The 288,358-nt window shown below is 41.7% G+C and overlaps 2 protein-coding genes and 1 pseudogene across 5 annotated transcripts in view; 2 read left to right on the top strand and 1 right to left on the bottom strand.

The window, feature by feature from the left end:
• The window catches only part of LIFR (LIF receptor subunit alpha), a 109,105-nt gene extending 6,641 nt beyond the window's left edge, over nt 1–102,464 (top strand). Inside the window, exons 2-20 of the mRNA XM_069491998.1 lie at nt 54,935–55,095; nt 56,772–56,886; nt 59,220–59,359; nt 64,080–64,243; nt 67,609–67,783; nt 69,024–69,278; nt 72,510–72,639; nt 73,407–73,579; nt 75,623–75,768; nt 76,952–77,114; nt 79,956–80,026; nt 82,325–82,538; nt 84,836–85,015; nt 87,902–88,003; nt 88,781–88,948; nt 92,510–92,671; nt 93,581–93,674; nt 94,963–95,041; nt 95,419–102,464. Coding sequence (XP_069348099.1) covers nt 54,957–55,095; nt 56,772–56,886; nt 59,220–59,359; nt 64,080–64,243; nt 67,609–67,783; nt 69,024–69,278; nt 72,510–72,639; nt 73,407–73,579; nt 75,623–75,768; nt 76,952–77,114; nt 79,956–80,026; nt 82,325–82,538; nt 84,836–85,015; nt 87,902–88,003; nt 88,781–88,948; nt 92,510–92,671; nt 93,581–93,674; nt 94,963–95,041; nt 95,419–96,042 — 3,294 coding nt within the window. The 5' untranslated portion in view covers nt 54,935–54,956 and the 3' untranslated portion in view covers nt 96,043–102,464. The remainder of the gene's footprint in view (nt 1–54,934; nt 55,096–56,771; nt 56,887–59,219; nt 59,360–64,079; nt 64,244–67,608; nt 67,784–69,023; nt 69,279–72,509; nt 72,640–73,406; nt 73,580–75,622; nt 75,769–76,951; nt 77,115–79,955; nt 80,027–82,324; nt 82,539–84,835; nt 85,016–87,901; nt 88,004–88,780; nt 88,949–92,509; nt 92,672–93,580; nt 93,675–94,962; nt 95,042–95,418) is intronic.
• A 9,546-nt stretch (nt 102,465–112,010) lies between these two features.
• Nucleotides 112,011–280,195, bottom strand: EGFLAM (EGF like, fibronectin type III and laminin G domains). Of its 4 annotated transcripts, none has more exons than XM_069491908.1 (23): nt 279,903–280,195; nt 215,790–215,899; nt 214,692–214,775; nt 201,212–201,329; nt 199,825–199,960; nt 182,870–183,036; nt 160,333–160,448; nt 159,421–159,739; nt 158,667–158,767; nt 157,510–157,610; nt 155,418–155,562; nt 149,879–150,068; nt 146,468–146,593; nt 145,015–145,258; nt 141,356–141,467; nt 137,769–137,885; nt 135,218–135,398; nt 129,442–129,465; nt 127,083–127,161; nt 124,070–124,213; nt 118,164–118,247; nt 114,459–114,562; nt 112,011–113,678 (listed from the first exon to the last, which is right to left on the bottom strand). In XM_069491908.1, the coding sequence occupies exons 1-23, from the start codon at nt 279,997–279,999 to the stop codon at nt 113,524–113,526; spliced, it is 3,054 nt and encodes a 1,017-aa protein (XP_069348009.1). In that variant the 5' UTR covers nt 280,000–280,195; the 3' UTR covers nt 112,011–113,523. The 4 variants fall into 4 exon arrangements, with proteins under 4 accessions (XP_069348009.1, XP_069348010.1, XP_069348012.1 ...); XM_069491910.1 differs by lacking the exon at nt 129,442–129,465 and adding an exon at nt 209,477–209,503 and having other exon boundaries at nt 113,003–113,678; nt 279,903–279,999; XM_069491909.1 differs by lacking the exon at nt 129,442–129,465.
• LOC138397849 (small ribosomal subunit protein eS1-like) lies at nt 133,981–134,763 on the top strand (annotated as a pseudogene).
• Nucleotides 280,196–288,358: the final 8,163 nt, after the last annotated feature.

The raw sequence follows: 288,358 nt of genomic DNA, 5'->3' as shown, positions 1-288,358 counted from the left end.
CTACATGTTAGTACTTGCAAAATTCACTACAGTGAATATAAAATAAAAACACAGCTGCAAAAGATTATGGGATCCACATGAAAGTCTTATACCAGAGTCTTCTACCTGAGTAATGAAAGGTGAACCCTGTACCTATGGCTTGAATTGCAAGGTAGGATCTTCATAATGAAGACTAGATTATATAAACCTTGGTGTAATAGAGTTGTATCTTCTTTTATTAAAAAAATTATAAGTAAGCATGAAACTTTTATTTTCAACTGACTGGGTTTTCCTAAATTACAAACTTTGCTGAAAATCTAACACAGGCAGGATAGTTGGGAACGCTTCTTAGTGTTGGAAGAAATTTCATGAGTCAAAGGAATGAAGTCATGATGTTGATATGTTGTTTGTCAGGGCTCATTTTTTAAATGCAGGCATTTAATTCCATTTTTCAAGGCTGGCCTAAAATTGCATGAGACGGGGTTGATGAGGGGACATTTGGAGAAAGCAAGGAAAATCTGAATTCCTTCTACCTTCTCCAAACAATTATCCTTCTACTACTAGTAGCCCAAGACTCTGACTTTCTTCCAGGCATCCTCGATTGAGCTTTTTTTCCATAGACTTGGTGCATCAGTTAAGGATGTGTTTGGCTGCAAGTAACAGAAAACTCAAAACAGCAGTGGTTTCAACACATATTTGTCACATATTACAGAAAGCCATAGTTAAATGGTTGCTGGCATTGTTTATAGTTCATAATGCTATGAAGGACCCTGGTTATTCCATCTTTCTGATGTGCCATCCTGAGTGCCTCATGTTTCAAGATGTTCCAGGATGTTTGCTTGTAATTCAGATATCACATCTTCTTTGAAAGCAGGAAGAGGTGTATCTGTCTCCTTTTAACAGGAAATCAAAAGCTTTTACTAGAATCTCCTGGAAAACATCTATGTATGTCTCAGTGGCTGGGAAAATGAATGTTTAGCAGGACAAGTGTTTTGTGAGAAAAAGGGGAAAATGGACATTGGATAAGTAACTAGCAGTGATGCTACGCTGGCTTCATTGCTTCATACTGTTCTGGTTGTGGATAGGAAGTAGGGAAGGGAATTGACTGATCTGAGTCATCAGTCATGCTCTCTTGGTGGGAAGTAAATGATGAGAGAAGGTTTGAAAGGACATTTCTGGTGGCTTCCAAATTCACAATAGCTTAGCCAGCAAGGGAACTCATAGATAATATTTTGCTATAAACTTATATTTTAAAAACTCTTATGTTATTCAGAATAAGGTAGATAGCTATTTTGAGCTGAGCTAGAGGCTGTCCTCCATGAAAGAAGAAGATGAGTGACTAAGTAACCATTTATAATGGTTCACATGTGAATCTGTATGACTGGGTGTCCCTGTTCTTTAGAAATATGTGGGCCTTCCTGATGTCCAGGTTGACACACAGCCTTTTTGCTAATAAGTTGGAAAGAGATCTGAAAATTCTATCCCATTCCATTTGCAGAAGCTAACACAGCATTTCTTCTTCTGACCCTAATGGGAAGCACATGGAGATCATTGAACTTTGGGAGCCCTTCTATGCTCAAATTATTTTTTTTTTTAAGCAAAAGGCTATGATAAAGTAACCTCCAAACATGACCCTGGCAAGAGTCAGTGGCCTTGCTTGTTCTGGCCATGTTCCTGATGCCATCGGGGGTTCTGGGAAGATTTACTTTAATTATAACCTCTTTTGCCCTGTCTCGCTCCTGCTTACACTCATGGTCACTTGCATAACATGTATTACAGTTACCAAAGCTGAAATTTTCATTCTTGAGCTAATTCGATAGATGTCATTTGTGCTTGGATTCTTTTCTTTTAGAAGAGCTGGTCAAATTAGCATGTCGTACTGGTTGTCTAAGGCATATATAATTTGAATTTTCTTTACTTCTTTAATTTTGGTATCTGAGTAAAACTTTCCTTTTGTTTTCTGAGGCAAAGATAATAAAAAGATTTGTGGTATCTTCTAATTTTTCTTTAGCCATATAATATCCTATGAAGAATATTTCTTTTGAAGCCATTTTCTTAAAAAAAAAAGAAAAAAATAGTCCAGCATGGGCAACATAGTGAGACCCTGTCTCTACAAAAAATAAGTTAAAAAAAAACTAGGGGGATAGGGTGGTATACACCTGTAGTCCCAGCTACTTGGGAGGCTGAGGCAGGAGGATTTCTTGAGCCCAGGAGTTTGAGGCTGCAGTGAGCTATGATTGTACCACTGTACTCCATCCTGAATGACAGAGAGACCCTGTCTCTAAAAAAAAATAAAAAAAATAAAAAAAAATAAATTGTATTGTCTATATTTGAGGTTTGCAGCAAGATATTATGAGAGAGAGATATATATAAAGAGTAAAATGATTACTAAAATGAAGCAAATTGACCTATGTATCATTTCACTTAGTTACTTTTGTGTATGTGTGACAAAAGCAGCTAAAATCTACTTCTTTAACAAAAATCCCTCTCTTGACATGTTCACCTTACACATCTGCTACTTTGTATCCTTTTACCTACTATCTCCCCATTCCCCATCCTCACCCCTGGTAACCACTGTTTTATTCTCTATCTCTGTATATTTGACCTTTTTTATTTTTCAGATTCCACATATAAGTGAAGTCATGCAATATTTTCTTTCTGCGTCTGGCTTATTCACTCAGCATAATGTACTCCAGGCACATCTATGTTGTGGCAAATGCTGCGATCTCCTTTTTAAAGGCTGAAGACTATTCCATTATGTGTGTGTATGTGTATATACATTACATTTTCTTTATCCATTCATCTATCGACACTTAGGTTGTTTCCATATCTTGGCTATTGTGAATAATGCTGCAATGAACATGAGAGTGCAGGTATCTTTACTAGGAGGTGATTTAATCTTCTTTGAGTACATACCCAGAAGAGGGATTGCTTGGTCATATGATAGTTCTATTTTTAATTTCTTTTGGAGCCTCTATACTGTTTTCTATAATGGCTGCACCAATATTAATTCCCACCAACAGTGTATAAGAGTTCCCTTTTCTCCACAACTTCACCAACATTTGTTATTTCTTGAATTTTTGATAATGGCCATCCTAGCAGGTGTGAGATAATATCTCACAGTGATTTGAATTTGCATTTCTCTGATGGTTAGTGATGTTGAGCACCTTTTCATATAACTGTTGACTATTTTTATGTCTTCCTTGGAGAAATGTCTGTTCAGGTCCTTTGCGTATTTTTTAGTCAGGTTGTTTTTCTGCTATTGAGTTTTAAGTTTTGAATATTTGTTTTTCTGCTATATAGAGTTGTAAATTTTGGATATTAACCCCTTATCAGATATATGGTTTGCAAACCCTTTTTCTCAGTCTGTAGATTGCTTTATCACTTTGTTGTTTCCTTTGTAGTGCAGAAGCTTTTTCATTTGATGTCGTCCCATCTATTTATTTTTGATTTTATAGCACGAACTTTTGGTGTGGGAGTTTTCTTAATATACTAATAAGTTCTCATGAGAATCAGTTCATTTCCAAAAAGTCTTGTGTGGATCTTATATATGAAAGTTAAAATCCATGTTCATTAACATATAACATTGGTTAACATGAGAAACACTTCATTCTCCATGGATCATGAAAATATTAGCATATGTTAGAACATCAGAACAAAAAAGTCTTTCAAGTTGCACCATATTACTGACCACAAATTTTATAAATCATAATTTTTGCCATTGGTTCAACAGCAGCTCAATGTAACAAGCATTAATTAAACACTTCATATATGTGAAAGACACTGTGCTCTGATCATGGAGAGGAATTAGACACCGCAGGGCCTGCTCTCAAAGGACTCTTATTCCACGCAGAGGAAACAGACACATAAACAAATAATTACAATGGAATGTGATCAAACAAACAATGATAAAAATTATACAGGGGCAGGATTTAACTCTGTTGGAGGATGGTGAAGAAAGAGCATCAGAGAGAGTTCGGAAGAAGGCAACGCCTGATGAAAAGCTTTGTTTGCCAAGAGGGGACTGAGGAAGTGGCGGGAGGGCATTCGGGGCACAGAGAAACCAAGTAGGAAGTACAGGAAACGTGTAGATGAAAAGTGACACACAAGAACCGAAACTAAGATAGTGCCAGTGAGGAGCTGATGGGATGGATTTGCAATACTTTGGAAGTAAAACTGAACACCTGGCAATTTGATTTGGTATCTTTCAAAAAGGTTACCAAAGATGATTACTGACGGTTCATTGAGATAATTTGCTGGTCTTGACTTTTTAATAGATCACCTGAGTTGAAGCAAAGTTTTAACAAACACTATATGGGCATAATCTGTTTTCATTTGAATATTATATATATATACACACATATATATAAATGTCCAAGGGTATATGTATAAATAGTATCTTTCTAAGGTATTTGCTCTTGCATAGCAATGGACTGAGGAAAAAATAAGAAAAATGTTTGGTGAGCATGGAGGAAAAAACCAGCTGACTTTCTCACTGGTCTTCATGTCTCCTTTCTACCTGGTTGAAGGTGTTCTTGGCCACCTACCCCTGCCTATTAGCAGAAAAGCTTTCCCAGTCCTCCTAGTAAATTGCCAAGCAACAAACTGCCTCATTTATTCATTCTGTCGACATGCTCTGAGATGCTTGGAACTGGGGATAGAGAAATTAAGAAGCAATCCTTGCTCGCAAGAGAGGGGGATGTAAACAGATACTCTTAGTCCAGTGTAATAAGCACTTTCTTAGAAGTAGGGCCAGAGTCCTGAGAGAATGCAGAGAAGCGAGCTCATTTTTCTGGGCAAAAGAAAAACTTCACAAAGGAGGTGATAACAAAGATTTGAAGGTTTTGAACAATGGGGAAAAAGTTGGATACGTGACGGCATTTCAAATACAGGAAACTGTGGGAGATTATATTATTGTTTCTAACTATTTGCTACATCTTCGTGACAGGTTTATATCTCCCTGCCACAATTAAGGTCACTCTTGGCCATGTGACTTACTTGGGCCAATAAAATGTGAGTGGAATGTCTTGTGTCAATTCTGAGCAAAACCTTTAAGATCCATCATGACATTTCGATATTATTTTTTTCCCTCCTGCCACATGAGAAAACCATTTCTAGAAAGGGGCTGTTCATTAAGTCTTGGTCCCAGAGTTAAGAAGATTCTTGAAGTAGAGCTGAAGCCAACCTGCAACCAATGTGTAATACAAGCAAGAAATAAACCTTGTTGTTGAAAACTGCTGAGATTTGGGGATGGTTGTTGCAGCAGCACACCTTAGAGACACTGACTAATAAATAGCAAATGCAAAGGCGCAGAACTATGAAAGAATATGGAGTGTTCGTAGAACAGTGAGAAATTTAGCATGGCCAAGAGTGTGGACTCAGTGTTTAAAGAATAGGAAGCCAGAAATAAGCCAGAAAGGTAGCTCAAGAACAGATCTTTGAAGGGTCTTAAATGTCCTGCTAAGGCAGGTAAACTTTAGTCTTCAAATGGTAAAAAGCCAGCAGAAGCTAAGGAGTGACGTGTTAAGATTTGATTCTTAGGAAGATGATTCTAATGCAAGTGGAAAGATACTAGTATCAGGGAAATCAGCTAAAACATTGCTATAATACTAACAACTACCATTCATTGTGCACATACTATGTGCCAGGCATTTTGTGTATATTAACCAAAGTAATCCTCACAACAACTCATGTGGTAGATATTGGAATAATCCTTTTTTTTAATAGCTGAGGAAACCGAGGCACAGAGAGGTTGCATAACTTGGCTTGGTCACCCCATAAGAAATGGTAGCGTCAGGATCCATCTCAAGCAGTCTGGGTGCCAGAATCCATTCTCTTCACCACTACGCCACACTCTCAGAATCCAGGCAAATGGTAATTGGCATCTGAACCAAGGTAGCACATGGAGATAGAGAAGAAGGTTTTGAGCTTTACATTTCTAAGGTTGCACAAGCTGAAAGTGTGTATGAGATGGAACGTGGGGTAACAAAAATGGAAGGGCCAAAGATAATGCCCGGTTTTTACTGAAGAGCCCAAATAGGTAGAGAAAGAATAAATGGGGACAGGGAACAAACAACAGCAGGGTTGGGAGGAAAATGAAGAGTACTGTTTGGGTACATTAATTTTGAGGCAGATGTGAAGCACCAGGTGGAGATGACCTCTTGGTAACCAGAATATGGAACCGAAGCTCAGGAGCAGTGTAGGGTGACGACAGATACAGGTGGGGCAGCAGGCCAGGGAGTGGATTAATCTACCCTGGCAGACGTAGAGAGTGAGTTGAGAACAGTGTCAATGGCAGAAAATGGAAGAATACCATTATTTATGGGGGAGATCTAGGAGGAGGAGTCAGGGAAATTTTGAGAGGCAGGGGTAAAGAAGAGGAAAGTGTCAGAGAAGAGAGGATGGGTTTTCAAAAACATGATTACCACCAATGACTTAGAACTGGAGGACTCAGGAGGCAACCACAGCCACCTCTCTTTGCAGCGTGTTCCAGCCACAGGGACTTTGAGAAACAAGAACCTTCACTTACACAGCTGCGTAAACCTTGCACATCCTGAGTGTCCCAGTGGGGGAGGTGCAAGGGTGCATTTGGGTGGAGGTAGAGAAAAAGTAGAGAATGAGCTTTCCCAGTGATGATTGCCATAGACTTAAGTACTTTTATGCTTATTATAACTACAGAACTGCTTATGAACTTTTAAAATGACTGGTTCCCATAAATGGAAAAAAAAGTGTTTTGCTTCAATTTACAGGAATTGCCTAATTCCAAACATGGTAATGAGAAGGATTTAAAAGTAAAATCTTTTCTGGAACACTCCTCTACCTGGAAGAACCGGCTTATTAGAATCACCTCTTCTGTGCTCTCCATTAACACTATTAAATTTCAACAGCTTGTGACTAGTTAGAATAACATTAAAGATATTTGCATAGAATTCCTCAGATTTTATGATGACCTAATAGACTACCCCAACTTTTTTTTATGTATGAATAGCTCGAAGCTACACAGAGTTTATTATGCAATATTCTACTAGGAATAACCTACATGCTCTTCCTAGGCTTTACTACAGGCTTACTATACAGGCTTTATAGTAAAAGAAGAAAATATTACAGTATTTTTTCTGTAACACAGATAACTTTCTTGGCTAGTACACCTCAAATTATTGAGGTATGTTGTGATGGTGTTTGAAAAATGTTCAATGGAAACAAAGCTTGGGAAGATGGGATTAAACAATCTTAATTTTTTTCTTCCATTGCGGGACTTCTGGGAGCCTTAATAAGTTTACACTGAATAGCTCTAGAGGTGGGTGTAGTATGTAGCAGTTCCTAAACTCATCTGACTATAGCTTCTCTTTGTTTTTCCCAAAAGACTTAATCTATTTTATCAAATGTCCTATGGGGTAGATTATATTTCTGTTCAAAATGTTTGCTGCTCCTCCCTCTAGTGTCCTTTTCTTGTAGAAATATTATCCTTTTTTACTCCACTGACCACAGGGTGGTCACGTGACCTGTCTTGGCTAACGTGATGTGGCTGTGGGTAACGTGTGTTGCTTCTGATCACACACCCTTAGAGCCAGGTGTGGTTCTTTTTACACTCTGCTACAAGACCAGCTATGTCCCAGACAGAGTTTATTCTGACATCCCTGGATTCTGAAGGTTTCTATGATGGAAATGTAAATGCATAAAAAATAACCCTTTCAAGTTGTAAGCCATTAATGTCTTGGGTCGTTTGTTATAATACCACAGTAGCTTAGCCTAAGCTGACCAGTACATCTTACTTCTAAGCATTTCTAAATTACCTGAAACTTGAGCACCTTTTATAGGTGTACTCATTCTGTCTCAACCTTCTAAATGATGAAATGTTCTTAGAATTATTCTTTATGTTGGGACAATAGCACTTGAAGGTGAACTAAAAAATATTAATACATACGTATGAAACATGTCTTAAAGTAATGTGCCTAGAAGTTACCTGGAATTCTGTAAAAAATGTACACTTGCCAGGCACGATGGCTCATGCCTATAATCCTAGTACTTTTGGAGGCTGAGGCAGGAGGATTGCTTTAGGCCAGGAGTTTGAGGTTGCAGGGAGCTATGATGATGACACTGCACTTTAGCTAGGGCAACAAAGTGAGACCTTGTCTCAAAAACAAACAAACAAACAAACAAAAGCAAAAAACAAAACAAAGACAGACATTTCCAGGCTCAGTTCCCAGAGATTCTGATTCAATGGGCCTGGAGTGGGTCCACGGAATTTGAATTTTAAACCAGATATCACCAACTGAAGGTTCTGTCAACCACACCTCAGGCAATGTTGCTCTAAAGCCACTCATTTAATTAAGAGTTATGACTATATGATAACATGCATTTAAATAAATGCCATTTCAATTTAAGGAGGTACCATGGAGGGTTCTCTTTTGAACTACTAGAGACATGTATGGAATCAATTTCATTACATTTTACTTTATATTCATTATATTTCATTACATTTTAATGCAAAATACTTTATACACAAAATGGTACTTTCATGCTTAAATGCCTTATTCAAAAAGCCTTGTTCTAAATGACTTTTCCCTCTTCCAAAAAATAAATCAATCCGCTTTAAAAAGATTAAGTTCTTACCAATGAAGATCAAGAGCTATCTCAGTTTTATGTGACAGAAACTTAATTCAAACTGCCTTAAGCAAAACAAACTTATTTACAGACTAAAACGTCCATGGTTTTTGACAGAATGAAGTTTAGTTCCTGGCTGAGCGAGCAGGACATGTTAGAACTGGAGAAGAGACCTACCTTTGGTGGGGGGGTGTCATGAGTCGGGGACGCTCTCAGTGGGAGGACAGGACAAGGATGGTGTGCAGCTTCTAGGGGGAGGAAGACCAGGAAGGCAGGGCACTCCCTGCACAGCCTGGGGACAGGTAAGTGAAGGGACAGTCGAGGAAGGTGATTGGCACCAGGGAGGTTTAGCAAGGTGTGATCAGTGAAAGTTTTGACAGCTGCGTGGCAGGGGGGAGCTTAGGGAGTAGAGGGGTAGACTGAGTGAAGGGTGTTGGCCAGCTGAAATCGGGGCTTCGCTTATGGCTGGATCCAGATATGCAAAAGATGCCTTCAAGAATCTGTTTCTTTCCATCTCTCGAGTCTGCTTTTCTCCATGTTCGCTTCAATCTCGGACACTGAGGTCAGAAAAAGAAGAAAGGAGAGGGAGGAGAATGCATTGGCTGGATACCATGGCCAGATGTCCAGAAACCAAATAATAATCTTTCAACTGGTGTCCTTGAATACCTTGAGGTTTTCACGAAATTCTTATAACCTTGAATGTCTGTTTAGGTCACCAGTGTCAGTTCAAATCATTGATTCCACTGACAGCCTGATAAATGATCGCAGTTTTATCTCAGACAAATGCACTATGGTTTCATCAATGGTTTTGCCTATGTGAGCACTTTGGGGTTGCGTCTATAGAACTATTTCTAGTTAAAATTTTCATTTTCACAGCATTGCTTTACTAATTTTTACAATTTTATGCTTTGAATGTATCTTAATTTTGCCCCAAGCCCCTCCCCTCAACAGGCATAAAGAAAACCTGAGGTAGAAATTGTGCTGGTTACTTAATCTTTTCTTATCTCAGGCAACTAACTACTGTATCCACATAAGTCCCTGCTGACACTATTGTGATACTTGCCAATGAAACTGTCTAATGCCACGTTAACACATTAAAATGATGACCAACTGGGCCTTCTTTCACTCGAGGCTCTAGTGGCATGTTGACTCTTGGCACTTATGGTTGTGTGTTTATTGGACGGTGTCATGTTTCTATGGCGCCCAGTGCTAGCTCATGTTACAACCAAGTGGAAGCAAGAAAATTCAGGCAAGCCTTTCATGGAGAGGCAGGCCTGCCACGACTTTAGGTTTCTTGGTAGATAAACAGAGAAGAGGGAGATCTAACCTCTGGACTTTTCCAAAGTTCTGACAGAGGGAGGTGGTAGAGTCGGGTATGTGGGAAGTTGTGTTAGAACTGGAGATCCAGCCTCTGTCTCTGGGGAGCGGGTAGAAGGGGTTTGCTGGTAGGAGGGGAGGGATGAGGACAGCAGGTTGGCACAGTGGGCAGAAGGGAAGGTAGCAGAGGGTCACACTACCGGGACAGTCAGGGGACAGGGAGGTGGCAATCCACATAGGTGGTCTGCACTAGGAAGGTCAGGCAAGATCTGAGCAGGTGAATGTCCTGGCAGGGGGGCTAATCATGACATGTGGTGGGAAGGAGTGAGGTAGCCAGCATCAAGAGTGCCAAAGTCCTAGCGTCATCTGGGGTTAAGGGGTACCCTTTGATCTCAGAGAGTGGAGGTTACAAAGAGAAGAGAAGCAGCACAGTGATTAAATCCTGAAGCAATCCAGTTCCAACTGTGGCTTGGTCACAGAGGAGTGAGGAAAAAGGAATGAATTCTCATTGCCTCCTATTTTATCTGGGCACTTACTATGTGCCAGGCACTGTCCTAGGCACTGGGGACAGAGCAGTGACAAAAACAATATCCTCGTGCCCTTGGATTATACATTCTCACAGGGCAAGACAGACAAAAAACAAAATACATAAACTTTATACTAGATAAGAGGATAAAAAGTGCTCCTGAGAAAAAATAAAGCATAGTAGAGGAATATGGAGTGTGGAGAATTAAAATATTAAATAGGGTGCCAGGGAAGGGCTCAGTAAGAAGGTGACATTTGGGCGAATCTGTGAAGGTGAGGGAGGGAGCCGAGTGGGTATCTGGAGGAAGAACAGCACAGCCAGAGGAAGCAGCAGGTGCAGGAGTTGTGAGGTGCCTGGTGTGTTGGAAGAACAGCGAGGAGCCCAGAACGCTGGGTCCACCCGAGTGAGGAGAAGAAGTGGAGAAATCTTCTAATCCCTCTTAGGCCAGTGGTTCTCAACTGCGGTCACCTTGCTCTCCAAGGGACATTCGGCAATGTCTAGAGACATTTTTGGTTGTCACGACTGGGGGCTGGTGGTGCTAGCAGCCTCTATAGTAGAGGCCAGGGGTGCTGCTGAGGATCCTACAATGCACAGGACAACCCCCTTCAACCAAAAATTATCCGGCTTGTGATGTCAAGAGTGCTGCAGTTGAGCTACCTGTTTCAGAACATCGTGAGAACTTTGGTTCTTCCCTGAGGGAAATTGGAACGCATGATCAGGCTTTAAACAAAGAGAAAACTCTTCCAAGTTACACTTTTAAGCAGGATTATTCTGGATATTATGTTGACCATAGATGGCAGTGGAGCAAGGTAGAAGCAGAGAGAAACTTCAGCAGATTATTGCAATAAGAAACAAGAGATGATGGTGGCTTAGACAGGATGGTCTTTGATGTTCACACCTTTAAATCTGGTTCTATTATCCCTTCTGAAGAGATGAGAAACAGAGGCTCAGAGAGAAACTTGACCAGGTCACATGGCTGATTAAACCATGGCGTTAGGATATAGACCTGGGTGTGTGATTTCAAAGCTGTGCTCTTTACATGGCATTATGACACCCTTCCCCCTTCCCCTTCCTCTGTATCTCCCTTCTGCATCCAAGTGCAAACCCAGGGACACAGGAACAAAACCAGCCTAGAAAGATGAAAAGAACAGTCATAACAGGGCTCTTTTCCATCCCCACCATTCCAAGTGTCCGAGCTAAACTGGCCTGAGCCTGGGTCAACTCAGTTACCCAACTCCGTCTCTGCAAATTTCCTTTAAGGACAGGATTGGTCCCAGGACCTGGAGTAAGGATGAGTCTACAGGTGGGAAGGTCACTGGATCCTGCTGAGAAGAGATGCAGGAGGCAGGATGTCAGTCCACCACATTTTCTTGATCAATAGACTGAGAAAGTATGTGTTTCTTTGTGCCCCAAATCACAGCTGCCCGTGGACTGGGCACAGCCATCAGTGGATCTCCGACGGCGATCAGGCAGGCAGGCAGTCCTGCATCCTGTTGTTTGTCACGATTTAGACTTTAAACAATTCAGAGGGGCTTCTTACACGTATAGGAAACTCCATCTGGGCAAAGAGTGGGTGGCCAGCATGTCGACAGTGGCATTAGACTTCAGACTGGTCTCTGTAAATTAAAGCAGTCAGAAACAAACAGATACAAAGTTGTTTTGTAAAAACTTTTATTGAAGTATACTATAGATAAATACAAGTGTATATATCATAAAGGTAAATATTGATGAATTTTCATAAGTTACACACCAATGTGTAACTAGCATGAAGAAACAGAATTTAACAGCACCCTGAAATCTCCCCCCTTTCCTTCCAATCACTACTCTTCCAAGAGAAGCCACCATAGTGACTTTAAATACTATAAATTAGTCTGCGAGTTTTTGAACTTTTTATAAGTAGAATCTTGTAGACTGTACTTGACTTCTTCCCCCCAACATCACATTTGCGAAATTCATCTGTGTTGTTGTGTAACATTGTAGACCATTTATTCTTATTGTTATATAATATGCCATTGTGTGAGTATAAAACAGTTGTTCTATTCTACTTGGATGGACATTTGGATAGTTTCCAGTCTGGCGTTATTATGAATACTGTGCTATGACAATTCCAGCATGTGCCTTTTGGGGAACACATGTACACATTTCTGTTGGGTATATAGATCTAGGAGTGGAATTGCAGGGCTGTAGGGAAGAAGAGATGTCTTGATAGGATAATATGTAGCATATTATAGCTAGAGCAGTAAAACAGTGTGTATAGATATGATAGGGAAGGTTTGGATAGGTTCAAGTATGGAAGAAAAAGTCCACAGCTCAAGATAGAAAAGGCCGAGACTGGGAGGATGCAGAGAGAAGCACAGTTTACGATAAGGAGAATGACAGTGTATGCAGACAGGCATGAAGCTAGCAGAAACCAAGCGGTGGCAGTGTGGGGCAGTAAAGGGCGTTGGTTAGGAGTCAGAAAGACCCGAGTGTGAACTTGCTTTGGCAAATATGACTGTGTGACTGGGGTGTGTCACTTGATAGCCCAAAGCCTTCACTTGCTATTGTAGGAAATACAGGTTGTTAAGATTAAATTCATTCATTCAGTAACTATTGATTGAATACCTACCCACGCGCAGAGTGCTGGGGACTCAGTAGTAAAGAAAGAAGAAGGGTCTTTGTCCTCCTTGACCTTACTGGGAAGGAATACAGTAAATAATGATAATTTAAGGACAATTACAGTAAGTGCAATGAAGGAACCTACCCAGTCTGGGGGTATCTCAGAGGCTTCTGTGAGGCCAAGTCAACATGAGCCAAGCCAAGAGTTGGGGTGAGAGATTCCAGGCATTTGAAACAGCACAAGAGAAGTCTGAAGAGGAAAGGAGTGTGGCATGTATAAGAAAGAGAGACAGTGAGTATGACTGAAACAGAGTATAAAAAGGGGAGAAGAGAGCGTAAAGAGCGGTGTGCAAAAGGGGGGACCAGATGGCAGGGGCAGGCAGGGCCTTTAGGTGATGGGCTTTACCTGATTGCTTTTTAAGCATTTTAACTGGAGGTAAGGAGAGGGCTAGGAAATGAGTGACAAAATCAGGTAAATGCAAAAATATAGGTTGATTTTCAAGCTTGCGTTTCAGTATTCATCTGTGCATTCATTTACATTTATGGGGTGAGGGACAACCAAGTGAGTCTGAGAATGTCTGAAATTATTTGGATGTCAATAGCTATTAAATGAATGAATACATAAATAGTAATTTACAAAGCTAACAAACTTGCCAAAAAAAAATCTATTTAACAGCATTATTTAACTCCCTGATATTGAGTTCATTCTTTAGGTAGATGTTCGTTCTAGGAGCAGTAGCTAATTATTTATTGAGTGCTTACTATGCTTCAACCTCTGTTATAGGTAATATGTAACAGGTATATTCTCTCATTTAATTCTCATTGCAACAACCCAGACTGGTAGGGTTTATTAACATCCCCTTTACTGGTGGGGAAATAGACTTTGTGAGACACTGATCCACTGGCCCAGGGTCACCCAATTGGTAAGTATAGAATCAACATTTGTGCTCAGGTGGTCCGATTCCAGCTCACAAGCTCTCAATGACTATTATTTAGAGCTTCTAGAAAGAGGTCACAGATAATTAAAACAAGCATCTTGTTGGTTTAATTATTCTACATCTCATTTTAAATTAATACATTGGTATTATGCATTACACATTAATCTCTTGGGATTTGATAAGTATGACTTAATTCTTTAGGGTTTTCCTTCTGGTGAACTAATGAGGCTGAGCTTCCAAACCTACAAGCAGGAACAGAGATTGCGATGGTAGCAGGGGCCAAATCTTGCAGGTCTCCTAGACCAGTATTTCGGATATTTTCTTAGTGCAGAGGGAAGGGAGATGATTGGTTAGGAGGTGATTGCAATAGTTTGGGTAAGAGATGATGGTGACTTAGACCACTGTGATGGCAGCTAAAATGGAGATGAAATGAGAGATTCTAAGTAAAAGCCCTCAAAATGCTTGACATGTAGCAGGTACACTGTAAGGTGTAGCTATTGTTACCAATGATGGCAAATTCATTTCAGTCTAGCTAGTCATATTCCATGGATTGAAAACTACTGCCTAAAGGATGGTGTGGTGAAGTATTCTGAACCCCTTTTAGACCCACATGGAAAGAGATTAGATTAGAAATGTCTGTCACGAGCTCTGGATCAGACATTATCAAAGCACCCCTCAAGACGGCAGCACTCCTGTTGAGGGATGCTCTAATAATGACTTTCAAGTATAGACAAGATTCTTATACAGATGTTTTTGGGTCATTTTTCTTCATAACAGCATAAAAAGATAATGTGGTCTTAAGCTACAGTAGGAAAAATATTTTTATTATTAATAGAAAAAAACAATGTCTGATAAATGGTGAACTACAGAAACATACAGAATGGACCTCGGGTTTGGAAGTATTCATGGGCAATGCCCTGCAAACAAAGCGATCCACAGGCGAGTTAGTCTGACTTGGGTCAAATGCTTCATCCTCTCTTGGAGATACATGATGCATATCAGCATGTTAAAGGTTCAGAAAAGGAGGCACACTAAAAGAAACCTCTTTAAGGTTGTTTAACCCAGAATTTTCTAAATTTATTTGACTATGGACATTTTTTCCCCTTTACACTTATTAACATCCCACAGAAGTGTCATATCTGCATTAATATTGCATTATGATAACAAGATGCTGTGCTATATAATTTGTAATGTCATCTTTTTTTTTTTTTCTGGCTTTTGTAGAGCTCAGTCAGTGAGGGCAGGGGAGAAGGGAGGAGGAGATTAGTGCACATTATTTGTTTGTTTTTAGAGAACCATTCTCACTTAATGATAATTGGTTGTGTATATGGCAACTTGGCTCTGAATCTGTGCACTGATTTTGTGACTACAATTTTTAACCATTGGCTGATGAAGATTGAGTTTTAGCCTGAACGCACATTCTGAAGTTGCTTTAACTTAGACTACCCAGAAGACACACAGATGCTAGAGATGTGGGCCAGTCCCAGAACACTAGGGCTTATTCATTTTAGAAGTTTCCAATTTTTACTTCAGTGCTTGATACATAAAAGATATTCACAGATGTCTTTTGAGTAAATGGATGAATAACTGAATGAATAATTATGGTAACTGTTTGTGCTCATGAGAAAAGGTAACTATGAGGCCAGTAGGTATTGTGCCAAATCTAGGAGAAATTTTAAATAAAACAATAAGTCTTAGAAATGAACAAGATTTCCTTTTTTGTTCTGTGGAGATTTAGCAAGTTAGATTTAATTTTGTCTGAATTATACATACTGAAGAAAATAGCATCTTCAGGCAAAAACTGGGTAATGTTATTGAGTAACTTTTTCCTTTAATTGGGCAAGTCACTTAATCTCCTTGTTTTCTTGTCTCCTGCAATAGGTGACCTCTAAGGTCTTTTTCAGTTCTGTGAATCTATTCACTTATAAATACGATGCTTTGTGCTTGGTTTTTTTTTTTTTTTTTTTCCTTGCAACATTGGAAAAGTACATAATCTTCATTATGAAACCAGGTCTGAATCCAAACTGAAAGGGCCCCAGGAAAGCACAGAATTCCAGAATGTTTTGCAAGAAGATCCTCACTCATTAAAGAAATGCTTATAAAAGGAAAACAAGAGCTCTATTAACAGATTTTCCTACAGAAGAGCTACATGAAGACCCCTTCATTGAATCTCAGCAAGAGCAGCACTCTCCTCTGTGGCAGTCTTGATGAACACGGGCCACCACGGGAACTGGTGACACAGGGAAGTCCTCTAATAATCTCTAGATACTATTATGACCCAACACCTACATGTGCTTATTAAGTGGCAACCACTGTTCCAAATGTTCTAATCATGCAAATTCATTTAATCCTGACCACAATCCTATGAGGTGGGTGGTATTATTATCTTCATTTTATAGATGGGCAAGTTGAGGCATAACATGTTTAATTTGCACAGGGTTGCAGACCTATTAAATGGTGGGACCAAATTTGAATTAAGATAGTATGGGTCCAAAATCCCTGCTCTTAACTTCTCTGCTGTACCGCCACCTCAGGATGTCACTCAGCCATTGACAAAAGCTGAACTAGACTAAGACAACCGACATTTATTAGGAGTCGCTATACTGTTAGGGACTGAGGGGGATAAAACGATAAGGACCTCGTTACTGCTCCTCCCCAACTAAAAAAGAAGCAACTCACTCCAGGCACAGTGAAATGAGTACTAGAATGGAGGTTCTGGGGAAAGGGGATGGTAGAATTTGAGCTAGCCTTGAGGAATAGGATTTTCATAGATATCTAAAGTGGGAAGAAAGCATTTCAGGTTCAAGCAAAAGTGTGGATTTTAGGGTGTGCTGAATAGACTTGTCTGCCCAGATTGTAGGACATGCAGTGGGCATATGATGATTGGCTCTTAGAAGGTCTAAATGCTGTTCTAAAGGGTCTAAATGTTATTCTGTAGGCAATAAAGACCCGTTTGACTTTTACTTTGGAGAATAATTCTGGAGATCACTTGGTGGGCTGTGGTCTAAGCAGGAGGAATAAGAAATTAATTCAGGGCAGTTTCAGTGACTGATGTAAAAAGGAATGATGTGGTGTATGTTGTGATATGGTGCCCAGATGTCCCCTCCAGAAGTAAAGATCTTATTATCCAAGTCACTGGGAAGGCTGTCAACGAGGGCCTTCAGCTGTCAATCCCTTCACCCAAGGTCATGCCTTCTTCCTGGGATGGTGGTATCCATGACTGATCAATTTGGGGGGTACCACCACAGCTCAGAATAGCCCTGAAGGATCATCCCAGCTTCAGCACTCCCTGCATTGCAGTTGAACTTCTTTCTCTGCCCAACTTTTTTCCTTCCCTTCTCTTTGACAGGCTGTTATGCTAAGAACACTCCCCCATAAACCTCCTCCACATTAACCTCTGTCTTAGAGTTTTCACCCTGGAAACTCAGCCTGCTTCTGATGCCTGTAAGATGCATTATAAAAATGAAACCCAAGTTGGGCATGTAAGCAGGGTAAGTCAAACATGATGCCCAACCAGGGCAGCTAGAAGGAGGGTGGTCTCAGTCAGCATGGTCTCGCCCCTAGACAGCTATCACAGGCCTCTCAGTGGTTTCCCTGATTTTCTTCTTGACACCAACAACCCCTACTCTCCACACTAAGCCAAAGAGATTCATGCTCCAAACCCTCCCATCATGCACAAAAGAAAATCAAAAGTCCTTATCTGCCCATAACATCCCCCCCCTAATCTGGTACCCAGATACATCCCCAACCTCCCCATGCTTCCTGTACTCCAGCCACACCACCCTTCTTGCAGTTCTGAGACATGCCAACCACGTGCCCGTGGGGGCCCCTCAAATTCCCATGGCTCCCGTCTTGTTTGGTTCAGCCCTCTCTGCAAAAACGTTCCTTCTCAGGGAGGTCTCCTCCAAGTAACCGATTCAGCTTAGCAACTCCATCACTCTCTATCCCTTAAACTCACTTAATTTTTTCCCCAAAGCACTTATTGCAAGTTGACATTGACATATTACTTACCTACGTACTTATGTGTTGTCTGTTTCTCTCTCTAGAATGAGGGCTCCATGAGAGCAAAGAGCTTTGTCTTTTTCACTGCTGTATCTCTGGTCAGGCACACAATTTGTACATGAGTTAGCAAAAACCAGGGGCACAGGAGGAGTGTGTTTTCAGCAGAAAATATGAGTTCTATTTTGAGTATGTTGAGTCTGAACAGCCTTTGCAACAGTCATAGCAGATGTTTAGAAGACAGTTACCAATTCAGGTTTCTGGGTAAAGACAGAGAAGGAGTTCCTCAGAGTGTCTGGCACCCTGGGAAGTGTATGGGGGAGAGAGCTAGAACAGCAGTTCCCATGCTGCTCTGGGGCATATTAGTCTCACGAAAGGCTCTTTGAAATAAAGAATAGAGTGGTCATATTCTTTCTGTGAAAGACAAACCAATTCAAACAGGTTTAATAGAAAAGTTAATAAAGAAAGAAATGATAAGAGGGGAAAAGAAAGAAGAAGGAGAGAGAGAGAGAGAAAGGGAGAGAGAAAGAAAGAGAAAGGGGATTTACTGGCTTATGTAACTGCAAAGTCCAGACATTCAGGCTGGACCAGATCCAGCGACTCAAATAGTGATCCCAGAATTTGGTCTCTCTCCATCCCTCCGCTCTGCTCATCTCTTCTGTGAGATGACTGCATTCTCAGCCAGATTCTTTCCAAACGGATCACAGGGAAAGTAGATCACCAGAATTGGTCCCAATTCCTTCCTATCAACAAACCCAATGAAAGATGGTGCCTCTTCTACAATAGTTTCAAAAAAATCCAAGGAGTCAGGCCCAAGGAGCTGGTCCAGCTTGAGTCACAGGCCAGGAGGGATGAACGGTCTGATTCACTTAGTCCAGCTCATACCTGATCAGGTGAGCTGGAGGCTCCCAGGAGCTGATTACGTGCCTCTCTTCCCAACTCCACATCCAGTGATTTCACCTTGGTAGCTTGAAATTGGCCATGGGAAGAGTACTTACACCATGGAAACTGGCAAATGCTACAAATTACGGATCTTCTTTGGAGAACTGGTTGTTAACACTTACCAGTACATCACCTGTCGTATGACCATTTCTAAAGCCAAGGAGTGGGGGACAGACCAACCAGAACTCAGGGACTAAGAATGGAGGAGGAGTGGTTCCCCAAAGGACTACTGGAGCATTGTTATTAAAAAAAGGGAGAAGGAATGTTGGGAAGCATCCTATCATATATTATGTTACGACATATTATCCTATCACATTACAGATCCACAATGAATTAAGGACTTTAAACAGGCCTGTACTTTTTAAAGTTGTTTGGGTTTATTTAACCCTCCCTTTTTTGATTAGGGAGTCCCTTTTCTCATAAAACTTTGTTTAACCTCCCAATGCCTTTGGAAAATAGTGAACCAAGGTATAGAGATAAAAAAAAGGAGGGAACTAAGAACAAATAAACCATTAATATGTAGATCTATTGCAGTGTTAGTGGCTGGAGAATAAAGAGATTCTTTATGCTCCTCTCTCCCTTAAAATAGCAATCAGAAAATACCTAAAATGAAGAAAATATTGATTTCAAACTAACTGATATGTCTGCAAACTTTAACTTTTAGCCACTAAAAAGGGTTTAAAATCAAAGGAACAATAAAATCTTTTAGGCTGGATAGGATATGTTAATTTCTAATACTTTTATGAGCTGTAATTAACCTTGGTTCACTGAGAAATCAAATGTTCAGGCTTTAAGAATTTAGATCTAAAACTTCATCTACTGCTATGATAGGAACCAACAATGAAAGACAGAGAGTAATAAACAAACATTAATTTTAAAGCAGTTTCTTCTTTTCTTTTTTTGGCAACTCAGGTTAATAACGCACATTCTGGCCATGTTTTGAAAGAATTGTACAATGTAGCTCATGAGAGTAAGGGCTTTGTCTGTCTTGCTCATGATTGTATTCTGAGCTTTAGCATATATTAAGTACTCAATAAATGTTTGTTGAATATTCAATTTAAAATATGAATAATGATGACAGCGATACATTTTTATTCCACTTTATACTTCCTCATCCACATCACCTCATTTCATATCTTCTTTAGACATATAAAGGCATTGTCTGCCCTTCCCTCCTCTCTTCTGCCCATGGCTGCATTGCCATTGGGACTTTCTATTCTTTTTCGTGATCTTTCCCCCCTCCTTTTTTGCCTAAATTAGTTAGGGTTGCACTCCTTCTACCACTTGCAGGAAAGGAATCTCCACGGAACAATCTTCGTTGATATCTGTTATACCGAAAACTACATTAATGCCAGACTGATATACTTTGTTCTTCGACTGAAAATTTGCATTTTCTAAAGATGAACAAAAGTATTGAAAGCTAGGGCTCCATAACTGATCATAACTCTAGTATAATCCGAACAAACTCCTTTCTAAACTGCTCTGTGAGCACAGGGCCAGTGGCGCGATGGGTAACGCGTCTGACTACGGACTGGAAGATTCTGAACTGCTCTGTGTAATATAAAGATTCAAGGCATAAGCAAAAAGAACACTCTCTAAATCCATTGGAAATGTCTGGGGATGCTCCTGGCAGTTCGGGTTTTGAATATAAAGACACTTTCAAGCTGAAGAAAGGAATAACGCAGCAGAGGTAAATGGCTGTGTGAGGATCCAATCATGGGGTCTCAGTGCAGGGGAGTCAGAGGAGAGCAGCCTGGGGAAGGGGTGGGGTGGGCCCTGTAAAGACACAAACCAAACTCAAACAACAAGAAACAGCAAGTCATCTATCCCAGTAAGCAATAATCTGAAACAGGGATGTACGAGAGAAAGAGTTAGACTCAACCCAGCAGAGACAAAGGAGAGGATCAATGTGGACTCAGGAGAGCACGTGCTTCAAGTTGGGAAAAGCCTTTGCACAGCAGCGCTGGCTCAAAACCCAACTTGTCAAAGCCTCACCCACAGGGGCAACAAGTTGTCAACAAGATCCTAGTGACGCTCCTGAAACTAGAGGGGGCAGGAGAAGGTTTAGTGGCCAGCACTGAAGTGGAACACAGAGTCCAGGAACGAGGAATGTGGGCTTTGGAGCCAGACTGCCGTGGTTGGAATCACACTGCTGTCAATAACTGTGTGGACTTTGGCAAATTGCTTAACCCCTTTGCCTCACTTGTAAATGGAGATGACAACCCTTCCACAAATCACAGGGCTGCAGGGAGGATGGTACACTAGCTGGCACACTGCGGGTGCTGAATAAATGCTCACTGTTATCTAGTGACTGTGTATTCTGAGCCCTATTCTGAGCCCTATTCTGAGCCCTTTTAGCCAACATCTTCTAAATCATTATAAATCATAATGACTTTGGAATTAAACAGACTGGTGTGTTCATATCTTTGTTATTTTAATTCTTTGAGTTTTGAGGTCTTTATCTATAAAGTAGGCCTAATATATAACACAAAGAAAGTGATCAGCACAGGGACTATTCATGCTAATATCCAATTAATATTAATATCCCAAACTGAGGGTCACCTGCACAACTATGTTTCTCTTTACTAGGGTTAAGAAAAAAATCCAGCAAGATTAGACTTAATGGAATAATCCAGGTGAGGCCCACTTGGGTGGGTAGAATGGAATTCTATGTGCACTTGAGTTTGAATTCCATGGTTCCTTGATTTAGGTGGTGGCAAGCTTTCTGTCAGCTCTTTGAGCGTAGGACTCTGTGATTAAACAAAATAGCCAGAAACCCAAGATTTCTTGGTTATATCATAGAAAACAAATTCTAGGCTGTGACCTTTCCCCTTGAGAGTGGTGTCCTCAGTTACCTTAAGTTCCAGTGGGGATGCCATCAACAGAAATGTCCCTGTTTACCAGAGCTGCCATAGTGATGGCCACTTTTGTTTTCCGATATGAGACTCAGGTAGTGTTCCAGCTTAGGTACCTGAAGGATGCCCGGGGGACATTACTGTTATTTAAATTAATTATTTAACCGACTCATTATTTTTCAGCTACCCAATGTTTCAGAGACCTTGAATTATGCCTATTGGCAAATGTATAACCATTGAAAATTCTTCACAGTCAGAAACTGGGAAGAAAAACCCTTGTAATTTTAGATTTTTTTTTTTTTTTTGGTTTTGTACATAATATTGACGGCTGTGGATTAAGTGCATTAGTTAGAATAACATATTCAAGGATTTAAGGAATTTGGGTCTGATTTTGAACCACTCTACTACCTCTGGCTGGACCTCAGCTCAATCCCTTAATCTTTTGGCTTCTTCCTCCATCTGCACAAGATGCCTCTGGCAACACGCTGAGTGCAGTAGTTGTAGGAATACATTAAATAATGGGCTTAATATCACCACTGAGAAGGGAGTAAATTGCTCTTTTGTGGGATCCATTAGCTCAGCTGAGAATATTAGCTCAGGACTCTGGGTCTATGATGGACTATCAGAAGTAAGGTGGCATCAGTCTGAGTGTTTCGCTTTGCCCCTAAATCACTCTGGACCACAGATAAAGATTACGGGGAGGAAAGAATGGCAGGTACAGAGGAGAGTGAGCTTGGTGAGTCAAAGGAGGAGGAGGTAGAGGTAAAGGGATGGAGGCCCATGGGCTGAGAGTGAGGTAGGGTGGAGTCAGAGGCAGGAAGGGAAAGGAGAAGGTTGCTGAGTGAGAGGAAGAGCACGGATATGTGACATGGAGATTCCATCTGGAGAGGGGACAGAGCCTGGGGACCGGCAGGTTCACTCCAGAAAGAGGGGGTTTGCCAGGGCTGTTCCCTCCCTCCCTCCAGTGGCTCTCTCCACACTCCTGGTGCTCTGGCTCAGGAGTTAGCTATATAACAGCTTGAGGCATTTAGAAATGTAACAAGATTCTTGAAAGTGACATGTCTCTGAGACCCAGGAAGTTAACGAAATATTAGTATAGTGGGGGAAATGCCCTTTCTCAGTATTCCTCAAATCAAACAATTAAGTGAAGTCACAAAGACAGGAGACAATGGCAAACAACAGAAGGGAACCAAAGGGAACGAAGACTATTTTATTGGTATCTCAGTGATACTCGTTTACTCCTCGTAATCCTGTAAGCTTTACAAAGGACAATTGAAAGCTATAACCACTGCACTACCACCCTGACCCCCAAAGTAGGTTCATGTATTTGCCTTGATTTAGGAGTGGCAGTAGAAATCGTAATAATGACAACATTTGCAGTGAATATTTATTGTTTGCTTTGTGTCAGGCATACATGCCTGTATTCTTCCAAAAGGGATTCGAGGTGGTCTACATAAAAAGACAGCTTCTAAGAGGGGAGGGAAAAATATACATAACACACTCTGGCTGAGGAAAACCATAGTAAATTTGACACTTAACAGCAATAGGGGTTTTATAGAAATTATCTGATTTTGTCTCCTCCACAACCCTATGAAGTAGGTACTTTTAATAGTCCCTTTTTATAGAGAAGGAAACTGGGAAAACCAAGATCTGATACTACATCCTTGGCCTGACTTCAAAGGACAGTATTAAAAAAAAGAAAAACAACTCTGTAGGAGTCAGACTATTAATACTTACTTTCAACAATAATAATTTCAAAATTATTCACCAGAAAAATCTATTAGCCACCAAAAGATAGTAAAAATTGTTATTGTGTAGTGTCCCTCTTAACTCAGACATTTGAATACCTCTCATACAAGGACCCTTATGACAAGTTCCCCAGAGACTGGGCCAGGAAAGACTTTCTCCTAAATGATACTGTATGATTTCTTCCACTTGACAATGAGAGTTAAGAAAACCTTCATTTCCCCTATTTCACTGCTATAAGGAAGCTTGTAGCTAAGTTTTATATTCAAATACTATTGTTTGTCTCAGCCACAATTTCAACTTTTCTTTTCTTTTTTTTTTTTTTAACTATTTGCCTTTCATTGTAAACCACCTTAAGTCCTTTTTGGAAGAAGGCACAGTATAAGTAAACAAAAAACAAATAAAATGCAATCCTGTTGGGGCCATGCAAGAAATATAATAATTTATCAAATTATTTTACATAACACCCTGAAATCGTTTTATCTGAGAGAGAATATTCCAAACAGAATTCTAGGCAGATACTATTTTCATAGTGCTTATCACATTTTTCATGCCCCTCAAATAGCATTTGAAACTACTTTGGATAAAGAACATAAAATCTAGAGAAAATTAGCTGATCACTCTTATATGTCTTCTTGTTACAGGAATCTAATTAAAGTCTTGAATCTTGTCCAAAACTGTGCTCTAAAATAAACCAATTTAAGTCTACATTTATCAATCAGGCTTAAAATGAAGAATAGTTTCACTCATTTCAATTATTCACCGTTTAATACCTATGCTTAATTTGTAGATTTTTATTTGGTTCTAAAATTTCTTTCAGGAACACAGCCATATCTTGTCCCACTGACTGATAAACATCATATATATAAGATCACACATCAAGAGAAGCCTGTTCTAAGGGCCAAGATATAGGTAATTTGATAACAAAGCCCCCATCCTCTTAAGTTTGCTGCTTTTTTTGAGTGATTGATCCTTTCAAAAAACAAAGCCTTTCATTTCCAGAACTTTTATTACAGGTGTGATTATGATTTTTGTTTCACTTGCATATTATTTTACACATCAGCATTTCAAAAGAAATCTCATTTTAAAAAAAGAAAGAAAGAAAGAAAAAGAAAAGAAATGAACAAACAGAAAAGCAAGGAAAATACCCAATAGCTGGAAAGAGCACAAATTTTGAGCAAAAAATAATCAAGAAGCCAATTCTGCTTATCCAGTAAGTACTGACAGTTCAACATTTTGATACTTCATTCCCACTCCATTTTAGCTTGTTACGTAACCTATACTTTCACTTCTAATTATGTTATCTTTTCTATTTTGCTATTTTATTTGTTGGCCAAACATTTATAGAGATAAGGCTCTTTGTATTATGTAAGCATCAAACAAAACAAATTCTTGTTCTGATACTTATTTTGCAACACTCATGAAATTGCAAAAGGAAAATATTAAACGAAGTAGTATTTACAATATAGACTGGTCTATAACAAGGTAAATAAAAATAGTGTCAATCTGTGAAACTTAAAATTGAGCTGAAATTCCTTTGAGAATCCATTCCAGCTAATTCATACGTCTATACAATAGATAAGAAAAATTTACTCTTGACAGCATAGACAGCAAATGCGCCAAATTGGGTTATAGCCTGGTCGTAGCCCAAATATTGCTAACATATCTTTAAATCCTTGCTTTGTTATGGAAATATAAAATCTGTTATTTCTCATGGAAAAGTGTGTATACCACAACTCTTCAAACCTCAGTGTGGTGTGGGCCATGTGGTGTTCCTCAAAGCTGTGGCAAATTCCCAACTTTCTTATCTGTGAAATGAGTGTACATCAGAGGCAGGTTTTCTGCGCAGCACATAAAGCCTAAGATTCCAGGCATCTTTTCTAGCAGTACATTCACGGGGTCATGTGTTTTTGTACAACTTGCAAAAGTAAGATATTGTAACCACAATCAGCTGAGACTGAGGTCTCTTTCCACTAGGACTTTCCTTCTGTCCTTTTCCTTCCTGTGGGGTGGTACTGGAGCAGCCTGGGCATGCTGTGTTTTTTTGTTTGTTTTTCTTTAAGAGGACCACCCAAATTGCATAAATTTCAGGCCCCACAAAATGTGCATCAGTTCCTAGGTAGGAGAACGGTATCTATTTCACAGACATGTTGTGAGCATTGAAAGAGGTAATGGACAATGCCAGGTACGTGGTGTGTATCTAGTGTGTGCTAACCATGATGACTCCATCTGCCTCTCTCTCTCTCTCTCCACACACACACACACATAAAACAAGGCCACAGAAGTCAGCATTTTATGTAATGTGCATAAAACTGAAACTTTTTTCGTGGGAAGGGATTTTTCAACCCCAGCTCACAGGGCCACATCATGTTTTTCTTGAGCTGTACACATTTTTGCTTGTGTTGAGTGCCTTCTTCCATTAAAAAATTACATTTTAAGATTTCATTAGTACAAAGACAAATATATTAATACATATTAAAACACTTTCTTAAATCTAAATGTTTATTTTTTTTCTTCTGACTTGAAGAGAAATTAGAATATTTTTGTGGGCCTCTTAAAGTATCGTGGATCTTAGGTAACGTGCCTAATGGGAAAGATAGTTACAGGATTCTCCAATATGAACAGTGATAAATTTCCCAAACCATCAAGAGAATGGGGGCAAACACCTTAAATACATAAAGGTTTCAAATACATAAAATAGAAACAGGTTTTCCGAACAAGGTCTTAGGGATAACAGGAAGCGTTTAGTTTTAGCGTTCAAAATAAGCACATGGATGGAGCTGGCCATTGGGCTATTTAGTAGGTACCAGATCTTGCTGTGAAACATATTTTTGTCTATTTTTCAATCAATGTACTTTCAGGTGTTTTGTTGCCCACTTTACAGTTACATTACCAACAGGGAAAAGTTATTTTAGAAAATAACCCTCATTTTGCCAATTTCTAAATTGCTTTGGAGTTTCATCCAAAGGTCTCTCTATAAACACACGTTGGCCTTGGTGCTGCTACTGCTTCAGATAAACCACAGATGAAACAAACAAGCCGGTTTCCTATTGAAGGTGTGTCTGCAGAGCCCTGACTGCGTGCCAGGGGCTCTATCTGGCACATTTCTGAACTTTGCAAAATTAATTGTGCCGAAGAGAACACCATCAAACGCGTCCGGCATAGAGCGTAAACATCTTCAAACCATGATTCTGCGCCATCAAACACTCTCCAGCTAATTTCATTTGGTGCATTACTCTGGAAGAAAACCGAGGCCAAGTGAAACTGCGGAAATGGGAACAATGCACGGAGGAAAAAATCTCCCCCCATTAAGGGATGCGTTTCTTCTCCGCACAAATAAGCCCACCACGCCTTGGAGGCAAGACTAGATGGCTCCAGGATATTCTCAGAATGCCCCCGGGTGCCCTTTCGGGCTGAGCGAGCCCTGCACCAGCGAGGAGAAAGGTGACCTGAGTGGCAGCAGCGCCTTGGCCTTGGGAGCGGTTTAGGTAACTCCTAAACCCTAACATTTAAACAACCCCCGCTTCCCAGCCCAGCTCCAGGCGCAGAAGCTGGGTTTCTTGTGCACTGTAGTTGCAGAGGTGGCTAAAATACGGCCCCACGTTTTCATCTCCTCAGTGCAACGTTCGCAGTGCGCAGTGACAGCGTCTGAGAGCCGCTCTCCTGCCCGCAGGCCCGCCCGCGCCCGGCCGGCCTTTCGTGGGGATTTGCACTCGCTCGGCCGCTCCGCTCTGCCCCGCGCTTCCGTGACCTTCCGAGACTGGCCCGCGAGCGGAGTCTCTGCGGAAGCACCACCCGCGGCGCCCGTGGGCCCGCGCGCCGCCGCGATCCTGCGACTCCCAGGAGCGGCCCCGCGGGCGAGCGCCGGCGCGCGTGGCCGGGCCGGGGGCGGCGGGGGCGCGCAGGCAGCTTCCGGCGGGGGCGCGCGGGGCGCGGGGCGCGGGGCGGGGCCGGGGGCGGGGCCGGGCCGCGGCGCCCCCAGCCGAGCGGCGTGCAGGCACCGCCCCCGCGCGCCGCAGTCAGCGCTGGAGCGTCTCGGCCGTGGCCGTGGCGGTGTCCCTGGCCGTTACCGTTGCCTCTGGGTGGCTCAGGCGGCGGCTCGCGGGGTCCGCGGGGAGCAGCGGACTGGCCCTGGCCTGCGGCCGCCTGGAGCAGCCCAGCGCTGGGACAGGGGAGGCGAGACGGCGGCGGCGGCGGGCTGTGCCCGGCCCCCTCCTTGGCGGCTCCAGCCCCCGGGCGGCTGCGGACTCGGGGCAGCCCCGGGGCGGCGGCCAAGCCGGCGGCCGGGAATGGCGAGATAGCGGCGCGGGAGTGGCCCGTGAGTGCCGGGGGCGGGTGGGCGCGTCGCGGGGAGTGGGAGCCGCGGAGCCTGGAGCGGGGTCCCGTGTGCGCGTCGCCGCGAGCACCCGGCGGCCGGGCCGGGTGGGGGTCAGCGCTCTGGCCCTCCTGGGTCCGTGGTCTGGGAAGCGTCCGAAGTGACCGACCCAGGGGAGCGCTGTTCCGGGTCGTGCCTTGTCCGCGCGCGTCTTGGGGTCACTCTCCCGCCGCGAACTTCTGCCCCACGTAGGGCAGTAAGTTCTGTGGCCAGAGGTTACCTGGGGGATGGGAAGGAGCTATAAAATTATTTTCCTTTGGAGATGTGACCTGCCAAGTGATTTCGTGCCCCTGTGCCTCAGCTCCTCTTGAAACCAGTTCTTCGTCCTTTCTGTATTTATAGTGCGTTTGACTTACCTGTATTCTATGTAGTTACACCCGAAGGCGCTGTACTGATTAAACCCAAGGTTAAGTGTTGACCGTCAAAGTGAAAGATGTCATTACTGTTGTGTTGTCTAAAAGCACAAAGCTGGAATCATGAGTTCTAACACAAAACTGCACATCAGATGTTCTGAATTTACGTGTGGACTTGAATAATGGGATTCTGCACCCCACATTCCGCTACCAAAAATATATGAGGTCTTTTATTTGTAGTTGGGTATCTTTGTGTTCCTTTTTGTATGTGTGTGTTTAATGCAGTCAGATGTTGATAGAACATGTACTGTTATTGAATGGTGTTTATATGGAAATGAGTTCTTTGTGTTTCTTTTTATGTGTTCTTTTGAGATGCGTTTTTCACCAGAAAAGTTTCAAAGTTTGCCTTCCAATTTGTTTGTGTTCATTTTTAGATTTGCTTTTAATATGAAGAAGTATTTGGTTGGAGTAAAATTAATGTGAGTTACTAGTATTATTTAGTCAGGGGTCTAAAAATGGTGCCGAAATTTATACTAACAAGGAGCAACTCTTCCTCCTCCACTAATGAAACATTAAAGCGTTTTTTTTTTCGTGCAAATGTCACGTACCCCTCCCCTTAAGTGATTATTTTGCCACAAATCTGAAATCATATTTCACTATTATTGGAAGATTTCTTGTCTAAGCCTGACAGAGGAAAGGATACCTAAGTATAGTCTGTATTTTTAAAAACATGAAACTGTCCTCTTGTTTCTTATGCTTTCTGTTTTATAGCTAGGGGGAAACTTCATTTGAAGACATCATTAGGGAGATACAAGCTCAATTTAAATATGACTTACGTTTTCAAGGTGGACTGAGCAGTTATTTCCTCTCCAGGAATTGAATCGAGGCTTCTTTGCTTTGTAATAGGTGAGATCACAAGTGCAGCTCTCTCATTAGTGGAGACTTGGATTCTCTTCTGGGAAATGAAGAATCAGGGACTCTGCTGTTGAAGGGAATAAAACTTTTGGGATTTTTGAAAACTTTTGCTTCTGAATAGGCATCCTTGATGAATATGTTAGTAATAGTCTAAATTATTCTTATGTTAAATTTATTGTATTGTGGGATGGGCAATCTGTTCACACTGCAGAAGATTCAGTAGATACAAAAAGGTATAGAGTAGAAAGTATTAACTCTTTCCCACCATGTCCCACAGCGCCCAGTTCCCTCCCCAGGAACCAGGGCTACTGGCTCCTTGTGTACATCTTTCTAGACATAGCCTGTGCTCCTATAAGCGTTTTGTATGTGTTTTTATTTGTCCTTCCACAGATGAGGACCCACTGTATACTCTGTTCTGCACCAGCTTTCCCCCCCACAGAGTACTAAATCATGGCAGTCTCCATCAGTCCCTGAGAGACCTGCCTCATTCTCTAACCGCTGCTGAGTATTCCATTAAGGATGAACCATAATTTATTTAATCTCTTCTTTATTGGGATATATGTAGGTTGTTTCTAATATTTTGCTATGAGATTGTTATAAAGCATTAGTTTTTGAGGTTTTTAAGTGGATTTCTGTTATACCCAAAGGCCCAAAGGCAGTAGTAACTTGCTTCTTTACATCACATTCCAGGAAATAAATGTGCCTTCTCCCCAGTGTACAGCGTTTGCTTTTTTATTACTATAGCTTCACAGTGATCCACAAGGATCTTTGGCATCTTGCTGTGAAGTGTGAGCTGTGATGGTCAGTAACTAAAGTCATATTTCTTGAGTAACAACTAACCTCTTTGTTTCCACAAAAGAAAGAAGGGAACAGATAGAAGTTTTTAAGAACAATATGTAGGAAAAATTCCTAAGAGTTTGAATAATTTTGAATGTGGAGAGAAGGCTTGTATTTTTGATTAAATTGAAGAGGAGGGCAGTTTGTTTCATAAAACTTGTTTGCCATTAGACACTAAAATCCTCGCCTACCACAGATTATCACCAGTATCTCCTATTTTAACGTTGGTATAATATGGTTACAAACTTTACAGTTTGTGAAAGGGTTATTAACAACTCTTGGGGGAAAGATGCTTTTAAAAATATTTGGCTCCTTTTCTTAATGAAAAATTGGGGTCTCAGCATGCTTTTAAAAAAGATTAAATTGTAGAATTAATGCTAATGCTAGACATTGAGCTTAATACATTGTAAAGTATGAACATTAGCCAATGTTGAGCTTTAAGTATTTTCCATTATGCTTATTTTTGAGAGTTGTTTTTTTAAGACGAGCGTAAGCTATGATGATCTTTTAAAAAAATCTACATTTAAAAAAACTCATCAAATCATTTAGTATTTAAGGTGTTCTCTTTTTCCTTTATTTGGTTCCTGCCATTGTGATGCAAAACTGCTAACATTGTCTATATTTGTCCTTCTTAAATAGGTATTTATTGGGCATCTGTTAATATTTCAGGAAACTTTCTGGGACTAAAATATAGCAGTGCATAGGATGGACAGATCCTACTGTAATGAGTTCACATCTAAGTGGGGGAGATGGATAAAAAGCAAAAGAGCAATAAAGGAGATAATATCAGACAGTGATAGTACTGCAAAATTACTAAACAGGGTTGCTGCGGTACAGAGGGACAGGGTGGGGTCTGCTGTTTTAGACTGAATGGCCTGAGAGGCCTCTGTGGGGTGGAGAGGTCTGAGAGTTGAAGGAGGGGGAAGAAGCCTGTGATCTTGGAGATCTAGAGGAAGAGTGGCTCAGCCACAGGGAAGGGCAAGTGCCAAGGCCCTGAACTGGGACTGAGCCTTGCACACCTGAGGGACAGAGGACCAGCACTGCCACTGGAATTGATGGTGAAGGGGAGGGGAAAGCAGCAGGCAGGAGAGAGAGGGGCTGGGATTGGTGCCCTGTGTGTTGTGTAGGTCAAGAAATGTTTATAGACGTAGAGAAGAGACGTGGGTGGTGGAGTTCCTGCATTGGCTGGAAGGGTCACAGATCTGCTTGTCCCCATTGCAGCCATAGGGCACTGCCTCTGTCACAGAGCGTGCTGTGAAGAGTTATTGAATAAGTAATTAGAGAGTGTGAGAAATAATCTTGCCCCATTTTGGTCAAAATACTTAGATTCAGGAGGCTTTTATCTGAGTTTTCCAGGTTGGCTCTGGCCCTTGGCAGTATAAAATCTGTAATACTGTTAACACACTCTCTCAGATTATTGCTTTTGTCAAATTATTGCTGTAGGTCAGTTACACTTGATTGCTCTTCTGTAAAATTCAGGTATGGAACCTTAAAAACACACCTTTTTCAGTAAATTGTAGCGATTTCTGAGAGATTTAGCATTTTCATCTTTTATTTCAGTGGAGTAGACATTTGCATAAGATTTCAAAGATGCATTTTTGGATTTTGAATGTTTTAATTCTTTTGGGCAGATGACAGACTAATGAGCATATAAAATATATGTACTTTATGCAGGTACTTTTATTCCCACAGGAGGAATGTGTGCATGCCCTATTGTTGTAGGGAGTATTAGGAACTTGTGATATTTCCTCTTCCCAACTTCTAATCTGTTTGCCATTCTAAATATATGTTCCTTTATGTTAATTGAAAGCTTGGGAAATGAGTTTTATGCCAAGTAATTGTTACAGATGTCTAATAAAAGTCTGTTGCCGAACTTGACTATGACTTTTGGGATCCTGTTTGATACCAGTTTAGTGATCTTTCAGAACACAGGTCTTTAACTTTTAAATTTCTTATTCTAATTGGTTGATACATGCACATAATAAGTTGTTTCCATTTGAGATAATTTTATCTTCCAACTTTTTCTCGTACGTGCTGTACAAGCTCTATGTAAAGGGTGGACTCCTTTTAGCTCCCCAGTCTTAAGTGAACTGGCTTATGTCCTTTTGTCCTGATGCTTGTAGCAAAAGCACTTTAGGCAACTAGTAGAAGCACATACTGGTTGTGGTAAATTTAGAGGCTTAGATGCTTGAGTTAGAGTACTTTTATCAATTTCTTTCCATTTCCTTTTGTGAACTATAGAGTGCAGGGATTCCAAGTTTGTCTTGCATTGTCTAAAGTGACGACGTGTATGTTCTGCCTAGGAGTATGTTGCTGTTGGTGCTGCTCAAGTAAGCAAAGCTTTGGGTTTGTTAGATCCTGTTTTATGGTTTCATGTTGGAAGCTGAGGACAAACTTATGGTGGGTGAATTTGCCATGTACTTTTGCGCAGTGGTGAGAAAATCTTGGCTCTTACTTATTCTTCTGGCTTATGAGGCAGACACAGAGAAAGAACTGGAATCACTGTATATGCCTAGAGTTGAGAACATGGATCTGTATTATTAAGTGGCAGTATCCTTAGAGGCCACAAGGAGATGATATTACTTGCTGAAAGTGTGTGGCTCTTCCCTAGAGAGTGCCTAGAGACACTGAGGCCCCTTACTATATCTTCTTCTAACTGCTTCCCAAAGCAGGTTTCTCCAAGGGGACCTTGAATCCAAGGACAGTTGAAATGGTGGCAGGGACATTTGGTGGAAAACAAGTGTTGATAGAAGTAGTGGTTCCCATTTCTACTGTTAGAAATGCTAATGGGACAGTGAGTTGTAGACTGCAAACAGAACTGTGTGTGCCTGTTGAGTTGGGAGTGGGGGTAAGTCAGAGAGAGGTGAGAGTACACCACCAAGACTTCAGGCTGCAGCCCCTGATGGCATCTGAATGCCACTGTAAACACTAAGGCATGAAGCATGGCGTGGCTGTGGGTCTCCAAGCCTCCTGCGTGGGGACAGGGTACCAGTTGTTTCCATGTTTCATGCCTTAGTGTTTAGTGCAAGACAAAAGTGAAAAAGATGAGAACATTGTAGAAAACTCTCCAAAGAAATATTTAAAATCGGGAGCATAAATTGTCATTTAATTGGAACTTTATCCTGTGTTTATTCCTTGAAGGTGCCTGGATCACCAGAACTTTACTGTACATGTAAAATTGGTGTTTTGGGAGAGCCTGGGTCTGATTTTGTGGAAGAACCATATAGAGCTTAAAATGCAAAGCTCTTGTGAATAATAGAAAAGCAAGCATTCAAATAAAACCAAAGAAAGTATAGAATTTGATTGAGAGCCAGAAGGACCCTCAGATCATCTGGTAACTTCTTCCATTTACAGATAAAGAATCTGAGACTCAGAGGTGTTATGATCTGCCTGAGTTCCCGACTGGCATTGTAACCGTGATTTGCTGACTCTTAACTGCAGCTCCTCAAGGGCAGGAACTTTGTGGGGTTCACCACTGTGTCCCTGCATTAGAACTGTGCCCAGCCTGTAGCAGGCATTCAGATACTTGCTGAGTAAATGAATATCTAAAGGAATTTTAAGAACTTCAGATTGCCACATTAGGTATAAGATAGTACTTACAATATTTGAAAGAATATGCAATTTCTTGAGTTTCTTATTAAAGAATAGAGCATGTTGCTATTTTAACCCAAACTCTTAAGCCAGACAGGTAAGTGAAGCTGCATTGTTTTACTTACTAGCTTGGCACCTTTCAGAGTCCGATTTCAGTAGTTTATAGTCATTCTTTTAAGTTCAGTCTACTGCTCTCTAGTGTCATTAAGTTTTATATTTTGTATTTGAAAACATATACTTTAAAATCTAACATTTGTTGTCTGACTTGTTGGCTACTTTTCTAGATGTGCTGTATCAATAGTTTTTCTATTTTCAAAACTTATGGCCATATAGGGATTTGATCGTTGAAAAACAAATGTAGCCAACTGGAAGGTTTTAGAAATTGTCACTTTCAAATACTGCTGGTGGGTGTTTCAACTTTTATAACTTTTCAGGAGGGCAATTTTGTATTACTCATCAAAAGCCTCAAAAATGTGCCCTGTCCCTTAGTCAGGCATTTCCACCGCTAGGAATTTAAACTAAGGAAAAACAATAAAGCATGTGTATAGAGAGCAATCTATAGCATCTCGCCCACATAGTGCATGTGTCACCATACTCCTGTCAGTACCTTTCTCCTTCCCACAGTGATTCCTAATTTGGTGGGAAGTCCATTTACTGGGGTGTATCAAAATCAGGAGATGGGCTTTCTAAAGTTAGGAAAAAACTCACTTCCAGATTCTGGTGACCACCACAAAAATGTATATGCAAAAAGAAAAAACCCTCTAATTTGCAAAAATGATTTTGTAACTTTGCTTATAGTAGTTATACACTAGAAATAATTTGAATGCTCAGTAATAAGGAGATTGATTAAATGAATTGTGGTATATACATGTGAGGAATACCCTTTGTTTATTAACAGTGATGTAGGGGAGTATTTATTAATGTAGAAAGGTACTACAAATTAGTAACTGAAAAAGCAGATTGTGAAATAGTATGTGTAAATTTATCTAAGTTTTTGTTTGTGTGTTTGGAGGGTTTGTGTGTGTGTATAATTTTCTACATATTATGTAGGAAAATGCCAGGAAGATTATAGGCCAAATGTTAGGTGAGATTATTTTTGTGTGTTGAAATTATAGTTGACTGTTAGTTACTCTTTTCAGTTTCCTGAATTTCCAACACATGAAGTGTGCCATGTGGTTAGGGAACTAGGATCAGATCCCATTTCCCATTTACTGGTGGTGTGAATTTGGGCAAGTTCTGTGTTTCCTTATCTGTAAAATGGGAATAATAAAACCCAGTTCATGGTGCCTGCAGTTGGTATTTGATAAATGTTACCTTGACCTCACTGATCTGATATGATGATGGTTAAGGCCAATATTAAATTCCTAACAATACAGAATTTACAAGCAGAATAGTTTTGTTTTATAAATTATCAAACTGTTGTGAAAAGCATTTGGGCCATTCTAACAAAATATTTTGTTGCTTCTGGTCACTGGAAAATATTTTGTTGAGTTTTTATGTACTTTAAAATTGAAATGGTTTCCATTGCCAGTAACTTTTATTTTGAATTGAAGGATTTTTTTTTATTTCTTTTTCTATTGTTGTCTTTAATAGTCCTGTATAAATTTTTGAAGGTCAGTGTCTGATTTTCCTTTCCTTTTATAGAGCCGTTAGAATGAAATGTGATTCATTCATTCAGTGGCCACTGAGTGCCTTTTCTTTGCCAGGCACGGGCAGGCATCAGACATGCAGCAGTGTCCCAGCAGACATGCCCTCGCCCCTTGAATGACATATGGGGAGTGACCAGTGCACTTCAGAGCCAGGAGGCCCACCCGGTAAATAGATGGTCACCACAGTTAAATATCAAGTAGTCCTCAGTTCCTCTCTTGCAATTTTAAAAGGAATTTTGTTGTCTTGTTACTTTTCAGTGAACACAAACATTGCCTCCTGCTTATTCAACAGACTACTGTATATGAGGAACAGACTGGGTTATTTTACTTTGTTGACATTCATGGATGATTTAGTGATGACTTACACAACTGTGAGAATATTCTAGGCTCATAGGCTTAAAATTGCTACTGTATATTTTATGTGAAAGATAATCTTTTGTTACCGTAAGTATGACCTTATGCCTTTTTGAGATTATCTTTTATAAAATTACTGAGAATGGATTCCTCCTAATAAATATAGGATTTGGGGAATTAGTGGATATCCCACTTGAGAAATTTTGGTACATAATCTTACTGAGAGACAAGAGCAATAAAGCATGTGTAGTCATATGCTTTTGGTCAACAGTGGATGGCATATATGATGGTGGTCCCATAAGATTATAATACCATATTTTTACTGTACCCTTTCTATGTTTAGATATGTTTAGATATGCAAATACTTATTATTGTGTTACAGTTGCCTACAGTATTCGGTACAATAACATGCTGTACAAGTTTATAACCTAGGAGCAATAGACTATAATATAGCCTTGGCGAGTAATGAGCTATACCATCTAGATTTGTGTAAGTACAATCTAGAATGTTCACACAGTGACGAAATTGCCTAAGGACTCATTTTTTAGAACCATCATTGAGCAGGCATGACTGTAGTTTAAAATAATGGTTCCATTTGACAGTATGCAAAACTATAGTCATTTTGTAATTAGTTTTATCTAGGAACAATTGTTTGAAGTTGGCAATAGTTGTAAATCTTTTGATATAAAGTGATCCTCACTAGTCATATGACGAAAGATATGTCCTGGAATCTTCTTGACAAATACTAGCCTTGTATTTTATTTCCCTCATACAACCAAATAAAAGAAGGCAATTTCTTGAATCATTGTTTTTTGTTACTCTGTAGAATTCATGGGAGGTTTAGTCATGTCACATGTTGGAACCAATAGCAAAGTCAACATTTTATTTATTTATTTTAGAGACGGGGTGTCTCTGTGGCCCATGCTGGAGTGCAGTGTCATGATCATAGCTCACTGCAGCCTCTTGATCTCCTGGGCTCAAGCAGTCCTCCTGCCGCAGCCTCTCTAGTAACTAGGACTATAGGTGTGCACTGCCACACCCAAATATTTTAAAAAAATTTTTGTAGAGACAAGGGTCTCACCATGTTGTCCAGGCTGGTCCTGAACTCCTGGCCTCAAGGGATCCTCCCATCTCAACTTCCCAAAGTGGTAGAATTACAGGCATGAGCCACTGCTCCTGGCCTCACCTTTTTCTGTTTATGCCATTGCATTCCATGGACCACTTTATTCCCCCGACCCCTACTGGAACCAGTAGTTAGCTTTCTTTCACTGGGTGGGGGATCATTTCTCATAAAGAAACACTCTTTATCTCTTAATGAGATACACCAAGTATCTAAAGGCAGGTGGAGAGCAACCAAGCTGTGTTGACATGCAGGCATTGGGCTGGCTAAACTTAGGACTTAGCCAGCTCACCCTTTCCCGAAGGCCAGCTTCAATAAAATTACAGATGACTCTGTTTTGGAACTTTTCAGCTCACTTACAAATAGTCAAAGCTGTGAGTGCTACACTCATCCATTCCACAGGCTGTACTGCTGGGATCAAAAACTCAGGATGCTTCCAGGGACAGTGGAGGTCACATAAATTGCTGAAGTGTGTCTGCCTTTTACGTTTATGCTTTTGATAGAGACAATCAGAAATATTTCATTTTCTTCTTTACTACGAGATAGCAACAGTGACAATCTAGGTAGTAAATGGTAACTAAAACTTGTCTCAATTTGGGGGACCAATAAGGAAAGGTGAGAACTATGAAAAACTGTAGAACACATATTCTTCTAAAGAGGTAACTGCTCTTACCTAGAATTGATTGTTGCCCTGTGGGATGCGGAATATTTCCAGAGCTTCTGGATTTTGATTTTTAAATACTTTATTTTGGAATATTGGCAACTAATTCAAGTTTTTTGTTTTGTTTAAGCATATGGTTCAAACAAAACACATCTAAAGACGTGCTGCAAGGCACCGGTTTTAAACAGTGGTGTACAACATTTCCTTGCTCATCTTTCCCCTGACTTTTTCTTTTCATATAGTTAAGGTCACACTGAATATTCAGTTTTATTCCCCCTCTTTCCGTATAATGTTACATGAGGTGTTTCCTCATATTATTAAAAACTTTTTAGTATGTGTTGATGGCTGTGTAGCATTTCATTCTCTGGATGAACTATAATTTGAACATTTACATTGTTTTCAACTTTTCTAACTCACAATTAAAGCTGCGGTAAATATATCTAGGCATAATTTTTTTTCCCATCTTCTCCAGTAAGTTTAGCATTCTTTCCTTAAAATTGGGTTATTGTGTCAAAACAATTAAATATTATTAAGACTTTTTTTTTTAATTTCATCTTATAATGGGGGATACAGAATTTCAGGTTACATACGTTGCTCATGTACTGCCTGTCCCCCCAAGTCAAAGCTCCAGACATGTCCGTTCCCCAGACAGTGCGCATTACACCCATCATGTAGGCATACACCCATCCCCTCCCCCCACCCCCCACCTCAGTCTGATATCCGATTGGTATCATTCCCAGATGTGAATTTAGGTGATGATCAGGGAAACCAATTTTCTGGTGAGTACATGTGATGCCTGTTTTTCCATTCTTGGGATACTTCACTTAATATAATGGGTTCCAGCTCTCTCCAGGAGAACCATAGAGATGTTGTATCTCCGTTATTTCTTATAGCTGAGTAATATTCCATGGTATACATATACCACAGTTTACTAATCCATTCACGTATTGATGGGCATTTGGGTTGTTTCCACATCTTTGCAATTGTGAATTGTGCTGCTATAAACATTCGGGTACATGTGTCTTTGTTATAGAATGACCTTTTTTCCTTTGGGTATATGCCCAATAATGAGATTGCTGGATCAAATGTTAGGTCTACTTGAATCTGTTTAAGATATCTCCATAATGCTTTCCACAGGGGTTGCACTAGTTTGCAGTCCCACCAGCAGTGTATGAGTGTTCCTGTCTCTCCACATCCACGCCAACATGTGTTGTTTTGGGACTTTTTGATAAAGGCCATTCTCACTGGAGTTAAGTGATATCTTATTAAGACTTTTGATGAAGTTTGTGTCATTTTGTTCCACATTTGTTTTAGTAGGAAATAAAATATTGTTAGCCGTTTTATTTATTTTGTGAATTATTTATTCATTATTTGTTTTTATATTGAATTGTTATTTTTTAAAAAAGTAGTAGTAGCATTTAAAAGTTATCAAAGTAAAAATGCTTATTTTATAGAAATTAAGAAAGTTCAGGGAATATTAATAAAAATCCAAAAAAATTTCAATCTCACCACTCAGCGATAACCCCAGATAACATTCTGTTGTATATCCTTCTAGATTAATTTCTATGCATATGTATACATTTATTTATATCTACATCTCCAAATATGTTAAACCATGGTTGGAGTGGTATGTATTATATGTATTTTCTTGCAAAATGACTTAAAAATTTTAACTTAATTAACCATCTTCCACGAGCATAATTACGCACTATATTCAATTTATTAATTCATACGTTCATTCAATTTATCCAACAAATATTTACCATGTACTTTTTGTGTGCCAGGCAGCGTTTCTAGCTTCTGGGAGTATAGTGCTGAAGAAGGAGGATGAGGTCATTGCTCTCATCGAGCTCACCTTCTGGTTGGAGAGGGGCAGATGGTAAACGGGAATTGCGTGTACGTAGAAAACGCCAGATACTGATGAAGGAAACAGCATGGGCCACTGAGATGAAAAGTTAGCAGTGTGTGGGTTGTGTTGTGGGATTTGGGGGGAAGGCAGGCAGGGCATGGTCCCATCTCTAGGGTGATGAGAAGAGGCCTTTCCAAGGCAGTGAGTGTTAACTCACAAGCATAAGGACCCACCATGTAAAGAGCTGGAGGAGATGACCCCCTATGGTAAGAATGACAAGTGCAAAGGCCTTGAGGGGACCCGAGCTTGGAGCATGTGAGGAATGCTCGAAGGAGGTCACGGGGCTGGATGCTGATGACCAAAGGAGAGATGTGTGTGTGAAGAGCGTGGAAGGGGACGCAGGGCCTGACAGGCTCGTGGGAGTGAGAGAGGGGTGTTTATGATGGAAATCCATCGGACAGTTTTAAACTGGTGAGTTGCATGATCTGATGGATGGTTTTGCAAGGTTATTCTGGCTGCTTTGTGCAGAATGGATTGGTGAGGAGCAAGAATGGAAACAAGAGGACCAGTCCTGAGGCTCTTATGGCAGTTCTGGCAAGAGAGGTTGGTAAATTTAATTTGGGGGGTAGCAATGAGGATGGTGGGTAGTGTTTGGTTCACACTGTATTAGAAGGTGTAGCTGGTAGGTACGTGCGGAAGGGGTAGAGGCTGGTGGTGAAGGAAAGGGATGGATCAAGGATGACTGCTGGGTTTTTGCTTGAATAAATTTGCCATTTTTTGAGAGGGTGAAGACTAGGGAAGAACAAATGGAAGAGTCAGTTGGGGACATGCTAAGTTTAAGGTACCTGTGAGACTTGCAGGTGACAAGTCATGTTTATATCTGGGGAGAAGTCAGGTGGAGAGTTTTATCTACATCCGGGGGAAAGACAGGGTCAGTAGGATAAATTTTCAAATCACTGCATATGGATTTCATTTAAATTAACGTGATCACTTCAGTAATTAGTAAGAGTACAGAAAGAGAAGGGGGCTGGAATGCATTTGGAGGTGTCATCTTTAATCAATCCCAAATTGGTGGGCATTTAGGTTATTTCTTTTCATTTAAATTATGGATTGCAAATCTTACATTTCTGGGGAAAAATTGCCTAGAAGTGGATGCCTGTGAAATGCTTGGCACAGAGCCTAGTGCATAGTGAACTCCCAATAAATGTTTGCAACCTTGGTTTATCATTATTATAATTATTGAGTCAAAGACTTTCGATTAGAAAGACATCATATTCTAACGGCTCACAGTTCAGACTTTGGAGTCAAAATCTCAAGTTTAGGTCCAAATTCTGGCTTTGCTCCTTACAAGCCGTGAGACTTTGGGCAAGTCACTTAATCTCCCTGATTCCCTATGTATGACATGTTAAAAATACCAGACCTTCTTGGAGGCTTGTGAAAATGCAGGTAGAGCACACAGACCTCCTTGGAGCATGCAGTGTTGTCACCTTACACAATTACAGGTTAGGTTCCAGTTTCTCCACATTGTTCTCGGTAGTCCCTGACATCATTCTTCAACCTTTTCCAGTTGATGGTGGAAATGTGGTTTCACATCATTTTCATGTTTATTGTCCATTTGTTTTCATAGTGTGTGAGCTGCATATTTTTCTTTCTATTGAAGGTATCCATCTACTTTAGCATCCTTTTTATCCATTTACATACACTAAGTGCACTGTCATATTTGTTGCACATTTTTTTATTCAGAGAAGAAAGTCTTCATTGTGCTCAGTTTGGTGAGAAAGGTAGTTATACAAACTGTTGCTATACGATACGGAGGAACAGAAGCCTATGCGGAGAGTCGGATCTGAAGCGGTGAGCTGAGATTTGAAGGATGGGTTGATATTTGTTAAAGGGACTGGGAAGAGTGGAGTGGGAAGTGTATCCTGGGTGCAGTAACAGGGACGACAGAGCCGGCACTTTTGGTGGGACTCGAGCAAGGGGCAGTGTGAGGAGGTGGGCAGAGATGGGCCTGGGGAGTTAGGCTGCGTGAACCAGCAGAGGGCCTCTTGCCATGTTCGAGTGGGGACTTTTCCTGTAGGCTGGGGAAAGCCATGCGGGACTTCAGGCGTGTGAGCCTGGCGTGTGCTGTGGAGAGACTGGGAATCACGAGACCAGCAGCAGAGTTGCAGCGGTGCAGGCTGAGCCGAACCCTGGAGCTTTGTCTTTGTTGCCCTAGGGAAGTCGAGGCAGTGACACAGGACAGGCAGTAGTGATGACTAAAAGCATCCCTATGTTCCCCCACCATGTCCTTTTTATAAAGCTTCTTATTAAACTTAAAGAGTGAGAAGGATTTATTGACACCTTACCCTCAAGTCACTACCATTCAAGCGGTCCCTGCCGATGGGCGGTATAAAGTAGAGGAGTAGCTCGCACCTATGGCGAGATGGGAAGAGAATACTCAGAGTAAGATGTATATTGAAGCAATAATTGGTAACAATTTGGGCAGCAATAAAACTAACAGTAATGGTTTATGTTTCATATTAATAACACTTAATATTAAATTATGTACTTTTTAATTTTTTAGACTAAAAATGAATCTTCCAATTTTAATACCACTGGAGACAGGATTCAACATTGTCTGATAAAGTGAAGAGACTAAAGAATTGTTCCTGTTACTGTTACTTTGGCAGCCACATTACAGTGTTGCCCAGTTTGTTAACCCTTTCTTCTGTGCTTTCCCCATGTGTTCCTGCTAAATCATATCTCCTCCAATCTGTATTTGTTCATTTTCTGTGTGTTCTTGTTATCATTATCACATCATTTTGGGCCATGCAATTCTCCATGTCAAATTTATTTTATTGGATTAATTTATTAGATTTATTTGTTAGACTAGTCATTATCACGTTGCGTATATTTGCTGTTTTGCCCCGTTTTTTATCCACAGATGAGAGGAATATGACTCATGTGTCCTCATCCAATTCATTAACGAAAATGTCCAGAGAAACGGAACTCTTTCACCTCTGTCTGTATCACTTCTGTCTAGGTTGACATCATCCATTAATTAGCACTCTACGTAAGACTGATCACATGAAAGCAGCCCTTCAACTCTCTGCTTATACAGCCTAAATTTCTTTATCTTGCTAATAAGATAACATATTAGAAAATACCGTGTTAAAAGCAAGATATCTTTTGCATTTCTTCCCATTAGTTTGCTAGTTTAGTAGCTTGTCAAGTCAGGGGATGAGGTTGGGCTGATGTGCACGGGTCTAGGATCCTCTTGTGAGATCCCTTTTTAATTCCTTCTATACTCTTGTCCAAGATCAATATTGGGCTCATAGGTCTCTGGTCTGTAGAATCTGCTCTCTTGACAAGAATGCCCCTTTCTAAAATAGTTTTTCCAGGTGTCAGTTATTTCAGGTTCTCTTATGTTTTTCGTTCTCTGTTCATTCCAGTCTGATTTAGAAGACTCAAGTGAACCTAAGGTAAAGTCATGTGCTTCCACCTGCTCAGATGGTATAGACCATGGCCTGAAGCTAAAGGGTTTATTTTATGTTTTTCTTTTTCTTAAAAGCATTTATAATCTAAGATGGTGCTTAGGATTTTGATATTTAGGATTAAATAATGTCCTTAAAAATCTGAATTCTTTTGGAGTGGAGAGCTTTCAGATTCTAACCCTAAAGAATGTTAAGAAAACATTCAGGCACATTTTGGTCAATATCTGTGCATTTGAAATCTAAGTCTTAAGACTGTTTATATGTTAAGATTATTTCAGCAGAAAGACAAGAATATTTTAATGCCAATACATTTTGAGACAGGTTGTTAACTGGCGCCCTAAAAACTGTGTTTGGCCTGCACATGTGTTTTGTTTGGCTCACATAGTGTTTTTTGAAAAATTGGAATTAGTTGCCAGCATTTAAAAATAAGGAGAGACGAAAGATTGTCTAGAGAAAATTAATAAAACCGGCTACGTGGGTTGATCACAGTTCTGCCCGATTAAAAAAAAAAAGGAACAACCTGGATTTCTGGCCCTTTTTGAAAAACTGGAAGACATGTGGCCTGTGGCTGCACTGACTCCCCCTTCCCCAAGGTGTAATGAAGACGTAGGAGCTGGTGAGAGGCTGCCGCTGTCACATGTCACATGACTGGCACCACTCACTTCATCTGGCTGGCCACTATGTTTGAGTTTGCGCCTGCTGAGTTAAGAGCTTAACCAATTAGAAATACACTTAGAGTTGGAAGGAGAACAGTAAGAGGGCAGTTACTTTCCATTTGTTCCCTGAATATAGACGTCTGATCTTTGTCCTGATGTGATTATTGGAAGTGCTTGGTAGAGCAGGTGGTATTTCTCCCAGTAACAATATTTACCTGGACTGGGTAGGGGCAGAGTGTTCCTTATCATGTTCTACATCTGCCAGTTCCCAGAGGTGACAGGCAAGGTGTCCTATAAATAAGACAACTGTAAGTTTCTTAGGATATTTCAAGTAGAGAAAGCAGGCCCTGGGTCACAGTTGTATAATTTGAGAGCTAAGACCTGAGATGTTAGGTGACTTGTCTGACGTCCCCTACCTGTCACCTGTTCAATGGTGGAATAGGGACTGGGGCCCAGAACTCCTGGCTCTGGTCCAGTTCTCATTTTACAGCTTAGTGTCATGGTCTCGAGCTGAGATTTGTAGTCAGCTGGATTTGGATCCCAGCTCTACTCCTTACTAGCTGTGTCACCTTTCTGTGCCTCAGTTTCCTTATTTTAAAAAGAAGGAAAATAATGGTACTGACTTCATAGGATTCTTATGGGAATTATGTCCAATTTTGTGCTTAAAGAACTTAGAAAAGTGCCTGCCCTTAATAAATAAACAACACATGATATCTGGAAAATATTTATGAATTCTGTATTACATGATAGAGTTAGCTAAAATCAACATTTTAACTATATAGAATTATCACGTAGTTGGTATTTCCACACACACCCCCCCCCCCTTTGGATTTAGAAAGGCCTTTAGGGATAGTTTCATTGCATGTATTTTGAAAAAAAAAAAGACAACTGCAATAATTTGAACTGATTTTTTTATTAATAAATTTTCTAGAGCAAACAGGTAGATTCAAAGGCATATTCCAGCTCACTCTTAAGAATGTAAAGAAACAACAGGGTGGCATCAAAATATTTTAAGTCCTCACCAAGGATTCCATTTGGACAGATTTGCTCAAGTCACCAAATAAATTGTGACGGTATAATGAGTATAAAGCACTCTTAGATGAAAGGATGGTATAAAGATAAAATTCTGCTCTTAGGGAGCTTATAATTGATGGGAAAGAGGAAAGAGGGTGGAAGGATGGGAGAAAATAATCTCCATAATACCTGGTATGATATGTTAAAGGCTCAAAGTGGAAATTGATATGTAGCAGGAGCAATAACCGAGCGCCATATCTGACCGGACGTGATCATCAGCGTGAGAGTGGAGAGGCAGAGAGGCCCCAGGAAAGGAGTAGAGGAGTTGGAAGAGGATTGTGGTTCAGACGTGTGAATTTAAGCATGGACAGATGTCTGAGCTGTTGGCCTCCTGATGTTTGGCTTGGAGCTTGAAAGGATAATAGAGTTAGAGATGAGATGCTATTTGAAACCATGCAGCTCACTGTAGAAGATGGATCCTGTGAGTCTTTTGCTGAGGGATTTAGATCACCTGTGCCCCAGGTGAGGCGGGCCTGCTGAGACTGGGAAGGAAATTAGGGAAAGGGTCAAGGCATGTATGTTTTGGAGGTAAAATCGGCAAGCGTGTGGGAGGGGTAGGGAAGAAGGAAGAGTCAGAGGTGACTCCAATGTGGGTGATCCATGGGCTGGGACTGGGGCATGAGAAAGCAGGTTTGGGGGAGAGTGAGCTTAATTCTGAACATGTGCAGTTTTTGAGAATCTGTGAAATATCCAAGTAGATATGGAACATTGAAATATTTGTCATTCCTGAAAGGACCTCACTTGAGTGGATTTATGTAAATAAGAAATTGTCCAATCCTAGCACTCTGGGAGGCCAAGGCGGGAGGATCACTTGAGGTCAGGAGTTCGAGACCAGCCTGAGCAAGAGTGAGACCCCATCTCTACTAAAAAATAGAAAGAAATTATCTGGACAACTAAAAATATATAGAAAAAAAATTAGCCGGGCATGGTGGTGCATGCCTGTAGTCCCAGCTACTCGGGAGGCTGAGGCAGAAGGATTTCTTGAGCCCAGGAGTTTGAAGTTGCTGTGAGCGAGGCTGACGCCACGACACTCTAGCCTGGGCAACAGAGCAAGACTCTGTCTCTGAAAAAAAAAAAAAAGAAGAAATTGTCCAGTAAATTCTACCAGGAAGAGGACAATCCTGGAAACAGAGATTTGGAAGTCATTAGCATACGAGTGATTGTTACAGCCACAAGAATAGATAATATTGTTCAGCGAAGGAATATGGGGTGAAAGGATCAATGGGCTAAAGTCCCACCAAGGAAGTTGAAAAGGAATAGTATCGTAGTGGCATCTTGAGTCAGTGAGGCAAGGAATGGATTATTTAATAATTATATTAGGATAAGTGGTAACCATTTAGAGGTGAAAAAAAGGTTGGCCGTTGACTCAACTGTACACTAAAATTAATTTTATATGGAATAAAAATGTTAAATGTTTTAATTCCATATAATGTTTATATGGAATAAAAATGTTAAATGTCAAATGTTAAAAGTTTTAAATGTACTTGAAGGCAACATAGGTGACAGTTTTGTAGATAGAGTCTGGGCATGAGAAAGACCTTTATAGTCAGAAACCACAGAGGACAAAATTGAGAAATGTAATTTAATGAAAGTCAAACAAAGCCTTACCAGAAAGTAAGAAAGCAACTCAGAAATATATTCTCAATGTATGTAACAGAGTTAATATGTATATTATGATTTTTTTCTTATCGTTTAGTAAGAAAAAGTTTAATACTCAATTAGAAAAAGTGGTAAAAGATAGAATAAGCAGTTTACAAAGAAAACATTGCAAATTACCAATAAACATGGAAAGATATTTTGGTTACATAATCAAGGAAATGCCATTTATGGCCCAACAGTTGGAAGAGGTTTTTTTAAAAAAAGATAATCCTTAATATTGGTGAGAGGTATTTGGAAATGATCTCCAGGAACCTGATGTTCCTGATTCTTTTTCAAGGTAAGTTTTTATCATTTTCTTGCATGTTAAAGGTCTCTTGGAGGAATGTTCTTCAGGTTGTTTAATGATAAGAGTGTTTCACTCTTGTAATAAAAGGAAGAAAGAAGTTCATTTGTCTGATAGACATTTATTAATATTTATTGAGGGCTCTTAACATGCCAGTCACTCATACAGTGTAGTTGAGGTGAGGTGAGTAATCAGATGATACTTGTCACTGTGAAAGAGCGAGTCCTGAAGGATGGGAAGAAATAGAGGTATGAAGACGTTGCGAGGGGGCATCCGATAGGGGCGGTGGTTTGGGGGAGGTCCTGAGACCAGTGGGTGTGTGGAGTGTTCGGGGGAACTGCTATGCGGAGTAGGGGCTTGGTGGCATCTTGACGGGCTTTGCCTACCAGGTGGAACTGAACGGTGTGTTGAAGCAGCGGGGAGCCTTCAGAGGATTTTAAGTATGGGAGTGATGCATTCAAACTTGTTTTGACATGTTGAAGTCGATAATGGACAGGCTCTTGAATTAACAAGGAAGTCATCACTGCAATGAGGATTACCAAAACTGACGTGGAGGATCCGGGTAAAAAAAATAAATTGGAAGTCGTCTATTAAAAAAAGTTCCCAGGAAATGCAAAGAAATTAAGGAAAAAAATTGACAAGCATATTCTATTTGAGTAGTAGACCAAAGTTCTTATTGGAAATGGATATCCCACAGTATCCATAGCATTAGATATGTTTTTGTAATGTATCAAAAGTTAAATTTCACTGTCCTTTTCCTACATGTGGGATGCAAACTAAAGCACGATGCACTGGAATCTCTGAGCAGTCGAGCGATCCTCTGATCAGCTGCCCAGACTTTCTCGGTTCACAGCGCCTGTGGTGTTGCACTCATGTCTTTCACGGTGTCCCCAGTCAAAAGAATTACCTCACAGGTTTTTTTATGAAGTAGTTAGAACCAACACATTTAATAAGTATTTATAACCTAGTGCTTTAGTAGCAGTTTGAAAAAATAACGCCTGTCAGCCTAAAGGGAAAAATAGAATTGTCCTCTGGTATCTGTGAAGTTGGGGGATTGGTTCCCAGACCTTCACAGATACCAAATCCTCGGATGCTCAAGACCCTTGTATAAAATGATGTGATATTTACATATAACCTACACTCATCCTCTTATATGTTGTAAATCATCTGTAGCTTACTTTTAATACCTAATACAATATAAATGCTATGTAACTATTTGTTATACTCTCCTGGTTTTTATAATTTTTTATTGTATTATTTTTTCCCCAAATATTTTCTTTTCTTTTTTTTTATTTCAGAATATTATGGGAATACAAACATTTTGGTTACATGTAATGCCTTTGCCTTGCCCAAGCCAGGGCCAGAAGCATGCCCTTCCCCCATACAGTGCACTCTGTCTCCATTAGTTGCAGGTTTACCCCCCAACCCCCTTACCGGCACCCAGTGAATATTACTACCATGTGAGCACCTTAGTGTTGAACAGTAAGTACCAATTTGATGGCGAGTACATGTGGTGCTTGTTTTTCATTCTTGTGATACCTCACTTTGAAGGATGGGCTCAAGCGCTCCCCAGGATAATAAAAGAGGTGCTAGATTACCACTGTTTTTTGTAGTTGAGTAGTATTCCATGGTATACATACACCATATTCTATTAATCCACTTATGTATTGATGGGCACTTGGGTTGTTTCCACATCTTTGCAATTGTGAATTGTGCTGCCATAAACATTCCAGTGCAGTTGTCTTTATTATAGAATGTCTTTTTTTCCTTTGGGTAGGTGCCTAGTAGTGGGATTGCTGGATCCAATGGTATTTCTATTTTTAGCTTTTTGAGGTATCTCCAAATTACTTTCCACAGAGTTTGTACTAATTTGCAGTCCCACCAGCAGTGTCAGAGTGTTCCAATCTCTCCACATCCACGCCAGCATTTGTTATTTTGGGACTTTTTGATACAGGCCATTCTCACTGGAGTTAGGTTATATCTCATTGTAGTTTTGATTTGCATTTCCTTAATGATTAGAGATGTTGAGCACTATTTTATATGTTTGCTGGCCATTAGTCTTCTTTTGAAAAGTTTCTGTTCATGTCCTTTGCCCATTTATTGATGGGGTTGTTTGATTTTTTCTTGTTGATTTTTTTTAACTTCTATATAGATTCTTGTTATCAGCCCTTTATCAGATGTGTAGAAAGCAAATATTTTCTCCCATTCTGTAGGTTGTCTATTCACTGTAATGATAGTTTTCTTGCCTGTGCAGAAGCTTTATAATTTGATCAGGTTCCATTTATTTATTTTTGTTGCTGCTGTGATTGCTTTGGGAGGTCTTCTTCATAAATGCTTTGCCTAGGCCAATGTCTGTATAAGAGTATATATTTTCAATCCATGTGTGGTTGAATCTATGATTGTAAAGCCCTCAGATATGGAAAGCAGACTGTAGTATTTTTTTATTTCATTTTAAAAACTCTGAATTACTGATGAGATTTGTGAACCTGTTAGGTACTGCATAGCTTATCAAACTTTGGAAACAGATTGGATACCACCAGCCTCATTTCCATTTCTGCATTGATTTTGGGGGATGGTATTTGTGTTTTATCCCAGCAGTTACCAACCCCTCTCCCCCTTTACCAAAGATATGATGTCACTGAAAGGAATTTAGCATTACCAGATGTGAACTACCTTGAACTAAAGATTCTCACAGTGTTGGACGGATGTTGCTTTGTTTCGTTCAAACATTTAAAATATCCTATGTTAGTCCTATTAGTTTGCTTTGGTGTCTTGGAGTGCTTTGGTGCACAGTTTGGGAACCACAGCTCTAACGGATGTTCTCAGTTGTTGGCAGTGCTTGGGTTCGCATGCAGCCTAAATGAAAGCATACTGTGTGGTTGTATAATCATTTGTGCCTTAGTATTCATTCATACAGCTGCTCGGTATCAGGTACTTGCTTGGACATTGGCGGTTACAGTGAACTCAGAGGTATGTTTGCTCTCGAGCATCTGACAGTCTGTTGGGAGAATTAGAAGATTGTGAAGTGAAGCAGTCGAGCAGGGGTCCCCAAATTCTATCTGTAAAGGGCAAGGCAGTAAATATTTTAGGCTTTGTCGCAGCCACTCAACTCCAGCATTGTCATGGGAGAGCAGCCATAGGCAGTACACAAACGAATGGGTGTGGCTGTGTTCTAGGAAGACTTTATTTACAGAATCAAGAGGTGGGTCGAATTGGGCCCGTGGGCCATCAGTTGTGCAACCCCTGTGATAGAGATGTGATTAAAGTGTTGTGGAAGCAGAAGGGGCATCTAACTTTCTGGGGACTCTCAGAGGTGATGACGAGCGTACCTTCTCTTGGGAGTTTCACTGCTGCCTGGAGGAGGGTGCAGAAAGGGGTGCAGAGAAATTAGCCAGAAGGGAAAATATATGCCAGCCTGAGGAGTCAAGAAGGGTCCGGCAGCTTGTGGAACGGTATCTGCTTTCACGTGACCCAGGATGACATCAGGGGCAGAGCACAGGGCCTCTGTCCAAGGTTCAAATTCCAGTTTCATGGATCATATATTCTGTCTTGTTTCTTTGTTTTGTACCTCATTTTGATGAATCATATCCTCCAGTAGCCTCCAGAGAATGGGTGCATGGAAATTATATCTTTCGAAATTTTGCATGTCTTTATAAAATCTATTTTACCCACTCAGTAGTTTGAGTGTAGAATTCAAGTGTGAAAATCATTTTCACTTATGTTTTGGAAGGTGTTCCTTTTAGCTTTCAGTGCTAGGAAGTGTTATGTGACACCCCCGTCCCCAAGAATATTTATTGATCACACAGAGTGCCTCATGTGTGCCCCCAGCCTGCTCTGGAGGTAGTGCTGTCTCCGTCCCTGTGTCACAGAGTCCTGACTTCACTGAACTATTCTGGTGCTGCTCTTACTCCTGAGCCCTTGCGTAGGACGTCCTCCTCCCTGGAAGCTTGTAAGATCTTCTTTTATAGTTATTTTGATGTTCTCAATGAGGTATAATATCTTGGTATAAATCTTGTCAAATTTGTTGTGCTGGGTTGTGTGGGCTCTTTGAGGACTAGATTTTTGCAGCTGAATGTATATCTCGGTAATTTTAAATATGTCTTTGATAATGACAGTTGTCTCCTGATTAATCTCCTTAAAGCACCACTTCCTTCAAGCTCTCATCTTTCTATAAAACCAGTCATGTCTCCCTGTGCAGTCTGGTTTCAACCAGGTAGAACTTCTCATTTGGGCCAAACTTGTGTTTTTCCTAAGTATTTCTCTCATTTTACTTGAACCCCCAACACTTCACTTTAATAGTAACACAATAGAGTCTGCCTAACTACAAAGTTTATGTTCCTGGAAAGCCTCCTTCAAAGGGAGCCGAAGCCTGAGGAACTGAAGGTCTTACAGAGAAATGGGATTAAGAAAATAGTTGCTGGTCTAAGTTTTGAAATGATTTTTGTGTTCCCTCGTAGCAAACAGTAAAGAAAGGGACACTAAGCAGAATGCAGATCAGCCGTGTGGGTACTTGCTTGGGGTAGACTCCTGGCATCTCTACCCTGTCCCTCTGGTGAGGGGTTTGGTGGCCAGCTTGTCTGTTTATGTCGCCTTGAGAGAAGTTCAGAAGCTTTTCTCCCTCAGTGCCAACCTGCTCTCTGTCATATTTTCCCCTCCTTCTACCCACCTGTCCCCACCACCCCTGTGAGAAAAATAAATAAGTAAACAAATGAAAGCAGGAATAGAAACAAATGAAACAAAATCGGTTGGGACTACAGTTTCTGGCCTCTAGCTTTACTTTTCTCAACTCTTTTTTTCTAATTGCCCTCAGAAGAAAGTTCCAAAACCTTATGCACGCTAGAACCAGAATTCTTGAAGTTGAGGAAAAAGCACGTCAGAGTACACGTATGAACATTCCATTTTCACAAGTGGGGACTTGTAGCTTTGCATTTGGGGCCCCAGGTGCGGGTTCTGCCTGTCCTTCCTGATGCCCTGAGATTGAGGTTAGCGTATGTGTTAAGAAGTGAAAACAGATTTTTTTTTTCTTTCCATTCAGCATTATAAATTGATTGTGCATGATCAAATTTCTTAAACAGAAGGGTTTATTGACATTTTTGAATCCTTTAAAATAATAGTGTAGGAAACAAACTGTAAACTGGTGGCCCTCAGGCAGGAGACAATCTGAAAGCATCTTTTGTTTGGCTTCTAGAATGTTTAAATAATATGCATTAGTTGCTTATATTTACAAACTTGATAATTTCTTGTAACATTCCAGATTTCTACCTTGTCTTGAAATATAAGAAACTCTGGCACAAGGTGGGTGGCTGCCACCTTTAGGCTGGGCCAGCGGCTGCAGTTTGCACCAGTTTGCACCTGCCTGTGTGTGCCTTTGTGCCCTGTTTTGGCCCTCTGGGCATTTGCATTTACACCCGCTGTTGCCACAGGAAAGAGACAGCTGTCCTAATTTTGAAAGTTAACTCCTAAAATTCTATAAAAATTTGTTCTCCTCTAAGGAATAAGGCATTGGTGAGGAAAATAAGTAAATTCTGACAATGTTTCTAATATCAGAAGTGAGCAAAGTTTCACAAGCATCCTTTTTTTCTTGAAAGTACATTAGAGGGCCCTGTTCATGTACTGTTCTGACCTGGACGTCCATTTGAAAGTTTTGCTTGGGAGGGACGTTGGATGTGTTATAAGAATAATATTATATTGCCCAAATGTGATTTGCTCAGAGTTTTCTATGTAAATGTTATGACAAAAGAAAGTTGTCTTTATTATCCTGCTTATTTTGAGTTAAGCAGGCTTCGGTGACACGGCCTTAGATCTTCTGTTCTGTGCACCCCCATCCTGCTGCTCACTGACCTCCTCAGTGGAGTCCTTGATCCGTGGCTGCTGCTGGCGCTGACTTTGTGCTTGCTAATGCCTGCATGCTCGTTCCCTGCCAGCAGGAATGGAATATTACAGCTTCACTTTGGGAAGCCTCTGATGTGGGTCCTGAATGAAGCTTGCCTCTGTGCTACAATGGTTGAGGCCGAAGCCGGGAGGGATTAAGGGCTTTACCTTCAGTCATACTGCTAATTAGTAATGGAGCCAAGATTAGAGTCTAAATCTGGCAGCACCTGGTCCAGAGCTCTTCCTCCCCCCACCCTCCACCCCCCACCCCCCACCCCCCACCCCGTTGCCACTTCTTCCTGGCATGGCACTAGGGCACACATCTCTTTTCTAGAATAACTGTTAACTTGCAGTGAGGATTGTTTCATTCCAAGATAATGTTTAGCCAGTCAGTGAATATGGTTTATGATTACTTCAGTCAGGGTTTGAGTTTTTGGGTCATGTTTGGTCTCCTTTATTTAGTTATTCCTGTATAGCTGTTTAATTCTGTAACTTCAGCAACTGGCATTTTAGACATTCCGTGAATACATTTTCATTCTAATGAGTAAACTCGGTGACACTGGAATTGACTAGGAAGTGATTCATTCATCCAGAAAATAATTGAACACTTTTGAAATGTGTGCTCGTGCCTTGTGCATGTTTTAATTATTTAAGCTATTTGGGGATTCATTTCCTGGTTTTCTGACAATACTTAACGATAGCCAGGAAGAGCTCTTGCCATCTGCTTTCACTAAGAATATTTTTTGAAATCTGTCATTGGGTTTCCATTATTTGGTTGTTGGATCTCCTTCCTTTGATCAAGTCTCTGTTTCTTATCTCTCTTCCCACATTTTCTATTTTTTGTCTTTTGTTTATTTAGGAAAGATTTATCTTTTTATTTTAATTTTTAATATTAGCCAATGTATTTACCTTATAAGAGATGTTTTTATTTCTGATCATTCCTTTCTCTTTGCATCCTCTTCTTGTTTTTATGGCTGTGCCTGGTGTGCTCTGAAGGTACTATTTAGAAGTTGAGCATTTTTTTTTTCTTTTTTGTTTTTAAGTTTTCTTGTTTCTTACATTATCCCGATTTCCCCTGGGAGTCATTTGTATTTTCCTTTTGGCTATCATGTTTGTCCTGAATTTTTCTTTAATATGTTAGGCTTTACTTATATGTTTTGTGGTCCTTGGTTGTCTGTGCCAATATAAAACTAGATAATATTGGGTCTGAGAAGGAGTTTCCAGTACATTAGAAGGACTTGTTGGCTGGCAGGCTTCACTCTAGGAAGAACAGATGAAGAGTGGGCGGGAATTCGTGATCCTGGGGCATCCCTAAATGTCCGACATGGAAAGCTTTGCTCCTTGGTCCCCGTGTCTGCGTTGACTACTCTGGTTCTCCTCAGACAGTTCCTTGAGGCTCTGTAGGGGGAGTGGGAGCATAGCAGAGTTGACGTGTGTAAACAGATCTTTGAATCCTTAGATTCAGCCCCATATCTGACTGCCCCCTTCTCCACATACTCAGAGAGAACTGAAAATGGCGTCACCGTCCATCCATCGTTATTTAGGCACCAGATCTAGTAGTCATCCTCTGTCGCTTCCACTCTTCTCCCTACACCTCACACAATACACAAAATACACCTGTAGCTCTGACCACGTGCTTTGCATTATTCCAAGCACTTTACTCACATTTACTCACTTGATCCCCACAACAAATTATGAGGAGAATACAGTTATCATCCCCACTTTACAGGTGAGGAAACTGAGGTACAGAGAGGTCAGGGTCACATGATAAGTGTCATAGAGCATGTCTGGAGTCACACAGCAAGTGGCATAGCTGGGATTCAAACCTAGTCTGTGTTTGTAACTACCACACTGTCCTCCTGTGATGTGTGGATAAGACCCTCCATCTCTAGAGCAGATCCTGAGTCTGACCACCCCTCGCCACTCCCGCTCTGCGAGACCTCACACTGTATTGTCTTGGGACTGTGGTTTCCCTGCCTTCGCTGTCCTCCCCTAGAGATGCCTCCCAGCAGCCCTTCCTCTGTCGCAGCCACCTCCCCCCACCCCATCCACCGGAGTCAGTCACTGCTCTTCTGAATGCTTTCCCTCTTCAAGGGAAATATGTTGAGGTCTCTTCCTCTCACGGTTCCTTTCCCATTGTAGTTGTTGGAATATTTGTTAAACTGCAGCCATTTGTGTGTCATTGTCAATATTTTTGTCACTCTGCAGCCCTCCATACTATTATTTACCCTAATTTGTTCTCTTTAAATTATTTAAATTTAAATCTGTATGAAATAGAAACTTTAATCATGACAGAAATGGACGGTAACACCAATATTTCATAAATAAGTGACAAAAATTAACACATACTAATTAAAATAAAAATATCAATCCTTGTATCATTTAAAATGGTCAAAACTTCAGTTTTATGCACTGCTTTTCTTTATTCTAGTGGTGTTGGAGTGGAGAGTTGACAAACATGTGCTCAGTTATGAACTAGAACTTTCTGAAGCCCAGCATTGGAGAATTGGCCCCATAGTGGACACGTGAAGCAACAGCCATGTCCAGTTTTGATGTCTCTAAGTCTCCTAAACTCAGCCTGAGCATCTCCAAAGTCATTAATGTACAATCTCTTTCATAATCTGTCAGTGTCCATTTCATTCGTGTGCACAGTATGAGGTGTGTCTTCAGGGCAGTTTGAACACCATTTGAAACTTTCCTCCTAACCTAGGACTAACTACATTGCACGGACAATGGACATTTACTTATGTTCAAAACGACAATCCTGGCTGGTGGACAATAAAAGGATGAGGACTACTTCAGATTTCCAGTGGCTTCTGTCAACATTTGTTCTTCTGTACTTAATGAATCATGTCAATAGCCAGAGAAAGGGTAAGTACGTCAGACTTACAGAGAACCAACAGATTGTCTTTTTATTTCCATTTTGATTATGAAGCAATTTTGTTTCTTTATTGAACCCTTTGGGGTTTTTGGTGGTTAAAATTCATTTCTCTGTAGCCTTTTTTCTATGTATTTTTGTTTTGTTTGTTTTTTAAAAGGACCTTAAAGATAGATTAAAATATTCTTTTACCATTTAAAAAATTAACGTATAATTTACATTTATATACAGTAAAATTTACCCTTTAGGATACAGTTCTGTGAGTTTTGACAAAGAAGGTAGTTATGTAACCACCAGCCCAGTGGAGGCCGGGGGCAGTGCCGCCCCCCAGAAGTCTCCCAGCATCTGTGCTCAGCCCCTCCCAGGCCGCCCGGCCAGCACTGCTCTGCCTCCATACACGCTGTTTTGTGTCTCGATAATTTTACGTTTTTAGAATGTCCTATCACTGAAATATAAATATCATTTTAATATGTTATTTGTCACCATCTTATTTAAATATATTCTGAATGTTTGTCTAGAGAGTACCTAGCTTATTTCTGTAAAGGACATTATCATCCTGCTACCCCTTGGTTTAGTTTTTATATTATTTACATATTAAACAGATCTTCTCTTTTCCCCAGGTCACTCTTTAAACAACTTTATTATGATTATTACAGCTTTCTAATGTGAGCACTTCCAATATAATGTTTCTATTTCCTGTCTTATATAAATTGCTTCATAATTTATTGCTACAGTGAACATCATGCCAACCATATAGAAAAATAAAAGAAAAAATCTTTTTCATAGACATTTATAGAGTTTGAGATGGAATGCCTGTTTTACACTACAATTGCTTTTTTACCTTCTTTCTCTCCTTCCTTCCTTCTTTTTTTCCTTCCTCTTCTCTCTTGTACCCTCCTTCCTTCTCATTTTCTTTTTAGGGTGACTTTTTTCATTGCATAGTGTTCATGTATTCCATGATGTAATGTTATTTTATAGTCGTGGATAAGTACTATTAGGATTATAATTTTCGATATTATTTGTTACTTCTCAGTTGTTTAGGCCCACACCAAAAATATATTTTTCAAATGAACTCTCGTGAGTTTGTTACAGTTTAAATTTAACATGCTTCGTAACAGTCTAAAGATTGATAGTGGGATTTCTCTGGAAGGTGGCAGTCTGGAAGCAAGCAGTGAAGCGGTTGTGGCTAGATGTTCAGAAGCTGTGTTTGTAGACATGGAAGGCACTTAGTTTTTACTTAGATTTTACTTTTTTTTTGTTTCTTTGCAAATGGGGTTATTGGAGATTCAAGGGGTGCTAGAATCCCCCAGAACCCATCTCGGTCCCATCATTGAATGTACATAGTCAGTTACTCCCTCAATTTGCCTTAGTTGCCTATAAGTGGAATTTTTGATAGAAGCCTGACCCCAAAGTGGTTTAGTAGTTGGCCCACTTTCATCACTTTACCCTTTAGCTTTTTTTGACTAAAGCTGAAAAAGGAAATATAAATATAAATATAAATATAAATCAGTTCCTTCTCATGACTACAGGATCATCTGTTCCCAAAGAACATGGGCCCTCTGTAGACAAATGATTGTGCTTACGACTGAAAATGGTTTGACCGGGTGACCTTTTGCAGTGAAATGGAGTCATTAAGCATGTTGTGTGTGTGTGATTTCTCCCTCTCCAGAGACTCCTTATGATTTGAAGTGTACAACTAACAATTTAAAAATGTGGGACTGTTCTTGGAAAACACCCTCTGGAGCAGGCCATGGTACTCTTTATGAATTTTGCATTGATAACAGGTAATGGAAATACTTAGATGAACTCACAGCTGTAAACCTAGATGTTGTTTATCTTTAATTTTAGAATATAAAGATTTTATTTTGGAAATTTTTATAATAAGGTTTTAATTCTTGGCTATTTCTTAAAAATTCTGAATCTTACGTCAATCAAGATGGAAACAAACCCTTTGTCTAGCCAAAACTTTGATTCTTTTATTATATGAATAGTGAGTATGAAGCACACCTCCAATGTGTTGATCTACTATGGGGATGTTTACTGGTCTACCCCAAACCAACAGCTGCCTACATCAGTTAGGTTTAAGTTGGGCTGTGCCTAACAAGAAATGTTAGTGATAGTGGCTCAATGGACAGGCATTTACTCTCATGTGGAAGCTCTGGAGGTAGGCAGTGTAGGCCTGGCATGGGTGTTTATGGCCATCAGACCCAGTCCCTCCTTGTCATGCTACTGTGCTATTTTTAGCATGTGATCTCATGGTTCAAGGTGATGCTTGAGGCACGGCCATCATGTCTTCATTCCAAGAAGCAAGAAATAAGAAGGGCAGTTTACTTTAAGGGGACTGCCAAGTCCCACACAACACCTCTGCGTACGTCTCACCGGCCAGAACCTATCAGATGGCTAAACCTAGCTGCGCAAGAGGCTGGGAATATGGTCTAGCTATATGGCAGCATGTCCGGTAAACACTGGGTTCCTGTTGTGAAGGAAAAGGAGGGAATGGACATTAGGCAGACGCCAGGTTCTATTACCTGACCTCTCAAGTCATCTTGGAGTGGGCTAGAAGCTTCTAGGCCTGAAGCTTAGAACAATTCCCACTGATTTCCCTAATCTCAGCAGGGCACTGAGTAGCCTGGCAGTGCCAGAGGAGTTGCAGCCTGCTGCTCCCAGTCCCAGTTTCCTGATGAGTAGTCCTAATGTAAATTGACATAAACGTATATTTAAATGCAGTTTGATTTTTCCCCATTCAGTGTACATTTATTGAACATTAGTCTAAGTATTGCAGTAGTTTATCAGTCAGGATGAACTAGGTTGTGTTGAAGAAACAACGCTTAATTCTCATTTCCTTATTTCTTGCTTATGAAAATAAAGGATTATTTCCTGCTTGTGTTCTGTGTCTGGGGGTTCAGCTGGGATCTCTGCCCTGTGTTCGTCCTGTAGGGCCCCAGGCATCACGAGGCCTGGAGGCAAGGGACAGAGAGGGGACACAGCCTGACTGGCTTTCAGAGCTTCCTTTCTGACCTGATACATAGGACTGTCACTCATATTTCTCTGGCCAAAAAAAGCCACATGGCCACGCCCTGCTTCAGAGGGGCAGGGAAGGGCAGGTCTACTGTTAGTCCAGGAGGGGGAGCCTGGAAAGTTGGGTAAATGGCAGGTCGAGAGGAGAAGTTCTGGCTCCCCAGGAATTCACAGCAGAGAAATGGTAGCAAGGCTGTGGGAAACGTGGAACTTCCATGTGAAGGGCTGGAGCGTGGAGACCAGGCAGCGTGGGAGTCCAGAGAGGCCGGCAGAGGAGGTGTAATTGTGGAGTAGGCATACTCAGTTTCTCAGCAGAAAAAGAACAGAGGGACATTTCACCCTGAAAGAGTATTGGGTACAATAGCTTGAACGTATAAAATGGCATGATGTGGAAAAGTCAGGTGGTCACTGTAGGAGGTCAAGAAGGAGGTGAGCCAGACCATTCAAGGTCCAAAGTTCAGAGTGAGTAGTGTAGAGGTGGGTGCTGGGTGCTAGGTGGGGGCAGGAATGCAGGCAGCAGGAAGGTTCCTCTGCTCCTATAAAAATTGTCCTGAGACATTAGCAATGTACGTGAATAACAACAAAAAGAATGTAAACATGCTCTAGAGAGATAAAAAGGGCTGTGGAACCAGAGAGGAAAACACTACTTTGTCTAAGAGATACTGGATGTGGAACTGGAAGCGTTTTGAAAGCAGAAGTGAAGAGGGAGTTTTGTTCAGAGTAAACCATGAGCCAAGGCACGGGACGCCTGAGGAACTGAGTGATGCTCTGGTCCCCTGGGAAGTAAGGCTGCAAAGGGGAGCTGGAGGAGGGATTTCAAAAAGGCATGCTAAGAGCCCACATTTCTAGAAAGAGTCATCTATGCTTACTGTACTTTTTGGTACCATCTGGTTATTTTCCTTACCACCACATCGATAAAATTGCCATTAAATTTCTTTTTCAGTCTTAAAAGGTAGTACAACCTGTCATGTTTTGGGAAAAAAAGGGAGGGGGAGGTGGCATAAAATATTTTCCAGTGTATTTTGTGCTAATCAAGTTTTTATGAAAATTGTACTGTTAATTTTATCTGCTAATTAAAATTCCATTTCTTATATTACAGGTCCCATTCTTGTTATCAATTAGCAAGAACAAATATTGAAATCCCAGCACTTTCACATGGTGATCATGAAATAACAATAAGATCTCTACAGGATGCTGGAAGTTCTACAAGTAAATTCATACTAAATGAAAAAAACATTTGTAAGTATTTGGAAAGAAAATTGATTTTAAAGTAATTCAGAACAGTGCTGCTGTTAGTATTGTGGTGTTTTATTGTTGGCAGAAACTTTCTGTTCTTTGAAGTTCATTTGTTATACAAATGTTTTCATTTACTTAGCCAACCTTACTTGGCTACTAAAGCATAGCCAAGATCAGGAAGGAAGCAAACTTGTCTTCTAGTCAATGAAAATATACAACCCAGAATTCAGGATCCTTCCCTTGGTCCGATACTCTTTCCTTAGCCCCCTTTACCTCCCTGAGTCCTGCATACCCGCCAACATTTCTCAGGTGCCCTGAGACAGTCTTTGGCCACCCCCTCCCAGAAGAGACTCCATTGCTTTCTTAATATACGTTTAGGCAAGCTTTACGTCTCCCTTGTGGCATTTCTCACAGTTGAATTAATAATCCATTGTATAGTTAGTGGATTACTGTGTGTCTCCTTTACAAGAAAATAGGTTCCATTAGGTCAGGGACTTTGTCTTTTACACCAAACACCTGGCACAGTGCTGTGCACGTAGCAGGCATTTATTACAGGTTGGTTGATGAGATGTCTACGACAGTTCCTGCAAGCACGTTGGAAACACAAACAAACCCTGGCTGACAGACATGGAAATTTTGCTATACAACAGAATCTTAAAAACCTGAGGTGGTCTTGACTCATAATGGTGGGGCAGGCAGGTTTGTACACCCCTGACAGCTGATGGGATGGTGTCATAATGATGACTGACTTTGAAGCAAGGGAAAGAAAAAGTATCATTAATTTGGCACTTCATACAACTCTATGGATAAGACTCATGTTTGGAGTGGTTTATGTCTGAGATAGCACAGATTTTGAAAGGATAATAGCAACCACATGCTGTCCAAGAACATAGAGTCTGTCCCATTTTCCAGCTGAAGTGTTGTTCTAGTGAAGTGTTGTCCTCAGTGCTAATTAGGGCTATCTTTTAGGATAGTAGGAGAGGAACCATGTTTGTTACTTTTTTCTATAGTTGTATCTGAGATCCATGTGATGATATTTTATGTAGATCAGCCATGATTCCAGTACCCAAGGAGAAATACTGTTAACACTGAAATATGTTTTTTTGTGCATATACATTTAAACAGTAGGCTTCATACTGCTTAATAAAGGACATATAATAAATAGGTTTTCAGGTCATTATCTTTATAAGTCTGTATTATGGTATGAAAACTATCATCTTTTTCTGCCTCAGTTCATAAGAGCCTTCTCTGTGTTATGGTTTAATCTGTCATATTTGCTGCAAATATTTTTCTGAGTTTATAATTTTTTAGATGTGATTTTTTTTTTACACTGTAAGTTTTTATTTTTATATAATAGAATCTTTTGCTATTTTTCTTTATGAGTTTTTGGTTTTGCTATCATGTTTGATTTAAATCTTTCATCCATCTGGAATTATTCTGTAGCAAACTCTGAGGAATCTAACTTAATTTTATTCCAGATTTTTTAAATCCCCAGGAGTCTGGAAGAGAGCCAGTTTGTGTTGTCTGATTATTTCAGTAGGTATCCAAAGTTCTTGTCTGGGAAGCTACTTGAAGATGACAGTATTAGATAGAAAGAATTAGAAAGACGAATGAAGACTCTAGGTGACTCAGTCAGTTTAGTTCACTGTTTTTAAATATATTGGTAGCAGTTTTAATACCAATGGGTCTGATCATGATTAGAATAATAGTGTTGGGATAAGAAAGTTGAAAAGCAAGTTAGGTAAATATAAGGAAGGGAGGTTGATGTATCAGCAATTCTTTGAATACCTGCTACATGCAAGAGAAGCTCTGAAATGGCAGTATAGCTGTCCATTAGAGGATTTGGATTCTTTGACAGTTTGCTACTAAATAAAAGTATGAAAAATTAAGTTTTCTCCAGATCTGAAGATGCTTTGAAAAGCATACAAAACAAACAAGATTTTATACACACACCTCCCCCCCCCATAAAGTTTGTACTTATCAAGGGCAATCACAAAAAAAAAAATAATCTTTGTAAGACTTTTAATGTCTGAGTTTCTTAAAGTACCTGAAAATTTGGATTGTTCTGATACAGAATAAATAATGTGGATCCTGTAAAAAAGCTGGGAAGGCTGCTGTCACCTGATGTTCTAAGGAAGAAAGAGCATATAGTTATGGGTAAACCTGCACTAGCTTAAAAAAAAAAAAAATAAGCAAGGCTTTGATCAAATTCCTTCCCTATCTGAAAAGTTCTGAGTTTCTAGAGAGCAAGTTAACATTGTCCTCAGTTGTCTGTTTTAGCTGGAAAGAAACGCAGATGGCAGTTCACGGCAGCTTAGGGGAGGCTTCCACATATGCTCTGAAGACAAGGAAGGGAACGGTGGCTTTTTAAAATTCCTTTCATTTGTAATTATGGCTATTACTGTCTTTAGCTTGAAATATTGGATATGACTTGTGTTTTGAAGGGTAGCCCACTGCTATCGAAATAAAATGTAAATTATGTGGACTTTTCAGGGAGGGAAGCATTTTAAAAGTGACTGCTGTCTTAGTAAAATACTCCCACGTTTCACAATTTTTAAGTTACTGCCTCATGATATATTTAATCATTTGAAAAAAGAACCATGTTGTTGGAAGTGTCTTGCTCTTTTCTGGCCACACTGGCACCTTGAACTTTCCCTCTCCTGGCACTAAATCAACTTCTTGCCTCTCATTTGCCTACATTTTTCCTTTTTTTACAAGCAGTTTCCCACTTAAAAGTTCTTCTATAAAGCATCTCCCATTGCCCTTATATAGCTGTGTAACTGTGACTTTGTTGTGTAGTGTAGACTATAAATCCACCTGTTCTGGGTCCTATACAGCCCTAAACATTTTATGTAAATTCAGTGTAGAACACTGTGTTCAGCAAATTTTAGTTAAATCTATTTTTAAGAACTTACTTGTAAGTTTCAAGGGTAACTTGTATTGGTTTGTTCTGCCCTTCTTGCTACTTAGCATATTCAGCTATCCTAGCCCCATACGCTCCTGCAGTTTTGTGCTTATGGTGACTGTATTTAATCAGTCCTTAACTTCAGAGGAACAACTAGGATAGCAATGAGGCAAGAAAGGATGGGTCTCCAGATTTCTTCTAACTCACCTTCCCTTTACTGTCATTTGAGGAGGAAACATGCAGGACAGTCTAAGTCTCTGCCCCTCACACCAGAAAGCCTACGTTTCGTAGCATGTAACATGCTCAGACATTCTTTATTTTGCCCCGATCCAAAATTTTTAATGATTTGCTCATCCTTTATAGATAGCGAGACCAGATGATTTTCATGGGTACGTTACTCTTTCTGCCCCCTGTTATTCTAGTGTCCCAGTTTCTCCCTAAGGGATACTCAAATCCTTGAGCGTGAGTTTTCCCTTTACCTTTTGTAATGCAGCTTCCCAGCCCACTGTGCTCCCAAACTTTCCTCTCAGACGTTGACAGTAGTCTCACCAGTGGTCTTTCCTCGGTCTTCCTCTATAAACTCTGTTTTATTTGGCCCAGATGACAACTGTTTCCTTTTATCTCAATGATCCTGGATTTTCCCTGGTTTCCTTCTGCATCTAGCTCTTTCCCTCTCTGGATTCTTGCTGGTGTCCTTGTAAGTATAATAGTCTATCAGCAGCCCCTAAAACCAGCCTTGGCTGCCTTGTGTCTGTGCACGTTCTTTCTGCATCTGCACCCAGTGAGTTCCTCTTGAGTCCACGTCCTTGGTTCTGACTTGTTACCTGCTCAGTCAGCCGTCCCAATGGTCTCTTCCTCCCCTGACACCGAGTCGTCCGTCCACAGCCCTCTTTTCTTTCTTTACAATGGTCCTCGTCCGTTTTGCCTTTCTCTCTGCTTTCTGGACTAGAAACTTGAGAGACTATTGGTCGTTTCTCTTTCTCGTTAGAACTAAGCTTTCATTTCTTTGATTCAGTCATTTCTTTGAAATATCCATCAGGCTCTGTCCTTTCTTTTCCATATGTGGCATCATAATCTGTGTTGTTATTACTCCATCCAGGATTCCTCCAGTGGTCTCCTAATTAATTACCTCATCTCCCATCTCAAACCCCCGCAGACCCTGTTGCGTACCACTGCTAGACTAACCTTTCTGACACGCTTCTTTCATCCTGCTACCTCTGCACGGTAACTATTGGCTTCTGAACTCATTGCCTTGGTCCCTGCGACAGTCTTGCTTATTTAACATGTCTAGAACCAGTGAGAGCCTATAGCATTCCTCTAGTCGGTGACATTCTTAGCACGAGGGGCTCTGACACCGGGAGATGAGTGAGAAGAAGGTTACAGAGAAAACAGATGGGAACCTTTACCAAAGCAAGATTTCTGTATTTTGTCATTTCCTTAGGCCCAACCTGCAGCCGTACACAGGAAGCTCTTTATCTTCTCTCTGATGCTGCCTACTTGTAGGTTCCAGACCAAATGACACTAGAATATTGTGGGAACCCACTTGCTGTTTATATTAGAGAATGTATCATGGATTTGAAAGAGCCAGCTGATAAATAATTTTCTAAAAGTTGCCTGATTTACTGTTGGGAGCTGCCTATATAAATAAACACATATATTCTCTTTTTTCAGTAATAGGTTTGAGAGTTTACCTTTAACTTGATGATTTATTTTTGATCAAGAAGGAATAGAGTTTAAAAATAGTTGATTAGTGGAATTGCAGTATGAAGAATCAGTATTTATTTTACTAAGTTTTCTCTCTCTCTCTTTTTTTTAAAGCCTTAATTCCAGACACTCCAGAAATCTTGAATTTGTCTGCTGATTTCTCAACCTCTACGTTACATGTAAAGTGGAATGACAAGGGTTCTGTTTTTCCACGTCATTCAAATGTCATCTGGGAAATTAAAATTCTACGGAAAAAGAGTATGGAGCTTGTAAAATTAGTAAGTTCGAACAAAAATACACTTTTCTTCTTACGAAATTAAACGGAATTTTTTAAAAACCACTTTTAAGGTGGTATCAGTGAGCTTTTGGATTACTCAGGAAGTATATTAGAGATCTTTCAGGGTTCATTAAAAAGAATGTGCTATACAGTATATGTATCACAGTATTACTATGTACCCCATAAATATGTACAATTATTGGGTGTCAGAAAATTCTATAAACCAATATGCTATGATTAAAAAATCACTTTTTAGTTATTAAAATAAGTGTAACCATTGTAGAAAATTTAGGAAATTAAGGGAAGAATAATCCATAATTCTACCCCTTGAAGCATAGTAAGTGTTATCTTTGTATATTCTTGTCTGGGCTTTTTAATATGCATGTTTTACATGAAGGAAATGAAAATGTACATTTGATTTAGTGTATTTATCTTTGTCTAATATTGCACATAAAATAAATGTTTTGAAACATATTTAGCCATAGTAATTGTTGAGAAATTTTGTATAAATCTGTAAGCTTGAATTTACCAGCATCTGAAATAACATTCTTATAATTAGTACTTTATTCCTCTCTCTTATATTTTTAATCCCATTTATGAGTGATTTCCTTATGATCTACATTTAGTGTGCTCTTATTCTAAGAGGTAGTGAGGAATAGCTGTGAAAGTTTGACGGCTGAAACCTGGGAATGCTCCCATTTAGCCTTGTCCTCTTTATCTTCTTGATGGATTTGGAATATGCTTAGTTGTAGATATAAGAGTTAGAAGACTGTCTCATGGTTTTACAGTTTATTTGCGTAAGTACATAGATAAAATAGTAAAGATAATAAATAGGATTATTCTGTATTTCATAGTTACTTTCTTATTTTTCCTTTTTGGCAATCTCTGACAACCCATGCATGTCATTCCTAAGATGATAACAGTCATAATTATAGTTAGCAGGTGTCTAGTGCTTCTGCTTTTCCTGACACTGTTCTAAAAGCTCTATGTATGTTAATTCTTTTTATCCTCACAACAGTCCCAGGAGGGAGATGCTATTATTGCTGTCCCCATTTTGCAGATGAAGATACAGAGTCACTGGAAGACATTAAGTGGTGGAGCCAGGATTTGAACCCAACAGTTTGGTTTCAGAGTCTGTACTCTTAGCCGCTGCAATTTACATTTTATAATTATATTTTTTCATCTGAAATTCCCTCTCCTTCCTTTTCACCTATTCCAACTGAACCTACATTTCAAGACCCAGGTCAAATTCTGCCCCTTATTTTAAAGTCCATCATAATTACTTCAGCCTACAATACTCTTTTTTCTTGACTTTAATGCAGTTCTATTATATCAATGTAATTTGCAGTTAGCTTTGATATAACTCTACCATTGTTGCCTTAAAACCATTACTTCTTTAAAACTCAGCATTGCTTAACTTTTCATTATGGCCTAACATTTTGTATTCTGGGGTTATCACTTGCTGCCCTACAGTGACTTTTCTTATTTGTAAAGTGGTGATAATATCTGCTCTTGGGTCCCAAAAGTAAAGAGTTTGATATCTGTAAAGCAGCTAAGCAAATATTATTTGTCATTACTTCTTTTGGGGACTAGGCTTTTTTATTTTTAAAGTAATTTTGAGAGAAACTAATGGGGGAATACTAGAATAAGAGGTATACTCTGAAATGGGAATGAAGTCAGACATAAATGAAAGGAACTAGTATTCTAAATCCATGTAAGTCATTGCCACAGACATATAACAAGTTGACAATGACAAGGTAGTAATTCCCTACTTTTGGGAAAAATCTTTGTGTGGAGAAATAATCGCAAGAGGTAAGGAAAATAGAGAAAGAACAAATTAATTTACAATAGTGAAGTAAAAGGGGAAAATGCTTCAGGTCTATAGTAAAATGTGACATTTTTATTTATAAAAATATGTTATTAATGTTAGTATTTAAGTCAGAATTGCTTATAATCAGTCATTTTGTGACAGGTCATAATGCCATTATTTTGTAATAATTTAAAAATCAAGAACCCCGTGCATTAGTGTTTCATTTGCAAAGTCACTGCCAGCCCACAGTCTCTCTGGTTTTGGGATGGCACTCCCCATTCTCAGCTCTTCCTGAGATTCTTTAATCCAGAGGTATTCTGTTTCAGTTTTCCAGATGTAAATCTTCATTCTCCCGTGGCTAACAAGGATAGTCCTTTGGTGCACAGAGCGTGGGAGGGGATCCGGGTGTCTAACGTGCCTTCAGACAGCTTTCAGGCAGTCTTCTGTCTGCAGCCCCCTTCACCCTGCATTTCCTGGGGAACCTGGTACAGCCACTTGCTGAGCCCTGTGGCATTTCTGTGATAGAAACTAGGGGGTCCCTTGGCTTTTCCACTGGAGGCTTAAGATTCAGCTTTCTCAGGGCTTCCAAGTCAGTTACTATCAGCCACCTTCTTTTCCAGCTTCCAAAATGTTTATGATGGTGCTTCCTCTCCTGTATTTTGTCCTTGTGCAGCTGTGCCTTTAAAAAAAAATCTGTTTACTTTTGTTTCTATAAGGATTTCAGGAGCTAAGAGAGCAGGAAATAAATTTGTTCAATCTCTTGTCTTTAATTAGAAGTCCCAAGTTATCGTTTAGGAGAACCTCAATATTTTATTGAAATCTTGCCCATTTCTCACAATTGAGATTAATATTTTATATTATTATAAATTGTATATTTAAAAATAAATTTTAAAATATAGAATGCTTATATAAAAACAGATCTAGTTTAAAACAATTTATTTTATTGAAAAGCTGGTCTTCTCCTTAACTTCAGCTCTTAGAGATACAAACCCATTAATTAGTTTTTTTCATGAAAAATGGAGATCATTAACCAGTGGTATACAGGTTGAGCATCCTTAATCTGAAAATCCAAAATTCAGATTGCTCCCAAATCCAAAACGTTTTTAACACTGTAACATGACGCTCAAAGGAGATACTCACTGGAGCATGTTGGATTTTGGATTTCTGGATTAGAGGTGCTCGACTGGTAATTTATAATGCAGATACTCCGAAATCCAAAACAATGTGAAATTTGAAGAAGCACTTCTGGTCCCAAGCATTTTGAATAAAGGGTACTCAGCTTGTATTTTCTTGTGCACTATAGTGAATGTTTTGATGAATAGCAACATCTTATATGATAATACGTTAGGGCCTAAAGTTGAAGAAGTAAACATCAGTGAATCATGATTATTGTTACTCCAACTCTCCTTTTTATAGAAAACTGAGGTAGTTTTACAACAGGGCAAACCTCTAACTTATCTGGTGATTGTATATAATCTATCATGTTTTTAATCCTGAAGGAAAGCAGAACATACCACTACTTGGAATTATAATTTTGTGTTTGTGTCCACTTTCAGGTGACCCACAACACCACTCTGAGTGGTAAAGACACAATCCGTCACTGGAGCTGGGTCTCAGACCTGCCCTTGGAGTGTGCCGCTCATTACGTGGGGATGAGATGCTACGTTGACAGTCCTCTTTTCTCTGGTCACAAAGAGTGGAGTGACTGGAGCCCAGTGAAGAACATTTCTTGTAAGCTTATATTTAAAGAACTTTTGTTTCAAATAGCGAAGAGCAAGGTTCAGTTTAAACTTTCACTTCTTTGAACCCCAGCTGGCTGCGTGAGGGTCACTTGGGGATCTTCCAAGTCTGCCCTGCCTGGAGTCTCGGATAGGCTTCAGGAATATGTATTTTGAAAGAGCTTGCTAAGTGATTGGGTAAACATCAATGTTTGAAAATCAGTAGAGTAGGCATTGAAAAACAATTAAAAATTTTATGTAGGTACTAATGAGATCAAATCTACATTAAAACAAAAATGTTCCCAATTTCTGGCCCACAGAGCAGATACCTAGTGGCTACAGAGTTATTGCAGGGAACACGAGGACCTGCAAGTATACCAAAACTTATCTGTACATTAAATAAAACTCCTATACAGGCAGAATGCTGGCAATGTGGGATGTGAGGGAAGGCCCAGAAAATTGTTGACAATAAAATGAAGTCCTGAAAAGGCTGGTAATTATTGTAGATAAACTACTCTAGAGATAAAATAGAAAAATGGATCAGAATGGATCAGAGGAAAGAAGGACTGGATTAAAGAAAATCGTTATTATTTTTTTTTTTTTTTTAGAGACAGGGTCTTGTTCTGTTGCTGGAGTGTAGTAGTACAATCATAGCTCACTGCAGCCTCAAACTCCTGGGCTCAAGCAATCCTCCCACCTCAGCCTCCAGAGCAGCTGGGATTACAGACATGCACCACCATGCCTGGCTAATTTTTTAATGTTTTGTAGAGACTGGGTCTTGCCATGTTGCCAAAAATGAGTTTTTAGGCTGTGGAGTACTTGAAAATGTATTTAGGCAAATGGAAAGTAATATACATAGGATGAAAGGAATGGATTTAATGAGTGATTTTTTGGTGTGGGTGGTTCTCATGTGTACATAAAATTGTTAAATTTGAATCTTTATACTTCTTAGACATTAACCTACACTTAGATGTTGATCTACCTGTGATTTGCTTCTGCTTCCTCACCATTACCCCTTCATAAGTAAATAAAACCACATGTGGTTCTTAATAATTTTTGGTATGTACCTCATTCCTTTGTAACCTGGGGTTTCATACCTTGTCTTTGGGCCACCATTATGACAAAGCACCTAATGGCATGTTGCGTATATACTGGGCTATTTTAAGAATCATCTTAGGGAAAAAGTCTTAGTATAAAGACTATTTTATGTAAAAGATGTCTAAAATATTTATAATTCCTTTTGTTCTTTCTAGGGACTCCTGATTCACAGGCTAAGGTTTTTCCTCAAGACAAAGTGGTACTTGTAGGCTCAGATATAACATTTTGTTGTGTGAGTCAAGAAAAAGTGTTATCAGCACAGATTGGCCGTACATACTGTCCCCTTATCCATCTCGATGGGGAAAATGTTGCAATCGAGGTCCATAATATTTCTGTTTCGGACAATAGTGGAACAAATGTGGTTTTCATGATAGAAGATAACGTATCTGGAACAGTTGTTTTTGCAGGATGTAAGTATAAGATTTTAAAGTGAGAGTTCTTGTTAACCTGTTCTGGGCCTCCTTGAAGGCCTTAAATCTTTTTCTGGTGGGAGAGATGATTTTGCTTCTTTCTCTTTGTCTTTTGTATAAATGATATACAAAGATACTAGGATTTTTGCTTGTTTTAAAATGAACCCTAAGCTTATATCCTACATATCTGTATCTGTGTAACTTGTAGGTTTTATAATAAGATTTGAAATATCCAGCAGCTGATGCCTAGTTTAAATTCCTGGTTAACAGCTTTGTTAAGTCAGGTTGTTAGTATATAATATTTCTTAGTCATACATTGTTTAGGAACTATTTGATATAAATTAATTCCCTACCCATTAAAGTATACCTTTTAAAGTACCTACATTAAACAAATTATAATGATTTTATACAAAATCTTTCCATAGCAAAATGTATCTTCTCTAACTTTTGAATAATGTATTTGAGGAAAATAGGACGGCTGGAGGACATGGGTGAGAACACTTGCTCTGTCACCGTGTTCTGTGTGTGACGTGTGCTCCCTCATTCAGAGGCATCTTTAACATGATCACTCCTACAGTCTACAATTCCAAGTTATTTCCAGAATATGTTGTTGCGACTTCCGTCTTCCTATGACTTATGTTAAATATCCATGGATAATTATGTGTTTAGTGTTTCTAGCTCTTGATTTTAGAGTTTTTCTGCCTCCTTCGTTGTGGTGATTGTGTTTTGGTGTCACTGGTAGCGTCACCTCCAGCAGTAAGTCTCTTCCTCCCTGCATCCTGAATTAAAAGGCTCTGAGTTTGGTCTAAGGGTCTCATGGATAAAATATGTGAGGTGGATTGAGTGGATTTTATGATTTTTTTTTATTGCTTAGTGATTTTTCTTTTGTTTTTTTATAATTCTCAGCTATGGTCTAGACAGCAGCTCTCAGTCTCTTTTTTTACTTCTACAGTAACTTGTGATGATTGACATGCAGATATTAATATATTCCCAAGGGAATAAGCAGTAATAGGTACACTTTTCTCAGCTTGGTGGCTCTAACCTTACCCTCTTTTTCTCTTCCCAGCAGTGCATTTTGGAATTCAAGTGAAAGTGAGATTATGTTCAAATGTAAATTTTAGAAAATTATATTCTCTTTCTTTGGAGAATTTTAGGAAATTACTTGCAACATTTCTCACAAATGGTCCTGAAGTCTAAATTGAGAGCCAGTGATATATGTAGTATATGTAGTAAAGTTGCTTTGTAAGCAATACCAAAAAGTGAGATGTTCACTTAAAAATATGAAAAGAAAAATTAAAAGTTTAAAGATGAGAATATACACTATCTCTATTTCTATTATTTCAGACAGTATTCTAATCTTTTATGGTAGTACTAGAACACAGTTATTTAATTCATAATTTAACCTTAATTTATAAGATTTGGAGGTTGAAATATTGTTTAATATTTTTCAAGCAGTAGGAACATCTTCCTTCAGAAGGAACTCTATAGAAACTTACAAGAGCAGGTTATAGTGTTAGAGTGAAAGATTTATTTATTTCCTTTTCTTTATGAATATCTTGTTAATGCACCATTTTTTACTGATAAGAATTTTAGAATTAGCTGGCTAGTTTTCCCCTACACACATACACATACACACATACGATCTAAACCTGCTAGAATTTTGATTGTGGTTACATTAAAGCTTTAGATCAATTTAGGAGAATTTTCATTCTTACAATATTGAGTCTTCTAAACCATGAACATGGTATATCCCTCCATTTACTTAGGTCTTCTTTGATTTATCTTAGTGAAGTGAGGTCTTTACATCTTTTGGTAAATTTATTCCTAGTGCTTGGTGTTTTCTGGTGTTTTTAAAAATGACTTTGTTTTCTAAATTGCATTTTCTATTTGCTGGTGTATAAAATATAGTTGATTTATACCTAACTTTTGCTTAGCTTCAGTTGATTCTTTCTTTGAAAAGAAAATTCTTATACTACCTTTCAAATACTGTCGTCTTATATTTTTCCCCCTTCTGTATGTCCTTCAGTTTCTTTCTAGTTTGTTCCTGAGATTTGGATTTTAAGTATTTCAACTTAATACATCTGCCAAATCCCACAATAATCAGCATTTGAAATATATTCCAAATTTTTGTTATATTATTTTTAATAAAGCAACTGAAAATTTGGCTGTAAATTTAAAACAGTTTTTAAAATAAAAATGTCAATGTTAGTTTAATTTTCCAATTGTTGAACTTTTATATAAATACTCATTATTCCTCTTAATGTTAGTTAAAATATTATTGAAGGATTTTGTTCTTATCTCTGGGGAAGGTATGTGAAATTTTTTAAGTTTTGGTTGCTACACTAAGGAGTGTTTTAAGAACTCAGTTTTTTAAAAAAATAAAAATTTTACAGAGTTTTTAACAAGTAGATAATTAAAAAAAAAACAAAACTTTAAAGTGAAAGATAGTTTGGATAAATATGACAGTAGGAAATACCAGTTTCTATATATGTTTGGTTAAATATGATTATAGAAATATCAGTTTCCCCAAAAAACAGTGTCAGACTGCAGCATTTTCATTTATCACTTTAAAGGTCTCACCAAAAAACAAAAACAAAACGAACAAAACAAAAGAACTTTTTTTCTTCTGGTCTTGTCCCAGTATGCCAGGGAGAACAGTCTCAAAAAACAGAAGAAATAACAAAAGAGCAGTAGTAAGTTTGAATATAAAGAGATGTAGAATTTTATCAAGACTTCTTTGTAAATAATAGTCCTTATATTCAAGAACTCCGAAACTTGTAACATGACTTATATTGACTTTTAATATGGTTTGGTGCTTGTTTTTTTTCATATCACAATATATAGATGATAGATGATAATACTTTTAACCTGTAGATTTTTCTGATTTAATTTGTTGGATAAAAGTTTCTTTGAGAGATTTGATAGACTTTGAAATAGGATTTAAGGAAAAAAATGATAATTGTTCTCTCAATTTGCTATAGGGAGTTTCCAAAAGAGCTGTAAGTCACTTTTCAGTATATTTTAATCCATCATTTCTAATGTAATATGAACTAACAAAATGTGCTATGGAAATAATAACTGCATTGTTCAAAAGTAAAAAGTAAACAGTAAATTTTTTATTTAAAGAAATTGTATAAAAACATTATTAACATTTATAAAAACGTTATATGTTTTCAGGGAAAATACATTCAATCATAAGTATCTACATTTTTTTTTTCTTTTTTCTATTAGATCCACCTGATATTCCTCAAAACCTGAATTGTGAGACACATGATTTAAAAGAGATTATATGTAGTTGGAATCCAGGAAGACCAACAGGATTGGTGGGCCCACGCAATACCAGTTACACGTTATTTGAAGGGTAATGATAACTGGGGAACGGTGTTAAATGGCGAGGAGGACTTTGAAGTACATGTTATATGACATAGGGAATGTACCAGATCCCTTAGTTTATCAGCAAGACATAAAGCCAAGTATGTTGTGTAAAATTATGTACTCTGTAAATACTGCAGTTTAGTCATATGTAGACTCTATTTCATGTCTCCTCTTTTGCAAAGCTCAGAAGGAAGAACCCTTAATGAACAGAGGCTGTTTCTATGTAGCTTATGACTGATTATTTTCTTCCATTTTCAATATCACATATTCTTCTCTGAGTATGTAAAGTGTGTATAATTAGAAATGTAGGCCGGGCGCGGTGGCTCACGCCTGTAATCCTAGCTCTCTGGGAGGCCGAGGTGGGCGGATTGTTTGAGCTCAGGAGTTCGAGACCAGCCTGAGCAAGAGCGAGACCCCATCTCTACTAAAAAAAAAATAGAAAGAAATTATATGGACAGCTAAAAAAATATATATATAGAAAAAATTAGCCGGGCATGGTGGCGCATGCCTGTAGTCCCAGCTACTCGGGAGGCTGAGACAGGAGGATCGCTTGAGCTCAGGAGTTTGAGGTTGCTGTGAGCTGGGCTGACGCCACGGCACTCACTCTAGCCTGGGCAACAGAGTGAGACTCTGTCTCAAAAAAAAAAAAAAAAAATGTAAACTTTTTATTAAAAATTATTCAAAGTTTGCCCATTCATTTTGTCCTGCAATATTTATCTCTTGCCATTTTGAAATTTTTTTTTTAATTAACAGTTTTTCAGGAAAATATATTAGATTTAAAAGAGTTGAAGTGTCTGCAAATGGAAGCTATCATCAGTTACTCTTTCAAATGGTTCCAAATCAAGAAATATATAATTTTACTTTGTATGCTCGCAATCCTCTGGGTCGATCAGAAGCAACAATTTTAGTTAACATAACTGAAAAAGGTAAGCTACTATGTAATCCAGTGCTTTAAAAATAACTTTACAAGTGGTTGAAATGCCTTGAGATTAATGAAAAGTGTTTCTGGGGATTACTTTTTACTGATTATTTTCTTTATAGTTACTTAATATTAATTTTGTTATTTTAAAAGCTTTAAAATGTGTAGTTTCAAGTTTTACTATTGAATTTAAATAAAAATTTGAATTACTCATTTGCAAAGAAACTAAGTAGCTCTGTCTTATAATTTTTGATTTCTGAAATATTTTTTTGCTCAAATTTTAAAACCTTTATTGTGAAATAATTATAGACACAACAGTAGTTGTAAAAATAATAAGTTAGAGCCTTGTGGACCCATCTCCTGGCGTTCCCCAGTGGTGTCATTCTGTGTAACTGTAGTATAGTATCAAAACCAGGGAACTGACACTGTTGTTATACAACACTGTGAACTAGACTATTGACATTGCTCAGTTTTCATGTGTTTTCATTTGTTATTGTATGTGTGTGTCATCCTGTGCAGTTTATCTTGTGCATAGATGATTCACGTAACCATCACCACAATCAAGATCCAGACCTGCTCTGTCACCACCAAAACACTTCCACATGTTGGCCCTTCAGCTCCCCGCCCCCCCCCCACATCCCTGTGCCTTGGCAATAGCTAATCTGTTCCTCGTCTCTGTTGCTTTGTCATTTTGAGAGTGTTACATAAATGAAATCATACAGTATGTAACATTTTGAGGTTGGCATTTTTTACTAAGGATAATGTCCTGGAGAACTATTTAAGTCGTATGTATCAATAATTCTTCCTTTTTATTGTTGATGATTACTGAATTTTTACCAACCCTATTAATGTATAGCTCAAAATAGAAATGAATAGAAATGAAATGTAGTGATCTTTTTGACATTCTTTTCCGTGGTCAATCCATGTGCATCAACTCCCTGCCAGGCTCTGCAGCACACAGAGCAATGGCATAGAGCTCTGTGTCCCCCAACCCCAGGACAGGATGCAGAGCTCCACCACCCTCCCCCAACCCCATTTTGTGGAAAAATTGTCTTCTGTGAAATTTAGGAGGAGCAGGCTGAGTGAGCCAGCTTCTGTATTTATAGCTGCTCCCCCTTGCTTGCATCACTACCTGAGCTCGGCACAAGCCCCCTATTCTTCTGGAAAAATTATCTTCCATGAAACTGGTCCCTGGTACCAAAAAAGGTTGGGGACTGCTGCCATAAAGACCTTCTCTTAGAGACTCACAGTCAGAGGAGAAAGAGCTTGAACCAAGTGCATTATCATACAGTCCAGCAAGTGATTAGTAGATGATCCCGTTGCCTTGTTTGTAAATATGAGTTACTTTTATCAATTATTCCTTCCTGTCATCTTTGTTATTTCCTGATTTTTGCTGGGGCCACGATGGCTACATTTTATCCTTGAGTGGGTAGTGTTTGTATGTATTTGCCCTCTGCCGTTTCAACCTATTACGTATGTGATTGTTTTCCACCACTCAAGTGGGTATATGCATGGTCACCAGTAATGCAGTTAGCTTTGTTGTACCTTCAGTCTCAACCTGCAGTGCTTTTCTACATTTATTTTGCCAGCTTTAGTCTGATTCCTCCTTCAAAGCTCATCTTAAGTTCCATCTTCACTGTAAGACTTCCCTTACCATGCTTACATGTAAATTCCTGTAGCAGTTACTATCTGTACCATGCATTAGAACTTTGTATTTATACTTTTATTCATTTTCTTTCATTTTCTTGGTCATTCCCCAAGTAAGTTAGAAATTCCTTAAAGGTAGAGACTGTGATCTTACTACCTTTTAGTATTCCCAGGACCAATTGAAGAACATTGAGCATGATTGATTCTTAAAAAATGTTGGCGTGATGTCAGCAGTAAAAGTGAGGTTTGTGGATTCTACAAATACTGGATAGAATATTGTTGTTCAGCACTAAAAATACCTTCTTATTTTTTTGTTTTTTCATTCTCACTGGTCATGTTAGAAGATAGCTTTCCCCTTTAAATAAATGTTTAAAGTAATTAATCTTTAAAATTATGTTTACAGTTTATCCCCATACTCCTACTTCATTCAAAGTGAAGGATATTAATTCAACAGCTGTTATACTTTCTTGGCATTTACCGGGCAACTTTGCAAAGATTAATCTTTTATGTCAAATTGAAATTAAGAAAATTAATTCAGTACAAGAATTGGTAAGATTCTTCAATAAACTTCCTTTTTGATTATTTTGGATAAACCAGTTCTCAAAATGCATTAAGTACATTGATATGGTTAAGTTCTCAGATTATTTACTGTAGAGATTTACCAAGAACCAAGAAAGACATTATATATCAGTGCAATAGCATATTTATCACATTTGAAAAATAATTGTAATAGTGAATATTATAGAATGTAATATGACTTTTACTACTCAGAATGTTCCCAGGTACAGTATAGTACCTGGCACATAGCTGATGTTTGGTCAGTTTGTGAATGAATGAGCAGTTTTTGCTGTAACCTTTAGCATCAGTTAATGGATAAATTGGCACCAGAAAGCAGAAGTGATTTTTAAAACTGCAAAGTGCAGCAATGGGAGCCAGTTGTAATTGGTAATTATAAGTCAAAATGTGACTTTTTAGTACATTTTAAATATTTAGGTTGACTTTTACACTACACCATCTTGTAGTTTGTGGTAAGTCTGGAATAAATGATATTGTACTTAACTATTCATTTGGAAATTTACTGATTTCTAGAAAATCAGCCAAAACTGTACAATATCACCAAAAAGCTGCTTTGTAATAAGTCAGTGGGAGCTCAGAGGCTTTTGTGAGACATGCACATCTTCAGATTCATTTGTAATTGCTTCATTTTAATTTTATTTATTTGGTTTAAATAAGTATTTGTTGAATATTTACTACATGGTTAGCACCATACTAGGGGTTCTATGTGACATATTAACAAAGATGCATAAAAGATGATGTCTACCTCCAAGAAGCTTCCAAATATCATCTGAGTAATATATTTAATCCTCAAGATCTTCTCAAACTAAATTATGTGAGGGTTTGTTGCATCACTGTGACCATTGACTAATTATCAAAATTTTATCTTCTGCATAATTTAATCAATGATTATTACTTAAAGCCAATATTTGGATTAAAAAGACATCCTAATTTTTTGTCATGACAGAGCATAATTTCACTGACTTCGCATTTATATAAGAATTTAAACATTACAGTGGATGAACTGCTTTTGGTATCATATATGCCACCTCACATGGACATTGGTTGATTTATGTTACAAATGTGAAGGCTTTCTTACCAATAAAATGTGTATTCGTACACACGTGGTGTGTACACATATATATATATATACACATACTTATTTGTTTTCTAATAGCGGAATGTCAGAATCAAAGGAGTAGAAAATTCAAGTTATCGCATTGCTGTGGGCAAGTTAAATCCATATACTGTATATACTTTTCGGATTCGCTGTTCTGCTGAAACTTTCTGGAAATGGAGCAAATGGAGCAATAAAAAACAACATTTAACCACAGAAGCCAGTAAGTTACCTAAGTGATTTATGGCTGATCATTACTGCGTATCTCGAAGTTTTACAACTTTTCTTTAAAGAAAATGTCATCAGAGTCTTTAGATGTAGGGGAACACTTAGATAATAAATTATGTAATATCTACTAATATCACAGAGACATTTTAAATGATTGGTTTTAAAGTTTTGTCATCATATGGAAAAATGTTTGACATACATTCTATAAAAGTACTGGGGGCTTCTCCGTCTACACTGTGATGTCAAGTGTATTACAACAATGCGCAGGAAAACAGATTTGAAACCATGGTACCACTGTGGGATGATTTTTCTCCCATCCTTTCCTCCCCCTGTTGAAATTTTAGTAATTCCTTTAATTCAGGTTGCCTTTTTCTTTAAAGCAATTATTAATAAAGAGAATTTGTTAGAGTTTTTATTTGGGACCTCGGCCTGGGAAATGATGTGACTTTAAGGTATGAAATCAGGTAACTGATTTTCTGAATATGATAATTTCCAAAGACCGAATAGTATTCAATCCTTGAATAACCAGATGCCACGTTTAAAAACAAAACAAGACAAAACTTAGAAATAGGTATAATTATCAGGAATCATTTGTGGGGTAGAAGGAAAACTTCTCCTTTGCCCCCAGGAGTTTTCCTGAAAGGTTGACTCGTAATAAGGCAGATTAAAAAGAGAAAGAGATTACAAATTTATTTACCACTTGCATGGGGAGAATCACAGAGTGATTACCCAATATCCCAGTGGAGTCCAGAAGTTTATGTACCCTCCTTTTACAGGGGAAGAGGAGATGAGGAATATACGTAATTCTGTTGAGGGGCAATAAATGGTTACTAGGAAGGATGAATAGATACTGAGGAGAATGAATGGATGGAGGGAAACGGATTGATTTGTAAATGATTCTTTGGAAATTAAATTAACTTGAGAGACAGGTATTATCTTTAAAATGGATTAGGCCAGGTCTGGTTGCATCTTGATATTCTATCCTGCAATATATTGAGATAACAGGGAGAAGAAGGAAAGACAGTTACTCTTCTTGATGGGTCCATCTGGTTTTTAATGCAGATAGAGGGAAAGCCCCTTCCAAGGCCTGTTGATCTCTAAGGGCCTTTAATTCAAAATACTCTTTATAAACAAGGAGTCATATTTTGGGGTGAAATTCCCTGAGCTCCTTCACATTCAATAAAAGATAACAAATGCTTTATTTGTACTGCGTAATCCAGGAAATATAAAACTTCCTCCCCCAAAAATTAACAAACAGTGAAAAACAAAATGATAGACGTTAGTCCAGATTTTGCCCCTCCACCTGAAGAGATGTGAAAATAGAGATGAGGGCCCTTTGCAGTATGTGTAACAGGAGGTGAGTGGGGGCTGCAGGCTTGACTGCAGCTAGAGGAGCCACTTTCAAGGTGGGTCACTCACATGGCTGTTGGCAGGAGGCTTCAGTTCCTCACTGTGTGGTCTTCTCTGTGGGCCTGCTTCAGTGTCCTTGTGACGTGGTAGCTAGTTCCTCCCAGAGCTGATGATTGAAGAATGTCTTTTATGATCTAAAATCAGAAGGGATGTACCATCGCTTCTGCTCTACCCCATTGGTCACACAGGCCAACTCTGATGTAGCAGGAGAGAGGATGGATATCAGAAGGTGTGGGGATCATTGGTCATTTGGGAGACTGGCTGCGACAGGAGTTTTTGCCTTAAGTTCATGAGCTGTGGCTGCCAAGAGGAAACATCTTTTTTGCACCTCACTGAGATGAAGGCATTAATTCACTCAGAAGATATTTACCAAGTATGCATTACAGATTGAACATCCTAATCCAAAAATCCAAAATCCGAAATGCTCCAAGATCCAAAACTTTCTGAGGGCTGACATGATGCCACACACACAGTATGTAACACAAACTTTGTTTCATGTACAAAATTATTTAAAACATTATATAAAATTACCTTCAGGCTATGTGTATAAGGAGTATATGAAACATAAATGAATCTTGTATTTAGACCCAGGTTCCATCCCCAAGATATCTTATTATGTATATACAGATATTCCAGCATCTGAAAAAATTTGAAATTTGAAACACTTCTGGTCCCAAGCATTTCGGATAAGGGATATTCAACCTGTATATGCTGGGAATTGTTCTAGTTACCAGGGACACAGCAGTGGCTAAAACAAAGCTCTCTGCCTGTGGAGTTTATGGATCCAGAATTAGGAATAAATTAAATAAATAGATACACACATGCATGCAAATATAAGCACAAACATAATATGTCAGGTGATGATGAGTGCCACAGAGGAAAATGAGGGACAGGAAGGGGGCTGGGGGATGAAGATGGGAATGGAGGGGGGTAGGGTGTGAAGGGAATTGCAGTTTTAAATAGAATAGTTAGGGAAGACCTTATTAAGATAATATTTGAGCTGAGATATAAAGGAGATGACAAAGCAAGCCTCATGGTTTATTGAAGAGAAGAGTTCTAGGCAGAGGAAGAGAGGACACAGTGCACAGAGCTTGAGGCAGGGGTCCATGGCATATCTGAGGGGCAGCCAGGAAGCCAGTGTGTGGCCAGAGCTGTCCTGACTTGGGAGAGATTGGGCGAGGGGGGTGACAGGCACTGGGGCCAGTCAGGGAGGCCTTGGAGGGTGATTTTAACCCAGTCTGAGGGGCCTTGTGTTTTGTAAAAGTTGAGAGCTTAGCTTTTCCATTGCTTCATTTGCTAAGTGAAAGCCACTGAACTGCTTCACATTTTACTGAGATTCCAAATACCCTAGAAAAAAATTTCAAGCACCATGATATGTATAGTATGTATCTATCTTCAAATACTGACTTTTAAATCTCCTTTCTAGTTCCTTCAAAGGGACCTGATACTTGGAGAGAGTGGAGTTCTGATGGAAAAAATTTGATAATCTATTGGAAGGTAACTATCTAATTTTTCCTTATCATTTACATAACTTTATTATACAAAACTGCTTTGGGTTATCAAGGAGCTGAGATTTCTGGCTTTGTTTGCAGTATCGCAGAGAATCTAAACTGGCTCCTGAAAGTCCCCAAATGCCTCATCACTCCTAATTCCCCACAGTCATTTTAGCAAGGATCTTCTGTCTCAGATCTGAGCATTCTTTAGTTTGATTTTATGAGGCCTATAAAGGATTTCATGAATTCCATCTTCCTCACCTTATGTCAGAAACTACAAGTTAGAATCTCAAATGTTTGTTACATTTTTCTTCTATGAATAGGAACTGACTTTTTATATATTTCATGTGCAATTTGTTTGCCTTAAATTGTGCTATAATATGCCAATTATAAAGTTTGGCATGGTTTTGTGAAATATTTAGGTACATTATATTTTACTAGTTTTTCTGTGTTAGAGCATTTTTGTTGCTATATATTTTTAAATATTTTATGAAAATCAAAAACATGAACAGTTGTTTTCTACATTAGATTTCATATGGCAGTCATAATAGGATTCTTTTACGTAATGAATTTTGTTATTGAAAGTAAAACTTTATTTTATTTTTACAAAAATTTGACATCCCTACAGCTTTGAGTAAAGTGAGGTGTACGTAGAAGTTCAGTGTGAGTTCCGTTGGTTTGAGATCATCTGTGCTTGACCGTTGCATCCACTCCTGATTAGAAAATCCCCTGGCTTCTCTCAGCTGTCTGTCAGATTTCATGATAATATAGCAACTACTATACAAATCACTACAATATAGAGAGAGTTTGGAATGTTGTTAAAACCAGGTGAAGATTTAACCAAGGACTAAAAATACTGAAGTGATTCAGATTCTAACTTCACTGACTGTGTTGATGGTGCCGCCATTTGCCAAGGAAGGGCATGTTTGGGTGGAAAATTATGTTGTTTTGGATATGTTGAGTTTTTAAAACATGTGCCACTGGGATATCTGAGTAGAGTCAAGTAGGTGGTGGTTTGCTGTAAGGCTCTGGTGCTCGGGGGAGGGCTCAGAGCTGAAGATGTAGGTTTGAGTAGCAGATACATGGAATCACTGGGGGGAACATGGGAGGCTGTAAGTGGGCCAGGCTTGGAGCCCAGGTGATAGCAGCATACAAAGTACCAGCAGAGGAAGAGGAGCCTGCACAGGAGATTGGAAAGGTCAGAGGAGCAGGAAAACCAAAGAAAATAGAATTACAGAAACCAGATGGCAGGGAGCTGTTTCAAGGAATGAGTGGCCGTGGGTATCGCAGGAAGGGCACAAGTCCTAGAACTGCAGTCTGCCCCTGGAGCAGGCCACCGGGGAGGCATCAGAGACCTCTGCTGGGGCAGTTTTGGCAGCAGAGTTAGTAACATGAGCCCAGACTGGATCAGCAGGGCCCATACACTGGCATATAAATTGGGGTGATCGTTTTGAAAAGCACATTAGCTTTATAAATGAAGAAAATTGAATGTTCATTTTCTTTTGTTTAGTAAGTTCACTTTTGGAAATTCATATTAAAAAATTAATCCTAACTATGAAAAAGAAAAAAATGTGGCAAAAAACATTCACCAAAATATTTATTTTAGTATTGTTAAGAATTGGGAACAACTTAAATTTCATTTATTTTAGGAATATTCAGGTATATTCATAAAAATGCTACATGAGCTATAAAATCATTAAAATATATATAACTGTATTAACAGGGACTAGTGTATATTTCAGAATAAGTAAATAAATTACTTATTTTAGAATAAGTAAATAAATACAAAATTTTGTAGTATGGTTAAAACAATGTTAATAAAAAAACTACCCCTAGAAAAACAATGTGAAAGAAATATCAAAATGTAAGTGACTTTAAGAGGTGGGAATATGGGAGATTTTTACTTGTTTTCTTTCAACTTTAGTATATATTCTAAATTTTCTGTAATGGGAATGTAATACTTTAAAGTGAGAAAACAATAAACATTTTTTTAAAAACCACACTTTTTGTTGTTAAGTAGAGCAATGCTTCTGACCACTTGTTAAAATTTTTCTTCTGAAAATTATTTTGTATTTACCTAATTTTTAAGTTTCTGTGACCTCTTACTGCTTACAGAAAATAATAGTTTTTCTTCAGTATCACTTTCCTGATTTACCTAGGTCTCAGTGGATTTTAAATGTTTCACTCTGTTAAGAATGTCATCTTCTCTGATGTTACCTTGTTACTGTTAAGGTGGAATCTAGTTTAGACTCGGCCACTTTTTGCAACTTTTTATAATAATTTATTTCTCTGTTTTTCATAGCCTTTACCCATCAGTGAAGCGAATGGAAAAATACTTTCTTATAATGTGTCATGTTCATCAGACGAGGAAACACAGTCCCTTTCTGAGATCCCTGACCCTCAGCACAAAGCAGAAATACAACTTGATAAAAATGACTACATCATCAGTGTGGTGGCAAAAAATTCTGTGGGCGCATCGCCACCTTCTAAAATCGCTAGCATGGAAATTCCAAATGGTGAGTGCTTAAGATGATTTAGTATATGAGAATAGGAGATATAAGTGAAAAATTTTGATATTAGTTGCTCTTATGTAATATCAGCATTTTTCTCATATATCCTGCTGCTGCTGCTGTGTAAAGAGGAACAAGCGATTGATGTCTGCTCTTCATTGCGACAGAGCAGTCGTTAGTATCGGCTTGAAGCATGTGCACTGATAGATAAAATCATCACTGTATTCAGCTACTTTATAGCATAATGTTGGAGAGTTATGGTAAGAGCACTTCCTAAGTGCTCTTAGGAAGAAATATTTTACCCATTTATTCAAATACCGTTTTCACATCTCTCTCCAAGACTGTGAGAGTTTATGCTGTGTCAGCTGTGCTGTTTTGCAAACTATCCAGCAGGAAGAAATACTCATTTTAATTGGCAGCTTTTTCCTTATTTATAGAAATTCTTTATTGATAATAAAGTCATCTTAAGTCTAAGATCTTCAGTATAGGCTTTAAAAAAATAACTGATATAATTTTAAAATTATTTAGAATCTTCCTTTAAATTTTACAGATTTCCAACGACCAGTATATTCCTCCCTAGCTTCTACCTTGACACCTTTTTGAGTCATGGGTTTCGAATGGCATTTGTACCTCTTCTTTCACTTAAGGGCTCTTTCAAGTCATTGCCTGTCCTCCCTTTGCTGTCCTGCCCCAATATGGGATCACCTTTCTGTAACCACCCACTCACTCCTAGAGGAAGAACAATTGGTCCAGTTAGGGTCCCCTAAGTATATTTTCAACTCTAGCTTGAGACAGTTTCTTATTGCCTGTTACTTAACTGGTTCTTTGTTCTGTTTGAGTCAGCCGTAGGAGAATTAGGAGGAAGGAATGGGGACACATGATCCATGTCAGAGATGCTGAGCACTGGCCAGAGCCCAGAGGGCAGTGCTAGCTGGAGAGGCCCCCAGGGCAGTGGTGTGGCAGAAGACCCGAGGCAGGGCTTAGAACAGCCAGCCTAATGGCTGTTCATTTTGGCCTGGCAAAAATAAAAAATAAAAGAGAGATGTGCAAACATCCATAGAAAGATAACCTGATGTAGATGATACATTTCATTGCTCTCACAGTGCTAGGCAGTGGCTACGCTGTCTTTTAATTCAAGAGCTGTAATGCCCCCTTTTCCATGTGTCCCTCTGAAGATGGTCTTTTACAGGACTAGCAATGGTCTAGTCATCAGCATTCAGACAATTAACGAAGCCCCGCAACAAATCTTCATTCCGTGAGGATTTCCCGAGGCGGAGACTCTGCAGCCTTAGCTCGGGTTTACACTGTGGCTTTTTAATCACATTGAGCCAAAAAGCTGTTATGTTCAGCACATTCTGTATTCTGAGTTAAATCAGAATTGTCTTGCTTTCAGTAGTAGTTGCTTTATGAATGTAAATTTTGTTCAAAAAAACCCTTCTTTGGCTTTTTACTGAACCCTTAAATATAAATCAATGATGGAAATGACTTCTTTTCTCCTGTTACTGTAGAAATGCCCCTCTCCCTTTTGACCACACTGCCCTAACCCCCACCCCAATTCCTCATCCCCAGCCTGGGCCCCCACTTCTCACCTAAGGGAGATCTGGCCAGATGGGGAACAAAACCTCTCCACAGCCACCCCCAGTCCCCTCCCCGCCAGCCTCTGCACCCTGCCCCTGGGGTCCCCTGGGGCGCTGTGTGGGCTTCCTCTCCCTGTGCCCACAGGGCTGTCCACCTCACAGTGAGGGTTCTCTTTGCTCCCATCCTGCTTCTGTCGGTGGAATCCCCTTCAGCCCAGCTCTGGGCTAGCAGCAGTCTTCCTGGGAAGGAAGAGAAGGGGCCAGTTCATCCATTCTTGCCACACGTTTGAGCCTGCTGTGTGCTCTCATGGAGCACACGTGGTGGCGGATGATGAGGAGAGGCCTTCGGACTGTCCATGTGTCCTCCCCGCCTCCCGCCTCCTCCCTGCCTTGCCAAGCCCTGTCCCTCCAGTGCCCTCAGCCCCGTCCCTCCTGGCCTTGATCTTCATGTCCCGTCCCCAGTACATCACTACTGATACTAGGTGCTTTTTTCCTTTTTAGCATTTTCTTTCCAATGCTCTGTTAATCCGTGTGCACAGGCGAGTGCTGTAGTTGTTACAATAAAAATAAAGCAATACCTCTAATCTTTGCTAAAGGTTTATCTAGTTGGAGTACTATTTTATAATTTCTTCACAGTGAAGTGATTTTTATAACTCTCGTCCATTTTCATGAGGTTTGCCTGACAGTATTGTTTTTAATGCCAGTAACATATCTTTCTTATTGAAGACGATCTCAAAACAGAGCAGGCCGTTGGAATGGGAAAGGGGATTCTCCTCACCTGGCATCAGGACCCCAACATGACTTGTGACTACGTCATTAAGTGGTGTAACTCGTCTCGGTCTGAACCATGCCTCATGGACTGGAGAAAGGTTCCTTCAAATAGCACTGAAGCTCTCATAGAATCTGGTAAGGGGGATTCGTGTCTCTCAGCTAAAGTTCTGAAAAAATATTCTTAAAAAGCAACACATGTGGGACCGGGTGCAGTGAAGTGATCATTTTCTTCCACCACCGGGCGGGTGTGAGTGGGTTTAACATTCCTGGAAGGTGGTTTGTGGCAGTAGGTGCTGAAGGGGTTCAAACCCTTTGATCTAGCGATTACTTGTCTGGGAGTTTATTCTAAGAAATAATCAGAGAACAACACGATTTACCCCTAAGAGTGTTTGCCACAACATTATTTATAATTGTGAGAAATTGAAAACAACCCAAATAGCAAATAAGGGAATGAGTACATAATGGTACATCTATAAAATGGAAAGTTAAGTAGCATTAAAAATTAGGCCAAAGATGTAAAACAACATGAGGAAATACTCATGAAAAAAGAAGATTCCAGAATAATAAGCAGTTTGGTCTCAGTTGTGTGTCTTTGTCGTTGTTTGCCCTGGGCTAGGCCTGGGGAGAGACTGAACACAAAGGGCTTGACCCCATCCTCGCTCTCCCGCTGCAGGGCAGGGAGCACCCGTGTGGGTGTGGACACGGTGCGGCTTGCTGCTGAGCCAGTGGGCTGTGTCGAGCTGCCCTTGCCCTGGTGCAGCCTGAGAGCTTAACCACAGGCGTATTTGGTCACCTACCAGCTGAAACAGCCGTGCCCTTTGGAATCAGAGCCCCCTTTCCAGTACCGTCATTCCTTCCGAGTAGCTGACGAGGGTGTGTCATGCCTGTCCCCATGGGATTTCTGGAACCTATAGCCTGTGATGCTTCTTGCGTCCTTCCCCTCTGCTGGCTGCCCCTCGCATGTCAGCAGGGAGAAAGCAGCCTGCTCACCGCGGCTCTCCCAGGGAGCACTTTCTGCGAGTTCACTGTTTCTCTGTCAGCGGTGAGGATGAGTCCCGGTCACTGGATTACCACATACGGGTTCAGATCATTTTCCAGTTCTGCTTGGAGTAAAGCCAGACTCCTTCACATATGTAATTGGCCAAAGCAGCGATGGTCTTCCTGAGCGCACCTTTACCCTTTCTTACAGCATACAGCCCTTGTCGAGGTGCCCACCATACCCCCCTCTCTTTCCTGCACCCTCCCTTGAATTCCCCTCCATGGCGATGACTGAGCCCTGCGCAGTCCCCGTCTATTCTTTCTCACCTGGGCTTTCGGGATAACTGGGATGGACTAGGGTAGGGTGGAGTGGATGTAAAGAGAGTGTCTACAGATATAAGTGTTAGCTGAGCCCTGTGGGATGTGGAGAAGCAGGCCCCGTGGTGATTGAGGGAGGAGAAGAACTTTCTGTGCCGATGCAGACGAGCCAAGGCCCTACAGTGGTTGAGAAAACAGAGACTCAGAGAAATTAGGTAACTTGCCCAAGGTCACAAAATTAGTATGTCATAGAACCGGTGTTCAGATTCAAGGCTATTCAAAGCTTCAGGAGGCTGGGAATGTTATCTTTTATTTATTGCTGAGCTTCTAGAACATCAAGTGCCACATAGTGAGCCTCTTTTTCCTTTCTCATCCCATGGTCTACTCTCTCTCTTACGACCTCAATACATTCCTAATGCTCTAAACCACTCAAGATGTTTTTTTAAGGTGGCAGAATCCTATATATTGTTGATAGTACATAATTTTAACATAAAACAAGGTACAGATTTACTGTTTATGCCCTATAAAGTCTTAACCTCAAGCGTACCTTTCCACAAAGAAAAAAGTTACAGAACTAAACTTAAGTTGGCAGAGTTTGAGTTTCCACTAATATTTACTTAGAACTTGCCAGCACTTAGCAAACATTTAAGAAAAAATATTCCAAGAAGAAAAGTTAAAATTTAGACAAATCTCTCCAATTTTTCTTTGGATTGTGTGATTTTAGAGGCTGACCATCTCACATTTGAGCCTGTAGACCACTGATGTTCTGTGGGCACATAATTAGAAAACCGATGCCTTAACCACTCTAGAATCATTGCATTCAGCAAATTAAATGCAATCTCTAATCCTGCCATTTCCCCGCCAGCATTTTCTTCTGGGCTGGGGGCTGTTGAGCTGCTAATTGCCCCTCAAGGCCCTGTTCAGGTGTCACTTATGGTAGCTTTTTCTGATCTTTTTAGACTCATCTGGTCTCTCATTTAAGGTTCCACAGCATCTGCTTCGTACCTCTAGCGTAACAATGTGTCACAGTTACCCCCGTTCATCTGTCTTCCCCACCACTCCACCAGGTCTCTGTGCCAGGGACCTTGTTTTGTGCATCTCTGCACACGTTTTATTGAGGAGGTGCTTAAAAGGGCCTTTTGAACTGAAGTTAAGGTGCTTCTGTTGCTTCTGTTGTATGTCTCACGGAGTTAACTCACCCAAGGGCACTTCATGGTGATGCTATAAAGAGGAATAGACGCTAAGGCCCTAAAGCTTCAAGATAGAGTGAACTTTTCTTTCTGCCTCTTGGAGCAAAGGAAGAGAGTGGTGATTATTTTCCAACCCAGTAATAACACTGTGTAGGGAAGGGATTTATAGAGGCATTATGTGGACCTGCAATGGTTTAGTGACTGACCCTGGATCAAATCTGGGAAGAAATCATCATTGCTTGATTTTTAAGGAACAAATTGTAAGCCTTGATCACTTTTTTCCTTTGCAAGGAGATGCCATCTTATAAATAATACTAAACTTTTCATTATAATAGAAGTGAATTTGTTTCATTTGTTGTTTAGTCATTTTTCACTCTACCAATTTTGAAAATACAGATGTATTTTTTATAAGAAAACATTTGTTTAAATTTAGTTTTGAAAATTTCAGAATGTTATTTTAAATTTGATATTTCTAAACTAGGTATTTGTATTAATATATATTTATGAAAATTTACTGATTGTGTTCATCCTACAGATCAGTTTCGACCAGGTGTAAGATATAATTTTTTCCTATATGGGTGCAGAAATCAAGGATATCAATTGTTACGTTCCATAATTGGATATATAGAAGAATTGGGTAAGTTAAATGGATAAGTTGTTTTTAGACTTAAAAGTAACATGAAAAATTATAAATCAGCAGCAGTAGTAACAATGAATTCTAAAAATAGATTGAATTAGATATTTAGTTCAAGGAAGGTAAAATAATTTATATGGTAAATTTAAAATCATTTGATTAATTAACCCATTTATTTACGAGAAAATATTCCAAGAAGAAAAGTTAAAAATTTAGACAAGTCTCTCCAATTTTTCTTTGGATCGTATGATTTTTTTAGAGGCTGACCATCTCATGTTTGAGCCTATAGACCACTGGTGGTCTGTGGGCATATAATTGGAGAACTAAAGCTTTAACCACACTGCAGTGAAATTCACAGTTTTACTGTTGTCTTCAAGAAAATTAAATCTTAACTTGGATGTCAAAAATAATTTGCACTTATACGAGTTTAAAAAACAATTATTCAGGACTATCAATAAAGAAGGGACATACTAATGAAGTCTATTTGAGAAGCCACTGAAGGATTTTGCATAGGTTGCTTCCCTAGATAGGTTTTTTGTCTGAAAGTGGTATTGTAAGTTCTACCTTTGTGCCTAAAAATATTTTTTTCCTATGGTTATTAGTATATAAGCTTCACTACAAAAGTGTTTGTGGTAATATCTCTGGAAGTTCATGATAAAATAGAGCATAAAGTTTCAATTCCAGGTTTAGTTGTTTTGGAAGCTAGAAATGTCATGAAATGTACTGTCTTACTTTGTATTAGTAAACCCTCCTTTAGCAATTGACTTTTTCCTTTTACAGCTCCAATTGTTGCACCAAATTTTACTGTTGAGGATACTTCTGCAGATTCGATATTAGTAAAATGGGAAGATATTCCTGTGGAAGAGCTTAGAGGCTTTTTAAGAGGATATTTATTTTACTTTGAAAAAGGAGAAAGAGACACATCTAAGATTAGGGCTTTGGAATCAGGTAAGTATAATAAATTACTAGTGTGAGTATAGTGTGCTTCATAGAAGTTTCTCATTATCCACAAAAGGAAGAGGAGGAAAGAAAAGGAAATAAAGTGCTGCTAAGTAGTTTAATCCTGCTTTCAAAAACTGTTTGAAAAATGGGAAAATGAAAATGCAGTCATTTCACAAATATTTTAGTTTTAAGATTTTAGTATGCAATAAATGGCATGTAGTCTTTCAGAAATCATTTAAATAGTTTATTCTGAAGCCTTTGATTATAAACCCCAGAGGACAGAGACCATCTCTTATTATAGCCTTGCATGATCCATAACATAGCATCTCATGAAGTTTACTTTAAAAATAAAATGAGTCATCTTTTACTTATGGTAATGGAGGAGAGAAACTCAGGAATCCAAATAATGGTTTCAGATTCTCAGTTGTAACTCACCCAAGAGCCATCAGCCCATTAGCATCATCCTTGGCTGTGGCCTTAATAAGCTGGGAAACTTAATTGACTTGATTGGGAACGTGTGTTTTCATTAAACCTTAAAAAATACAGACAAATCCTTGACAATCGGTGAGTGTATGTCCAAAGACTTTAGACGTACCATTTTGTATTTGTAGCTTTACAAACACAAAATAGTTTATACAAATTTCTGGCTTTTCCTTAAATTATATTTGTCGGGAGTCAGATGTTTCTTACTCATAGCCACAAACATATCATCTTTTCAATTTGAGAGCTCTCATTTCCCTGGATGACCTCTCCTTGGAAAGAAATCATTTTAATTATTTAATGCCTGTCTGACAAGTGGAGAACAACAGCTCGGCGTTGAGATGCTGACTGGGCATTACCCGCGTCGCTCCCCAGAGCAGCTGCCTTCAGTGTGCGCCTCCCCCCAGCTCACTGAGTTCTGTGTTTCCTGAGCCTTGGGAGTTGCCTGTGGATGGGGGGAATCCTAAATACCAAATTCTACAAACATCAGCATATTAAATAGTTCACAGTACAGCTTTCCTCAAATGCTGGAAATTTTACGCTTCAGCCAATTAAAATTCTAGCATCTCGGTTTCCAGTTGCTAGATCAGTTGCTAACCCTCATAAAGCCACAAGGAGAAAAGGGAACGGAAGAGGCAAGATAACACCAAAAAAGAAGACTCAGAAATTTGGGGGTAGAAGTGGGACAAATGACTTAGAAGAGAGGAAGATGATGAAATCTAGGTCAGGTCTCATGGAGAAGTGACCGGATTCATCCTGCCAAACCGGGCAATGGAGACAGATGGTTAGGATGAATCTGGGCTGAGTAGGGGAGGTTGAGTGAAGAGAATTTCTCAGAACTGAAGGAGCTGAGTACAAGCAGTCCCCCCTTATCCACAGTTCCACCTTCCACAGTTGCTGTTACCCGTGGTCAACAGCAGTCCAACAATAGGTCGGTTCAGTACATTAAGACATTTTAAGCAAGAGAGAGACCACATTCACATAACTTTTATTACAGTGTATTGTTATAATTGTTCTATTTTTAAATTGATTTTAATCTCTTACTGTGCCTACTTTGTAAATTACACTTTATCATAGGTATGTGTGTGTAGGAAAAAAAACATCGTATATATAGGGTTTGGTGCTAATTGTGATTTCAGGCATCCACTGGAGGTCTTGGAATGTATCCCCTGAGGATAAGGGAGAAGGATTGCACGTAAGAGTAAAAGGATTCATTAAGTACACGTAAAATAAATAGAGAAAAGATCTATGCCAAAGTATGTCATGAATTTTCAGAGCATGTAATATATAAAGAAAAAACCTTAGAAACAATCAGAGAAAAACAGGTCATGTGCAAGGACTCGGGAGTAAAAATGGCCTCCGATGTCCTGGCAACACCAGATACTGGAAGGTACCACAGCCATGTCTTCAAAATCCTGAGTGAAAATTACTTTCAACCTAGCATTCTGTACTCCATCAGTCAAGCAATGTGAGAGGAGAATGAAGACATCTTCAGACACGCAGGGCTGCAAGTATTCACTTCCCCCACGTTGCTTTTCTCAGGGAGCAAGTAGAAGAGGAGAGGGAGCGAGGAAGCCCAGGAAGCAGCCGAGGACAGAGGGCAGGCAGTCCCGGGAGGGCGGGGCGGGGGCCGGAGAAGGTGGTGTGGGACTGGGATTTTATCGTGTTTGACCACGTGGAAAATTGTGTTGAATCTTCACTGGAGGATATGGGGAGAATTAGGAATTGGTATATAGAAAATCAAGGAAATGAGGATAAATGGCAGTTAAAACAACGGAAAAACAAGAAAGGAAACATTCATACCAAGTGATGGTGTGTCTTAGCAGTAAGTAACTCATTATGTGAATTCACCAAATGTTCCAGTGTTCCTAGATGAATGATGTTGTGGGGAGAGGGCAGCAGGGGGGTAAAAGAACTCAGTTTTCATCCGCCCCGACAGGACATGAGTTGATAAGGTCTAAAAGTTCAAAGTCAAGAGCAGCTGTCCAAGTTTGTCATTTTGAAGTATGGAGGCAAAGAAAGAAACTGATAATGTGGTTTTAAAGTGGCTGTAGGGGTGAGTGCGGGGGCTGGCAGGGAGCTGCTGCTCTTTGTTGTTAGCTCTTTAGTACTGTTTGATTTTTTGAACTGTCGTCTTACATTATTCTGCTTAAAATTTTTAAAAATAAAGTAATAGTTTAAACAATTTGTCACACTTTCTTTTGAAGTTTGACTCAAAGGATTTCTCATTAGTCTCTCATTTGAGGATTCCATAACACTGATCCTTTTCTGAGTGAGTTGAGGTCCTCTCTATTGATTTGCACTCTCGCTTCATCCCGTCTCTCACTCACCAGAAGGATCAGTCCAGGGGGTTGGATTGTGGTGGTTTTCATGCTCTCAGCAGTAGAAAGGGAAATGACTTTCACGGGATGCCTGCTGCATTCCAGGCGTTATTCTAAAGGATGTGTATAAAACTTCACGTAGCCCTATAGCCCTGTGAGGTGAGTCGTGGTTGTGATGTGATAGTGTTGTTTTTTTTTTTTTTAAGGAGACAGGGTCTCTTCCTGTTGCCCAGGCTAGAGTGCAGTGGCACCATCATAGCTCACTGTAACCTTGAACTCCTGGGGCTCAAGTGATCCTCCCACCTCAGCCCCCCCAAGTAGCTGGACTACAGGCACATGCCACCACACCTGGATAATTTTTTAATTTTTTTAATAGGTATATTTTTTATAAGTGAGACATAAGTGTCTTACTTTGTTGCCCAGGTTGGTCTCGAACTCCTGGCCTCCAGTGATCCTCCTGCTTTGGCCTCCCAAAGTGCTAGGATTGCAGGCATGAGCCACTGCACCTGGCCCGTAGTCTGTTTCATAGTTATTAATAGAAAAATTCAAGTTCAGAGTGGTTTAAATACAATAATAGGCTCAGATCACATAGCTACTGACTGGCAGAGGTAGAGCTTGAACGTGGCTCTGGCTGGCTCCAGAGTCCTTGGCTGGGCATGGCTGCAGCCAGACCCACTTTGAGGGGCGGTTGATGTGACAGGTCTGAGTAACCATGTGTTTAATGTGAGTTAGAGATTAGTAATAATAGTCTTCATTTGAAAAATAGGTCGTTCCGACATAAAGGTTAAGAATATTACTGACATATCCCAGAAGACACTGAGAATTGCTGATCTTCAAGGTAAAACAAGTTACCACCTGGTCTTGCGAGCCTACACAGATGGTGGGATGGGCCCAGAGAAGAGTATGTTCGTGGTGACAAAGGAAAATTGTAAGTTAAAGATTGCTGTTGAGACGCTTTCCATCCTTAAATGTGTAATGTTCCTAGGGACTTTTGGTTCATGTAGGAATCCCTCCCCCCTTTTTTTAAAATTTCTCATTTTGTTGCATTTTTACAGCTGGTGGAGGTAAGTATTAAAATGCCATGAGATGACTTCATGTTTATTCTTGTCAGTTATTTGAAGCTATTTCTAAATGAGTACCTAAGACATTAATGAATTAGGGATACATCTGTAGTCTAGAGGTCTAAATTCATGTTGACTTTATACAATGGTCAACCAGTTTAAAATTTTCTGCCGCAGCTATTCTGTAATTTTTAACATATCCGGAGAAAAGTAAAAGAAATATCCTTTAAAAAAAATTGTACAGCACAACCCTTGTAAATTAGAGATGAGAGAATAGTGACAGCCTTGAGTACTGTCTTTCAGCCAGCCAAGAACTTTCATTGGCTCTCAGGCCCCTCCTCTGGCCATGAGTTGGAGTTTATACACAGCTGTTGAGTTGGTTCTGTAAAGCAGTGGTTCTCAACAGAGGATGATTTTGTCATCTGGGAGTCACTTGGCACTGTCTCGTGTCACTTCTGGTTGCCTAGTGGTTGGAGGCCAGGGATGCTGCCAAGCTTCCTGCAGGGCACAGGATCCCCCCCCCACCCCCCACCCCTACCCCAGGGAAGAAGTACCTGGGGTAAAATGTCAAAAGTGCCAAGATTGAGAAACCCTGCTAATACCAATTTAAGTATCAGTGTAAAAATTATTACAGCACTTAAAGGTTATGCTTTAAAACTTCTTCTGGAGTATTACATTTTGTATCCCTGAAGCAGTGAATTTTGATTTCTTTCTAAATAATCTATCAACCTATACTAAAAATGGTGATGTTAATATTTGCAACATTCTCTTTTCAGCTGTGGGCTTAATTATTGCCATTCTCATCCCAGTGGCAGTGGCTGTCATTGTCGGAGTGGTAACAAGTATCCTTTGCTATCGGAAAAGAGAATGGTAATGGTCCCTGTGTTTACTCTTGCTCTTTTGTTCTTGAGGACACATTTACTTAGTTTATGTATTACGTATATTTTTTTAGTTGTAATGAGCTAGGAAAAAATTGTTTTAATCAGAATTAATGTTGAATTTAATGTTAAGCAAGAACACAACATATTATTTAAAAGTCTTAAAGCTAATAAGGTATAAAAGTATAACTTTTTCCCTACTGTTTTAACTAATAAAGTAATAGCAGTTGTACTGAAAAAATTTACATATATATATATGTATATATATGACAATAGCTATCTGCAAGATTAACTGTAATTTTATGATGAAGATTTCACTTGTCATAGTGATCTATTTAGAAAATCTGGTCATTTTGGTCATTTACTCATTCATTCAGCAAACATGAATGACGCCTTCCCTGTGAAGGGGGATATAGTGGCGAACAAAAGGAACACGGTTCTTCTAGACTTGCAGTGTAGTGGGGGAGGGGGACATGGAACCACAGCATCCAAAAGACACGTGCTTGCAGAGGGTGCGAGCAAGGAAGGGAGCCGGGTGCTGTGAGGAGACCAGCAGGGCCACGTCTCGGGAAGTGGTCAGACAAGCCGCTCCGTGGAGAGTCCCAAAGAGTAAGAAAAGGCAAAAGAATTTTCCAGACAGAACAGCTTCTGGCTTAACCTCCTGGAGGACATGAGAGGAGCTGTGTGGCTGGGTGCAGCAGGAGTGGGTGGCATGAGGGGAAGGGAGGGGAGGATGGGCCGCGGGGCTCCGCAGGAGAGAGTGCCCACCGTGCGCCTGCTCACCTGGCGGGAGCTGTCCCGGTGGCCGCATTCTCACCGGCCTTGAAGATGCCGTCATTTTTGATGAAGAAGAGAATGTATTCTAGCAATCCTGGCTCATAAATTGAAACAGTAGTAGTAGAAATACAGAATAGTCTGGTTTGGTAACCATATTCTTACTACCAAAAATCACATTTTAAAAACAACTATTTCAATACCAAAGGAAAAAAAAAGACAAAGAAGGGAGTTTAGAAGTGAGAGCATTTCAGACTCACGTTCACAAAGTAATTTTTCCTGAAGGAATTTCAAATGACAAAGTTCTTTTCAATAGTAAATATGAAAACATGACGCAACACTGCCTGACCAGATGTCATCTTGGCGTTTCGCTTTTGCTCTAGTGAATGATCGCACTGCACATCTCCCATTTTCATCTCCGATATTCACTTCAAAATAAGCCTGATGATATAGTAACTTGCTTGTTACCTAATTATCAAATTGACTTAATCATTCTTTATTTAAAGGATTAAAGAAACCTTCTACCCTGATATTCCAAATCCAGAAAATTGTAAAGCATTACAGTTTCAAAAGAGTGTCTGTGAGGTAATCTTTTATTTTCTTATATTTATCTTTGAAGTACTGGCTTCTTTTTTTCATCTTTTGTGAAAAGTTTGTAATATGCAATTGTCATCCTCAGTAAAAAGTATTGAGAAAATAGCATGCTTTAACATCTGCTAAATTTCTAAAATTATTAATGTTAAATTATTTATTCCAAGCTTTTTCTCCCCACTATTAATAGCAAGGAAAATATTAATAGGGAGGAAACAAATGGCCCTGCTCTAGTGTATACCACAGGGGTGTAGAGGCACATGTTTATAGGCAAATGTGGGGGGAAATAGAATTATGCCCCTTTTTGTAAGAGGAGCATTGCAGTAGCACTTAGTGCTATTCTTAATCGCTGTTTTTAAATTTATTTTTAGGGAAGCAGTGCTCTTAAAACATTGGAAATGAATCCTTGTACTCCAAATAATGTTGAGGTTCTGGAAACTCGATCAACATTTCCTAAAATAGAAGATACAGAAATAATTTCCCCGGTAGCTGAGTGTCCTGAAGAGAGCTCTGATGCAGAACCTGAAAACCACGTGGTTGTGTCCTATTGCCCACCAATCATTGAGGAAGAAATACCGAACCCAGCCGGGGATGAAGCCGGAGGGGCTTCGCAAGTCATCTACATTGATGTCCAGTCCATGTATCAGCCACAGGCGAAACCAGAGGAAGAGCACGGAAAGGACCCTGGAGGAGGGGCAGGCTATAAGCCACAGATGCACCTCCCCATTAATTCTACTGTAGAAGACATAGCTGCAGAGGATGACTTAGATAAAACTGCGGGCTACAGACCTCAGGCAAATGTAAATACTTGGAATTTAGTATCTCCAGACTCTCCTAGATCCACAGACAGCAACAGTGAAATTGTCTCGTTTGGAAGTCCGTGCTCCATTAACTCCCGACAGTTTTTGATTCCTCCTAAAGATGAAGACTCTCCGCAATCTAATGGAGGAGGGTGGTCCTTTACAAACTTCTTTCAGAACAAACCAAACGATTAACAGTGTCACCGTGTCACTTCAGCCTGCCATCTCAATAAGCTCTTATTGCCAGTGCTGCTGCGTCAGCACTGGGCATTCTTGGAGGGATCCTGTGAAGTATTGTTAGTGGGGTGAACTTCACTACGTGCAAGTTACACTACAAGTGTTAATGTGCTTTCAATGTAGTCTAAAAGCCAAAGCATCTGACTCAGAATCCTCAGTCCACACAACTCAAGATTTGGAGCTCTTTGTGATTGAGCCAAAGAATTCTCATGTGCTCTACCTTCAAGAAGCATTTCAAGGCTAATACTGACTAGTACATACATGCAAAACAAATCCTGCCACAACTGTTTTCGGTTCTGTTGTCAATGGTTTTCTCATATGTATACTTTGTAGAATTGCAAGTGGATTTGCAGGCAAGGGAGAAAAATGTCAGGATAACAGATAATGATTATTTGCCTGACATTTACTCCATTCTAGGTGAAAACCAAGCACAGATTTTGAAACTTTTAAGATTATTCTCTTCTATCCACAGCATTTACAAAAATTAATATAATTCTTAATATAGCGACAGCTATTTAGTGTTTGTTTGATAAAGTATGCTGATTTCTGTGCCTACTGTATAATGGTTATCTCAGGGGTGCAAACTTGGAAAACACGTGTGACACTGACCCTCTTAAATCAGAATCATGTTTTCTTGCTTTGCTAGGTTTTTCAACCCTTTTCATTATTTTATAGCTTTTATGCCAGCTTCCATTATTGCAGTTGGTTGCCCTAATATTTAAAATTTAAATTTCTAAAACTACAGACCCAATTTAAAAAAAAAAAAACATTTTGTGATACAAAATGTCACAAATGTCAGCTTTATGTGAGCAAATTCAATATTATTCGTAAGCATATAATTGCAGTGATTTACTATGTGAGATGACTACTAAGCAATATCTCGTGGCATTAGCTGTCCATACAGTTGTGATTGGCCTTAGCTGCTCCTGGCAGCGATGGTCTCGGACAGCTCCTCGCCAGTGTTCCTCCCACTCCCGAGTCTTACCTCTCCCGTCCTCTCGAACGATCATCGTTCCAGACTGTCTGATCCAGCCCTCACAACGTCTAAATATAAAACTAAAGAGAGAATGCTTCTTACAGGAACAGTGACCCAAGGGCTACTTCCCAGTAAATGCCATAAATCAGTTCGCATCAGTGGGCGTAGGTGTGACAGGTGCAGCGACTGCTTGGTGACCTGTGCAGAGTTGTGTCTTCAGCACAGCATCCTCTGCCCGCGCTGGTTTCTTACAAGTGAAATCTAGAGTGACTGTGGTTCTTGGGAAAGGAGAGTGGAAAACTAAAAGATACCTTGTGTTTTTCCTGCCCTCGGGTTGTCTGTGTATTTTGTCTTTTGATAGCTAAGGCAGAAGTACCTGAAAACTTAAACTATCTGAATAAGTTAAGATATCCTTGTTTTTTAATCATCTGAGATTATGTAATGTATTTGAAAATAATGGATCAATTATTTTTTTTCAAGTTCATATTGTATCTTTTTAAAAACCATGCTGTGGAAAAAAGCCACAGAATGACAGAGGACAAAATCTATTTAGATACTCTGTGTGTGAATCCTGATTTTTACCTGCTAGGATTCAACTAAATTTCTAAGCTTCATGATATTATGAATATGTGGAATGACATACAATTAATTATGTACATACCTAGTGTATTAAAACTATATAATAGTTCATAGAAATTTTCAGTAGTAGAAAATGTGTCCAACCAGAGCCCTCCCTGAACAGTTTTCTCTTGTCTTCCTTTTTGTCCTCTCCGGCTCCTTCCCTGAGCTTCCAGCCCAGGCACTTGGACCTGGTGCTGCGTTGTCTCCCTGCCAGAGCTCGTCATTGCCGTAGTCCCCTCGCCCTCCGATCATGCCTGTTCCCCTGTTCCTGCGTTCGTCTCTTTAGGACAAGGATAAGCATTGGCCACAGTAAAAGTTTATTGATCTAAATGATGTTAGCCTGAAATGACAGGAAAAGGACAGAAGAGATTGATCTCTGTCATCAGTGTACTAGTATATGCATTTTAACTGTGACCATCTGGATCCAGTGCCCTTCCCAACCTGTCGAATGACTCATTTGTTTGGCTAATGGTGAACATCACTGGGGCTCTTAAGTCCTTTCAGTCTGTCCAAGACTTCGCTGCTTTTCCTTTGTGAAAAAAGTTCAAGTGCCACTCACCCCTCCCCTGTCTCTGGAGTTCCAGGCACGACGACCGCTAGGTTCACAAGAAGCAGAGTGACGCTCTGTGAGTCTGGGCAGGCTCCTTGCAGCTTGCTATGTGCTTAGAAGAATGCTGTGTTTCAGGTCTTTCTTTCCTTGTCTTTCTCCATCGAGTTGAAGATAGCCAGACCCCCGTACACACCCGAGGTCGCTACCTCTCAACCCCACCCCACCTGTGCATCTAGGGGCACCCTCAGCACGGAGCAGGGAGGGAGAGAACGCCGTTTGTCACGTGTCCAGTCGTTGGAGACCCTGGCCCACGTGTGCTGTTTGTCAGAGCAGAGACCGTGACTCTGTAAGGCGGGCTAAGAGTGGCTGTGCTCTGTCCAGGCAGATGAGCTACCTCTCCCTTGAGGGCATCATTAAGGACTGGTTAGAAGGGGAGGCTGGATGAGTTCCCTCCGCCCCTTGCTGACTCAAAAAATAATTGGGAAACCCCTCTTTCCTCAGCAAAAGCCCAACCATCAGTGAGAAAAATCTAAATGTCAAACTAGAATTATATTCCATTATGTTGTTTGAATAGTACTTCGCGTAAGACACATTTTTCTCTCTCATGTAAGTCAGTTCACTTATAAGCCCCCTAAATCAAGCTGCCCTGGTGATGAGTGGAAATCATTATAGGGGTTATTATGACTGCATTTCTTTTGTGAGTGGCCATTTTAAATAAATAATATTTAAGATAGAAGTATTCTTAAAGACTTAGGCTTTTGACATTAGATGAACCTTGTGAATTCTGTATTGCATGGACTAGCGCATATGCAATCTAAGTCTCCAATTTGTTGAACCTTTACAGGCCCGGATTTCAGATTGTGGCCCTGAGTGTCTGGATAGTTGAGTTGTGTGCTTATGTGCTTATGTGATAGAGGTGCTTTGTTCCTGCAGCTTAGAAACAGAAGCAGCCATTCATTGAAAAGTTTAAAAGAGGAAGTATCAACCTCATTTTCCAAACCAGCATTACTTTCACGGCTCATGGATCTGAAGGATTGCATTTAGAACGTCTAGTACTATCGTACTCTGAGAAACTGGTGAAAAGTCACATTCTTAAAACTTCATGCATATTGTATTCTAGTTGGAAATTAGTCCTATAATTTCTTAATTATCTTCATGCCGTCCATATTTAAAGAACATTGCAAGTCTTTTTTGTATTTGGATAATTAAATGTAGTTCAGTGAAAGAGACTAGGGAATGTTTTCTTCCAAAGGGAATTTGAAATCAATTTTATGGTATTTTGAAATTTAAGTACTCTATAACATGTCAATATTCAAAAAGATGTTATCCTAAAGTTTTCTGCTCAGGCACATAATCTGATAAAATTCTTTGTTTATTTGCTTTAAGGTAATTTTTGCTGTTTTCTATTTTGAACTATGTTAAAATTTATATACCTTTTATAAAATGCCTTTTGTTCCCCTTTTATTGAAACTATAAAATTGGGCCTCTCAAAGTAAAATGTGGGATGATTAGATAAAAAGACTTAGGCACATAGTGACACTGCACGGACTAATTTCTTGTTATCTGAGTCTCATCCCAGAGTGTTATAGATGTAGCAGAATCTTCCTGAAGGGTGGTGTATATCAAGGTCTAGCTTGTGCAGCTCTGAAACTTGTGGCTCCTAGATTCAAATCTGCTATAGAAGTGGTTCCACAATTTGATTTAAAACTTAAAAAGAGTCCTTCTCACCTATCATCAAATACCTTATTTCTCCATAATTTTAAATGTTCATAGTTTATTTGATGGATACAAAACTTAGGACGTTTGTACCAACCAGTGTGTGTTCTGGCAAACAATGCATTGATGTGTGAGGGAACTGATTAATACAAGAACAAGAACTTATTCTCTTGATAAACTAGTTCTTCAAAGCATAAAATTTATTTTGAACTTTCACTTCCTGCTGAAACAAAGTTTCATTGTTGTCATGCCCCTCTTTTACATCTAGAAGAAAATTTTTCACAGAAGAAAATGATTTGTAGTCAAACTTACACACATTCATCTTTTACACATAGCCTTAGAATATCATTGGAAATTACTTGGTTTGAATTTGGTTTATTTTTATCTTCATAGGTTATGTGTCAGGGTATTAATAATACTTTAACCTCTTATTTTGCTAGGGTGGTTAGATTTTTATTCCTTTTTAATTAGTGCTTTTGTTTTAATTTTTACAGGATTTATTCATGCTATTCATAATAGAGATGAACTATTTTTAATGCCGGTATAGAGGATAAAGATCAACATTTAATTAATCGATATGTCAGGCTTTATTTTATAAGATAAAGTTTCAGGAGGTGTGAATATATCCAAATCCTTATAATTATGATATTGGGTTATGACAGGAATCTATGATTTTTAACCATGAGTAGTGCTTATTTCTCCCTATGTTAGGAATGTTAATACTGTGGATTATAAACATCCAAGTTGCAAACAGAATTTACCTATGCAAGATAAATTCTTAACTGTGTGACATTTTTATGAAAGTTAAAAGTAGTGTTTTAAGGGGGAAACCCTCTGAATGTTTTTATGTGTAAGTGCCTAGCTGAAGACTCATAAAAACAATAAATTTAAAAGCTCTTATAGAAGTAAAACTATAACTGATTGAACATTAACGAAAAGCAAATCATTGATAACTTACATTATTTTTTGGTTGCTAGAACTGAATGCTGTAAAAACAAAGAGATGTGATTGGGGAAAACAGGTCTAATTGATAAATAGATTGATTTTTATTACATTTATATGTCTTCTAAGATTGTCTTTACAGTAGCCAATGAGAACTTAAAAAGCTAACAATGTAGACCTTGTGCTGCACTTAAGCCTAAAATATTATGCGCAACTGATTGAATGGTTCACTTAAATTATTGAATTTCCTTATACATTTAAAATGTACTTCCCTTTAGAATTTTAAATGGGTAACTTTCAACTTCTGAACTTAACTGTTTTCCTAAGCATTCCAGTGGTATATTATAAAATATCAAAATATTTCTAGGTGGTAATAACAATTTTCATTAAAACATGGAAAAGTTGTTAACTGTTAGGTTTAACATTAGTATTAGTATTTTTGCAATTGATTATAGAAAAGAACACTGGTTTTCATAAAAATTACTTCATTCTTCCCCCAGTTTGATTCCAAATACTTTCCCCCATTATTTCTAACATATAAGAAGCTAGCAGTTCCTTCTATTTAATTTTTTCCTTTCAATATTAACATTTAGGAAAAATGTGAATGGTGTTGTGAATAGCGAAAGACAGTACGCAAAAAAGAAACTCTTCATTGTTGTGGAGGTGGAGGTGTTATGTTATGGATACTCTGGGATTTGTTTTATCCTAATATTTTCTCCAAAAGGAGCATGACTTTTTGTTAAATACATTTCAATTCAGAATCGCTTGAAAAAGATCGGCCTGGCTGGAGAAATTGACATCCAAGATTTGAGATAGTACTACCTTAAAGGTATATTCAAAGGTAAAATTAAATCATTTTTAAATACTCAACTTTCCTGGCAAGAGTGTTTTTACCTTTTCTTCTCTTTCATTTGCTGGCCATAAGTTAAGATCCTTATAACACTAGGAAATTACCATTTTTTTTACTTTCAAAATTGCATTATAGCGAATTACTGTTTACAAAATACATATACTGTGAACAGATACAAGTTTTTGTCTTTTATAAGGTTGTTTGTAGAATGAGTGTTTTTTTTTAAGGAGGTGTGTTATATGTTAAATATTTTCAGTTTTTTATAAATACTAGTAACTGTTTACTGATTTTTGTTTGGTCAAGTGCTTGTAAATGTAGCTGAAAGAAGATAGGGAGAAACTGCAGATCCAAAATGTCCCTTTTTCCTTTTGAAATGTTACCACTACAGACATTTCTTTTTTTAAATGTGAATGATCAATTGTGATGTGCTGTACCTAAAATCATGTTTAATCATATAAAGAAACATTTAAATATACCAATAATGGAAGTAAACTATATATTGAAGTACATTTGTGTGATTCAGTCTGATTTACAAAATTATGAGTTTAATATGGAATAAAACAACTCCACTGACAGAGACGACAACTGAAGTATTTCCTGCCTTGTGAAAATTTGGATATTATGTTGCTGTTAGAATGAGTAATTTGGACACTTTATGTCATTGTATAATTTCAGAATTTAGTTTCCATATCTTTTGGAAGATATGGTTATAGCAAGAAAATAGAATATAATTAATCTATTACTAAGACACCATAAATATAAAACTAGTATGCTTGGCTGTTAACTCTAAAGATGTTACTTATGTCTGTTTTTAAAACATGCATGTATTTAACAATTTTATCATAGTATTGTCATGGAAAAAAATAAATATATTTTCTTACATCTTACACCAACAGATTTGGGTGTTATTTTTTCCTCCTGCTTTAAGCATTTGGGAAAAGTGGCTTCTGCTTTGTTGTTAGTATTTTTCATTCTATCCTGTAAGAATTATGAATACATAGCATTATAGCTATATTTTTAATATTTGAATATATTGCTATTGCCATTGGTATAACCATCCATCTGTTCCATTAAATCAGTATTCCATTTATTAGAGAAGTTAGCATAAAAATAAATGGTGGTAAGCCTGCAGTAGTTTTTTTTTGTTTGTTTTTGTTTTTGAGACAGAGTCTCACTTTGTTGCCCAGGCTAGAGTGAGTGCCGTGGCGTCAGCCTAGCTCACAGCAACCTCAAACTCCTGGGCTCAAGCGATCCTCCTGCCTCAGCCTCCCGAGTAGCTGGGACTACAGGCATGCGCCACTATGCCTGGCTAATTTTTCTATATATATATTTTTAGTTGTCCATATAATTTCTTTCTATTTTTAGTAGAGACGGGGTCTCGCTCTTGCTCAGGCTGGTCTCGAACTCCTGACCTTGAGCGATCCGCCCGCCTCGGCCTCCCAGAGTGCTAGGATTACAGGCATGAGCCACCGCGCCCGGCCAGTAAGCCTGCATTAGTAATAAATAAATACTGGTTTTTAATATATGGTTTTTAATTTATTTCCTCTGAAGATATAGCATAAACATTTCTGGAGATTCTGGAAATACATCAAAATTTCATTTCAGCTTATTGAATTTGGGTATACAGTCATTGATTTGGCAAAACCCCAGTAATTTTAAAATATAAAGTGATCTTAAATAGAAGTTCATAAAGGGAGAAGTGAAGTCCTTAGACATATGTAGCCTAGACTTACCCAGATTAACAACTCTGAAACATGAATGGGCCTGGATTTAACCTGAAGAAACTTCAGACCAATTTTAAATTATTAATAATTTTGAAACACATGTTAGTATTTAAGTGCAAGAAAAGTCCATCCATATGGTCTGGCCTTTGGGGAGTTCTCAATGCATAACTTGTTTCCCACATGGTGAATTCTTAGCCAAAAGGTGTAGCACCACCAACCCCAGGAACTTTGAAAAGGTCAAAAAGAGAAGAATGATGTAATTATTAGGGGAAAGAAAAATAGAGATGTATGAACAATTTTTTAAACGAATACTATTCAACATCACACTAAAACCTTAGCTTAGAAACTCAAGTTTCTCTGTTAATTTGGCCCATTACCCTTCCCCTGGAGTGACCAACAATAAGACTGAATTGAAAATACTCAGTTCGCAATACCCAGGGAAGTTGAAGTAACAAGAGATGTCTTGAACTGATTTGGGATTAAACTGGAGATGGTTTTATCCCTGGGTTATTACTCTCAGATTAAAGAGACAAGAAAAGCTTTTGAGGATGATCTTGATAAAACCTGTTAAGTAGAAATAATGTTAAAATGAATGCACCTACAGTGTGTTAGCCTCTCAATTATGTCTCTAAACGTTTGAAGGGTGAGAAAGAATTTCAAGTTTCAGCTCAAACTTAAATCTTTTTTCCCCTCCTGCCCCCCAGCCAGCCTCTCCCTCTGCTGCAGAGCTGGGCCTCTGCTCTAGACTGAGCCCCGGACAGCAGGACCAAGCCCTTCCCATCCCTGGCGGCATCTGCACACACCCCTCGCTCACATTTGCCTCCGTGTCCCTGCGTGCCAGACTCGAGAAGCCTGAGGAAGCAGAGTGTTGAGAACAGATGGACCTTGCTAGTCCCAAATTGCCCAACTACCAGGGCAGGCAACGCGCCACCTTCAGAAATGAGCCTGGAGTCTAATTCCCTCAATGCCCATTGTGGCTCCGCTCGCTCCTTTCCTGTGTTGGCTGACGCCAGGGTTCACACCTCCCGGTATGGCCCCTGTGGCGGCCGCCTTGCATGGGGCCGCCCAGACCTGGACGCGGTCCTGGCCTCACCACTCACTACCAGGACAACCTTGGAGAAGCTACGCAGCCTCGCAGCCTGTCTCCCGTCTCTGAAGCGTGGCTCTGAGCGCCCCCCTTTACAGGACTGGGGGCAGGGTTGCAGGCCGGGTGCACAGTGCTGCTGACAGTAGATGTTGGATTGCCACGTGGGCCTCTGTCCTCAAGAAACCTCAGGCCTTGGCCGGGCGCGGTGGCTCACGCCTGTAATCCTAGCACTCTGGGAGGCCGAGGCGGGTGGATCGCTCAAGGTCAGGAGTTCGAGACCAGCCTGAGCAAGAGCGAGACCCCGTCTCTACTAAAAATAGAAAGAAATTATATGGACAACTAAAAATATATATATAGAAAAATTAGCCGGGCATGGTGGCGCATGCCTGTAGTCCCAGCTACTCGGGAGGCTGAGGCAGGAGGATCGCTTGAGCCCAGGAGTTTGAGGTTGCTGTGAGCCAGGCTGACGCCACGGCACTCACTCTAGCCTGGGCAACAAAGTGAGACTCTGTCTCAAAAAAAAAAAAAAAAAAAGAAAAGAAACCTCAGGCCTTGAAGGTGCAAATGCTGGGCCTTGCTGGCTCAGAGGACCTTCTCAGGTACCGGCAGGGCCTCGGTCCTGTGCCTTCCCAGGCCGGAACTCGCCCGCAGCACTGAGCACAGTTCCAGCGCTCTAGTTGGTCACTGTTACATCCACAGGGCTTCGCGCAGTATCTGCCACGTCTCAGGTGCTTGATAAATACTCTTTAAATGTGCCTTAAAAAAATAAGTGGTTTAATGTGTTTCCCTGGATATTAGTTATTTTGCAGAAGGTGATCGCCCTGTAGTCTCCAACTGTGGAAAGACAGGAGTCCTTGTTAAACTTCCGTGCCTTGGACAAGGACGGAGGCTCCCTGTGATCGCCTAAGGCAGCTCCTGCCCCGCACGTGGGCCATCATGCCTTGTCCATGGCAGATGCTCAGGTACGTGCTGAATGCAGTTTACCTGGTTCTTCCTAGAAGGAAACTCGCCCTCATCCTCTTATCTCTGACAGAAGCAGGTACCCTGTGGTGGCCTAAGGCAGCTCCTGCCCCGCACGTGGGCCATCATGCCTTGTCCATGGCAGATGCTCAGGTATGTGCTGAATGCAGTTTACCTGGTTCTTCCTAGAAGGAAACTCGCCCTCATCCTCTTATCTCTTTGACAGAAGCAGACAGGGATAAATGCGCTTTATCTGAAGTGACAAGTCAGAGCCCTTCTCTCGCCCCTGCTCCATTCCTCGCCACTTTGAACCTTATTTTCATTCTCTCTGGGTCAGGTTCTCTGTGTCCTTCCAGCAACCCAGGGATCCATTCCTGTCCTCCCCTCTCTTTCCCCCATTGCGTGTCTGCTTCTCTGGAGACAGTCTTGGCCCTGATACCTCAGGGCAGGCTTCATGTGGACAGGCAGGGCCACACTGCTGCAGCCTCCTAGTCCACACAGGAGTGACACAGTCCCCTTGTGCATGTACTGAACTTGCGCGTCCCTCGGGCCAGACCTCCCCAAGGAGCCAGGCTCCTCCAGGCTTACAGCCTCACGGTCAGGGGAGAGAGCCCTTCCTCGCCGGCTCTCAGTGAGGACTCGGAGGGGCCTGGCTTGTGTCCTGTGCCGTTTGCTGGCCCAGTCAGGTGGCCAGACAAAGGTTCTATTCAAAGGCCATTTTCACAAGAGTTGCAGGAAGACCAGTCCCCCCAAAGCAGGTGATATTCTGAGTGGACAAAACAAACAAACCTCACTGAAGAAAAACTAGAAAGAAAATAAAAGGAAAAAGAAAATCACATAATCTTATGCAGCATTAGCTATTTTTAGCATTTTACTTTTTATTCTTTCAGACATTTTTCCTATGTGAATGTGTATGTACACATATATTCATATATGTATGCATATTTATAAAAGAGTGATATTGTATATTCTATTTTGGAACTTGATTTTTTAAACATATTTTAAAAATGTTTTCATATTAATAGAATATATCTATGGCATTGTTCTTTCACAGATACATAAAATTCCAATGTGCAGATGAATTATTTAATTCTGTATTCTGGACATTTTTCTATATTCATATTTTTCATTAAATAATGGATAACTTTGAAAGTCAGGCAAATGTTTGGCGTTGGTTTGGTCGGAACTGAGGAACAACATTTGAATTCCATACTAGGAGCCATTGGCACGTTATACAGGAGAACTCCCAGACCAGCTTTTCTGTGTCATAAAATGTGGTCTTTTACAAGCAACTGCTGAAGCTTCCGACCCCATGCAGAGTTCTGTTGAGTATGCGCCATTTCCTCTAAGACAAGGGCTGCTCAAGGCCCATGCTGAGTGGCCGCTGGAAAGGGCCGCTGCCTGACTCAATGTCCCCAGCCCCCTGGTACCCACACTGTCAACTGTCCAGCCTGGGCCGTTAGTCATTGCAAAGGGTCCTGGACCCAAGGAAAGCAGGATCTTCAGGAACTATAAATAGGAACTTTAAAGTATTTTTCTGTTCTCTGGGAATAGAACTCCCGTCCCTCATCCTATGAGTCTGTGTTTGACTCATTGTTTAGGGAAGCAGCACACATTCTTCAGTTGGGATAACTCACAACAGAGGGTGCATTTTAAGAAATCGAATCTGGTTTCTGGCAAAGTATTAGCTGGAGGTAGGACAGACTGGAAGCTGAAGTTGATAACGGTTATGGTAGGCGGGATTCTAAGCAGGCTCCAAGGCTCTTGCTCTGAACAGTGAATAGGCTGGGCTGTCACTCCCGTAACTAGGTTGCTAATCAGCTGACTTGGAGTTAGGGAGATGATCCTGGCTGGGTGTGACCTCATCAGGGGAGCTCTTACAGCGGGGCCGGGCCTCCCTGAAGAGCGAGTCTGTTCTGCTTTAATCTAGCTGCTGGTGGGCCTCAGGTGAGACCATAGCCCTGGCCACACCTTGACTTGAGGAACTGAGTCCTCTATGCTTTATATCCTCACTGGCATTTCAGCCAGGGGCTAGTTTGCGAATTTCAAGCCCTCAGTAAATGTCAGTGAAACACAGGTGTGTGGGCAAGTGCCCGGAGGGGAGAGACAGCATTGCTTGTGAAGGCCCAGCAAGTCGTTCCCTTCCCCGCATCCCCCATCCCAACAACCCCAAAGCCTCCCAGGGGCTGCAGGCTTCCAGGTTGGAGACAGTCACGTGACAGCAAATAAGGCCCCCCTCATCCTGGGCAAACCATTTTACCCCCATGGCCCATATGGGGCTGGAGCGGATGATCGCCCAGGCTTCTCTCATTTCCTGGCTGTGTGAACGTGGCCCGGATGACCGATGGGCACATTTCCTGCTTTCTGCTCTATTGGACAGTGCCCCCATTTCATAGTCACCCTCCCACAGTGGCCCTCTGAACCCCACCTTCAGTGCGAACATGGGCTGTCTGCATCCAGGGCCCGAGGTCACCAGGAAGCAGGCCTTGGGACCCCACACCCCTCTCCTCCCTCGGCTTCCTTGGCTGAGAATCCATTTTCTCTGTCTCTGCTTTCCTCCGGCCAATTTCCTAACAGGGCTTTCCTTAGCTAATCCCCTGGCCTGGTGCCTCTTCCTTTTGTTATTAAATGAGTATAAATGGCAAATTCCTTGAGCCTCCTTGGCCTTCCTTCGCAGAGACATCCTAATCCAAGTCCTCTCTTCGCCAAGTCAGAGCTGCAGCCCTGAGTACCAGGCTGTCCAGGGAGGCATAGCCCCAGGCTGGGCCCCGGCTTGGAGGAGGTGGGCGGTCGGGACCTCGGGAGGCCCATCCCACCCACGTGCTGGGAAGTTCCTGTGCCTTTGTGCACCATTTGGACCTTGAGCAAACCAGAGAGGCAAGATGGATGAATAGAAAAGCAGAGGCCGCCTCCCAAATGCTGAGACATAATGTTCCTCTCACGGCTTTCCAGGAAAGGGCAAGTGCTCCTGGGAGCCACGCGCTTTCTAGGACAAAGATGCCTTAGCAAGAGCAAGCAGGAAGAAGAGGAACAGCAGGAGAAGGTTTTCCCGGCTGCCTGCCCTGCTCTTTCAGCTCGTGGCTTGGCCGGGGCTAGGCAGGGGCCCAGGGGAGCACACTGCACTGCGAATAGGTTGCAGCAACTCCCCTGAGTTATGGAGTTATTTGTGGAGATGAAGGCAAAGGAGAGAAGGGAGAAGAATTCAACTCACATCTAATTGCCTGTAGAGTGGCCTGAATCCCACTCTGCCGGGGTAGCTCTGGTTTCTGCTTTCAGATTTGCTCAGCCCAGAGTCCTTGCAATGGAGGGGCTTTGGAAGAAGGCAGCCTCAGAGCTGAGATGAGACACTGGCAAGCGAACTCTGGGGGCCTGGCTTCTGCCCAAATCCCCCTCCCCGTGACTACGCTGCCAAGGACAGCTAACCAGAGGAAGCTGGTGTCCTTGGGCGGCCTGCACCTGACTAAAGCTCCACAGGGCAGCATCGAGGTTGTGGGGGGACCACGAGCAAGTCACCCAGCCTCTCTGGCCAGCTTCTGTCTTTCCAAGTGAAACGGGCCATGCTACCTGCTCTGGCCATCACGGGAGGACTGTGGTGAGGATCAAATACGTGATCGTTCTTGAATGTGAGGCTGAGATGCAGTTACTCACAGGCCCGCTCTCAGGAGCCAGTTCATGCTGCTGAACTGGATTAGTCACTTCCTGGCCTGAAGGAGCCACCTGTAAGCTGGGACTTCCTATCAGCAGCCTGTCGCTTCCAAGGAGACCCACCACGCGGAAAGCCTTCAGCCCTGGTGCTTTGGGCCACAGGATGGCTGAGGCAGGGGCACTCGTATTTCCCTTCTTTGCATAGTGTGTGCTGTATCGATGCCCAGTTTTGATGCAGCTGAATGACCCACTGCTCTAGGCTGAGAAATGACCATGGGAGTGGGCTGCAGCTGCACCGCTCCCTGATTTCGGATTATTCTGATACTGATTCCGTGCCGCCAGCTCTCTCCCCAGTGGGCTTGCTCGGGGAGAAAACTTCTTTCCCATCTTTGATAAGCTAATCTCAACCTTTGTCCACTGAGAGTGTGGGCAGTGGCTGCTCACCCTACAGACCTGCATCTTCCAGGGCAGCTACTGTGGCTCCTGGGAGGGCGGGAGCTGGGAGGAGCTGGGAGGGGAGTGGGAAGCGGCTGAAGCTTTGTCCAGGCTCCTCTCCTAGACCATTGTCTTTCCACTGGGAGCTGGAGTTCTCAGCCTTTATTTTCCTGCAGCTAGGCCTCTGCAGGCTGCCCCTTGGCAATTCCCTCCCAGGAAGAACAGCCTTCTGGGCTGGGGGTTTGGCTGTCAGAGCTCTGAGAGGGGCTGGGGCCTCTCCTACTCCCTATTCTTCTTCCTTTGGGAACTCACAGTGCTAAAAACAAGCTTTCTGAGAACCATATTTTTCTGGGTTAAAGGTGAAAAATGCAGCATTTCCTCCAAGTGGAAATCTCTGGGCCTGCCAGCTCCAGCTCTGGGCACATTTCCGAGATCCTTCCTCCCACTCAGGGCGGAGGCAGCTCCCTGCAAGGGGGGAAGAGGGGAGGTGGGCAGTGGAGGGAAGGAGAGCAGGGAAGTCGGAAGGAAAGCGCCAGTTACTGTGTGAGCAGGGCAGTTAGTATGTGGAAAGCGGCGACCTGTTTGTGTTGGAGCAGCCCGAGCCTGGGACAGGACCAGGTCAGGAAATGAAAGGCAAACAAGAGGGCGGGAGAGCAGGGCAGCCCTTCCGAGTGGGGGCCAGTGGAGACCGCGGTGGTGGACAGGAGGGGGCGTCTCCGCAGGCTGCAGCCTCCTGAGCTTCTGGGGCCATGTGGGGACAAAGAGGACCCCACTGACCTTCCTGAGAGAAACCCCGCAGTTGGGCTGTCCGGGGTTGTGAAAGTCCATTTTAAAAGGAAAAGCAAGAACGTTCTCGCCCCACCCCCAGTCACCCTTCCTTAGAATGGTGGAGAGTTCCGGGGAATTTTCTCTGATGCTGATTGTGGGACAAAGGCTTTTCAGAAACCCCTGCCTCTCCGTATCCTTCCTTCACAGAACGGGGATTGCATTAACCTCTGGGCTCCCCGGCTGCTCACTGAAACTTTCTCTCCAGTCGAGAGCCCAGCCAGCCTTCCCCGACAGGCCTCTCCCCACAGCAGCTACCCAAAAGCCAGGGACGGATCCCATCTCCCTGCCCGTCCTTCCCCAGAACAACCCGCTGCCAAGCGTCAGGCAACAGGTGGAAGGACAGGGCTGGGGGAGGGTGAACGCTGCTCCCGTGGGGCTGGGCCTGGCCTGTCACTGAGCACTGCACAGACCTTGGACCTCGTCCCCAGCCCCAAGGGTTCCTGCAGAGGCCCTATTGCCACTGTGCCCCTATTGTACTTCTTCTTTCAACAACATCTGACTTGTTGGGGTGGATCGATGGCATGAATGGCCCGATTTTTCACCCCTCCCTGTATCCATGCCCCTTGCCAGGTGACTCAGTAGCTCTCTCTCTGTGGGGGTGGACTCCATTTCTCCATCTCTTGAATCTACAGACTAATAAGATGTGGCTGCAGGGACGCGGGGCAGTTCCAAACCAAGGCCATCAATGCTAAGGCCAGCCCACTGGGCCCAGGAGGAGGGTGAGAGACACATGGAGCAGACTCCAGCCCCTCACCGTCCCAGCGAGGCCTTCTCAAATTAGCAACCCCTACACGTGTGCACAAGTCCAACCCGGGTCAGAAGAACCACCCAGGCAAGATTGGCAGAGATGCCAAGCTGACCACTCAAGGCACATAAGCAATAAACACTTATTGCTGTAGGCCACTGAGGTTCTGTGGTTTATTGTTATGCAGCATTACTGAGGCAATAGACAACAGATATACTTAGAGAAAACAGAGACATCTGGAATATACTGTCTCCTACTCTGAGCCCCCCACGTCATCAGATGCTCTTGGGTCCCTCTACTCTGCTGCTCTCTCACCTGCCGGGTCCCTACTGCCCTGAACCCCTCGCTGTGTCACTCCTCTCCCCTTGGCCCCGCCAGCTTCCCACCCAGGTGCAGGGAACTCTGAATCCTCTTCAGTTCTACACACCCTCCCAGGCCCTCAGCCCTGGGTCATCCCATTTTTCTCTGGATAACGCTTTCATGGGACAACAACCCATCTGCAAGCTGAACTTCTCTGGCTTCAACTCAGCTGAATAGTTTGCTAAAATCGCAGTGATTGTTTTGGCTGGCGGCAATCCATTGAAGACGGCTGTAAAGGCAACTCCAGTATGTCTTGGGAAGCACTGACCCAGTATCATCACAGGGAAAGGCTGAGGTGAGTGCATCTGGGAGGCGGTAGGACCCACTTTCTACCATGTGGCTTCCCTTCGGATTGCACTCACAGGTGACGTGGGTAGGAGAAGATGATGATGATTACTGTTCTACTGTTACCATGATTCCTCTGGTAGGAAAGATCCTGGTCATCAAAGATTCCCAAAGACAGAAAGCAGGAGATTGGGGCACAAAGTGAACCTCTCTGGTTTATTTATTCATCTTTTAGAATTCTTAATGTGCATAAAACTGGGTTTTGCACAAACCTCCAAAGTCTTTGCTGAATGATGCTGTACAAACAGGAGCAGAGTCGTGACTGGGACTAATTATAGGCACTTGCATGAGGTATTAATAGAGCATATTTCCCTCCTCTTTGGGGACAGCGCTCATCTCACCTTTCCCTTAGCAAGTCCTGTCTTGGGGAATCTGCCAGTGAGCCAGCTGTCCCCAGGGTCACATGGGTGAATAGCAAAGGAGACATCTGATGGTGCAGAAGGAAGAAATCCTGTTTCTCTGGTTCTTGCCCAGCTCCGACCATGCTGAGGACATGTCCCTCCACCCCTGCACAGCCTTAGAAACACTGAGTGTATTAGTGTCCACGAGTACGGACGTGGCCTCTGCAAAGTCAATAACACCTCCATAAACGAATGAATGAATGAATGAATGAGTTCTAGCCTTCTTCATCCCCTTTATTCAAGTCTACTACAAATATTGCCCCTCTCTTAAAACAAGAATGACAGTGACCTACCTCCATAACACATGTTCCTTTTAATCTGCTTATTTGGAAAGCTTCATATTCATCCCTTTGAACATCAACATTTACCGAAAGAGGATGGCCAGCTCCCCACATCGCCCACTCAAGTTACCAATCCTGCTCCACTGATACCACAAAGGGCCCAAACAAGTCTCCTTTGGGAGAAAGTTTTTAGGAAAGTGTGCAAGAATTCAGGGTCATCTACCCAAACTTTCAAAAGTATACTGTGTGGACAGTCTGCAGCTATAAAAATATACACATACAAAAGTACAGCTATAAAATCGTGGGGCTCATTTTCTTAAATTTGCATTATAAAACGTAAGGATTTCACATTCCAGGTAAACTTTGGGGAGGGGGCCACATTATGATTATAATTCTGTTTCTCTCCCTCCATCTTTATTTTCATGGAATAGTCAGAGCACATGGAGCCAGCCAGTGAGGAGTGGGAAGGGTTAATCCGAACAATCCATGGGCCAAGGTGGGAAATTTGAAGTTCAAGGTCACACAGTCATTCTGCTGTCATTAAAAGTGTCATGAGTCAGAGAAGAAGAGAAGTATTTTAATACTGCCTTGTGGGTTTCTTTCTCTCTCTTCCTCTCTCTCTTTTTTTTTTTTAATGTACTATGAATCACAACACAGTCATGGAGCTATAGCAGACGGGCTCTGGAATTTGCACTGATGTGTGATCTCTGGCAGCCGCTACACATTCAATGGACAAAGTCCACTGCTTCCTACACAGAGTATCCTGCTGGGTTTGGCCCACGGAGTGTCAGCGGGAAAGGCCACCCAGGGACTCCTGTCTTGGTTCTCAGTCTCTCATCAGGGTGTACTTTCTCCTTGATGAGAGGAAACACACCTGGTCCCCGGGCCTCTGTGTACGGCATCAGGCAGGGTCTCGGGGCCCCGGGGATTCTCAGGATAGAAGGCTCTGTCCCTTGGGCAAGGCCAGCTGGTGCTACTTGGCTCCACAAGTGTTGATGTTTTTCCCATCCACGGCATCTTCCACGAGGGAAACGTGGTAATCAGTGGACAGGGTGAAATGAGAGATGCAGCCCACGAGGCCTCTCATGTATTGCCTGTTAGTATGCAGAGCAATTTCCTTCATTCCACCTGCCAGGAAGCAAGAGGGAGGTGTCAGCAGGGGGAAGCCGGGGTTCCTCTTTGGAGCGTCTGAGTGTCTACTGAGCAAAGGGTCCCTTGATTGACAGGGTGAGGGCTGTGGGTCCCTTGAACTGTTCAGCATCTCTGCCTATTTTATAATTATCCTTGAAGGAACAGGTTGACTTGGATCAATTTGGTACACAACCAAAGGCTATAAATACATACCTCATGTGTGATTTCTGGCCCAAGTGACCACCTTGAGACCAAATAGTATCTAGTAAATTCTGAAATGTTATAGAATGTCAACAAAATGTAGCGTGTAGTTAGAGGTGATATCATCTTAAACCAAAAGACGCACACTGTGTTGAATGCTTTCAATTAAATTCACTTTTAGAAAATAACATATGGACAGAGATAGCTTTTCATTTTTATGTGTCTACATTAGTGTGTTGTAAGCCATTTGCAGAAATACTACTCATTCTATTCTGAGAGGGACCAGAAAGACAGATCTTCCTTCCTCAGAGAGCATTCATGGAGCTATATTTAGCAGGTTCCTGTTCTATAAACAAGAAAAGCATGGTTTCCCTGGTGGATCAGTCCAAGGCACAAAAGCAGCTGAGTGAGTCCCTTCCTGTCCCCTCAGCTATGAGTCAGAAGTTCAGAAAATGGGAGAATGGAGTATCTGGAGAGCTTCCTGATTTCCAGGTATTTGACTGGTCCAGCGAAGTGCCCAGGGAGGACCACCCAGACCAGCACTGGCCTAATTTAGATTTGGCCAAGGGCACTTACCTACATACAGAGCCCCACTGAGGTTCAGCTGCCTCATCATGCCCGGTGATTTGCCGGTTCTGGCCCCGTAGTCATCCACAGTTATCTTTCCCGATTGGCCATCCCTGTAAACAACAAAAAATCCCCCACACTCCACCATTTTGGGAGCTCATTCAAATATTCATCCATCTCAATAAAAATGTATTAAAGCACTCACTATGTGCCAGGTACGTAATGATGTACCCCCATAAATGATGGGGCTGCAAAAACCAAAATCCAAACCAAAAAAAAAAAAACCCCAAGTTCCTGGCCCTCAGGAGTTTGTGGTCTACTGAGGAAGACAAAAAAACCAAGCTGGGAGTGACAGCGCAGAGCCACCAACCACTCCATGGTAGAAGGCAAGGGTGCCCTGGGATCACACAGGAGTGTCCAACCTAGACCAGCGACGGGGCAGTTATTACCGGGTGGGGCAGGACAAGCTTCTCAGAGGAGATTCTGCCTATGATGAGCTTTGAAGGCCGGGCAAGGGGGGCGGAGGAGAAGGCTAACTCAAGCAGAGGCAGCAGCCATGGCAAAGGGAAGACAGCTTAGAAAACTGCAAAGCCCATGCCACAGATGCTGCCGCAGGGCTCAAAACAGTAGATGAGCGAACAAGGTCAGCTCAGAGGGATCACAAAGGACAAAGGGGATGGCCAATGAAGCCAGAAGCAGACGGTGAGGGCTCATGAGGAGGTCAGGATTTACCCCAAGACTGAGAGGGAGCCAGGGAGGAACTTTCAGGTGAAGCCAAGGGGAGGAGCGGGGAGGGGTTTGGGGGGCTGCGCCTGGGGAGCCGTGAGGGGCTTGAATATTACTCTAAGCACAAGCAAAGCCAATGAAGCAGTTTTTGTAGGTAGAGGATTATTCTAGCAGAGGAAGAAGAATTGGCTTAGAAGTTTCTAAGGGACCCGCAGAGCCCCAGTCATTCTGAACACAGGAGAGGGGAAGTGTTCAGCTGGGGCAAGGGCTTTGCAGTTTTCTAAGCTGGTTTCCAAACCTATTCAGCCTCTTGAACCTTCTTCAAGCAAATACATCTGCTTCTATAGCACGGGGGGTTGGGAGGAGGTACACCAGCCCAGGCCTCACTGCTTGACAGCAACGCCTCCAGTACCGAGCTTCAGAGAACGTTCTCCTGTTCTGTCCTCACCCCTGAGACCATACACTCCCACTCCCCATTTTGGAAATGCTTTCTTAAAATTTCACGCCTGACTGTCAGGCAATGCCCCCAACAGCTTGCCTTGTTTGCCCTGCCTTTTTTTTTTTTTTTTTTTTTTGAAAACATAATTGCTCTAAAACATTCCATTTTTTTCACACACTGTACATAAATTCTAAGAATTTCTCACTTTTTATATTTCTGAAGTGAAGATATGCCTTATAATCAATGGCATCTTAGACTTAAAAAATATGTGGTATCACCTCTAACTTATAGATAAGTACTTCTTTACCATATGTATTACTTATTGTCTGTTGCCTCCCATTAGAATGCAAGACCATCAGGCAAGAATCTCAGTTTTATTTAATGATGGATCTCATGTGTCTGGAATAATATAGGGCTCACAATGTAGATGAATGAACAAGTGAATTTGTGGAGCTTCAGCATCTTCATCTGAAATAAGAATAACTGTGCCCGTCTTCCAAGACTATCGTGGAGATCAGACACTACGCATGCAAAGCACAGAGCATGACACCTGATACATAAAGACTGGTAGGGGCGTGTGGTGTTATTGTTACCAATATCATCATGTCATCGTTTTTATCCATAAAATGAAGATTATAAAATCTAGGTTGCTGTGAATATTAACTGAGATAAAGTGCCTGAGATATGTAAAGTGCCTGGCACCTGGAGATGTCTAAGGAATTAGAATTTGTTTTCTCTTTTCTGCTGGGATTGATACCTACAAGACCAGTATCACCCAGAGCAAGATAGTGTACAAAGCAAGGTTCCCTTGAGCACGTCCTCTTCATGGATCCCCTGGCTCTAACCCCACAGCCTGCTACATAGGATTAAGGTATCCACCCCATCCTTCTTGCCATAGTTGACATCTATGGCATTGAGCCAGTTCCCACTGAGACCTGTTGTACCATTCTGCTCACAACACACTGTCTGCTGAAATACTCTCACTTGTCCAGTTCCTGGGATCCACTGCTACTGTTTAGCCCTCGCTGCAGCCCACTAGGAGAGAGATCAATGATGCCAACAGGAAAAGCCAAGTCTGCTGAGCCATCTGCATGACACCAAGCTCGATGCTCTGACATCTGATGTTCTTCTGGTATAAGATTCCACTGCCTTATCCCTCCCAAACATCTGAAATCCTAGCTGTGGGTGGGCTGCATCATGGGATGGGATGGAAAGGGCTTTGATCTAGGATTCTAATCTTGGCTCTGCTCACAAACAATTGTATAGTCTTGAGAAAGTCATTTAACACTGGTTTCCTTAGAGGTCTAGGAAGTGCCTGGCATCCCCTCCAGTGTGTGTCTTGATACACATAATCAAACCACAACAATTAATGAAGGTTTAAAAATCCTTCCACAATATGTGAGTATTCTACCAACCATCTCTACCCAAGGAAACTGACAGTAGGGTGTTCCCTAATGTTCCCAGAGTAGAGGTTGTCGGGATCAAGTATGGTTGCAGGTAAGAACTCAAGCATTTCATATTCCTTGGGATGTTTCCAGGCAAGCCCTTCTAAAGATGGGTAAGAGAGAGAAATGAGGAACTTAGAAGCCATATAGTTTGGAGTATTCTGGAGTTAGGTTGGATTCGGTACATTTTGACTTATATTCTAGAACATATTTGAAATTCAAGCCCATAAATATTCATTATGGGAAATCATTTCTTTTTCAAAAAGTTAGAGTTGGGGGTTCGTCAAAATCCCTATCTGTCTTAAGGGGGTTCTAGGCCACCTGGGCAGCTGATAGGCACAGATCTGCCTCTGTATCCTCAAAGGCCTTCAAAGCCAGGCACAGGGACAGGGAAGGGGGCCCCGTGGGGCTCTTCCCATGACAGCTGAGCTGAGTAGGAAATTGACCATGGTGAGCCCCATGTTTCCCAGGCCTCACTCATGACCTCACCCACTGACTTCCCCAGAAAGGGTTTCGGTAAATTCTTGGGGGAACCCCAACCAGAGCTGCCGTTCAACTTATTTTCTCCTGGGACCTTTATCAAACATGTGGTATTGACATCTCTAGGTTTGGGCCTACTATTTGGTTTCTGAAGATATATTGTTAGGAATATGAGTGTAGACAGTAAAGCTATAAAGAAGATCAAAGGAATGATTCACCCAAAGTTAATCAGAAGTCAGGGTAGTGATTACCTGGGATAGGGGAGATAAATATTAACAATTGGGGCTGTGTGAACCACATACAGCATCTAGGTTTCAGGTAATTTTTTTTTTTAAGTGGCAATTGCCTATGCAATGATATTTGAAGAATTCTCTCGAGTACACATACCCTGAAATTTCACCTCACTAGATAACAAGACCCTCCTCTGGGTTAGTCATCAAAAGGTTTTCTCTCCAGAAGGTTACCGTTCAGTGAAGATTTGTGGACTCAGTCTCTCCAGCCTGTGAGCGTCAGTGGAGGGTACAGTGGGAGTTGGTGGCAAAATGCCCTGAATGCCCTGGGTGAGGAGTGCTAGGACACCAGACAAGGCTGCTGGCTCTGGCTCACACTGTGGTTGGGACTCACCTGACAGCCTTAACTCGGTGCCACCGACCATCGTTGAAGGAGCCATTCACCATGATGGATGCCACACCACTGCCCAGATTATAGCTAAAGGCATTGGACAAGAAAAAGAGAACAGAATAAAACACTAAAGCACAGGCAGACACCGTTCCCAAACGATTCTCAGTGCAAAAGTTCTTTGGAACACAGAATGCGGTTTCCTTAACAGAAAACAAAACAGTGTTATACAAGGTGGTTGGTTGGTTTCCAGGACAACCCATGAATGATTAGAAGTTAAAAAAAATTAATTGTGGTAAAATATACACAACATAAACTTTGTCTTCTTAACCATTTTTAGGCATAGGGTTCAGCAGTGTTAGGCACACACATTCACATTGTCGTGCAAGCAATCTCCAGAACTCTTCATCTCGCAAAACAAAAATTCATTGTACCCATTCCTCCCTCCCTCTAGCCCCTGATGACCATCCTTTTACTTTCTGTCTCCATGGATGTGACTGTTCTAGATACCTCATATAATTGGAATCATACAATATTTGTCTTTTTGTGACTAGCTTATTTCACTTAGCATAATGTCATCAGGTTCTTTTTGTATGCTCCCATATACAGAAGCATCAGCGCTACAGCGTCAGAAACAACACGAAGAGCTTTACCATTTGTGATGTGTTATACTGGGTTGAATAGTGTCCCTCCAAAACTCACGTCTATTCAAAACTTCAGAATGTGACCTTATTTGAAAATAGGGTCTTTGTGGATGTAATTAGTTAAGATGAAGTCATACTGGATCAGGGTGAAATGAATCCAATATCACTGGTATCCTTATAAGAAGAGGAGATTCGGACACAGAGACAGAGACACCCAGAAGAGATGCCATGAGAAGATGGAGGCAGAGATTGGAGCTAAGCATCTAGAAGCCAAGGAACACCAAGGATTGCCGGCAACCACCAGAGCCTGGAGAGAGGCGTGGAGCAGAATCTCCCTTGGACCCCCCAGAAGGGACGAACCCTGGCAATACACGGCATTTTGGATTTTTAGTCTGCAGAACTGTGAGAGAGTGAATTTCTACTGTTTTTAGCCACTCAATTTGTGGTAATTTGTTACCAGAGCTCTAGGAAACTAATACATGTGTTTTCACTTTAAAAAAAAAAAGCCAGAACATCCCACAGTAGACTGAACCCCAGAGGGATTAAGGGAATTGGCCTAAAATCACAAAGCTAACGTGTAGAACTTGAACTTGGTGTATTATCTGCCCTCAACTCCCATTTTACCCTGATATCAGGTGCACCTAGTAGCTTTCTATTTTCAAGTTCATTTCTTAGCACTGATACCTTAAGGGTATCAGACAACATGAACATGTTGTTTACCAGAGAGAAATATCCCTCTTAATCCAGTGTTCATTCAATTATTCTAATTTAATTTAATTCAACAAATATTTAGTGAGTGACTACTCTAACCTGGGCATTGGGCCAACTGCCTAGACCTTCCCTGGATAATATAATCAAGCCCATGTAATCACGTTTCTGAAAGGAAATACGTTCCACCTGGGATAACGCTCTCCTCATCTCATAAGAGGAGGTGTCTCCCCTTTACTTCACCGCCCGAGATACAGGAGTGTTGAGAGAAACCTGCGTTAGTTACCGAGCACTCGCACACACTCATTCTCAGAAAAGAGCAGGAATAGAAAGCACTTGGCTTTTCCCAGAGAAAGCACCATGGGTCATTGCCTTAATAACGGAGCTCAAAGAAATCACACAACCCAGTGACATTTAACCAAGAATAGGACTTGGGGTGATTTGACAAACCATGGGACAAAACTGCCACTCTGACCCTGAAAAATCCACTGTTTTCTAATGAATTTTCCCACATCAAATGTCTCCTTGTGTAAAACAGCCTGGAGGTGGAATTTTCTGTTTTCATTATTTGGCAGCCAAATGCTTGTTGAATGAATATGAAGCAGGCTGGCTGCTTGTTGACAGAAACCTAGCTGAATTACTAGCTATGGCTGTTCCAAGAGGCAACGTGGGATGATAGGAAAAGTGTGGACACTCAGATTCCACGGACCTGCCTTGATCTCCGGTCTTGCCAGTTTACTAGCGCTGTGACCTTGGGCAATCTGCTTTACCTCTCTGAGCCTAAATTTTCTCATCTGTCAAATCCAGATAATAATTCCTTCTCTGAAGGACCATAGAAAATGTTAAGTAAGATAACATGTGCAGAAAGCACTGTGAGTGGGAGTCAAACAAACAATCCCACCACTGCAGACATATGCAGCAGTTAGCTTATATAGGGGGTGACAATGCACCCCGAGGGACTAGTAGGAAGGAGAAAGTTGTCACCAAGAGTTAAATGAGTGAAGCCTCTCCTAGAGGAGTAGCCACCTGTGAGAGTGAGCAAACAGGCTGTGAATGTGTAACCAGAGCGGTCAGGAACACCCAGCTCTCAGATTCAAGGTGACTTGGGTATAAGTGCCAGGACGCTGGACTGGAACGTGATTATAACCCAGCAAATGAAAACCTTTCAGCTGTGTTCAATCCTGTATGGACAAAGGGTGGGTTCCTTATTCTGTTCTCCAGCCTAATAACTCTCCTGTTCACGCCAAGAGCCAGAACGTGCTCTGGGGAGTCAACGCTGAATCCGCAGACAGGAGTGCGGCCGTCACTGTGGGTGGGCAACTTGGGGGGCTTCTCCATGGCCTGACTCTCCCTTCCCCCACCCCCACTCTATCTGATTTCAGACCCTCCAAAGAAGCTCCTGCTTCTCCAGGCATGCTGATACTCACCCTGGATTAGCTCCCTCTTTACATAATGACCACGAATAGAGGCTACTTTCCCTGGAAGAAGGATGAGGAAACCTTTTTGGGTGGTGAAAATGTTCTGTATCTGGTTCTGGGTGGCGGTGATTTGGTGTTCATGTATTTTAAAATTTATCAAGCTGTACACTGAACAAGTATGCACTGCATATAGTTATGCCTCAATATAAAAATGTAGAAACAAATGAACGAATGTCTGGTTTCTCTACTGATGTCCTGGGAATCTGGCTTCCGTAAATGGGTTGTTCTCAGCCACTCCACTTGGTGTGCTATGAAGGCTGTGAGGCTGAGCACCAAGGTGGACCACCAGGATATGCCACTGGAGGAGGCCTTTTGAAAAACACACAGCCACCTTCATGCCTTCATGTGGTGGCACTTTTAGTCGTGTCCCCTTTAAATGGTAGCACAGGGCACTTTACTAATGTCAGATCTCTTCCCTTTCTCTGTTGCATGAAAATGTTACGAGGTGAAAATTAGTGGGAAAGATTGCCAGTCAAGTGATGTTCACAAACCCACCCGGTGGTAGGTTTTATGCCCCACATATAATCACGAAACAAAATGAAGCAAACAAAAACGAAAACACAAAACAAAACAGAAAACCGCACTCATTTTAGCTGAGCGCTTTGATTTCCTTTTCTTCTGTTCAGTCTTGCGCTGAAACCATGAACAAGTTTTCTTTTTTTTTTTTTTTTTTAAGAATTCCATTGCTCTTCCCTACTCTTTGGTAGAAGGGCTTTGAACACTAAATTAGCAAAAAAAAAAAAAAAAAAAAAAAAACAAAACCCAGCATTTAGGTGAAGAAAGAAAGTCAAGCAAGTTGAGAATATAATTGTATTATCTTAGGATTCCTCTTCTATTTGCTGAGGTCCTGTATCAAACACTGAAACCTCAAGAATGATTCGCCTCCTCTGTAGAACAATTCCCTCTCTAGCTTCCACTGATGTGAGCTCCCCAAGGGCAGGGCCCATGACTTACTAAAAATAACAACAACAATAATAACTAAATTGCAGCAATAACTAAATTTTATCTCTCTGAGGAAAAGGCTTCTAAAACTCCAAAAACACTCCATCAAGGATAAAAATTTGTATTACCATTATGACTAATAACTAACTAGCTATGCCAGACCCTGCACTAAGCCCTTTACAGGAATTGATAAATCAATTAATCTTGACAACCAACCCTTTCCTTTTACAGAGGAGGGCACAGAGGCTCAGAGAATTAGGTAACTTGCATGAGGTCACATGGCCATAAGGATCAGGCATATCTGACTCCAAAGCTACTTCAGACCCTGTTTCTCAGGTCAGGGTTCCTGGACCCTCCTGGGGTGCTTGTTTCCAATCAGACCCTGGTGCCCACACACACTCACTCCATCAGAATCTCAGGGGTAGGGGTGACCCAGGAATCTACCTTTCAAATAAGCTCCCTGCTGACTCCCTGTATGCTGGCATTTCCAAATCACTGGCCTACGCCATAATTCCTCTCTGTGCCCAGCCACAACTCTGTGTCTCGTGAACAGCCGTGGTGGAATAACTGCCAGACGGGGGATACAGAGGCACCGTGACCCTGCGGCTCCACGCCCAGGAAGGCGCGGAAGTCGGCCTCTGCCTGGGTTCGGCGCTGCATCCTACACAGATGCAACTCTAACTCCAGGACTAACTCCAGAACTAACTCCAGAACGAAAACACACAGCCAATTTTCAGAAACCTGAGAAAGAAACAGTAACACAAAAAGTATGTCCAGGATGAAGCGGAGCTGTCTGAAGGGTGCCAAGTGGGCGGGTGAGGGAAGGGGTCTGGGTGCAGGAGCCGGCGGGAGCGGTGGCCCGAGCAGCCCCGGCTTCCCTGTGGGGCTGCCGTGGGTGGTGGAGAGGTCGCAGCTGGTAGTTTGGCGGGGGAGTTAGGCCATCCCACCCACAGCTGAGCTACTGTTTCAGTTCCCTTTTCTGGGCATAATCAAGTACTTGAGGCCTTGGCGAGGTTAACCACAGGAAAACCACAAGAAAATGGCTTTGAGGCAGCCAGCCTGAACCGGGCCGTGAGGAGCTCCGTGTCTGACCTCTGGGCCAATAAGGGGGGCGGGCAGCGTGGGAGGGGAGACGGTGGGAAGCTGCCTCGCACCTGCCGCCTCCAGCCTCAGCCACACACGGCTCCCCAAAGTCCCCAGCGACCATGGGATTGAGTCCCTTAGCATGCTCTGCTATTTAGGTGCAAGCGTGATGTGGGGCAAGTGACATTTACTCTCAAAATACCTGGCAATGCATTAGAAATGCAAATTCGCAGGCCCCACCCCTGACCTGCTGAACCGGAAGCACTCCAGGGATGGGGCGGGCAATCTGTGCGGCAGCCATTTCCCCCGGGTGATTCTGACGCCTGCTAAGCTTCGAGAATCCCTGCGCAGTCTCTAACCCATCTGCTCCACAGGGCAGGCATGTGGGGGGCTTTTACTTCCTTAATCCCCTCTCTGATGTCTAGCGTGAGTGTCCACTAAATGACACGAAATTCATTGGAATTAAAACAAAAGAGGGATAACAGAACTAGGGAGAACTCAAAGCCAGGTCTCCTGGGGTTTAGATCTTCAGACCTTCCTGAACTGCTGAGTGTTGTGCCGACTACTCGCTTCCACGCTTCGCGGTACCAGAGTCTTCTTTCTACTCCTTCCATTAATAATTTGTGAATAGAGGGCAAACGGCAGTAACACACTAGAACAGCAGCACAGAATTGCTCTGTAAAGGGCTAAATAGCAAATATTTTAGGCTTTGCCATACAGTTCCTTTTGAAGCTACTCAAGTGCACCACTGTGGCATGATCATAGTCACAGGCAATATATAAATGAAAGAGTATGACAGTATTCCAATAACACCTAATTTACAAAAATGGGAGGTGGGCCAGAGTGGGCCTGCAGGCTGTAGTTTGCTGACTGCTGCTCTAGAAGGTGCATGTTGGAAAGAAAGACCAGGAGTCTCAAATAAGCCTGGAGCTTCAGGCTGTAGCCAATTCCAGCAGACTGGGTTTTGGCTTACTTTTGAATCACTCTGCTTGGCATGATCTGCACTGTCTGAGAAAAATCCCAAGGTACTGCTGAAGGCAGCCAGAGAGGGGGTTACCTGAACACCAGGGCTCCATCCCGAAGGCCCAAGGAAATGAAGTCACTGTTGGGTCTCATGGAGCTGTCTCCCCTCCACAGCAACAGGCCATCTTTGGCAGTCGTCTTAAACCTCATGAACACATTTGATCTTGACCCTGACACCCTGGAGGAAATATACAAACAAGTCCATCAAATCAGCCACCAACATCTGTTTCCGAGTAATCCTAGTTTTGTCTGCCAGCCACGAGCAACCAGATGTAAGGATGATCTGGTATTTCTGACACTTACTTCACCACCACCAGTTGCACCATGGGTCTAAAGGTCTGGACTTCTCACTCAGCAGCAGTGTCTGCCTCCCCAAGCACTGTGAACCCCCATGAGACAGCTGAGTCACAGATTAGCAAGACTATGGCCAATGCCATGGTCGCAGGCTGCAGCCCCATGCACACCTCTCTTCACGCTTTCCTGTCCTACCACTCAAGGGGCCCATCCCCCAACAGAGAGTGAGTTTCCAAATTACCAAGAGGCTCAAATCAGCAGCCTCTCTGGGCTATGACCATGGCTGTGCATGACCAGCTTTGGCAGGGACTGTCCTGGGGACAGGTCTAGACAGGTGTGACTGCACAGGAGGTGAGTGTCAGACAAGGAAGGCGGCCTGATGGGTTCATGGTCTGGAGGAGTGTTGGGGCAGAGCCAGGGTGGAGAGGAACAGGGAGCTGCAAGGAAAGGAGAGGCGCTCAGGCAGGATGGGCCATGGCTGGGAATAGGTTCGCACACTGACATGCTCTTATCAGTTCTTGGGAATAGACTAATTAAGAAATCCATTCTCACTAATGTGATCAGTGTTCCTCTGCGGTAAGGAAAAGAGCAGGCCTGAAGTCCTTGAATCAAAGGTGAGAGGGGAGTAAATATAATTTAATATTGCTACTAATACAACCCTACTGGAAAAGTTTCTTTTTCCATCCTCCTGCCATGTGTACCATCTCTGTCTGCCCCACACACCTGCGTCTGCAGCTGTGGAATGTAGTCAGTAGGAAACAGGGGAGGGACCTGCATCCAGTCTTCCCAGCCTTATGTAGTCAGGGGGAGACTCAGTTTGCCTTCCCATGCAGGGCCTCAGAGGGGTGAGGGGGAGCGAGGTCCGCCAGGCCAGGTGCAGAGCAATCCAGCCCTGGCCCGTTCCCTAGAGACCTGCTTTTCCCAAACTTTTGCTCCAGGTCCCTTCCTTCTGCTTGCCTGGGGAATACTGATTGTATATGCCAATCAAGAGGTTCCCATTTCTTTGGCCAGTGGTTGGTTTGGAGGTGAACATGTGACCCACTTTTGTCCAATGAGATTGAGGAAATTCACCAGGAGGATTCTGGGAAAGATTCCTTCCCTTTTAAAAAGTCACATGAGGAAAAAAAAAAGTTTTTTACATTCACTGGGTATTGCCTGGCTTTATAACCTACTTATGAGCATCTTAGGGGCAGCTGGGGAGTGGCCCCAGAAAGTATGCTGAGGATAACAAGGCAGAAATATGGATGGGAGTCAAGTCTTTGAGATGCAGTTGCTTCTCTGAATAAATCAACCCAAGATCCAGTCTGAGTCTGGACTGCTTGTTATCTAAAACAATAAATATCCTTTATGTTTAAGACATTTTAGCGGAGCTTTCTGTTACTTGACACCAAAGGCATCGAAAGGAAATAGACTCTGAACTTGGCTTTACCTGCAACTTCACACACATACATATGTATCTACACACACATACATACACATGCATGTACACACATGTGCACGTGCACATGCACACACACACGCGCTATGGGAGTTGCTGTTGTTTGGGGCCCCTTGCTTCCCACTCTCACCAAGTCCCTCTACTCCCCCAAACCACCCAGTGGTCTCTAAGCACCAGATGTTAAAGACTTGGGCCCCTTTCATGTTGTCACTGCCTTCTGGGGGCTAAATGACCTTCCATCTTTGGAGAGAAAGGGCCAAAGAAGGAAGAGGAGCTCTCTTGGCTGGGAATACACTTCACCTAAATCCCCACACCAAGACAACATAGATAAATACAACCTGGGATTAAAGAAATGAAGCAATGTCTGTCTGGTGTACATTCAGAGTTACCAGGGACATCTAATGCCCCAGGAAAAATCCCCTCTACCACTTTTCTTCCCTGAGAAGCCACTGAACTCCACCCTAGGAGCTGAATGCCTTTAGCTTAAAGATTTGCCTTAATGTGTTAAGATGCAGGAAGGAAAATTCTAGAATGATTGTGCTAGGGCCAAAAAGAGAGATGACACACTATAAACTACAAAGAACCAGGGGAGGGAAAAGAGGGAAGGAGCAAACCGAAAGTGCCAAAGATAAGCTTGAGGATTTTGCCAAGGGCCAGCCTCCCCTGTTGCCATGTAAAAAGCTTTTCCAAAACCCAGGGCTGGAGCTTCTGCCACCAGGGGTGAAAAGCCTTGGCTGAGAGCTGTGCATCTCCCTGTCCTGTGCTCTTGTATCCACATGAACAGAGATGAGAAGCCCCTCGTCTCGCTGGCCAGAGCCTGCAGAGGACATGAGAGCTTTGCTGATGAAGACGCAGGGTAGGTACTGACCTAGTAGGAAATGGGCTTGGATCTGCCTGGTTCCGGGAGCAGCTGAAGCCTTCTGCCCGATCAAAGCTAAAGACTATGGCCACAGCGGAGCAGGAAGCTACCTGCCCTGCTCAGGGAAGCACACGCGTGACCCTGGCTTCGTGAACATACTATTCTCGCTGCCTCTCCAAGCCTGAATACTGGAAACCCTGGGGCCGATCACATCACTCTCCAGGACTGTTTGTATCGAAGTTGTTTGAAAGGCTGATTTTTCAAAATGAGCTTGTTTTTTCTTTGCTTTGTTCTAGTTTCTATGTGTATGTGTGCATGTTTTCCCCCCCGAGGCTATGGCTAAGTGGTCTTCTTTGAGGATTATCTTCTGGCATTTCAGATGAGAAAATGTTTTGGGAAAGATATTGAGAAATTGACCCTCGGAAAGATAAGGAAGGTCCTGTGGAGGCTCATTACCTCTTGAGGATATCTGGATTGTCGTACGTCAGGTAACTGCGGCCGATAAACTGCGGGATCTCAATGGCTTCTGTGATGGCTGCGACAGAACAGAAAACAGAGGTTACATGGTACATGTCTCTCTTGACCCCTGCACTCACATACATAGCAGGAAAACACCAAGAAAGCCAGCTCCTGGAAATACAACAGTTAGCAACTTGTCAGCCTCTTCTTCTCGACCGCACACACACTTGGCCAGACCCAGAGTCGCCCGGCCTGATGGCTGGAGCTGGCTTCTTCCCATTCTCCCCTCCCTGGCAAGTCCTGTCCCTGTCACTGGCCTCAGCTCTGCTGAGAAGGCCTTGCAATGTGCCGAAACTTGAACTGTTCCCAATTGTTCCTGGAAGCCAAAGAGCAGGTCTTGGACCATATGGGGAGCAGATGGGGATAACCCCAGATGTTCTCCAAGGGAGGCAGAGAAAACAAATCTCTAGACAAGGCACACTAGGATTCTTTATTCAGCTGTGACCTCAAGAGGCTGCAAAGCACGATGGATGAGGCCTCTTGCGTTTCTGACCACCTTCCAGTGTATTCCACCAGACCCTCGCCACACTCTCGTGAAGGCGCAGGGAGTACGGGGCGGGGTAGGCTGCTCATTCCCACTTACAGAGAGGAACGTGGGGAGGAGAAGCATCAAGGATTCGTCTGAGCTCATATGGCTAAGACAGGAACAGACCGTGCGCCAGACCGGCTCTCCCAGATTCTGGCTTCCGGTGCCCTCTTGACTTGCCAATATCTTAGAGATGTATTTCCTGCCTCCCAAATTCTTATCACCTTGTTTCAGGTGACATCCTCAGGAGTCACCCTTTTACACATGGTTAGCAAAAGAATAGGTTATGTAGCTGTGTTTGGTGTCACAAATTGGGGATGAGTTAGGGGATTTCTGCTAGAGAGAAAACAGCCATATCTCTTTCTGCTTTTGAAAGATGCAGAAATGGCAGCTTAAAGAAATTAAGGTAGAATAAATCTCATGTTCAAAGAAATACACAAATGAGAGAGAATAAGCCAGCTTGTAAGACACATTATAGTTTTAAAAAAATATGTGGCCAAAGAAGTCGCTGAACAAAGGAGTCTGCACCCAGGAGAGGAAATGTATAATTATTTGATGCTATGAGCCATAGGAAGAGTTCAAACTTAACTTTTAAAACGTTAAAAAAAGGAGAGATAGCAGCAAACCCAATGACAATAAGCCCCCAAGTCTAAGTTCCTATGTTGGCAAGTCCTCAAACCTTTTTGTAAAAAATAAAAGAAAAGAAGGAAAGAAGGGAGAAAGGAAAGAAAATAAGAACAGCAAAGGAAGAGTAATAAAAACTTAAAACACAATTTCTGAGGTAACCATCCAAGAAATTGCTCTGTGGTTCTCTGAATCAGCACAGCCCTGGGCGAGGACGAGGACCTGTCAGGGATGGACCCAAAGGCTCTTGCCGCACCGGCCAGCTCCCTGATGGGGGGGGCGCGGAACAAGGGAGAAAGGGAGAGGAAAAAAGAGTGGGTGCAGAATGGCACGAGGACGGGAAAGGAGCCGAGTGGGAAGCTGAGTGGGAAGAGGGAGCAGCAGGGAAGAGCTGCAGCGAGGAGGAGGAAAGCGGGTGCCGAGGAAGACCAGGAGGAAGAGGCAGGGAAAGGAGGGAGCCGCAGAGGGGCAGCCACAGGCAAGGAGAGGACAGAGAAATAGAAAGGAAGACGGAAGTGCAGAGAAAGGAGAGGAGGGAATGGGCCCAGGGGAGTGGAAATGGAAATGCGAGTGGAAGGGGGAAGAGGGCAGAACCCGAGGAGGCAGGGGTAGCTGTCAGGTGTGGGGACAGCCCCTCACTGCAGGACACCATGCTGAGAAGGGAGACGAGACCAGATCCAAGCTGGCCGGGGGAGGAGGCCTTCCCGGAGCTGCACAGAACGAAGAGCTCTGGCAGGTCTGGCTCATCCGCAGGGTGAGAGGTACAGCCAGGGCCTGTCGCTGCTGTTGTTGGCCACGGCCGTGGGCCTGTGGCCAATAGCCATGTTCCCCTGGACTCCTTGAAAGGGTCGGGACGTGCTTGTCACACATCAGCTCTGCACATGGAGCCCCTGGAGGGGTCTCTGTGAGCCTGAGACTGATGCCTGCTAAGCCCCCAGTGCAGGAACTCGGGCGCCCCCCCAGGGCCTGCCATGTGTGCTCTCGGGGCCAGCCCTGGGAGCAAGGATTCCCGCTGCCCGGGTGGCCACGTCCGAGCTCCCACACCACTCACCCCGCTTCCCCCCAGCATGTGGTCGGCTGCCCTGGCAGGCCCTGGCACAAGCCCAGAGCACTGCCACAGTCTGTCACAGGACTTAGTGTACTTACTATTGAGGCAGTAGTTCCCACACTCTGCCCGGTGCCAGCATGAAAGAGAACGGGGAGAGTCAGACTTTCACAGTCATTGTCAAATCCCAACTCCTTTGGTTGCAGATCATTTGTTTCTCTGCCAAGGGGCCCGAATGTCCTCTCAGGGCATGTGAACATGAGCTCCAGGAGGAACCACTGGAAATCTCTCCCAGGCATGAGTGGCACCAGGCCACGCACCCCCTTCCTCCAGCACGGCTTGATGAAGGTGGGGGCGGCATGAACCAAGGAGATTTTTAGAAGTTGTCTGACACTTCCTAGGCTCCCTCGCCTTCAACTGACAATCCACATTTCTTCTAAACCTGGAGAACAGCTCCTTGCTAAGGAGTTACTCACCTTGTCAATGAGTATTACTTTTCTTGGCTCCGGATTACATGTGAAGAAGGAATGAAAAGCCAGCCAGCTGCCTCTTTTCTCTCCCCGGTGGAAAATATCGCTCCAGCTCCCACCCCATGCCCCTTTGCAAGATCCCAGAACCCTGGTTATTTTGTGATTAAGGGCAAGGGCTCTCTCCAGAAACAACACCGCAGAATACAGAGTAATAAAAATACACTCAGTTTAAGTCAGTAGTATGGACAAATATTAATCCCATCCAAAAACATCAGAGATAGAAGTGACCATCGGGCCCTTTCTGGCTCCTTGGAGTTGGTTTAAATATTGTAAACATGATTATATTTTAACCTAACCCTTATACCTAATCTTTTCTACACTCTCTTCTCTCCGTGGCAATGATTTATTAGTTGATGTGTGTTTTTGTCATTCCCTCACATTTGTACCTAAAAGCTTGTGCCATCTGACACAAAAAAACACCCCAGGGAATAGCAGCCTCTAAGCCAGCAGTCCTGCAGCCCAGGCAAAGCAAACTTTCCATTTGGGGGACTTGAATTCCCCAAAGACCACAAGGAGCTGAAGGGACAAATGACTCCTTCACACACTCACAGGACTTCAGCAAAGGAAAAGACCCTGCGGGTGCTGAAGTCGAGCTTTCCCACCAAGCAGGACCGTCTGGGCAGCAGCTCTGATGGTGGCCATCCAGCCCGAGGAAACCCTTCCCACCGTGGGCAGCTCACTAACCTACAGGCCGGCACATGCTATTTTGGGGCCGTTCTAGTTGGTAGAAAATTCTTTTATTATATTAAGCTGACTCTGTAGCCACAAAGTAAAAAAGCAAAAGCAAAACCAAACAAACAAAACCTTTTTCTACCCTACCACCTCTTCAACTAGCTAAAGATCAACAACATCTAGGCTAAACACTCCCACGTTTTCCACTGTTTAATGATACACCTAAGAAAAGAAATTCCTCGTAGTATGCAGAATTTATGTGTCTTATTAATTTGTGTTGTTATGGAGAGAGTTTTCTTAAAGTAGAGGCTCTATTTATGGAAGCTATTTTTTTATACACTGGGACCAAAGAAAAAAAAAAATAATAACCAGATCAGACTCAGCAATACGATGTGAATCTACTAAATACAACATAAAATATCCTAAACGTGGCATACAGTGCTAGCTCTGTATCGATCAGATAAGACTGGGTGTTTTAGGACTGCACCCATGGAGAGTATACTGTGTCCTGAGCCTAGGCTTTGGGATCTGCAGTGTGCTGAGGGGCCCGTCTGGGACGGAGAAACACCGCCACCTAGTGGCTCCCGGGGTCCTGCACGGTCTGAGTCCCAGCTGTTCTCAGTAATACAGGGAAAGGACGGGAGGACCAAAGTTCAGAAGTTCTTTTCCAAGTGACCTGTCCACTATTGGCTGGGAGAACCTGGAGAAAACCTGTGTCCTGTATCCACCTTTTGGACACTTAGAGCATAGCGAAGGCTCTAAGAAGTCCCGCAGAAAGGGTTATTCAAAATTTGAGCAAAGAACCCACCCCCCATTTTGTATATGTGAATGTATGTGTTTTTCTGTGTGTGTGTGTGTGTGTGTGTGTGTGTGTGCACGCGCGCGGCAGCCATTAATATTCCTCAGAACTTATTTTTTTACATGCACTTTGCGAAACTCTGCCAGAACACATTAGTAACTTAGATACATGAGCTCTGAGGGACTAGGACACAAGATGGGTCAGTTTTGACATGAGAGAGAAAAGAGGAAAGAAATCTCTAAGGATGGAAGTAATTATGTGAGGGGGAGGCCTTGTGGAGGTGAGGAGAGGCCCTAGGCACTGGGGTAGTGCACGAGGTGCTGAGGTTTAGGGGGAAGAAGATGCCTGAAAGTGAGAGCCAGTGGAATGTGAGGGGGACAACCAAGGCCAAGGGGTCCCGAAACCACTACGGTAGTCTGAGTGCCTGGAACCGCTCTGTGATCTGAGTTCCCAGCCGCTGCCCTCCTGTGCCACCAAAAGGTGAGAACGAGTGTCAAATCTTCCCACTTTGGCCCTGTGCAATCTGCCTGCCACAGTGTCTGAGGAGGCTAGAGAAACCACTCACCGAGGATCTAGAAAATGAAATTCCTCATGGAGAAGGTGCTCCTGGGTATGGATTGGATGAGGCCTCGCGCTGGTTATTTCTATGACATTTTGCTCCATGTAAAAGCACTGGGTAACTAGGAACAGGTTCTAGCTTTTGAAGCATGGTTTGATGATCAGGCAGGAAAATAAAAAAATAAAAAACCTCAACTTTTAAATATATGAGGCTAAGAATCACCTTGCTGAATGAGATGAGATTTTCTCTGACAACCAAAAATGGCTTCTAACCATTCTTGGTCTTTCAAGCTAAGAATTCACCCAAACTTTCAGTGTGCTCTCTTGCACCTCTGTGGAACAATGCAATTGCCCATTTCTCTTCCTTTTCTTTCCAATCCTAATACAGGGCTAGATGATTTCCCCAATATTATAGCAGTCTGTGTGGTAACTGCTCACAGTTCTACACCTGCTGGAGCTTGGGAAAAATTATCCCAGAGCCCTGTTAATCCTCTCCAGTCATGACAGGTGAGGAAATTATGGGATACAGGCCTTACCTGCCATATATGAACCTTGCTATAAGCAGTATCATGATTTCAAAGCACAGGAGATAGTGTCACAACATGGAGGGTAGCTGCTGGCTCATCTGGGATTTAGTCTGGGTCCCAACCATCTTTGCAGGAGAGGCTCAAATGCCCCCCAGTCCCCTCTGCCATCATCCATTCCCACAGATCTCGTGACACCCAGGCCCTCACTGGGACCTGCTCCATTGTTCAGGTGAGATGTGTATCCCACTGAACCTGAACCTATAGTTTACACTTTGTATCTGTTATGGCTAATGGTCTACAGCAGGAAATGAGGGCTAACAAGATCACAAATTATCCTTTCCTTCTTCCATGGCTAAATGTTCATTTCAGTCTGGACTCTCCATATTGACCATTGGCATTAGAAGGCAGGAGCAGACTTAAAGTACCTGTGGTAAAACTGGAGACTTAGGAAATTCAAACAGTGATGTATAAAATTCAAGCCCAGTTTTCTGAACGAATGGGCCACTCTTAAACTAAATCTTTGCAAGTAAAACCTATTAGCTAAACAACAATTTGCTTGTTAGAAGCACAATTAAGACAATTCACAGGCAGATCAATTACTCTTCCTTATTGAAACATATATTTCATGATTTGCCATGCAGGTGTCAAATTCATTTAAATATAAGAAATACTACTAAGTTTTCTAATCAGCAAATGGCATCTTTCCCATTTTCCAAGACTGCTGCAAAACATCTCCTACTATTGTATGTACAAGAATCTCTACCTGTGACGCATAGTTTTCCTCTAAGCCCTACTTCTGATAACAATCGGGAACCTGGGAACCAATAGAAAAGACAAAAAGAGCACATCACTTCCGAGGCTTCCTGCTTTGTGTCCTTTAGGCCTGTTCGCTTTTTTATTAAATTCGTTCCTGGGCAGGTGAGACCACACTGACTTTGGAAACAAAAAGGTCCAAGTGGCCCAACATGAGGAAATGATGTGGGTGAGCTTATTCCAGATGCCAGGACCACAGGCTCTGCTCGCCTCAGGCAGGTGTAGAAAGTGGGGACTCGTGGTCTACGACCTGCCTGAGCTTTCAGGCACGGGCAAGATGGAAATTGAGTAGCTCCCAGAACCTGCTGCTGGGTTTTATTTTTCTCAGCAATAATAACAATGACTAGTATGGGTTGATTGGTTGAGCACTTACCGGGCACTCTTCCAAATGCTTTATATGCATTGCCTCATTTAGTCTACACCACACAACCCTCTGGGTTAGATACACAATAATAGTGCTGTTTTTATTCCCATTTCACAGTTGAGAGAACTAAAGTACAGGTGATTTGAGAGCATGGAAAATAGCACTCTACAGAAGTTTATGTAAACTTTAGTTTGGAGCTACTAATGCATAATTTGTGTTCTGCATTTGGGCAAGGTTTCTCTTTTACAGTCCTTTAGTTTGGAGCAACTAATGCATAATTTGTGTTTTTCTGCATTTGGGCAAGGTTTCTCTGTACAGTCCTCACAGACAGGGTCAAAACATTTAGTTAAGTTCTTTTGGCTCTCTTGAGCAGGACCATGGTGATTGGTAGGAACAAGCACCTTACCTAAGGCAAAAGGTGGCAAAAAGGTTGATCCATTTTCTAAAAAATACTGGTATGATGTGAGAGCACCTGCTGTGTTCAATATAAGAAATATTGGAAAAACACTAGTCACCAGGACTCAAGGAACCCAGATTGCAACCGATGGCCTCAAGGGTCCTGTGTTTGAAGTGAGCCCTGTTGATCTGCAAAATGACGAAGTTGTACTTAGAAAATTGAGGAAGATTAACTGAGGATTTTCAGGGCAAAAACTGCCTAACTTACTACATGGCATGGACCTTGCCCGCAACAAAATGTGTTCCATGGTCAAAAAATGGCAGACCATGATTGCAGCTTATGCTGATCTCAAGACTCTGATGGTTATTTACTTCATCTATTCTGGTTGGTTTTACTAAGAACCACAACAGCCAGATATGGAAGACCTCTTACGCTCAGCACCAACAGGTCCACCAACTCTGGAAGAAGATGATGGACACCATGACCGTGAGGTGCAGACAAATGATCTGAAAGACGTGGTCTATAAATTGATTCCAGACAGCACTGGAAAAGACACAGAGAAGACTTGCCAGTCTATTTATCTCCTCCATGATTATCTCTGTCAGGACAGCTACGATGCTGAAAGAAGCCCAGGTTTGAACTGGGAAAACTCATGGAGCTTCCTGGTGAACGTAGTGGTTCTGGAAAAGCTCCTTGGGATGAGACAGTTGCTAAAATTCAATGAGCTGATGGACATGAACTGCCAGTCCAAGAATCTGTTTAAACTTCAGATTTTTAACAAGGACAAATTTAAAGTCCTATTTGTAAAAATATATATATATATATATTTAATCAAAATATTTATCTGCTTATAAAGCCCAGGCGTCCACCTATCAGGATAGGCTCTGGGAGCAGCTCAGATGCAGACATCCTGGAAACCCCTGCTATGTTATGGGTTCACTTTTTGGTTGCTGGACCATGAAGAGATGCTCGGGGAAGGAGCCAGGGCAAGGGGGTGGGGAAGCTATTTACCCATTGTAGCAGAATCATTTCATCACTTCATTCTTATTAAGTAATTATGGTAGTTTATATATAATTAATCATCTAATAAGTTACTGAAATGATTGGTCAAAATAACCACTATGGCTGTACCGGTGTTATCAGCTCTTCAAGAGTGGTGGTCCCCTGGCTGGCTGGCTGTTCCCCCCACTCCCCCAGGAAGCAGGCCCTGAGTGTACCTTTCTGGCAGTGAAGCCCCTCGAAGCCCAAGGGGCAGTCGCACTCGTAGCCCTCCTTCCTGGGCCGGCAGCTGCCGCCGTGGGCGCAAGGGGCCCCCACGCAGGGGTGGGCCGCGTTCTCCACGTTCACACCAGATGTGAAGTCATGCTTCACGTGGATGGTTCGGTCGTTCAGGATGATCTTGGGAGAGAAAAATGTGAAGAAACTCAGGAATTGGAGAAACACCTTTGTAGTCTTCTAGAACATTCCTCAGCACTAACCTGAGCTGTACGTAGGGAGATCAAAACTTTTTTTTTAAGTCCAGTTCCTACTTTTATGGTCTTGTAAGTGATGCAGGAGCTGAAATGATTACATTTGGTACATCTGGGAGGATCTTCAGAATAAAGCACTCCTCTGGTCCTGGAAGACTGGCCACTCGGGAAGGTTGTAAAGAAGTCCCAAGAAGTACAAAGTTTGGGTTTTCAACCTGGCTGCACTTTAGAATCACCTGGGGGGCTTTTAAGGACTAACGCACGGGCCCACCCAGACCAGTTGAACCAGAATCTCTTGAGGTGGGACCCAGTTGTCAGTAACTTTTAAAGCTTCCAAGAATTACCTGGGAAGATGCAGCCAAGGTTGAGAGATGCTGCTATAAAGCAGGGTAGGGAGAGTATAAAGCCAGGTTTGGAGGCAGGAACCAAAAGGACAGTGATGGCTTTTGGTGGCTGTGGACTCCAGAGGGGCTTCCTGGTGTACTTCCGTGTGCACTGGCCAGTGTTCTCATGCAGTCTCTTAAATTCCATCAACAGGGCCTCTTCCAATTGTCCTGTTGAGTCCTGCTAGCCTCCTTCCCCAACATTCCTGATTTCCCTTCCTCTCCACATCACTTTCCCCACCACTAAAAAAGTAAGTGAAACTCAGGTCACATCCTAATACCTCTGTGCATGTATTTGCCTGGGCTGGGGTGCTCCCTTGCTCCCTCCCCTGCAACGTGGCTCTGGCAAACCTGAAGAATTCTGAGGAGGGGTTACTGGGTCCCCTAACCCCAAATAAAGAGACCCAACTTTTTCAGCCCTTGACGCAGAATGTGTATTTATTTTGAGCTGTTGGTGGCTTTGCAGAACTTGGAGACAGACAGAACACCTCCCAGGGGAGCCTCCACTGCCCAGGGGGTTATAAGAGGTTAGCGATGGCACTGCCTGCCACCAATCCCAGTTTCTAGAGGTTTGCCTGGCCTCTGGAGAGCACTGGGGGAGTTGGGAGAACACTGTTCCCCATCCTGACTCTGAGAAGCTGGAGTAACTAGGAGCCCCCTACAGTCTCCCCTTTTCGTGCTGCAAGTGAAGGACCACGAGACTGAGTGATGTGTAATGACACAAGCCAAGAATGGTGCCATTCACTGCAGGACACGGCACAGCCCACGACTCAGTCACGGCAGGAGAGGGTGGCCTTTCAAGGGAGACAGGAGGAAAGGGCCATGTGTGCGCGTGAAGGGAGGGCACGGCTTGAGAAGGGTGGGCAGATGGGGGAGTATCTTAGCATCTTGGCTCACTTCCCAAGTGAGAATTTCAAACACATAATTAGGCACGGCCAATCCCACTCACGAGGGTATGAAATGAGGTGTTCCTGACATCGCAGTCCAGCAACAAGGGGAAACACACGAGAGTCAGCAAACGTAGACTGGGCCTGGTGCTGCCATACAAGGTGAGAGGATCGCGGCCCCAGGGCCCCTCCCAGCTTCAGGGGCTGCGAATCATGATAGGACTCCTTTCACCGCCCCTCCTTCATCTCAGCCCCTCTCATACTTCATTTTAGGTCCAAACAGGACCAATGGCCAACACGCCGCCATTAGTCGCTAAAGGAAAACAGGATGAAGCTAACATGCAGGAACAACACCTGCTTGTCTTCAGATCCTGCTTCTCCCAGGGTTTGGTGCCTGCCATTCTGGCTGGGGAGCCGAGCTGCAGGCAGAGCAGGTCCTCACGGCTGGAGGGATCCCAGCAGCCCCAGGGAAGGCAAATGGGTGGGGGGTGGGGAGGCTGGTCCCTTTTACTGAGTGTTTTTTCTGAACCTTCTAGGGAAAGACTCTAATCTGTGCTCTTCGGAGCCTGGTTACATGATTAATGAATAACAACTGCTAAAGTATGTGGGTGGGGATGAGAGTTTGCCCTTATCTTGAACAAACTGCCAAGTAAAGCCAAGGCGACACACAGAGCCCAGAGTTCTATTCGCTTCCCTGCGCCGCCTTCCCTACTGCGGAGGCGTCTGCAGCGACCTCCTGCCATTTGCTTCCCATCGCAGTCCCACTATATTTTAGTGGTTTTGCTATAAAAATTCATCTTCATTGAGTGGCATTCACAGAATGTCTGCTGGGCATAGACCATGAGCAGAGTTATAAGAAAATGGGGTTGGAAAGCTATGCTTTGGGCATTCAAAAATAAAACCTTTAACATTTTAAAATTTTCTCAAAGCGTTTTTCCCTGGTGCAGCAAATTACACTGATCACAATCGTCGAATTCCATTGCTTGCAGTCAGGGTGGCACGGTCAGCGGGAGAAAGGGAAGCCTCTACCTTCTGGATGCTCCCGCTAAATGGCTTGTGAATGCCCGAGTTCTTCTTCACGTCATCGTAATCAGGGACTCCGCCAATAAAAATGTCCGTGTTGCACTTAATCTGTGTGAAGCCTCCCTGCCAACAGATTAAAAACACAGCATGGTATAACTTCACAATAGATGGGTAAAACTATCAAATATGCCTTTGGTTCCCTGTTGAGGACCAAAGAGTTGAGACAGCTTCAAGACCCATCACAACAATCTGTCTACACATGGGCTTGACCTTCACATTGTTTTGCATCGCTACTTACCACCTGCTTGAATGTTGGTAAATTTCTTAATGTGTCTGAGACTCAGTTTCATCATCTGTAAAATGGGAGTCATGATATCTACCTCATAGTTACGTCAGGATGACCATGGCAGACTGCACTACTGTTCCCTGCAGGAAGATTACCTCCAACCTGGCAGCTCAGATGAGGTCCCGTAACTTGTTTTAGCCAATAAAACATGAGCAGAAAAGAATCACTTCTGAGCAGAGGCTTTCAGAGCCAGGGAGTGGGTCACCAGGCCCTTTTCTCCCCTCCCTCTGTTCCTTCAGCCTGGGTCTCAGATTAAAGCTGCAGTCATTGGTAGATATGTATCATGAGTGAGAAACAAACTCTTAAATCTGAGATCTCTGGTGATGGACACACTTTAGGTAATGCAAGTTAGTGTTTCTTTTGACTTACGGCAAAAGAAATACAAATAGTAGCAGCATTCAATTACTTATTTAACAAATATTATTAGGCACCTACATGTCCCAGGCATTGTGTTAAGTGCTGGACAAACAACAGCAAACAAGAAAGCGCCAGTCCCTCTCCAGGGGTTTACGTTAGTAGGGGAATTCAGACAAGTGAGAGGGCAGGTGGGGTTAGCACTGATGGGACTGTGCAGGGGCTATGGGTGCACCTGGGGGTCTCATTCCCTACCCTAGACATAGGGAGGTGGCCCAGATGACCAAGGAAGAGTCAGAACTGTAGAAACTAGAAGAAGGTGTGGCTTACAGGGAATGAAGTATTAATATAAGGCAGAGGTGAGCAGGGACCAAACCATGCAGGGCCTTCTATGCCACGTTAGGGGTTTGAACTTCACCTAAAAAGCAATGAGATTTAAGCAGGAGAGAGAGAGATCTGTGTTTTAGGAAGCTCGTTGGCCAGAGGGAGGAGAATGGTTGTGGGTCGGGCCGCGTAGAGGAGAGGGGACAGGAGATCACAGAGGGGACACTCTGTTTATCTGAGGGGGTGCTCACAGTGGCTGCGGCCAGCCAAGGACCCCAGGAAGTCTCCATCAGATTAACAGACTGAATGGACTTGTCAGTCACCTTCGGGCAGCTTCGGGGGTTCTTACTGAACTGGCAGGTCACCAAAGAAGCATAAGGGCTTTCTGGAATTGTGGCCCAGCAGGACACTGCACCAGGCAGGAACTGTCACCACAGACCCACAGGCATCTCTCCCTTGTCTTTGCTCTTAGCAAAAGTTAAAATAAGAGGAAAGGTGGAAGGGTGCAGGGTCAAGGAGGTTTCAGAGCAGCAGCTGTTTTGAAAAAACTTTGAGTCATAGTTGTGTCAGCAAACAGGGCAGGGCTTCGTGAGGCCTGGTGGGTTCCTCTGGGCTGTCCCTCAGAATCGTCCTGCTGACAGAGGCAGGGCTGCAGCTGCGACCCCAGTGTGGGACCGCGGGGGAGAAGCAGACAGACCCCACCCAAGCGAGGAGCTCTGAAGTGAGGGGCTGCGTGTCTGGATCTGCCACTCCGCTTGGCTGGAGGCAGTTGGAGAAGCTGAGCAAACCTCCAGGCTGGCGTTTTCTGAAGGCCTCAGAAGCACGGCCCTTCTTGGAGTCTTGCAGGGCTGGACTCAACCCCGGGCACTTGGTATCTCTCAGCACTGTCGGCTGAGCAGCCTGGGGGTCGGCGTCAGTCTGGACACAGGCTCTCGGGTGCTAGGTGCTGGGTTAGCCCTGCGAAGTGCGCCCCCGCCCCCATCTGTCTCTACGCTTAAGACTGCTGCCCCATCAGCTGCGCTCTGAACACGGTGTGGACAGCTGGGGAGCAGGGTTCCTTGTGGGGACACTCTTGATTAAGTTTCGACTCCCTGAGATCGAGCAGCGGGCCTTCCCATTCTCGGCTCAGAGAGGCCGCAGCAGAACGTCCCTCCAATGCACACACCAGAAATGGGGGGTGCAAGCTCTACTGTGTGGATTTTATTCTCATTCACTGACATATAGTAATAGAAGCTCTGAGGTGCGGCTTCTACCTTAGTGTTGTCTCTTAGATCCTAATGGTAAATAACATGTCCTGAAGAATCTTATTATTTATAACCAAAGACCTTCGCCTCACTATTTACAAACATTCCAATCTCAAGCTTTTGTTCCTGTTTCACAGATGTTTGTAACTGAAGCGTAAAGAGATATCACTGAATTTATTATAAGCCAACATACAGCCAGGTCTATATAGGTGAGCTTCTAATTCTGTCTTGGACAAAAGTCAGCTGTTAGAATGTTCTGGATTGGACCAGAAGTGACTCCTGTTCTCCCTTTAAAATCCATTTCCCTTCATTCTTCTTCCTTCCTTCTTTCCACAGATATACATGGAGCATTTATCTTCTCTCGTCAATCAAATACCTCTTTCCTTCCTTTTCTTTTTTCTATTAATCCATTTGCTTATTAGTATACCCAAATTCGTCAATGTCCTCTTTAAATCTTGCTTTGCACAGAATGAAGACTGGTGGGAACTAAGACACTGGCAAATCTAAAGTCCCCTCTGTTTTAGGAAATCTAAATTTCGTGTGTGTGCAGAATCCTAGCAGGCTACAGTTTAAGGCAAATCTCCCTTATCTTCTCTTAAAAATGTTGTTTTTCTTTGCCCATGACCTTGGAAATAAAATTATGGAGGAAAGTTATAAACTTGAGTAGAAATTCTATCCTCCTGAGGCCATGACAGCACACTACTAACTAATAATAAGTAAAGCTATTTGGTGCTGACCTGTGCAGCAGGTACTGTTTTGTTTTATGGATGTAATTCATCTAATGCTCACAACTCTGTGAAGTAGGCACTGTTGTCACCACTATTATTCCCACTGATGTGAAGATAATGGTGAGATGAGAAAACAATAACCCGAGAGGTCAAGTAACCAGTATGAGCTCACACCACTAGTAAGTAATGGAGCTGGATTCTGAACCCTGGGAGTCCAGTTTTACAGTCTATTCTTGTCAGACCTCTCCGCCCTGCACCACTGGCCCTGACTCTGTGTTTTTATCTACTACTTTGCACTGCTGGTAACAGCAAAGGTGGAGGTGGAAGGTGAAGGGGCGAAAGGTAATTTTTTAAGTGTGAACTATTATTAACTGACTGACTCCTCACAACCACTCTATGAGGCCAGTTCTAGTATTATCCCATTTACAGCTGACGAATAGAAAAGTTAAGTAATTTGCCCAGTGGGGAGCTGGGATTTCAACCCAGGCCCTGACGCCCATGTGCTTAAACGCTACACTGTGCCACATTTCTACGGAGACAGGCAGAAAGCAGTAATCCGGTTCACACCAACCGTCAGGAGAAAAGGTGTGTTCTTACCTCTGCCATTCCCTCCACGACCTTCTGCTTATCCACCTGTAAGATTCCATTCTTCGCTGTGCGGGATACGTGCAGCTCGTGCCAGCTGCCCAGGGTGAGGGGCTCTTCACTCCTGTTGAAGGCAGATGTGATATTAATTTTATGTGTCAACTTGACCGGGATAAAGGATGTCCAGACAGCTGGTAAAACGTTATTTCTGGGTGTGTCTGTGAGGGCGTTTCTGGAAGAGATTAGCATTGGAATCCATGAACTGAGTATAGAAGAGGGTCCTCACCAATGTGGAGCATCAGCCTACCTGCTGAGGGTCTGAATTGAACAAAAAGGAGGAGGAAGGGTGGATTTACTCTCTCTTCTTCAGCTGGGACATCCATCTTCTCCTGCCCTTGGACATTGGCACTCCTGGTTCTTGGGTCTTCAGACTTGGACCCAGGACTCACACCATCAGCTTCCTGGCACTTAGGTGCTTGGGCTAGGATGGGGACTTACACCACTGGCCCCCCTGGCTTTCAATCTTTGGACAGGGCTAGGACAGGAACTATACCACTAGTTTTCCTGGGACTTCTCAGCCTCCATAACCATGTGAGCTAATCCCTCTGATAGATCCCTTTCTACATATCTATATATAGCCTATTGGTTCTGTTTCTCTGGAGAATTCTGACTAATATAGAAGGAAACATGGGTTGGCATGTTATGAACAATTTTCATCAACCTAGCTATGAGAAAACTATTAATAATACTAACCTTAGGCACCTCAATCCATTCAGTAAAAAGAACACAATAGATCCTGCTTAGTACAATGGCAGTGCTAGCTATCATTTACTGGACCCCCTCCTAGTAGGAGCATTACATTTATGGTTTTGTTTACTCTTTACAACAAGCCTGAGATGTGGGTACAGTGAGTCTGGTTTTCTAGACGAGGAGTGACACAAAAGTAAAATATACTTGTGCACAAACTTTGAAGAAGAGAAAGATCATGTAAGTGATGGTGTAAAAAACAAATTTCTTGGTGTACTGATGTCTGCAACATCCTTTGAAATGTATAAAAAAATAAGAAGGATGGATGGATGGATATAATAATAGCTACATATGTGGTGAAGCAAATAGAGCCAAACATTAATTCTAGACTCTCAGTGGTGGGTATATAAGGATGCTTACTATATAATTCTTTCAACTTCTCTATATATTTGGAATTTTTCATAATAAAATGTGGGGGGGACAGATTTCATATTTTCAGATATTGTAAAAAGAATTAGAATTACTTTAAAAATTCAATTACTAAATCAAGCTTAAAGTGCTTGAAGTTTAAATGATATTTATAGGAGTTTTACACATTATGTTTTATAGTGAGCTGTGCAGAAAGAGTATCATTATTGCATTTGTATTTCTAACAATGTCTAGTTCCTGGCCCTCACTGAACTTCCCAATTATTTTTCAGTATTGGATCATCTTTAGAAAACCATGAGGAATACCAATGGGCACAATTATGAAAGGTCACCACCCCTCCACTTGATTTTTTTTAGCTCTGGCAAATGCTTTTGTGATTTGTTCTTAGCAATTAGAATTTAATCACCTTGGCTAAATCAATATGCAATAAAGAAACAAGCGGCCCTTTTGTAAGTGGTCTATCTCCATAATAACTAACAGGGCCATTTTGTGTTCCTGTCCTGCAGAGGTCATTTGCTATCAATGCGCTGCCTTCCTCAGAGCAGGTGTATTGATCGCAGCCATCAAAAGCTCATTCCAATTGTCTTGATTCTTGAATCAAGTTCACAATAAATTTGATTGCCTTACCCTTTTCCTAAAGTTAAAATGATTTGACCAATTCTACAACTTCCTGTAGTACAGGCTTTCACTGAATTTTCCTAATGTAGCAGGAAGTCTTTGAAATGGTTTCCAAAATAAACAGCTTCCAAAGGGGCATCTGAAACACTGATAGTGACCACTGTTGGCAGGTTATGCTGGGGATGGGATGGGACAAGGGGAAGATGTAGTGTGTCCCTTGGAAGCTCTTGCCAAATTTTCATCACCTAATACTCAAGAACTCTTTTTCCCATTGCCTTTCCTTACAGGCAGGGAAATAATAACATGTTTTAAAAAAATTAAAAACACCTTTTGTCAAAAATAGCTACAGAGTTATGACAGAGAGAAATGCTGGACTTCTAAGAGTCCCATGTGCCTGTGACACCACAGCTGGAGCTGCCACTGCAGAGGGACAGGGTAGAGGGGACAATCTGTCCAGGAGGAGGGCTGTGGAGCCCTGACCCTCTCCTGGCTCTTTTTGGTCATTCCTTATCTGAGAAGAAGCCATATAAAAGTGCAAGGTGATATTCAAGGTGTCTTCCCTTTTTAGCTTGACATATAGTTCTAAGTGAACTGCTTAGGCTGTTTTGCATAATCATATGTAAATTTAACCAATTAAATACCCACCAAAGTTGTCTTGAAATATAGGATGTTTTTGTATCACCAGAAGTACAAAAATGTTTGTCCATTCCCCAAGTGGGGAGGTGTCAGTGATGTGTAGGAATTTAGCCACAAGGACAAAACAAAAACAAACTGTCCTTTTTAAGAAGTGTTGAAACCTAATGCAGTGAGTATTTCCCATCAGCCATGATAAACGATCAGCAGAAGGACAACGCATGGTTGTAACATCTCACCCACATATTCTTCGAAAACTGACAGTCTACCAATATGAATGCTGATCGAATACAGCCTGCAGTTTCCTTTAAAACAACAGACTCACTGACATCTTGTTGCAGGGCACGATGGAACAAAACATGCTAGTGAGTTTCAAAAGAGAAGAATTAGACAAATGTAGGAACAAGAAAGATGTCTGCATTTGATTAGTGGCTCTCCGGGTTGAAGGTTAAAACTACCATGGAAAGAACACAGTAAGAAGATGGAGACATAAAGAAATAAGAAAAACATCTGCATCTTCCAACCATGGGCTCCAAGGGATTCAAAAAGACACTGCCTCATTGTACGGAAATAACTGATCTGCTAAGTAATTTAATGATACAAACTAAGTAACAGTAGGAAAGTTTTGACTACTCGGACCAATTCTGCAAATAGCAACAAGTACTGTAGAAGCACCGTTTACTGCCACGCTATGGAGACCACTCATCACACATCTTTCTTGAGCATGCTGGTTAGGGACTGGGTCTTTGTGTTGCTGATGATTCACTGGCAGTTTCCGTTAAAGAAATAGTTCAAGAGGAAGGTTAAAATTTCAAGCGAGGTTACCAAGGACATTTTGTTCATTAAACATTTGTTAACTTTGTTACTAGTTGACATGCAGTTGGTGGGCGCCTGCCACGTGATTCTCTGTGTAGGACACTGATTTGTTACAGTCCATCAAGTTTCTGCGGATGGCACTGCACGACCTCAGCTGGAAATGGAGGCAGTTCACCGCTACCTGAAGCAAGTCCATTTTCTACACTTCGAAGTATGGAGTAGTTATTTGAGAAAAGGAAACCTGGTGGGCAGGACAGCACTGCCTATAGGAAGCCGCCATCTGAACCACATAGGAAAAGTGTCAGAAGATAGCTGCACAGGGAAGACAGAAAGGGCGTAAACTGTTGGATACAAATTGGGTTTTTTCCTCTAGTGGTTACTGTTTAGCTTTTTGGGCAGAGGGGGTTCCGGAAGGTTTCAGCCCTCACCTGAGAACACCTGTCCCCGAGCCACAGTCAAAGCGGAATTCCACGTGGCCCCCTGCCATGTTGATGGACAGGAAGTCTTTGCTGCCCGTGTCATAGCTGTACAGGAGGACACCGTCCCCCGCGTCTGGCCGAAACGTGATCTCGAACTCCATGAAGGAAAGGTAGTGCTGGGGCTCCAGTGGCCAGGGCGTCGCCGCGTATGATCTCAGAGACGCTCTGAACTGAGGAATGGTCAAGGTGAAAGCTGAAGAAACAAGCGCGGTGTTAGAAATCCCTCTGTGCAGAATCTGGCTAGATGTGCACCCACAGCTGTGTTCTTCTCTCCCTGGGCACAGACCTAAACAACATTTCCCAGCTGCCCTGCAGGTAGGCTAATAGAATGTTGGTGGAAGTATATTATGCAGCACCCTAAGTCTAGCCTCTAAAAGTTCCCTCCATCCTCTCTCTCTTCTCTCGCTGGCTGGCTGGATGCAGGAATCGTTGGAGAATTCTAAGGGCCTAGAAGAGCTGGAGCAGAACACTCCCCCTGTCGCCCACCATTGTCCTGCAGTGATTTGTGATATGAGCAAGAACTCGCCTTTCTTATGTCAGGCTATGAAACTGTGAGATGGTACGCAACAGCCTGGGCTTACCTTGACTCAAATGCCCTCTTGTGGTGACATGAGATTTGAGATTATAATATCATAAAAATTTTTCCCCAGTATGGTATCTTGGGTCCAAATTTGAACTACTCTTGGAGAAATTTGACAATCTGGGGCTTTGTGATCTTAGCGCCAGTTTTGTTTTCTTTTGTTTTTAATTTTGGAATTCGAGAAAAATTAAAGCATGCTCAAGCCTGTATGATTTTCCAAAATCTTTAAAATTTTCTCATTATTATTTACATGTGTTTATGTGAACCTATGTATATTTGTATGTTCATGTGTGTTTACATATATTAATATATAGAAATATGTGTGTGCATACATATATATATTTTTGCATACTCAATATATATGCAGTATTGCGTGGTGAAATAATTCAGTAGAACAGTACGAAGAAGTAAAAGCAAGGTCCCTTTTGTCCCATCTCACTGCTAATGTTTCTGGGTATATCTTCCCAATCTTTTCTCTGAAACTGTCAGGTATTCTAAAAGGCATGAGCATACACTTTAAATGCTTTAAATTCAGTCTGATATGAACCACACAAATATAGACTTTTTAAGTTATTTGAAGGCCAAGAGGAGCCCACTCATGCCTAGCAACTTAAAATGAACATATCTTGGGTTTGTTCAAAACTCTGGCACTCAGATACACTCCAACCTGGTAAAGAAAAGCTTCCCCTCATCCCTCCCAACAAAGCAACGTGGATCCCATAAGAATGTCTGGGGCTTTGTGCGAGGTACATTTCATGAGAAATTACATCCACAAGAATTAACGCGCAGACAGAAGCTGCCGTCAACGTGCTTCTTTCTCACCCTCTTCACAGTGTCGGCCTTTAAACCCGAGGGGGCAGAGGCAGATGTAGGAGTCGGCTTTGATGGCTGTGCAGGTGCCGCCATTGATGCACGAGGCCTCGTCGCAGATCCCGCTGCTGCATTCCCCTAGACACAGAGCCGCAGTCACAAAGCTGACCCTCTGCCAGTGCCAGTCCGGCACGACGAAGCTGACCACGCCAGCAGCTCGCTGGCGTGGATAAACTGTTTGGTTCCCACTCCTGTTGGTTTGCATCTCTGTGCAACTGCAAGCCAGCTTTCAGGATAAGTGGATTTGGGCGTGTTCTTTATGAAGAGCCACAGAGACTTTTAAAAACACGATGGACACAATAAATTGCAGGGCAATTTTATGACCACCGATGGGGACGACTGAGTTGCTTCTGCTTTAATTCACCTCTCTCTGTTGCTCCCACAAGAGTGTATCTCAATCCCTCCAGTGTCAACAGTGTGTTTATGTTAAAAGCATTCGAATTTGTGTGACCCCAATTAGCTTAAGTGCTGCTGGCTTGTTGGTTCAAAGTTGAGACAAGCAAGGTAAGCACCGAAGGAGTTAAGCAGCCATGTCTAAGCTTATTAATTCTCCTGAACTGTCGACTTCTCTGTCCAGGACAGGGAGTGAGGAGAGAGGGCTCTCCAGTACCCAGCATGTGGGTTCTAGAATCATGCACCTGCACCAGCTGGAAGCCCACCCCCTGTGAGAGGAAGAGCCCTCCTTGGCCAGAGTGTGTCACCTCAGCAGGGGGAGTCTCTCATTCTTCCCTCATCAGTCATCTGTGTTCTTTGAATTGGGCCAGTCTAACTAGGAGGAGGCGGAGGGACCAGGCACCCAGTGTGGACCCAGGAGAGGAGACTGACTTCAGGGGCTGCTCACAGAATTTGATTAAAGCCCTTGCAGCTGGCCTGCCACCCCAGCTGGCGGCCGCTGGCAGTTTAGGTCTCTCCTCAGCCACAGCCCAGAGAACATCGCCCCCAGCATTCCCAGGCTCCACAGAGACAATGACTTTGATCTCAGAGAGCCAAACTCTCACAGGTCCCTGAGCCCCGCCAATTTCTGTGGGCTGCGATTTTTTCTCAGAGCAGGGCTGGTTCCACAGGAAGTGGGGTCCTTGGGTTATTTTAGATACACATGGAAGAAATTACTTTACAAATCTTCTGCGTTGTAACTATTTTTTAAGAGGTGGGAGTGGGGTGGGTGGAGGTCATGGACGCCAGCCAGAGCTGACCAGATGAAAGCAGGGTTGCAGCAACGTTACTTGGCCATGGCCTGCCAGACAGATTGAGGAGCGCTGGGGGCGGGAGAGAGAAGAGAAATCTTTTGGGAAGGTAAAGCGGGACCCAACAGGGTGACAGCAAAGGAAATGGAGGGATTGGGAAGTATCAAAGAGACTCAGGGAAAGAAGAAATGAGAGATCAGTCTGGAGGCTGAAGGTGGAAGAAGACTCCAGCATGCTCTCGAGGTTTGGAGCTTGGAAGACGGAAGAACGGTGGTAACAGGGCAGAAGCGAGGGTGGCTGTGGGCAGGAACTGGCTTCTGAGAGGCAGAGGAGGAGCTCGCTTGCTGGCATCAGCCCTTGAAAGGAAGGACAGAGGTTCCCAGGCTTCCCCAACCAGAGGGGGACCAGGCGTGTGCCCAGCATGGCACTTGTTTGAGCTGGAGAAGTCCTAAGCACATGCAGATAAGCTACAGCAGGGGTCTGCGAGCCTAGATGGGAAAAACATTACGTCTCTGTTTTCCCTAATCTTTGACTGGAATTGAGTATGCATTTCCCTCAACTAGTAATACAGGCAATATACTTCTAGTGTGAGCAGTGCTTGCGTCTTGTGACCAATAGAGCTCACAGTTGTTGTCACATTTCACTTATTGCAGATATCTCAAACTATCATTTATACTCATTGCTACTCTGAAATCATGGTAATTATTTCACCCACCATTAAATAATCCCATTCCATAATGCTTTATAAAGAAGCACGTATATAATTGTAATAGCAACACTTAGAAAATAATTTATAGCTGTATTTCATTATAATCGTTCCCCTGATAATATTATGTATACTATTTTTCTGCATTTAGAAACATCACTCTGAGAAGAGGTCCACAGGCTTCACCAGGCTGCCAAAGCAGGGGCCGCCACACAGGAAAGGTTAAGAACCCTGGGCTGTTGAGGAGAGAGAATCCTGGCAGCCAGATCCCAGGGAAGCCAGGAAAGGTGAGAGCAGATGGAGATGGCCAGGTTTGTTACAGAGAGGAGGAACACTTTCAATTCTGAGAGTGACAGGCAGGAGGTGCAAGGCCACACATGTACAGAGCTGCAGAAACCTCATCATCAATACAGAAGGCAGCTCTCACTGCAGCCGCTATAAGCAACTGTTGTGCAGTTTTACGCTAGATAATGAAGTGAGGACAGAAGAGACACAAGACTCCCAGGGAGGGAAGAGAAGGTGGGACATCAGTGGGTGGAGTTGATTACGGAGACCACCGACAATGTGCAACCTCCCTCCCCGAGCCCCCAATCCATAACCAAGCCTGTTTCTCCCTCTAATGATCTGTCAAATCAATCTCTCTCTCTCCCACCTGCACCAGTACACCAACATGTGTCATCTGGACTATGTAACAGATTCTCTGCTGGTTACATGTACACCCAAGTGCCCCTTCAACAAGCTGTCTACAGCCAGAGGATCTTTTCAAACACATACTAGGTCATGGCGCCCATCTCCCCTCCTATTCCCATTTGGATAAGCCCTTTCCTCTGCCTGGAATGCCCTTGCCTCTCTTCTCCACCTTTGAATGCCTACTCTTGCTTCATATTAACTTTCCCACATTGCTTTAAAAACAATCCTAGCTCTGCCTGCTAATTTGAATAAGTTATTTAATTTCTACAAGCCCCAGTTTCTTCATCTATAAAATGAATATAATAATAATTTCTACCTCCTAGAGTTAGTGTGAAGAATAAATGAGAAGACATATGAGAAAATGTTTGGCTGAGTGGTCAAGAATTAGAATTTGACCAGTTCTCTTCAAAGCAGTGAATATATGTATCTCTCCTTACATTATTGTGTTGGCTTTTCCACTGGACTGGATGAGGTAAGGTGAAAGGGTTGGATTGCTTGTTGCTTTGTCAAATGAGGCCATGCCATGCTTCATGAAGATGTCCAAGATGGCAGCAGTACCCAACCAAGGGTTTGGTGCACCACATTGTTACCATATCTTGGTGTTCAGACTCGGGGTCAATGTGTTTGCAGAGCACCCACCTCACCCCTTGGGCCCACCTCCCTCCTGAAGTGCTGCACTAACCAGCTTCCCTGGATTGCAGCTGATGTTGCTGCTCACCTCCCTGGCCCCAGATAGAAAGGCAATCCCACGAGAGCACCCCAACCCACTGGGCGGCCACTTACCCACATCAGCTCCACTGAGTGCTTTTCCCAGTGGCCAGGGCCTCATGTCGATTCTCTTCCCATTAACAGCGAGCAACTGCACACAGCCTTGAAAGCCTCGGTTTGTCCCTGTTGCTCTGACCAACCAGTAAGCGCTGGGAGCCCCACCAAGATAGAGGGGTGTCCGGAAGGTAATTTTACTGTATTGGCCCTTTAAGAAAAATGAACACTCTCTCTCAGTAAACAAAATCAAAAGCCACAACAGATTTGGATGAGGGACATAGTTAAGATGTAGCTTACAGCCTTACGTCAGAGTTTTCTCCATCTGTATTTATCTTTAAGACATTGGCCTCCTGGAAAATTAAACCCGTGGTTACCATAGGGAACCCAGTGAGCTTCTCAGAGGGCTGTGCTTCCAGAAGGGATTATTTTGGAATGCTGAGATGGGAAGGGAAGGGAAGTCAGAGCCAAGCCCAACCCAACAGGCAGTGAACCACGCCGGGAGTCCAAAAAAAACTTTCTCTTTCCAGTCCTGACACCAATTGACTGTGTACTTTGGCCGGGTCATAGGGCTATTCTGTGCCTCAGAAGGTGATAATGCTAGTGTTGTGTGGACGTGGGCTAACGTTTACCCTTCCACTAGCCTGGTGACCTTCTTACTGTATCCTACAAGAAACACTGTGGAGAGACATTGCCAAACAGATTATGTTGCTTGTGGATAGGACTTTTTCTTTTTTAAGTGTTACTACAGCCAGGCAGGGAAATTTCTACTCTTAGACCAAACCACAATCTGGATTGCAGGTTTTGAGGTTACGAAATTCAGAGCTGAACATTAGGTGGAACAAAATGAAGGCACCTTTGCTCCTTCTTTTTCTGTTACAGAAATGTCTCATTCATTCGGATTAAAGGGTGTTGAAAAAGGCGCACTGCCAGATCTTAGAAATGTCCAGTGTCAGCCACTGTGATGTCTTCTTCATCCTTTAAACTACTGTTACCAAAAGTGAAAAATCTAATCACCGTTTTATCTTTACTAATGAATAGATAAGAATCATTGTAAATAGTAGACTAAACACAAGCTGGGCAGCTTTATAGAGCTTGCAGTGGCTTTTAAGGATCGGTTGTTTTCCAGCCACTGAGGAGGCTACTTTCATTAGATGAGTTAAATCCCCTCTTGGCTTATTTCATCAAAAGCCTCAGAATTCACTTCTTCTTGATCCCATCCTCATCCTTCCAGTTCTGTTCTCTGATCCAGGACCATAGCAGGGGCCCTTACAGACACTTCCTGGGAGTGGGTGGCTCCTTTGAGGTACCCTTTACAACATCCCAGGCAACAGTCTTCAAACCTGGCTTTTACTTTTCTCTGATGAGAGTTGCCTTCTGTTCCCTGGAGGCTGCTTTGCCTGCCTATGTAGAGAAATGAAAGTGTCCTGGAATTTGCATTCCCCCAGGACAGCCCTTAACAGTTTGGGATAACCTCTGAGGTATAATTTATACTCCAGAGCTTCCCTGTGGGATCAGGCGGAAGCCATACCCTGAGAAACTCTGCCTGAGATTTCACTCTTGATTTCCTCTTCTTCCTTGTCCATCTTCTCCTTCCTCTCGGCAGTTTCCCCTGGGAGCACTTCCTTCAGACATCTCTTGCACAGGACTCCTCATCTCAGGTCCGTTTCTAGGAAACTCCACTTAAGATAAAATCGTATCTCCCAAGACAGTTTGTTAAACATTCCACATCTGTAGTCCTGCTTATCCAACTTGCTTAGCAAGGAGTACAGAGGCACACTTTGCCCTGAGTATCCATAAAGTTATATCCTTCTTGCAATTAATTATTTTATTCATTAAAATCATAGAGTATTGGGATTAGAAAAATATATAAAAACTCTTATAATCTAAGCTTCCATTGGCTGTTGGATTCCTTATACATTCCTATCAAAAAGTTTAGAGAAGTTACCTTTTAAACACTCCCCAGGGACAAAGAACCATCTCCTGAGATAGTTTGTTGCACCTCTGTCCCTTTGTACGATTAGGTGAAGCTAAAATTGGTCTCCCTGAGGTTCTCCCAATTCAGCTTCAGCCTTGGAGGTCCACAGAATGAATCCTTCTTCCCCAAGACTCTCCCTTTGACTCTATGATGAGAAGCCACCATTCATGCCTTCATCTTCTCTTCTCCAAACTAAACCTCGCTCCTTCAATCAACCTGTTGAACATGCTCCAGTTTGTCTGTAGCCTTCTTAGAATGTGTGATCACAGATCTGAATGTAATCATCTCAGAGGATTAGAGTCACCAGTAGAGTCACTGGAAGCTGTGACACAGTCATCAGAATACAATAAGATTATCAGCTCCTTTTTGTAAATGCTATGACTCTATTAACCCAGCCTCTAATTTCTTTAGCTTGTTGTTGTTACTACGAGGCCCTGCTTGGTAACATTTATTGTATGTCCTTGCTTCAAACTATTAGACGTTTTCATATGTGTTGCTTCTTGTAGCTTCGTAATCCTGTCTTCAAGTTAATATTTTGGACCCAAGTTAGAAGTTTCTTTATCCGTATCAAACTTCGTCATGTTGGGCCTATTATTCTGGCATCTATGTGACTCTGTAGTTCATTTGCCCTGTTTTATCCCTTTTCTAGCAATGTGGGCATAAGCAATGCCTCTGGATTCACATTTACTATATTTGGATTCTTGTTCCTTTGGAACCATTGGGATCCAAATTAATGAGATTTTTTTCTATTCTTTCTTTCTTTTTTTTTTTTTTTGGTGGGGGGATCAACACAGCATGGCCTTTTATTTAACACATCTTTCCAGCAAGAGTAGTGAACAGCCCGGGCAGGGAGAAAGCTATACACATATACACAAAGGCTTTCTTGCTACATTTTTCCTCAGAGAATTCAGACACCTGCTTGTTTTTAATTACAGGTTTCGTACCTTGGCAGGTTGCTAATCTAAACTGTTTATTCTTTTTTTTTTTTTTTTTTAAAAAAAAATCTTATTTTAATCAATTAAAATTTTCCACACAAAACAGAGTTTGAGAGAAAACTCGTGACGATTAACTAGGAGATAATTTCTAATCTGAAAACTTACTGTTTTTGTGAAGGCTTTGCTGTGAAGCATTTTAGAAACTTGGAAAGAATGTGAGAAATATTTTTTGTTATATTGAAAACAATTCAAGTCAAAATGTCACAGCCTATCAAGTGGAGATTTTACTAAGTTTTTTCCCTCCACTTTATTACTATTTTATTTTTGTGGAAGAAAATTATTTCAAAAGTCAACATCTACAATGTATCAATATTTTACTTGTATAGTCTGAAAATAGACAGTGATTCATTCATATATTACAATTTTTAATTAAAAAGACTGAAAGATAAAATTAACAATGTAAAATACATCCTAAAAATCTGGGTTTTTTTTGTTTGAGGAATTCTTTTTTTTTTTTTTCTTTTTTCTTTTTTCTTTTCTTTGCTTTTTTTTTTTTATTTAATTTTACAGAATCAAAGAGTCTAACAGTATATCTTGTTAGATACAGTATGTCCTCATAATGTATACATTATTTCTTGTACAATGATATGAAATATGGGAAATATTCATGATAAATTATTAAGTGAACAGTGCAAGTTAAAAACAATAGTTTCATATTTTTTTCCCCACCCCCCCTTTCCCGAGTCAGCACCTTCAAGTGTTACCACTCCCCAAACGGTGCGCAATGCACTCATTGTGTAGGCATACCCCCATCCCCTCCCCCGCCCCCCACCTCAGTCTGACATCCAATTGGTGTTGTTCCCAGATGTGTATTTAGGTGATGATCAAGGAAACCAATTTTTTGGTGAGTACATGTGATGCCTGTTTTTCCATTCTTGGGATACTTCACTTAATATAATGGGTTCCAACTCTCTCCAGGAGAACCATAGAGATGTTGTATCTTCATCATTCCTTATAGCTGAGTAGTATTCCATGGTATACATATACCACAGTTTACTAATCCAATCATGTATTGATGGGCATTTGGGTTGTTTCCACATCTTTGCTATTGTGAATTGTGCTGCTATAAACATTTGGGTACACGTGCCTTTGTTACAGAATGACCTTTTTTCCTTTGGGTATATGCCCAGTAATGGGATTGCTGGGTCAAATGGCAGGTCTACTTGAATCTGTTTAAGATACCTCCATAATGCTTTCCACAGAGGTTGCACTAGTTTGCAGTCCCACCAGCAGTGCATTAGTGTTCCTGTCTCTCCACACCCACGCCAACATGTGTTGTTTTGGGTTTTTTTGATAAAGGCCATTCTCACTGGGGTTAAGTGATATCTCATTGTGGTTTTGATTTGCATTTCCCTGATGATTAGAGATGTTGAACACTTTTTCATATGTTTGTTAGCCATTTTTATATCTTCTTTTGAAAAATTTCTATTCATGTCCTTTGCCCACTTTTTGATAGGGTTGCTTGATTTTTTCTTGCTGATTTTCCTGAGTTCTAAATAGATTCTTGTTATCAGTCCTTTATCTGATGTGTAGTATGCAAAAATTTTTTCCCATTCTGTAGGTGGTCTGTTTATTCTCTGGACTGTTTCTTTGGCTGTGCATAAGCTTTTTAATTTAATCATGTCCCATTCATTTATTTTTGTTGCTGCTGTGATTGCCTTGGGGGTCTTCTTCATAAATTCTTTGCCTAGGCCAATGTCTGTAAGAGTCTTTCCTACATTTTCTTCTAGAATTCTGATTGTATCACGCCTAAGGTTTAAGTCTGTTATCCACCGTGATTTGATTTTTGTGAGAGGTGAAAGCTGTGGGTCCTGTTTCAGTCTTCTACAAGTGGCTAACAGAAAATCCAAATATAGAACCATCCTCATATAGTCACCTAATTTTCGACAAAGCGGGAAAGAATATACTCTGGGGACAAGAATCCCTATTCAACAAATGGTGCTGGGAGAATTGGTTAGCCACTTGTAAACTGTTTATTCTAAACATAGCCCTAAAATTTCCCAGAGCATAACAAGTATGTGAATACCTAGGTGATTTGCCAAGCTGCCCAACAGTTACATTATTTTACCACTTCCTGTAATCATGGTCCCCAAAAAGGTAGATGAACGGATTATTCCTGCATAGTGAACCAAGTGAACCTTTCAGGACTATTTTCTAAAGCCACACGATTGCAACATCCCTGCCTTCAAGGCAAACTTTGTATTTCACACTAATAATGGGTTCTATCCTTCCAACACGGGCCTTCCTCTGCCCTGGCTTTGAAGTCCTTGCAGAAAGCAGACACGTCTCTTGGCACAAGCCTACAGCATGTACCTGTGCACCCACCAGCGGTGACGCATGCAAGTTCTAGTCTTCTCCTTGGTAGATGTGGAATGGTCCTGTGCTCTAAAAGCTCACCCGGGGTGGCAAGACCAGGCAGGAGCATAGCGAAGCTCAGTTGTGCGGGTTCACCATGAAAAATGGGGCTCACCAAGTCTGCCCAGAATTTGAATCCTGCTGACTGTGCGTCGGCTCTGCAGTGAGCTCCTCTCAGGACGCTTACAGTGGGTGCTGGGTGGGGTGGGCGGGGTGCAAGGCTTGTACTCACCTGGGAATGGCCGGTCACTGGGGTGCCATTGTTCAGCTGCAGCAGCCCGTTCTGCCCATCTCTGTAGAGTGTAACCAAGTGCCAGCCTCCCAGTTTGATTTTGGTCTCACTTACGATGACAGCAAGCCCAGTTCCACAATTAAACCTGTGGGAAGGAAAGGAAGAGTCTTTGATCAACCAGCTCATTATGTTTTCAGCCTCCATGGACCTCCCTTCCAGGGTAATGGCTCCTTTCAGAGTCAATCTGTTCAGAGTTACGTTTATGACTGTTTAAGTCTATACACAGAAAAACCAGATGCCTCTTCCCTGGGGCGATCTCAGTCTAGATATCTTCAGTCTGCCCATAGGACCTTTCAATGCAGGGCCTTCTTTAACCTCATTTTCTCTGCAGCTTAGAAAATGATGGGCAACTAAGGCTCTCCCTCTCTGTTTCAGAGATTTCCAGATGCTTAGCATGGATTCAAGGGGCAGTGAATTAGAATGTGAGTCACTCTGCTTCCAGGGATTTCTCTGGGGACTTTCCCCAACTCTCAAACGATAGTCTCAGTGACATTGGTAACAGGTAAAAATCCAAGTCTTTGCACTCTTTTTGGCAAGCTGGCCGACCCTGCCATCTGTGTTCATTGTATGTGCCCAATACAAGTTAGGTTTCCAGAGGAGGCTCCAGCTCAGAGCTGGAGGCTCCAAACAAGGTGTGGGGTGAGAGAGGAGCATCCTCAGATGGCTGCATAAGTCTTGTTTTTTCCCAACCTCCCTATGGCCCAGGGTGGCCACTGGGCACTATGCCTCACAGGTAGAACTTCAGTCCTTTCTGGTCACTTTCCAAATAGCCACCATGCCACTCCCACACGGTTTCTGAGATTGCCAGTGGGGAATGAGTCATGGCTGGCATTTTCCTTCTTAGGATTTGCACTATCTGCAGCCACTTCTCAGGCCTCCTTTTGTCTCGAGATCACCAATGGAGTGAGAAGGGGTCGAGGGGCATTGCAGGACAGGCTTACCTGGCGGGGGATATCAGGCTCACTCGGGAGGAGCTGCAGCATTGGAGAGCTGCTACTAGCCAATAACTGCCAGCACTACTGAGTGTCTAACTGATTCTCCAAGTGCTAGAGCCCTAACCGCTGGCCCAGATCCTGGTTGGGGACCCATTTTCTAGTCCAACTGGGATGCTCAAAAGTCTTCTCCAACTTAACCAAAAGTATGCTATATGCTAAAATAACAAAAATAGACAATGATGGTTGATGCTTACTGAGTGTTTGCTCTGAGTCAGGCACTGCTCTGAGCACTTTTATGGGTTAACTCCTTTAATCCTCGCAATAGCCCTACAGGAAACGCAGGCTTGGAGAGGTTGTGTCATTTGCTAAAGATCGGACAGCGGGGGAATGGTGCCATTGGGATCTTGGCCAGTGCACTACGGAGAAGGACAGGCTGGTGTCCATTGGTTGGTCACAAATAGGTGCAGTGTACATCTCCATGAGGGTGGGCAAAACACTCACCTTTTCACAAAACTCTGTCCCCCAGAAGACTACACATAAGCTAAAAGTAGCTTCCAAACTGTGTTGAAGAAGAAATGATCAGGGCAAAGGGGGCAAGCCAGAGTCACCATGTCTCTGAGGGAAAGGCGAGGATGAGGTCTAAGCCTCGGCGAGCCCTTGGGAGGTTGGAGGCTCCTCGCTGTTCTCCATGGCTGTCAGCTATATTTGCCCTAAGGAGATGGGGAGAAGACTCCAGCTTTCTTCCCATCACATCCCCTAGAGCTCCAGGACAGAAAAGACTTGATCTCTGTGGCTCACTGCTGCATCCTCAGGACATAAAGCAGTGCTAGGTACACTGTGGGTGCTCAAGAAACACTGAATGTTGAATGAATGAATAGTTACCAGGTTCTAAAACTCAAGTTTCAAAGGTTACTACTCCTGTATTTGGTAAACTGGTCCAAGTTCATCTCATACACACAATTCCTTTGTCTCCTGGAATCCATATTGTACATATTTTATTCACAATATAAAATGCAAATATAATGTAGGGTAATGTCAAAAAAAAAAAAAAAAAAAAAAAAGCAAACCCATGGGATGAGGCTTTTGGAAGGAGTTACCTGAACTGGAGGGAGCGTCGGATGAGAGCCAGGGACATGAAATCACCCCTCCCATGTTCATTCTCCCCACAGTAGAGCAGTAAGCCATCCTCTGCCTCTGCCTGTTATTATACAAACAAAACCACATGAACAGTGAGCACCTCCTCTTCCAAAAGGTACCATCTGGAAACACTCATGATTATAAAACTTGAGCGATTCTGTTTATAGGAGCAAGCACATGGGCTCAAATGTCATCCCAGGTACCCATCCCAGGTCATTTTCAGTAAACACATGGCAGTGATATAAACAGTGTGTGCGGAATGGCAGTGAGGTGAGAGGACAGTGGCCCGGCTATGACCTGCTCTTTACTTGGCTTTGTGGTTCCACCTGAAGAGCCTCTGGCAAACCACAGTCACAGAGAGGAGGTTGCTTGTGCTCATCAAATTCTATTCTCACCAAAAAGCATTTTTTTTTCTTTATTCTTTTTACCTCCCTTCCTCTGGGGAGACACACACATTTGCTTCTTTCCTTCTATCTGGGGAACAGGAAGCTGATAGCCATGCTGTCTTAGACTGTGACAGGTCCTCTCTTGGACGCTCAACACTGTGGCCATGACTTCAGAGGGGACTTGTTTTCAGATCTCCATACTTTTCGTGTCTTTGGGGATACCCAAAAGAACCATTTTAAGCTGAAGTCACCGATTAATTTCTCATCCGCAATTGATTCAGATCAGGGAGCCTCCATCGGGCCCTCACGATATCTCAGGGCTCGGTAGAGTACAGTTTTCTATCTGTTCAGTTACAGCTATCACAACGAAGACAGACAAGTGGGCTCTCTCTAAAGGGGACTTTGGAATGGAGAGTGTATTATTTCTTCTGAAATCCTGGCCTGGGAGGAATCGCTATGATAAACAACATTACTGGGACCCCCACATTACCCCTGGGAACCTCAGGCCAGCCACTTCCACAGTTCAGTGACACACAAAACCCACCCTTCACTGGCACCCTTGAAAGTGGTGACTGTGCCCATCATTCCTGCTGTGCTGTGAGCTGGTCTAAGCTGCTCTCCTTTGGTCACTCTCCCTGCTTCCTCTCTTCCTCTCCCCCTCCCTTGGGATGTAGCACATTCCTGTGTTAAGGGGTCCAAAAAGCACTCATCAAACAACTAATCCCTCTTACCCTAAATTCAAGAGTAATTTGAAATGCCTGATAGGAGTTCTTCAGAGGTTCAAAGGTTACATAGGAGTGGCCAAAGAACTGAGGATACTGTATAACAATATCTGAAAAGACAAAAGACAACACAAAAGGATGCTATTTCCTCACTTCTTAAAAGGCAAAAATCAATATACACTGTTGTCTGGATATTGATAAGTGAAAACCCCGCTAATCTTTTCAATTTAGCTTACTGTCTTCTTTTCTCTACTTTTTACACCTGCTATTCTCATTCTTGGAGACTTTGAGCTTCTCAAGTTCTTAGGGAGAAGCTGCATTTTGGGGGATTGGTACTTGCTTTTCTACAAAGAAATCAATGGCTATGAGACAACAGTCACCTGTGCTCAGCTATACATTTGTGTAATATAAGTTTGCACAGTTATTAGGCTTCTTAACCCTCTTGCACGTGTTTTGGCTGCACTTTTTGATAGAGATGTAATAACAGCAAAGGCCACCGCTCTAAGGTGCTGTCACGTGATGTATTGGTTACTCCAAAAGAACTACACAATTGACACACAGAAATAGGGGTGCTATCTAATAAGAAGCAATGGAAGTTACCTCACAATTTGCCTTGTATAGCTAATTTAATGACCAATAATGGAAGAAGGGTCTTATCTTAGGAAAGGGACTAGAAAGAACCATGTTTGGACCACAAAACGGCCCTCTGGCTCCCAGTGGCGCCAGCCCACCACCATGCTCTTCCCCTCCCCTGAGGGCCTACCTTCTGAGCAGCTCTCGCCACCTTTGCCCAGGTTGCAATGGCATCTTGAGCCCCCCCAGGTGTAGTCATTGGCACAAAAGCTGTCAGCAGAGCAGAGGGTTTCATCACAAGACATGTCAAAGAGCCTTGACATCATGGCCACACTGTCCTTCCCCTTCCTCTGTACAGGAGTGGGCTGGGCAGCCGCTGTAGTCATGGGGGGAGATGCTGAGGTTGGGGGGACAAGCCTGGAAAGGGTCTTTGCATGAGATAGAGACGTCATCTTGGTTTCCACCAAAAGTTTTTTATTCCCTCCTTTGGTAGCAGGAAGTGGTTTAACCTAAAGCCAGAGAAGGAAAAGGGTTCAGGATGAACATGGAGCATGCTAATTAGAGTGCTTTTTTGGTGGTTGTTGCCTAATACTTGAAAACATGGTCCCTGTTGACACTTCCAAAAACCCAGGGATGGATATGGGGCAGAGAGTACTGACCTCAATTTAAGGATGAAAAATGTGAGGCTCAGAATTTTAAGTACCTTTCCCTGTGTGGCTCAGAAATCCAGTAGTAAAGCTGATATTATATGATTTATTCTTATCTCAATATTACAAAGAAGTACTACGTTGTCAAGGAATTGTTCATTTCCTTATAATACCTGATTTTATAAAATTTCACTTGCTGGGAAATCTAAAAATGTTTTTGCCAGATTGTGAAGTCAGCAGGCAGGGGCTGCCTACAGCACTTCAGCGTGGTTGGTACTTCCCTGCCACTAATTTATGATCACCTGGAGCCTAACAGTCAGAGGAAACAAATAAGTGTTAAAAGCAAATGGGCCAATTTAAGCTTTAAGTAAAATATTCACAGCCATTGGCTAAACTGCCTTGTTTGGCAAGAAAACAAAAACACTCTAGGTTTTAAGAGAAGAGATTATTGTTACCTCCTCAAAGGAAATATCCAAATCTAAGTCGTCTTCAAATCCATCATCATCCTCTCCGACCCCCGTGTCGGTGATATAGTGGGGACCATAACGGCCACTTCCTGCTTCTTCAGCACCTTCACAGAGAAAAGCAGCACACTTGCCATCAGCATATGCCTGCACTGCATTTTCCATCCTAACTCAGCCCTACAGAGAGCTGCAGGGACCAGACGTATCGAAAACATGTAAGAAATTCAACACAGAAGAGGAACCAGCGATGGGCAAAAAATACAAAACAAATGTTTCCTCTCACAAGTAACCAAGGAAATGCCAATTGAAACAAGAAAGAGCTGCCGTTTTATACTGACAAGACAGGGAAAAATGTGAGTCAGGCAATAAAACAATAATACCAAGGATTGGCTCAATGGGGACTCTCATATATCCTTTTTAGACATGTAAACTGGTGCAACCCCTTTGCAAAATACTTCGAAATACTTAACAAAGTAGAAAGTGTTTATACCCAGCAATCCCACCAAAATTAAAAAAAAAAACCCTAGAAAAATTCTTTCACATGTATATCAAGATGCATTGCAAAACAGATTCAGAGCATCAGAATTTATAACAGTAAAAAATACCCCAAACTTGCTATTTATAAGAACAAACATACCCTAAATGTCCATCAACAGAGAATGGATAAATGAAGAATAGTCCATCTATGGAATGGAGTACCATAGAGCAGGGGAAATGAATGAATGAATGAGCACCGGATGCATCAACAGGGCTTAGTCTTATGTGATATCATGCAAAAAATGCAAGTTGCAAAAGCACACATACAGTTCGATGATACCATTTATATAAAATTCAACAGCAAACAAAACTTTATATGTTATTTAGGGATACATGTATATATAAATTAAACTCTTAGGAAAAGTAAGACAATCACAATCACAAAAATACCCAAGGGAGCACAGAAGAGGGACATAAATGAGGTCTGATTCAAAGGGGCCTTTGAAAGGATTCTATAATATTCTATTTCTTAATATAGGTGCTGGGAATATGTAAGTGTTCATATTATTTCTTACATATTACATATATACTTTTTTTTTTTTTTTTCCGAGACAGAGTCTTGCTCTGTTGCTCAGGCTAGAGTGCTGTGGTGTCAGCCTAGCTCACAGCAACCTCAAACTCCTGGGCTCAAGCAATCCTCCTGCCTCAGCTTCCCGAGTAGCTGGGACTACAGGCATGTGCCACCATGCCTGGCTAATTTTTCTATTAATATTTTTTTTTAGTTGTCCATATAATTTCTTTCTTTCTTTTTTTTTTTTTTTTTTTTTTTTTTTTTTTTTTAGTAGAGACGGGGTCTCGCTCTTGCTCAGGCTGGTCTCAAACTCCTGAACTCAAATGATCCACCCACCTCGGCCTCCCACAGTGCTAGGATTACAGGTGTGAGCCACTGCGCCCGGCCACATTAGAAGTTCTTTACAACAAAAAATGAGATTATAATGGAGCAAACATTCCCACACCCAGAAAAAAAGGAGCCCAATATGGTATCTTGGGGGGCAACCGTGTTCATCCATTTCAATAGGACAACAGAATCTTTCAGAACTGGAAGGTGGGCTGAGAAACACTCTTGCAGGACAATGTGCAGGGCACTGTCCTTTGGAGGATGGTCAGATTAGCATTTTATTCAGTTATCATCCACAAAATCCCCTGATCCACAACAGTCTGGTTCAGGTTCCACACAGGACACACTCCACAAAGCGGTGGCCCTTCAGAGAGCTGCTCCATGGTGCCCCCATTTCCTTGCAGCGGTCTGGGCCAGCACAGGTACCAACCAGCTGCCTTCTCTCCACGGCACAAGCCAGGCACTGGCCTTCAGCGCAGTGACAACTCTGGTAGCAGAAACTGACTTTGGTAGATTGCTGATGCCCTTTAGTTATTACATGTCCACTGTTTGGACAACTAGTTAAAAAAACAAAAAGAAAAAAGAAAAATGACAAAAAACATAAACTGAACTTGACATTCTGCTTTCAGAATAAGCTAAGCCAAATACCTTTCTCACAAAAACAAACTCACCTTCTTTGTCTTAGTTCATTCGGGCTGCTATAACAAAAATGCCATAAAGTGATGGCTTATAAACAATAAACATGCATTTCTCACAGTTCTAAATCCAAGATCAAAGCGCTGGCAGTCCCTGGTGAGGGCCTACTTCTGCACAGATGATGCTTTCTGGCTGCATCTTCACATGGGGAAAGGGGCAAACAAGCCCCTTCGGCCTCTTAATTAAGGCACTAATTCCATTCATGAGAGCTCCAACCCCATGATCTAATTACCTCCCAAAGGCCCCACCCTAGGGGTTAGGATTTCAACATGTGAATTTTGCCGGGGACATAAACATTCAGACCACGGTACTCCTCCAGGCAGAATTGCAGCCAGAGTGAAAATGGAGCTGAAGGAAATGACGGAAAGTCATTTTTGTCAGGGGCATGCTGTTGACCAGAAGAGAGGGATGTGGTCAGCAGGTGATTCAGAGGCAGGTGGAATGAGCTATGTTCTCAGGTGTTCAGGCGCATCTTGGTGGAGGTGGGATGACACAGGGGAGGTGGTGTTCTCACCCCTTCCACACCAATTCCCCACAGTTTAAAATAGTCCATCTGTCAAAATTAAAGTCTCTTGATGCCAGATTTATACCTGGATGCACGTTCTCTCAAGCCACCTGCATGCAGCAAGCTATGTGCCAGACATCTTCACACAAAAAGCCCTAGAGGACAGCTTCCTCCTTTTGTCTGTCTTTATCTCTGTACAGTATTCCTCCTCATCTGCATTTTTGCTTTCTGCAGTTTCAAGTACCCTTAATCAACCATGGTCCAAAAACATTCAATAGGAAATTCCAGAAATAAACAATTCATAAGTTCTGAGTAGTGTGATGAAATCTTGTGCCGCCTGCTCTCGTCCTGCCTGGGAAGTGAATCATTCCTTCGCCCAGCCTGTCCAGGCCGTGTGTGCTCCCTGCCCATCAGTCACTTAGCAGCTGTCTCAGTTATCAGACTGAATGTCTGGTTGGCAGTGCCTGTGTTCAAGTCACCCTTATTTGACGTCATCAGTGGCCCCAAAGTGCAAGAGTCGTGATACTGGCAATTTGGATACGCCAAAGAGAAGCCATGAAGTGCTCCCTTTAGGTGAAAAGGTGAAAGTTCTTAATAAGGAAAGAAAAAAAAATTGTATGCTGAGGTTGCTAAGATACATAGCAAGAACAAATCTTCTATTCATGAAATTATGAAGAAGGAAAAAAACGTTTGTGCTAGTTTTGCTGTATATATAGGATTTGGTACTATCTGTGATCTAAGGCATCAGTGGGGGGCTTGGAACATGTCCCCTGTGGATAAGGGACAACTGCATCTTTCTATCTCTCTCCCTGCCTCTCTCTCTTTCTCTGGATCTCTCTCCTCCCTGTCCCTTCCCTCATCTTCCATTTCTATCTCTGTCTCTCTCACATATTCAGAATTGACGGATTTTAGAAGAATAAATCCATCTGATAGTAAAAGATTTCTATAACACATGCATGAAGAAAGCTGCTTTTTATCTTCATAGGTTGGTCCCTCTAACTCCAGAGAGTTAGAGAGTTCGCCCTTGCCCTGTGCACCCTCTTGATGTTCTTGCACATCTTCTCATCAATGTTAAGATTATCTTCATCATCATCTTATGGTTCCCTATATGAAAAAGCACCTTCAGTGTCTTCCCACTGCCTATGACATAAATTCTGGCCTCCTTGGTCAAAAATTCAAGGATCTCGATTTAAACAGCTCTTCTTTTTCCTCCTGCTCTCCCCCACCACCATTGTTTGTTGAAAGCTACTGCCTCTCCCCTTCTTACCAAGTACCATTAGGTGCTTACCATCATATACTTCTAAACCTTACAATAATCCTGCAACCTAAGTATGATCAATCTCATCTTGTAGAAAAGCAAAGTGAAGCTAAGGGCTAAGTGATTTGCCTAAAATCAGACTTTGTCACTGGTCAAGCCTAACTCAAATTCAAGGTCTGTCTGGTGACCACTCTCCCACTCTCCTATAAGAGAAGAAGCCACTGTGGAGGTAGAAAGAAACTTGGATTCAAAAAAATTAACATATATTGATCATTTTTAGTGCTCCAGGATCATTTCATGCATTTTTTCTATTAATCCTCACAAAATACTATGAAATTTCCATTATTACTCTCATTTTAACAATGGATATATAAACACAGAGAGATTAAATAACTTGCTCAAAGGCATGCAGATAGTAAGTGGGTAAGGCTAGAATTTATCCTTGGTCTCTCTTTTGTCTACATTATGCCACTTAATCTGAATCCAAATTGTATTTTCAGTTCCTCTTTAAAAGCCATATAATGACTAAAGTGGTCTACCAGTTGTCTCCTTAATACATCATGTATTTTCTTGTATCTTCTTACTCTAAGACCTTGGTTAATGTTCTCCACATTGCCATTTTTTCCCATCTCCCATCTCCTTACACATAACCTACCTATTTTTCCAGTTGGCATGCAGTCTGTAGAGACAGAGCTAAATATGTATCATCAAAAAACCAAAATCAAGTGATATTTTAAAAAGAGAACATCAGACTTTTCTGGGGGAAAAAATGGTGACTGCACAAAATATGAAGCTACCAAGACCTGTAGGACATTCCTTCATCTTCTCCTGGATGGGGCGACTCACCCATGGATATATGCCCCTAATCATGAGCTCAGAATAAGCTTCTATAGCTTGATGAAATCAATGGACATCTTCTGGACTCCTGGCCTTAGAATCCTGCCATTGTGTTGACCATAAATTGTGAACCCCTTGAGGGCAGAAACCATAAGCTTTCTTGATATCCTTCCCCTCCCTCCATTTAACCAGCATTTCACATACTCACCAATGGCCAAGACATCTACCAAGCAGAGAAGACACTCCCACAGTGTTGCACTATGTCCTGTTGTGGCCCACTGGCCAGGCCTATTTCAGTGGGGGGAATATCCCGAGAGAAATCTTTACATGGTAGATCTCTGCCTTCAAATCCAAAGACATTCCCCCCAAACTGCCACCACTCCTGTCCCTTTCCCCAACTCAGAACTAGAAGTTAAGAGTTGAAAGAAACCTTAGATACCACCCAGTCCAACCTTCTCATTTCATAAATGTGGAAACTAAGGCCACAGAAGAGAAGTGACCTAAATCCAAGGTCATGCATCTCATTAAAGGAGTATCTGACTCTAGAACCAGATCACATGATCCCTAGTTCAACATGCATAATACTCAATCATACAGACTTTTTGGTATCAGGTATCTAACACTTCAGTAGAAGAACCTGGAACATGGAGATGCCACAGGGGCTTGGTGTGCAGGTGGCTGAGGTCTCTTACTGCTTCTTCACCTGCCCCAGGACATTCTCCATCTTAAAGGCAACTCCTTGGAGGAAAGGACCATGAATGAACTGCTGTGGCTATGAAGTGATACCATGATGAGAATAGAAACGATTCCAGATTCTCCGCTTGTTTTGACAAGTAAAATAAGGTATATACCATTCAAGGGATAAAGTCCTTTGGTCTTTGTAAGCACTGCTTCTGTTTTGATACTTAATATAACATATTTCTTTGAAACCTGAGGTCACTCAGTTTGGGGAAACAAAGGGTATGAAATAAGGATGGGAAAAGGAATATGGAATTGTAAGGACTTAGAGTCAAAGAAATTTTAACTTTTATAGAAAGACCTGAGAGCTCAGCTAGCACAACCACTCCATTTTACAGAGGAGTAAACAGGGGCTCAGAAAGTCCATGTGACTCACCCAGAGAGGCTTATCAGTGGTAGAGCTGATCTAGAATCTGGACTCTTGGTACTGCACCCCAGTACCCTTTGCCGCAACCCAAACTCCTATCTCTCATAGTAATCCAAGCTAATAGTTGTTTCCCATGTTTAGTAGGGAGATATGAAAACAGATGACCAAGCACAGCATTATTCGAAGGACCTGGAATTAAAGCTCACTGCTCCTGTTTCCTGACGGCCCCACCACCGCAGATCTCAAATCCGTAGTTCACATAAGTTTTTACCAATGCTATTTCCCAGTGAGCACAGAAGGTGCAGTCCAAGCCCGTGATAACAATTCTCCCAGTAGCCTGGGGTTATTGTAATTAAAGTGCATAACTTGTCTCCTTCTACTTGGCACTTTGTTAATTAGGGAAAGAGAACATTAAAAAGGAGACATTTATTAGAACCAGAATAATCAAGCCACTGGTTCAAGGGTTATTCCACCATAGGAAAAGTAATAAACAAAATACAAATTTTTGTTAATAGATAAGGGTGACTTTTATTTTGTAAAAACCTGTATTTTGTTTTTACAAAGGCATCACAGGTTTTCTATAAATAGCGAGTTTCTCAGATGTATCAATACAATGCAGTTGGAAATACTTCTGGTCATGGAATCCAAATAATAGGGAAAGGGACACAAATGGCTTGTGTGACCTTGAGCAAGTCACATAATCTCTCTGAGTCTCATGTTTTCCCGTAAAATAAGAAATAGGATTAGATTTGATGGCTGGTGATGATGTCCTTTCCAGCACTAACATTCTGTGTGACCCTAAAATTCACACCTTTGAGTTAGACATATTGCAGGCATCTGTCACATCAAGCAAGGTTCGAAAAAGAAACAACTGGAGAATTTTACTTACGTGGATGAAAAAAGAAGTTAGTTTGGCATGGAAGTAGCATGCTTTGGGGGTTGCAACTTTGTGTTCGATATTATGTGCCTCCTAGAAGATGTGATCTATCATCATTTATCAGAATCCATCTTCATTCAAAAGAACCAGGTGGCATTTTAAGTCCCTTTTCTTAACAGCTCTTAGCAATGACGAGGGAGGAACGCTTGTTCCGTATTCCTGAAGTTGCAGTATCATGAGAACAGAGTTTCCTTAAACACTGTTGGATTCTTTTCCAACTGCTTTCCTTCCACCACAGATGTGGAGACACTGATTTAGGCCCACATTTCTGAAATGAGGGAAGCTAATCTATCAAAAGACTTGGGGGAGGGAGACATTTGGGACCAATTTGGTCCCTCCCATTTTTGCTCAGCACCTAGATAGACTATGGAAAGCAGTAAGCCGGGGAGGTGTAACTCCTGTGCAATCCCAAACTTTCCCTCAGGTGGGCTGTCCCAAAGTCTGGACTGGGCAGAAGGGGGTTTGCAAGCCCATTTTGGCCCTTAGAGTAAGCTGTGTCTTCTGACCCAGCCCTTATCAGACTTATAAGGTTGGCATTCGATTCATCTTCAACTTCATCCTTATCTTCATCTGCTGTGTTATCTTGTTTCTCAAATGATTTCAAAATTAGGCAAAGAGGAAAAGTGCTGTGAATTGGGCCTCTTCACAATGCAAACACCCACCAGAATAAGAATGGTTGGAGAGAAGGCGTTCCCCAAGAGGCAACAAGTCACAGACAGAACCTGGGTCACCTTCTTCAGTGCAAATGTTCAAGAATTGGTTGGTCAGATGGAGTAATGACAGGTCAGACCTGTGACCTTAGTCCCTTCAAGTCTCCCCAAGACCCTGTGTGACCAAAAGGGTCAGTTCAAGCCTCATTTCTCACCGATTTATTTCTTCTCACCTTGCTCCAGCTGCATTGATTCTTTCAATTTTTTGGACACATCATTCTTTGTTCTGCCTCAGGGCCTTTGTACATGCTGTTTCCCATGCTTGGAAATCTTATCCCTAACTGCTCATTCTTTCGTCTTTTTAATTCTTTTATATTTCTGCTCAAAGTCACTGTCTTAGGGATGTCTTCCCTGTACCCCAGATAAGGTCAGTTTCCCTTCTTGAAATATTCTCATATCTATCTCCTCTTTAATGGCATTTTGAGTATATATTCATATGTTTATTTGTGTGATCATTTCATAAATGTGATTCTTTCACCAGCACATAAAATCCTTGAGGAAAGAAACTCCACCCATTTTGGCTCCCATTATACCACCAAACCTCACTCACTCCTGACATCTTGTAGGAACTTACAAAACATATGGGAAATAGAAATAGTGAACTTTTAGAATAGTGTAAACAAAATAAAAATATATGAAAGGAGCATTAATCTGTGTTTTTAACAGCAAAAGTCCAGGTACAATAGGACCTGCACAAAGAGTTTGAAAGCTATCCTTTCCAGGATCTTAAGGAAATCATTTTGCACAATATTCTTAGAAAATAAGGGAAAGAAGCCTGACTTAAGTCTTCACTCTGACCCAAAACCATGCCCAACATTAATTGAAAGCCCCATAGACAGTCGGTGACAGGAGCAGGCCAGCCTCTCCCTGGGTCATGAGATTAATTTGTGCCCAAGAAACTTCTTCAAAATAAATAGGAACAAGAGTAATCTGTTCTCATTTTCAAATGGGTATTGGCATATTGATTAAAGCAAGACAAAGAGAGAGGAAGAACCAGGGGTGCAGCTGAGGGTTTCCAAGCATTGAAGCATCACAAAACCATTCTCCATCAGAGAGAAAATCATGAACTGCTAAGCCCGTGAATTCACCGTCTGAATGATAAGTGGAATTCTGTGGTGGGCTCACCGTGGGTTGCTTTCTAAAGGAAAAGTTTCTGCAGTGGTTTGAAACCTACTCCTTGAGAAAATACCAACTAGCTGGAATTTACCGAGCAGAGAAAGAGGAGGAGATAGATGGAAGGGCACAAAAAGGCTTCTGGGGACAGTTGGATGGGGATGTGATAGCTGGCACAACATTTGCTGGCATGGAGGGCTCATGCCACCAAGCCAGGAGCAATAAAGCAAGAGGTGTTGGCTGGAGCTGGATTGTGGAAAATTTTAAACGCCAGGCTGAGTGTGGCCTTTATCCTGTGAGCAAGGAGGAGCAGGAGAGCACCAAGCTAGTGGAGGTGGTTTTACAGGAGCCCCACAATGGGGTGCAGAGCGGGTTTCTACCTTCTGCCTCTGTGTCCCCTATGCCTTTTGGCCTCTGGACAATGCCTGTGGTACAACCCCCCTCAGCACTCAACCTAGAAAACCTTCTGCCCGGATTCTCTTGTTCCTCACTCCCTATCCCTTTGGGGAAATCCCACAACTTTTACCAGTCACCCCCAATGTCACCTTGCTGCGAAACCTTTGCCAACCCACCTCCCAGTTCCCTGACCCACAAAAGCAACCACACGTCTCCTCTGTGGTGCAGGCCACACTTGATGCTGCACTTCACCACACGGGTAGCTGTGCCTGTGTCTGTCCCCTGGACCGGATCGTGACTCCTGCAGGGTCTCAGTTCTCTGAAAATTGTTTGGCAAAAATAAATATTAATAAAATTAATGCCTGATCCTTTTGGGGACTTACATACCTAATATACCCTTACTTTATACCTTTCAGTGCTAACATATAGTTTATATGAAACTATATTCAATTTTCCTACATATAGTCATGCACCACATGACCTTTTGGTTAACGACGAAACACATATATGATGGTGCTCCAGCATTTTTTCATCGGCTCAAACAAGAACTTTGTACCCATTAAGCAGTAACTTGCTGTTTTCCCTTCCCCTAAACCCTAGCAACCAAATCTACTTTCTGTCTTTACAGATTTGCCTATTGTAGATGTTTCATTATAAGTGTAATCATACAATTTTTGTCCTTTTGTGTCTGGTTTATTTCACTTAATATAATGTTTTCAAGTTCCTAAGATTATAATACCGTATTTTTACTGTACCTTTTCTATGTTTAGATTTGTTTAGAGACACAAATACTTACCACTGTGTTACACTGTCTACAGTAACATGTTGTACAGGTGTGCAGTCTAGGAGCAATAGGCTAGACCATATAGTGTAGGTGTGCAGTAGGCTGTACCCCCTAGGTTTGTGTAAGTACATGCTATGATGTTCACACAACAATAAAATGGTCTAATGATGCATTTCCCAGGACATCTCCCTGTGTTAGGTAACGCATGACTTTACTTGATTCAGTGCTATTCAAACTACAGATTTCAAACCTCTTAGTGGATTGTAAAAATAATTCAGTGGGCCATACCACATTTTTAAAAAATGAATGGTATAAAATACAAAGCTCTGCATTTAGCGAGGGTGAGTACTGCTCTGTATGACATTTGCATATATATGCAGGTATTTCTATATAGGCAGCCCTCCCTATCAGTGGGTTCCACATCCATGGATTCAACCAACTGCAGACTGCAGATATTTGGGGAAAAAATGGATGGTTTCATCTGTAATGAACATGTACAGACTTTATTTTCTTGTCATTATTCCCTAAACAATACACTATACCAATTATTTACATAGCATTTACATTGTATTAGGTATTATAAGTAATCTAGAGAAGATATAAAGTATGCAGGAGGATGTATGCAGGTTATATGCAAATGCTATACCATTTTGTCTAAGGGATTTGAGCATCCCTAGATCTTGATATCTGTGGGCTCCTGGAGTCAATTCTCCATGGAAACTGAGAGTATGTCTGTGCGTATTAGGCTGCGATGTAAATTGTATATGCTTGTTATAGGCTGAGGACTACTTCACTCTGGTTGTTTTTCAAAATGTTGATTAATTTCCCAGCTGACTGCCATTTTACTTTGGGCATGGGTTAGTTTTTCATTTTATTTTTGTCTTATAATAGAGTTTCTCAACTTCAGTACTATTGACATTTGGAGCTTGATAACTTTTTGTGTGGTAGACTGTCCTGTGCATTGTAGGGTATTTAGCAGCATCTCTGGGTCTACCCACTAGGTGCCAGTAGCACCTTTCCCACAGTTACGACACCCCAAAATGTCTCCAGACGTTGAAAAATATTTTTGGAGGGGCAAAATCACCCCAGTTGAAAACTGCTGCTCTATTGAGCCCAAAATAATCTTGAACATTCAAGTAGCCATTAAGGAATGCATAAGACAGATGTGCAGCAAAGATCCTGTGGGAGCCTACTGCAGTAGAATGATCCCGGGATACCAATCCCCAGAGTTTCTTGACCTCAGTCAGGTTTACAGCCAGGTCCCTGTGGGCCACTGCACAGCTGCACAGGCCATCTGCAGTCTAGCCGGAGGATTTTCACACGCGTGGCTGGGGCTTGCTGCAGGACCCCACAGGTGCTCCTGGGCAGGAAGGGTTCAGGGGGCACCAAGAAAGGAGAAGGAATCCCAGCACTTCTAGCTTATACTAAGGAAATATCTCAGGGAACTGAGGTGGAAAGTCCCCGCTTGGGACCATGGGAACAATAATCACACTGCTCTATAAAGGAGCGAGTAGGAGCTGGGTGAAAAGTTAAGGGCCACGTAGGGAGAAGTGACACTGCCTTTGCATGGAGGGGCTCAACCATGCAGGCAAGTGGGGTCTCTGCAACAGAGAGGAAGGTAGGAAATGCAAGGAGCACTGGCCAGAGACTCCTGTGACTCTAACAGTCATGATGACTGTGTAACCTAGAGCTAGTCACATAAGCTGGTGGCATCTCAGTTCCTCATCTGAACATTGTGGAAGTCTGGCTAGGTCCTTCAACTACCTGCTAGCTCCAAAATTCTATGATTTCCATTCAGTGCTCCACCTTTTCCTTTCATATTTGTTCTCCTTAAAGCAATACACAATCGTCTCTCTACTGGTCCCTCTTCCTCTCCATGGAGCCCTCCATTGTAGCCACGGTGATCCTGCTAAAATATGAGTCCAGTCATGTCATTCTGCTCCTCAGAACTTCAAAATCTTGGCCTTTCACTTGGAATAAAATCCAAAGGCCTCACCAGGACCTCAAGGCTTGACATGGTTCGGCTGCTGGCGGCTGGCTAACCTTCTGACCTCCTTGCCTACCATCCTTCTCCTCACTTCCCATGTTCCTGCCACGTGAGTCTCCTTACTGCCCCCAAATATCCCAAACCAGCTCTCACCCCAGGACCTTTGCACTTGCTGCTCCCTCCACATGGAGGGACTCTGCTGAAATCTCGCTTTTCAAGAGAAGCCTTCCTTGATAGTCTACCCCAAACAGCAGCGCCCACCAGCCTCCATGTCCTCTTAGCCCTTCACTTTTCCTCTTAACACCATCCCAGACACGGTGTTACTTCTGTGATGGAACATGATACAGACTTATTTCACAGACTCTCCCATTTGTACACCCCGTGAGGGCAGGGACACGCCTATCTTGTTTACTGCTACAACCTCAGCACCCAGACATTGCCTGGCATAAACAGGCATTAAATACATGTTTTAAAAATCATGTGAATGAGTGTTTAAACAAGTGAAATCATCACTGTAGACTCAGAAACTAGATTACTTTCCTAGACATCACCAAAACAGTTTTTAGATGAATTTCACCAGTGGTGATAAAAAAAAAAAAAAAAAAAGCCGGACTTCATCTTAAGTTGTTTCCAGCTTTTCTTTTCTCTCACTCTTCTAATTTTCATTGTTCTAATTCTTTCTGAATTTGAAAGCTCTTTATTTCATTTTATTTACTGTTCTTTGTATCATTAGGACACAGCATTGAGTACACATAAGAAAGATGTTATAAATGCCTCAGATCACTGAAGAACTTTTCTTTTGGTTGCAAAAACTAAAATCCAAAATTAGTTGCCTTCTCCCATGCTCGCTGGAACTATTTAACCACAGAAGAAGTCCTCTGTCTGACCCAACACAATGGAGCTCCTCTATTTTGCGCTCATCTCAACCACTTCAGGTGACTTCACACTGATTCCACACGGCTCTTCCGGCTCTGAAAGTCTGGGAACTACTGCCATCTGCTGGCTGACTTGAAAACTACTGCCATCTGCTGGATGACTTGGTGCTTCTTCCTGAGTGGCTATTGCTGGTCATTCCCTAATGCTTGTGAATCTCAGAATCCTCTTTTGGCCTCTGGAATCCCGTTATGATCACATGATCAAGACCAGTGATGGGTGAAACAGTCCACTGGGCCAAAACAGAGACATAATTGCATTTTTAAATATGGTAGATGCTAGGGTTGGAATTCAATGGCAGCACTCATCTATGTTTAAGGTAGGTCTCTGACTCTTCATACCAGTAGGAATGAGAAGCAGAGACCACCCTAAAATTCCAACGTGAGGCCCAAACTTAGAGATAGATCCTTACAGCAGATGACATTTTTTTCTTTTGAAATAAAGACTTTATTTCAAAAGGTATATACAAACATTATGTGTTAGCTACTATTCAGTGTAATATAGGCTAATTGCTAAATTAGTGAATTACCAAGTGAGAGACTTGAGTTTTGAATACCATCCATGTTGCTGACTGGCTGTGCATGTCAGTCTGGCCACCGAGAAACATAGGGAAAAATAATGAAGCTGGCCTACTCTGCTTTGAAGAGATACCAGAAGAGTAAATATAAAGTTGGACAACCAAAAGACAAGCAAAGTCACCATCAAGAAGCCTATCTTTGGCTATACTAGTGAAATCATCTAAATATCCATCCATGAGGAATTAGTTAAATAAATGTGGTAGACCATTACAATGGAATACACTTGTTATTAAATTTTATCATGTAGGTCTACATTTATTTATATTTAAAGATGTATACAGTATTTTCTTGCACAGAAAATAAGCATATTTACTTTTTCTCATCATTACATTAAAAAGAAAAACAATTCTAGAAGATATAATATACCAAAATGTTAATAGTGGTAATATCTAGATGCTAAGATTAGAGATAATTTTCATCTTGATTTTTTAATACGTTTTATGTTGCCTAAGATTTTTTCATTAATAATAATAATAATAAGCATTATAGAGCACAACAAACTTTTTCTATTTAGGGACAAGAAAGATGCTATTTCTGTTTTGCAATTATTGCAATAGTTTCCTTAGTTTTCCTGTTTTTGGCCTTGCCCCTCTATAGTCTAGTAAGAGTAATTTTGTTAAAACCTAAGTAAGATCTTTTCGCTCCTCTGGTCAAGCGCCTCCAACCTTCCCAGTCTTATCTCTGAGAAAAAGCCAACTCCAATGGCTTCAGGTGGCCTCCGGGGCCCTAATCAGGCTTTGCCAGCTGTGCCCTCCCACTCGCTGACCTCACCTCCTTCCACTCTTCTCCCTCAGAGCCCCTCTCCACACTGGCCTTCTTGCTCTTTCCTGAACATCCCTGAAGATCTGATTCTTTAGAGCAAAGGAGTGCCACTGACTTCAGGAATCAAGTACGAAAAGGTAATCGCCAAACCGGGCTCTTGTTCAGGATCTGCCACTAAGTGACTTTGAGAAGGCTGCTGAGTCAGTCTGGGCCTCAGTTTCCCTATGTGCAAAACAAGGAGGTATGTCCTTTCCAGCTCTATGAGTTTATAAAGCCCCAATCAATAAAAATGTGGCCATGAGGCCTCATTACCTCCTGTATTCAAGGCAATATGCTAAATACACAAAGATGGATGAGAAGTCAGTCTGTGCCCTAAATCTATAAAAGACCAAAAAATAATTCATATATTTTAAATCTGTGTAGGAGGCACCATTCTATTATTCTACAAGATGAAACTCTTATTTATTGTGGTGGGTTCCTTCCCTCTGTTCCCTCACATCTACCCTCTGTCTTTCTCTACTCTGCCCTGTGCCCTGGGAGGCTGACCTGTCTGGCTTCCAGTGTGTTCTGTCCATTGTGAAGCACCAGCCAGAGAAAGAAGGAGGGAAGAAAAGGAGTCAGACTATTTATTCCCCTAACTTCTACCCTGTGAAGTTGTCATGAGACACAAGTCTGAAGGTCACAGCTCTTGCCCGGTGGCCTCCCTATCTGTCCAGATGGTGAAAATTGCTCCTGTTGAATTCCTTCCACCTGCCCAAACTTTTGCAAACAGTCCCTTCATTAAACTTGTTTCCAATCACCCAATTGCCTGTGCCTCTACTTCCTGCTAGGAGCCTGATGACACCTAAGATCATAAGAAAAGTCATCTTTTCTCCTGCAGTTGCTTCTTACTTGCACATATTTGTACCCATGTGTTTCATATTTGGTTGCATAATCAGAAGAGATCCATCAGACTCAGCCAGCATGCGCCGGGTCCCGCCTACACATCTGTCACCTGTTAAGCTGATTTCACATACCTCCTCTCTCTGTGCTAAACCACAGTTGTGGTCCTCCTCTCTCATCAAAGAACCTAAGTGATTCAGAAATTTAGACACTAAGAAACGATCCCAATGGAAAACTATAAAAGCAAGAAGTGCTTCAAAGGAAAGAACAGAAAAGATTAACCATAAAATGCCGAGTATTAAGGAAAGAGAACAAAATGGATAATAAAGTAAATAGAAGAGAAGAAAGGGAAAAATAGTTGAGATATTTGTGTGTGTGTGTGTGTGTGTGTGTGTGCATGAGTGCATATATCACCTCAGTATAGTAATGTTTAAAAATCCATGGAGTGGAATAAATAGTATACGGTTGTGCATCCTGTGTCCTCTAAATATTACCCGACTGAACAGATGCTCTGGTTGAAACCCGAGCACTGTGATTCCTTTTCTTTGGAAAACTATATTTTCTTATCATTTGCTTTAGTCTTTCTTCTCTATCTAGCTAGAGGGGGTAAAATATTTTGTACTGATTCTAGGTAAATGTATGATAATGTAAGATGCACAGAGGCCTCAGAAGAGCAATTAATAGGTGGCGGGTATTTAAACAGCAAAGTGAATCATTCCCTTTAGAGCCAATAAAGTTGAGCAAATGAAAGTTACTCAGATTTACAGGCATCGGGGTATTAGCAAATCAATAGAGCGATTACCATAGAGGAGACCCTGAATGTAAAATCACATTTGAAGTTATGTTTATGCACAAGTGCATACTTAAAATGCAGGTTTGTACAGGCTATGAGTGAAACAAATTATTTGTTCCTCCTCCTATTGTCTTTTTTTTGTCTTACATTCTAAAGATTTACACATCCGTGAAGCTCACCAATTTATGGGCCTGTCCCAAGCTCCTGGAGTAATGGGGAGCAGAGCAACCTCCTCCTCAGCTTTCTCTTTGTCTGTCTCTGATAAGAGCAGCACAAACCTTTCCAAAGCAGCTGGGTTGCAGGCTCTCCAGGTCTCTTACTTGAGAACATTTATGTGAAAATTAAATCACAGAAATCTCTACCAAGGGGACACTTGATTAGCATGCGCTAATTGATTCCTTCCAAGCTTGAAAAAGTTGCTATGTAAGAGGGATTTACCAAATTTCCTACAAAGATTCTTAAAATTTGGGGGGAAAAAAGCCCCAGCAATATTACACACAAGTCCTCACACTACGGCCCACGGGCCAAGTCCAGCCTGCTGCCTCCTGTTTTTGTACACGAGCTAACAATGGTTTTTACATTTTTAGGTGGTTAGGGAAAAGTTTAAAAAGAATAATTTTTTTATGACACGTGAAAATTCTAAGAAATTCAAATTTCAGGGTCCACAAATAAAGTTTCTTTGGAACACAGTCATGCAAATTCATGTATTTATTGTCGATGGCTGCTTTCGTGCTACAACAGCAGAGTTGGCCTAAGAATTCTAAAATATTTACTATTTCGCCCTTTACAGAAAACTTTGCTAACCCCTAAGTAAATGGTTAATTTTGGAGAGATTAAAAACAAACAAATAAAAGCTAGAGGCATAACACTGTAACTCTGTGGAGTTTTTCTTTTCTTTTTTTTTTTTTTTTCCTTTTGTCTGAATCTAGGATGTGCTTAACTGGTGAGAGATAAGAAATTTTATTGTTATCAAACTACATTGTGTCTTGCAGTTTTAATTCTCCAATGTCTGATCACTGCAGTTTTTCAAAACTAACCAACTAAACGAAGGAATGCAGGAAATGCCACCCCAAAATATGCCACTTTGGTATGCCAGTGACTCCCAACTGAGGGCACCTGGGGAGCAGCAAATGCAGGGAGAGACAGGCTTCCCCTGAAGTCTCTTATCTGCCTAAAGACAGCTCCTCCAAAAGGAAGGCAACATCCCCTCCCCAGGAATCTCCACAACCAGATTAACCACTATCACAGGAGAGGAGGGGGGCGGGCACCACACCCACACAGACTTTGTCACAGTCTGTCACCTATTCTTCAGAAGGCTCATTCATCTTTCCCCCAAATCATTTCCTCTCCCCTAAGTCACCTACATCCCCCACCTCTCTCCCCTGTGTATGAGCTTCCAGATCTCAAGGGGATTGGGGGGTTATTCACTTTTCTTTCACGTGGTGCCCCCATGCACCTTACAAAGTCTGTACCTTTTCTCCTGTCCCGGAGGGCGCTGAGACGTCATGGGGATTTTGGAGCACACCCTGACTGCTTCTGACCCATCCCTAGAACATGCTACACCTTCTGGCTCCACTTGCTTCCCCTCTGCTCACTGCTGTGGCCAACTCAGGCCATTGGTACCAAACAGGAGCCCTTACTTGTGACTGGGGATAAAGGAAGTCTGTTAATATTTTGTGGCGATGTATGTGACAGCATGTACCTAGCGTGCTCAAGCTAATCTCTGGGGACACAGTCAGGCAAATAAAAACACAGGCCCAAATCTGGGAGCAAAACTAGGCAAAGGCCAGACTGACACATAGACACTCGCGTGACAAAGGGTATAAACAGATACACAACCAGCAACAGCTGCACCGAGGAAGCAGGAAGGCGTGGAGAAGAGAAGTGGGTGGGAAGGGCGAGCACAGGGCAACAGCGTGGGATCAGATTTATTGCAGAAATTTGACGGATTTGAGCCAGGGTGGGTTTGTCTCAGCTCAGTGGATGAGAGGACATTTCTGCAACTGTAGAAGAAAACAGATTATGGGGAGAAGAGTATGGCAAAAGCCAAACCAAAACTAAACATCTCTCTTAACTTCCCTATGCAATCCCTGAGGACCTGAGACCACAGTTAGACTTATTAGGACCAGAGGAAAAAGATGGCATGGAAAAGTTAAAGCTTATTCTAATGATCAGGAAAGAACATGGGAGTAAACTGAAGGCTTGTTTTGAAAGAGGGTTAGAAAATGTCTCTGCCTTCATCACCTCTCTGAGCAAATCGTACTCTCTTCATCGCTAGACTCTTTCCTCCAAGGCTTCCTTTCCATCCTTACTGCCTTGAATTTAAATTCACTGGATTTGCATTCTCCCCTCTTTCCTTCCTCCCTCCTTTACTCTATTTATTTACTTTTTCCTTATTGATGCCACACTGCAATTCTGGGGGTTCCCCTTTGCCTGTGAACCTTGCCAATGGGAAATTCACTTCTGGCCTCGTGGGCTTCTAAACCAACTTTTTCCTTTCATCTTGCCTTTGAATTTCCCAAACAGTAGCAGTAGGGAGTTATCCAGCCTCCAAAGTAGTCACAGGCTCTTGGCTTGTTAAGTCACATTCACTCATTCACGGAATCAGTATTTCTTGAGCACTGACTTTGTATAGGGTGTTGGGCACACAGCACTGAATAGGTCATTCCAGTTCCAATGTGGAGTTTATCCTGGAGGGGAGATGCACGTAATAAAATGCACAAAATAGTCTCAGGCAGCGAAAGTGCTATGCAGAAAATAAGGCAGGGTAATGGGGTTGAGATAACAGAAGCCTGTCTGAGGAATTGACATTGGTCAAGGGTCTGAAAGAAGAAAGAGAGGAGGGGGTCACGGTCATGGAAAAATCTGGGAAAAGGGAGTTCCGGGCAGAAGACATAGCAGGTGTCAAAGCCCTAGGGCAGGAAAGGCAAAATGGCTTTCGCTAGGAACGGAAAGAACACCTGCTAGCGACTGCCCCAAGATACCAAATTCCTTTCAGTGAAGAATTTATTGGTTCTACCTCTCCGTGTATCACGAGGATAGAACCCTGGAAACTAAACGGTTTGGGGTGGTAGGACAAAATCCCATCCCCAGGGGAGGTTATATGATCCTAGAGTTGATCACCCATGTGAGTTATTTTTAATTAATTTTTTTCTTTGAAAAAAAGAAAGACATGTGATCTTTTTATTCCTGCCATGTCTATTATTTACTGCTCAGGCATTTTATCGCTTGCCTTCATCCTTTTTGATTAAACTAAGCTTCGATCCCAGTGAGTTAGTGACCAACAGATGAGGTTAATAGACATCCTGCAAAGCCCAGTTCTGTACACCAACTGCCTCATTTACAAGGCCAAAGGCAAAGTATATGCTGGTGTTTCTTTCTTGCAGGAAAAAAACACAGCAGGTTGGGGTTAAGGAGTGAGAGATCAGATTGTGATTTTGGTTTTCTTTGTATTTCCTCACAGAGACAAAAGAGGAGCTGATTTGTGCGGAAAGCCTCCCACGAGAGGATGGAAGTACATGTAGCTACAGAGTAGCATCATAATTATTCAAGGTCACCAAAGGGATCCTCATTCTCACTACAGGACCTGGACACTAAAGTCTTGATTGTTTCCTTCCTGTTCTACTTGTAATTTTGTGGAGCTAAGATGTGGACATTGCACACACTTCTCAACACTTCACCGAAACCACCAAAGCCATCCTTCTTCCTCACTTCAGCTGAGCTCTAGTTAATGACATCATCAGGCCCTGGCTTTCATTAACTACCTGCAGGAATGTCTTCCAATTGCCCCATTAAGCAATTAAGTTGCTAATAGGGTCTGGCAGTAATAGGCCCAGTGGGAAGTAAACGCTTCCCTGGTTAGTGGGGCTGAAGTATTAACTTTCCTTACCAAAGAGGGTGAGTTTAGGCCCAAGATAAACCAGCCACAGGAGAGACCCACGAGTGCATGTGTGGGGTGGGATCTAAGGGTTCTCATTGAGCATTTGAACATTGTGTTCTGAAGCTGACTGTTCAGGGAGCAAAATGGGCATCAAGTTGAGCAAACATCCACGTAGACAGGGAAGAGTGGGAGCAACGAGAATGGGCTCACAAAGTCATTCAGGTAGTGCTCAAAATATTGAACTGCCTTGGTTTGGGTCCAACAAAAAGGTTGCTGGCTAAAAACTACCAGAGCTATACCGATGGATGCATACGGGTTGACTTTCAGCCCTCATATACATTTCACTCCTATTTCTAAATGTGTAATGTACTTCACAAGTTTTAAAACTAAAAAGCAACCAAAAACCAAATCAACTTTAGAGGTTTTATTCTGTGCTGGCAGAGCTTCCTTAGTCCATATATTCCACACGGACTGTCCCCTGTCCTTTATCTAATTGTTGACCTTAACCATTCTCATGCCACTTTGCATTAGAACAATAATAACCTTAATCTGCATCTGACTCGGGGAAGTAGCTCTGCAGGCAGCCAGACCCAAGTTCAAATCCTGCCTTTACATTGATCAGTCTCAGCAAAATATGTTACCTTTCAAAGACTCGATTATTTTTAATCTGTAAAAAGGGGATACTATTCCTCCAGCACAGGGTTTCTGTGAGGATGAAATGAATTTCATAGGCAAAGTGCTCAGCACAATGTACAGTGCCTGGCTTTCCCAGTGGTAGCTCTGATACTTAGAATTTATAATTCAGATAGTGCTATATGGTAATTCGGTAATTGTATGTACAGAAAAAAGTGTTTTCGAAGCAAAATAATAGTCTAAACCAACACCAAAATAAGAAATATGAATTTGTGCCAGAATAAAGTGTTTCCTAAAACATTATAAGCGATCAAGAGAAAAACCACAATTGAAATGCTAATGATAACACATTCTTATGTATTTATGAAACAGGTTATCTAATAAATTCTATTCCTGATTTGAGTAACCATATACACCTAGAAAGAGTAAAATTATATTTACTTCAAAATATTTCATACCTGAGAGTTTTCACTGAATTCGCATGGCTTTGTCCACCTCCACTGCACACAATTACTTTGAAATTATAAAATTTCACTTCACATAAGAGACCAATTATCATAAAAATGTTACATATCTGTAAAGCACTTTCACATACCTCATCCTACTTAATCCAGAAAACTTAGATCCAGCAATGGGGAAATAATGATCAGAAACTCCAAGACCAGACCAGTATTTCCAGAAGGAACAGCGTGAGAGATGCCCCAACCCACCTGTCCTTCCCCAACTCCAGTCTCCACACCCATAACCAAGGTCAGCAAGAGCTGTTGCATTTCCTCTTGCTTCTCCTTTCCTGACTCCACGGAGAGGGGATACGAAGGGATAGATGGAAAGAAGTAAGCATGGGGCAGCTCACAAAACGGGAGAGGAGTCCCGTGTTGGGGGAGGTGGGTGGGCACACAGGCTGCCCGCTCAGTTTGTAATACGAAAAGACAAACCGTTTCAAAGTACGATCAGCCCCTATCTTCTGTTACCCTAATTTTTGGTCATATATCACAAAATTCAACCAAAGATTAAAGGCTCGACCTCTTCCAGCAAGAATCAAACCAGGCCTGCCTTTGGAATAGCATTGTCAGCATTTCTTCTAGACAGAAAGAGCTTCATCCTCGGCATGAGCCTGGGGAGTTTTAGCTTCTAAATTCTAAAGGAGAAGAGTGAAACAACTGATGGGTGATCATACTTACAGCGTGAATGGATGTGTGTTCGGAGGTGTGGCCTCACTACCCACCCTGACAATTTAATCTGAAGGAAAGGGACCTAACATTCAAGGTTAGGATAAGGGTTATTTTCAAAAGAGCCAGAATTTCTAGGACTTGGGGAACCTGGTGAATCTCTGCTCTTGAAAACAGCAGTGGTCTTGGAAGTCGGCTCCGTGGGTGTTTTATGAGCAGAAGGGAGAAGTTTATTGAGATCCACCAACCAATAAAAACAGGGCTTTGTGCCGGCCCCGCGGAACGCCAGCTACCACCGCCAGGCTTTCTCCTGAGAGTTCCTTTGCTGGGTACAGAGGACCCGGAGAAGCAGCAGAGCCCTTCTGGAGGACTTTATTGGCAAAACTGAAAAGATTAGTCTTCAAACAAAAAAGTGCCAACGTTTCAGTTGTGAGCTTTTCAACTACACAGAGTTCTGGGTTTAGGTAAACGTGACTGCCATTTCCAAAATACAAAATTTTCTAACCTGGGCTGGGCTTGGCAAGGCAGTCTAAGCCCGTGCTAATCCAAGCGTGGTTCTTGACATCCTGTGGGAGCTTGTTAAACCCCAGAGCAGACACAGAATCTGACTGTTAACAAAATCCCCCGGTGATTTGATAAACACTGGCCTAAGCTGCCCCGAGTCCCCAGAGAGGCACTGTGAGAACCAACGCCATTGGTGAGACCCCCAGCTAGAGGTCAGCACTCCAGCGACATCTTCGATACTTCCTAATCAATCACTCAGAGGGCTTAGTGTTGCTTGAACGTCCTCGAATTGCAGGCGAACACTAACCCTGAAGAGTCGGGGGCCTTAGTCTTTTCTCCTATGGTTTAAGATGAACTCATTTTCTCAAAAGATGAAAGGGGATGGAGAAGGCTGCATGTCATTTTGCTACGTGGTCTGTTCTGTGATTGTGAAAGAAAACTGACCTCAGACTCCCCAAGGATGATGCAAAAATAAATCTCCTGCCGACCTCCCGGACCCAGAAACAGCCTGTGTCCCTGTTGAGAGCCTCTAACTTCCAAAGGGCTGGGAAAACCACAGGAGGAAAGCCCGGTTGGCCCCCTCCCGGGCTGTCCTTCTGCAGGGCTCCAAGAAACCGCAGTCAAGCGGGACCTCGTGAGGCGACCCCAGCATGCAGCCACATCTGCCCTTCAGAAGGGCCACGGTACTCACAGAGGGTGCGGACGGTGTCGCTGGGCCAGCTGCGGGGGCTGGGGCCATGGGAATTCATTGCCCTCACGGCAAACTGGTAGTTGGTGTCTGGATGGAGGCCCTTGATAACCATGGAATCCATCTGGATCTGCTCTTGGATTAAGGTCCAACGCTTGTCGAAATCTGGCCTTTATTGATTAAAAAAAAGAAGAGGCAGTAGTTCAGAAATACCAGAGGGAAGGGAAGCTAGCTGGCTCTGCAAACCAACAGCATTTAAACTACTTAAACTCTGGAAGCAATACTCATAAAAATGAGTTAACATTTCCTATCTGAAAGTGATCCTGATTTTAAATCATAAGTCATCATTTGTAAGTCCCTGCCAATAAAAGCAAGTAGATCATATTTAGGGCCAGTTTTAAACGCTGTTTTAAGACCATCCACTTTTCCTAGCACAGCCTTGACTACCATGAAAAGGTCCTCACATAGGAATTCATTTTCAAGGACTCTGCCTTCCAGATGTTTCGTAAACAAGGCTCTCTTTGGCAGTCCCCATCCCCAGAGGTCAGAAGAGCACAGATTCCATCTATCCACAATCTGTTCACAAAATAAACAAATATAAGTTTTATAGGGTGACTAATTGCATGAATTGCCATGGGAAAACCCAAGAAGGATCTGTACATGGACGTTCTTACTCCTAACAACTTGTACAACTGTGCCTACTTGCTGAGTTTTCACATGTCCTTCCTAGCACCCTGTCTATGGAGAAGGCAGACCTTTGCTTACAGCTCTCATCTGGGAGGCAGTATACAGAAGGGAAGAGTGCAAGTTCTGGAGTTGGAGAGAGCTGAGTTCAAATCCTGCCTCTAATACTTAACTAGCTTCTACTTCTTCAAAATTCAGTTTTCCCATCTGTAAAATAGGAATAATAAAAGCATCTACCTAGGAGGACTGCCAAAAATATGAAATGAGGTATATATCCTCAGCATAGTATCTGGTATCATATTGTAAACACTCAGCAGGTGCTAGCCATTATGTAACGGACTTAACTCTCAGAGCTAACAACCCCTGGCTTCCTGCTTACTCTATACCTGCAAGCTCCAACAGGGTGCCACTAGCCCACATGGCGAGTCAGCACTTGAAATGTGGCTAGTCTGAATTGAGATGCACTGTAAGTGTACGTGTACACTGGATTTTAAAGAAAAAAAAAAAGAATGTAAAATATATCAACAATTTTTCTATTGGTTACATGTTGAAATGAAAATAGCTTGCATACAGTGGGTTAAATTATATCATTAAAATTAATTTCACGTGTTTCTTATTACCCTTTCAGTGCTACTATTAGAAAACGTAAACTTTCATGTAGGCTTGCACTGTATGTCTATTGGGTAGTGCTGCTCTATGTGGACATCCTAGTGGCTGGCGAGAAAAAGGGCATTCCAGGTAATAAGAACTACAGGATAAAACTTGGAAATGATTGTGCACAGCCTTGGGACAGTGCAAATGGCCTCAGTGCGGTGAAGGTTTTGTGTTAATAGCTAATAAATCAAGTGCTTTCAAAGTACCAAGCATCGTTCGAATATCTTAACTCATTTACTTCTCACAGCTACCCTGGGCAAAGGTACTAATATTAAACACACATACCCCACCTTTTTTTTTTTTTTTTTTTTTTTTTGCAGAGGAGGAAACTAAGGCACTGGATAAATAGGCAAGTAACTTGCCCAAAGTCACATAGCTGATAAATGATGAGGCCAACTCTGATTGATGGGATGAGGTTGGATTAAGAAATCCTTCCTATTGGATGAAGAATTGGGGTGACAGTAGGGGGTAGGGGGGTTATTCTCCACCCTTCAGCTTGCTCCCTGGCTACCTCTCAGTTATTCTATGGTTAAACATTTCTGCTTATAAATGTTGAGAGGAAGGCAGGAAGCAAAAAGTTTGATGTTTGTCCCTGATGAACAACCTACCAGGCAAAGAAATTGGGACTGATTTTGCTAAAAGGAGATGCCTGGATGAACCACAGATTTCTTTAACATGTGCCCACCTAGTTTTTGATTAGCAGGAATTGCTGAACGCCAAACCCAATCCCTTAAACCCAGTATGGATGCTTCCTCAGGATCACCATGCTGAGTAGTAGTTTGCTGCCTGTGTGGAAAAGCAGAGTTCACAGGGTAAGCCCGTGGACATGGCAGGGCTGGCTTCTCCTTCCTGACATTCTTTCCCTAAAGGTGTGCTTCTCATGTAAACTAACTTTATCATCAAAGAGAAAACCTCAGTGAGTGGAATGAAACACATTTACAAACTCAAATTAGAACAAAATCCCTTCACAGAGGAAAGCCACAGGGCATCCCTAAAAGTAAAGTCAGAAAAGATGTGATCTTTAGATAAAACTCTCCTGTTATCCTTTGCTAAGCTTCCCTTGTGATATTTATAGAGGAAATAACTCCTACCTGGTCTCAGAATGGGCTGTTATTTACCCAGGGCCACCTGCAAATATCTGCAACAATCTTCATGTAAAAATTACAGTAAAACAAAAAGGAGATGATTTTGTATGTGTTGTTCATTTAATGTAGGAAAGAAAACTCTATTTTCAGCAAATAAGAGATTGAAGCCATTAACATTTAACTTCATTATATAGAGTGGGAGAAGGAAGTTCACAGAGATTGAATACCAGTTCAAAACCTTTAACATTTTGTCTCTGATCTCATTATGGGTTTTTCATTTCAATGCTTTTAGAGTCTCTTAAGGTACAAAAGTGCAAAGGTGAGGTTGAGAGAGAGAGATAACCAGGCAAAAGTATTGTCTTAAATCATCCTCAACAATAGCTTTATCTTTTTTGACTAAAGAAAATCACTTTATCCTAACTGCAAAGTCGGATCACCATAGCAACACTATCTCAGCAATTTTTCCAACAATGAAAAGGCTACTGGGGAGAAGTTGAGAATGTGCTGCCACCCTTGGTAAAGACAGACGGCCACCAGCAGGGCATGCACTTCAAGCACTTTGCCAAGTAGTGGGGTAGGGTTGGGCCAGGCACCCTAAACCTCAGCCCCTGGGAGGTGGCTGGGCAGGGGAGTTTGGATGGGCCACAGACAATGTGGCCAGCAGTGGCTACTCAAAACCCAATTCGTTGATCCAAGTACTCAAGGCTCACTGGTTCATTTTATCACTCACCATTGGCAATGTTAGAATCCAGCCTGGTTATCAGAGCTGGGTGGAATCTTAGAGATCATTTGGTCCAAGTGTCTGAGGACTCTCAGAACTTGTATGCAAGATTTTATATGTGAACACTTGATTCTCAAAGTCAATCATGATCTCAAAAGCTGTAAGAGCACTGACCTGGTCTAGTCTCATTCTACTCATGCAGACACTGAAGGAAAATAATTTACCCAAAGTCACAGAGCCACTGTATGGTATTTCTTTGTTTCATCCCCATTCTTGTATTCTGACCACCTTGCCCATTGCCGATCTCAACCTTAGTGAATCAATCTTAGTGATCATTTTTCTTGGTACCCTCAAATCCCATAGGTGATCTTAGGCTAGTCAATTGGCAAGTGACTAATGGTTCTCAACCAGGCATCTATCACAAAAGTTATATTCTGGGAGGCTCCATGGAAGTATAAACACAGTTCCATTCTCAGGGAGTTTATAATCTAATTGGGGAGATAATACGTGTCAGGATCAGTGCAGAAATAGGCCATTCAAGGGTTGGCAGGAAGCCAGTGCAAAATAGCATATTTCAAGAGCTATATTTGATTGGGTCTTTGAGACCTGGAACCCTGAAGAAAGTCTATGAGGACCAGGAAGAACTTAAGAATTTGAATATATAATATTTGGGTTTGGATAACTGAAGAGGGCAACATCAGCTCTGTGTGTGATGTGAATGTATTAAGCATGAACTACATGTGGAGTATCTAAAGGGAATAAATAATATGGATCCCTGATATAAATGGCCATTTCATTTTGTACCCATACAAAAGATGGGTACAACATATAAAAACATTAGCCATTAGAAGGTATATTAGTCTATGGCAGCACCTCTCTGCATATACACATAATCACAGCTTTCCTTATTAACCTCTACTTAACCAACTTGCCAAATTAACCAATGATACACATTTGTTTCCACCAATTGAGCTACTCGCTTATCAAGAGTCAGTTGTGTTTATTCCTTAACCTACCTGTGACCTGTGTGTTGATTTTATTGTGATTGTCATTTAATTTAATATTATAAAAAACAGTGAAATATGAGTATAAAAATACAAATGATGTACGTGGTTTTGAAAGACTTGATAAAACTGAACCACTAAAAAAATGAATTGCCTCTGAGCTAGGTAAAAGTAAGGCAACTGTTTAAGATTGAGAAAAAAATATAAAATTCTAGAATTCTGCACTCAGCTTTGAAAATGACTTTAAGTTTTTGGTTCACTTGAAACAACTGTAAGTAGAAATTATAGGTGGTTTGGGCAAGAATATCAGTGGGGCACCACAATCAGCGGATCCACTTTTTTAAAAAAAGATCTTAGCCCTATAATAAACGAGTGGTGAACTGATGTACATTTATAGAATTTATCTAAAAATAGAATGTCTAAGGTGTTATGCATCATTTAAAATAAATGATTTCTGATTTTAACTGACTTTTAAAAAATAACTCTTATCAACAATCCCAACAATAAATATCAGGTGGGGACTTCTAAGGTAAGTGAATGAGCAAGGATATTGATATATACATATTTATACCCAAGATATACAGGTGTTTGTGTGCAAGCACACACACCCTCTTGTCATTCCTCAAGGTCCTTCTCAGGACGGAGTCACATCCAAAAGAACACAAAATCAGACTCTGAAACTCCTTGAAAGGCCTTACTGAAGGTCTTTTGAAAAAATGAGAAAGACTAATTGCATTTCCTAGATGTTCTGCCTCTATCCCAAATAAATGTTGAAAAATATTTAGTGACTAATGTTGGAATGGGTTTCGAAATTATTAGCCCGCCTGGAGTACAACATGTCTCCCAGAGACTCAGATGGGTAAATTGGCAAATGAAAATATGGGAAGGATTTTCTAAGAACAATACAAGTGGGTAAGGAGAAGAAAAATCTGATAGAGAGAAAAAAAAGTCCTCAAGGTAGTAAAGAAGGCTGAGCTGTGCTCCCTCACCTTTAATTGGAAAACGTCTATGGAAATGTTAAAAACAGAAAAGAATATCTCAGTCCAAACTCAGAAGAAGATTTATAACAGGTTGTATTTAAAATAAACAGAAGAATTTTAGGGAATATACATAGTTGCCTGGGACGTGACCTCCCCAAATAAAGTGCATGGCAGAGTAAAAATTCAAAATTATCTCAATATATAGAAACAAAATGACAAAGTCGACTCAAATGAAATTTAGTAGGATGTATATAAAATTTTTTAGGTTTTTTTAAAAAGTCACTTGCATCAAATAAGACAGAAAAAACCTGGTGTTAACAAAAATCTGTGGTGGGAGGGTGGGGGCATACATTCGGACTTTAAAAATTGATCTTAAGATCAATATGAATTCTCAGGACCAGCTGCTATTGAAAAGGCCCAGTGCCCATATCCTAGAGAGAGGTGGTTTTCTATGTTGATCACTCAGGGGGAGGTGTTCTAGACACTTCTCCACTTGAGTCAGAATTCAAAGGGCTGGTACTGCTTGGCTTGGGTGGAGACGGCCTAGCAAGCACAGGGAAGTGTCTTTAGATAAGAGAGAGATCATGTGTCAAATAAAGATGGTGTAGATGCCTTCTGTGTTTTCCATATTGAACTAGGAGGCTCAGTGGTTCCGTACAGAAAAGCTAGTGGTGGGAAAACCCTTCCACGGCAATTAGAAGTGGTTGACAAGGAAGCTGACTGCCTCAGAAGAGATGAGCCTTGTGTCAATGGCTGTACTGCAGCAAAATTAGGTGGCCATCCATCAGGGATGCCGACGTAAGAGTGACTTCTTGAACAGGGTAGGAGGCTGGACTTAGTTTAGTGTCTCTTGACCTCAACCCACAGTAAGAAATATATTTTTCTATAGTAACCCGATATCCCTATACATACAAATACGCAAGTTATGTATGTGATTTATATAACAGTACAAAGCTGAAAAAATGTTTCAAGAAAAAATGATTAACCTTACTGTGTTATTCATGTTGCTCTTTTCTTTCTCTCCTTTATCTTTCATTTATTGTCCTTTTTTTTAAAAAAAAAAAAATGCTGGTAAAAGCCTACTAAAGTGATGTCACCACTTAACTGAAGTATTGTGGCCCATAACTTGAAACACACTGGACTAGACCTTCTTCTCCTAGAACACTTTATATGGCATTTCCAACTCTAAAATTCTAAGAACAAAGAAAGGCAGTGTCATCAGCCATTGAGAGGAATCTATTATGTGTACTTTAATCAAATATCCAAAAATTGGCAAATGAAGCCTGTTGAACTTCAAACATGCTCTAGATACGTCACACCCCAGAGCTCTGTTTTCACATGTTTTTGAATGATCCACAGGAAGACACACACTGGGCATCATGACTCAGTAAACACCACATACACACATACATGCACACATACAACTGAAACACGAGTTTCACAAAGTAATTCTTATTTTATCATAATGCGTGTGATGACCTCTTGTATTTTCTTTTCTATTTCACTTTTGAAAACCTGTTGGTCAGACCACTCAACCAGTTTCATGACTTTCTAATGAGTCACCATGCATAGTTTTGAGAACCCCTGTTTTAGAAAGTTGGAGGTCAAGAGTGAAGCTCAGGCATGTGACAGGCATTAACTAGGAAACTGGGCTAAAAGAGGTTAAATTGTGCTAGGAAAATACTTTTGAGAGTGGAATTTGTTGGAGCAGAAAACTGTCCTCTAGGGGATATAGCAGAACATTCAGAATGGCCTTGACAGTGAAGGCCACTCCACTGGCCTGAGAGGGAGGGGGCTAAAAGTCTAATTATAGTACAACCAGACGTGTGTGGCCTCTTTCCATCAACACTGACCCTATCATCCCACGACTGAATGTTTTCTGGAGGTCCTTGGATTATTGGATGGCTCCTTTTCTAAGTATTTTCTCTCATATTATTCCTTCTAAGCATCATCTCAGAAAGAGAATTAATAAGACTTTCCTCTGGACTATCCCATGCCTTGAACTTTAATTCTACTATTACAGTGATGATATCACCTTCTAATGTAATTTTATATTTCTGTCTTCCAAACTGGGCTGTGAGCTCAGTGAGAATGGCTACTTTGTCTTATCCATCTCTGTGTTCCTTGAGAAGTCTGCATGGTCTTTGAAAAAAGCAAATACGACCAGCCCCTTTCCTGCTTAGAACCCCCCATAGCTCCCTATTCCCTTCAGTGTACATACGAGCCCCTTCCTAATTCCTTTCTAGGTCTGATCTGTGCTTACCCATCTCTCACCACACAGAGCTCCAGTAAGCAATTCCAAGAACATTTTCTTCCTGCCTCCAGGCCATTGCTTAAGTGGCTTCCTCTGGCCTAAGCCTTTCATGTTGCTTCCTCTCTCCCCCTTTGCCTGGTTATCTCTGATGTGCCTTCTTAGTTCTGATGAGAAGCCTTCTAGACTTTGCAAAACTAGGTCAGATCAAGCTTGTGTTTCCTAGGCCCCTGGCCCTCACCCCTGCCCGTGAGACTCACTCCTCTGAACTATATGTGTCTGCGTTCCCCAGTACACTGTCCAAGGGCAGGGCTGTAGCTTATTCTTCCCTAAATGTCTTGCACACATTTTGCACGTATAAGATACTCAATATACACATGTTTTTATGAGTATAGGCTCATAGTAGGTATTCAATAAAGGGTGGTTGAGTTGAATTAAAGTGTCTTCAGAATTCAACCTTAGGAATAACATGATCCCTAAAGCAGGAATTGGCAAATTTCAGCCAGCTGCCGGTTTTTGTAAGTAAAGTTTTATTGGCACACAACCATGCCCGTTTGTTTAGGTATAATCTATGGCTTTCCTACTACAACGGCAGAGTTGAATAGTTGAAACAGAGTTCATGCAGCTGGCAGAGCACAAAATATTTACTATCTGATCCTTTGAGAAAAACTTTGCCAACCAGCCCGACCTCAGACAACAGTCTTTAACTCAGCTTGCGCCAGTTGGACAGTCTGATGCAGGCTATGAACCCCTTCTCAGAATAATGTTTTTAAGTGCATAAAATAAAATACATAGGTTCACAAAGGAAACCAGTTATATTGAAAAGAATTATAAAAATTAAAAATTATATACTTCTGTATTAATGTATTAAATAAAACCTAGCAAAGTATTTAGTAACTGATCATTTCAAAGTAGTGGTAAACATAACTGGTATTCTGAGATATGGGCAACAATTGTAATAGGATAAGAAAATATCTGTGATTCTAATGGTGACAGAGTCACAGGAATTGTTAACACCACTGTGGCTTGCTATCTACATTAAGTTTTTAAGAAAATGCTATATTTAGGTTGGTGAAACTAAGGATGTAATTTTTTTCCAGTCAAAGTCCAGGGGGTCCAAGGGATCTACAGACTGGTGGTTAAGCACCCTGCTCTGAGAGAAGAGATCTGATCCCATAGATTATCCAGGACGAACACAACAGGGGCAAGAGAAAACCTTGCGCTCAGAAGAACCTCTGATCCCCTGTCAATTTTACAGGCTGGTTTTATGCAGGATTTGCTCTACACTAAATGAATTACAGAGGAAAGTCTCAAAGCACTCAGTAGTCAAAGTTAAAAAAAAAAAAAAAAAAAAAAAAAAGATGTATTATTTGATGGTCAGCTTTCGGCCTTCTTATTTACGAATTGGTTTAACTTAACCAAATGACAAATAGATGGACACAATGGGGGTCATGATAAACTCAGCTGGCAATGTGTGCCAGGTGGGGCAACAGGTTGCACACTTTCATCACAGTTTACAAATGGCTCCCAAAGCTGTTCCACAAGAATTCAATGTATGCCAACTCCCATCAATCTGACCAGGAATTGCATCGGCAATGCCCAGGGTAGGAGGGATTGAGGCTTTAAGAGATGAATTTGTAGAATTATAGGTCCGACTTGTGCAAAAACATTCAGAATAGCCCTTCCACTGGGGCCTGAGTGGAGGGATTTGAGCTTCCAGAATTTCTGGGACCAGCCACCAGTCTGGAAGGCAGTTCTGAGACTTTCAATTTCAAAACTAAAGGTAAAAAAAAGAATTCCTTTGAAACGCCACTTGTTGCCTCTAAGATGAAATCTCAGCTGACGTCCAAGTAAGCCCATTCTTGCGTGCATCTAATTATATTGCCGGTGGTAAGGAAGGCTTATATGTAAACAGCACAACTTCCTAAACACTTTCCTAAAAAGAAGGGGAGATCTTTTTGTTTGCTTTTTACCATTCTCCACCAAATTAACTAATTGCATAAAAACAATTCTTTAAATATTTCCAATTCTAACTTTTGAGGGCTAGAAAATCCACACAGGACTACATGACTCTTAAATATTGTAGTCATTTGCCCAATTATTGCTATATATTCTAATAAAATGCTATGAAGAAATATGGCAATTCACTTATGAAGAGTCCTAAAACATGTTTCCATTCCATACGAAGTAAAATCACAGTGAGAACTTTCAAGCCAGTCGTATACATTTAGGTATTATTTGAAGCTTTACCACATACTGATGTGCTTTTTATGATGAGAAAACACTAGCAATAAAAAACTTTCAGTCCAATCCACGGTGGATTTTATCTGGCTTTTATTTCTGCAGTTGGTAAGGTAGGATACTGATTACTATTGAGGTCTCTACTGGTGGTAAAGCATACAGTGAACCACTTGTGGCTAACACTTTTTAAATTATGTATTTAAAAACAAATAGCTTGTATTGTCGCAATATATTTGCATGTGGCTCAGGTTAAAAGAACACAAAAAATCGTCCACGAGCCACTCTTTTAAGTGCTGCACAGACATCTTTTCATTGTCACAACCTTTCTAAGGTAGCCACTATTATCATCCATATTTTACAGCTAAGGAAAGTGGGGCTTAGCGGGATTAAGCACCTTGCTCAAGGTTGCAGCTAGTTGTTGGCACCGTCTAGATTCAGTGCCATGACTGCCTGTGTCCCGATGCTCGCCAACACCTACTTGACATGGGGTGTTCACTGCATTCGAGGTGTGTACGCCACAGAAGGGAGCAAGTCAGGTGTCGCCCTCACCTTCCAGGAGGAAGACAATCAGGAACCAGTAATTAACGACAAGTACGTGCTGAGTAGTGCAAGTAAACGTTGCAGGTGTACCTAACCTAGTCTGGGCGTGGAGGAAGGTAGTCAGGCAAGGCTTCCTGGAGGAAGTGACGCTTAAGGAGGAATCCTGAAGGATGAACAAGAATTAGCTAAGTAAAGAGGGAGAGAGTGGCAGTCATAAAGACTTACAGCCAGGACAGACACATATATAGGAAAGCGGGAGAGACCCATCATGAAAGCCCTAACAGGTGTAGCTTACATTGATTGAGCACTTACTATGGGCCAGGCACTAAGCATTGCATGTGTGCCAGCTCATTTCATTGCATAATAACCCTATGAGGTAAGTAAATTTTTATCCACATTCTGCTGTCTGAGGCACAGAGAAGTTAAATAAGACATCAAAGATCACACAGCTTAAATGTGGTGGAGACAAGCTTGCACTAGGGAGTCCAGCCCAGAGCCTGTGTGTGAAACCAACAGTCTATGCTGCCTCACCCATATCGTGATGATAGACAATCAGAGTCACAGGACTGTAGATGTCATATGGTCCAGCCTTATTTTACACATAGAGAAACTGAGGACTGGAATTAAGCAACTTCACCAGATTAGAGGGTGGCTCAAAGCTGTCTCTTCTGATTACACGTGTGGACAAACTTAAACCTCAGAGATGACACTATGAATCAGGTTGTAAGACTTAATTCTGAATGAGAACCTCCTTCAACCTTCATAGCTTTTGACCTTGACCATGAGTCAAATCACATCATCCCTTAGAACTATTCAAAGAAAATCCGTGATCTATTCAGCTTCCATTCTGAATCCCAGACTGCTCTTCATTTCCAGTAACAGCCTTTGTAGGGTCACTTCCTGGGAGGACACTAAGTTCATTTGTTACTTGCAGAATAAGGAAGTTTACGATAGGATAGAAAGACCAACGACTTTCGACACAAATATCAATTCATGAATAATAATTTTTAAAACCCACCCAGGTTGCTTGACCTTGAGATTCCCAAATGAAACCAATATTTAGGCCTCATAGTCAGCCTAGAAACAGCCCTGTGTGAAGATGAATTTTGCAAGTCTAATTATGGAAGGCATCTGCAAGGAACCAGAGAATTACTTAGGTAGAAAGATATGAAAGAGAGAAGAGGGGAAGCATTGCCCTTCTCATGTATTAGTATAACTGTCTTATATTAAGATCTAGAGACCAACTTTTCTTGACTTGTATCCCTAAAACATACACAGAAATATTTTGAATTTTCACATGGACCCCAAATAAGTCAGTGGTGGACTGTTAACTGCAAACAGCCATTGAAAACTTTAGTCTGCCCTTTTAGCAGGTGACGATGCAAAGCTCTGAGGCAATTTTAACCAATCAAGTGACAACTACAGAAAAACTGCAGGTAAGTTAAATGAAAACTATTTTTCACCTTTAACCAAGCTGATAAACAGCATATGAGGGACATGTCACCCCGAATGCAACATCAGTGATGAGGAACATTTTTCCAGGCCTTTGGTTTTCATTGCCACCATAGTATATATTTTTTGCTTATGAGAAAGGCACTCACCCTGGGGAAATTCTTAAGCAGAAGGAGGAAGGTTTCTCAGATATTTATAGCCAAAATATTTCAAAACATAGGTAGCTATATTTATGCTTGGTTTTTATTTTAATGAACACTAAGAATTGCTGCCCACAAAGAAATTTTCAGTATCACTTTAGAAAAGAAATAATTCTCCTTCACCTCAAATGCATGGCTTTTTTGTTTTAAAATAGCAGGTAAAAGTTTTTAAAACACTGTGAAATATGTTACAGCCTGCAGGCTTACTTAGAATTTGCCTCTTCATATTTTTTCTACACTGCTTAAAAATTAAAAATCTACTGTTAGCGAGGAAGCTAATAAGTAGCCCCCAGGCCAACTTTGGGGGAGGTTATGAGGTTTCTGCTGTCTTACAGCTTTCATCCTGCCCGGGCCTGTGACCAAGCTCCTCTCTGACGCAGTCACTGACAGCACACCTTCAGGGTGCTCACAACGTAGGTGTCCTCTGTTTTGGGGGAGGCAGAAGCTAGATGAAGAATAAAAATTGGCTTGGCCCTAAGCCTGTGACTCAAGACATTGTCATAAATACATAAAGTGCACCTGAAATATAATCAAAACTAGCAAATGGTAAGTACTCCTGTACCCTGGTCTAGTATAATTTCTCAGGTTAATCTTTTATTAATCACTTAAGTATTTTTCTTTAAAAAGTTTTTGTTAGACTATCTCCTAACAATGCCTTTGATATCATTATTCCTACTGAGTAGCAAATGAGAAGAGTAACTGATGTATAAATGCTTACCAAGACAGACAGAGGACCACAACCTAATCTCTCAGTGACAGATCTTAGACAAGAACATCACATTAAGATGGTTAAATCTTAGGATAACCTCTGGGGATAACCTATCTCTATAATTTCCTAGTGTTGGCCTGCCAAAGGCCTGTCTCTTAAAAGTAACAAGGAACTTCTGGCCTACACAGAGCCCTGTCACATGTGTTTCTGTACACAGGAAGTACACAGGAGGTAACAAAAGGAATTCACTATTAAACATGAAATGGAACTATCTGGGGAAAATAGAATAACTAACCCCCAAAAGCCTTTCATACTGTCTTAGTCCATTCAGGCTGTTATAACAAAATACATTAACTGGGTAGCTTATAAACAACAGAAATTTATTTCTCACAGTTTTGGGAGTTGCTAAGTCCAAGATCAAGGTGCCAGTAGATTCAATGTTTGGTGAGGGGCCAGTGCCTGGTGAGGGCCCACTTTCTGGTTCATGGATGGCATCTTCTCATTGTGTCCTTACATGGTAGAAGGGGTGAGGGAATCTCTCTTGGGCCTCTTATATAAGGGCGCTAATCACTCCTCCTCCCCAATGCCCATCCTAGGAGTTAGGATTTTAACATATAAATCTTGCAGGGGACACAAATCTTCATACCACAGCACACACTAATTACAGTTTCTGATTTACAGCCAGGAAAGCTCTCTTCACATATTCTCAGGCACTCACCTATAATGGGATCAACTCTGAGATGTTTAAAAATGGACATTAAATGCTGCAACAAGCTGTGAAGGCTTTCTTTTAGGAACATCAAACAACAGCCTAAGACAGGGGTGGGGAACCTGTGGTCTTGGGGCCACGTGTGGCCTTCTGGATCCTTGAGTACAGCCTTTTGACTGAATCCAAATTTTACAGAACAAATCCTTTGAAAAAAGGGCCTTAAGATGAGGCTTCCCATTTCCTCAGCCAGCAGGGCTCTCCGCAGGCTGAGCCCACATTTCCGTCTCTGAAGGTGAGTCACAGACAAGAGGAGACATGGAGTTTTGTAAAAAGAGCACCGGCTGGAAGTCAGGATAATTCAGTTCTAATTTTAATTTTGTCGCCAACCAGTCACTTCATCTTGGCAAAGCAACTTGAGCCATGGAGTCAAAATCTCTTCTTTTGGAAAAGGGAAGTGGTGGCATGACAGCAAGGAAGCCAACGCATTCAGATGGCCTCCTGTGGATGGACACTTTCCAAAGACCGTGAGCAATAACCCTGCAATGAGGGTTGCTTGAAATTGCAGATGAAGACATGGAGGTTCTAAGATAAAATCACTTGATTGGAGTTACATATTCTAGAAGAGACAGAGGCAGAATTCCTAGCACAGGGGTTGTAACCCGTGGCTGGCTTTGCCTGGATTACCATATTCCACTGGGAACCCCCAGGTGTCCAACAATTCTAAATTTGAAGGTTGCCTTCCAGGATATGGTCAAGGTATTTTGTCAAAGTAAACAGATAAAAAGTATATTGAAAATTTGTTAGGATAATGGTGTATCATTAAAAATATACATAAGAATCTGGACCTTGAGCTCCTCAGATGTTAGAGACAGTTCTGAATGTTAAAATGCATTTTTGTTGGAAAGGAATTAAAATTATTAAATACAGGTCCATAACACCCATATATACCTTACACTTTCATAAGTTTTTAATGTCTATAAGGCTCTTTCTCATCTGTGATCCCCCTAACCACAAACTGTAAGGCTGAAAGAAGTTATAGCCCATGTTTTCCAGATAAGGAGTTTGTAATCGATGCCTCTGGGGCTGGGTCACCGCCCCTTGTCCCACTTGTGATTTCAGCAGCAGCTGTTATGTGGACAGTTCCGGGCGACGTCAGCGGGCGACGTCAGACTCACCCCTGCGGCCCCCAGCCAGCCTCAAACACTTGCAGGGCTCCTGTCACTCCCCCTTCCCTCCCAGGATCCCATCCTTAATCACATGCCAATCTAGCCTAGAAGTGTGAGGCAGCCCTCAAATTACAGAGGAACACAGATGCCATTGGGTAAACATCTCCTGTCTCTTTAATGGGCAATCTGAGAGGAATTCTGTAGGCTCCAGAGAGATCTCAGTGGAACCAAGGCCCCAGGGAAGACCCACTGCCTGTAGCAGTGACTTCAGTAACTCATATCCTCCCTGTCTTATCCTCCCGACTCTCTCATTCCTGCTTCCAAAGAAACTACTTGCACCTGAGTCCTTGTCTGAGGCTCTGCTTTGGGGGATCCCACACTCCGAGAGGAGTGGAGGCTCGGGAGGGGGCAGTGGCCTGCACGAGGCCATGCAGCTGGCGGGCAGGGGAGGCGGCCCCCTCTCCCAGTCCTCCTGCTTCTGAATCCAGTGACTTTCTTCCACGTTCTACCCTCAGTTGTGCACACAAGGTTAAGAAACTGCCGTTTCTACCTTTTGCCAATATGCCAGACACAGAGAAAGTTTAATAATACATGTTTGAGCAAAAAATTAATAATAAATGATAACTCTCACCTTTGCTCAGAGTTACAAAGATGATCTGCTCAGCTACCACAAAAAACTTTGCATTTTTCTCAAAATTTTAAAGTATTAGATTTTGCTTTGTTGGTGTTGTCTGATTTACTTGTGCAGGTAAATTATAAATATTAAGTTTTGCCCCAAGTGTTACAGATGAGAAAGCTAAAGTTTTAGAATTTTCAGTGTTGCATATTTAACTAGTATCAGAAACAGGAATATAATGCTTCTATTCTAGGCATTCCAGGCTTTGCCTAGCAACTCTGTTCAACAGCAGCAATGTGGATTATTCTCACTCAATGAAGGGCATTGGTTTGGGGCTTTACCATAGATTTTTTTTTTTCAATTTTCCTAGCATCTGTTCCCTTTTTTCCCAGTAATTGCACCCCAATTTTGCTTTGAGGATCCAATCCTCTTGAACACTCAATCCATGAACTCCAGGTTAGAATGACCTACCAGTTAGTTCATAGTTCCAGAGCTTGGAATATGACGAGTGCCTGAGCAATCACTGAATTCTCCCCACCCTGGCCACAGTGAGCTGCTCAGAGAACAGAATGGGACCTAAGCCTGGCCACAGTGAGCTGCTCAGAGAACGGAAAGGGACCTAAGCCTGGCCAATTAGAGGGATATCGAGACTTTGCTGGGTCCATGGAAGAATAACCACTCTCTTTCCAGCAGGGAGCTAGGCTAGGAGACTGCAAGTCTTGAGTGCCTGGTGGCCATTTTGTCACCATATTGGAAAAATTTGCCTTAAAATGAAGCCACTAAAGCAGAGAGACAGATGGAGACAGACTGCTGTTCTGACAAGGATCTAATCTCCCCTGAATTTAGATTTGTCATTGGACTTTACAGTCAGAAGAGTTGACACATTATTGCCTCATCTTCTTTCAAGCTTCTGCACTTGCAATTCAACAACTCCTGTCGGAAACACTCTGTACTTGAACATTAAACAGCCTCAGTGCGGTATCTCTCCCCTGAAGAAACAGGTATGTGCTTTCCACTACCAAGGAACTGGCCAGGATGCCAAGGAACAGAAGCAGAGCTGATCAAATCTCAGCAGAACCCTTTGTCCCAGCTTCAGAGAGCCTCAGGAATGAGGTGCTGAACCAGGCTCTTTATGAATCCACGAAGCAGCAGGGCTCAGACAAGCCATCACCTTTAATGAGGAGAACACCAACTCCACAAGCACTGCTTTCAGACTCACCTGTCAGCCACCACCTCAATTCAAAATCAGACGGCAACTAGAGTTCAGAGGAAAGACCTGAAATTGGGAATTCCTTTTGTTTACCTTTGTATTCTTTACTTTTTCTCTCTCTTTCTTTCCTTCTTTCTCTTTCTTTCTTAAAATTACATAGCATCATTGAATTGAGATGCTTCATATTTGTAAGCCCTTACAGGAAGGTCTAATCATTCTTCTACCCTCTAATAAGCTGAATAGTAAGAACTAGAGAGGTAGACAGCAAAAAGAGTTGAAACCAAATCAAGAACTTTGTCCCAAGGCAATATGGATGTGAAGGAAACAATAGATTGCACTTGCTTTTAAAGAGCTTTTCCCTCCTCCCCCTGAGAAAAGTCATCAAATATTTACTTTCATATAGAATGTTTCAAAGCTAGGAGGGCAGGTTTCAAGCTTGAAATGCTGGCAGGTTCGTGGTCCATGGTGCCTCAGGAGTTTTTGGAGCCTAGAACAGTCTCTGATTGTGGCAGGGAAATGGGGAAGAGGTTCGTGAGTGTGGATGGGTTTACCAGATGACCCACCAGCAAAGAGGTGTGGGGACAGGTGTTGGCCTGATTGCACACTAGGCCTCCAAGCCTTTGTCTGCTCTTGAACACCCACATGTCCTAGAGATGATGCCCACTCTAGGCTTACCTCATGCTTGGAACACCTAAGGTCTATGCATTTAGCTTTTGAATGTGATAGGCAAACTTACCTGATGAATTCCACAGAATAGTACAGAACAGGGGAGCTCCCTTCGCTCGCCCCAGGTTTCCAGGATAGGGCCACCTCAGAATCAGAAACCACGATCACATGTGGCTGCTGGGGTGCCGCTGGGGGCAGGCAGGAATCTAGGAGGAATGACAGACACAACTAGACTTGGCTGGTGGTCTCAGCCACTGGAGAGATTTAATACATAAACAGCACGTGTGCTTCGTACAACCAAAACATCTCTGTTCAGAACAGCCTCGAAGCCCAGACAAAAGAAATACAGAAACATGATCACAACTGGATCCACCAGGCAAGTTCTCAGTCAATGAAAGTTGGTCTTCCCTTCTTCCCCCAGCACCCCTGACTGCAAATCCAGCTAAATCATGTCCCAGCCACTGACCTGGGGACACACAGTGGTATGCACCCTTGAAAACCTCTGATACACCCCCACCTCCTGACAACCTTTCTTCTCTGTTTGCCTGTAAGAATTAATATTTATCTACAAGGAAAATTAAATACTTAGAATTACTGCCACCTACTTGCAATTCGTGTGTGTGTGTGTGTGTGTGTGTGTGTTGCCCCCTGATAATCAGAATACATAGCAAGGGTGGGAGGTTTGGGAAGTGCTCTCATGTGCAAAGATGTGGGAGTCCCCCATGATCCCACCACCTCGGGTGATGGCTGTTTCTATCTTCATGTCCAGACTAGCACACCTCCCAGCCTTCATTCATACTACTGCTTCTGCCTGGAAGACTTTTCCTGCTTTCTCTCCCTGGCAAAATCCTATGCATTTTTCACAATTCAGGCCAAAGATATGACTCTTTCTGGAACCCTCCCTGGGCCTCAGGACAGAGGAAGGCGCCCAGTGTGCCCCAGCCTGCTGTGTGGACCTTGGATGTACTGCTGTCACTTGCCTGCATTTGCTTCTCCCCGCACAGAGCGCGTGCGAGCAGTGACCACCATCGACCCACCTCTGTGCCCCGGTGTCCAGCATGGCGCCCCCTCAGTGAGCATTTGTTGGGTTCCCTTTGCCTATAAATCTTGTCTTCCCCTCCCCTCGCTCACCTTAATTCCTACTCCCCCATCAGATCTCCACTTCGTTGTCATCTCCTCAGGGCATGACAACTCACTCCTACGTTGTGCCTTCCTACAGCACCTTGGGTAGCTTTTATTACCGTCTTTAACTACACACAGACTAGAGAATGTCTGGACTCACCCCACTAAGTTCTGAGAGGGCAGGAGCTGTGCTTGCTTTTATTCACCACTGAATTTCCAGAGCCTAGCACAGTGCCTGGCACACAGTAGACCCTTCTTGATATTTGCTGAATGAAGGAATCAATCGATAGCAGCCCATCACGTTCCTATTACTAACAAACTTGAACTTATTTTACCTTGGGACAAAGTGGTAACATGCCGAGCAGAGCTGAGCCGCCCTTTGCCCGTCTGGCTGTAAGCTGCTATGCTCACTCGGTATTCAGTGCCTGGTTTCAAATCTCCAATCACTTCTTCCTGTTAGTGACCAAACAAGAAAGGTGCCAAGGATCAGAACTTCTGTTTAGGCAAACTGTATGTTTTCCATGAGGTTTCTATCTCAAGGCCCCTGTGAAACTGCTTGGGTCAGAGATTGTTTTGTTTTGTCTAAGCTTGGCCCAGCTCTAACATTTGCTAAGAGGAAAACCCCATGACATACTTCCCAAGACTGGAGGATTATCCTTTATTGAAATCGCTACAACTGTTCTCAAACTGGGACTCATTCACACTAGCAAATGCTGCTGTTAACATCAGAATTCTTTGCTCAGAGCACTAGGCTGCTGGAAGGCAGATAATGATCTTTCCCAGGGTTGGAATTCTCCAATTCATTCTTTCCATTTGCAAACTGCAGAAGCTCAGTGATTAGGTGAGAAACAGTAAACAGGTCTTGATTTGTATCTATAAAGTAGGGACTAAAATTTTAGTTCTCAAATTTTAAATAGCATCAGAATCACCAGGAAGACTTCCTTAAAAACAAATTGCTGGGCCTGGCCCCTAGAGTTTCTGATTCAGTCAATCTGGGGAAGGCCTGAGAATTTGCAGCTCTCACAAGTTTCCAGGTGATTCTGCTGCTGCTGGTTCTCCCCCTGAGAACCACTAGGAATGATGAGGGACATGTGTGTGAAGCCCCCCTTACATACCCCCTTCCTGACCAGGAAGTCCCAGCTGAAGAGGATTCGCTCCACCTTGGCCTTTGGTGAAAGTGATGTGTCCTCAAAGCTACAGTGCTAAAGAGTAACTGGGAGCCAGGGTCCCATCCGTGAGAAACAGCAGCACATAGTAGAGGGAAGGGCACTGGCATTGGAGTTGGCCAGTCCTGGGTTTGCATCCTGATTCTGCCACTTATTACTAGCTGTGGCCTTAATATTAAATTCCCTAAGCCCCAGTTTCTTCCTCTATAAAACAGGCATGACATGCAACTATCTCACATGGCCATGATGTTTGGGATAATGTGTGTATGATGGACTCCAGAAACAAGCCGTAATGATCACTGTTACGCATATGTGGGAACCGTCCTCTTCTCGGCTGACCTAGCTTCCCCCACTGCTCCAAGGCCAACGACTCCCCAGACAGCTCCCTGACCACCCAGACCTGGTGATCTCACCCTGCTGACCACGGTGCCACCACTTTAGCACGCACACAGGGCTTCACATCTTACATTTCTCCACAACTCCTTGCAGATGACTGAACATTCATTGTTGCTAAATAGAATCCAGGGAATCCAAAAAAAATTTTTTTTAAAGCATTCAATATATAATTATTGAATACTTACTACATAGCTCATAAACCCTGACAACACATTAGAATCACTTAGAGATCTAAAAAACACTGATGCCTGGACTCCGCTCCAGACCACCTCAATCAGAGTTCCCGGAGGGATAGAGCCCAGATGCCTGTTCAAAGCCCTCCAGGTGGTTCCAATGTGTGGCTGGGTCCATGGACCACTGCTCTAGGGCTCAGCTCACCTGCTCTGAGCCCATCTGTTCCCCCTCCTCTCATTTCCTGTCTCTCCAGCCTCCCCCGTGTCTACCAGATATTTATGTATTTACTGTGCTGAAGACTCTCCCATCTTAAAGACAACCATCCCCTACGACACGTGCATGCCTGGCTCCTCTGCTCAGAGGCAACCTTCTGCAAGAAGCTGTCTCCACTTCCTCACCTTCTGTTCACTCCTCAACTTACTCCTGCCTGGCCTCTCTCCTCCACAACCCTGTTGAGATGGTTTCATCAAAGTCATCACTACAAACCTGCAGTGAGTGTGTCTGTCTGTCACGACTTGTTGCAGCTGCCGATGCTGTTGCCCACCCTTGCTTCTTCAACCTTGGCTCCCTTGGAAACCATATTCTGCTTCTCGTTGGTCACCTTCCACTTCTTGTGTAGAAGTCTCCATTCTGAAGCCTCCACCCAGCTGCCCCTAAGTGTTGGTCTTTCCCAGGAGTTCACCCTCACCATCTCCTCTTCTCCCTCTGCAGACCCTTGTGTGGGTAAACTCACCTGCCACTCCCTTAGCTCTGGCACCCCCTCCATGGTGACGCCTCCCAAATCTGCACCTCCAGCTCCGGCCTGCCGCTTGGTCTCCAGGTGTGGATTTGTGACTGTCCCGTGAACATCTCTACCCAACAACTATCAAGCAAATCAAATTCAACATAACCAAAGCTCAACTGGTCATTCCTCCACCTACTGCCAAAACAGAACCAAAACGAAACATTTCTTCACCTCTGTGTTCTCTATCTCTCGTTACCCAAATCCAAAATTCTTTTTTTTTTTTTGAGACAGAGTCTCACTCTGTTGCCCAGGCTAGAGTGAGTGCCGTGGCGTCGGCCTAGCTCACAGCAACCTCAAACTCCTGAGCTCAAGCGATCCTCCTGTCTCAGCCTCCCGAGTAGCTGGGACTACAGGCATGTGCCACCATGCCCGGCTAATTTTTTCTATATATATTTTTAGCTGTCCATATAATTTCTTTCTATTTTTAGTAGAGGTGGGGTCTCGCTCTTGCTCAGGCTGGTCTCGAACTCCTGAGCTCAAACGATCCACCCACCTCGGCCTCCCAGAGTGCTAGGATTACAGGCGTGAGCCACCGCGCCCGGCCCAAAATTCTTGATACTTTCCTCTATATGCTCATCCCTCCTCCCTAACCATCATCCAATCAGTTACCAGCACAGCTGATTCCACCTCTTTCATATCACTTGAGTGTATTTACGTCATTTTGTCTTTACAGCCATTTAAGACCAAGTCCTCATAACTACAACAGGCTCTGAATCCCCCGCCACCAATGCTGCCACGTTCGTACCTCCAATCTCGACTCCACACCGCTATGCTAGAGTTACCCTCCTAAATCCCAAATCTGGTCATGCACATCATGCTTTAACCCCCCTTAGACTAGTATATTTATGTCCTCTTGTTTATCCTTCCAGCACTATCTCACGCCACGTCCCCTCCTTTCATTCTACATTCTGGTCATACCTAAGAACTTGGCAGCGCACAAATTTATGCCGTTCAATGCCTCTGGGCCTTTGAACCTGCTGCTCCCTCTACATGAAATGCCCTTCTCCCTACTCGTGCCTGGCTCAACCCCACTCATCCTCTATGACTCAGTTCAGCTGAGACATTACCTCATTTCTCTGACCCCCAGCCCCAGTCTGGTTAGGTGCCCCTCCTCTGTGCTCCTTTGGCGTCCCTGGTGCACCTCAATCTAGCACCGCTCACCTTGTATTGTAATTGTCTGTTTATTTGTCACCTTCTGCCCGCCCACTTGAAGGTGGAAAAGGCGGGAAGCAAGTTCTTATTCCTCTGGCATCCCAAAGCTTAACATCGTATACGAGATACCTAGCAAATGCTTAACAATGCTTTTTGACGAATGAATAAACTAGTGAATGAACGAAAGAAAGAAATCAAGCCACGATGTCCCATAGGAACAGATTACCTTGTCGAGACACCAGCTTACACTACTGAACCCTCTGTCTTGGCTCACAGCAATGGGTGCTCCTGCCCCGGCCCTGGATTAGCAACTCCACGGATAGGACTGGCTTTCCCTTGTCCACCTCCTTCTAGCCACCCCACTGTGCCTTCCGGACCTTCCCTTCCAATTCCACCTCAATGCCCTAGTTCAGGCCCCTTTGACCCCTTACCTGCTACAGTGTCCTAAAGGGTGTCTGTGTCCAGTCTGCCCCCCCGACTCCCACTCCATTCTACGTGCAGCTTCACAAGGGGCCTCTGTTGAACACACGGACCTGCCTTCAGAGCGCCCCTCTCCTGCTCTACTTCCCCGCATCTGTGCACCCGAGATCCACCTTCTGTCCCCAGGTTTCACACCAAGTTTGGTGGCTGCAGAACTGAGGCTGGAGGTAGCAAGTGAATCCAAGACTCTGGTGCTCACTGCTCTTCCAACTGCCACTCCAGGCTTTTCTCATGGAAGCAGAAACACACTTTCAAACCAACTCGGTGCTCTCCCAGGCTTTTGCTTTAGGACCACTTTCTTCTGGGAAGTCATTATGGTGCATGAAGCATGGCTGTGGTCATATGGTTTCATAGGCCAATACAGATATCAGCTATGAGCTAATACCAAGTACAGCTACCATTAATTGCCATTCATGGGGTGTTTTTCTCTGTTTCGGGAACAAGGAGTCTTTGCACACATAGCCTTATATTAATTCTTCCTTCAGCCCTGTGAGGTAGGTATCATTCTTATTTTCATTTACAGAGGAGGAAACTGAAACCCTGAAAAGTTGACAATTTGCTTAAGGATATATATTTAGTAAGTGGCAAAGTGGGGATTCGAACCCTGGTCAGTTTGACACTAAAGCCCAACTTCTAATTGGATGACGTGTGAAAAATATTAAATAATGTTTAAATCAGCAAAAAATACTTATAAATATTGAAGACTCAATTATTGCTACTTATCTATGAATATGAAAGTTAATATATCAGAAATTTAAATGTTACCACTAAAAGCCAAGAAAAATCATATTTGTAGAAGTTCCATATGGAGATTAAAAAACACTGAAACACTTTATTAGATATAGGAGATCAGTGCTACCGTCAGCCTCGGGGCATTCTGAGAGATGGAGGGTGACCCTCCTACAAGCCAATGGTTCCCAGTCTGAATCTTGTCCTATGCTGGCACACTGGCACGTGGCATCAGGGTGTGAGGCCCAAGGGGACTGAGTGGCCGAGTCATGAAAGCAGGGGGTGGATTCAGTGATTTCACTATCATTTCTTCCTCTGGCATCTCTCAAGTGGCATCTCTCCTCATTATATTGTGACTTGTGATAACCCTTTCAATTTTTAGTAAAACACTGCACAATTCTAAAAATCTTTGTATTTCTGTCCTTAGACATCTTAACACCACCACTTCAGCCTTGCAGCAAACCAGAGAAAGTGCTAAATATGCTCTTTTCAAAGTAGACAAAGTGTTTTGCTTTGTTTTGTTGCCTCATGGAAGTTTGAAGACAAGTCAAGATGTTCACCTCTCTTGGACTTTATTTCTACGCAAGATAGTGAGAAATATCTACTCTTGCTTGGAGTAGAGGCCAGAGTGAATTCAACAGTCTCCCCCAGGCCCCTCCCCCACCATTTGGGGGGCAAAGTTGGGTGCTTTGCTACAAAATAACCCCTCCTTTGTATTCGCTTAATTTTTTATGAAATGCAAAACCCCTTCCAAAAGTTGCCTCCTTTGTCTTCTTAAGACCACTGGTGGCTGTCATGTGATGGGTGAATTTATGTCTCTAGAAGAAAAAAGCAAGGCTAGTCATTTCACTGAGCCCAAGGACAAAAGCAGAGCAACTTTGAACCAAGTGAGCTATTCCCCAGGGCTCTTGCCTTCTTCACAGAGTGCCAGGACAACAAACTTTCATCTTATGATTGATGTAATCATCATAGTTTGCAATTATATAGCATTTTGGAATTTATAAAATCTTTGCACACCACTGTCTCCTTTAATCCTTACAAGAGCCCTCAGAGGTCAGTCCTTTCATCTCCATTTTATAGGTGATGAAACTAGATCCAGAGAGTTTATATATTAATAACTGCCCTTGGGGGCAACAGTGGGTCTGGTTTCCCTCATAAAACACACCATGACTTATATGCTTCCAATCGCTTAACTCCTAGACACAGCATAGCTAATCCTCAGGCTAGTACTTGTGTTTTCACAGGTCCAACTACCTTTTCCATTCTTCCATTCACGGTCTGTGACCTGGATGGCTTGCTGTCCCCTAGTATCCATTCTCTCCTTTCCCATAATAGAATCCTCATATTTCGGGTGGACAGGGCCACTCAAACGCTACATTTTCTAGCCTCCCTTCCATCTAGGAGTGGCCATGTGGCTGGACTCTGTCCAATAGGATGTGAGTGAAAATGCTGAGGCCAATTTTTCAGTTATCTCTAAAGAAAGGTGTGTGTTCCCTTTCTTTCTTTTTCTCATCTATTGGCCAGAATGTGGGTGTGGCAGTGAGCCATTCTGGACCGTGGGGAGTAGGGCACTGGGGCCTGGCAGAACAATGGGATGGAAGGAGCCTGGGTTTTTGACTGAGGGAAGCCCCTAGAAGAGCCCTAAACTAGTTATATCCAGACAGTTCCATGGGGGAAACATAAATGCACATTTTGTTAGAATCACTGTTATTTTGACATTCTAGTCTGCTAGACTTATATTGTAACTCATACATGACCCAATATACAAAAACAACCTGGGTAGCCATTTAAAGGGAGCTCTGGAAAAGGTGGGAATATTTTTTCCTAAATACTTTTCCTTTTGCATTGAGGAAACCACATTGAATGGTTCTGACTCTGATTTCAAACCTCACCTTACCCCCTTACATGCTGTTCTTTTCTCCGACTGCTAGGAGAAATCCACATCATGTAGTTTCAGAAATGAAGCTAGAAGTTGTCCTATTCTCTGTACCAGATGAGCACAGCTGAGAGGAAGCAGGAAATGGGTGGGGCACAGGACTAGGAGTCAGGAGCCAGGTTCTGCTGCTAAACTAGCTAGCTGTATGGTCTTAGGGATGCCACTCAGCCTCTCTGGGTCAAAGAGTCAATGCCAAAATTCTAAGAATCTTCTAAAGCACCTTTCATTGGTAGCTAGTAAACTTGGATTCAACTTCACAGTTGCCCCTACTTGTCAAGGCTGGGCCTTGGTTGTCTTATCAGCAGTCAGAAAGGCACCAGAGAAATAAAAAAGTGCTATCTTTCAAGCATCCTTTTTCTGATGGCTCTGAGGAAGGCTGTGCAGAGGAGAGTAGAGAGAGGAGTTGTAGGGATTTCTATCCGCTGAGTGGTCAGAGGAAGTTATTTTTCAGGGTTTTGCAGCAAGGGCAACATTGGCTTTTGGGGGGCTGGACAAATCTTCCTTATGTGGAACTGCCCTGTGTATTGCAAGAAAGTTAGCATCCCTGATGCTTGTCCACTAAAATGCCCACACAATATTTGCAAATGCCCGCTAGGGGACAAAGCTACTCCCAGTTGGGAACCACTGCTAGTCCATCCTTCATTTTATACTCAAAGGGAAATTCAGAGCAGCCTCGTGACCTTGCCCAAGGTCATCCTTGCTTTGACAAGAGAGCAGGAACTAGGAGCAATTCTAGCAATTCTAATTCCTGGCTAAGTTTTCGCTCCTAACATTGGATAAGACTCAGACTGAATCACTGTTCTGGGTCGGCCAGACCAGTGGACTCTGAAGCAGGGTGATAGTACATCCCCTTATATGTGGGGGCAGTGGAACAATCTACTGAGATGCCAGAAGAAAACACAAAAACTTTGTATTTCTATTTTATCTTCTCCTTTAAAATTCTGTGAGATTTTATAATGTACATAATATATCAGTCAGTAGCATATGTATAATTTATAAATACATAAATATACATATATTGGTGCATGTTCAAATACTTCTTCTAACTGATGGTATGCATGATCAAAAAATGTGGAGACCACCAGTCTAAACATCCTTTTCTGTTTCTAACTCTAAAAAATCACCAGATTGCCCTGATTTGTTTGACTATTTTGCTTTCCAGTATGAAACCTGCAGTTGTTCTTCTAAGAAAAAGATGGGCGTGAAATGCTAATCAAATCAGAAGCCTCTAGAAGGCAAATTATTAAACAATGCATCAGAATTGTACATTATCAGCCAGGTTATTTTGATCATTTTATCAGTTAAATCGTACTAACCATTCGTCAACCCACTCCCTTGTTTGGCATTCAATCCAGAAACCGTATCAACTGTTTTTAGGTGATGGGTCCTTTCTTACTGAAAAGACAATCTGGAATTGTTGGAAGGAGTGAGGGAGTAGGCAAAGAGGGGGTTATAGGCGTGGGAACTACTTCAGAGTGGTACTCACTAGTTAAATATTTCCTCTCCTTTTCCATCTGTTTCACCTGGTCTTGGAACAGAGCTCAAATTACTTCAAACCTAACCTTACCCTGCTATGTGAGATGAAGGAGCACACGCAAGGATAAAACTGTCTTCTTCCTAAATGATTAAAAGTTCACCTTGTACACTCAGCAGTCCCTGCTTACACTAGAACCGAGGGCCTTACCAGTGTGAGGGAGCTGCAAGAAAACCAACATTGTGAGGACAAGAGACTCCCTGAATCCTAGGTTGGGACAGGGGTTTAACTTTTCTAAAACATACTTACAAAAATTGTCTGATGATCAGCTTGTCCCTGGAGAGGAGAAAAAACAGAAGCAACATGAAAAGAAAACTTGTGGGACTAAAACGAACCCATAGAGCCTGCCCCTTCCGCTATGTGCAGCCAGGGGCAGCAACTCTTTGCAATATGAATTATATTGACCACTTACTAAGTTCTTATTCTGTGCCAGGTATTGTGCTAAGGGCTCTGCAGTCATTACTTTATTTAATATTTACAACCTCCTTGTCCTATAGGACGATATGATATAACACAGAGGTTCCCAAACTTTCTCTGTTCATGGCACCCTCAGTGTCTCAATAGAAAGAAATACCTAACAGTTTCATTTATTAAGTTAGTTACATACAAAAACTTGGTAGTAGCAGTTCACACAGATGTTGCTATTTTCCTCAAAAATGTTAAATATTCCACCCTGTCCCTGTGAGCTTGCAGCAGAGCCCTAGAGCACCCTGGCACATAGTTTGGGAACCACAGATACACTACCTATGATGTAGATATTATTGGAATCCCAGTTATGTCGATGAGGAAACTGAGTCCCAGTTAGGTGACATAGCTGGTTTGGTTTGTTAAAATGCAGAAATCTGAATGCAAGTCCTCTGAATCCAGAACCATCCTGCTATACCAGACTCCTTCCCTTCTCTCTTGTTCACTCACTGCCTTTATGCCTAGGCCAGGGGTGGGGGATCTTTTCATGTTGGAAGGCCCCATTAATTTAGCTATAATCAAATAAGGCTTCATTCAAGAAACTTCAATTAGATATACTTAAAAATGTACATTGTTTTCTAAAACTCGACTATGTAATTAATAATTTCAAAAACTGGAAACTATTTGTTAATTTTAAAGTTAAATAACCTTTTAATGTCTTTGTTGTGTCTGATTTTTGTTGGAAAGTATTTGAATATTTGGGTACAGCATGGAAGTCTGCAATTTCAGTTGATCAGTCATTTGTGACTTTAAGGGCATCTTGATTTGGGTTAGGTAGGAGAATGTAGATTTGCAGCAATAAGTAGTTGAAAAGCAAAAAAGCATTTTTGGGGCGTGTTGCTGAAGGTGTGGGTATTCTGCATTTTTCCATATTTCAGCTGGATCTTTCTTAGCATCAAACAATGACTTTAAATATCGTCTATTGAGAGCTCAATTCCATATGTAGTTCTTTAGGTGCCTTGGTGATATCAAATAGGTGAGGCTGAAATGCTAGTTTGAGTGTGATGTCATGATTCTCAAAGTCAGTGAACCTTTCATTGTATTCTCCAATTAATAGGTCTATAACAGCCGTGTATTCTTCAAATGATTCACATATATCATCCTGCTCATCAATGACCTTGGCTAACTGAGGAAAATGTTTATCTGAAATTTCCTTTTGAAGAAGAAGTGCTTTGAAAAAAGATAGCTTGTTTTGAAATGCTTGGATTTTTTGCCACATATCATATATAGACTGAGTTTTACCTTGCAAAGAAATATTCAAGTCATTTTGATTTGACATGATATCACACAGAAATGCTGCATTACTATAGAAATCTTCTTTCCATAATTTACATCATTGATTATGTTATTCATAAAATTTAACTATCTGTTCTTGCAGAGATAAAATTTTGGCTAACACTTGTCCCTGCAGTAGCCAATGCACTTTAGAATGATACAGTAAATCCACACTAAATACCCCATCTTCCAACTTTAGCATGTAAGGAAACTGAAGATGCTGTGTTGTATTTGCACAAATATAGTTAACAATACTTACAATTTGTTGCAAAGTGCCACTTAAAATAATAGCTTTAGCACAGAGATTTTGCTGATGCAAGATACAATAAAGGAAAATGAGAGTGTCCGAATCTATTAATATTTTTTTTTATCTGTGCAGTAAACCCTCCATGTTCTCCTGTCATGGAAGGTGCACCTTCTATACATATACTCACTAAATTTACCAAAATTAGTCAAACTTCATGACATTTATCTTGAAAGTTGTTGACGATATCTATTCCCCGTGTTTTGCTGGCAAGAGTGCCCAAAGCACGAGGAACTCTTTGTAGCAAAGAAAATCTTCTGTTATGACCCGAATGAAGCATAAAACCTGTGCAGAGTCAGTAGTATCAGTTCATTCATCTAAAGCAACTGAATAATATATATTTATCTTTTGAAGTATTGCATGAAGTTGTTCTGTTAAGTTGAAGGCTAATTCATGCTGCTGATCAGTTATGATTCTCATTGAAAGAGGCAGTTGTTTGTACCTTGAAACATTGTCGGGGTCTAAGCATCCTACAACTTTGACAATGCATTCTTTCACATCACTGAAAGCTTTCTACGTCACTGAATAGCTTTCCTTTTTTCCCAAGTACATAAGCTACTTTATAAGTTGCTACAGTGGCATTATTTCCAGGTCTTATTGCTGCTTGAAAAAATTGTCTTTGTTTTTGCTTTTCATCTTTTAATTTCTGCAATACAACCTTTCACATCTCTCCTTCTAGTTTAAAATATTTGTGGTCCTTATGAGTGTTACAATGCTGATGAGCATCGATTTTCCTTCATGTTGATATTGCAGTATCACAAAGCAAGCAAATCATCTTATCTTTAGCAGGAACAAGATAATATTGCAATTCCTAATCCTCACTAAAAAATCTGTTTTCTTCCTTCAGTGCTCTCTTGGTCTTCTTTGACATGATACACTGTTAAGCAGACAGAATTCAAAAATACTGTCGAGCTGTGCAAGTATTCACAAATTCTACTCAAACAGAAACACAGTGCACCATTGTCAAAAGCTGATAACAGACTGGCGTACTCGACCCCCATAAACTCTCGCCAACCACCCTCGTGCAGTGGTGGTGCCAGTCAGGTAGGGGAAGTTAGAACTAAATCATGAAACTTATTTTATTCTGTGATATTTTAAAGATGTTCATTTTAAAAATAAAATAAAAATATAAAAGACAAAGATGTATTAATAAAAATGAAAGAATTTGTTCTGTAAAATTTGAATTCAGTCAAAAGGCCACAATTAAGGACCTAGAAGGCCACATGTGGCCTTACGGCTGCAGGTTCCCCACCGCTGGGTTAGGCATTGCTTCCTCTCTCCTCTCTGTATATTCTGCAACTCCGCCTACCCCTCCCCCAAACACACATACGGGCATGTATGCACACGCCCATGCTCATTCCCTGAGTTCAAACCATTCTCTCCAATTAGGATCCCCCCTCCCTCTTCCAGAAAGTTCCCTGCTTTGATATCCAGCCCCAAGTTTTACCTCTTGACCACTCGTTCCCACACTCATCTCTCCCTCTTCAAACCTGTATGTTAATGACGTCTGGTCTTATGTTGCTCCCCAGTTGTTTGATCAATGTGGGTGTGGTTTTCCCAACAGGACTGAATGTTACCCCCAGACAAGGACTGTGTGTTGTCTTGCTGGGCATAGAGTAGCACTATGCAAGTTTGTTGAAATCAGCAAGATAATCAAATGCTAGAATTTGATAGTGTATGCTAATGTCTAGGTATAGATAATGGAGAGAATATATGTAACATAAAAGTCATCAGGAATGATAACTAACATCTATGTGGCTTTTTACATTTTCCCATAGGCTTTTATACACATGATTTTATTTGGTCTTCACAACTGTATAAATAATTATACCCCTTACATGGGAAAAGGTTGAGGCTTAGATAGGTTAAGTGACTATGGCCAACATTACCCAACCTATAAGCAGGTCCAGAAGCCCAGAGCACTGGTCTCCCTCCCAGCCCTCTGTTTTATGTTTCTATGGCAGTGACCTTCACAGAGATGCCAGTTTTGGGGCCAGGTTCTATGGAATGGGCAGGATCTCAATTTAGAGGCTCTGTCCAAAGGCAAGGCATCGGTCACCTGCACTACACCCTCGATGCCTGTGCTGTGCTCCAGGTGGAGCAGTGAGCCCTGCAGGACACAAGGCAGGGCAACTAGGGACACTGCTGGGGTGATGCAGCCCCTTGGTGGGGTCACTGGGCTTGTTGAAAGTTCCAAGACAGTCCAGGGGAAAGGAAACCTCTCAACTTGTGGTTTCCCAGATGAGGCCAACCCAGTCTCCCTCTCTGAAGATAGAGTAAACCATAGAGATTGGGGCAGAGGGTTTCTGCAGCTAATGAGGGGTGCTTAAAGCCTATTTTGAGATGAAAAGCATGTCCTGCAAAAAAAAAAGCAAGGTGTGCATCTATTCCCTCTGAGTCATGAGAGCTTTGGTAAAAATAACAAGGGCAGGGACTCAGAGGGCAGTCAGCCCGGGTTTTACAGTTGATGTTGTTACTTGCTAATGCATGATTTGAGGAAAGTTACTTCACCTCCCTGAGTCTCATCGTCCTTGTCAGTAAAATGAGGTCATAGGATAGTTGTGAAGATTAAATGGCAAAGCAAATGTAAAGCATGAGGGATGGTACCTGGCAGGTCAGAGACCTCTAAAAGTGATAGTTATGCTACTTATCCTGGGTGACAAACAGGCTTCAGACTAGGTGCTGCACTCAGCAGGCGCTGATGAGATAGGACTTGCAAACATCACCTCCACCACCATGGCAACAGCATTACAGGCCCTGGTGCTAACTCCTTGTAGAGCAATTTGTAGCCTGGGGTATAGTGGAACAGGGAAGGGCTCGAGAGGGAAAAAAAAGAACCCAGACGATGCCTAAGGCAAAAAATTCACCCAGAAAGATCTTGACAGGAAACAGAAAAGAAATAGATGAGGCGCCAACAATTGGTTAGTGGAAAGACAGGGTGCTGGGCTTGAAAAGAAAAATAAACAACCTGGGCCGTTTGAATATGCATTCCAAATTATATCCTTCTCTTCTGCATTGTGTCTTCAGGCAGCTGGGAAAAAACGAATGGCTCCTATTTATTTATAAAGCTTTATTGAGATTTCAAAAAAAAAAGATCCTAACTGAACTTTATGAAGAAAAGAAGGGGGAGAAACAGCTGTGAGGTGGCTGTTTCCTTGCATGACAAATGGGCTTGAGTGCAGGATGGGAGCGTTTACACCAGGACTCTTGCATCAGATGCCTGCCTTTCTGGAGATAGAGACGGCGTGGTACATTGGTAATGTACACAGAAGACATTTGGACATCCTAAAGGACATGCAGCATTAGTTATTATTATTACACGTACAGCAGGACACACGCCAGTTCAGCAACCCACTTGAATATCCCCGAAATGCCAGCACCCGTGTGCCTTTGAGGGGGCTGCAGGATGGGGAGACTCACCACGGTGGGGGTGTCCTGGCTGAGGGGCACACGATGGGACCGCTCCTGCAGGGATTTATCTGCGCCGACCTCAGAGTAAAAGACCTGGAAGAGATCCAGACACTCTGGGTGAGAGCAGAGCCAGCACCTGTCTAAGATGAGAGGTTCGAATCACACTCACAATGGCAGTGGGTTCTGAGGCGTATCAGCTCACCACACATGCACTAGTTCCATGGGGACAAACATCAGACATATCTGGTGGGGTCGCAAACTCAGAAGCCTGCAGAGGCCGGGGGAAGACACAGAGCAGACAAGTGAGATGGAACTGGCTCCTCTTATCTTTCCCTAAATCATGACCTTCCCAGGTCATCTTCTGCTTGCCCACTTTTGATACAACGTGAGTCCAGAAATAATGTTTCTCCACTTGAAGAAGATGACAGGACAAGGGCCGTGATGGATGGCTCCTGTCCCTTGGTGACATGGAGCAGTAGCAGGTGGTGGGACTGTGGTGTTATGGGGGGCTTGGTGTCCCATAGGAATGTGGACCCAGCGTGGCCAGCTCTCCCCATATCCCAGAGATTTCAGAACTCCCAATATTCACCTGAAATGTCCTGACTTCTAAAAGTTGACTCATTTCCAAAAACACCATTCAAAGAACACATTTTGGCTGAAATCAGACCAGTTTATAGCTCTGATGGAGAAGAATGCATTCTCTGTTCCTTCCTCCACTTTGTCTGTCTACCCATTTACTTTAATTCAGATTTTACATTATTTTGTGATTTTTGACAACAATCCACAGTGATTCCCTATTATTCTCCATGTTTCTGCTTTATTCTCCAAATTTGACTACAGGCAATTGGATAGCAGGAACCATGCCTTCTGCTTGGTTTATATTTTCCCATAGCTGAATAGAGAAAGGACTGGATAGATCCTACTTGATTAATGTAGATGTGTTCAGGGCATTTAAAAAATGCTCTTCAGAGGAAACGTTCCTTCTAGTTTCATGGAAAGACAATGGAGCAGTTATTGATATGGGAGGACTGATACGTAGAGAAGCAAGGATGAGAAGGATGTACAGTCACCCGACACCCACTGTAATCCCCACGCCCATGTACTCACAGTGTACCCAACGATGGGGCTCCCAGGATGCCGTGGCATCTTCCACTGGATGCTGAAAGCTGTACAGTTCACTGCGCCCACCGTGATGACAAGAGGAGGCCCTACCTTGCCTGCCTCCAAACAAAAGAGATTGGGTTAGAAGTTCTACACATCCCACCCTGAGTATACACACACAAGATCTAAGGGTGTTTTCTTACAGATGGAGCACATACTTAAAGATAATTCCACAGGCCACAATTGCAGCCATCTCTCTGATACACCACACCTGTCCCAGATGACCTCACTAACTTTGCTGTCCCCTCCCAACCTGGCATTAGTAGAGAAATCAGCCCAACTATTGTCCTCAGTCCCTTGGGTGACTTCCAATAGGTCAGGGACCAGCAAAGGGAGATTCTGGGTAGTATAGACTATGAACACGTCTGACTGGACTTTAGGAGTTCAGAATGTATTAAAGGAAGATGACAAATTTTTATTTATCCAATAATATATGCTTTTATATATACATTACATAGATGTGTCTGCTCGTATACCTAGTATATTTTTATTGTGGGACTTTTCAAAAATATGGTTAAGTATAAAATGGGATTTAAAAAATTTCAAATGTTTTACTATATACTTATCTCAAGTAATTTTAGAATTATAAATAATACATTTTAAAATTATGAAACAACACAGGCAGATTTTGCAACAGATTACAAAAATCTAGAAAAATACAAAAAATCATCTATATTAATAATTCTACCATTTAAAAATGAGTTCTGTCAGCATTTTGGTGTACCTCCTTTTGGTCACATGCAATTTTTAAAAAGTTGTTTCCTTCTGTGTCTGTGAATGTGTGTGCGCATGAGTGCACACCTCTGCAGACTGAGTACCCATTATCCAAAATGCTTGCAGGAGAAGTGTTTCAGATTCCTGATTTTTTCACAGTTTGGAATATTTGCATTACACTTACTAGCTGAACATTCCACATCCAAAACTCTGAAATCTGAAATGCTCCAATGAGCATTTCCTTTGAGCATCATCATGTGGGGCTCAAAAAGTTTCAAATTTTGGAGCAATTCAGATTTTTGCATTTGGGATATTTAATGTGTGTGTATATAAATGGTTGTGTTTATTATATATCATGATTGTGTATGTATACATATATATTCATAACTCTAAATGTTATTTTACTTGGTATTATATATATAGTATAGACAGTATATTTACTGTCATTAAAATGATTATTTTTAATGGCTGTAAGTGCTTCTATATAATGCATGAGCCATAATAGATAGTATTTGCTATTCCCCTACCGTTAGACACAATTTATGTCCAGTATTTTGCTATTTTAAATAATGCTCCATGAGGGCAAGAATCAGGTCTGCCCTGTTCAGAGTACAGAGACTAGTAAACAGTGAGAGCACAATAAGCATTCCTTAAGTGAGTGAATGTTCTGCCTTTTGATTTTCCACTTACTAATATCCCCTGATGAGCTTTCTTTTCAACTACTGCATAGAGTTCTCCAGCATATCAGTTAGGATACTTTGCAATTCACAGAGATCTAATGTTTCTATTTATTGGACTGCTGCTGGGGTCTCCCGTGAATGTTTTTAATGACAGAACCCAAGGTTTTTCTGGTGGATCAATTAATAGAGGCCCAATGGTGTCATTTAGCAAGAACTGTGAGACCAAGAGGCAGCTCCACATGCCCCATAGACATCTGCGACTTGTCACCGATTAGGGATTTAATCCTCAATGATATCTCTGGCTCTGCCTTGGTTCAAGAGTGAAAGTCCCATCTGATTGGACAGAATTGAGTCACATAACTTCCTCTTGGCTCAACCAAGGGGCAAGAGAGGAAAGATTCCCAGTTTCCAAACTGGGAATGAGAGGAGTCCTGGGAATTGTTCTTCTACCAAGCCCATCCACATTCAAGAAGGCACCCAAAAGGAGAAAAGAATTATTAAAAAAGGGTAGTGAGAGGTCACATAGCCCAAAACTCTGCTATCCAGAGCGTGCATGTACATTAACTATTACTTCATTGATTGACATTTAGGTTGTTTTCAAAGTTTCACAGTGAAAAATAGTGCTGAAAAGAACATCTGTGTATATACGTTTTTGTGCACACATGCAAGTGTTTTTAGGATGGATACCTGTACAAATTATGGGGTATATATATTTTCATTTTTACTAGCTACTGACTTATTGCTTTCCCCAAAAGATAAAATTAATGAATCTTTAAGTACATTCAATTATTTTATTTGAGTAAATTTTTAATGCAGAATTCCTGTTATCTAAGACAATTTCTCAATCTTGACACTGTTGACATTCTGGGCTGGACAGTGTCTTGTGGGGGCTGTCCTGTGCACTGTATAGGCTGTTGAGCTGCACCCCTGGTCTCCATCTAGATGACAGTAGAACCTCCAATCCAGTTGTGAAAATCAAGATCCCCAGACATTGCCAAATGCCTCCTAGAGGAGCAAAATTGCCCCAAGTGAAAACCACTGATTTAAGAGAATGAATATTTTGAAGACTTTTAATAAATATAATCAAACTTACATCTAGAGAATTAACCAATTTAGGAGCTTTTGGTGTTGTATGAGAATGTTCAGTCTCACCAGGTCTGAGTATACAGACTGTATACTGCATCACACTGTAGCAAAATTATCTTGTGGTCTTAACCTAAAAAGTATACCCAATTGCCACTGATACTATTATTATGGTCATATATTCATTTGAAAAATGACTTGAAGGCAAGAGAAAAAGACTAATTGTTACATTAGGGTAGCTGAGATTAAGGAGGTTTTCCCCCATGTTTTCTTCTCTTTGACAAGTTTTCCAGAATGCTATTATATTGTTTTTCACAATTCAAAAAAATTATGTTCAAAAGTATTTTTACACCCAAAGATCAAGTCTCATGAGTGCAGGTGTAACTGCACTTCTTGGGTGCTGAAGGAAATCCACAAATTAACACTTCAGGAAGTTTGCAGTCAGGTTAGAGCCAATGGTGCTGTCTCAGGTCTGCAGTCTGTTTCTCTGCATTTCGTAGTAAGGCTAAAAACAGTTTGCAATTAATGATGCAGATCTTTTAGCTCTCAACAACAAAAGGTAATACACCTGCATAACATAGTATACCCGTATCCCAAGTCAACCATCACAACACAATGAAGGCACCCAGGCTGTTAGTGCTGTAAACAATGCCACATGGAATTGTCAGTAGACAGTGACTGAAGTGCCGTTGGAGGAGGACCTGGTCCTGTAAAAGACACAGAACAGGCAGTCCCCCTTGCTCCTCCCTACTTTGGTGGCTGGTTGTAATCTAGAACAGGATTTTGCAAAATTTGTTGCTGTACCTGCCCTGGATTCTCGAAGTGAGTTCTGACTCTAAGTGATGTCTCACAATTTGTTTTTTTTTTTTTTTTTTTTTTTTTTTTGAGACAGAGTCTCACTCTGTTGCCCGGGCTAGAGTGAGTGCCGTGGCGTCAGCCTAGCTCACAGCAACCTCAAACTCCTGGGCTTAAGTGATCCTACTGCCTCAGCCTCCCAAGTAGCTGGGACTACAGGCATGCGCCACCATGCCCGGCTAATTTTTTGTGTATATATATTTTAGTTGTCCATATAATTTCTATTTTTAGTAGAGACGGGGTCTCGCTCTTGCTCAGGCTGGTCTCGAACTCCTGACCTTGAGCGATCCACCCGCCTCGGCCTCCCAGAGTGCTAGGATTACAGGCGTGAGCCACCGCGCCCGGCCACAACTTGTTAAAATAAACAAATGCGCATATAATAATATGTAAATAAACATGTAATAACATGTATATAATGCTATAATTATTATTTTAATTTTCATATCTTTTTTAAAAAAGAAAATAAAGCTAAATAAAATACAGCTAAAACTCCATACTCTCTCTCTTTCCCCTTCCTTCTTTTCTTCCAGAGGAAACAACCATTCTGATGTTATTGTATCTTATCCTCATGAAGTCTGTACTTTTATTTTACCTAAACCTTTCTTTAATTTATTTTTACTGGAAACAACCTAACTACTCATCAGTAAAGGGGTAAAGTTTGGTCCATCCATACAATGTACCAGTATCTTCACCACTTGACATTTATTGCTTTGGAAAGAGAGAGATCTATCTGGGGGCAGGGGGGAGAGAGAGAGATGTGCTTTGTAATTTTGTAGCACTGCGCAAGCATTAGAGAGCCTCTGATGTTACCTGACTGCTGGCCTATACATCATCTTTCTTTGGTTTCTAAATCGGTTGCCACTTGTCCATGTGCATTTTGGTTTCTAACATGCTATTGCTGCCATCTTCATCCGTTTCCTTTGTCCGCTAGTCAATGTTCTTTTTCCCAGTTCACAAGCATTTTAGTGGGGACAGAAGGGATGAGGAGTAAATATGCTTGTTCAACCCACCATGTTGGCCAGAAGTCAACTGATCCTCACACACTATGTGGTAGAGAAAGAAGATATTATGCCCACTTTACAGATGAAGAAACTGAGGTCTAGAGTCTGTCGGTTGAAGATTTTATCAGTGGGACAGAAGGAGGTGGAGACGATGAGGAGCCGGGCAGGGATGTTCTTCCTCTCACTGGTGTTCCTGGCAATTCTGCCTCCCCTTGTCAGCTCCCACTGCACCCCGCTCCCTGCCAGTCACTATCGCACAGATGCTGGGGGTCCCAAATCTATTTCTCCAGCCTGGCCTCCCCCGTTCAGAAGGGCAGCCCATCTACTCAAACACCAAGCAGACCCAGATGTCAGTGAGCCTCTCAAATTCAACATGGCAGAACTAAATTCATCATCTTTCTTTTCAACCCAAGCATCTGACAATCCTAGTAAATGACATTACCGTCGAATTGGTCACACTGTATCCATCCTCTCCTCAGAGTCCTCCTCAGCCCTGTGCCTGGAGCAGCACTGTTAGGACCTGTGTGTGCCGTGGAGCCCATTGGCCGTCCCTGCAGCCTCAGGATGCAGTTTCCCTCCACGGCTTCCACAGCCGTTTCTGGAGAATGTGTGTTTGGGGGGCCTAGAACTCGTGGGTAGAAGGGGTGTGCGAATGGCGGTTAGAAGAAAGTATCAGAGGCCTTCTGAAGTGACATTGGCATTTTGAGCACAGCCTTTTTCTCTTGTGTGTTTGTCTGAAGTGTCCTTTACTGTGGAGGGGGTCTCCAGCTGGGGACCCATCTGAAGCTGTGTTCGCAGAAAAAGCATATTGTGTACACGTGGAGTGTATGATTATTGGGGTGTGTATGGATGTGGGCAGGCTAAAGGCAGGAGTAAAGCACACAGTGGGGCCTCCCCCAGGCATGGAAAGGAGGTAGACACGGGAAGGCTAGAGAAACCATCAGACAAAGTCATGACACATGGTCTGGTATCAGCATCAGAGATGCGGAGACATTGGCGTATAGTCCTAACTTGGATGAGTAGATCGAAGTAATTCTCTAAATCTCTTCCAGCTACCAGAGTGAAAGAAAAGAGGAAAACCACTGGAGAGATCCTCACCTCTCTGCAATCTTTGAGTCATCAGGAGAAAGCAAATCTTTGAATAGGGCAAGTAAAGCCCAAGTTGCACTCTCCAAAAACTCTTAAAACAAAAAAAAAATTTTGGTAATGGTTATAACTTCAAAGTCTTCTGGCTTCCTATCTATTATGATATTGAAACATACTAGTGCTTCCTCAATATTAAAAAAAAAAAATCTAAGTAGTAGGCCACTTGCACATGGGACAAGTAAGATTTATGCAGTTAAATACAAAAATAACCTTCATATTTCACCAAAAATGGTTCCAAATGATGGAAAAATATGTTACATAGTAGAAAACTAGTTTTGAAGAAACATAGCCTTTGCAACCGGTATAATGCATTTAGACAACATAACCTGAAGCTGTTCCTGTAAGCTAAAAGCTATACTTCCTAAGAAAGAAAGAAAAAGTGTGTTTCTTTGCCATGAGGGAGCTGCATTCTTGAGCTTTCTTCTTTGGAGGACTTTCAAAACTGTATTAGGCTTCTGCATTAGAAACTTCTAAATAATTGGGTCAATTTCTTATGATAATTTTATTTCATAAAATACTTTAACTTCCTGAGCAAAATTCATCTCTGATTCAATTAGTTTTGTAATACAATTCATAAAAACACTTCAAAATGCGAACACAAATATCGTCTGTGACAGAAATACATTGCTAGCTTTTTAGTTATTTGATTTTCATGGAATGAACCAAGTTACATTCACTGATGCAATGGAAAATGCCCAGACTAACTAAACATAGAAAATTCTGAATAGGAAAACAAAAACCATATTTCCATCTTTTTGAAGCCTACTCCAACTGCAATTTCTATGCAACACTATGAATACGTAACCAAAAAGATGTGCCCACTAAAGTGACTTCCAAGGTGATGCCTTCAAGGCAGCAGTGAAAATGTTGGTTTAAGAAATGGAACTGTGTTTGTTCTAGTTACCCAGGGATTAAAGAAATTCTCAGACACTGAGGAGCAGCAGGAAGTGTTTTCCAGAGCCCTGCTGACTTCTTTGTGGAGCAGTTACCATTCGTATCATAATCATGCTTCCCTTTGAAATCTCCCGTTCTAGAATGCAATCCACCATTCCGTAGTATAATTCCAAAATCTAATCTGCCACTCCATAGTGTAATTCCAAAGAGTAATCCATTGTTCCAAAGTATAATTCCAGAAAGTAAGCCACCATTCCTGAGTGCCTTGGTTTCCTCATTTCCTAACCAATGGGTTGGATTAGATGACATCTAAATTAGAGTGTTCCTTACTGTAACATTCTATGATACTCTTCCTACATACTACCTGGGGAGTATCTGCAGAGTACTAAAGGTGAGAGAGAAGAGAGTCACTTGGAGTAGTTTCTCGGGGCAGCACCTCCTAGATCTGGGCAAACAAGTGCCCTGTTTTAGAAGGACCAGTTTGGATCCTCCTCCAGCCACACTAATGCTCCCTGTGGGTGGATCGTGGAGTCCCGGGCTGAGAGATGTGCCTAGGGAAAGCCTATGCTCCATCCACTCCCCGGCTACTCCTGACCCTAGACTTCCCTGCCCAGATAGTCCTAAGCCCTTTTCCTGGTCATCAGTGGCCTTGTCCCTGTGTCTATCCTTCTGCAGGTGGACTGCATTGCTACTCGTGTTTGCCCTCAGGTGAGAGGGTGGCCAATCGATTGCTGTTTGCTGGGACAGGTGGTGGAACAGAGCTAGCTAGGATTGTGGGCTGGGGTGTCCAGGTGTGCATATTAGCATCCTTCAGGGAGGGACAGGGTGAGAGCTGGGGCAGACCAGGGTTCCAGGGCCAGTTCTCTCCGTGCTGCCTCTTCTCAAAGTGGACATTCAAGGAGTCTGAAAAATTGAAATTTCAACTTGGACTTTCAGTTCATTATGAAAGTATATTGTATACTTATCAGGGTAGAAGGAGAGAAAACATTTGTATCTAAAACTTTGTTAGCTTGTTTCATGAATTGGAAGTTTTTACATAAATGGCATGTTGGCATCCATGAGCTCTTGTGCTCCATGCACCATGGTTGGGGGCAGGTCTGCCTCAGCACATCATACTGCTTCACAAACTGGGCTCAGGTGAGTTGTGAGAGATCTCACAGAGGACTTCTTCTGCCCAGATGGTGACCTCCAGCAGAGATAAATCCAGGCTGAGAGCCTCTAACAGTGGTTCCCGTGAAGATGCGGTCAGCAAGTCCAAGGGAACACAGATGCCAGATGCTGGAGAGTGGTGGCACCAAAGAATTGACGCCTTACTAGAGCAACAATGAGATGACCAACCTCTAGGCCCAGTTACCTCTAACTCCAGTTATAGCAGAGAAGGTTAAGGCAAAAAAAAAAAAAAAAACCCACAACAACCCAGCTTTGAAGTGCCTACTCTGTGCGGGAGTTTGCACAGTGGGATCTGTGCTGTCACTGACTCAAGCTCACTTCTCTCACATCATACAAGAAAGCGAGCAGGAAGGCTGTAAATCTCCACTCACCAAGCTCCTATCACCACACATACCCACAGCCACACACACACACGCACACATATGCACACATGCATATGCACAATACGCACATGGTCCCCCCAAGGGAAAATTGAATACTTAAGATCATTTGACAGTTGGAGGAGGGCAAAGAAGCAGAGACTATGAAACTTGACAAAGGTATCTGAACAAGAATACAGTGGAGAAGCTTTAAAGCTAGAAAGGAGTTGCAAATTCATCTAAACCAGTGGTTCTCAAACTTTGGAGGCATCAAGAAGCACCTGAGAGACTCGTAACAACAGACTGATGGACCCCACCTGCGTTTCTACTTTAGTAAGTCAGGGATGGGGCCCAGGAATTTGCATTTTTAACAGGTTCTCAGGAGATGCTGATGCTGCTGGGTCCTGAGCCACTGGTCTAGTCTAAGCGTGATTTTAATGATGGGGAAATGAAAACTCAGAGAAGCTAACATCTTGTGTGAAGTGACAGTAGTTAGGGAAGAACTGAAACTATGACCTTGATTCATTGAGTCCCTAACCGGGTGCTTTCTACCACCTGGCGTGTACTTCCAAATTCCAGAGTGCTGCACTGGCTTTCAGTTCTACCCTGGCCCTCTTCTCCAGCTATGCAGTGGCTCTGACACTTTTCATTGTTTCAACACACATCACAGTGACACTCAATGGCAGTGATCCCCAGCTGGAGAGGATGCCCATAGAGTATTTCAAGTACACAGTTACAAGGCATTTAAATAAGCTCCCCAGGTGGACCTGACATGCACCTGCTCCTGACTGAGCCCCACTGAGTCCTGTTCTTCCAGGTGATCTCATCCATTTGCATAGTGTCCTCAAGCACCTGCTAAATATATCTTTTCAAGTAAGCTCTGTATATCTAACTGGGCACCTCAGCCTTGATGGCTCACGCACACCTCAGATGCCAAATATTCCAGAGTGAACCCATCATCTTCCCCATTCAAATCCCCTCCTCCCATGTTCCTCATAGTCCAGAATCCTGAGAGCATCATTCACTCCTCCTCTCTCTATGTCCAACATATGACTCTTCCTGCCACCCCCAATAGCCCATAAAATGTTAAGTGCCACGAGGGCAGGGACTTCTGTGTTCCCCCTTCATCCTTGGCACCTGCAAGCAGCCCTCTCTAGAACTCCTTTGGCTCATTGCTAGATGAGTGGCCTTTTTGGGTTACTGTGACCACACTGAGGGTCCTTGTGAGGAAAGAGAGAATCACGGTTAGAAGAGCAGAGATGGCTGCTGCAGGCAAAATCCACAGGAGAATGTGAACATTAGTGGGGGAAGCTTTGAGGAAGAGGACATTTGCATAGCCTTAAAGTATCTCACAAAATGTTTATTATCTAATATTTGCTGTGGTGGTTTTAACATGTCCACAAATTCCCTTCAGGAGGTAGAGCTTGTCTTCCTCTGTTAAGGCTACTATAACAAAATACCACAAACTGGGTAATTTAAAAACCACGGAAATGTATTTCTCCCAGTTCTGGAGGCCAGAAAATCCAACATCAAGGCACTGGCAGATTTAGTGTCTAGTGAGGGCCCACTTTCTGGTTCATAGATGGCACCTTCTCACCGTATCGTCCCATGGTGGGAGGGGAGAACTCTGGTCCCTTCAGCCCCTTATAAAGGCACTAATCCTATTCATGAGGGCTCCCCTTCATGACCTAATTACCTCCCAAAGGCTCCACCTCCCAATACCATCACATTGGATTAGATTTCAATATATGAATTTGGGGGGACACAAACATTCAGTCCACAGCAGAGCTTAAGTTCCCTCCCCTTGAGTGTGGGCTGGATGTAGTGATTCACTTCTAGCAAAGAGAGTACAAAAAGGGAGAAACCTGGAAGATACCATTTTACCCAAATAATCAAGGTTACCATCATTAATGACAAGCCATTTTGATACTATGTGTTTCCTAATACGATGGGATGAGAAGGGCGTGTCACCTCTGTGGTATTCCTACCAATAACGCATACCCTCAGTCTAATCATGAGAAAATATCAGAGAAACTTAAATTTGAGTGACACGCTACAAAGTAATTGACCAATACTCTTCAAAGTGTCATGGTCATGAAAGACAAAGAAAGACTGAAAATCTACCACAGATTGGATGAGACTACAGAAATACGCTACAGAAATACGACGGCAAAATGCAATGTGGTACCCTGGACTGGATCCTGGAATAGAAACAAGAATATTAGTGAGAACACTGGTAGAATTTGAATAAGAACTATACTTTAGTTAACAGTATTTTTTTTTTTTTTTTTGAGACAGAGTCTCACTCTGTTGCCCAGGCTAGAGTAAGTGCCGTGGCGTCAGCCTAGCTCACAGCAACCTCAAACTCCTGAGCTCAAGCGATCCTCCTGTCTCAGCCTCCCGAGTAGCTGGGACTACAGGCATGCACCACCATGCCCGGCTAATTTTTTCTATATATTTTTAGCTGTCCATATAATTTCTTTCTATTTTTAGTAGAGGTGGGGTCTCACTCTTGCTCAGGCTGGTCTCGAACTCCTGAGCTCAAACGATCCGCCCACCTCGGCCTCCCAGAGTGCTAGGATTACAGGCATGAGCCACCACGCCCGGCCTAGTTAACAGTATTATATCAATGTTAAATTTTTGGTTTTGGTAAATGTACCATGGTAATATAAGATGTTTACATTAGAGGAAGTTGAATGAAGGATATATGGGAATGTTACACTATCACCATAACTCTTCTATAAATCTAAAATTAATCCAGAATAAAATGACTCAAGAAAAAATCCTTTCTTTTGTCATCATCCCAGGAGGGGACCCTCTTCCCTAAGGCAGGGAGGGCCCTTCTCACCAGGTAAGACTTCCTCCTGGAGTAGAACTGTCCCACGTCCTGAAAATCAACAACAGAAAGCTGATATCTTCCTTGAGGGCCCACCAATCACACTAAATCATTGGTGAGAACACCTTTCCTTCTGTCTCCTGTTCCCAGGATCAGGTTTCTCTCCTGTTTCCTCCTGCCAACGCTGGCCTCTGGCAGCATATGGCAGCACATCTGGCGAGGGGGTGTCTAGTCCACATTTGCCTTAGGAAGCAGCTTCCCCCTTCCTCTCATGCTGCGCCAGAATCTGGCCTCTGCAATTTTCGTGATGGCAGCAAGAAACATTTTGCCAAGTCTTCACCTGTGGCTCCTACCCAGTAAAGCCATTGGTTTAGTAGAACATGAAGCTTAATATTAATAATTAAAGCCACATGACCTTGTATGCAATCACAAAAGGCTTAAAATTTCCTATCTTTCAGAGAATAGAGACTAACAGTCATTTAAAAATGGAAGAAAAGCCAACGACCTCCCTTTTCCCAAAAAGCTGGAAACTTTAAAGAAAGCAGGTTCATAGTTGTGGCACATGAACTTTCTAGGGATGATCATAGCTATAATTTATTGGACATCACCTCTAAGCTTGGGACACTTTGGCATTTTTCAAAGACAGTCCACTACCCCCAATCCTGTAGGATAGGATTGGGCAAATAGAAAAAAAGATTCTGCCTCATGGCAGACACAGACCCCAAGGCCAGGCACAAGTCATGGTGACATAACCCCTTCCTGACCCTTCTCCCCTCACTGCCCCCCGTCCCTACCTCTACCCTACCTCCTCCCGGGCAGTTTTGGTCTCAAGAATTCATGGCTTAACAAGACGATACCAGCGGGACTGCAGATCTCTACCCTCTCAGCTGCACATGACATTATGTAAGTTACTTTTTCTAACTTGTTCTACAGCTCTGCACAGGAGGTGTCATTATACCCATTTTTCAAGTGACAAAACTGAGGACAGACCTTTTTTGACATGTTGAAGATCATAGAAAATGGAGAAGTCAGGATTTGACTACAGGCCTCTCTGTCTCCAAGATGGATCTTTGAGATTATTCCCAGGATCACATGATAGGATAACCATCTGAACGTTGCAAGGAATAAATAGATTTAGTACAAGGGGTGGTAGTAATTGCTGGCACAAGTCACATCAGCTGCATGTCCTGCTCATTCTCTCCTTGGACCCAAGCAGCAAGTCTTCCCCTGCCCTCCACCCTTTCTTAGTAAGATTTTAAAAGGCGGCATAAGAAAATTGAAACATTTTATTTTCTCAGATTTGGGGTTGAGGGGCAAACTAGCCTGGCAAGGTTATTATCCAAAAGAGAAACCCTAGGAGCAGCTGAATTGGATCTCCTGTCCCAAGGGTGTTGAGGGGGCAGTGAGCGGCGTGTTGTGAGAACACAGGCTTTGGAAGACAGCAGAGTGTGATGGAATTGAGCCTGCAGTGCGGAACGGATCTTCAATAAAAATGGCCCAAATCACAAAATCATGGAAATGAAGAATGTAGCTAAATGTATCGACCAACTTATTGTATGTCAGCTACAGTTCCAGGGGCTTTCGCTGTATTAACTCGTCAATCCTCACAACAACTCTATGTGGTAGGCACTACTATTGCCCTGTTTTAGGGATGAGGAACCTGAGAAACAGAGAAGTTAACTAGCCATTCCAAGGTGTTCAAGATAGACCATGAACCAAGGCCGCCTTGAGAACCCAGGCCCTCAGGGGTGACGCAGGGAGCTTAGTGTTTGCATCTGATGAGAGCTGCTCTGAGCCCTGCAATGCCAACCCAAGCCAAATTCGACCAACCAACCAAAGAACAGGGGGCCCCTGCAGGCTATACTAGTAATAAAAATAAACATTAATAACAATAATAATAGCTGCTTTAAGGAACAGATTCTATGCTTTAGACACTTTATACATAATTTCTCATTTAATTTTCATAAGAATCTTGTTTTACAGATGGGGAAACTGAGGCTGAAGGAGATTAAAATAACTTGCCCCAATCACACATCTCATCAGTGGCAGCTGGGAATCCAGGTTGGTTGGAATCAGAAACCGGCCTCTCAGTCACTAGGCTCTATAGCATCCCTCCTGTCGGGGAAGACACCAATTTCCTCGACGCTTCTAGTTTTATATCATCGTGTCGGGTCTGCCCAGTTGGGAACCATAAGATCTTATGATTGAGAAAGCATAATAGGAGCATGTCACACATAAACTTTTTAAGCACAAAATGCACTTCATATTTGTGGAATGAATGATGTTATAGCCTGTGAAGGGACAGAAGTTTTATAAACATAGACCATGCCAATCAGGACTTATGGTCTCAATAAGGAGAAAAGCTAAGCATGACTGACACGATAAGATATGAAGAGTTGTCTATTTTCTGGCACAAGCAAATCAAGTCATAGGGAGTAGAAGGGAACCACATAACCTGTGATCACTGGAGACTATGAAATCTCAGCTACAAAATCAATACTCAGTAAATGAGATTTGAGATATGCACAGCCACGTTAAAGAGATGGGATGATAAGACCTGAATAAAGCACCAGGCTAAACCATCCTGTATGCACCCCCATTGTGTCCCAGCTGGTATCTATTTTGATTTTAGTTAATGTTCACGTTATACTAATTGTTAAATATTTTAACTAGCCTTCTGCTATCAGTCAGGATAAGCTAGGTTGTGCTACTATAACAAATCACCCCCAATCACAGTGGCTTACAACAGCAAGGATTTACTTGTCTCGCGTTGCACACAATCGGCGAGTGTGGGCTGCAGCTCTGCTCCACACTGTGCCCACTGTGGGGCCCATGCTAGTGAAGCACCCTCCATCTGGAGCATGGGGAACCAGGTGCTCTCTCTTCAAGTGACACAGGTCACTACCACTCACCTTTCATTGACCAGAGCTAGTCACACGGCCCCACCTGAGTTCAACAAGTTACACTATGGATTAACAATAGCATTTTGCCAAGGTGTGAAGAAAAACCATGTCCTTTGGGTGGGCAGTAAGATTTCACATGGAATACAGAAAAATCAGAGTCAGAGAGGAAAACAAGGGTGTTGCCCACCTAGGCCCTGTCCAGGGGACCCAATGCCTGGGAGGCCTCCTGAAGACATCTCCATGCCTGAATATCTCCTTTCAACAAAGAGTAATCACTCTGTGACCTCTTCGGGGCCCAAAGATGGACAAGGAGAACAAAACTCTCAGGCATTTGTAAATATCCATCATCCACATCTTCACATTCACATAATTGTTCTGGCTCTGCCAGGCTCTCTCCTGAAATAGTGGACTTAAAACACCCTTCAACTCTAATTAAAACACCATGATATTGGCATAGGAATGGACAGGAAGATCAATAGGATAGAACAGATAGCCCTGGAAAGTATAAAAACTTAATTTATGATAAGAAAGACACCGTGGATCAATGGGGAATGGAAGAATTATTCAACAGATGACATTGGGACAGTTGGTTAGCAAATTAGAAGAGAAAATCAATTTCTAGCCTTAATTCATACAGCACACCAACATAACTTTAACTCCAGATGGATTAAAGAATTAGAGAAATACACATTTGTAAAGCCACAAAACAAGAAGATTGTCCCTATTCATCACCATCCATTCTGGCATAATTACTTTTACGTTTGTCTTTTCTTTTCTTTTTTCTTTTCTTTTCTTTTTTCTTTTCTTTTTTGAGACAGGGTATTGCTCTGTCACCCAGGTTGTAGTGTAGTGTCATCATCATAGCTCACTGCTACCTCTAACTCCTGCCCTCAAGCAATCTTCCTGCCTTGGCCTCTCAAAGTGCTAGGATTACAGGCATAAGCAATTGCACCCAGCCAAGTTTTTCTTAATAGAAGAAAGCATACACAAAATAAACAGATTATACAACAATTTTTTGGAATCATTTCTTTCTGTCAAAACAACAACCAAAGTTAAAATATAGCCTGGGGACAAATCTTTACAGACAGACAAAAGATTAATATCATTTAGCATATAAAGAACTCATACAAAATACAACAGAGGCATTTTATGGTCCATAGAGAAAATGAACAAAGGGCATAAATAGACAACTTACCAGAAAAGATAAAATTTAAAAACACATATACAGAAAAATATTCTAAACATGTGAGTAATTAAAAAAGTACAATTTATGGAAACCCTGAGGGCCATCGCTTACCTATAAATTGAAACAGGTTTTTAATGATGATAAAACCCACTTCTATTAAGGGAGTGTTTTTATCCATTTTGAATAGTGGTTTTATTTGGTATAACTCTTTTGGAAAGTAATCAGGCAATGTACGATGGCTTATATACTAATACGCCCTAATGTTCATACTTCTCACAATCTATCCTAAAAAATAATCTCAAATGTGGAAAAAACATCTTATGTTTGAGTATGTTCATCTAAATATATTTCAAATACTTAAAAATTAAAAACAGCATGAATTCAGGCAAGAATGTTTAAGGGAATTATAACATACCTGTACCTGATGACTTATCATACCAATAATGTTTGCCAAGAATTTATAGCATGTAGAGTGTTTCCATTATGAGGTATGTAAAGAAGGCAGTCTGTGAAATGAATGCTCATATGATATAAAATTGTGCAGAGCAAAATCCTGAGGAAAAAAATCAGCAAAAGGTTAACAGTGTTTGGCTCAAAGTGATTAATTTTTCTTTCTACCTTTTCATATAGTTTAATTTCTCTTTAAAGAGCATGTAATACTTTTATGACAGAAAAATAAACATCTTCATAATTAACAATAACTGTTGACTGGGTCAGGTGCCATGCTCTAGGTACTTTACAAAATCAAGGCACAAGATCCTACAACTAAAGGCAGAAGAATGACATCTCACATGTTTTACATGCCAGATATATTCTAACTGATTCATATATTAATCTTGGAATTCGGTGTTACTATCAGCCCTATTTTATGGATAAGGACCCGAGACACAGACGGATTGAGTGACTTTTCCAAAATCACACAGCTGGTGAGTACGTGATGGAGCCAGGATTTGAACCAAGGCAGACTGGCTCCAAACGCAGCACTTGTGAGCAAACTCTACAGAGATTATTGCATTGAATCATTGCAACAACCCTATGAAGAAAGTGACCATTATTATATGATGCGATAAAGGAGAAAACTGAGGCCATAGCAAGAATGGACGCAGGTGTTCTCTGTAACACCCCCAGCCCCCAACCCTGTATTAAACCACCTGGTGAAGTCAACAGTGCATACAGGTCCACACTTTTCTCTTTTCCCCTCTGCTGCTCCCTTTGTCCTAGTTAAGAAAGCTTACTCTCAAGTGCCCAAGCCCCTTTGTACCCAACCTTCCTTCTGTTTCTCTGCCTTTTTTGCATTCCTTTCTCAGCATTAGCAATTCTAGGATTGCCAACTTTGTTCCAAGTTTGTGATTTATTAAGGATCTTAGTAGGGAGGGAAGTGTCAGGGCTTTTGAATATTTTGTACGTCTTTATTTCCATTCTTTCTGCCATTACTGCCAAAACTAGAAAAAACAAAAACTACAAAAAACAGACAGGTTTGTCCATCAAGGATGAATAGATAAATATGAGAGATATATACCATAGTTTTTATATACACACACACACAATGGAATACTATGTAGCCTTAAAAAAAATCCTGCCATTTGAGACAACATGGATGCAGCCGGAGGACATTATGTTCAGTGAAATACGCCAGGCTCAGAAAGACTAATACCACACTATCTCACTTACATGTGGCATCTAAAAAAGTCAAACTAATAGAAACAGAGAGTAGAACAGTGGTTACCAGGGGCTGGGGTGTGGTGTGTGTGGAAAAAACGGAGAGATGTTGGTCAGAGGATACAAAATTCTGGTTAGACAGGAGGAGTCAGTTCAAGAGATCTGTTGTACAACATGTTGACTATAGTTCATGATAATGTATCGTATAGTTGAAAAGAGATTTTAAATATTCTCACCACAAATAAATGATAAGTATGTCAGTTGATAAACACGTCAAGTAGCTTGACTTAGCCATTCTACAATGTCTACATATTTCAAACATCATGTTGTACACTGTATATATACAATGTTTATTTGCCAATTTAAAAATACTAAAAAAATAGACAGTGGCCGCTGCATAGGGAACGTGACCAACCCATGGTTCCACGTGGGCAAAGAAAAGGCAAGAAGCCAGGCAGTGAGGGTCGCGGGCAGGGGGAGATACGGAAGGGGCAGCTACGTGCTGACCCCTGCATCTGCCCACCTCCGGGACGAGTCTCCTAGGGCTGCCCCAACACAAGACCTTCTGGCACTGTCAGCGTGCTGCTCTCAAACGATCGTTCCTCAGCAGTGCTCGCGTGTGAGCAGCTCTTGGTGAGAAGGAAAGAGTTTATTGGCCAAATTGGTTTAAATTGTAGCACGTCAGATAAAATGCCTGCAAGACTGAAATCTTAAGGAAGGTCCATGTCATTACATCTGCAACCTGGTGTTATGTTTGAAAACCGTCTGCAAATTCAAGCTGCAAGGATGGTAACAGCTTTAATATATTTATGCTAAGACATTAGGAAAGTTGATTTTTTTTTTCCTCTTTCGTGATTAAATTATAACACTCAAACAAAGAGATTCCTAGAGGAGGTAAAAGAATGAAGAAAGCAGGAACAAAGCAAGGAAATTGTATGGGAGATAGAAGGTAGAATAGTTTGATATGAAAATAACTAAAGAATAATTATGTAAGAGACACTTTCTGAGTCCTTCGGTGTCACACAGGGTCTGAGTGCTTTAACTCAGTAACAGCATATATAGAACTCATTTAATCCTCGCCACCGCCCCACGCAGTGGCTGTTGCTATTATTCCCATTTCACAGATGAAGAAACGAGAGTACAAAGTGGAACAGCTAGCACGATTTGGACTCCAATGGTCTGACCTCAGAGCCCATCTCTCCCAACCCTTTGCTAATCTGAAGAAAGCAGCCTCAGAACAGAACAGTGGCTCACAATAAATAAATGAAGACAAGGAAAGATTATACTGTTTGGGGATCTGGAGCAATAAGAGCTAGAAAAGTGTACGAGAGAGGGCATCCAAATCTGTGTAATCACTTCAAAAGATAAGAATCAACTTTTGTTCTAGGGGTGAAATTGCATAGTGTGGATGCTTCTTCATGTGTTCCTCAAGTACCTTGAGGCTCCAAATGATATCAGCAACTTAGAATTCCCCACTATGGCCTATTCGAGCCATCTAGGTCCCAGCTGATGACACAGTCTGGCATTATGTCCTGTAGTGGCATCTGATGCAATTGTGCGATGTTGGGTTATTGTCATTTATTAAGGTGTAGGCCAGCTGGACTTCACCTGCTACGGAAAGAATTGAATTTACTGTCCTGAAGTGGACTGTCTGTCCCCTTTTGATATTGTACCAGAGGAGTGAGAGGGAGAATTAAACAAAAGAAGCAAGTGCAAGACTGAAACAGAAGCATTCTCAGACCTCCAGCTGCACAAGTTGAGCTGCAACCTTCACTGATACTTTATGGTCAAACACAGTGTTCTTGACTCAAGGCTTTAGGCCGTATTTCCCACATGATTCCTTAGCTTACACCGGTGGCTGTGAGCTTGTCCCTATGGGGGTACATCGGGCTCAAATAAATCCAGAAAAGTAGTGAGAGGGCAGAGCAATATGAACCTCAGGCTAGTGGGGATGGAGCAAAATCTCACTGCCTTTCACTCCCTCAGTTTCTTTTCCTTGCTGGTGCTAGTGATGGGTTTAATACACAGTCAGCATGGAGTGGGCTGGAGAAGAATGAAATGTTTTCATTACTGTGTGCATGTCTAAACCTTATCTACACCCAAGGGTGTGCTGGTAAAAGTTTTTTTAAATCCCAGCTTTGTAGTGCTTACCAATTTCTGTGGTGTAAATACTTACACCATAGCCAATTTTAAGCTGCCACTGTTGTATCATTGAACACGACGCTGGGAAGAGGTAGCACAGTATTATGCAGTACATATTTCTACTGTATAAATGCTAAATGTAAATAATCTCAAGAACATAGACAATATAAAAATATAGTAAAATAATTAGTAAGCGGTAAGTTTTGAGGATTTGATTATAAGTTTATATAACTCAATTTTTAATAATGGCTATGTTTAAAAGCTGACTGGCAAAATCCCTGAAAATTTAACAGTTGGCTCTTGTGAACTGGTAGGACCTGTCTCTAGCACATCACTGTTACTAATCCTATCCAGCTGCCAATACATTTCCGATTCGTAGGCTGTAAGCAACCCACATAGTGTTGTACAGTTGGACAATGCAGTGCACAACCTGCTCAACGCAACCTAGCAGCCCTGTAGGTGATATGCAAACTGGGACATATCTTGGTTCTTCATTCCAGATCTTTCTTCTCCCCCAGTCCTCTTCTGTCTACCTTGGTGAGGCAGGCCTGATGTAAGGAAGCATTTAAAAACTCTCTGGCCCCTATCTCTTTGGGGTTCTGGGATCTTAATACAATTTATTTTTAAACCTCAGAGACATCTATAACATAGGCATTAAATATCCTAGTTCTGGGGATGAGGAAACCGGGAAGAGTGTAAGTAAGTTGCTTGAAGTCACATAGCTAGAAAAATGCCAGAGCCAGGATTCTGATCCACATCTGTCTGGTTCCAAAGTGGGGCTCTCTCCACTGCACCAAGTTGCCAAGCTTCCTTTCCTCTGATACACCCAGCCCCGGGCATGTGGAGGGTCTCATGAGCAGAAGATGCCCAGTCAGAGCTTTACAAGGAGCAAGAGCAGTGAGGGTGCTGCGAGGTGGCCCCACTGGTGGGCAGAGCCGTCCTGAGAAGGGTGGGATAAAAGGAACAAGAGCAGGGTCAGCTGATTTTAAAATGTCAACAAGAGCTTTTTGGCTATGCCACTTTGGTATAGTAAAGGCCACCCGTCTGTCTTTTATTTCACAGTCGTGAGAAGGGAGGGGTTTTGAAAGGGACTACTTGCAAAGAACACAGAGGAAGAAGTCTGTTTATTCCTAAGGGGATGTCCTTCTGACAACATTTTTTTTCTGGGAAACTATTCCTTCCCACACAAGACTATATTGATGGAAAAACCAGGCTTTCCCCAGAAGCCAAAAACAAACTGAGACACGGAGCTGGAGCACGGAGCACGCTGAGAAACATCAAGAAGCTGTCAAGGTCAAGGGAGGCTCTGCTCAGCCCTCAGGCCAGACTGGGAAATAAGGCCAGAAGTCAGGACAACTCAGGGGTCAAAAAGATCCCAAAACCCAAACCAGTGAATTCATAGACTCTTAGGCATATGGTCTCCTGAATATCTAAGCAGTTTAAAATACTTCTTTAGGTGGACGGCTACACAAAGAGAAAGATCACGGCCAACAGAATTATATGCAAAGAGCAACAGAAAGAACTACAAGCCACAGTGCTTTTAAGGGCTTTAAGAGAAAATGGAGCCCAACACAGATGCATGGGCTATACCAGGTACCACATGCAACAGATGAACAAACAAAAATGGTAATATACTTATCTGTTACTGAAAAACAAACCACTCTCTAATAAATGGTTTAAAATAATCTCATTATTTATGTGTTCATGATTCTTCAGTTGGGGCTGGGCTTGGTGCAGACAGCTTGTCTCTGCTCCACATGGCTCCAGCTGGGTTGGCCGGACTTGGCTGGAGGATGCACGTCTGAGATAGCTCCTCCCCTTGGGGACCAGTTCGTGCTGCTATTGGCTGGGAGCTCAGCTGGGGTTGGCATCTGAGGGCTGTGGGTCTTGGTTCTTGCTGTCAGCTGAGCTTACTGATTGTCCTTCTGTGGCCTCTTCATGTCGTATTCACACTGAGCTTCCTTACAGTATGATGTTCTTAAGGTAGATTTCCCATGTGCAGAGGGTTCCTCCAAAGTGCAAAAATGAACTTCCAGGGCTTCCTGAGGCTGAGACCCAAAATTGACTCAGCATCACTTCTTCTGCATTCTGTTGGTTAAAGCAAGTCACAGGGCTAGCCCCAGTTCAAGGAGAGGGGACTACAGAAGGGTGTGAATACCCACAGGAGGCGTCATTCCTTGGGGATCACTAACATACCAGACTACCACAAAGGGGGATTTTCCTCTCTCCTCTGAGGAATATCTTATACTCAGCAGGGTAACTACAATGCACATATAGACAGAATAAATAAAACTAGAGTTACATGAAAGCAAAAAGAATATAAATTACAGAAAAGCAACAATAGCAGCAAATGCAATTCAGTAAAATGGCCCTGCACATTAGATACTGAACTTTAACAGCCAACATGGGGAAGGGACCATAGCTTCCCTGTGAGCCCAGAGTCCAGGCCAGGCCACTAATAGCCAGGACTTCGGCCTAAGCCAACTGTCCATGTGGTCGAAAATGTGGTCTCTGTTGGGGTCCATCGTTTTAGAATATATATTACCAAGTGACCAAACATTGAACTTTAATATGTGGATTGACTAATAACTTGGTGTCCCTTCAAAGTGATACTCCCTTTTTAAAAGTCGTGGTGATTCAAGTAAGATTTCTGTTCATTAAGTCTAGAGCTTTTCTGCTTTTACAAATTGAGGAATTATTTAACAGTCTGCCAATCTATTTCAGTTCTAGGGACACCATGATGGGCTAGCTGAGACCAAAGATCTCTGCAAGTCAGACCGTTCCCATTACTACTGGGCTCTAACACTGACTATGACAAGCATGCTCACCCACGCAGTCCTGGTGATTAAACGCTACCCCTAGCCCCAGGATCTCAGGGTCCCATCATCCCCAATGAATTCAGAGGCCCCCGTTTGACGCAGCCATTCACACTGTCAATTCAGGCCTACACAGAAGAGCCACCACCAAGTTCCTCAAGGACGGCAGGGCTCACCTAATGAACGTTGTCTTACTGCCTTTTGTGAAGGAAGTGTCCTCCGAGCCTTTCTGGGTCACAGTGAGAGGGTGATATGCAGGTCTTACAAAATAAATCCACTCCAGTGTTCCAATCTCCCTAGTTTGGATTCCCTAGAATACCTAATATTTACTTTTGCCAGTTTTTTAAGTGTCTCAAGACATTCAGGCATGCCAGATATTCTATCAATTTGATTTTGCTGAAGAAGTTTCATCTAGAGCCTACTGACCTGTTCCAGTTGGACTGGTTTGCCTTTTCTATCTAATAAATATTTATCCTTTTGGCATTATCTTTCCACTATTATTCTGGGGATTCCTTGTATCCCTCTCCTGGGTTGGATCTTCTGTTTCTTGCATTTTGGTTCTAAGTTTTGGTTGGAGGTCATCCTCCAGCAGCTTCCTGAGAAAAAGTGTAAATGAGGTAAATGTATCAAAAGTCTTCTGTCCTCATCTTTCATTGGTAGTTTGGCTGGGTATGGAATTCTAGGTCAGAAATAATTTTCCTTCAGAATTTTGAAGTAATTGCTCTATGGTTTTCTTGCTGCTAGTATTGTTGTTGGGAAGTTGGAAGTCATTTTGATTCTTGACTTTTCCTATTTTTGTTTTTACTCTCTGGAATTTTGTTGCATTCTTTCTTCATCCCCTGGTTTAGGTCTATTTTCATCTATGTTTACGGCCCTTTTAAATTTATGGATTCATGTCCTTCAGTTCCAGGAAATATTTCAGAACTATTTCATTGGTGATATCTCCTCTGTTACTTTTTTTTTTTTTCCTTTTCTTCCTTTGTAGAATACCTGTTATTTGTATATTTGATGTCATGAACTGGGGCAATAATTTTCTTATCTTTTCTCCTTTTTGCCATCTCTTTACCTTTTTGTTCTACTTTCCAAAAGAGTTCTCCAACTTTCTTGACTCTGATAGTGAATATTTCATTTCTGATATCATATTTTTAAAATCTCAGGACTCTTTTTTTGCCTTCTTATTCTTTTCTTTTATATACTATCTTGCTCATGTTTCATGGCTGCGATATCTTATCTGTCTAGGGATTTGAATGAATAATTTTTTGGTATGTTTCTTTTACAATTTCTTCTCTTCTCATAGTCTTTATTTCCTCTAAGATGTTTCTGCTTTATAGTTTTGGTTTTTATCTTTCATATTAGAGGCATTCCTTAGGTGCCTGGGAATCCTTGATTATCTGATCATATTTAATTTTTCAGCAGTAAAAAGCTTGTTGTAAGCTTTGTGTGTGTGAGTGGGGCTTCTTGACTGTGAACTTTACTGTTACTGTTTTGAGAGTTTTCCACATCAATATCATTAGGTTTTTCCTCTTGGGCTGGTCAAATCCCACAGAATGATCCTCCAATATCCTAATTAAAGGGGCAAATCTGTCTGTGAAAAATACGGGAGCTGAGTAGGGAAGGAGACTGAAGGTCTCAGCATCCATTGTGCATATGGTTTTCAGTATGGTACCCATATCCACAATTGTGGCAGGGGCCCTAGTTCACACAGTTTTTACTTTATTAGACTTTTGGGAAGAGAGAGGGGATTATGCAGGTATACAGATGTTAGAAAGAGAACTGGGATTCTAACTAGTTCTCAATCACACTTTCAACCAGTCTCCTTTATTTTAGCTTCCCTTTCACCTTCTACGTCCAGAAGTACTTGGTGCTACCAATCTCTGAGAATTTAGGGGATGCCAAGATGTAAATCGACAGGCTCTCAGTTTTCCTTAATGCCTGCATTGGATTCTGTTTTCTTTAGTCTATTAAGTCATTTATCACTTTTCTATCTACTTTCCAGTTCTAAAGTTTTGTGGATGCTTTCTCTGTTCCCGTTTTTTTAAATAAAAAACTGATTTGCATTCATTTTAGTGGGGCTTTGAGTAGAAGTAAAAGTAGCTGTGTGTTTAACCTCCACTCACTGCCCTCAACATTTGAGCAGAAACCCAAATCAATATTCTTTACACATATGAGCATACTTATTTAGAAAGACGGGCTGCTCACTGCTTGAGTAAGTGATCTCCAGCCTTCATCTTCAGCTCTACTGACCAGCAATTCAGCTCTGGCCCTGCCTTGCATAGCTCTCTCAGCAAAACTTAGACCCCCATAGATAACTGGACTCATCTCCCCTACAGGGCATTTCAGAGACTCTCTTGTTAACAAGAATTCCCCTTGAGGGAATTTTAACCCATCAACTTCATCCCAAAGTATTTTTATCAAAATTTTTCTTCCATTTGTAAAGTGCTGCCTGTAAGAGGTATTCTGGTAATTACGATTGCCTTCATCTTATATTTCCAGTGAAATTTTTACCTCTTTGTGATATTTTGGCACTCCTCAGGCAACTGCTCAGCTGCCTCTCCCCTAAATTCTTCATTGGTTGAAGACTAAGGAGAAACTACAGTAGACTCAGGAAGAGAAGTTTGACTTGGGGAATGTTTTTCTCTTTAATGAAGTGCTTTAAAGAGTGTGCTGGGTAAATCCCAGGAACAATGAGTGTATTTTCTGCTCTTCCACAACTAATAAGTGCTTTTCTTACCCCCTCTGTGAAATGGGAATGACAACATTCCCCAATCTTTCCTCAGAAGCAGCTGCACAGACTGAGCTAGATGACACCCGCTAAACCCTGGGAGTCTAAGAATCCAGAATGAGCTCACTGTTGAATCTGGGCTATTAGGGCATGAAGATAGCCAGGGAGTAGTGAGGGTGGAGATTATTCACAAAATCCCCTCTTAGACACTTACAGCCTGTTCAGAAAATTACCCCAGAGCTAAAATAACCAAGGTTTTATCTCTTACCAGGTATGAGAGAAGCTTTAGAAAAATCTATATTACGGTTACTTGAGCATGAAAGAAAAGGCTTGTTTTCCAGGTGCTGTTTTTTATGATTCTCAGATACCTTAAAAACAAATCTTTTAAAGATACAGTGTATGAAATTTCAAGAGTCTAAGTGAAGAAGTGCTTCCGAATTGTTGGATAAAATGAACCCAAGGAATAGAAATAAAGTTAATTTATATCTTAGAAAGGAGCCTTTGTTCCTTTTGATAGTTTACTCACTCCTTGTTTCATGCCAAAATTTATATAAATATATTTATTCTTTTATTGAATTCTTATAATAACCTTATGAAGTAGCCATTATTATTGTTCCCATAATGTAGTTACGACAATGGAGGCTCAGAGACTTGGTCAAGGTCGCAGAGCAGGCGAGTGGCCAAGCCGAGGTTTGAATGCCAGCTTGCCTGACTCCCACGTCTATGTTGTGCCCAGCACCATTATCTCGGAGGAATCCTGGATTTACACAGCCAGTGTATGTGACAAGTTCTATAGGTTTAGTTGAGACTGATCTCTTCCTATTGCAAGATTCAGCTGGACCTTTGGAGCTGTCAGGGGAGGAAGAGGTTAGATATTGATGCCAACTGTATACCAGGTACTGGACAACAAATTTGCCTGGCACAAAACCCTGGGTTGATTTAGACATAACTGGTAACTAGCTGTTCCCAAATTCACAGAATTTAACAAGTTTTAATCTTCAAATCAATCTCTTTTCCTTCCCATTATCATTTTTATCTTGTTCCCACCCACCCCACTTCCAAGCCCCACAACCCAAGCAATAATTTTTTATTAAGTTTTCTATGTCAGCCCTAGCACTGAAAGATGTCATAATGCTATTTAAAGGACCTAAGTTATAAATCATTTAAACCTACTGTTATTTCTCTCTCTCTTTTTTTTTTTTTTTTTTTTTGATAGGGTCTCTCTCTTTTTGCCTAGAGCTTGAGTTACAGTGGTGTTGCTCATAGCTCACTGCAACCTCAAACTCCTGGGCTCACTCCATCCTCCTACCTCAGTCTCCTGAGTAGCTGGGAATACATGCATTGCCACACCTGGCTAATTTTTCTTATTTTTTGTAGAGACGGCGTCTCGCTATTTACCAGGCTGGTCTCAAATTCCTGGCCTCAAGCGATCCTCCCGCCTCAGCCTCCATCTTCAAAAAAAAACTCCCCTGGCAACTACCACCCATTTCTCTCCTTTCCTTTCCAGCAACACCCCTAAAAGAGTCATCTAGATTCACTGTCTCCAATTCCTCCTCTCCCATTTTCCCTTAAATCTCCTGTAGTCAGGTTTTTACTCTCACTATGCCACTAACACATTTTTCTTCAAAGGCACCAGTGTACTCTTCCTCTGCTTAAATCCCACGGCCAGTTCTCTGTCCTCAATTTACTCGACCACTTGACAGCACTTGCAAATTGATCACTCACTCCCCCTGACACAGTCTTTCCTGGGTTTCCAGGTTTTCTCTGGAAACACTCTCCTGGTTTCCTCCCGGTTTGACCTCACTCTCCACTGAGAATCTCTGGTTGGTCCCTCCTTATGTCTCTGACTTCCTATGTTTTAGTACCTGCACTCCCTCCTGTGCTGATCTCATCCACACTTGGTTTTCAGTGCCATCGTTTTGACTATGGTTTCTCCTCTGAACTCCAGACTCATATAGTCACCTGCCTTCCTGACACACAGATGTCTAACAAGCATCTGAAATGCAACAACACATCCAAAACAGAACTCCTGACCTCCCAACCACCACCAAACCTCCTTCACCCCATAGTCTCCCTCATTTGTACTGACACAAAGTCCTTCCTTCTAATTGCTCAGGATAAAAATCTCAGTATCATTCTTGGCTCCTTTTTCTCTTTTACTCACATCCCACATACACAGCGTCAGGAAATCCTGTTGGTTTTATCTTCAAAATACAGCCCCAATTCAAGCACTTCTTACTACCTCTGCGGCTGCAACCCTGGACTGAGTCACCATCTTCTCTCTCTTGGATTACTACAATTACCTTCTAAAAAATTTCCCTGTTTCTATTAATATTTTTAACCCCCACCGTCTATTCTCAACACAGCGGCCAGAGCAGTACTTCAAAAGGAAAATCCAACCGCAGCAGCTCCTCATTTGACTCCGTGTGAGCGTGACACTGGAGACCTTGCGTGGTCTGACCCCCTGGGGCAGCTCTGCCTTCTCCCCTCCTGCCACTCAGCTCCAGCCACCCTGACCTCCAGATGCTCCTGGAACATGCCAGGCACACTCCCGCCTCAGGACATTTTACTGGCTGTTCCTCGTATCACCGACTTCCTCGCCTCCCTTAATTCTTCAGCCTTCTCAGTGAGACCAACCTGACCACCCTGTCTAAACTGCAATTCCCATCTGTCCCTGCCTAGCATCCCTTATCCTCATTATTCAGCAGCACTTCTTATTTCTCTATAGCACTACTAGTATATTAATACATTTATGTACTTATTTTCAGATTATTATTTATAGTCTCTCTTTTCCCTCTGGAATATAAGCTCTATGACAGCAGAGATCAGTGTCTGTTTTTGTTCATTAAGGCCATGACAAGCACCTTAAACACTGCCCAGTGCATAATAGATGCTCAATAAATACACATTGAGTGAATCTTTCTGACAGCTTTCTGGGAGACTGGCCATCAGAATTTGCATGCCATAGCCAAGGTTGTCTTGCCACAGTGTCCTGAATTCTGAATTCTCATTGGGCTTTGGCTTCTTTTTGCAAGCCACACAGTACACGGATGTTTTATACATAAAGGATAAAAGATACTTGTTATCCTTTACTTATGAAAGTAAGGCATGAAAATACTGTAGAAAAAAATTTATTTTTTCACAGTAATGAGCACTTGAGGAGGCACAGTCTGTTGCCTGTACTCATTCGCTCTTGCATGTTCAGAATACAAGCCATAGCCAAGGGACAGCACACCATAGTGACCAAAAGCACAGCCTCTGGACCATATAATGCTGGATGCACGACCTGCCTCTACCGCTCTCTAGCTGTAATTGCCAAGGGTCATTTCTTTACTTTTCTGTGCCTCAGTTTTCTCAACTGTTAAATAGGGGTAATAGTTGAGCCCATATCCAATATTGTTCTAGATTTGCAGTTTAGGATTAAGTTAGCTAATACAAGGTAAGAAACTTAAAACAATGTTAATATATAATAAACATTCAATAAGATTAGATAATATTTGGCAAAATATTTACATATTATATTGATATTTATTTTTGGTGATTTAATGGAAGGCTTAGCTTTTACAGTCACAGGTACTCAAGTAGAGTTATATAATAAAGTACTTAATATAGAGAGTACTTAATACCATCTCAAAACCCCAGCATAGGAGCTTCTATGAATGATTTAAAGGCCCAGAGATGATCCAAAAATTGGAGCTTGTGGAGGGGGAGCTCATTAGCATTGAGTGAGTGAGCTATTTGTACAGTATCCTGCTACTCTCATGTACCTCAGCAGAGGAGGTACAAGGAGCTGGGATGTTTCACATCTCTCCTAATCAGAGAGCCCTGGATGTGAGCCTTTAGGAAATTATCTCTAACGATGACTCTGACATTGCTCAGATTCGGCTGGAGTCATAAAACCGAAGCCTTTAACCATGCCAATTGCTGTACAGACAGAAAAGAAGAAAACTTCGGAGAGACCCATTGCTAGTAAAGGTTCCCAGACCTAACATGTTAGAAAGCCATTTCCCTCCTTGTCTAAGCTGACAACGGCTCCTCTATCATCTGCGCTGTCAGGCTTGGAGGTGCCTTCCATCTAAGTCTTTGTAAGCCCTCACGTCTTCAGTTTTCTCGAAGCCACTCTTCCTGCAGTGCTCACCACATGCTGTGTGGATTGGGGCTGGATGACACTGGATCCTGACTGAAATGCACTAGAGGGCCACTGTCCTTGGGATATCGATGGGGAACAGATCCCAGCTGCAGGCCGTCTGCTCCTTGGCCACTGCTCTCTACCAAATGATTTAGGACCCAGAGGGAGGGGTTGCCCAGATATAGCTCTAAATCTTTGGTGAGAAGTTTCCAGAACCCAAAAGTTATTGGAACACCTCCTAGGGCTATGATTTGGATAGTGAGCCCAGGAACAAGAAGCACAATCCTTTGGTGCTAATCACACTTAATTACTAGTGAACAATTCTTGCTAGCTTTCTGTGTGAGACGTGTGACTTTGAGGACCAGGTAATTACTGCAGAGGACAGGCTCAGAGAGTCAAGCATGTTTGGGTTAGGACACAGTGTTCTTAAAAGGTTTCCTTCCATTTTGAATGTGACCTATTACTTGTATAACCTAGTCTTTAGAAAAATTCCAAAATCTATATGGCAGAATCAAAAGGAATAAAAAAACTGACAGTTTAAAGCTAAAACAAAATTATATAATTTGAAATTCATTTTCAAGAGATTAGACATTTAAGAAATTACAGAAATTTCTGTTTCTGCATAAGTAAATAGTAGAAAATAATGGCCTTTGTTTGGTAAAAGGATGTCACCCTAACAATACAATAAGATTCCAAGCCTCTATTAATTTAATCTATTCTATTATGTTTATTTTTCTGAACTTTTTATTTTGAAATAATTTTAGACTTACAGAAAGGTTCCAAAAATAGCATCATCTAGCTACCCCTAAAGTTAAACCTTACATGACCATTTTACAATGATAAAATCCAGGAAATTAAGATTGGTTTACATTTTGCCGGTTTTCCACTAATGTCCTTTTTTTGTTTCAGTATCCAATTCAGGACACTTTTGAGGAGTACTGCTCATTTATTTTGTTGAAAATCCCTCAGTTTGGCTTTGCGATGTTTTTTCGTGATTAGGTCAAGGTTTTCCATTTTGGGCAGGAGTACACAAGGACAACATGTCTTATTACTGGTGACGTGAACCTTGGTTACTTCGATAAGATGGTGTCTGCCAACTTTTTCCACCATAAGTTTGCTATTTTTTCCTTTTGTAATTAATAAATATATTTGGGTGGAAATGGTCATAGACCATTCTATACCAATCCCATCAATAATACGCCATGGACACTTTTTTTTTTTTTTTTGCCTAAACATCATTTCTAAAGCATTTCATGGCCAGGAGAGTTGGATGTAACCAGGGAGAAACAGACTTGGTAACCCTCCCAAAGTGCCTCAAAAATTATTCTGGGGTTCTTATCTGTTCATATTTTGAAATTTAAATAGATCAATCCTAAATGTATAACAAGTGCTCCTCTACATTTCAGGATTGCTACTTGTACTACTTACACTATGATACTTGCCTTCACAAGGGCGGTAATATAGAGCTATTATCTTTTAACCTACTATCAGCTGAAAAAGGAGTTTTGCAAAGGAATATACACTCTGCTTTACATAAGCAGTTTTTCCTACCAGAAGTGTAGAAGGAAGACAGTTGTTGATAGTTGCCTCATAATCATCACCAAAATCTTATTGTTTGGGGCAATTTTGAGGGTAGGGGAAGGTATAAAAGGATAAAGTTCACATCAGGATCTATATCTATAATATCTGTCCATTCTAGTTTAAAATTTAAAAATTCAGTCAAATTTCTATTAATCAATTATTTTCTAGCCTTTTCCATTTAGTGAAATAATAGGACTCCTGCAATCCAGAGGAAGGAAAAGAGGTGTTCTGTTTGGTCATTCAGCAGTTGGTTCATCTATACTGTATTCATCAGCCATATTTAAAATTGTTTTTCAAACATACTATGTTAAAATACCCATTTATTCAAACAATCTTTCTCTGTCTTGATTACTACTGAAAATATGCTTTCCTTTCCAAGTCAAAATGAATAAAAACTGAATAAAAAAGCCATGGTCACTGAAACATTCCATAAACTTTGTTTTGTAACCGACTGTCCAGACACAGTGGCGAGTGGGACCCCCCTGTGTTCCTTAATCATCGTGTGTTGCCATCAGTGGGCGCTTCCTTGCAAACAATTTGTTACTAATCATACCTAAAGTACAAAGTGTAAGAATGATTTGCTTTTTAAAATAAACCAAGGTAGATTTTAAGTTAAACCTTCATTAACAGTATTTGAATTCAAATTCTAATACACTTTCTTGAAAGGGAGAGGAATCATAGAATTATAGCCAGAACCAAAATAAACCTGGAAAGCCTATATGGCCTTTCTTATCTTTTTTAACAGTGGACAATATTCTATTTGGGAGTATCTATCTGTGACCCTCATCATCTATGTCATTTCAGCATCGTAAAGGGGCACTGGACCTTCTATGTGTATACTATAGAATTACAGCATAACTATGTATTGATTTACAGGAACTGTATACACTTGGAAGTAGGGTTAGATCAGATTATTGATGGAGAAGTATTTAATCTCACTACCCCAACATAGAAGGAGTGTACTTCCCAGCCCCACTGACATTGGGGTTGGCCATATGATTTGCTTTGGCTTCATGGTAAGCAGGATACATATACTTCCCTACTCCTTGGCTTTGAGTTTAGCAATATTACTTGCTTTGACCAATGACATGTTAGCAGACATGATGCAGTAAGAGGACTGAAATGTTCTTGCACACTTGGGGTTCCTGCGTGTGCCTCTGTTATTGCCGTAAGAAGCTGGGTTCCAGAATAGACATACGTGGAGGAGGTATGAGCTTGACCTGGAACAAGGAGTCAGGCCCAGGAGAACCTGCAGCTTGAACTTGCAGCCCCGCACAGGACAGCCCAGGTCTGCCTGACTTCAGCAACCTGCAGAAACATGAGTGAGACTAAATGACGGCTCCTATAAGGCATTGAGTTTGGGTGTGGTTTGCTATCCAGCAATAGCTGGTTGATGGAGCAATTTAAAATAGAAAAGAAACATCATTATAAAGGGTGCTTAGTGAGTGAGCTCCCAGAGTGAGTGCTAGATGAAGTCCGAGTCTACTGTTCCTTAACAGTTCTCAATTCCTGCCTGCATCTCCCAGGGCGAGTATCAACACCCGAGTGCGATTTTAGTGTTTAAAGAGAAATGTTTTTCCTACAAATGGCCCCTAAATACAAGTCATACGTGCAGTCACCAAACCACATACACTAGACTTCGTGAATAATCATAATAAAAAAGACTTCCAAGAGTAATGTTCACTTCTTGTGCAATTTTGATGTCATGCACTGACCTTAGGAAATGACCCCATAAAACCTACAACTCCACCATTTATGTCTTGCAGGCCTATATTTGAAGACACTTTTGGGGACTAGTAAAGGACAACTGCTAAGGAAAAAAATATGTTTTCACTTGTTTTTTGTACAGATAACTGTGTACGACTAACATATTTCAGGACTGGAAGAAGACCTTAACGGAGGAATTCTTGGCAGCTAAGTCTCTGTACAATGCCGGTATAATTGTAGTGCTGATAGTTTTTTCAAAACCACTGAAAATTTATATAATGCGCATGACTGAATTTATTCCTCACTGTAATTCTGCATGCAATAAGTATTGTTATCCTTATCTAATTTATTTTACAAACAAAGAAACAGAAGTTCAGAAAGCTTGAAGATTTTGTCTAAAGTCCCACAGCTGAGACTGTAAAGGAGCTGAAACTCGTCTTCTGATTCAAATCCCGTGTTCTCTCATATGAAAATAACTGCAATACGGCCCCGGCTGAAAAGCAAAGGCTCTTCATAGTTTGAAACACCAGATGAATTAAAAGGTCAAAAATAAAATGACTTATTAGACTAGAAGCTCGCAGCTCAAACCTTTCTGACGACAAATGAAAAACATACGGAGTCAGAGGCTCATACGCAGAAATAAAAGTTGCAACCTAAAAACAAACAAACAAAAAACAGGAAAGGAGATTTCCAGTGAAGCCACTTTTCACAAGGGCAACCCTGTTGTATGTTCCATAGCAAGAGGAATAAATAGAGAGAGCAGGATTTTTTTTTTAATTGTTAATGGTTCTGCATAGAAACTCTGACTTATCTCTACTGTAGTATTAAATAATTAAAGACGTTTATATGACTCTTTATGCCATCATGTCTCTTCCTTCCCACACTGGCACAGAATTTGACTCCTCCAGAAAGTTCTCCTTGATTAATCACACTCCCCCTCACCCCAAGCCCTGGCCAATCTGCTCACTTACACACGTATATCCAAAAGTTCACAATAGGAACACGCACCTTTGCACAGTGTACTTAAACCGCCTGTACATGTACATGTGGTACTATATCTGCGGTACACCTGGGATCTTTCTGTGATTTTGATATAGAAAAAATGATCAAGTCAATGACCTGGGTGCTCAGTCAGTGTAGGGCCGCAAAGCAGGGATGCATGTGATTTATAAAAGGGATGGATGGATCTCAGAGCCTGGAAGATGAAAGCAAACGTTTAGGTCGCCTGTACTTGCAAGAGACCCACAACCAGGTAGCTGACTTTTTTCAATGTTTTCCTTCTAGACTTTCTATTTAAGCAACGGCCACAAACACATGAAGCAGGACGAAGCCATTCTTCAAACTCTTACTCAGCTATTTAAGAACAAAGGGGCAGTCAATGCAATCAAAAGACAACTCATTTAAAACAGATAAAAGAAAATGCATTTCTTTTGTCCACGACATAATTAACTTACAAATTTGCTGTGCAGGAAATTGCTGAGGCAAGTAATTTGATAATATATTTTTTTTTTAAAAGAATTTGACTAAGAGTATTCTGTTTCTGCACTGGGAAGGGGAATGAGAAAGGTCACTTATCTTTGTTTAGAATGAATCACCATCTGTGGCCACCAGTTCCTCTTTTGGCTCAGCATTTCGAAACCGAATGGCAATATTAACAAGGAGGGGTTGGGGTTTCCACGTTAGAAATCTCATGGGATGCAAAACCCAGAAAGCAACTCTGCGGACGAGGCCAGGACCATCTATCCTGCTGTCACCTCTCCACATGGAGCACCGCGTGCAATGGAAATCTGAAAGCCACTCCTCAGTGGCACAGAAGCAAGGTGGAACCACGTGGAATTTCCTTCCTCAGTCCACACCACTTTTCTTAGACTGTTGAGAATGCAACTCTGAATATCAGGTGACTGCAGATATGAGCCACTTCATTTTTCCAGTCCTGAACCAAACAAAGCCAAAGGCTTTTGTCACCTAATCATTAGCAATCCTTGGCATATGGTTTGGAATGTCAGGTTTCTGGGCAATTTTCCTTAAGGTTAATTGCATTCTCCTTGTCATGTCATTTGAATTGAGCAAACCATCTTCATCCCACTTCTATTTCTAATGGGAATAATGACAGGTACACATTTCCAGATATGACACGTGGAGAGGAACCTGCCGCAGACTGCTGGAAACCACCCCCGTCCTCATTCATCAGCTCTCTTCCGTCCCTACTCAGGTGGCCACACAGATGCCAGAAGTAGGGTAAGTGGAGAAGCTGGTGGTGGCACAGAAAGCAAAGAAATAGAAAATTTCCTCCTCCCGAAATCCAGGCTTCAGTGTGACCCCTGGCAAGGTCAGCCAATACGGGCAGAAAGTGAAATGAACGTGCATATGGGTATGTGTGTGCGCGTTTACATCACATTTGTCTGCATTATTCACCAAATATTTGAAGCAACTGAATAAAATATGGTCTATGCCCTCAAGGAGTCGGCAGTCTAACCCTGAGAAAGATCTATACATGCATCCGTGCCATGCAGACAGCATAGGCTGGGTTCTGCGGGAGCACAGATGACTCCGGTGGAGTTTTCAAGGAAAGAGGCAGCATTCCGGGGGCTCAAAGAAGACTGCATTCGTGGAGGAAGCCACTGAGCCAGCAGAGCAGGATAGAATTTGCACAGGAGGCCAGAGGCAAAGGGAACTCTAAGTGGAAGGAAGAGCATGAACAAAGGGATGGAGAGGAAAAGGACAAGATGGTTCGGAGAGTGGTCGATGATCCCTGTCCGCTGGAGCCCAAGCTATCTCCAGTAGTTGTAAGTGGGGAGAGGTCAGTGTGAAGAAAACAGTGGGTTTTGGAATGAGACTGTTTGGGTTTAAATTTTCCTATATTACTTGGGCAAACAATTTCACTGCTGTGTAACAGACACGCTCAATGCTCACACCCCCTCAGGTTACCAGCAACGTTCCAGAAAACTGACAGCTTCCTCACCTCTGCCTAAAGGTGTACGTGGCTGACAACCTTGCTTAGCTTTTAGGCAGGGCAGGTGAACCTGTGGGGAGTTAACAACTCCAGAACAACTCCTGACCAAGGAGGGACAGGCCCACAGCGTGGATCTCGGTTCTACAGTTTCTCACAGGGTCTGCACCTGCGCTGAGGCCCAGCCGTCCCTGGGGGGACTCACCCCTTATCACATTATTAACCCCTCCTTCACTGGGCATCCTGGCCTCCAGTCCTCAATACGCTTTAGTCTTCAGTTTCCTCATCTGTCAAATGTAAATAATAATGCACACCTGAATAATTGTTGTGAGCTAAGATAATGGATATGAAGAAACTAGCAGGATGCCTGACATAGTAAGTGCTTAATAAATATTGGCTATTCCATAAATGTCAGACATCCTTGAATTCTAGGCTGGCTGATAGAGCAGGAACTGCTAAAAGACTTTAAGTAGAGGAAGGCTTTGAGGAGACTACTGTGGCCTTCCTTGGAGGACCCCAGGCTTGAGGGTAGGACCCTGACCCTCTTTGTTGACCCCAGCTTTATTGCTCCTGGCACAGGAGAGGGTAACACGTTGCTGCCATGAGACTGGTTCTGGCCAACGGCTGTGAGTAGAAGTTTGTCTCACTTCTGGGACAGAGCATTTGTCAGTGCAAGATCCTCCTGTCCCCCTGTCCCCTCCAAAAGACATTGACAAAATTCTAAGTAGTGAAACTTGGGTCACTGAGTGAAGATGCTGCAGAAAGCAGTCTCCTATCATCTATGATGACAATGTGGCCTAAACCACAAGTAATTTTTGTCTTGAGCCACTGACACTTTGTGGTTGTTTGCTACCGCAGCATATCCTAGCTTACCCTGACTGATGCGGATGGGTAGGACTCAGGAAGACTGAAAGCAAGTTAGTTAGGGATCTATTACAGGCCCCGAGTTAAAAAAGAATCTGAAGTAAGACCTGAAAATTGAAATGTGAGGGAGAGCAATGAAAGAGTAACTGCCAAGAAAAAAGAATTAGCAAGGAGAGGAGGAGAGAGAAGGAATTAAAGTTGGCTCCAGGGGTTCCAGCTCAGAAAACTGAAAGGGAGATGGTACCATAAAAGAAAAAGGCAAGAGTAGAAGAGTGGGTGTCAGGGAGGTTGGTTTGGTATGAAACATTAAGTTTAAAGAGGTTCTAATTCTCATACCATGAAAGGAAGCCTTCCTATTCCCCCTCCCCATATAGAGTAGGAATTGGGGATTAATAAGTAGATGACCCACAAACGGTTTCTCTAGGGTTACCCTCCTGACAGCGTGTAGTGATCATGGATCCAGTTACAAGACATAAATCTGGGATGTTTTATACTCAGCGCCTCTGCCTTATAACACAGTGCACTTCCTACCACTCAAAGCTGCCCCAAGATTGAAGCAATAACACACATCTGGTCTACAGAACCAGCCGTGGGATTGCTCAACAATTTGGTTAATCTAATATTGTCTAGACAACTGGATTATGTAATTTATAAGGGAAAAAAAAGCAAATATTTGTCATCTTTTCCTTTCTTACAGCCTGAGAGTGTTTAACCACAGGAAAAATGAGCATTTAGGCTATCCTAAGCCTCATTGTGTCACTGAAAAATACCACTTCTCTCCAAGAATGGATAAGAGTCCTATATTTTCTCAATTTGTGAACCAAAGCCTAAGGAACTCAAAACTCCACTCTCACACCTTAAATGTGAACTATTCAATCAGATTCTTTGCTATTATAAAGTTTTATGAAATTATTTAGTTTTTCTAGTTAAAGTATAATTGTGAAATGAGGGCTTTGTATCTGACCAGAAGACTAGAATAATAATATGATGATAGATAATATCAAAGTGGGGACCCTATCTTTCCTGGCAATACGTTTTTTTCATTTTCCAGTTTTGAAACTGACCATCTTTCTTTCATAACCCCAAAAGTTACAGCTATTTTACTAATTATAATGAAAGTGCTAGAAGATGTCAAGAAAATTGGGTGATACAATAAAATAGCCTTACCACATATTTAAGTCCTTTTATCTTTCGCAGTTTTCAAAAATCTGCAGACCATCTAACCTGTGCAGTGAATTTTCATTTATATAAAACTACATCAATAGAGATCTATATTAAGAAATTATACTGAAAAAGCAGATCATAATGTACCTTTCAGCTTTATAATTAGTTCTATAATCTGTAATCAGATGATTTAAATCTAATATAGTTAAATTACAAACTAAGTAATTTCCACTTCCAACAGGAATCATTATATCTTTGGAATTTTCCAAAGCGTTAATGAGTTTTAGAGAAATTATTATATTTCTTATTCACTTTATTCCCAGAAGTCAGCACAATACTTGGCATATGGTACTTGCTAAATAAACAATTGCTGAATGAATAAATGAATATGTAAACATGAATAAGTGATGAGCAAAATCACATTGATTTGTCCTTGCCCCCACTCAGGACATGAAACATACTAACTTCCATGTCTTAACGCGGAACATTGATCCATTTCCTTCTGATTGGCTGGGTGTCATTAAATAGAAATATGCCTGCCTCTGCTCAACATGTGACAAAGACTACTAGTCTGAGTTGGAAGGCCCAGTCTGTTCTGCCACTCCTGCTAACCTTTCTGAGTTTGTTAGCTTATGTAAAGGAGATCTACATTGAACCTGCTGCCCACCAGGCTCTGTGCTAGGCACATCATAGGCATTACATGGCTTAATTCACAACACTTCAAAAGAGAAATGACTTATACCCATTTTATCCACACACACACAAAAAAAATAAAACTGAGGCTCAGAAAGATTAGGGAATGCGATCAAGGTCTCAAGTTTGGGAAGTAAGATTGTAAAAATAGTTCTATCTGACTCCAAAATCTATTACCTAGGACTAATCACACCAGTAGCAATAGTGATCCCTGTAGTTAAGAGTTTTGTAAACTCTGAAGTACCTTACAAATACGAGCTATCACCATTATCATATCTGTCAAGTTTCTATATTTCTATCACTGCCCTCATAGACATCACCCTTCTGAAGCTGACGAATACCATTTAATATATCAATCGAGTCCCTGACTTTGACAGAGCTCTGTGGTAGGCTCTGGCCAGGTGTGCTGTGTCCAATCCCTTCTTGGTCTGCTTATACTGGACATGGATGTCTCAGCATGTCCACACATGGGTCACCATTTCATAGGTGCAAAGTCACTATTCAGGAATGATGTCTACTGATTATTTTATAACCCGAGTAAAATGTAGCAAGATGGTGCTGGGGGCAAAGTATCCCAAACTCAGATATTTAATCCAGAGATGTAGCTTTCTAATGGCCATCTATCCATATTGCCATCACTAACCTCATTAACATCCTCTTTTCCTGCTGAAATTCTCATTTCCTGAAAAATAGCTTGATTCAATTCCCAAGCACCAACAAAGACTGGGTTGTTATAGTGGTTGAAATGTATGCTGGCCATTAGCGAAAGCCCAGGGGAGTTAGCCTCAGATAGTTGTGGGGGTCTTACTCCAAAATTGTAAATAATCTCAAGAAGATAAAGGCATCACCAAATAAGCTCTCCATTTGACATAGGTAAATGACTAAGTATATCCAAAATACTTAAACGTGGAAAGCTTTGTGGACTGGATACATATCCCAGAAACCCCATTCTGCTCATATTTTAAAGTAATGGCAATAGCTGTGTTATAAAGAAAAAATAAGACTTAATTGTTATCAAGGTAACTATTTTCATATAATTACAGTATAAACTCTCTTATCCAGTCCAATTTGGATTCATTAGCTAAAGGTAAAAGTTAGTTAAGGGGATGATTTTCATACAGACTTTATCACATTTTATTTTCAGTTACAGAATAGCAATGGAAGATTATTTGGTAATGTTTGGATGTAAGACAAAGCTTTTTTTCTTTTCTTTTCTTTTTTAAACATAAGAGCCCACCAATTGGATTTTTTGGTCATCCTTTAAACATAAACTGTAGCCATAGTGAATTATCTAAGTACAGAATGCTTCCAGATTTCCCCATCCTTTAGAGCTGCAGCAATTGTTTTTGGGAATCATCTTTATGGAGTTATTCTATAGAAGTCATCTTATTTTTTACAGAAACAACTTTCTTTTTGTATAGTACTTGTATTTCATTCATATACAAAATAAAAGGTCATATGATTAAAAGGACAACTGGAGACAATCACAACTCCCGCTGGAGTGGGAGTTGGGGGTGGGGCTGATGCACAAGGCCATATGGAGAGTGTACCCCTAGCCCCAAGCCTTCTGAGGGGCCTGGGCAGCCCTCGATGTTAGTATCAGTATGTTTGACAGAGGGAATGGAGGCTACTGCTTCATTCAAGAAGTAACTTAGGCAGGGCGCAGTGGCTCACGCCTGTAATCCTAGCATTCTCGGAGGCCGAGGAGGGAGGATCGCTCGAGGTCAGGAGTTCAAGACCAGCCTGAGCAAGAGTGAGACCCCCATCTCTACTAAAAAATAGAAAGAAATTAGCTGGACAACTAAAAATATATAGAAAAAATTATCCGGGCATGGTGGTATATGCCTGTAGTCCCAGCTACTCGGGAGGCTGAGGCAGAAAGATTGCCTGAGCCCAGGAGTTTGAGGTTGCTGTGAGCTAGGCTGACGCCACAGCACTCTAGCCCAGGCAACAAAGTGAGACTCTGTCTCCAAAAAAAAAAAAAAAAAAGAAGTAACTTAGGTAGACTTTCTTTTGCTCACGGAAATTTTAAAAGCTGTTGTATTTTGTTCTGGTTTGTTGAAAATAAATATATCCTGCCCGCCTGTTCACAACTGTGTTTACTCAGGTAATCTGTGCAGCATAGGTTGTACACAAGCTTCTGCCAAACTTGAGAAATTGTCAATGAATTTTGCCTCGGTGGAGTTCCAACCAATGAAACTCTTTCCAGTGAGTAACTCTCCAGTCTCCCTAAAACCTGCATCTTCTGTGATGACACACATACATAAAAATTATAGTGATCAGTAAATTCAGGATTTCTAAAAAAACCGAAACATTTATATAACTTAATTATATGCCAAATACATTTCAAGCACTTAGAAAAATACTAATGCTTTTATTCCTCTTAACATCTCTTTGAAGTAGGTGTTCCCCATAACCATCTTGCAGGTGAAGAGACTGAGCCAGAAAGAGGAACACAGCCGGGATTTGAACCTAGGCAGGCTGGGCCAGAGTCTCTTTCCATGATCACATCACCTTCCTGCTTTCCCAGAGCTGAAGTTGCTCTACAGAGGGAGCATTGGAGACATGATCCAAATGAACTCTTTGACACACAAATCTTTTACATCTTATAGCTCCCTCTAATAAGCACGAATGATAGATTCTCAGCAAAACGTATCAGGAGGTATCAGCCTGGCGGAGGTAAGGCGAACACGGTTTCCCAAGTTACCCATTTCCTTGAGGAAGAAATGCTTGACTTGGTGCCAATGGCAGATTTCCAGCCTGGAATGAGGAGACCATAGAGGAAGCAAACAAAAGAAAGCAGCAGGCCTGCTGCTGTGCACTGTCTGAGGGCTCAGGGTTGACCAGGCAGCATCTAAAGCAGGGGTCAGCAAATCACAGCCCATGGACCAAATTTGGCCCTCACCCTGTTTTTGTTAATAAAGTTTTATTGAAACACAGTCATGCACATTTATTTACATACCACCCAGTACTTTTTGCATTTGGCTGCTTTTGCTCTACAATAGCAGAAGTGAGTAGTGGCAACAGACACCTGATAAATAGAAATAAAAATAAATAAAATATTTACTGTCTGGCCTGTTACAAAAAAAGTTTGCTAACCTTGGCTTTAAAGGATCAATTCTACATAAGACAGTGCTCTATGAGGTATGACTGTAACTGTTTTAAAAAAATGTTCTGGAACCTTGCCACAGTGGATTAATTCCTCAAGGTTATCCCCAACCATGAGAGGCAAGCCAAGTGATTAACTAAGCCACTGGCACTGTCCTATGACACAAATTTCCCCTCAATTTCCCCTTCATGGGTGCCTTGCTTCAGAGTATGCTGAGGAGATCATTCCAGATGGGAATTTTGACATTGTACCAACGCACTCTCTTCCCATCTATGCCCTGACATCCCTGCCTCTCTATCTGCAGGTCTCTGTGGCTTAGAAGCTGGTGCCTCTCACAGACCCTGTAGTCTGGAGCTAAGGAGGAGCTGAAAGGTAGCTTTGGCTGTGACTACAGAGCAGGGACAATCTTTTCACAGATTATTTGTTTCTCCAGGCATGGCACTGTCTTAGCAGCTTGGGCTACTGTAAACGTAAAAGCAAAGACTAAATTTGAAAGGAAAGGAGACCTAGTCAAAGACCAGAAGCTGTGCCACATATGAGTCTCTATGCAGCCCATGGAGTCAGGGAGGTGGTGGGTCTCGTGGGCAGCACACTAGCCCAGCCATGAGAAGACCCCAGTCTTCACACCGATTCTTCCACTAACCAGCTGCAAGACCTTAGGCAAGGGACGCATCTGCCCCAGACCTCACAGGGTTAGACAATTAACCCTGACATCCCTTCTAGTGCTAAAATCCTAGGATTCTATGATGCCAGCCTTAGGATGCTGTGCTGTTACCACCAGGGCCTGGCACACAGCAGCCACTATTTAAATGTTAGTTACCACTATTGTTTTGTAAAGGCACAAGGCATGCCTTTAAATGTAAATGTGGCTTCTTCCCCAGTGTAACAACAAATGACCTAGAAGCAAGTTCTAAACAACAGGGCATTACTGTGAGCCATGAAGACAGTAATTCCTACAGGCTACCTTCTCAGCACAAATAAATAAAGCTTTTTTCCCCAGTTATTACTGGTGGTGATACTTGAATCCAAAACCCAAGCCTTTCCTGAATATCTCCAATTGGAAAACCAGTCATTCAGGCAAAAGGCTATATAGCTTGTACTGTAAAGTACGCTTTTTCCCCCCTTGAAAATCCCAGTGCAGACTGGGACTCAGAACTGGTATTCAGGATTTGGAGTTTCCAAATATCTTTTACCTTCTGCCCTTAATAAATATAGTGTATAAACCTTTTGTGTATGTGGAGGGGGGAATGGTTGTCTACCAAAATGATAAATGGCATTCAGTCTTAAGTTTCCAAACCAAATTAGTCAATTGTGGGTAGAGCCAAACTGTGAGTACTTGTCACAGCCCCTCAGGCCTCACCACTTCCAGCTACTAGGACTTGCAACTTTTTGCCTGAGAGTTTCTCTCAGAAGACACAGAACCTGCTCTGCTCTAAGCCTGGCAGGCTGGAAGTGCTGGAGCATTACCACCACCCACCCCTCGCAGCGCTCCCCAGGGGCTGACGGAATTGCTGTCAATACCCCAGCTCCTTCATCCCTCAGGTGGGACAACTGAACCACCTGTTCTGTACCACCTGTTCGAGAGTTTCTCCCATGAGTTTAAGCTGTAATCCTCTACCCTACAACTTGCTTGATAAGAAAACCTTCACTGCTTGTCTCACTTCTCCCCTCCCCTTTGTTTGTTTTGTTTGCAATTTTCATTCCATTCAAATCTTTGTCTTAAGTTCTGTTTCTGGAGAATCCAAACTAAGACAATGGATGTGACTTAATCAATTCCTTTTAGTTTGATTAATAAGCATTTTCAACTCTACTAATCAGTAAAATAGGAAGTACAAGCTCTTGTTAGCCAAGAAATCAGAACAGATTCTAAAAATATTGAGAGCATAAAAATCAGTGAAAAAGCTAAACCTAAACAGCAGTGGGAAAGAGTCCAAGCTTGCCGTGGTCTTCCCCTTTAGGTCAAATTCACTGCAGTTACATGAGGTTAGTTCGGGTTCATGATGACTTTCCAAGAGATGAATTTTCTTCCCATTATGTCCCATGTGTCCACAAACCTCTGTATTCTTAGAATTTTTTTCCCAGTTAAAGTATTTTTATTTTAGTAAATAGAAAAATGAAATAACTTTATCCTATTTAGCAGCTATAGTGTATCAAGCATAGCAAATTCATTTTTGGCCACTCTTACAGAAACCTGTAAATCTTGTGTGGTAAACCCATTTTATTGGGGGAAGGTTAATTTTCTGGCCCCACTGCACCTAGCCGGTAATGACAGAATCCAGATTCAAACACCTATCAGTCCTCTTCCAAATGTCATGCTCAATTTCCTCCTTATGCCACTTCCACGAAAGACATATGGCTGTTACCCGTCAGGCACAAGAGGCATTGAGATTGAGAAAATATAATATGACACATTACTGTGATTATGATATGATTAGGGTTCCCAGACTCAGCAAAGAGAAACAAAGAAGGTCCAGTTAAATTTGAACTTAAAATAAACAATAATTTGGGAGGTATAAGTATGTCCCACACAATAATTTGGGTGTACCTACAGTAAAAATTATTTGTTTGATCCAATAATTTTTTTACAAAGGTATTTGCTATTTGAGATTCAAATTCAACTGGACACCCCATATTTTATCTGGCAGTGCTAGATATGATGTTTAGCTTATCTTTTTATTTAGTTCATATATTAATCAAAACTTTGCATAATATCTATGACAGGAGCAATATATTTTTCATTTTTGTTTTTGTTTTAGTGTGGTAAGAGCACTTAATATAAGATCTACCCTCTTAACAGATTTCTAAGTGTAAAATGCAATATCACTGACTGTAGGCACAATGTTGTACAAGAGAGCTCCAGAACTTATTCACAGAATTTCTGTTGAGTCCTGGATATCACTGCAATCATTTCTCAACACCATGCAGCTATGAATACGTCCATCTTGATATCCTCTTATCCAAGTGGCCAGCGGATTTCAGCCCAGAGGACAGGCTCATCCTCAGAGATCAAGGTTTCTTTTACACTGTAGTTACTCCATGAATTTATAGCAAACAGTCTTAAGCTAGATCAGACCTGATTGTCAGAGAGTTCTGAATGCAGGCTAAACACAAATCAAAACCCTATGGTTATGTCTAAGAAGGAAAACAGTAGAAATAGGACACATTTACAAAGCAGTACTACCAAATGTATCAGTTAGGGTCCCAGAAGGAAGAGAAATTTATTTAATTAAAAAAAAGATTTTTATTAAAAGACTGCTTACAGAGGTGTGAGCAGCTGGAAGGAAGAACTAGAAACACCGATGCACCCAGAGACCACCACCAGCAAGACACTCTTACTACCCCTAGGGCTAAGAGTGCAACTGGAGAAAATAGTGTCATGGAGCCAGCCAGAGTTGTAAGCCATGGAGGGCCAGGAGCTGCAATTGTAGAGAGACACAGCTGCTGCCAGCGAAGCTGTGCCAAAGGAGAAAGGAATTGGAGGGAAATAAACCAGACTGTCTTCCCTCCCTGCCTTTGATTTTCTTCTGGTGCCTCCCGTTGGCTGAGCCCAAAGAAGTCAGAGGGCAAAGGAGTGGGTGATGTAGCTGGCGAGGGCAGCCCCATGGAGCAGGGGGCAGGGCAGAGAAGAGCTGAAAGTAGCTGTGGGTGAGGAGTTGGACAGATGTAGTGAACCCACCAGTATGTGTGTGCAGAGCAGAACAGGCGGGAACGTCGCTCGTCATGGGTAGATCTGTAGTCATTTGTTTCCTTAGTTCATTTTTTCCATCATTTTATTATAAAAATATTCAAACATGAAGAAAGGCAAAAGAATTTTAGAGTGAACATGTGTATACACACCACCCAAATACTGCCATTAATATTTTACTATTCTTGCTTTATCACATATCTATCCAACAATCTATCCCTCTCTTCATCCATGAGGAAATCTTGTTTTGTTTACCTTCCTTTTAAATTTTTTTTTAATTCAAAGATAAAATTGTAGGTATTTATCATGTACAACATGATGTTTTAAAATATAAAGACATTATAGAACGGTTAAATCTAACTAATTAACAAACGCATTACCTCACATAGTTATTTTTGTGGTGAGGACTCTTAACATCCACTCTCTTTGCATTTTTCAAGAATACAATGTATCGTCATTAACTACAGTCACCATGTTGTACAATAGATCTCCTGAATTATTCCTACCTAACTGCAATTATGTATCATTTAACCAACATCTCCCCCTTTCCACCCCCACCTGGTAACTACCATTCTACTCTCTACACCTGAGATCAACTTTTTAAAATTCCACACATGAATGAGATCAGTTTGTCTTTATGTACCTGGCTTATTTCACTTAACATAATGCCTTCCACGTTCATTCATGTTGTCGCTATGACAGGATGTCCTTCTTTTTTATGGCTGAATCTCATTGTGTATATATATCACATTTTCTTTACTCATTGATCTGTTAATAGACACTTAGGTTGATTCCGTATTTTGGCTATAGGGAATAGTGCTGCAATAAACATGGGAGGGTGGATATCTCTTCAAGATATTGATTTCATTTCCTTTAGATATGATATATATACCCAGTAGTGGGATTGGTGGATCATATGGTAGTTCTCTTTTTAATTTTTTGAGAAACCTCCATACTGCTTTCCATAAAGGCTAATTCACATTCCCATCAACAGTGTGTAAGGATTCTCTTTCCTACACATCCTCACCATCACTTATCTTTTTGATTATAGCCATTCTAGCATGAGTGAGGTAGAAGTTCACTGAGGTTTTGATTTGCATTTCTCTCATGATTAGTGATATTGAGCATTTTTTCATATTCCTGTTGGCCATCTATTATGTCTTCTTTTGAGAAATGTCTATTCAGATCTTTTGCCCATTTTTTAACCAGGTTATTTGTTTTCTTTCTATTGAGTTGAGTTCCTTATATATTTTGGATATGAACCCCTTATCAGATGTATACTTTGTAAATATTTTCTCCCATTCTATAGGTTGTCTCTTCACTCTGTTGATTGTTTCCTTTGCTGTGCAGAAGCTTTTTAGTTTGATATATCCCATTTGTCAATTTTTGCTTTTGGGATCATATGCAAAAATTATTGCCCAGACCAAAGTCACAGAGCTTTCCCCTGTGTTTTCTTGTAGTAATCTCATAGTTTTTAGTCTGACATTTAGGTCTTTAATTCATTTTGAGTTGATTTTTTTTTACAGTGAGAGATAAGGGTCTAATTTTATCCTTCTTCATGTGGATGTCTGGTTTTCCCAGCACCATTTATTGAAGAGACTTTCCTTTCTCTATTGCATGTTCTTGGCACCTGTGTTGGCTTTAATACGTGTATTTATTTCTGGTCTCTCTATTCTGTTCCATTAGTCTATGTGTCTGTTTTTATGACAGTACCAAGCTGTTTGGTTACTACAGTTTTGTAGTGTACACACACACACTACAAAGTATGTATTTTTTCTTTTTAGAGATAGGGTCTGACTCTGTTGCCACTGATTGTAACTCACTACAGCCTTGAATTCCTGGGTTCAAGTGATCTCCTTGCCTCAGCTTTCCAAGTATCTGGGATTACAGGCATGAGCCACCATGCTTGGCTTGTCATATATTTTGAAGTCAGGTAGTGTGATACCTCCAGCTTTATTCTTTCTGTTCAAGATAGCTTTGGTTATTCTGGGCCTTTTTTGGTTCCATATAAATTTTAAGACTATTTTTTCTATTTCTGTGAAGAATGTCATTCATATTTTGATAAAGATTGCACTGAATCTGTGGATCACTTTGAGGAGTATGGACATTCCAACAATATTAATTCTTACAATCCATGAACACAGGCTATCTTTCCATTTATTTGTGTCTTCTTCAATTTCTTTCATCAATGTTTTATAGTTTTCAGTGTAGAGAGCTTTCACCTCTGTGGTTAAATTTATTCTTAATTATTTAAATTTTTTATGGCTATCATAAATGAGATTTTTTAATATTTATTTTTCTGATGGTTTGCTGTCAGGGTACAGAAATACTATTGATTTTTGTAGGTTGACATTACAACTTTACTGAATTTGTTTATTACTTCTAACATTTTTTTGGTGGAGTCTTTAGATCATGTCATCTATAAACAGGATAAATTTGACTTCTTCCTTTCTAATTTTGTATGTTTTTTATTTATCTTGCTTAGTTGCTCTGGCTAGAACTCTAGTACTATGATGAATAAGAGTAGAAAAAGTGAACATCCTTGTCTTGTTCCAGATCTAAGAAAAAAGTCTTTCAACTTTTCCCTGTGTAGTATGATATTAGCTGTGTGTTTGTCATATGTGGCCTTTATTGTGTTGAGGTATAGTCCTTCTATACCTAATTTTTTCAGAGTTTTTATAATGAAGGGATGTTGAATTTTATCAAATACTTTTTCTACATCTATTGAGATGATCATATAATTTTGTCCTTCATTCTGTTAATGTGATGTATCATGTTCACTAATTTGCTTATGTTGAACCATTCTTGCATCCCTAGGATTAATCCCATTTGATCATCGTGAATGATTTTTCAATGTGTTGTTGAATTAGGTTTGCTAATATTTTGTTGAGGATTTTTTGCATCTATGCTCATTGGGGATATTGGCCTGTAGTTTTCTTTTTTGTTGTGCCCTCATATGGTTTTGTATCACGGTAATTAATGCTGGCCTCATAGAATGAGTTTGAAAGTATTCCTTCCCTTCAATTTTTTTGGAAGTTTGAGAAGAATTTATACTAGTTCTTCTTTAAATGTTTGATAGAATTTACCAGTGAAGCCATCAGATCCTGGGCTTTTCTTTGATGTGAGACTTTTTTGTTACTGATCCAATCTCCTTAATCATTATTGGTCTGTTCATATTTTCTATTTTTTCTTAATTCAATCCTAGTAGGTTGTATATGTCCAGAAATTTACCCATGTCTTTTACATTGTCCAATTTATTGATGTGTAATTGGTTTTTAAGAGTCTCTTATGACTCTTTGTTTTTCTGTGGTACCAGTTATAATATCTCCTTTGTCATCTCTGGTTTTTATTTGTCTTTTCTCTTTTTTTCTTAGTTTAGCTAAAGTTTTGTCAATTTTGTTTATCTTTTCAAAAAAACAACTCTTTTTTGTTGATCTTTTGCATTATTTTTCTTTTCTATTTCATTTATTTCTTCTCTGATATTTATTATTCACTTCCTTCTATTAATTTTGGGTTTAGTTTGCTCTAGTTTTTCTAGTTCCTTGAGATTCAATGTTAGGTTGTTTAATTGAGATCTTTCTTCTTTTCCTATTAAGCATTTATTTCTATAAACTTTCCTCTTATAATTGTTTTTTCTGTGTCCCATAGGTTTTAGTATGTTGTGTTTCTATTTTCATTTGTCTCAATCTTTTTTTCCAATTTCCCTTTTCATTTCTTCATTGATCCACTGGCTGTACAGGAGCATGTTGTTTAATTTCCATCTACTCATGAACTTTCTGAAGTTCCTCCTGTTACTGATTTCTAATTTTATATCATTGTGATCTGAAAAGATACTGATATAATTTTAATCTTTTTAAATTTGTTAAGACTTTTTTTGTAGCCTACCATATGATCTATCCTGGTGAATGTTTCATGTGTGGTTGGGAAGAATGTGTTTTCTGAAGCTGTTGAATAGAATATTCTTTATATGTCTGTATGTCTGTTAGGTCCATTTGGTCTAGCGTGCAGTTTAAATCCAGTGTTTTGGTTGGTTTGTTTGTTTTGGGTTTTTTGTTTTGGTTTGGTTTGGTTTTTTTGCTATTTTCTGTCTGGATAATTTATTCATTGCTGAAAGTGGGATGTTAAAGTCACCTACTATTGTTGTATTGCAATCTATCTCGCCTTTCAGATCTATTAATATTTGCTCTATATATTTGGTCCTCTGATGTTTGGTGCACATATATTTACAACTCTTATATGCTCTTGCTGCATTGCCCCCTTTATCATTGTAAAAAGACCTTCTTTGTCTCTTTTTACTATTTTTTACTTAAAATCTATTTTATCTGATATAAGTGTAGCTGCTCCTGCTCCTTCTTGGTTTCCATTTGCATGGAATATCTTTTTCCATCCCTTCACTTTTAGTCTTTGTTCTTAAAGTTGAAGTGAGTCTCTTGTAGGCAACATTTTAGATGGCTCTTTTTTTTTTTTAATCCATTCAGCAATTCTGTCTTTTAATTAGAGAATTTAATCCATTTATATTCAAAGTAATTATTGATTAGTAAGCACTCACTACTGCCATTTTGTAAATTGTTCTCTAGTTGTTTTGCATGTCCTTTCTTCCTCTCTTACTGTCTTCCTTTGTAGTTAAATAGTTTTCTCCAGTAGTACTTTCAATATCATGCTTTTTATTTTTAGTGTATATATTATAGGTTTTTGCTTTGTGGTTATCATGAGTCTCACAAAAAACATCTTATAGTTATAACAGGTTATTTTAAGTTGATAACACCATAACTTTGACCACACACACAAAAAAACCAAAAAACAAAAAGCTCAACACTTTAACTTCACTCCCTCTCCACATTTGGAATTTTTGATGTCACAATTTATATCTTTTTATATTGCATATCCTTTGTCAAACGATTGTAGTTATTACTATTTTTAACAATTTTATATTTTAACCTTAATACTAAAGGTATAAATGATTTACAAATCACTACTATAGTATTAAAGTATTTTGAATTTAACTGTGTTCTTGTTCTTACTAGAGAGTTTTATACATTCAGATGTTTCTGTGTTACTCATTAACATCCTTTTCTTTCTGCTTGAAGGACTCCCTTTAGCATTTCTTGTAAGACAGTTCTGGTTGTGATAAATTTCCTCAGCTTTTCTTTGTGTGGGAAAGTCTTTATCTATCTTTAATTTCTGAAGCACAGCTTTTCTGGGTATCATATTCTTGGTTGGAAGTTTTTTCCTTCAGAACTTTGAATATATAATCCCACTCTCTCCTGGACTGTAAGGTTTCTGCTGAGAAGTCTGCTGCTAGGCATAATTGGAACTCTCTTATATGTTATTTACTTCTTTTCTCTTGCCAGTTTCAGGATCCTCTCTTTGTCTTTGATCTTTGACAGCTTGATTATAATGTGTCTTGGGGTAGTCTTATTTAGATTTAATCTGATTAGATGGTTTTGATCTTCCTGTACCTGGATATTTATAACTTCCTCCAAGTTTGGAAAGTTTTCTGCTGTTATTTCTTCAAATAAACTTTTTACCCCTTTATCTTTCTTCTATTCACTCTTGAACACCAATGACTTATACATTTGTTCTTTTGATTCTATTCCATAAATCTTATAAGCTATCTTCATTCTTGTTCATTCTTGTTTTCTTTTTTCTTCTCTGTGTATTTTCAAATAACCTTTGAGTTCACAGATTGTTTCTTCTGCTTAATCAATTTAGCTGTTGATACTCTTTATTGCATTTTTCATTTTGTTAATTATATTTTTCAGCTCCAGGATTTCTGTTTCTTTCTCCTCCTTCTCCTCCTCCTTCTTCTTCTTCTTCTTTTATTTCCATCTCTTAAATGTCTCAGTGTGGTCACTTATTCTTTTCTTCATTTTGTTGAATTTTTTCTTGGAATTTTCTTGAAGTTTGTTGAGCTTCATTAAAACTATTTTGAATTCTTTGTCAGGAAGTTCATATATATTTATCTTTTTGAGATTCAGTCACTGATACCTTATTTTCTCCATTTAATGATATCACGTTTCTCTGATTGTTCTCAACCCTTATGGTGGTGTGTCAATGTCTGAACATTAAAGAAGTAAGTACTTATTCCAGTGTTCACAGTCTGGCTTTATTTGTGAATGCCCTTCAACAATAAGCCTGTCTAGAGATTCTGGGCAGGTCATCTGGTAAGACCGCTAAGCCCATGACAGCTGAAGACATTGCAGTGCTGGGGGCACACTAACTGCTGCTGCAGCAAACTGGAGTTCCATCACTGCCAAAGCTGGCACAGGACTGGGCTGGAATACCTGATGCGGTGCTGAGGCACACTCAAAGCCCAAGGGCACTGAAGCTAGTACAACACTGGGGCACACCTGAAGCCCATGGCTTCTAAGGCCTTCCTATTACTGTGGATTATTTGGAGTCCAAGGCTCTGTAGTTGCCCAGCAGTGACACAGGCTGGAACTTGAGCCTATCTTGCAGGGGCTATGAGTTCCCATCTGTTGCCAGAGTAGGTCTAATGCCTCAGTCCATGGGTATCAGCCTGGGGTCAGAGGCCATAGGGGTCTGCCCAATGCTGGGTTTTACTGTGGTAGACCTGGTATTGAAGTACAAGGCAAAGTCTTATGCTACTTCCCTCTCTTTCCCCCAAGTGGATACCATCTCTCTCTATACTGTGCTGCCTGGGGTTGGGGAAGAGGTGACATGGGTGATGTAAAATGTCCTTTCTACCTTCTTCAATGTGTTTTTCATTATTATTATACTAAACTAGGTACAATGGTCTCTCACTACTGTCCCTAGCTCTTGCAAAGGTATTTTCATGCATAAATAGTTGTTCAAATTGATGTTTATGCAGGGGAACAATCACTGAAGAGTCCTATTCCATTGTCTTGCTCTGCCCTCCCCTCCTAAATTTTATTTTTTGATGTATTCCAAAGTAAATTTCAGACATCAGTACACTTCCCCCTAATACTTCACCATCATATACTTAGGCAATTATTAATTTCTACTATAATGCAGTTTACTTTTAGGAGATACACACACACACACGCACACACACCCCTCAAGAGCCAACTGATGAATGTTTCAATCAATTGATTGCTTTCAATAGCACAGCCCAGGAGCATTCATTTTATCAGGCATGTTGGTCCTTAACAAAACAAAGACAAAAAAATCCTTTGCAAACACTCTAGCTTTTGACTGCTTTACTTTCAAGGGATTACAGAATTGATCTTCATAAGCAATCCAGGGTCAGCACAATAAAACTGAAGAAGAATGTGGAAGAACGGGAGTACTGTTTTACTTACGACATCACAGTCAGATCTCATTAAGGCAGATGGACTAGCTTTATCCCCGCTCCTGCAACTTGACCTTTTCAATCATACCTGATGCCATTCTAGCACGTCTCATTTTCCTTTGATTTTAAAGACAAATAGGGGAGAGTGTTGAACATTGGACTATTTTAACCCCTCCTCATCCACTATCTTTTGATGTATGAATAAATGGTATTGCCTTTGCTTCTTAACCTTCAAAGACATGATAAAAAGCAGGTCTGAAGCAGCCCCATGTGTTACCTCCAACTCTACCTGTTCTCTGAGTATTGAAAATGACATATTTCACAGCATGGACTCAATCAGAGTCTCCTTAAAACTCCACAATTCCAATAGCCTTTGGCAGCAACTAGGTGGGATTTAAATTACATATTGCTGCAGAGTGACTCCCTGGGGTGTTCCTTCTCTAAATCATACTGCAATGTGGGTTTTCAAATATCTGCATAGGCTGAGCAAAAATGTTGACACATGGAAGTGACACCTTTCCTATTTGAAATTAATTTGGGAGCTGGAAGTAGGATCAAATTAATCACATAATGTGAAAACATATTTTTCCAAAATGAAGCCATCGTTTTCCATTCCACAGCTGTCTGTGAAGGGTCAACTACATGCAAGACATTCCATTAGCCAATGGAAGGGATACACAGGTAGAGAAATCATGTTGCCTTTCTTGACAAAGTTACAAATCTAATAGAAGACATGGGTCAGGTACGTAGATAAGATAATATAAAGTAGAATGGGAGAAGAGAGGAATAGCTTCTGGCTGGGACAGTACACAAAAACTTCACAGAACAGGAGGCAATTGAGCCATGCTTTGAAGAGTCATTGACTTTCCTTGGACAGAGATGAGGGAAGGATATTCCAAGGGGTCAGATCAACATGCAGACAACATTCAGCATTGGGAAAGTGAACAGGAGGACTATGGAACAGCAAATAATCTAGCTTGGCTGGAATATAGGAATATATTCAGTGAGAAGACAAGAAAGTTTATTTTGGCTCTATTGTGACAGGCCTCAGATGCTCAGCTTTAGAGTTTAGAAGGCAGTAGTGATCCAGAAAACAATAATAAACACAAGAGTGACAGAATTATAACTGCATTTGGGGAAGATTATTCTGGCAGAGTACAGTTGAATCAAAATGGGGAGAGAGAAGACATCATAGAAATAACATCTTTTACATTTATTCTCTTAATATTGCAGTAAAAAAGTAGCTAAGAAACATTTTGATATTCCAGCTGCAAATAACCTCTTTTTGGTTAGAAAGCCATATAACATGTATCTGAAAATCTATTACTACTGCAGTGGTTTGGTCTTTTCTTCTTGATTTTGTACAAAGCCCAAAACAAATGTTAGCTACTTTTATTAAAGTTGACTCTAAGTCTTTTATCAATGATACGAACTTTATGACTAATGTAGACACCAAAAGTCATCATTTGGGGAAATAAACTCCAAGAATCCATAACATGAAATTAAGGAAATGAATTTTTTTTCATTTCCATTTCATGGTCACCTAAGCTCAATTATATCTTTGTGTCAATGTTGTCAATATTTGAGGTTATATCAAATATGGAAAAGCTAATATCTCTACCACTATACAAACTCTATAAAACTTATGAAACTAATTAATAAGTACCAATTTTAGAGTATCCATTAGGTACCAAATGGTTAGGTACTTTTGTAAGTGTATCTTCATTCATCATATTATCTCATTTATCACACAAAACCCTTGTGGTAGGTATTATGAATCTTAAACTTCAGATGAGAAATCTAAGGTATAAAGAGACTAACTTACTCTATCTGAGATCAGACAGCAATAAGTTTTAAGCTAGACTTCAAACCCAGGTCTGTCTGACTGGAGTCTTTACAATTCCTCCAAACTGAAGGGATGTGTGTTATGTGTGTAGGTTGTAGCTAAGCCTATCAATTACTTGAAAAAAGATATCAATGAATGCTGCTTTTTTCAATCTACTGGTTTATTTACACCAATTAGGAATTCCCAGAACATCAAAGAAATGTTTGAGAAACTAACAGAAAGGCTTGAGACTGGAATGATAAACCTTGATATATGCCACACTGAAGGTCTAGCAAATATCATTTGCTACTAAAGAGGATGGCTGAATAGTGGAGGGATGTAAAGGGTCAAAGCAAGGCTGAGTCATCTGGGTGGTCCCTGAGATCCCAAAAGGATCATCTATAGGAAACACCTGGGAGGATTCTGGGGATAGCCTCCAGCTGCTACAGCTGCTTCTCAGGTGCAAATAGCCCTATAGTCATCAAGTATTTTGCAAAACTAGCCACCTTCCCAGCACACCAACCACCCAGGAACATGACTGGAAGCAGTCCAGGTCACTCTACAGTGTCTCGTGACATGCATGGAGCCTTTCTAAGTGAAGTCTGGATGAGAAGGATGTCTTGTTGGTGAGGTCCCTCCTGGTTGCAGAGCTAAACTCAGGCATATTGTGATGATCACACTCTTATCCATTTGCTGCAGAAATATCTCTGAATTGGTGCAAAGAAACAAGGGATTGGATGACCTAGGTTCATGTCCTGGCTATGCCTTTTTCCTTTTTGCTAAGTCATCTTCCCTGACTTCCTAGTGGGGCAAGGATTACAAAGATCAAATAAGATCATTTCTATGAAAGTTCTTTGAAAAGTGCAATGGCTCCACAAAAATATATCAATTTATTTTCATTGGGATCAATCCACACACACCATCTTCATCCTCATCAAAGCAGGCTGTGTGGTCTAAAATCTGATTTTTATATTTTAAGAAGCATCTTTTATGGAATAAATTATTCTACTACGAATAGTCCTTTTTGTTGTGGGATACAAACAGAAGGAGCTTCTAGAAAACTGAGGGGAGGGGATTAGCATTCTAGTTGATGTGCCTTAGAAATTCACGCTATTTGGTCCACTGGGTAGTTGTGTTACTTTTTAAAAAGAATTGTTTTTACTCTTTGTAAAATATAGGAAATGTATAGTAACATATAGCATATATTCACTTAGCCATATATATATATTTGGACCCTACTGCAAACAGCCCTATGTCAATTTGACTGCTTAGCTTTTAGGTTCTTTTGCTAAATTGTGGTGGCCTCCAACAAGTAAAGATAGATGGTAACTATTCACTTTTCACCCATGTTGTACACTATAATGAACGCAAATTCTAGGCCAAATTCTACCCCATATACTAATATACATGGACAAGAGGGCACAAAATTATCATACAACATGCTCTTATAAATTTGGTGATGTCTCTTCTTTGTCCTTTTAGGAACTCCAAAGCACTGCATCAGAGACAGCCCACCACACCAGGTTCATTTTCTTCCTGTGCATACAACTGAACTGTATTTCCCAGAATCCTTCCAGTTAAGTTGTGGCCACATGATCGTGTTCTGATCTGGCACATAAAATCTCTCACACAAGCCTTCTTTCTCTTTACCTCCCCCCTTGGAGGTCCATTTCAAAGGTGGTGGTATTACAAGATAGAGGTATGTCCAAGTGGTGACTGGAAGACCTGAGTCAGATAGAATGACTAAGAAGGTCTTCAAGTCACCGTTTGGAGTGGAGTAGCCCAGGAGGGCTGCCCAACCAGGAACATCCACTTGGACTTAGAATAAATGAAAAATAAGCCACCAAGATTTGGAATTCTTTGTTACAGCAGATAGTGTTAATTACTCTGATTAATACAAATACCTGCTTGTATCTCCTGAGAGAGATACATCAATATCCTAATGGCAAGATCAGCAAACCATGGGGGGCAGTGGCAGGCAAATGAGTCTACTGGTACCTGAGGGAAATGCAAAACTGAATGGAGCTCTAGCTCCAATCAGCCGCTCCAAAGTAGCTGCACTGCTGGGCTTGCTGGATTCTTACTCTTTATCCATGCAAAAACAGAGGGACATGCACAATCTTCCTAGCTAATCACACATTTCACCAATGAAAACATTGCATCTAACATAATTTACACTAATTAACAAACCTTCTGGTGAGAATATTTAATAATGTCATTCTAAGTATTTTTGCAGCCACTTTGAACTTCATAATAAAGTTTTCCAAATGATAACTAACCAACCCAGGAGTGTGGATTCCTGCCTAGGGCAGAGGTGAAGTTCCAAATATTTAGCCACTGGTATGGCACAGTCACCAAGAGATGAAAATAGATGTAAACTCTTATGCCAGAGTGGTGCCTTCTAGCCTGAATTACCTCAAGTATCAACTAAGCTCCCCTAGGGTAGGAATTAAAGTAATTCACACGGTCACTGTTTATATTGAAGTATTTAAAAAATAAATCACAGGCAATATAACAGGTGCCTAATTCACAGCCATCACCCATTTTATTTATTTCTCTGCTCACTCCAAGAATTACGAGCAAAGAATCATGGGATCTATTCCTGAGTGTAAGATTAGATCAATAAAATTAGCCATCTGTCCATGGAAGGCTTTAAACTCAGGTTGGATTTAAGTATTATGTTTCCACTGCCCAGATGTTATAGAAAAGTGTTGCTGATACAACTGCTTTTGCACAATGTAAACTGTTAAATGGCTAATATAAACTTATTGCACCAAGAAAAATAAATACCATTAACATTGCATTAAATCTGATTCAGGATTTTGGGTGCCCTGTCAGCAAACACAAGTGTTAAAACATAAATTGCTCAGGATTTGCAGAGTCAGACAAGAAAGAATTGTCAAGTGTCTTTAGGGGAATGGAGAAGGGGAATACTGGAAATGAGATCGAAGCATGAGAAAGTATATCCTTCCTTGGTCTGGCTGGTTAAAGTAATAACAATTACTAAAACAATTGTTAGATAATCATATCCTATCCTTATGTAGCATTTTGACTCTTTCAAATAAAGTCTGTTTTATTTTCTTTGATTCTTAAAATAAGCTGGTGGGGTTATCTGGGGTAAGTGGGGCTTCTTCGAGACAAGGAAACACTAGTAGGAAGTGCACTGAGTGAGTAAGGTCTATCTTTTCATGTCTCTGGTAGTGGGTCCGAAATTACTCCAGTCAACTGATCAATGAGCAAACCTTGAACCATTTCTTAACTCTCTAACTTCATGGAGACTTTTACTGACTCCCAGTAGCTTATCAGTCTGGACAATTCTTTTTTAGGAATAGACAATTCTTTTTTAGGAACACATGTTCCCCCTTACCAGATCCTACAAAACTTTCCCTAAAGCAATTACCAGGCAAAATCGGCCTGGTTTTCAAAACCAAAATTCAAGTCATGTGGAAGACCAGAGAGTCTTTCCCTTATCTTATTTTTATAGACAGGGAGACTGAAGCTTACAGAGCTTATATAACTTGCCCAATGTCACCAAGTAACAAACAAACAAAAAAAATGTCAGCACTTGAACCCAAATTTCTGGACTGTCTAAGTGTGTGCTCTCACCCAAGCCTTCCTGCTCAGCCAAGAGAAACCAGATGCGGAGGCTGAAAGAACAAGCTGGGGTTGGGGTGGGAGGGGAGGGAAGTGGGGGGAGGGGGTGGTTATATAGAGGGGTTGGTATAGGGTGGCTTTTTGTTAACACCACTGCAGGGTTTCCCTCCTTTGTGCAGCCAACTGAGAGTCTACGCACAGGGTTGCTCTGGTTAAAATGCAGATGTCCAGAGTAACATGTTGTCGCTAGCAGTCACAGCTTGGTGTGGATGAAGTGGAAACTGTTGGTGTAGCAACGGAGTATCTGCAGTGGAGGTACTAAGGAAAGGCAGGCAGTGAAGTGCCCAAAGTATGGACCGTGAACCACCCACATCGAGTCACCTGAGGTTCTTGTTTTAAAAAGGCAGATGCTTGGGTTGCACTCTAAAAATTCATATTCACATAGGAAGTTCAGAAATTATTAATAGTCGGCTGGTCAGGGACCTGAAACCTGCTGTGGTCAGAGACTTCCACAAAACCAGCTCTGGAAAGTGCGCCCTCTCCTGGCAGAAATTTGATTCGACTCATCTGAGTCACTCCCCACCATGAATGAGATCAGGGGTTCTGCAAAGCAGCAAAATCTTCCAGCTCATCTCAGGAGGCTGAAGCCACACTCTAGGGGGGGTTCTTCTTCAAAAGGGAGGTCCAAAGTCAATGGAATCAAAGATAGGTTTGAGGGGTTTCCCCTACAAACTGCCATGTAGGCTGTACCTTATCTCCTCACCTTTTCCCTTTTTCTACACCTGGAACAACAGGTGCATGCCCAAAATGTGCAGCCTGACACTTCCAAAGACAAGTGGCAGGGGTCTTCACCAGCTCAAGCGATCTTCTGCCGCAATCAAAATCTCACATAATTCATTCAGTTGGGAAAAACTAGTCCTGCTTGCCCAGTGGGTGAGGCAGGCGAATACAAGATACCCACAGGATAGCCCTGGGTTAGCTGAGGTGCCACCTCAGCCTTAGACGCTTGAATCCCTGTCTTCCAGAATCTAGTCAAAACTGCTGGAACACTTTTGGGTTTTAGTAAGCCATGAAGAGTTGGACAACTATTCCTAAAAGAATTCTAAAGTTATTAAAGCCCTGGGCTCTGGGCAAGAAAACAAAAACAAAGAAACACCACTCAGCTCCTTTCTGGCCGAGCCATTCTTCTTTGAGAAAGAATTCTGATAAACACGTCCTGCCTCATGTTAAACTACATGTACCTCTGACCTTGACTTCTCTGTCCCTTTACCTCACAGGCAATCAAAGGAAAGAAAGAGAGACAAAAAGGAAGAGATAGACAAAGAAAGACAACGAGAGAGTCAGAGAGAGAGGTGCTTCTTTGTGGGGATTAGATATGATGTAGAAACCAACAAGAGAGGAGGAATGTTGAAGGAAGGAAGAGTCAGAGGGAAACATTTCTGCCATAGTGTCTGAATTGCATGGAGCACTAGTAGTTAGGTGTTGGGGGCACAGACACAGATACAGATATAGACACATACACACACCCATGTCTACATGTATATCCTTGTACCTCTCTCTGTCATATACATATATATACACACACACATATATATATTCCTGTGACCTCTGTGAGCTCCAGTTTTCCCCAAGAAGCAAGACAACCTTTATCAGCAATCAGCACTGTAATGAAGTATAGTTGGGTGGAAAGATGAGAGGGAGGGACATCTGGAAGAGATAATCTCCCCAAATGACATGCTTTGAGAACAGGGCTTGGACGAGATCTACAAGTGAGCAAGTAACTCATCTTTTGTGAATTCTAGGTTGTTCAAGGTGGCATTGAGGAAGTAGACCAAGATGCCCCCAACCCCTGGCTCCTGACCCCTTGGCCATTCAGCCTCACACTAGCAGCAGCAGAAACCACCTAGAGATGCAGGCAGCTCCACCAGCAACCAACAAGGTGTATTGCCAGCAAGCTAACTCTTGTCTTCCAGGCTTTTGGTTTTGCTTTCTGAGTTTCCCTAGATATTCCTTTTAGTTCAATTATATGGGTAGAGAAATACTGAGGAAGCTGAAAGGAAAAGATTAGATGCCTGTTCTTCACTAAGGATGACTGTGGATCCCCAGATCCTCCAGGGAAAACCTTCAGCTCTGAACCCTGACTTGACCTCCCACTGGCCCTGGGACCTCAGGCAAACTGGACAGGCGAGAGTGAAGGCAGGACCCACATGCAGTTCTCCAGCTCCTACCTGCTGCGTGAAGATACGAGCAGGACTTACCAGTGTCAGCCAGTGTAGGCCCAGAGCCACAGAGAGCCTTCTAAGCCAGAGATCACTTTGCCTCTGAGATGCCATCTCTTGCCACCAAACATAAGAACTCTTATAAAACGAAGCCAAATCCATACAAAGGAAAATAAACCTTAAGATAAACTTATATCTCAGACCTCATACAAAAATTAACTCAAAATGAATTATAGACCTAAATGTAAAACCTAAAAAAACTTCTAGAATAAAACATAGGGAACATCATTGTAACCACGGTTTAAGCTTAAAAACAAAAACAAGAAAAAGCATGAGTCACTAAAAAAAAAAAATGATAAATTGGACTTTATCAAAACTTAAGTCTGCTTTTTGAAAGATACCATTAAGAAAATAAAAAGACAAGCCACATACTGGAAGCTGATATTTACAGAACACATATCTGATAAAGGACTTGCATCCAGAATATACAAAGAATACTCAAAACTCAATAATAAGAAAACAAGCATCCCAATTTTTAAAAAAATCAGCAAAAGATTTAAAACAGTCACTTCACCAAAGAAGAGATTTAGATGGCAAATAAATGCATTAAAAATGTTCAATATAAGTAGTCATTGGGGAAATGTAGATCAAAACTGTGATGAGACACTATAACACACCTATTAGAATAGCTAAAGCAAACAAAAAACCAACTGTACCAAGTGCTGTAGAGGATTAGCAGCAACCAGAACGTTCGTCATTGCTGGTAGGAGTGCAATATGGTACGGCCACTTTGGAAAACAGTTTGCTGATTTCTTATAAAATCCAACATACACTTGACATATCATGCAGTGATCCCACTACTTACCAAGAGAAATGAAAACATATATTCGCCCAAAGACTTGTTTGTGAATGTGTCTAGCAACTATATATAATAGCCTAAAACTGAAAATAACTCAAAAGTCCACTAACTAGCAAATAAACTGTGGTAACCTATGGTCTATAAGGCAACACTACTCAGCAATAATAAGGAAACAAACTTCTGATGTGTGCACCAACATGGAAGGATCTTAAAAGCATTATGCTAAGTGAAAGAAGGAAGACACAAAACATGACATTCTGGAAGAGGCAAAACTATAGGAACAGAAATTAGATCAGTGGTTACCAGGGACTACGAGGGGGATAGATTTTCTACAAAGGGACACAAGGGAATATTTTAGGGTGATGAAAATGTTCTATTTTCTGTTACTGTGCATGTTTGTTAGGACTTATCAAGCTGTACACCCAAAAAGGATGAACTGTGTTATATCTAAATTACACCTCAATAAATCTGACATTAAAAATGATAATAATAAGGGCAAGAGTTACCAGTCTGCCTGTGGGAATATAACTGGCTCGCTGCATGCTGGCTTCCCAAACATCTGGATTTCCCATGCCTATCTGGCTACCTCACAGCAGAAGCACCGCATTTCTCCTGCGCTTCCTGCTGGCACTCAGGAAAGGAGAAGCACTAGGGCAGAGACCACTTAGGAGGGTAGGACGTCTAGGTACTAAAGTCCCAGCTCAGCTTCTGATACTAACTTGGGCAAATAGCTTAATCACTCTCGGCCCAATTGCAAAATGAGGGTTTTTGACTTCCTTCCAATAAATTGTGTTTCTGCACCCTGAAGGCCTCAGGAAAGGACAGGGCCCTATACCTTCCCATCCTTCAGAGGCCCCTTTTTCTTTCTCCAGGTACTGTAGTGGACCCCCTGGCTCTCACAAGACTTAATCCCCAGGAATTCAGCAAGAGAAGCAAGCAGTTCATCATCAACCCATAAGGCTACACCCCTTGATTGTTATAAATGAGGTCAGGAGACAGTAGCTTCCAAAACTCCGTGTCTGTATCACACACATTCTGTTGTCTTTTGAGGCCTGGGCATATCCCACATGCAAATGTTTATGAGCAACTCAGGCTCCCCACACAGAACTGCAGTGGCAACACTCTCTGCCTGGCCTCCAGGGCTCTGTCCCATGGGAGGTTCCCTCTTTAACCTTGAGCAGGACAGCCTACTAGACAGGCTACATACCTCTGCAAACTGGGCAGCTATGGACTCAATCTCTGGTCCTGAATACCATAGCCTAAATTCCCATTTCACCACTTACTATTTAATATTTGTATAACCTTGGGTCAGATATTTAACCTCTCTGAGCCACACTTTCCTCTTTAGTAAAACAGGGATGATAGTATACCCACCTCACAGGGCTGTTGGGTTGATTAAATAAATCAGTAAAAGTCAAGTTCTTAGAATAGCATAGCAAGCACTTGGTGTTAGTTATTATGATTTAATGTGACTTAATTTGAAAACTGTCATTTCTTGTGAGTCCTAGCAAATGCAGAGGTTTCTTTATGAATGTTCAATGCCATAAGATGAGTATCTTGGTGTAGAGAGAATGGTTGCTAGTGTTGGATCCAAATTAGATTCACACTTGAAGTTGCTACTTGGTTTTTTTCTCACCAGAGGTAGGTAGGAATGGGGAGTTTTCAGGTTGATTTTGAATCCAAGACTTCTCTAACAAAGCTGTATTTATCAAAAGTAGAATTAGGAGTGTGAGAAGACAGGGAGGGTTACTCACATAAAATAAAACTGTTCCAGTATGCCTGCATGGTGGCCATGCTATCTTTAAAGTACTGTACATGAACCAATTTCTATCGAGGAAACAAGGTACAAAGAAATTCCCATATGTACACGAGCAGGATTTGCTGGTGTCTGGGGAAGATTATAAATTAGCTGGTTGCTGTTCACATCAGAGCCAAGCAGGGCACATTCAGTTTTTAATCTGGACCAATTTTCCGGATCAAAAACTAGTCTTTCCAAGGGATGTAAATGAGCCCAGGAGGAAAATTTTCCCTGAAGTTTATGAAGTAGCTGTCATTTTAATCTGAGCAGCTTTCCAACCTGAAAGCCAGTGTCTGGATAAAATTATAAAGTAATGAAAAACTCTTCTAGGCTGAACCTAGTCTAAACACTCCTTCTACCTCAAATTTGATGCAATTAATATGCCAAAATATTTAAAAGGTATAGTTTGCACTATCAAAACCCTATCTATACTTCAAGTAAAATCAAAGAGGCCAATGTGGCATATGCATGGCATGAATATCAGAATGAGACTCTGAATTAACCAGGTAAAAAATATTTTTAGGGGAGAAACTACAAAAAATAAGAAAGGAAATATTGCAAACCACATGAGCAGGTTTATACAGCAGGCTTTTGTAAAACACTTTTTAAACGGCCGGGCGCGGTGGCTCACGCCTGTAATCCTAGCACTCTGGGAGGCCGAGGTGGGCGGATCGTTTGAGCTCAGGAGTTCGAGACCAGCCTGAGCAAGAGCGAGACCCCATCTCTACTAAAAATAGAAAGAAATTATATGGACAGCTAAAAATATATATAGAAAAAAATTAGCCGGGCATGGTGGTGCATGCCTGTAGTCCCAGCTACTCGGGAGGCTGAGACAGGAGGATTGCTTGAGCCCAGGAGTTTGAGGTTGCTGTGAGCTAGGCTGACGCCACGGCACTCACTCTAGCCTAGGCAACAGAGTGAGACTCTGTCTCAAAAAAAAAAAAAAAAAAAAAACACTTTTTAAAAATTCTGCTTAAATGGATTCAAATCTACCCTTAAAAGAACATTCCATACACTGGAACTACAGGGTATAATTATGCCTTGTTAAAAAATTGTCACAAGGTGGTTTTATGTGAATAAACTTGCAGAATGCAATTGATCATGAGGTGGTTATCTTAAGGAGGAAAGTTAGAAAGAAGCCCTTCATTGAAATCCTTGAAGGTGCGTGTATGTGTGCATGCAAGAAGAGAAACAATTAAATATACTATTACCTTTGACTGTGGCTATTATCTCCAAAATGAATTAAACAGTGCATAAATGGAATGGCTCATAATTTAAGTGTGGTGCAGATTATGATAATGACCCTAAATTTCAAGGCTGGTAACAGGGTGCTTGTGATAAGAGATACAGCCTAAAGACTGAAGGTGTTTCCAGAGCTGAAAGGCAACAAGTCATATTTCCAGATAAAGAGATGCAATGTGAAAATATTTAAGCAGCCATGTAGGAACCTGCTAAGACTATTTTCTTTGCCCTCTGATAAATTTTCTTAGGTTTGCCTCTTTCTCATAGAAACATTTGTGAAGACAAACTGCACTTTCCGTGAGGTTTTGCAGACTGCATTCAAATAGTTATATTGTTTTCTATTGTTCATAAGATATAATTAATCCCATAAGACAAACTCGCTTACGAAGTAAGCTAAGAAAAAACAGATTTTTCAGAATTCCAAATATGGTCCCAGCAAAGAATAAAAATCGTTATTTGGGAAACAATGTTTAGAACTTTATTGTTTAGAATGTTCTACTTTGAATAATCTCACAACACAGGCCAAATCAAAGTAGACAAAAATACACGAAGACTTTTTTACCTATATAACTAGAGGAAATACAAGTTACTGTGGTTTCAAATTCTCTCCAATCCTTTGTAACAGCCTGCAAAGCATACATCTTTGTTTAAAGAGCAGAGCAAAGACAGGAGTTCAAAACACGGTAAAATTAACCCGCTGGGTGCTCCTTTCTGAACAAATGGCCCCAGAATGGAAGAAGATCCTAACAGCAGAGTCCACATCCCCGCACAGTGCGTGGGCAGGACCGGAGATGGCAGAGGCAAACCTTCACACACTTAACAGGAAATGTCTGGGCTCTGGACAATATGAATTCAATAAGATGTTTAAACACACCTCTGCACAGTTGCAATCCTCTGTAATTGAGACAGCATGATCGCTGCCCCAACTCTCAGCTCTCTGTGCTCAAATACAGAAACCACCACCTCTGCGGTGTCTGGAAAATTAATCATTCTTTTTAACAAACAAATATCCCCAGAACCACCTGGGCTGGGGGGAGGGCGAGGCTCGCGTCTCTCCTCAGCTGTGGGCAGAAGTGAAGCGGGTTAAGCTGAAGCGGGTAGGGGGAGAGAGAGGAGGCGCGTCGCCCGCCCTGCGCCCTCGCCAGGGAGCCGGACAGGGGCGCTCGGGGCGCGGTGCCCGCGGGCGGACTCAGCGCTTTACCTGGTTTTCCGCGAGCCGCTTGGAGCGACACAGCGCCGGGCTGGAGGCTGGAAGCCAGGAGCAGGAGCCGGAGCAAGACGCCTCGGATTAAATCCATTTCACCGCCGGCGCCTGCAAAGTTTCTCCAAGTCCCGGGCGCACAGGGAAAGGGCGTCCCCTGGGGGAAGGGGGGGGGGAACGCGGCCTTCGCGTATCCCCGGGCAGGGGGTGAGGAAGTGGGGGGCTCAGGGGGCTGGAGCAGGAACGACGAGGGAGTTGGCGGAGGCAGGACAGCAGCCGGGAGTGAAGCCGGCTTCGGAGCGGCAGGGCGTTGGGGGGCGGGGGGCGGGGGCGACGAAGGAGGCCGACGGGGAGGAACCGGCCGCGGGAGGGAGGGAGGCTCGACCGGCCCAGGGATGAAATTACAGGCTAGTGGAAGTGAGAGGGGCAGGCCCTGAAACAATTCGCTTCTCGCCCACCTTGGGAGCAGACAGCCCCCCCTCACTCCCTCCAGTGACCCCCCAGTTCGGCCCTTCCCCGCTGGTGACCTAGATCGGGGCCCTGGGAGGGACCGACTTCAACCGCGAGAGACGCAGGACAGGAGTAAAGTGATGGCGGGTCTAGGACCCTCTAAGACTCTGAAATATTGGGGTGCCTCCCCTTCCCCTGGCTGGACCCTCCTCTGGCCGCGCCCCTCTAGGTCGCTCCCACCCAGCTTGGCGACTTTTCCTGACACCTCAGAGGTCCCTTGCGTCTGTCCAGCGCACTGGAGGGGATGAGGGCTGGGGATCGAGGTTTGCGAGCGGGGCGGGGGTGAGAGGAAGAGGGGGCGGGGCCGGCCCGGGCGGTGGCGCTAAGAAGATAAATGGGATTTAAGGCGCGCAGATGGAGAGCCGCGGCCGGGCCGCTCAGACGCGGACGCCGGGTGGAGATTAGGGCCTGGCGCGGGGGAGTGGGGGCCCTTCCCGGCAGAGGAAGGCAACTTGAGACCCTCCAGGGGAGGAGATGAAACTCCAGGTTAAGCCTGGCATCTGGGAGAGGGACGCAAGCTCCAGCACCCTGGAGGACCGAGAGGACCCGCGGGCAGGGGGCGCCCGCCAGCTGGGCTGGGGCTGGGGGCCGGGAAGGGGTCCTGGTCACTGATCCCGGGATCGGATTCCTGGGTTGGCTCCGACTGGGAAAGAACCCCCTTCTTCTCCCAATTTTCTGACGCAGGACTTAGTAAACGCGCCTTTTGAGGGGTTTCGCTGTAGTGCCCCGACAGGACAGACCCTGGGACACAAGTCCCTTCGCTTACCGGCGTTCTGACCTCCAAGCCAGCAAGAGGAGAAAGCAGATACAATAAATAAACCTAGAGGGAATAAACTAAGAGGGAAACGCAGCCCTTGCCAGATCCTGGGGAAAGATCAAAGGCCCCAGGAAATGCCCCGCGGAGGAAGTCTGCAGTCTCTAGCCAAGAGGACCGCGCGCCGCCGCCCCCGCCCCCGCCCCGTCTTGCAGCTCAGCCAGGGCTCGGTGGGCGTCCCGGCCCGTCATTGTTAACCTACCTTTGGGAGAGGTGAGGGAGCAATGTTTTCTGATAAGTTCCCCTCCCCCAGGGATTTGTATTCCTCTTTTAAAAATAAAGTATCCCCTCGCCAGACGGTTTGTAATGAGCTCAATCTTGTTAGCAAACCTGGGACTATGTTCCCTTAGCGTTTTCAAGTGTGCAACTGTCTATAAACAAATTAAAAGTCCACTCCAACTTGAAAACTTGGAAATCTTAGCTGGAACACCAGAGCTTGTCCTCTTACACAGAACTGGAGCAGAAAAGTCTGGACAGAGCTATGCTCTTCACTTCCAAGGTGACCACAGAGCAAGTCCAGAAAGCGAGGCAATGTGAAAAGGTTGCAGAATCATAGACCCTTACAATTATGAGGGCCCCTGGACGTCATCTAGGCTCCGCCTCCGTCGCACACAGGAATCTGCTTTCAGCGTCCTTGTCAGGTCATGCCACCTCCCTTTGAACTCCACCTCTTGTCAGAGAGGCCTTCCTCACCACCAGCCGGGAAGCCGTCGGACAGATCTCTTTGCGAGAAAATGATTTCCTTTGCCAGACTTAACGTGGCACGCAGAACCAAGAAAGCCTTGCAATACAGACACCTCCCATGCAGGTTCTGCTCTTTCCCACCTAAAAATGATTCTCCCTGATGCAGAAGGTGGAAGTAATAATAATCATTAATGCTGTGGCTACCATTTATGTAGCATCGTCTAGGTACCAGACCTTCTTTGGAGTGCTTTTCAATCCCGGTAACAACCGTACCAGGTAGGTATTGTTATCAGTATTATCTCCCTTTTACAGATAAAAAAACGGAAGCCTGGAAAGGTAAAGTAACTCACCCAAAGTCATGCATCTCCCAAAAGGCAGAACTGCCATTGAATCCAAGAGGTCTGGTTCCAGAGTCCAGGCTTTTAGGGAGACAAGGTGGAGAGCAGATGATCAGGAGATCTGTGTGTTTAATCCTAGGGTCTGCCTGTAGTGTACCTTGGTAAAAGGAATGAGCTGGAAGAAACAGTCACTAAATTCCAAGTTTTACTTTACCTGTATTAGCCAATAAAACAGCACCATCTAATCTCAGCTGTTTTTACTCTGAATATGCCTTTTTAAAGACCTGTACAAATTGTCCATTGCAAATTTGTGAAGCCTGGGTTTCAGCCTTCTTGCTGATATCTTCCACATGTGCCCACACCACCTCCTCATCCCTGGCCCTGTGCCTCCCTTCCATTTTTTGCAGATGGCCGTAGACAGTTTGGGAAACAGGCTTGGTTTCTTCAGAGGCCCTTCTTGTTTCTTCCTTGGAGGGTTTACCTTTGATAATACTATTGTTCTATTTCACTTTTGAGGGTCTCAAACACTCTGTATCTTCAAACCATTGAGATAAGACCTTATTTAATGAAATCTGTTTGTTTCACATCTATGGCACATGTTAGACTGAACTTATTCCCTTCCTTTGCAATTCAAATCAACCCTCCAAGGTTCCCTGTCCTTACAGTTTGACAATCAGCTTCTGGGACTTGTAAACCTGACTAAAGACAAATGGAACATTTGCCTTTCACTCTCTTCCTGCCTTCTGGGAGGAGGGAAACTAAAGAGGGCAAAGAGGCTTTGAATGTTTCAGTTACAAAAATTCTGTTCAAATTCACTTGAAGTCTAAACTCAATTAATAAGGTCACCAGCAGAAGAGTGACCTGCCTACTTTGCTCATTATCATGGAAGAGGAGTCTGACCTTTGCTCCCTGGAATAGATTTGGAGGCTGTTAGAAGAAAGTAAAGGCAAACTTATCAATTATAGAATGGTTTAGTAAGACCCTAAATGAGAGTTAGAAAGAGACAAAAGCTAAGAATCATCTTTTGATTTATTTTTCTTAATTGGTTGTATGTACATATAAAATTTGAAATGTGCACAAGGCAGAGTGTATGGTGAAAAATAAGTCTCCTTTCACCCCTTCTTCTCTCAGAAGCAACCACTGTTTCTGGTTTCTTGGATATCCTTCCAGAGACGCTCTATCAATGTGTAAGCAAATTATGTGTATACATATGAAATACAAACAAGGATCTTCTACACACTGCTTAACCTGAAGATCCTTCCAAATCAGCAAATGAAGATCTGCCTCCCTCCTGCTAACTGCTGAGTAATATTCTATTGTGTGATGTATAATTGATTTGTTCATTCTTCTGCTGTTTACAACTTTATATATTGTAGACAACACTGCAGTGAATGGCATTGAATGTGTAACCGGTTGCACATGTTATAATAGACTGATGGGTTCATTTCTAGACTAACCATTGCTCAGTCAAAGGGTAAATGGCTTTTTGACTGTGATACTTTGGCCAAATTTTCTCCCAAAGAAATTGTACTAATTTACACTCCAACAAGCAATATATGAAAGTGACTATTTCCATATACTCTTACCAACGTAGTCCCTTATCAAGTGAAATATATATATAATCTACATATGTGTTACATATTTAATCAAGATACAATATATAAAAGTATGCAGACAGTAAGTGTATCACTTGATGAGTTGTATCAAGGTGAACATACTTGTATAACTGCTGCCCAGATCAAGAAATAGGACATCACCAGTACTCCGCAAAGCCTTCCTCATGCTTCCTCTCTAGAAGAATATATCTTTGAAGAGGGATAAGGAAAATTCATACCTCTCATTTACTTTTAATTAAAATACACAAATGAAAGTATATCTGTAAAATATGTAAACACTCTTTCCAGTCCAATACGAAACAAACATTGAGATTGAATCTCCTTATATGTAAGACTCCAGGCTAAGAACAGAAATAATATATTAGAAAAAATGCAACATTTTTTGCACTCAAGACTGCAATCCTGTTGGAAGGAGACAAGAGTTGCCCAGTCAATGTTCCATAAACAGAATAAAGGAAGTCCTAAGTAAGAGTGCAAACAACATGCTGTGGTGTTGAGTGATAAAGACCCTGCATTACAAATGGTAACATATATAAAACTATGCTATAAAATACATAGCCATATGCTATGTAGTGAATTATCCTTGCTCCCCAAATTTCAAATGTTGAAGCTCTAATTCCTAATGTGACTATATCTAGCTGTAGGGACTTTATGAGGTTTTAAGGGTAAATGAAGTCATAAGGACAGGGTCTTAATCTGATTGGAGTGTGGCATTATAAGAGGAAGAGGGAGAAATCCCTCTCTCTCTCCACCATGTGAGAACATACCAAGAATGTGGCCATCTGCAAGCCAGAAAGAGGATCTTCACCAGAGCCCAACCATGCCGGCACCCTGACCTCAGACTTCCAGCATCTGGAACTGTGAGAAAATAAATTTCTATTGTTTAAGCCACTCAGTCTATGATATTTTATTAAGGCAGCTAATAAGAAGACTAATATATCGTCAACCCCACTAATGTTTAAGTCATGCTTATATACATAATAGTATTCACCAGAAATAGAACTGGAGTTACCAGCATAAACTGCTGGGTATTCCCAGATCTTCCCTCTCTTCCTCTGCATATATTTCTAGCAGCATTGATTAGAAATATTTTGGGAATTACAGTTGGGCAAACAGATGTTTCTCCCGTCTCTTCTTTTAATGTAAACTTTTTCATGAAGTATAACAATGAATAAAGTCTAAGTGTACAATCAATGGACTGTCACAGGATGAAGAAATTCATGTAAGAGGCCCACAAATCAAGAAATAAAACAATACCAGCACCCTAAAAGCCTTTCATTCCTCCTACTAACCATATATTGCCCCACAACCAAACAGGTAACCATTTTTCTGATTTCTAATACCTAGATGAGTTTAACCTGGTTTTGAACTTTATATAAGTGGAATCATGCAGTAATGTAATCATTTATGTCTAGCCTCTTACTCAACATTATGTCTGAACAAATTCATCCAAATTATGTGGTTATTCGTGTTCATTACTGTATAGTATTCCATATAAGCATATCACAATTTTTTTATCCATTCTACTCTTGATGGTCATTGGGTTGTTTCTAGTTTGGAGCTAAAACCAAAAATGCTTCTGTGATCATTCTTTGTACATATGTCTTTGCAGACATATATATGTATATCTGTTGTTTATACCTGTGAGCAGAATTACTATGTTATATGGTAGGCAGATATTTAGGTTTGGAAGATATTGTCAAACAGTTTTCCAAAGTGGATAAACCAATTTACACTCCCACCAAAGAACATGAGAGTTCTAGTTGTTCAAAAATCTCACCAACACTTGATGTTCTTTGTCTTTTTCATTTTAGCCATTTTGGTGCATGTCCGTAATATCACATTGTGATTTTAATTTGTGTTTCCTTGATAACTAATGAAGTCAAGTACATTTTCACGTCTTCATTAGTGATTATATATCCATTTTCTGAAGTGTCTATTCATGTCTTTTGTCTATTTTTTATTGGGTTGTCTATTTCTTATTGATTTGTAGAAGTTCTTTATATATTCTGGATACAAGTCAGAGGAGATTTTTTTATGGAGATTGGATATTATATTGATAATATGTTCTCCACTGTCTTGTCTTTTAACTGTCTTAATGATGAATTTTAATGTACAGAGACTCTAGTTTTAATGTATTACAATTGATCAAGTTTTTTTTTCATTTATGGCTAGCACCTTACTCCAAGGTCACAAAGACATTACACTGTTTTCTTCCAAAAAGCTTTATTGCTTACCTTCCACATTAGATTTTTGAGTATGATGTGAGGCAGTGCTTATAGCCTTTTGACTGAATGCTCACTCTTGATTCAGCTATGGGCAGCTGCATCTCCACAGGGAGGAGATATTTCCAGTACGTGGCTTCTGTAGTGTGTCTTCTCTTCTGCCAGTGTCAGCCAGGTTGAGGTTCAAGGATAAAGCTGGGACTACACGTCTCACCTGGGATAAGTTGAGTAGATAGCCACCCTGTATTATGTGTTTTGGACAAAAGCCCTGCATGTTTACAACAGAGCCTGTTGCCCAAAAATATCTCATTTGTCTCTCGATCTTTTGAAATTTCTGCCATTTGAAATATTCCTATGGGTTCAAAGTATGACTTATTTATCACTTATAGCCCTTATTTTCCAAAAAGCAAGGGAAAGAGATAGAAGAGAGATATTTTAAGAAATTTTACCCAGGTGATTCCTCTTAAAATGAGTGTATTTTTCCCGAGAAAGAAGGAAGGGTACATTAATACTGTGCCTGTTAACACAGTGGTGAGAACCAATTTATTAGCTGATTTTGCTGTCACCCAGGATAGCGACTCCAGGGTCTAGAGCAGGTAGAATTTATGAGTTTAGTAGTGATTTGGGAAGGGGAAATTGGTGGTGGGCAAGGTTCAGCATGTGGGGTAGGATGGTAATAGCAAAACCCTGAAAGTGACAAACATATTTGTCACTAGAGGGGAGACTGGTCAAATACAATGTGAATACAATGGAGCCCTATCCAGCTATTTGAAAAATAACAGGGCTTAGAGCTTCGTGTGCTAAAATGGAATAAAGTGAACCAAAGGAATTCAGAGCAGAGCACAGGTGTTAATAGAGTGTGGGAAGGGGGATGGGATGTCTAGGATGAATGGGGGAAATTAGCATTGTGCAGTGGTTTGTTTTATTTTGTTTGCTTATGCTTTTAATCATAAGAATGTCTTTATTGGGGTTAAAAAGAAAAACTTGAATGAATTTTAGAAGAATGTTGGGCAGTTTAGGTGGAGTGCTTTAGGGGATAGGAGGAATAATGGAGACTGAGAAGCCAAGAGAGGAGGTGCAGGTCCTGACCATCTGAGGAAGAGGATGGAGAGCTGAGCCAAGCACTCCCAACAGGGAGCTGGCCACGAAGAGCAGACCTCACAAGTATGTGATTCTGTCTGGAGCTGCCAGACTGAATAAACAAGAAAGAGAGCAAGGAGCTACCATCTTTCTGAAAATACAGGGAGACCCTGTAGTATGTACATCTTGAAGATGTTGGGGACTCCCCAGGGTCAGGTGTCCTCCAGCTAACTGTGAACTACACACAACACAACAAAATGAGGGACCCCCAAAGTGGCCACATGCAACTGCATAGCATACTAAAAGGCATCTCTTTAGAGAGCTAACACGCAATTTCAAAATACAGGGCTTGTCTGTGAAATGACATGGCTGCAAGGAAATCTCCGTGGACTAGAGGTCAGGACACCTTCACTCTAGTTCTATCCCTGTCACTATTGTCAGTGGGACTTTGGTGATGCCACCAACCTCTCTAGCCCTTATTTTTCTCTTCTGTAAAATGAAGATGTCAGATAAAGTGACATCTCGGTTTGTCCTAGGGCTCACAATCTCAGCTTCCATGAAAGACCTGCTTTACTTTTCCCAGGACAGACAGCTGTCACTTGTTAAAAACAAAAAGAAGTCTCATAAAAGGTTTGCTCTCAGAAAAACTTTGAGGTTAGAAAGCAAGTCTCTTGCCATGAAAGAAAGAAAAGGAAAGAAAGAAAAAGAAAAGAAAAGAAAAAGGAAGAAAAGCAAAATAAAATGCAACATTTAAACACACACACACACACACACACACACACGCAGGTGGCAGGACAAAATCAATTCCTTGCCTCCGAGAAGGATGTGGGAAGCAGACTCAGAGTTTCCAAGCAGGCCTAGCCAGTGCATCCAGACAGCAGACATGGGAGGCGTGAGAAGGGAGGACAGGGAAGACCAGTGTTGGAGGTAAGAGTAGGAGGCAGAGGAATGCTGGCTCACTTTCTGGGTTATTCCGTGATGATGCATTTAAATGCAGATTTTCTGATGCCAAGAGAAAACCTGTGAAAAGAAGAAAATGGCCAGTTTTTCAGCCTGTGTTTGATTTTGTTTTAATCTGTGTGTTTCCTAAGGGAGGAAGTGAGAAGGAGAGGGGGACTGAAGGATTTGAAAGTAAGATTTGATCAGTGAGTGTCACCAAGTGGAAGGTGTCAAAGAGATGAAAAATAGC

The sequence above is a fragment of the Eulemur rufifrons genome, chromosome 17 (genome assembly GCF_041146395.1).
Source record: "Eulemur rufifrons isolate Redbay chromosome 17, OSU_ERuf_1, whole genome shotgun sequence".
Taxonomy (NCBI): Eukaryota; Metazoa; Chordata; class Mammalia; order Primates; family Lemuridae; genus Eulemur; species Eulemur rufifrons.
This window is presented reverse-complemented; position numbering and strand designations above follow the sequence as displayed.

Excerpts from the sequence above, each read along its gene's own strand:
- EGFLAM (XM_069491910.1), bottom strand. The coding sequence starts at position 279,999 with ATGGATTTAATCCGAGGCGTCTTGCTCCGGCTCCTGCTCCTGGCTTCC. Across the intron at positions 183,037-199,824 it reads TATTCTGTGGAATTCATCAG|GCCAGATTTCGACAAGCGTT; the intron begins GTAAGTTTGCCT and ends TAATCAATAAAG. Across the intron at positions 141,468-145,014 it reads TCGGGGACAGGTGTTCTCAG|GAGTGAAGAGCCCCTCACCC; the intron begins GTGAGGGCTGAA and ends TGCCTTCAACAG.